Consider the following 242581-nt stretch of genomic DNA (forward strand, 5'->3'; position numbering starts at 1 on the left):
ATAATATTTATCCGAATGGGACTACATCGCCATCGTTCTACATACCTATATATATCCAAACGAATAACATAAACGAACATCAAAGTCCCACCGATCTGCTTATCGATTGTTCCAGATTTTTAATTCGTAGAACGAAGCGTAACACGTGTAGCGCGTGATAATGCAAATGAGATTAAAACAACTTTGGGTTAGGCTTTGAAACGAACTGGACAGCTTTATCTAGCAACGTTCGCCGTGATATTTCAAGCGAAATATGGTCGAGACGTTTGATGAACGTTTAAGTGAGTGGTGAACCGGTGTACTCGTTATTTCGCGAACAGCCGGCCCGTTCGTAACAAGGCATACAGAGAGTTTGTTTCTAATGTCGAGTACTAAAACCCCACTTAATGAAAAGGAGATTAAGGGATCGGGCGGCTCAGAGGGAGATTAATCTCTTGAAAGCTCGCACGTTGTAATCCAACGGGTTCTCATTATTCACATTGTACGTACCGAATATATCGTGTGTGCTAATTCGTCAAACTAGTTTACCTTTATTTCCTATAATTAACGTAATGAAGAGTAAACCAGAACAATCCATTTGAGTTATCGATATTTACACACTAGCACGAATATAGATATTCGAATATCAATATTAATTTTAGAACTAAACCATACTAAATTAATTAATAAATTGTAAATAAGTAAATGATATGCCAGAAATAAAAGAAGCATTGTCGATTTATTACGTATAATTATTTAAATATTAGAAAATACATTTGTTATCCCATTATTCCGTTTAGGAAATTTCTTATATTGATGGTAGTTAATAAATTTAATTATATTGAAAACAAAAACTTCAAGAGGAATATTTGTAGATATATTGCTAAGTTATCACTCGAAGATGTTTGTAACGAATTTATGGCTGTATAAATACATCCGGTTTAACTTTATTACTTGGACATCGCAACCAATTTTCTAGAGAATATTTTCTGCGTCAGTATGGCATGCAAGGTATTTCACAGGTACAATACGTTCAAATATTTATCCTACGTATACATGCGAGGACTATGTCTCTTTTGGCCACTTAGCTGCTGTTAAATTGTTAATCAGACTGTTGCTTAATATGATAGGATATATAAATATTAATTGTGCAATCTATACCTCAATACCTAAATAATGTAGACCTAATGTAGACATAATGTAGACCTAAATATAATAAAAATTACTTAAGTATTTTTCTAATTCCTTAAAAACATCACATCATTAAATTTCTCGTAATTAATTTACTAACATTTTCGTTTCTGTCTATTTCTACTTTTTGTTGAAATTATCTTTATTTTTCTTAACTTTCTTTAAACTTCACAGGGCAAAGTTATGTTTAAAATTTGCCAAAGAGGTTTTCCGAATTCCCGTAATTCGAGGTTTTCGAGAACTTTCGAGACCGGAATCGTATTCGCTTCGTAGGTGATGCGTTGACTGCCATGATTTCGCGGTTACCACGTATTCGTCCATCCATACGCGCAGAATTCCAGGGGCACACGATTGTTAAACCTCTCGCTTAGCATCCGGTTCGTAAAGTTCCACCGTGGGCAGCAGCAGGCTCGGATTTACTTGCGGCTAACGTAGTTACCTGTTAGCTTGGGGTTACGGTAAAGCTCGCTTTATCGTGCCAGAAATCTCGTGGATACGTTGTCATAGTTCAACGCTTACGACATGATTCCTGTTTTCTATTGGCTGCCACTCTCTCTCTCTCTCTCTCTTTCGCTCTTCTCCGCTCCTTCGCTGCTGAGTTACGCCTATTGTGTGTTGCAGACACTCGCGCGAATACCGTGTCGATAATTTCCAGGAAATAAGCTGTTATTTCTTTGAGAATTATGCGGAAATTAATCTAGAACTTGCGTGGTAAAATTACATCTTTGGGAATTTTATGGTAAGCTGAATATAAGTTTGTTCGTGTTTTTTACGAATTCTTTAGAAGTTTCTTCAAGAGATGTTTTAATTAAACTCTATCTAATCGATATCGTGTATATTGTTTTATTAAACTATCTTTTGTAACTTATTCGTCTTATTATTTTAAGTCTCTTTCTTTTTCAAGAAGTTCGTAAATGTAAATTATCTCCGAATTGCTTGACGATTCTCCCGAATAAAGTTCTCTACATCTTTAAATAATTGAAAATTAGATGAAACATGTTATCAGAATTATCATTATCATCTGATGTTAGCTGGAATCTAAGAGTAATAGTTCTATGAGCTATTTGAATCTGTGTGAATTTTCCTCTCTGTATATTTATCTACTATAACTAACACAGATAACATCATTATAGATCCTTAAGAACGCATATTGCTAGAACATTACTCAAATATCCATAACGAAGCTTCTAATTCCGAAATCATAATTTCGAAAAAAATATCGCATGCCATATTTCAAATTTAAAAAGAAATTTAAATCTCATGTGACACTCAACCTTATTTTCAATTTCGATACGTACTCAGATATTTTCTCACGGTTAATCGTAGTTCCCTTCAAATTTATAAGAGGAAGTGTTCATGGAATCTATTCTCTGCCTCCTAATAAGTGCCAAAGACCAACGTCTAATCTCGCAGTAAATTAAGATACGCGATGTCAAGCATCTAGAATGCGGAACTCTGCGTGGCACAAAGGCACTCTTCGTCATCCCATGCCTCCGATTCGACCGTAATTTCGGATGTGATGCAGCAACATTTTCGACCCGGGGATATATTTGCCATCACACGTTCGTTCGTCAGAACCGTGTGATGGATGGGAAACAATAATGGCACCCGTTAGAGGGTTGCGCAGGAAACGCATTAACGCACCTACCTTTTCGCCATCCTCAGGTGAAGGAGTCGATTGTGGCCGCCGACTGTTCCTGAAACCTTCCAGAAAGCCATCTAAGAAATGCCCTATATAGGGGTGTTTCGAATGAATATCACTGGGTTATGTGGGCGTTGACATAACGTCAATTTTACTTCATATTCCATTAGGGAAACCTTTTATCGCTGAACGGTATCGTGAAAAATCATTTCCATTGCGTTCCTGACATATTCCTGTTCGGATATAAAACAGATGAATAAAAGCAAGCTGTATAATGGAGTCCAAATGAAATTTTATATTTTAATTCTTCTGAAATATTCTTGAATATTCTTAAATATTTGATTTCAAGAAAAATTCTATAATATAGTGGAGATTGGAATGGAGAATGGAATTGGATGGCACCTTGGAATTTTCTTGGACATATTGAGAACATGGAGTATCTAGAAATAAATACCTACAAGTAGGTATTCGAAACTTAAAATTAGATTTAAACATAAACGGCGTAGTTTGGCCACGAGTCGTAGAAAAATGTGAAAGATGAAATCAAAATAAAATAGCATTAAAGATTGGAATATAAAAATATTAATCTGTGTTATCATTATCGGAAAGCAGCGATAATTTAATCGCATCAAGGGAAACAACGGTACAATAATATCCCAGAACCGTGCGTCTCAATAACGTTCCGTGTTATCCCTTCACAAATAAAAAAAAAAAAAGATGAACTAGTCTTCCGTCGATGAAGGAACTAGCCAGTGAACCGCAATTAGTACGATTTTCGGTAGCGACCGCTTGCAAACAGCATAATTATCCGAGTGCGTATTCGCTGAAATTTATATCCGTCTCGGATAACGAGTTAAAGAATAAAAGAAACGAGGGTTGGAAGAAAGGGGGAGCGGCGGCCAGCGTTGCGCGGCTGCCGCTGCTTAAGGGAAGTAACGAGCACTAATAACCGCGAGAATTAATTAACAGCCGACCGAGGTAAAGGGGCAGAGTGGTATAACTTGGAAGGGAATACATTCACCGCGGAAGAATACATTTTAAACACGGCGGTGTGCATCTTACTCGCGTCTAGGATTTAAGACCGCCTGGCTAGATTCAGAAATGCTGAAAACGCTGAAAGGAAGCCTCGGTGCAAAAAGAGAGCAATAAACGTGCTAAAGGAAAAGAAAAGAAACGAGTAGAAGAAGAGCGTATCGGACTCTAGATCTATGCGTTGGGTTTCTCTTCGTGAAAGAAAGTAGCTGAATGAAGAAGGCCGCGCGAGGAGAAAAGAAATGGGGAAAAAGAACGGGAAATGGAGAACGAAATGGAGGGGAACGCACAAACGATAGAGCGTGAAGCGGCTTGTCGAGGGCGAATTAAAGAGGAGCTCCGTAGGAAAAGAAGAAGAGGCGGCCAGGAGAGGAAAAGCGGGAACGAGGAAACGGCGTGTCACCGGGCTCCCGCAGTCATTAAAAACCGTAGCCCCGTCGTTCTGGCCATTAGAATGACAAATGACGTCGTTGACGGTGCCAAATTAGCACGATGAAAGGACGACAGCCACCTCGCGGAAGGCTGTCATGACGCGAGTTGTTCGCGGCTACATCGGTCTCCGCTTGTAAAATCTCTGCCAAAGGACGCAGACCGTTTACGCGAGCAGTTTTTGCCCACAGTCATGCGAATGAAATACCGACGACTGCTCGCGATTATTACTGCACCTTTATTACTGTCATTTTCTGCGTAGTTCTAATTTTTCGTTGGTTAATAGACGGTCTCGATGTAAGTCGGTGCCTTCAGACATTTCTGCTCAGTAACGATTAACGATCGAACGCGAGAGAATACGCGTGGCAATAATCAAAGAGTGGCCGGGCCGCTTTCAAACGCGTATCCATTCATTAAGGTTAAGCAGCATTTACGAAGCACGATCGGTTCCGCATTCAGCCAGCTGGTAGCCGGATTATCGTAGCATTACCTGGTAATTAGCTTCCGATGAGTCCACGCTTCATCGGCCACGTCCCTTGCTCGATTCGTCTCGTTGATATTCTCGTGCCTTCGATGAAATCGATCCCGATAACTCGATCGGATTTCCCGCATTCGTTTCCTATAATTAATTCTCTGACGCGATTCCTCCCTCTAAATATACGTCGACGCTCGTTCGCCCGGTTAATTTCTATCGGCGAGGATTTATCGTCGGTGACCGTAGCGTAGAAATGTCATCGGAACACACTGATCGAATATCAATCTTGTTTCATACGTTCGACGTCGCTCTTACTACGTCAATAAGTAACAAACTTAAAATATACGCGGAGATGAAATATTTAGCCGATGAACGCGTACCTTTGACAAACCCGTTTTCCCCGCCTCGATCTTCCACAATATATAACGTCAACAGGCTCGCCAAGCTGTCGAATTACAAACGTAACGCGTTAACGAGAAAATAGCGGAACGCGTTAAACGCAAGGAGAAGGGACGATGGATCCGTAAATCAGGGATAAAACGAATTGTCGTTGGGTCCATCGGACATTTATAGACTCAAATTCGCTTCGCTAAAAGTTTTATTTCGTCCAATCCAGGACAGATAGTCTGGTCTGTGTTTCCTCTGTGTGTATGCAACTGGAAGAGTGTGTGTGTGTCTTCTCTCGTGTATCTCTTCGTGTACGATACGCGTGTGTGTTTCTCGTGTGTGCACGTGTTACACCTCGTTACACGTAGTTGTTTCCTCCTACGTCGCAATTAGTACAATATAATATGTATAGTTTTATTTTCGTCTATCTCGTTAGCATACAAAAGGATACAGGCACACAAATATCAAATATGCATCCGGTACTCGTTATTACTATTGATCAATTATAATTACACTCACAGTGGTATCTTTTATTTATTTATTTTTTTTTTACCTTTTCATCATTATTATTATTATTATTCCATGTCTCGCAATCACGCGTACATACATCCTTCATATGTAAATTTTCACGCTTTCCGTCGTTCGTCCTTCATTCTCTTACAAGTTACACGCTATATGTTACAATTATATACAAAATTATTTATAATACGTTTACACATATTATGTATAAATTACAATTGCTATATACATTGAGAGATAATGCGGCGCGTTTAATAGTTTCGGGGTGGCGAGAATGTTTCCTGAACCGTCGTTCTGTTAAACCTATGATATAAACCGATCGTCGTTGTTTTCCATCCTCGTACCTGCTCGTCGCGGTCCCTTCTACTCGTTGCGTGCTCGTGTAGCTGCACGTAAGCATCCGACATCCCTCATATTTGCACGATCGATGTCGATACGCGAGGTGGTCGAGGTGAACGCAACAACAGTGTCGATATTTTATTTAGAGATTGTTTCGACAAACAGGCGCTTATTCAAACGAGACTTCGATAGAGTTACATATTTGAGCAAGAAATGCACCGAGATCGACGCCACAGCTGTTTTATTGCAAACTTACATTGATTTCAGTACATACTGTATTTTCGAGTTATGCTAAACTTCCCTAAACTATAACTTACTATATTACCGTTCCTTTCGTACAACATCTAATTCGCAGTAACAAAGACAAAGCGAACGAAACTCACAAACTTTCAAATTTCACTTAAACTTCTGCGAGTTGGTCATTACTTGTTCGATTGAATTTTAATTTAAATCCCCAGCCTCAAGATTCGAGTACCCCCGTAATTCGCTTAATAAATTCTATAAATTCTACTTTAACTCTTCAACGACGTGACCTAAGAGAAGTTGGAAACAACCCGAGCTCGCAAATACGATATAAAAAATTTCACACTTTATATTATCGTCATACGTAACGCAACTGTTAACATTTGCTTCCTGCAAAAAGCTCAATGTACACATTTTTTGTTATATCCGAAATGTAAAAAAGCTTAAGGACGAAGAGAGAATTATCTTGTAAAACGTTTAGAATTATTCGTCGGTTTATCACGCTATCAAAGAATTAACAAGAAACAATAGTCCTCGGTGTTGCTAGCCCCAACCTCTCGTGTCTGACTACTACGTTCGCATCTACTGAAAGTGCCAGTATCATCGACGCATAAATTCTAGTTGATCCCCGAGCCTTCTCTGCCACGACCAACAACTTTCGTCGGGCATCTAACAACACTTTCGTGTGTGTGATGCAGACTCACGCATAATATCGCCCCGAGGTTCGATCAAACGCTTCGACTCGTCCCGTTTTCTTTTTAATCCTCGACTATTACGAGGCTTGCGAGCGCACGCACTTATACATCTTGGAATAAAAGATGGGCCAGTTTTTCCGCTGTTGGCCGTCACTATCGGCGAGCTTCTTCCCGCATTTCTCATGTCGGACCGAAAAAGGGTTGTAACGGCTGATTTATGCACGGGACGTTCTTCCGTTGCCTCGCTGCAGCTCTCCCCCTACAGCCTTCGTGTCTTTTCCGTATCGTAGGTACCGATGCAGAACCGATCGCGTCGTATCTCGAACGATATCGCCGGACCGTGTTTTCGCGTATCGTCGCATCGATGTTCAGACAGCGGGAATAAAAAAGGCTATGGCCTCATAAAGGCCGCGCCACAGGAAACAGAAGTCGCGACGGTATGGTAATCGTTGCATCGGGCGCGTATCGAAAAGTCTCGTCGACTCGACGAGCAGTAGATGGAACGAGGAGGTCGCGAGGAGTCTTGGTGGATGTTAATATCAAACGACAAGATGCGTTGAAAAGGGCAATGCTCGATCGAAGTTCTTTCATAGGGATTTTTTGTTAGGGATCATTCTACTTGCCGAGCTTTTAGATCGTTCTGTCTACGAATTGGTCTAACGTGGAAATTGTTCTGCCTATAGAGACGTTCTAAGGAAACGGTTGGCGGTGGAAATAGCGGTGAAAAGAAATACATTCTCGATTCGCGTCTTCTTTAAAAAATGGGTATAAATTTAAATAACTGCCGGGTAGTTTAATGATAAACGACTCGACGAAGGGAAAATCCTCGCAACTCACATCGTTTACGTTATCTCGCGATTATTACGATTTCGAGAAGAACTATCGCTTCCTGAGATGTAAAATCGGGGCGAATATATCCCGTTGAAGATAAAACGGATCTTGCCCCTTCCCGCTGCGAGAGAGTATAGAACGTGTGCGTGTAAAGTTTAATAAAACTCGCGCGAATAAGGCTGCGAGCCACTGGGAGAGAGAGTTGCAGCGACGATTTAGAACGAGCGTGCGATATCTCGACGATCTCGGTGCACACTCGGCGCACCGTTGTCATTGACATGTCGGCAGCATGCAGCTCCGCTGCACAAAGGAACCATAAAGTATCCTAAGAAGTACGCTGCGAGCAGGCACGAAAGTACCGTCCTTCGTCATCTTTATCTTCCTCTTCGTATCCCAAAGAAGAGGGAGTGTGCACCATCTTTTAACGATCTCCTTCCATTTTTTCCCACTCTTTTACACCCTTTCCATCTCCTTTATCTCTTTTTTTTTTTTTCTTACTCTTTATTAACGAATCTCTAAGAACCTTCGGAATTCTCTCCAACCCCTGACCGGTTATTGATTTAATTCTTCCTTAACGTATAGTCTGCACGTGAACGTCATTCTCCTTTTACCGTCTGTGCACGCTTTAAGATAAATTGACGATTATTGCCAGAAGCGGACTGCCTAGGTACTGGAAGTGCAGGAAGTTCAAGGTACTTAATGCTCGGTGCCGGGGTTATTGCAGAAGTTCGGTGAAAAATTGCGGCGCGCAATAAGGATCTCCGTTTCCTTTCTCTGTCCGAGCTCGCGTAAGGCTGTCAACGGAAGTTTGAGAGCTGAACGCGATGCGGAGGAACATCGTGGAACGCGCGATACCGGAACTCGTGTTCACAGCTTCAGCGATCGTCGCGATGCCGGATACAAAATGAGAAAGGACCTTGAAGCAACCGTTCTCTCTTCTTTTCTTTCATTCTCGTTCGCTCTTGTCAGTCCGCCGCTGAATTATTACGATAACGTCGAAAACGATAACGCGATATTCTTTTTCCCTTTGCGATTCGTTTCGTTTTCTTCGTTTTACTTTTGCTTTTAAATCTTGGATAAAATGAAAGTTAAAAGATAACAACGGTAGAAATAAAGAACAGAAAACGACGATTATTATTGCGACCAAGTTATTTGCTCAGTGCCCCCCAACTTAAGGCGCTTGAAAGGTGTGTATAGGTAAGAAAGTATACGTGTGTGTATGTGCGTGTGTGTGTATGTATGTTGTGTGTGTCACGAGGTCCCTAACGGTTATATTTACACTCGAAGCACTCGAAGCTGTCACTCTTACGGTTTACTTTTAACATTCTACGGTGGCGACGATTAAACACTAAATATACATAGGTAAGTTTCCGATCGTTGTTAGATGTTACGCGTGTATCCCTTCGTTCGGCCAGGAACGAGAACGCGGCTTCGGTAAGAAAACTCTCCGTTGAATCTTTTATTAAACGATCTTTGCGTAAACATTGCAACTCCTTTACATCCGATAGAGTATAGAAGTAAAAGGCTCGAAGTATAAATCGAAAATATATTTTGTAAGCGTTCTATACATAGTTGCTTCGAGAATCGTTCACTTAATAAAAGAGAAGAGCGTCGAGATTCGACGAAGAGCTTCCTCGTGGAAGTTCGCGCGAGTTTTATCAAGTGTGCCTAAAGTCACGTCTCGCGGCTGCCTTCGTCTCGTTCTTCTAACTTTTATTAGTATTAGTTTTCTTAATATATCACAATGTGGTTGGTTCTCTCCATGTTCGCGTTAAATCACGTTTATCTATTTACCATTATTTCCTCGCATCGTTTCTTCGCGTTTTTTTTTTTCATCTTTTACGTACACATGTATTTAATTATTGTTGTCTCATCCCTGTATTGTCGATTCCTTACGCCGGTTAATCCCTTGATTTTTATTTCCTCGTTGCATGAAGGCGATGTCGGTAGTGATAGAGAAATAAAGTTGGGCTTATACAATATATATATAATATATATATATAATATATCGTTATTATACGCTTAAAATTCGACGACGCGCCATAATTACGCATTACCTTTGTTGTATTTATATATCTATTTATATATATATATATTTATATAATTTTTTTATCTCTTCCCTCGTATATATCGCACATATACGCGAACGTGTGTATAATACGTATATAAATTAAAGATTCGTTTACGGGGCGCTATATGCTGCGATAATAAATAATACGGCGAAACACATACGCAGGCGCGTACACGTGTCTCTTTACACGTATTACAGCATAGTCGGGATACTGGATTATTTATCTGACGTCAGTCTTGTGTGAGGCGGGATCGAAGCTCGCTAACGTTCTCCTTTTCCCACAAATCTTTTGTTCACCCCCCTCCCCCATCTACCCCAAGCCTGTTCTTCCACGTCCCTACCGCTACCGTTTTCCGTTCGATATCATCGCGTCGATCTCCGCACGTTCTCGTCCCCCTATCCTTTTTTAGCTTCGCTCCTGTTCTTACCACGACAATACTTGACGTTCGTTCTATCACGCAGGAATCGTTCATGGATAGCATTCCGAAGCAATAATTAACGGCGATTAATTATCGGTCGTGAGCAGAAATCGCCAAAACCGAATAAATATTTTTACTAGAATAAAAAGACCAAAAATAAGAAAAGAGACCGCTTCTCTGTTTCTTCTTTCTTCGCCTCCGATTGCTTCTTCCTTTACCTTTTTTTTTTTTCTTTTTTGTCTTTTTCACTCTCCCGTTTTATCGTTTGCCTAGCCACGGATCGATAGCGAGCTCGATCTGGTTGCACATGCGCGCCGAACAGACGAAACCATTAAACACGCGATTCCTTCTGGAAATCCGCTCGGTCGCGTTGCATCGCCGCGCCAAGTCGCATCCAATTGCATCGCGCCGGTTCTGTTATCGCGGCCGCGTTTTTCCACGGCGAAAACGCGACCTACGCGAATTACAATTTCGTCCGCGGAACAACGGTTCAACGAAGCTGCTAACGCTCGTGCATTTTATCGGCCCGGAAGAAATGTAGCATCGCGCGGAAAAACGTTCCGAACACGCGAGGCTGTATCAACGAAAAATACGACTCTCTTTACCTCCTCCCTCTTTGCTCTTTTTACTCTCTTCTTTCAGCCGGAACTTCTAAACCCTCTAACTCACTCACGGAGTTTGGAATTTAAGGGAGAAGAGGGTTACAGGATAACTTTTTCGCGCGTGTTTCAACCTGGCCTAGCTTCGCAAAGCTTCGCTGCGGGGAACGAAAGTCTTTTGAACGGAAAGAAAGTTGGGCAACTGCGGCGTGCGAACGCGTTTCCAGATAACGCGGACTCGTAGCGACCCGTGAAATCGAAGCTTCGTTATCCTCGACTATAATAATTCATGAAAACTCGGTGAAGATCGAAGAACGACGCGTGCTACAACGTTCGTTCTTGGTTCATGGTCGTGTACACACCCTGTTACTCGGTAAAACTGACAGAAAATATAGAGATCGTGGATGGTCGTGCTCGACGCGTCGATTTCACGAATCATGTTTCCTCTTGATTAGTTTCGACGAGACGAATTTCCAGAGAAGAGTCTCGGCAGCTTGCTGCCGTTTAACTGATATGCCAATTGTAGTTACAACTCCGGTTACGCGTATCACCTACCTGCCGGTTGCAAGTAGGTTAAGTCCTCTTAAGCGCGGCACTCGAGGTATTGCGCCTCTACTCTACGGTACGCTCGGAAAGTGCGCGAATGGCAGTGCTCGTGGAGAAAGATTTCGATGAGATCGAGACCGCGGTTCGAGTGGCTGCGTCGACTTTTCGTCTGTTCCAATCTTTTTTTTTTTTTTTTTTTTTTTTAATTGGGCCATTCGAGAATTCCGGTGCGAACAAAAAATGTTCTCCATGCCCCGGTTGCGCTCGAACTCGGTCTCTTGTCGTTTCCTCTTCTTCGTCCTCTTCTTCCGCTTCGTTTCGACGCTTCGACAGCGCTCGAATTTTCGCTAGGCCTTCAGCATCCATTGTAGATTTCTTCTTTTCTTTTCTTTTTTTCTTTTGGGAAATTAGACTCGACGATCGAATTTATCAAATCGGAACGAACTGGGCAGTACATCGTTGCAACGTAAGATTCGTAGATAACAGAGAATCATGTAAAGTGGAAGATTAAAAATAGGAACGATAGATAATAGCCGATCTATGGATGCTGAAGACTTGGATCAAACGGTCGATCTCTCAAGGTGAAGTACGAAATGTTATCGTACCTTGAATCTAGCGGCGTACCGCGTACATTCCGCAGGATGAAACAGTCCTTACGCGTATCTGTGCAAAGAGTGTTCGCGGCGCTTGCTTCCTCTGCGCTCGCGCTCGCAAACTGGTTCCGGGCTCGGAGGATTCGAGTACGTCAGATTACTGGAGCCTCGTGGGGGCGGCGCGCTCATAGGGGGCGGTGGTGGAGGGAAAAAGCTCTGCAAGCACGCCTAATGCAACAGAACGTAAAGAGAATTAAACACGTAGCTTAAGATTTTGTTTGCCTATAGAATTGCCTGTATCGCAATTTCTAGAATTTTGTTTATAAAACATCGAGATATAGTACTTTCAATGTTGATCTTTGAGATACGAAAATATAGTAACGTAAACTATAATGAAAGAATATTTAAGTTTCGTAAACTTTCAAGTTAACAAATACTATATGTAATATATAACTAAACATTATAGTATTTAGGTGCTTTAAACATTCAAGAGAGAATAGGACAAAAGATTCCAATAAACACATTTTCGATTTTATATCCCACAAGCGATATCTAAAAGAATTTTAACAAACACATAACAAGTGTAAGGGTATAAATATAAGTATTGCAAATAAACGCTATTATGTAGTTATATAATATCAATTAATATTCTTTGAAACAGAATTGTATTCTCCTAATAATAGTCACTTGATTAAACAAATTACAATTACCCAGTGTGAAATGATTAAATAGTTAAATGAATAAATAGTTATATAATATCAATTAAAATTCTTTGAAACATCATTGCATTCTCCTAATAATAGTCACTTGATTAAACAATTTACAATTACCCAGTGTGAAATGATTAAAAATTCCAAATAAACGTATTCTTCCATTATACATAAATAGAGACACAAATTTAGACACAAAATACATGTAGAAGAATTACGATGTCTCTGTAGCAAACATATCGAAAAATCGGAGAAGAGCGGGTGCTTTCATAAGCTTTTTGTTTCATGTAGATATCTCAATTAGTTGCTGAGATACGAAATTTCAAAGTTTACGGTAAAACATGCACCGGAATATGAATGACAACCAAGATTCTTGGAATAGACCTGACCTACTTCTTTTCCTAGAAATACGTACGTTGAACCACTAGAAAAAAAGCTGACTGCACGTGTGTCACTGACCAACGTGAAGGTGTTCGAGCTTGGGATAGATCAAGAAAAACGTGTGAACGAGATCCCACTCGTGGAAGCGAGACGGGAATAGAAAATTGTAGTTCTCTCTAAACCACGATATCTCGGCAATGGAACGTGGTATCGAGATGAAACAAACGGCATTTCAAAGGGTATGATTTTGCGCTATTGATGTGTTGGTTTTGATATTCTATTCGTGCTATGTAATGGTCTATTGTTCGTGGAAGAAATGGTATATTTGATGCTACGGTGCTGATTTAAGCTATTGTCAGTTTATGATCAGAAATAATCATTGTCGGTGGTAAATCAATGACACTTAGTTTAGTGGTATTTTCATAAGTATGAAGTTTTTAAGGTTTCCATTACGTACTCACCTTTGCGCTACCCCTTGATGAAGACTTGGAGAACACGCTGTCCTGATCGCTGCTTACACTAGGCACAGGCATTGGTACTGCATAGTCGTAGGTGGCATCTGTAAATAAAACGATTAAACTTTGAAAAAGTCGAAGATTTCAATATTTTACTATTCGCGAATTTTTTAATTTGAATCTAATAGAATTTTCAAATTTAAATAAGCCGATCGTTTCAAAATGACAAAATTGCAACATTTAGAAATTTAAACATTGGAATTCTTGGAAAATTAATCTACAAACTTGAATCTGAATTTTTCTGATAATTCATCAAAATTATAGTATTTCCTGAATTCTTGCAACAAAATGCTTATTAAAATCCCGAATTACATAATTACAAATATCAACTATCACTCGAACAAGTATCAAAGCGGTTGTGGGGTATCGATTGCACTTACCAGACTGCTCAACGCTGTCGTGGAGGTCCTTGTTGTCTATAACAACAGTGCTATAACCGTAATAAGCGGCATGAGGCGGTTCTCGGTGCTTGTTCTCGTAGAAGGGTTCCTGATACTCGTCCAACCTGACGTCACCTAGTAGACGATCGTTCAAGTCGCGAGGCAGCGTCGTTAGCTTGGTTCCGGCGTATCGATCGTCGAGTTCCTCGACTCTGTACGTCATCAACGACGGATCCTTTTCCGTGGTGCCGTACGCGGATTCTGGCGACAGATGTTGATGATTGCTCGACGGAATCGCGCTCTTGGTACCAAGAGGACTGGCAAAGTTCTTTCGTTGCCGGTGTCGCGTGACGATCAAGAAAATCGCAACGGCAAGCAGGAGGATGACCGCGGTTAAAACACCGATAATCACGGCCATGTAGGTCGGATCATCCTGCTTCACTACTGGAACTTCGGCTTGCAGAGGATTGTCGCGGGCTGAGATCCGATCCCTAAGTCTTGGAGCTTCCGTCGTGGGCGGCGATTCAGGCGTGAAATTTCCGTGAGCGATATCTGTAATGAGACAACGATGCTTCCTTCGTGATCTTGAAATATCAATTTACGCTAAATAAAAAATAATGTTTGAATAAAGAATATTCTTGCAGAATTGAACTAATATTATCTGCGGAGTTTTCGGAGTCACGAGGTATTAACGTTAGTAAATTTTCTTGTGTCATAGCAACACGAAGGAGATGACGTTTTAGAAGTAAATTTTACAAATTAAAAATCATTCGATTATTTTGTTATCTATACACCTGTCTTATTTGACAAAAGAATCGTAAAATTGGATAGAAAAAGTTCTTAAAACAAGTATAATCTACAACTTGTGTCCATTTAAATGCTAATATTATCGAATTATGCGCAAGAGGTCCTAATGTGACGATTTGAAGTAGCAAGAATTTATTTGCTGAATTTATATAAGTTTCTTTTCAAACATAATTCGTAGATTTGACGGTAGAAGAATTTTTATGGCGATGGTAATTTTCAACTATAAGATATCGTTAGTGCAAGTAGTAATTACCAGAGTCGAAAGTGATCTCGCTGATCATGATCCACCGTGAGGCGAAGCTGAACTTCAGTTTAACGAACTTGCCAATCCGATGGTGCAGCTTGATCGAGATATTCCTCGAATGCTCGAAGATCCTGTCTTCCATGTACGAGTACACGATCGGGTCACCTGTGTAATATCTTCCGCCGACGCTGAACATTATACTGGCCTCCGAGAACACCTGACACGACAGAGAAATATCTTTCCGTTTTTTCGTATTTATAATTACACAATATGGTATAGAAGGAACCATAAAAGTTCCCATCTAACAATCTATACACGAGATCACTCCTCGTTATTTAATATGATTATATTTTACGATCGCGTGTATACTTTCCGTAAGAATCGAATAAACGATAAACAGATCTTTTTTTCTTAATATCAAATTCCCAGAGATTGTTTTCTACTTTTAAATTAAGCAACAAGATCTAAAAGGAAAGATGAAAGTCCCCATTTAGCAACCTACACGCTATACTAATCTCAGAAAGGAGCAATATGATTGTACTTTACGGCTACGTACTTTCCATAAGAACTGCAATAATAAACGAATCTTCTATCCCGTAATAAAATGTACACGAGAACTTATTTCATATTTCAGCGGAAGCATCTGAACGAGGCTCGCACAACAGGTATATCCTCGTAAGCCGCGTTACCCGGAAAATATACGCATATATAAAATCGCGGCAAAGGTTGTAGCAGGCAGTAAAATGAAGCTTCTCATTGTGCACGCTAAACATGACGTAGTGGCTAATATTCAACATTAATTATATATATAAATCAGCATCTTAAGCCGAGCAAGCTGTGGAGAACGCTGGCCTGTACGTCGTTCCGGCAAGCTGGATATTAATATATCTCGCGATTCCGCTCGCTCAAATACATACTAGGCTATTTACTGCGGACATAACGAGCAACTTTATAGAGGCAACACTCGGTTGACATCGACGACTTCGATAATTGCGAGCCACCCGTGGCTGTGCGTACTCCGCCGGAACGGAGACGCGTGGAATGCTAATTCCACTACGGGAAAGCGTAAGATAGTTACACGAGGAGAGAATGCCAGCCGGAAACTATGAGTAGGAAGCCCGTGGCAGGCGGGGATCGTGCGAGAAACAGGTAGCGAACAGCGAAAGAGTGGAGAACGGGAAGAGACAGAGAGTGTGAGAGAGAGATAGAGAGTGAAAGAGGAAGAATAGGGCGAAGACCAGGAGAACGGCGTGAGAGGCTTGGAAATGGAGATTACAAAGCTGAGATTATCTAACTCTCTTAGCCCCGAACGCAACGACGATGCGTACGGATTTTCAAGGGAGCGCACACCGTTGAAGCTTGCCTTGCTAGAGCAGCTCGTCGACGATGACGGAGGCCTCGACGATAGTAGGAGTATGAGGAAGCCGAAGAAGACGAACGTGGCGGCCACGAAACCGTGCTCAACCACCACGGACGTATATACGAGAGAATATAGTATTCGAGGAACACGGAAGAACGAAAGGGAGAGAGAGATAAGGAGCGCGAAACTGGCGATGCTTTGAAGTGCTGTCTTTCAGAAGACGTGTCCTATCCGCGCGAGCGGGCGCTTGTTAATAGAAGGGGACGTTTAGGGGCGGTTGCTACCATCTCTCATCCCTTACTCGCCCTCATACCTCAAGCCATAGACTGCCGACTTGCCAGACTGTCGGTATTGTATTTGAATACGTGGCGTATCTGCTCTCCGGCTCGTTGCTCGCTAGCATTGTGCGTACGAGAGAGAAAGAACAGAATCCACCTTCAAGCATTCCCGCCGCTAGAGAGTAGAGACCGTTTCTCTTGGTTCTCGACGTTCCCTTCCTGTCTTCCACGAACCATCCTTCCTTCTCGAAGAAGAAGGTTCCCCCTTTCGAGCCGATGCAACGTTTCTGCTGCCCTTGCCTCTGCCACCTCTCCGTCATTCCATCTTGCTCGGTAGCGAGTGCACAATCGAGCTTCGAGCCGGGTAATGAGGCGCTCCATTCAAATAAATCTTGATACCAGCAAGGAGAGTGTTTCGAGGCCTATTTTGTCGAGGCGAGTACGCCTCAACCGACGTCGAACCGGAAAGCTTCCATTTTCTATCGTTCGCCATTCGTTGGATCGCGCCGGTCATTTTCACGCCAAGAACCCACTGAAGAGCAGAGGGATTTGCCTTCTTTAATATCTTTATCTCTCGTTGATCCACCAGAAGAGTTTCTTTCCTCTCACGTTTAGATGGGTACTTAGGCCGATTTAGATTCTTCAGCGTATTGTTTGATCAAAGAAAACGATTAAATGTTGGCATACCAATGGAAGGCTACAGGTAAGAAAACGTAATAAGTCACATTACCCGTCTTTTGTAACAAGACAATTTTAAGTTCCAATGTGTTGTCAAGCGATTCTATATCAAAACCAGTTTTTTATTTTGTCTTGAGATTAAACGTGTGTTCTTATCATCCTCTTGATTACTTGCAGAATATTAATAACGTTAATTACGTAGACCTATGTCGACTATTATTAACGGTGCATCTCTGTTTGATCATATACGTTAGAAACTTTATCTTTTCTACTTTGAACAATACATAAGCACCGAACAGAACAAAAGTAACCATCAATTTAGGTATCTCGTTATTTTACGAAGAAAACAAAGAAAAAGGGACGACGACACGAAGAAAGCACTTTAACCTTCTCTGACGCACTCGCTAATACCTTCGTCCCTTCTATCTTGGTTGTTTGTTGTTTTGGAGCCCCTTGGTTGCTCGATTATGGAGCAAAGGCCTTAGCCAGGGTAATGAGGGGCTCCATTGAAATAAATCTTGATACCGGGACGGGGCCATTATATAGAAATTCGTGGCCGGAAGCACGCGGGGCCGGAAAATTTTCCCAGAAACGGGCAACACAGCCGGCGTTGGAACGGCACCAACACCACCATCGCCCGTTACTATCGCCAGCGAGCGCCAGCAGAAATTCGGTTGTGGCCAACGCCCATTGTTACCACCCTGTGCAAAATCGCGCGGCTCGTTTCCTCTTTCTCTCCTTTCATCCGCTTCAACCGAAGGCAAGGGCCAACCGTTGTTACGCCTCGTTACCCATCCTACGTCCGACCTTGACTTCAACGCGAAAACTAGATTACATGGCGTACGCCATCATTTCTTTCCCTTTCGTGTTACTCCTCTAGGGCGCGATTTAAAGGCAGGCGTTGGATCTTGGCGCGTATTTCGTCGCGATTGTCTGTCCTGTTTTTTTTGCTCTTATCTCTTGTCTCTCCTATTTTTTCTTTTCTCTCTCTCTTACTCGTAACGCGTCTAGCTCAGTCTCTTTGCTCTCCTATTCGACGTCTAGTTTTCATTGCTATATTTTTTTTTCTATCTTTCACCCTTCTGTATCGTAGGTCTGGTCGCGCGTTGGCGAGTCACCGACCCGGGCCCTTCCAATTTCCTCCCTGTCGTGCTCGTATCTATCCGCCCTCTTCCTCTTTTTTTCACGCGTTTTCGCGGATATTCGGTGAACGATCATAGAGGAAATTTGAAAATAACGCGGCCGGACTTGCGTTCAAAGAGATCGCCGGTAAAGGGATTACGGTGGAAATTCCATCGTCGGACGGCAGTATCGATAACGGGAACGAATCAAAATATTAAAATTTAAAGTAGACGGATCGAGAAGCGGCTTCTTCCTTTCTTTTTTCATTTTCTCTTCTATTTTCTTTATTTTATCTTTTAAAGTAAAAGGACAGGCAAATTTATTGTACGTTGCTCGATGAAATAACGAAGATGGAGAATATTACGTGATGAAAGCGCTACCGGTACAGGTTAACAAACGCCGAAGAGCGTGACTTTGGCTCTGCAAGTTGTGGAACATAAATACGTGACTGTTCTCCGGGCCAAAAATTTGCCCGAGGGTTCGTTCGTGGGGATCACGACCCGCAAACGTTGGGGAAGGCTCTGGTTTCTCCTACCCGGTTTCCCTTCTGCCTCTTCCTTTTGCTCTACTATCGAAATCACGAGGCTGAGTCAACCTGCATTGCATTGGTTACCCACCTCGAACTTTTTAACTCCGTCAATAATCCTTTAATTAAAATTAGACTCCGTCTTTCTTTATTCTATCTTATTATATAGCATTCAAAAAAAGAAAAAAAAAAGGAAAGGAAATACTGACAATGTTCTATTAATTATACCAGATATTGTGCACCTTGTACAGGATGCTTCTACTCGACTTTTAAGTAAATTCATATGTTTATTGACAGTGTCATATTTATCGAAAAAATCAGTTTTCCTGTTCATCTTCGCATAATGATTAAAACACGATTATAGTACTTACTAGATATTTTAGGAGAGTTTACTATACGTGTAAGTTATAAATACAAAACATACATTTATGTTTCTAAAAGAAGATTTAAAAGAAGAAAACTTTATAAAATTAGATTTTAGAAAATAAGAAAGAAAGAAAATAACATTAGAACGCATAGAAATAATAACCAAAGAAATATCGAATAAATTTTATGTCCTTTCAGATTTGTAACGTTAAGAAATAAAATTCAATAATGAACTTTCATTAAAGAACTTACAAACGAAAGATTGCATTTACATAACATTACCTTTTAATGAATTCATATCGTTCTCCACAAAAAGCTCATTCAGTATTATCTACAACTAACTTTACAAAGTTTCACAAAGTTTACCTGTACATCCTTGGTAAACTGATTGTTGCAGAATATGTGCACGGCGGAGAATTCCCTGACGTGATCAAACTCGAACTTGATCTCAAGAGGATGACCGGACCTGGTGTCGTTTCTCCAACCGACCCATCCCTGACCTCTATCGAAATCGTAATAACTCATCTTGAAGTTATCCGGCCCGATCTTGCCGTCCGTCAGCTGTCCCAGGCCACGTAGAAGCTGGCCGTCCCAGTAACCGTCGTAAGTCGCATCGAAGAACTCCCAGTTGCCACGTTTGTCGCCCTGTGGCATCGAGTACGACACGATCCCATCGTTCCACGGGCAACCGTATAGCTCTACCCGCATGCAAACGGTGCGACGATGATAACTGTACGGCCAGAAGCGAACTTTACTCGCCCACATCGGTGGCTCCAGTTCGTGCTTCGACTCCAGGTAGGTGTTCGTGTTCCCTTTGATCACCTGTGACAAACCATTCATCGATAGGTTAGATACGTTCTGTTTGGAAAGTGCTATTTCTCTTATTATTTGGTGAAATTCAATATTTATTGTTAACGCTAAAACTAACTGATGATCGAAGTATAAAAATGTCCTAAAGAAATTAATGTGAAATATTTATGAAGAAATAATAACACGTTTATGTATACGCTTTAACAAAAATCGTCCAGATACTCAAAAATGTATAAAAATGGTAATTTTGACCACTCTACTGATCGTAATGTTTCGATAATATTTCGATACCTACACGCTCGGTACCTTTATCATTACGTATCGATAATTTGGTATTTCTCTTTGCGAACATCTCTTTCATCCTTATCTACTTGCAACTTTCTCTATCATAACTAAACTGTAGGATTTGTAAAAAACATTCTACGGATGTTAATCAAACCATTGAAGCAGACAAATTACAACATAAAAGTATTAATTTCAAAGATATAATAGGAACACGTCAAGTCTGTTTATGCCTCAATCTGTGTCACGAGTCTCGATAATTATTAAAGGAAACGCAATTCACTCGTCAAAATTCTGGCATGGTTAAATTACGCGTGACTGAAAATTTAGCGGCTGAAAACTTGGATATATTCGTATCAGAAAGGAAGATCATTATTAACACCTGACATAAAGTCGCTCGAGGGATATCTGTTGAATAATTCATACGGTGCGGCGGGTAGAACCGTACGGAATCCATGGATATACTTGGTGGAATTACGGATTCGGCTCTCGGGGCCGTATCATTAAAATACCATAAACTATCGGCGATCGTATCGATAATGAAGATTCAAATAGTATGCGTATACACCTGTCGGGATCACGACCGCGATGAACCACGGTCACGTAACCGAGCATACGTGAGAATATCATACTCGTGGAGTCGAGTGCCGCTGTCAAGCTCGTAAGTGGAAAATAAGAGGTCCTTTGTTTCGAAGGGACGACCCTCGACGATGCTGCACGAGAAATTCTCGATCCTCTGCTGCGATACAAACGCTTGGGCCTTCCAGCTCGCGCTCCGCCGACAGAATAGAACGTGCGTTGTTCCGTCTGAGAACGCGTGAAACGAGAAATCGCGGCACCCAGGAACGCCCACGACATTTCTACCGACGTTCCCTTAAGCATTTCACCGCTTTCTAAAAGAATTTCCAGGTTTAAGAGGTTCTGAAATATCGTCGTTTTGTTAGCTGTTGAATCTTAAAAAGGCGAAAAACTTTGCAGGCAGTTTTAGGCTTACTTAGATCTAGGTCTTGATAGAAATGAAGAGATTCTAAGATTCATTGGAAAAATAATCGAACGCGAAGCTTCCGATACTCGGCGAATGTATTTCGATATTAAATGAAGAGAAGAAGAAAGGCACTACTCTCCGATTTTATTTTATTCCTTTCATTTCCTTAATTGGCTGTGCTCGAAGAAATCTCCACGATTGTTTCACAACCCACTTCAACTTGTCTTAAAAATGTCACTCGCGCTTATAGCACAGATACTTGAATTCCAAAAATAATTTCAGTCTTAACTTTGAAAATTTACAAATCTAATGTCAAATTCTTTTTACGATTTGATATTTACAATAAAAATCGTAGTGATTGAGACAAGCATTTTTTGAACAAGAATTACCTCAACCGCTATATTCTTCTGAATTATAACGAAGCTCTCCCTGAAACTTTAAGTAATTCTACGTTAACTTTCCTTTAAAAATACGATTTTCAACAATTACCAACTACTAAAACGCAAGCCTTAAGTTCACATAAATTCACACGTTATCTCCGTGCTGCTTCTAACATTTACCAGGTACAATTTCAACAAGCTGAAACGAAACCGCTCCGTTATCAAGATTTCAACGATCGTCGACAAATATTTTTTATTCGGATTAGATTTCTTTCAGAAGCGTTCCGTTTACGGCCGCATATTTCGGCCCCTTAACGAGCGCGGGCGTGCTCATTAAGCCGCTGTAACGAAGTCGGAACGAAACGTGGTCCGCGGCGCGATGCCAGCCGGAATTTCACGCGTGTCGGCTCATTGTATTTCGTTTCGATGCGCCAAACATCAGCTAGAAAGTCGCGGAGGGAATAACGAGCGGGAATAAAACGGTGTCAGCCACCGGGTCTCCCAATTACCGGACCGCCACGCCGCAGAACGTGCCGGTCCGCGTGGTCGACGATCATCTTTTAATCGCGTTTCCTTCGCCACGATCGTGGCTCCGCTTGCGAATTGGGAAAGCACGCTCGTTGCAGGAAATACGAGATACGGTAGACAAACGTCCTATCGGAATCATCAGACTTCTTGTGCAATTGCTACTTCAAGCTTGCTAAATTTTAACAAACATAAGGATATTGTAATTTAACGAATGATAAAAACCTCCGAAATTTCAGGTCTTGAATTTTCTAAACGTTTTGAAATTGAGGATTTTTCATAATTTTTTAGTAATGTGTTAACTTCGAGTAAATAACAATCAGAATGTATTAGGGGAAGGGACTGTGAGAAGACACTTTTTATATCCTCGTATTTTCTAAATCGTTTTTACGTGAGGAAATTGTCGAATAAAGAAGAAGAAGAGAAAGTTCGTTGGTGATAAATTGGAAGAATATAAGGGATGAGGTGAAACACAGTTGATTGCAATTGTCGTATTGCTGTGTTTTCTTCGTCGTTTGCTCTTTGAACAAAAAATCACTTAGCCACTGTTTTAAATAAAAAGATTGCGAATTGCTATAAACATAATGTTATACATAATATGTCTAATTATATTTGCAGGCATAAATACTTGCAATATGTTCATGCGTGCGTTGCTTCAAAGTGAAATACAGCGGAAGCTTTCAGAATGATTCAACACAAAGCAGTTAACATGAAACAATAGATAAGACATCTGCCTCACTTCCAACACCGATAAATCCCTCAAACGTCAGTTCCAGTAACAAAAATATTTCCACCATCCGGTTACCAGCAAAAACATACCAGACATCAAAGTTAAAAGGAGCAGGCTGCTCATCAAACGATCCGATAACGCCAATAAATCCCCATCACCTCGAGATCGAACGCAATCAAAAGCCTCTCGCGGTCGCTTTTAATCGGCTCTGACGATCCGCGAAAGGGGTGCCACAAATTTTCAGTTTATTCCGAGAAAAGCTGAGGCGTGTGATCGTCGCCGCGGGAACGAAAGGCGCGACGGTGAAAATACGACGGCATTTACGAGCCGCCGACTCGTCCAACCAAGAAAAATAAGTAATCTCGATATTTATCTGCGCGCCCACGCGCGCAACGCTTCGCCACTCCACTCAAAGACATTTCCGCGCCGCCTAAACCATCTTACTTCTCTAAAAACGAAAAAAAAAAAAAACAAGCAAACGGAAAGAGAAAAAGGAATAGGTAAGAAGGAGTAACATCGTTTCGGTTCCAAAAGCGTTTTGGTGGAATTTTTCGTACACAAATTCCGAGCGCAGTACGAAGATGACTGGTAGGGCGTGGCGTGCTACCAACGCCCATTTTATGTTAATGTTTCCGCGCCTCTTAATCTCGAATCGTCAACGGTGGCCCGCCACCGAATAGAAGCATCGTTGATGGCACCGTGTCGTCGAGAAAGATCGTGACGGATAAGCTGTCTGACGGTTTAATTAGACGGATATACGCGACGGGTGGTCCGACGTATAACCTCACGAATTTTCCTGATGCGTCATGTACTCGCAAAACAGGTCCAACGACCTTCTGGATCCTCGAGAGCATCCGCAGCCGCGTCTAATGAAATGGAGATTTGCGAACATATCTATGTACTTCAAAGGAAGTGGTATCTCTTATGAATTTGAAAACATGGCTGCGTCGAGAACGTTCCTGATGTACGATATTAATTACGAAAGATAAAATACTCGTGTATGTGTTCGTAAAACCTGTTTGTTCTTTTCACGAAGATCTATAAGCCCGCATCAATATTTTCTAATGTAGCAGCGCTTGGAATATTCAGGCCTTTAATCCTATTAATTCCTAAACGAGATAATGCTTCTTAGCTCATTGAGATATACAGTCGAAAGTTTGTGACTCAGCGGGAAAGAAGTTGTTCCTGGTCTTCAATTTTTCACAGCTCTTGCTCGTGTCTTTCCTGGTTCAAATTTATGGTCTTCTCATTTATCAGTCATAACCTATGACACTCGCTAAATCGACAAGCGAAATTTCACTCGAGACAGAAAATACCAGCGAACGATATTTTACAGGAACGACTAGCTCGGTTAGACGGCAAGAAGTTTGCGCGAGGGATCAACGAAATAATTTATGCTCTGTTGGTTATCTCTGTCTCGCCAAATGCGATCCTTGAAAAATATTAGACGCATCCCGCTGGTTTTTCGCCTTTTTTCTCGCGTTCCATTCGGATTGTAAAGTGGTCGAGTCGTTGACAACCGCACACTACGGCGGTACCACCGACGTTGCTTGATCCTGGCTGAGCTGTTACGAGAGATTATTCGTCGGATAAGCCGAGTATCGTTGTGTAATTAAGCGGAGAACAGGCCCCTCGCAGCAGGACGAAAGAGACACGAATTTCTGCAGATTTATTCCCCGTAACCACGAAAGGACGCGTTGCTCTCGGAGTTTTGTTGGGTGGGCCGTTTCGTTTCGAATCAGTACCTGTTTCCGAACCGCTCTAACGAATCTGGCTTCAACGAACGACTTTTTCCTCGGCGAGCACGCTTCCACGAAGAACCGTCGTCATCGATACGCGAGAATCTCGCTTTCCTTTCACTTTTTTCAACCGGTTTCCTGGCTCGCGGTCGTCGCATGCCGACCTCGCTTAATTGAACTGTTTATGGCACAGATTAAACGAAAACGAGAATCAGTGGAAATGAGTGGAAGCGATCATGATTTATAACTAATATTCGACAGCGTAAATTCCGTGGCTGTGACAAGTGTTGGCATTAAACAAGTAACAAAAAGGGAATAGCGCTTCAGTTGCGTTCTTATTTAATTCTTTGCTTTGAAAGAATAGTTTTAGATGCTTAAACGTATCAACGTATTGATTATTAAGTCATAACACAAATATTACAAATGTTAAATATTCTAGAAATCTAATTGTTTGTCTAATTAAAATAATTGAATACTTTCGCGAATACGTAGAAATTTTAGAAATGCATTTACAATTATTACGTTACTGTGGTACCATAGTTATTATGTTACAGTGTATGTTTCATGTTATCACACAATGGAACTTGCTATCGCAGTCCATTTTTTCTTGTAGTCATAGTCATCTCGTCCACAGAGGTATGTATTAGGTCGTCCGAAAAGTTTCTTTCGTTTTATAAGGAAATAATGGATGCGCAATATTGTCCGTTTTATATTATTTTGTCGAATTACATATGAACCATCTTGTCCTATCAAAATAAAGATCACAACGTTCGGCAGATTAGGTTTCATGTTTGTATAAAGATGCTTCGTTGTAAAAGACGTGTCTGTAAAAGAAAGACACTTTTCGGACAATCTAATACTACCGACAATCGATGATCATTATGACAGTGTGCTAATACGAACGATATAGACTATCGTATTACTATAGATTACCAAGATCATTTTAACGTTGCATTTGAAAGAAATCTGTCATTATACAGCGGCCAGAGGCAGAAAGTTTGAAGGAAAAAACTTGACAGGTACAAGAGTACGGCAGTTTTTCTTCCACGAACACTTTCACTGCCTTTTCCGACACCCTGTTAACAAGAAGAAAGTGCGTGTCAGAAAGTTCTTTTTCCAAGAGAAAAATATTCTCGATGCCTGGAAGGTTATTTCGCCGCGGCATGTAAATGGAGTCGCGATGGTTGAATAAGGGTGGTTAAATTTTGTTGAGTTCGACCTTCGTGCGATGCGCGGCTTGGTAGGTTCGATCGACCTCGGCTATTCAAGCCATGTACGCCTATGTAGGTGAGTCGAAATCGTCTGACCCGCGAGCAAGCACGCGACGACTTTCCCTTCCCTCGTTTTATTGATCCACCCTCCTATACAAATAAGCTCGAAGCACCCTCTCTACGTACTAACTTCCAAGGAAATCCACCTCGTCGACTGGACGTTCACCTCCTTCTTTCCTTTCTTCTTTTTCATCTTTCAATTTTTTTTCTCTTCCTTTCCTGGCTTTTCATCCTCCCTTCCGCCCTTCTTCACCTTTCGTCCGTTTGCTGGTCTCAAGAATCACGACCAGTCGGAATAAACGTCCGCGTCTTATTCGTCAGGAAATAAAATAAAAATACGCGGCTCGAAAATAATGTTATCGTCGACAAGGCGAAATGACTTATATTGGTCCCCCCGTCGCACTTCAGAACAAATATCACGAAACAAAGGAAGTTCTTTGCGGAACCACCTAGTCGTTCCTTCCTTTTCAACCGGCTTTCCAACGACGATGATAAATCGCACGGTGCAACCGAAAACAATGTCACTAAGTTCTAGCTGGCTTGTATTTATTCCGTACCAACGTGGAGTAGGCTACCGGTGGTTAACTTCGCAACTTCAATGAATCGCTTCGACTACTTTTTCTTTGATCGAGATCTATGTCGAGAATGTTTCTTTCCTTGCGAAGGACGTGGATGGACTCTTAACCTGGTAACCGTAGAATTATTACCTGATCTTTGGGATCGTCAATCCTTTGGACATAATAATTTCTCTATTCAGAAGTCTTGAATGTACCACATTTACATTACAAATAATTGAAATTCATTTGTAATGCCGTGGTCATAAAAATTTCTAGTTAAAATGCCACCGTGTAGTTAACTCCTCCGCATTTGGTATTCTATACTCGTACTGGACTAGACGATATGTTTATCTTGAAACTAACCCGAATTTTAGTGTATTCCTTTGCAAAATCAACGACAGAAAAATATTTCTATTTCTATCCTCAACAAGTGATAAAAAAGAAATTTTTTCGAGAACCAATGGAACGTTTACACTCGCATATATTAAAGGCACGTATCTTCCTGTGTTGCTCGAAAACATTCCAAGCATGTGGCGAATATAATATACGTTTCGCATGCAGCGCAGACTTATAACACCCACGTCAACGGTCGGAATTCCTGGCAGACGCGTGGCCGGTACGCGCGAAGGACAGTTCATTCATCGACGTCAACCTGGTTCTCCTCTTCTCTCCGCCCGTAGAATTCACGGGATTCTCGAACGAGTAACGCGGTAGAGGACATACCTATATTTCTCGTGGTGGTAATAAATGAACGACCGCCGCCTTCTATTGTCGAGTGTTGCTAATTAAAGTCGCCGAGTTCACGGTTACCGATCTATTCTAGTAAATTGCCATCGAAGCAGAACCGCGGGACCATTTTCAAGGCGGAGCATATTGCGTCCGAGATTTACGTCTTGTTAACGTCACGGTTTAGTTACCAGGACCCAGCGCACTGTCTACACATGGACCCGCGGACAACCGCCACAAATCATTCCCAATAATCCACAGTGTTCTGCTCGTTTTACGCGTATACTCGCGCGCCGACTAAATTTAACCACGGCGATTCCGCTTACGCGCGACCTCTCGCGTGGATCTCGCCCCGCCGCTGAATTGTTGCGACCGGTTAATTGAATTGAATTATGCGCCTCTTGTGTGCCGTGTACGTGGCTCCCACGACCGCGAATGCCAAACACACGTATTGATCGTTAACCGATCTCTCACTCTCTGTTCCTTACGCGTTGCTCTTCGAGCGCTGTTACGAGGCATCGCTAGGTTTGGCGCGAAAGAGTTCTTTTTTTTTATTATTTGAGAGCCTAATAGAATAGAATTACAAATCACGGTGAGCAAGACATATATTGTCTGCCCTAAGTATTAGGATACTGGCTAATTTTCAGTATAAATTGAGCATCTTTCATCGCTTCTATCTCCTAGTTATTTCGTTACGAGTCTGTTATATCATTCGTGTCATACGTGTCTTGGAATGTAAGATATTCACACGAATTCCGAACGAACGGGTTAGAAATTGTAATATAATGTTTCCGTCCATTTCACCATACACTATCAACATCGTCGAACTACACGGATTCGAACAAAATCAGCACGAATTTATCTTTGTTCATTGACCTAAGTAGATTTCTCTATTTCCTGTCAGACAACAAACGTGCCATCGTAAATTTCTCTCAACTCAACGTCAATTCTCTACTCGTTCATTTAACCGAACGGCTTGCCGGAAAGGCTAGGAACTGTACGATTCTCGACTTCCGACAACACGCGACAGTTTATAACTATCTTCTAAAAAGGGACCAGAGAAAGAATTTTCTCCTTTTCCTGTTCGAAGCTTCGTACTTTCGTTTTCTCTTTCCTGGATACTTCTTTCGACGTAACGGGAAAGCTACTTAGATACTCGCCTAATAGAAAGCGCAATCGACACCTCTCGACGCCTGTAAGCCGGTCAATTATCGCGACACCTTTGAAACGACGCGATTACTTACCTCCTCACCCCGAACATCCCTGTATCGAACCCATTTGCCGAGCTTCGGCCTCCAATACTCCAGCATGTACGCCTCCGAGTATTCGACACCTTGGCCGTTGCCAAAGCGTCCCTGAGTGCCGGTGGCAGTGATCATGTGGACCGTGTGAAGATCGATTTCCAACCACTCGCGTGGTTCCGTTGTGATCTGCTGCTTTGGACACCAGGCACCTCCGTGGCTCTCTTGCTTCAACCTGCAAGAGTAAATATTTGCTCTGAGATTACCAGCCTCCTATTTCTTCTCTCTTTTTCTTTTTTTATCTCTTCTTCCTGTTTCTATTGCGTCCTCGTTGTAGCGCTGTTCTTCTAAGGTACAATTTTTTAGTTTTTTTCTTTAATCCAGGGAAACGAGAACGCTAAAACATTTCCGGGGAAACTGCGGTCGATGTACGATGTAGATTGTAGGAAAACAGGAGACTTTTTCTGGTCTCTTTGGGAATTTCGGTGTGTAATTTAATTTTCATGCCACGAATATGGGCTATGTACACGGAGAACCGACGTCGGAATGTTTAAGTAACGTAATTGATATTTGAACTATTGGACGTGCTACTTTCCCTTGGTTTTACCTTTCCATGCTCTTTATTCACGACAACCAGGAATCGAAAAACGCCCATGTTTTATAGGACAACGACAAAGTATGTAAGTGATCGTGATACGTACAGTATACATTCGTTTAAACAACCACCACGAACTGGTAGTTTTCAAGTTTTCGAAAAGTGAAGAGAACATGTGCGAGTAATTGTGGCATCCATAAATGTGAAGCACCTTTTTTATAGATAACAACCACGAGCCCATAAATTCTCAAGTTGTAAAAAATAAGGATAGCGTATAATTGTGATAATCCATAAATATTAAATATCCTTGTTACACGTCAAACGCGGACTCAAATTTTCAAGTATTAAAAAAATCAGAGCAACGTATGCGGATGATCGTGGTATCCGTAAATATTCTTTTTAAAAAACGGCACACAAGGATCCATAAATTCTAAAATTAAAAAAGAAATAAGCGTAACGTACGCAGATGATGGTTATATCCATGAACACTTATTAAAAATACAACCACGCGAAACGATAAATTTCCAACTTTCCATAATATAAAATTAATATATTATGTAAATGATCGTAATATGTACAAAATATTTATCAGACGCCTGAGACATCCGCTCATTTCGCGCAAATAGTGTTCAACGTTTGCAGGTAGCCTCCGGGATTTCGCAAAGTCGGCAATTACAGTGAATCGAGTCCCCCGTACACACATCGTACATATTCACGACGCCTTTTCGTCGCAGTATTCGCACAATCGTATGCGAACGTTGCAAGTCGCAATTGACGTGCCGATAAGAATCTACCGATAAGGCGGCGGGTAAAGAGAGGATGACGGTATAATCGGAAATGTTACATCGTCGCGGGAAAGGAAATCGTATAAATACGTGATCCAGCCGGTAGCTGACGGATAACCGTCACCTCTGCCGGGCCGATACGGGGTGAAATTATAATTTATCGATCGAGTCGAGCCACTGGATGGCATGAATTAAAGATGAGCTGGAGCGAGTACGCCAGAGAACGGGGAAGCCACTCTTCGAGAGCCGGCTAATAATTGTATTCGCACATACCTTTCGTCTACGGCATTAAAAAGCTCCCTTTCTTCTCTATAGACTAGTATAGAGAGTCCGTGATTGTCGTGAAAAACGCGCGCAGAAAGGAATGTTGGCACCGATTCGATCGCCAAGAAAATCGAAAGGAATTCACGAGTCCGTATACATTTGTATTCGGTCGGCGATCAGAAACATCTCACTTGACCATTGTTGTTGTTTTTGTTAACTGTTCATCGCTGTTTTGTTCTGTATAGCGCATTTTAGATGCTAGTTAAAGAGAGATGTAAAATAAAAAAGATATCTTTTGTAAGGAATTTTAGTCTTTGATGAATCGATCAGGCGTTCAAGGAGATTAATACTCTTACGAAATTTACGATCAAGTTAAGGGCAAGAATTTGGGAAGTTTTTCTTTCAAGTATCACGCGTTGTGTTCTTTGTAATTATTAATTAAAATGGATACAAGAAATTCATCCTTTTAAGGATCGTTGATAATTGATTTATCTTCCCTTATTTTGGATCAGACGAAATATAATATATCAGAAAGTGGTTATATGTTAATGTAATTTGTTTATTTTATGCATCGCTACAATTAAACGTCTGGTGTTGACTCGTTCTTATACATATTTTAAAATACCCAAGCAACTTCTCACGAGATTTTTTAATCTTGTGGTTGGAATTATAATTACGACATAATTAGAGCTTTCAGAAAAGAATTAAAACTTGGAGGAAATATTCGTTTCTCTGGTAAGTTTTATAAAATGCAAAACTCTCCAACAAATTAAAAATCATCTCGTAGAAACGAAAGAGAAACACAGTTGTTCAATTTCCTACATTTCTCACACAGTTTGCAGAGAAAGTAGTTACGCTAAGTTTACCCTACAAGCGCAATCGTTTACTGCGTTTACCTTTCCCCAAAATCGAACTTGCCGTGTTTCACCTTTGACGCGAGCAACAAACACGTTCTCTCGCTAGTCACTTTGAAACTCAATTTCAACAATAAAAAACGAGAACACTCTCTTTCTCGCCAGCAGGCCTTCTCGGGCCAAGATTACTTTCGAACAGCACCGCCCCAAAGAGCGCAAAGAAGCCGCCGGTGTCTCGAACGGTTGGGAACGCGAACGGAAGCAGAGGGAAGAGCGCGAGGAACCAGAAGAGTAGGCCGAGCCGAACGAATTCACCAGGGGTCCAGAGTTATATACGTCGGCGAAAGTATTCGCAATAAAGAGGTGAGGCTGTCATGGCAGCCTCTCTGCAGCGTCAGAATTTTAAGCGTCGCTTTGACGCGGGGCCCCGGTAAAAGCGGCCTTGTCCCTGAACGAGTGAACGAACCCCTCTTTCGTAGAGGAGAACGAAGAAACTGTGGGTGCGTCGTCGAAAAGAACGAGCCAGGGATAAAAGGGAGTATACAGACGGATGAACGAGAGAGCGAAGAAGAAGGGCAAGGAAGGAAAGAGAAGCATCAGTAAGGTAAATAGGAAGGCGCGGAGGGCAGGCGCGAAAGAGGGAGAGGATACATCCAGCACAGCGAAAGACCATAACTCATAGCCCATTAAGTGAGCTCGAACTGCCTTGGCTGCCACTTTGATACAGTTCAGGGCATCAAAGACATTCCGCGGCTTCGCTCGTGCCACCCGGCTCCCGCGATAAATCTCTAGCCGGACGATTACGCGGACTTTAGCCACGAGAACGGTTCGAGCTACGTCGGCGAAATCGTCGAAAGCGCGACACCGCTGAGACGAACGGGTCGATTATCGAGAGGAATGGTTTGTCGAACGCGAGCCAGCGGCGAGACATTTCTCCAAGCTCTTCTTCGAAAAAGAGAACTTACTATCCGTCTGGATTCTCGGGCATGATTTGTTGCTCCCGGCGACAAGAAGAAGTCAACTTCCGTAGCTATTTCACTCTCTTACGATCTCGCTGATCCACCTTGGATCGCCTCGATGAAAACGTTCTTTCGTGAACGTGCCGAGCCTGGACCCGGAGCGACGTTGTACTCGAGCGGGCACGCGAACGAGCCGCGCACGAACGCGAAGACAAACGACGGGTACTCGGAGGTTGGGAGCCGTGCTTGCTCTCTTATTTACACGCGTCGGATTTCTTTTTCGTTCCTTGCGAAGTTTACCAGGCTCCTAGCTTTTTGTTGTTTGCTCCCGGAGAGCGACCAGGGTTTTGGATTACCTTTTCGTACGTGAGGTTTGCGGTCCTCTCGGAAAGTGGATGAAAAGAAAGTGAATATGTTTCTTTGACTCTTTCACTTTGGATTCTGTTCCTCGAATAAAGAGAATGAAAATATTAAATTTTTAAATAATATAACCCAAAACAAGGGATTTTCAATAATTCTAGACCAATTAAAAAGTAAATATCCAAGATCACATTTAAAAAATAATATAATCATATAATCAAGAAATTAGTTAGAGCCACTTAATTTAAGACGATTCGGAAATATACGAAATATTCTAGAGCTAGAGATTAGTGTCAGCTAATTAGTTTTATATTGTCATCATCAAATATACAATTCGAAGTGTATAAATATATCTGTACGTAAAATATTTTTTACACTAGACGATTATTTCATCCGATAATTCCCCGATAAATCGGTAAGAATTTGTAAGGGTTCCCGCGACAAAATGTATGGTAATGTAGAAGTCCATGGGGTAGACAGAAATATTCGAGAACGAAATGTACGTACGTTTCACGAAAAGGTAAGCCATGTACACGTAATACGAGTTAGATTCGCGTATTTTAGGGTAAACGGGAGTCGTATGGGGTAAATAGGGTATTCACCGGGAAGCCCGCAGTATCAGGAAGCCATGGAAGTGCCGTTGAAGAAGGTCTAGACGGTCTCTACCGGTAAAGAGTGTGTGCACAAGCGACGATATCGGTATTGCATCGAAAAGGCTTTCCTTGCTTTATATCATGGCCGAGAAAAAAGAAAAAAGGAAAGAATAGAGAAAAAAGGAAACATCGCAGATACCTTCTTACACGTTAAACTTCCAATTATCGTACTGGCATTAATGCAGCTTTTCAACGAAATTCCCCGGACCATAAACATGTTCACGCCTCCTCGTCGTGTTTCTCTGAATCCCACGGTGACGCTTAAAAGCCAGGGACCACCCATCGCTATCAAAGAAGTTCGTAAATGTCACTCGCGTTAATAAAATATTTCTTCTTTGAATAGGATGCATGTAAAACGGACAAAACTAGCAAACTCATCCTCTTTTCGTTTTTCTTAAGAATCCTATTTTCCATCTCTTTCAGAAGAATCTTTTAATATTTTGATATTCTGCTCATGAATTTCTGCCACCCTTTGTTCGCTATAATACTTTCATCTTTTCAGAAAATACAAATTTTTATTTCCATAAGAAAATTACTTCCAAGTCTAAAACAACTGTCGTATATTAACCTTAATTAATTGTATACTCTCCGGTTCTTTTAATGCAAATTTACTCTCCGTGAAATTTTAACAATTCATATTTCTGGAAAATGTAAATTTTTATTTCCATAAAAAAATTATTCCTAAACCTAACACAACTATCGTATATAATCTTTAATTAATCTTATATTCTCAACATTTTTCAGTGGAAATTTATGCTTGGTGAAACGACTCGATAACGATTTCAGATGACGTCGTGGATCGTTAAGATTCCCGTAAAGGAAGATTTCTTCTTTGGTTAAACGATTTGCGAGCCTTGGTTTGTTAACATCGCTGGTGGTCCTTGTCCCGCAGCATCGTAATTCGGGCATTCTGTCTATATCTGGCAAACCCGGTGGAATGCTCTCTTTGGAATGGTAATTAGCTGGCACGTATAATCAAAGGAATACGCGGAGTCCACGTTAACGATGCCTAAGAGCTTCGGAACGTTCGATACAAATGGCTGTGCATGCGGGACATCCCGCGTCATTAATCCTCATTGCGGCTTGAAGGCCGAATTAGACGTGCAGTTTAGTAGTCGGTGATTAATACGGTGACCGGGGTCGAGTCCCGATCGTGAGCTATCTCGGTCGTAGACAGGATGACGGACAGGAAGAGGATCATCCGTTTAAGCCGTAGAAAGCATTCACAGTCAGAAATGTTATCGTGCCGCACGAGCAGAGACTCGTTTTCTTTTTCTGTCGTCAAACTCTCCGCCGCACAATCGCGCTCGCGCATCAATCTGCATCGCGTTTTAAGCTGTCCATCAACCCGTTTGATAAATCCTTTGCGTCCGGAAAAAAAACGCATCTATATTATTTATCTCATTGACAAATTTCATAGTGAATTATACTCGATCGACTTCAGATGTGATTTCGGAAGACAATGTTATTAGATGACTCACTGGCAAGATTCAGAGTAGGTCACATAATTTTAGATGGAATTTAGAGCGTAAAAATAAATTTCATTTAGGTGGAGGTAAGCGTTTAGGTTAGGATAATTAACATCTCTGGTTCTTCACACTTAGGTACGGTTAGCATCCTTTCAGAAGGATGATTACAGGCTAATTTTGTTTTATGTTTGTTTTCCTGATCATTATTCCTATTTTAACTGGTCGGTAATTTTACTCTTAAACCTCGTGTATTTAGTAATAGACTAAGTAATAGACTGGATAATTGAAAATTTTCTAAAAGCGTGGATTTGGTCAATATTACGCTTTTGACTTATTCGTCGACTAGAGAAGATACAGCTATATAGCGAAAAATAACATTGTCCGAAGAATCAGCAAACGACATATCGAGATAAATTTTTTAAAGAAAGTTTTTCAATCTTGATGAAATTTCGTGTAATATCGCGTATACTATTGTAGTATCGAAACAATTTTCGAATTCTCTCATGGAATGTAACAGAATCTTTCGTCGTGTAGATCGCTACAATTCATCCCCGAATAGATCGCCTAACGAAGCGCACTGATTTCGGGAAATTGCATCTCTGTTGGCCAGGTACAGCGCACAAAGGGGTTAATTTTATCATATTTCCGAATGTGTATTGCATCGCATCTGCATAATGCGTTCTATAAACGAGACGGTAATACACGGTAATTCACTCACCGTCCGTGATGTGGCCCGACGTTTCCGCTATCGAAACTGGAACTCGCTGTGATGTCTGCATCGGGAATCGCACCAGATTCCATCCCTAGGGGTGCGATGCATTGTGCTGCAAACAAAGGAAATTGCTTTGATTATATACACGTCCGTATTCGTTCCACGCGTATTTTAGCCCTGAAGAAGGGTGTGATTACTGCACGAACGCTTTAATTGTTCGGAACAATCATAATATTAATTTGAACACATTCCTTTGTGCTCGTGTATAGTAACATTGTAGTCAAATTATTAGCTTGTTTGTTTTGTACTATTGGCCATACATCTCTGTTCGTTAAATTTCGTTTTCATTTTTTTATGAATTTAATCTTGTTTGATTTGTTTATCACCGAGCTATTATTAATATAATAAGCCTCTTGAAAGCTAAACTGATCGAGTCCACCTCTTTTCGTTTCTTAATTTCATTATACCATTGATAATTGGTTGTTGAAAGACAAACGACTCGATTCCATAAGTTCGTTCATCAATGGATAATAGTAAATTTTAAAGGTAGTATCTTTAACATGATCGCTTTCCTATATTTTTTAATTTACACAGTTGATCAATGTAGCTTCTGAATGGTTCATATCATTATACTGTAACATCCATTTGATTAATTTCTCTCCAAGTCGCAAATTAAATTGGAAAATGGTAATCAATTACAAAATTCAATAATTTAAAACAATAAAACCCCGGTTTTAGAATAGAAGAGAACAAAACATATTTACACGTGTGCATGCCTTTCAGGTATTTATACGTATCTTATAACTTGAATACAAACGATTAAACACTCTTAGACATACTTGAACCACAACAATCGCCGTACAAGTACCGCCATAAGAAGTACAATAGCACAAGTATGTACTTTAACCATAAACTTCAGATATATATCAAAAGAGCGTACCGTGGCAAGAGTCCACCATATGTTTTCCACGGGACGTTCCATGGTCAGATGATATCCGCGAGTTTCGCGCCGTTATTTTCGGGCTAGCACCGTGTACAGTTCATCGAGCGTTCATTACACGTCTCGAACAGGCATGAGGTTGCCTGTGCGCAGCCTCGAACCAACTGGCGCGTGATTACGAGGCGGTGAAACAGGGAGGCACGTCGTATTTTTCTCGGGATGATGTTGCGGCCCGGCGATAATTGCGATACACCGTGGCACGATACCAAGAAACGCTTTTCAATCACCAGTCCGGAGGCGCGAGAAACATTTTCGACGACCCGAAATTACACGTCTGAACTGGTTTTCGCTACGGTGCGGGAACACGCGACCGGATCGAGCCGTCGTCGTGCGGATAAAAACGAGCATCATCCTCTCTCCGCCTTCTTCAACGGGGGGGAGAGACCATCAAAGCGGATCTGTTTACTCGAACGCGTGAAATCGGACTTCTCGGGAATACGAGGATAATATACGAGCGTTTAGTGGGAAACCGTGGCAGAGAAACGGACGCGTCCACCGTTTGTGGCGAGAGCTCGATAAACCCGTGTGCGGAGGAGGATTGGATTCGTCGGAACACGGTGGCCAACGACAGCAGTTTCCTCAAGCTACGAGAGCGTCAATTACTATCACGATCGTTTGCTGCCTCCAACATCTTAAATTCACGACCGCCTGGGTACACAAACAGTTTCAGGGACTATTCGAGGGCTTTAATTATTTGGAAGAGTCGTGACGTTAATTATAACGTCAAGGTGTTTCGTGGAATTGTCGTTGAGCGAGTGGACGAGAAGAGATGTTTGTGTGGAATGTGAATCCAACGTATAGAGATAATGAAGAAGTTTCTTTTAATGGAAGTTTATATTATACGTTCTCTTATCTCTGTTGATTGAGCGATTTTTTAAATCAGAAATTCCTACGAATCACACAATTAAGCATTGATAGAGGCAAATCAATTTCAGTTAGTTATTTTCGTACAAATCGAAAGAAACTTAAAAAGATGGGTTTCAATTAGGATTACGTCCAAGAGACGCGACTAATCTTCCCTGGTTAAGAGGTTGATTCTTTAACACTTTCAAAATGAATTCCAATTATTTTAATAACAGCAATTAAGCGATGTAAAGTTTCTCATTCCCAGAAGCGAAAACTTTCGTTCTTCTTTCTTTTCTTTTCCTTTTTTTTTTTTTTTTTTTTGTTCCTCTAATACTATTCTATTCACCAGTGGTTTCTGAAAAGCTGACTAAAGTGGAAAATCGAACTTCTCTATTTCAAAATATTGATCCGTACTCGTCACTTCCATTTTCTGTCTCATTGTCCGCGAAGATATCCGACGAAAAGCTGTCCGCCGGTCACAGCGACGCGACGCGTTTTTCGCGAGCACCACCAAGTCTTAATTCGCTAGACGAACTTTCCACGTAAATAAATTTTTAACGAGATATACGCCCGGTTCCGAGCGTAGGTCGCGGCCTCGTACGAGTTTTACGACTCGACGGCTGCTTATTTCTGGTAATTAACTCCTCTACATGGAGCCACTTGTTCCCGGGAGTTGAACCGGCGCGCTTACAACACCGTTTTTGCCATATGAAATTTCTTCGCCGCCGGTTTTTTCCTTTCTTTCCCCCTGGCGGGAACTCGTCGGCCAGCGCTACGCGATTTTACAACGAAATCCTTTCAGCGTAATCGTTCTTACTTTGCCGCTGGACCGTGCACCCGACCGAACCGGTATTTTGACGAATTTATGAATCTTTTTTTATATTTTTTCCCCTCCCTTTTTTTGACGGAAATATCGACAGTGGCGAATTTTTTTGACAACATAGCGTTGGTTGCAAGTCGCTGTTCCTCTCTTCGTTGTAATTATTATTTTAAAGGGTCTTTTCGTTAAAGGAAATAATGTATGTAGAACTTAGAAACGCCATTTGCTTAATGGAGCACGAGACAAGTTGAAACAGAGGAACGAAAGATTGATTGTTTAGACACCGTGAGCGACAGGAAGGGAAGGGAGGTACTATGGAGGAGGTATTTAAGAGAGTGATTAGAGAAAAGCCTTGTTATGAAGGAGTGACAGGAGAAAAGAAAACACAGACTCCAGATTACAGGACACATTCGAACAAACACGCCAGTATTCGTGATTCAAGTGTAGTTAGTAAAAATAAAGTGAGAGATTGGACAGACCACTTGTATCTCGTGACTCAACCGAAACCATAGATAGCATGCTCACTACTCCTATCCCTCGACGGAAATTGGATTACTCTGAAACGCTTAATCAACTTAAATTGGAAAAAAAAGAACAAAGTTTCCACCGAAAACCAAATACCAATCGTATAGATAACAAATTTCATTGAAAAACAACCCTCGCTTCTACTGAAAAGAAGATCCCTGAACCCCTAAGTAAATGGGAATAAAACAAATCGATCGACATTCTCAAGCGATTACGATCGTTTACACGCTGATATCGGTTCCCCTTTTCTCGTCCTATGGACGAAAGGATCCCGCAGGAACAAGGAAGGGACCAGTGACGGACGGTAGAGCGGTAGGCAGGTTCGATCCCTGTATTTATAGACATCCTGGAAAAGAGCAGAGAAACGAGAGAAGAAGAAGTAAGTTATGCGACGTTTGGCCCGCCCCAGCCACTCATTCGGCGACCATAACTCTCGCGGAGTGACAGCTCCGAACGGAAGGGTGTGTGCCGCCCTCCGTCCGCGAGAAGAGGGAAATTGAATGCCTTCGCAACCCCTCCTCGCGACTTCTCTCTTTTCTACGCCATCTGGACCTCCTTCTTCCTCTCTTAACAGCGTCACTGTCAAATTGATAACCGCTTCTTTCGCCTATCCGCGTCAGTAAGCGTCTTCTTCAGGAACCCGTCAGCTTCCGGAGAAGTCGAACGAAACCGTTCGTCGAGAAACCAGACACCCTCCGCGAGGTATTATCGTCCCCGGGACAAGTTGATTTCGACGATTTAAATAATTTATGCGACACTTTGAACCTCGAAGGAGGAACGAAAACAAGAATTATACGGAATCGTTACGAATCCAGCGAGCTTCACGAAGATTTGTTGCCTCCGGTACGGCCGCGAGCAGGATATTAAGCGAATTAGACGAAGCAAAGGGTGGTGGGGGGGGGGGAGGATGGTAGGTTTTCGTTAGGCGGCGAAAGAAACGAAAAGGAAAAGCGAGATCGGCGAAATGCCTGGCTAACAACGGAGATTTTCTATCTCGACGGATTTAATAATTCCACCTTGGCCCGCCTTTGTTAACTCTACAATTATTATTAATGACGATGTACGAGAGGGTCGTGGTCGTGGCCACGCCGCTGTTGATTCTCCTTCTCCATCCCACACCTCGTTTGTTTCTCCCTTTGCCGCGCGCCTCCCTCCTCCACCGGGCGTGAATGTAAATTAATTACTCTCCGGGTATTTCGCGAAAAACATATTAAGCGCCCCACCTTATTACGGCACGATATTACAGCATAAATCATGACTCACTTACGGATTACTATTTTTCATACCCGGAAGCACCGGCTCCCTGGGCTAATCGAAATCCCGAAAACCTGCTGAACTAAATCCCGCACCAAATAACCGTTAATGGATTCTGGAATGAAGAGGCATTCACCTGATGCTATCGTGTATTCCTCGTAAAATTACTCGTCCAATTACCATCCTATACTTGATAATCACCGACATAACAACTCATGATGAAAAAAATTTAAATGGCCAAAAAGTTTGTATAAACCAAGAAAACCCGAAATTACAAAGCGCCAAGAATGATGGAAAGGAGGACGAGCAGAAGAAGGCGTATCCCGCAGCGCGGTAATAGTACGTCCCTTCTTAATTGCCGTATTATGACAACGCCTAACCGGGTTTATTTACTTAACGGAATTAGCAGGTGGACACCTGTGGTATTCTTTCCCCTTATTCTCCATAGTTACGGTGAAACTCTGCCTTCCTCGTCAGGGACAGGCAAAATTAGGACGAATGTTTGTAAGAGTGACGACCACGTCAGACGATGACTCGCCCCTTGGGCACCCTACTTAAGTGCACTCTTTCCGTGAACACCACGAACACCAAAACACGGTTTTCCACGATATCGTTGGAACCATTTTCGTTTCTTTCAAAGAAAACAAACAGTCGTTGCAGCCGGAAGATAACGCGGCTCGAGTTCGCGAGGGCGCATGCTCGTCGTTGTGGCGCCGGGACGGCTGGAGAAACGGAAGTACTACTTTTACACGGCCCTTTCGTCCCCCTTTTGCCTCATGACCCATCCCACGCCCTCCTTCCACGTCCGCGGTCTTTTTGCACCCTTCTCCGCAAGCCGACCCTTCGCTATAACCACCCCTCAGGCGTGACCCATCCCCGCTGTCTTGAAATCACCGTCTCGAGTTGCGTGCAGCGCTTACTTCTCAGGGGAGCTGCAACCCCTTTTATGCGTGCGTGCCTCGTGGCGAGCATGTGTTACGCTCGCCTTCGTGGCCTGGATTTATCAAAAGCGAACCTACGTCGCCGCTGGCCGCGACTCGTGTTTCTGACCTGCAACGTTCTCTTCGTTATAGCACCGTGATATGCCGAGCTGGTTTATCGTGTCTCCGCAAGACGTTCGCGTTTAACTAATTTTGGATATAGTCGCGCTTGTAAAGTGGTTCGCGTAATTGGGTTAAATGAAAAGTAGAATTTTTCTATCGAACATGTATACTTTACTATCTATTTTTCTACTCTCCAACATATTCGAGATTGTGGTAACCTAGACGTTGAGCTATGACGACTTTGGGTCGCCTAAGCCTACGATTAAGATCTACGATTTGTCAGTCAATTCTCGAACTACGATTGAAAAAGTATTGGATCCGATTGGATTGGATTCTGTACGAGGAATAGAATAACGTACTTAAAACATAAAATAGTCGTAGCTTAACATTGTCAATTTATGAAATATACGAAATATAGATTATGACTACTGGCAACAATCTTGTAAAAATACGCGTATGCCAAATACGTTGAAGTTCAACAGAACGTCGCCTTAAAGTCGGAATTCCTAGACGGCACCCTTTAAGAAAAGACTCTTCCTTCGATTCCTCTGCAATCACGTGCGAGATGTAGACCGAACAGAGGAAGGGTTTCAACCCTTCGGAGACGGCACTCGACCCAGGGAATATAGTGTTTGCTCTCGCGGCCTAGACTTATGAAAATACAGATCCAACGTCGGATTGACGGCCGCCCTTCGAGGTCGAAAGTCGAGGATTATTACACCCGACGTCGACGTCTGACAGTCGACGTCCCTTCACCCGGTCTACTCTCTCTCTCTCTTCCTTCTTCCTTCGATTCGTCCTTTCCGAGTTTCTCTGGATACGGCAACGAAGGAGTCGGTTAAGTCGATTGCCCGACACTTCGGACGGTTTAACGTGATCATTAGACGCGTGTGCAGACGTGTGAGAGAAAGACGAGCGCGAACGACTCGCTTCTGGCACGTGATCAAGCCGGACGGAGTCGCGCGAACCAGGCCGAGCGAACAGATGTCGGGACGTTCGCTTGGGAATGTTTACGCGGGCTGGATTTTATATTCGAGAGACATACGACGCACACGTGCAGCTCGACGGCCCCTTTGTCGTGCCAGCGATTCGACGTTTAAACAAACTCCGCGAAAGTAGAGACGCGCGCGGTGTTAATGACGCCGCGACCCGTACAAAGCCGTGACAAATTGCAACGATCACTGCCGCGGCGTGTTGTGACGGACGTGTCGGTCTGTCTGCAGCTTCGGCTCGCTGTTTCGAAATCTTCGGGTCCATAAGATCGCCGTGACGGAGGATGTTGTCGGGTGAGATTAAGCTTTGTTCGAGGAAATAACGATGTCTTTTTCGGCGTTTTCTACGATCGGTTGTTATTTATCTAACAAGCTCTCCGTACTTCGGTAAAAGCTCAATCGCAAAGATTTGTATTGCTTTAAATTTAACACTCGGAAAAATCACGCTAATAATATTACACAGGAAGTAAAGTGATAAAGTGCATCTATTACGGATAATTAATTTCACCTATATTATAGATAAAAGCAAGATATGTTGAGAAAGTGGAGTTGATTAATTTTGCTTCTGAGTAGCTCGTTTATGCGACGATGTAATAAGAAGAGACGTCTATATTAACTACGAAAGCGTCGCTCACAAATGGAATTCGTTATGTAACTCTCCCTCCACGCTATAAGAAAAACAGCTTACAAAAACCTAAGCAAATCCAACAGAAACTCTTCCTCCACCTCCATCTTTAAACAGAAAACGATATACAAAAGTAAAGGCTAGGTTTGCCGTTCTACATGGACCGAAACACGCCCACGAAATTCCATTCATGTTCAAAGTTAACGTATATACGTGTAACACACTGTTGAAGTTAGTTTCACAATTCCTGACCAACGGGGCCAGCGAGAATCGAAGGTGGCTGGAATCTCGAGACTCGACCCTTTTGCCGTGGAATGTGTTGAATTCGCCGGAAATTCTGAACGCTCGAGGATCACACGTGACGCGATCCGCTCCACCTCCAACACCACTGACTCATTTCAATTAAAAAATTACGCCGGAATTCCAGAGATTCTTAAGATGCTGTCCACCGGTAAAATTCCAATGTGCCAGCCTAAAATCAGCACGGTATGCCGGCTCCGCCATAACGCTTTAATTGTCGCTCGGTTATGTTAATACGTCGACAATTTCATCAACGATGCGCGCGTAACTAATGGATCTGTGGATAATTGGAAGAGCAGAGGGGTCATGGGGATTCGAGGGAGGCAACGGGCCGATGACAATGCCATAACGCAAGAGGGCTTCGCGTAACGATTCACCCACCCTGGACACGCTCGTGTACTGCTCCTACTGTCGTCGACGATATGTAGGGACGTACACACATACACATACACACATGCAAACACATTATACGTGTGTGTATACATATGCACGTGAGAACGCTTGATCGTCAGACGTTTATGCGGTGAACTGTACGTTTGGATACATGTTATTGTTATCAGGAGGCAATTGAATTCGATGTTCGTGCTAGGTAAGGAATTACCGGATGTTACAGTAGCGCGATTGAAAGCGATCGTTGATTTGTATTGGGATGATTAAGCCGGAAGAGAGATAAGAAACGTGAGTGTCAGATGGTGCATTGAAAAGTAAGTTCTCAAAATAAAGCGCTTTCTTCGCGCCTCGTTCCCACGAATGAAGCACATGATTCATGCGAATGGAACGGGGCGTAGCTCTTTCCGTAAGAAAGGTAGGAAAAAAGTGATAAAGACGAAGTTGGCGCTCCGTAGTGGTAAATTATCGTAGGTCTTTCAACTTCCTTCATCGTTTTCTAACTTCTTCCGAACAAATACCTTTGTTTTTGTGATCGCGTTAAATAGGTGTGGTCGGCAGAATGGTATTATGCGCAGGTGGCACCTCCTTGCATAAATATCTATTAAAAGCTTGGATAAACTAGTTTGCTCTGATGTTTAATTTCTACAAAAAGAAAAATAGATTTGAAAGATCAACATGATTTTCTTCGCTATTTATTGTACTTGTTTACTACTGCGAAGTATGTATTCGTTTGAATCAATCGTTTGCAATGAAAACCACAATCACCCGCATCATCTCAATTCCCATGAGGGAAAGAGCAAAGAAAATTGCAGCGGTAGCCAGCAATCACGGGTAACCGAGGAAGGCGCGTATCGTCGTTTGCTCGTTTTCTCGCGGCAGCTTCACGAATCATGTCCAGTGGCGCACGCAAGACGGACACAGGCGTGTCGCGTGGCTCGGCTCCACGGACCCTCTGCACACGCAGGTTTGCACACGCGGCCGGTAGTCGAGGTACACTCGGTGAATCGAGTACGCGAAACCAAACGCGACTACCGGCTCGATTCCCCACCTCCGCGCGAGTGCGTGCACGCGCCTGTGTGCAAGCTGGCGTTACGCGTGCATCGCGCGCAGACCGCAATCCGACCGACGTACAACATGTTTATGTATCGCAGGCAACATTAACATCGCAATTTATGCGCGCTTTAACTGGCCCGCAGCCCTTCCACCTCTTCGGCTCTCGTCCTCTTCGCCGTCGCCGCTGGCCCGCTTAACACAACCGCGAATTTACCAACGCGGTTCGACGTACAAGTTCACTCACCGCAGGAGGGCCGAGTATCTCCGCTCCCTCGTCGCTACGGTTTCCCCTGGTGCCCTTCCTAAACCAGCTTTCGTCGACCCGACACGCTATTTATATTTTCGTCGATCGTTACTTATCGTTTCCGCTCGCGTCGCCAGAGACCGACTTACGATCCGCTCGCTTATTAAATTTGGAGAAACGAGCCAAGCTTGATGCTGAAAATGGAACGACGCGGAACGTCGTGTCTTTACCCGCGTTTTATTGCACGTTCGCGAAGATCGAAACGGCCACGTCGGTATATACGGCTGCGGCCAAGTTTAGAGGCGTGATTGAATTCTAGAGTGGCCGAGGGGGGTTGCGAGAGAGATTCGAGGCCTCGGCCGTGATGGAATTCTCTCTCGGATAATTCTCTCTGATTTCATTGCTTCGAACCTGCGAATCCTCCATTTCTACTTATCGTTTGATCCACCAACAAACGCGAGAATCTGTAGAAATCGTGGTCTCGTGTTATTGGTTCTTACACAACGTAATGGCCACATCGTTCAAAACGTCTCTGTGGATGTTTGCCCGTGGCGATTTCCAACGTTAGAGCGTCGCGATAAATTTCAATGTTCGCTCGCAAGAACGCCTCGCACCTTCTCCTTCCCACCCCGTGGTTTCGGCAAAAACGCGCATCCGCCCACTCCATTAAACATTCCGCCGGGCGTAGATTTATTTCTTTCTAAAACTGTTACGTGTATCGCGGAAAGGCCGAGAGACGCGTAACCAGACCGAAACGCCAAGACCATCCATCTTTCGCGCTCTTGGTACGTTTCGCCAGGCGGCGGAGTTTCAGCCTCGGGGGTGCGAGATACGTTTCATGGCCGGGGTTCGCGGGCCCGATTTCACGAACGAGTACGTAAAAGCCTTTCTTCACGGACCGGAACTCCTTGCTGGATACTTTGCAAGTTTCCTCGGCCTGTTTACCTGACGCGGGGTCGACTTCGTATCCGAAGTCAATGGGATGGAAAGCAAGCCGAGTAGAAACGGTGGTTTAAATGCGTGGCGACGGGGGTCGAAGCTGAACAACCCCGGAGGGCGTCGCGAGGGATCCGTTTTCTCGGTCGCGCCTGTTTTTATCGGCCGTCCCGAACGGGCAGAGCCTGTTACCACCAAAGAGAATTATGGTCTCGGATGTAAACACGTATTTCTACCTCGCACCACGGAGAAACGGGGAAGGTGGCATCGATTTTCTGCCACCGGGACGAGTAACATACGCCGTCGAAGACAACCGCACACAGTTCGCTCGAGTACGCGTCTTATGCTTCCCGGAGCTCGTTTCGAATCAATTGGCTGGTTAAGGATGTCGGGTAGTTCTACTTTACTTGATTGTTACCTATTTTGTAGCTGGTAACTTATCCTTTTTCTGCTAGTTACTCTGCTGGAAAGCTGTTTAATGGATCAATCTTAAATAGAGTGGTTACAAAGTATTTGCACACCATTACGTTTAGGTCATTTGCGTAATAATCAATTAGACCTAAGTAGAAACTACGTATCATTCGGTGGTACTATAATATGATTATACAGATACTTTCCGTACAAATACCAATAATATGGATTTGTTATACGTAACATTAAGGTTATCGAAAAAGGAAGAAGTATTCTGTTTTGTTATTTATCAACTTATTTGTTTAGTAACGCGCGTAAGTTTTTTTTATATCTGATAGTGAGGTAATGAAAAGAAAGGAAAAATCACAGTTAATATACTTCGTGCATTGGTTTCGTCTAGTAAGAATTATTGAAATTAAACAAAGATAATATGAAGATGTTTCATACGTTTCTTCCGGGAATAGGCTATTGTAGGATCTTAATTCGTCTGGTTAATTATCAATAAAGGATTCTCGGTAACGTCGACAGCTCTGGCGCGCTGTTTATTTTTTACCAATGGCTGTCTTAACGTCAATTACGTTTAATTGAGAACCGTCTAGCTAGGCGTGAGATGAGCGACGCCAGAATCATTAAGCATCATCGATTTTGGCGACGTACTCGATCTTTCGTCACAGAGACCTATCATCTCTACGTGCACATATATACTCACATATGTCTATAGTTCGTCCTCCACAGAAACAGAGGATCAATAGGTAGAAGATGAGGCACGTCTGCAGGTAGTCCATGGTGGCGTCGATGGATGGTCCGCTATCCACTGGTCATCGAACTTTCATAACCGTATCTGCAAGAACGAACATCAAGAAGTAAATGAGAAAGTAGTATATACTTGTTGTAAGAAAAACAACAAAATTATAGAGAAAGAAGTAAAATTACAAACGTTGCCCGGCAAGAAGGACGAAATCACGACTTCGCTAACGATAGCGGGCTGAGACTGGAAGAAAGCAATTAAACGTAACTTCTCGGGAACCGGCGACCGATCCGGGTGGGGTACGAGGAACGAGGATCATGGTAAATGTAGAAAAACAGGCTGGAAACGGCCGTTTCGAGCTCCCCGTGCTTTTCGCCGGGGTGAAATGGCGCGGCTCTCGCACCGGACAGATATACGACCGGTACAGCAGCCACGAACAAAGAGCTACATTCACGCCAGCAGCCATTACGCGTCATTATCGAGATTAGGATCGGGAATTCGGACGTTGAAAGGAGAAGAAGAACGAGTGAGTAAGAGGGAAAGGAAAAGAAGAGGGGAAAAAGAGCTAGTGCAGCATGAGAGATAACAGGAGCGAGAGAGAAGGTACGGAGAACGCCCGTGGGGCCCTTTGGGCTGGTTGTTCTTGTCTTGAACGAGGGGGCGAAACTCGTGTGTACCGGATGAGACTAAAGAAGGGTGAGCCACGCAAGGGAGCCAAGGAGAGGAGGATGTGGAAGAAGCAGGACTGTACTTTATTCACAGTGGTGCCGTCGTGGCGCGTACCGGAGAAAAAAGCAAGGGGAGATCCTACCGAAGAGAGCATAGGCGAGCCTTCACTTTTTGGCTAATTAACGGCAGTTCCTTCGGCTACCAACTACTTGGCGATGCTTATCTGGCAAGTTTAGGGACCCCCTTTCGTGCGTAGCTCGTTATTCAATGACCCATGAAAAAAATCTCGGCTCGATGACGCGTTTCTTGCCTTCTTCTCCACGGTGTATATCGCGGCTACCATCGCGAATAATCTTGAACCTTTCTCTTCGGGCGAGACGAGAATTCCACAGGTAATTCTTTGGATATCGTTAGAGGAGCGTGGAAAAAAGGGTAAGCCGAGTGATTTTAATGAAGTCGTCGTTGAAAGATCGGGAGGGTCGATCGTCTTCCAGAAATCGTCTCGGCAATCCGTAACTCTTCTCTTTCATGTATGCGTGTATGTGTACGTAATGCGTGTGTTTGTATGTGTACTTGTACATTGGCCATCCGGGAACGGTATTCTACTTAATCGGTAAATGGGGAAATTCCATCAAGATTCGGTGAATGCGGCTGCGACAGCTCCATAGAGGCGCATAATCGATTAAGTGGCTGAATCGGATTATCCGACCGGCAATTAAGATACCATTCAGCATGAAGCGGTTACGTTGGTACCGGTGTCGGGGATAGTACGATCACAATGCGGAGGATCGATTAGTCGACGCAGTAATTAAGGTCATAGGGTGCATCGAAGCTCGAGTTACTCGAGTCGGTGCAACAGACCGTGTCGTAGACTCGTGCACTCGTTCCGTTCGTCGACTGCTTGAATTCACCGTGACGCGCGATTAATCATTGGTCACGGCCGCGGGATCTATTTAGAACGCTTCGTGCTCAACGTACCGTTCTGTTCTACTCTCGCGAGCGCAATATCGATCCCGTCTGTCTGATTTTCGTGTTACCACCCGACGCGACCGCCAGACGACCGTGGAGTCATTAGAGAGAAACTCTCCAATTTCGAGGGGAACTTTTCAACCTGGTCTAGTAATTTTAGGTGAAAATAACGCGATCTGGGGAATTCCTACGAGCACCGATTCCAACAATATAAATTTCAATCGTGAAATCTATATCTAGAAAACGAGCGAGGAATCACTGGAAGGGGTGAGTTTATAGTCGCTAGTTGAAACGATACGGTTTGCGCTATTTCCAGCATTGGCGTCGACATAACGTCTTCTGTAAATCTCTCAGACGACGATACGGGGGCCTGGAAACGGAGAAATCATGTGGATTTAGTGGCTCGGTTTGTTCCTACGGATACGCACACAGCCATCTCTCATCCGCTGAAGCAGCACCTTCGCCCTTTTACCGCGGGTCGCTACATAAAGTGCCCTTGTACTTCACTCTGGACGCTCGATTTCCACGTTATTCGCCGTTTCCTTCTTCTTAAATAACCCATCGTTCATAAACCCGACTCTTTCTTTTAACGTGTTCGACGTTCTTCTGCTAGTCGCGTCCCTGATTTATAGCACGACCGAACACAGAAGTCTGTTTTTCCAAGGAAACTAAATTAAAAGTACGGAATTCGCCTTCTGGCTTTACCAGACTTTCTACGAGCGAAGAAAAGGATTAGAGACTTTAGAAAAACATGCTCTGCAATCGTGTCTTACTGCTTCTCTATTCGAAAATCTATTGAATATCCTCGCGTTTCATGCTAAGATTGTAATAAGATTTTACCTAGACGGGCTTCTGTAAGTCTGGTTCCACTAATTTGAACGCAATTAAAACGGAGGCGAGTTCCTACCGCTCGAGACCGTTTGCACGGTCGTTTTGCAGAACAGCCGCGATTTTCTTGAAAAGACACGCTCCCGTAATGGAGGCGACCGAGGAAGGGGGGCCATGAAAAAAGTAGCAGAACTCGCGTACAGGCATATAAACGACCGTGCAAGTTCCCCACGCTACCGACGTTTCTGGATCGTTAACCGGGGCTCGTCGAGAAACTCTGGAGCACGGGGAAAAATTTGTATCCAAACTAGTTTCCCTCCACCCACGAGTAGTTTCACCTCGGTGAAAAATATGACGCACTCGCTACCATCGATAAATCCTAAAACGTCGGCCATCCCATTAGTAGACGTAAGTTTTTTAATCATTTCCTCAACAGCCACGAAAATCCTCCGCGATCGCGTTCGATGTTCTACCCTCGTTGCTCGAACAAGAGAAATAGATACAACAATATAGAAGCGTTTTTTGATTCGATAATTCCGATTTCGATGAAACTTCCTCGATACCCGGGGACCGTATGTTCATTGTAGCGGAGTAAAACTACCCTTACAAGTTCGCGAAACTTTTATTTTCCCCCGATATGTCTCATTAACTGCAATAGTTAGAGAATGAGTCTCGGAATTCGACCAGGTAAAACCTTGATTGGGTAAAGCGAGGGTAAAGTAACCATTGCCGTTTCCATCAACTTTATAGAGAATTCTAGTGCGATCCGTTATTGAATTACACGATCAAATAACGTTTTAATCTAATCGAAGTTAATCTATTGAAAATTATCTACATACATCACATGTCTTTTAATATAATAATTTTATTATCATATTCTTCAATATCATATTCCTTAGTATTATAATAATAAGTTATATTTTATATAGTATATCCGTAGTAACATCGGATATTTTTCATTTTATTATATTTCGTCTTTCGATAAACTAAACACTTTATGTTAAACATTCTATAATACATTTAGTATTACTGTTACATAAATGTAGAATGTAAAGCATTGCTTAGAAAAATTATATGCATCTTTACCAGTGGATCGAATCAAAAAATTCCAAGAAACAGTTTGTTATTACATATTCAAATCCCTGCAATAATTCTCCAACCTCGAAAAGAACCAAAACGTCATCTTTTAATACCTATCTACCCAATGAGCCAAATGAACGTGGCTCCACCCCTATTCGAAGAAACACGCTAGAATTAGCGTATTATTCCCGCGGCAGGTTCTCGCACGACTAATGGCTGGCGGATCGTTAAGTGGCGGCTGGCGAAAACGAGATCCTCGAGTTCGCTCGAGAAAATTCGAGGCAACGGCTTCCGTGGCGGAAAAACACGCACGCTTTCCACCCCTAGGGGATTTACGAGGCCGCTGGAAGGAAGTGGTCGCGCGTGCCGTTCAAAGGCACAGTCGTTTTCATCTCGCGTAAATTTGCGCGCGAATTCGCGGAAAGCCAACTTTTGCGCTCGCGAGTCTGCGCGTTTCGCTGGTTGAAAGAGAAAGAGGGAGAGAAATGGATAGGAATGAGTGGCCAGGCAAATTAAAAGTCGACGAAGTCGTCCTCGCGTAATTGCCAGGGCGCGACGCGACTTATTTTCGTAGACCCTCTCGTGACGACGACGTCGACGCCGGCGAGAGAAAGAGAAAGAAAGAGAAATCGCGACGCGGGTGGGTCCGCGCGCCACTGCTTTAATAGTAGATCGCTGCGGAAGGTGGAAACACGTGTGCATGCTCCGCGAAACCTCTTTCCTTTTCTCTTCTCATACTCCTGCAAATCCCTGCGACTAATTCTAGGCTTCTCGATCCGAACCTCTATTACACCCTTCTAACGCGAGGCGCGATCGTAGAGAATAAAGTAGCAGGAGGGGTGTGCCATTTAGACAAGTAGTATGTAGGCAAAGCATTAGGAAAGTTTGGTGTTAGATTATGGCGATTTGATATAGGCTCTTTGAATAGAATTCTTACTTGTATTCCTAATTTTTTTTTTTTTTTAATTTTCTACCTAGTATATATATTTACGTTCATTTTACTGGAACTTTGTTGATGTCTAACTTGTAGGTAGAAAGTGAAATTTTGTGGTTATCCAACGAGTTTATAAACGAATTAGAAGCTTTAAAATGTCAAATTTTGCATAAATTTCGTAAAAGTATGCAATTCAGTAGAGCGGACCAATGATATTTTCAGTGAAAGAAGATTGCTAAAAGAAGTACAAAAATAAACCTCGCGGTTTTGCTTGCGAAGTTTCAGCCGCCGTAAATATAAATACGATGTAATTTATTCTTAATGTTGATAGAAACGACACAGCACGATGTCCAAGAGAATGGGCGAGTTAAACGACGAGTTAATTCCTTTTGCCCGGTTAAAAAATTAAAAAGATTTCTTATAAGATTGTCCAATTCGGTATTTCTATATACTAACTTGGTTATTATTCCATTCAAGTATCGCAATTCGTTTGTACACATCAGACAGAGGAATTCAATCTGTTAATTTCATTTGTACAATTCCGTACGGTTTCAAATATACTCCTCTTAAGAGAAGGGCCACTTTGACGACGTCGTCAAGATTCAAATTGAAGCAAGGGAAGCGAGACAGAAAGCAGGAGATAAAGCGAAATGGACGTCGGCTGGATTTCCCTAGGACGCAAATAGCATTTCCACGGAGTACCGGCGGCGGTCAACCGAGTCACTTACGCTTTACAGTATCTTGCCGGAAATGCAACGTGCTCTTTCCCCGGTGTACCTACGTCGGAGGATGTCGCCTCGAAGAGACGTACAAACAGGTTTTACAGCCGGCCTTTCCGCGAAATCAGAAGCAACATCGTGCGTCCCCGGACGTATGCCGTTTGCTTCGAGCAGGATCTATAAAATTTACACGAGCCTCCTGTCTCCTGGCATCCGGCGATTTTCCTTTTCGAGATAACGGCCGTAACCGTTGTTAAACCGATGTAACAGGGGTCCAAGTTATCCTTAATACTATCAATCACGAGTGTCATAAAAAAATGAAATTGAACGACGTCGTAGCTTTGACAACCAACCTTCGGCTTGGTATATTTGCTCCCTTTTTATGTGCTATGAAAGTGAATCCTTTTAAATAAAATTAGACTGTAAATTTCATCGCATTTTATGGTAAAAGATTAACGTGATCCTGCGAATAATTTATATAGGGGATTTCTACGTGTTGAGACGTGTAACGCTATATCGCAAATTACTTAATAAATATAGTACAAATAGAGACGGCAAAGATTACATTTAGACCGAAATACAAGAAATACCAAGGTACTATCTGCTTCGTAATGCCAAAATTAAAACAAATAAAAAGTATATTTTAAAATATTTATTCGTAGTCCCTCGTAGGTTCGTTTAACTTCACACTTTGAATCTACTTTTAGACTTTAGAGTAGTATGTCGAATAATCAGTACTCTGTCAATCAGAAACCACCACCAAAGCACTTGTAACCCGCAGCCAGCTACTACTTTGCACCATAAAATAATACCACGAACTATGGAATGTGAATCGAGCTTTGATACCCCTCACAATAATCCTCTTATACCTCCTCCTAGTAAAAATCTTCATCAGCGGAAATTCAAAGAAGCGATTCACCCAGGGGTTCGGCTATCCATCAGGGAGAAATTTCTTCCGCGAGCGTGCGGCGCGGCACGGCAGAGCGCTTTGATCGGTTGCTGGACACTTCGCAAATGGTCGTGATCGGACATTCTCGGGCACATCGGCATCGCGGAACGCGCGAAAAAGAGAGGAGCGCTCGAAGCATGGCTAATTACGAGGGTTCTGTTCGACTACCGTGTGCTGTTCGCGCGGACGCTGCTGGCGCTGATGTTTATCTTCGAACGCGAGCGATGGGAGCCCAAGATGGCAGTACATCTCCCATTTATTCAACGCGAGAAACCGGTACGCTCCTGCCGGTAGGACGAGAGTAAACGGCCCAAGCCTCCGGGATATCTGCATCTTGTTCCACTCGTCTTCGTTGGCTCTACGCGTCACGCGTTTCTCCCCGCGAACGCTTTACGGCCGGTTTCGTATTAATTTCCAGCGGTTTCGTAGCTCCGGGTGAACACTTTGTCTTCTATCGGCGCGTACACGATCTCGCGAAAGCTGAAACAACTCGCACCCTGAGCGCGACATAGCTACGGGCGACGGCGACAGGCCGAGGCTGTGCTGTGGATTTAACGACATTCTCCAGGTATCTAAATCAGATTGAAGCTGGTTTCTATAGGGCGAACGATCCTTGGTTCGTTTAGCGTAGAACGTCTTCCTGCTTTGATTTTTCCGCCTTTTCTTCTCTTTTTTCTTTGATTTAGTAGCTTCTTGTTGATGTATTGCGATGTAAAATCATCGAGGGGCAGGAACATTATATTAATTGTAAAAGTGGCTCGACAGAAAAGTGTGGTTTATTATATTATTATCTTATTAAGCCAGACAAGTCGATGATAACGTAAAATGTTGTAATAATATGTTGTGTGATTTATATGTTCTCTTACGTGTCGTACGTTGCTCGAGCATTTAGAGTGCCGCTACCACGAACGGTTCTCTTGCGCTAACCAAGGGAACTGAGAAGCGAGGAAATTTTACAAGTTTCATGCACTGATTTTAATAAAATCAACATGACAGAGAAAATGACCCTTTAATTGTTTCGAGCAGTGTATACGTACATAAGCATTCATACATGTTTCGATAATGTCTAGCAATATATCCTCGCCAAAGGCACTTTAAGAAACATGTATCTCGTCGAACGTAAATCAGCATGTTCGACTCGGCCTTACTCGCGGAATCCATCTCCTCTAAACAGTCACCCCACAGCCTACCACATCGGACAGCTTAAAATACAGTCCAAAGGAGCACAATGCCGAATAAAAAGTGACACGATCGCGTTACAATGGCTCGCATAGACGCGTCCCTTCCCTGTTCGTGTATAGACGTTCAGTCTGGACTCGTAAAAATCCATTACTCCGGCGTTCGAATCTTGTTCGCTGTCAGGGAAGGTATTCAAGGAGGATCGAGAGCGGTCGAAGCGCCCGTGGCGTTCCTCTCGTTAGGTCGCCGCTACCTCGACGGGGGGTGCCGTTCATAACTCAGCCGAAATATTCGCCTACATTCTGCGCGTCGCCGGCGCGATGCTTACGATGCACGTAGAACGCTTTGGGCCAACTTTATCCGGGCATACCGTACCCTCTCCTTTCCCCCTTTCTCGTTTAACTAACGTGTCCTTGTATCCGGACGCGTGCAAGCTTTACCTTGCTTCTCGAGAGTCAACGTGCACGCAGTGTGACGTATAATAACGCGACCGACCAAGTTTGACCCTGGAAAGCCAGGTGGAAGAGCGCAGGAGGTCGCGAGGAAGGGAGAAGTTGGCGGTACCTAGGAGGAGAAGGGTTGGCTGACGTCGACCCTCGAGAAGAGGGTCCGTTAGGGAGGCGGTTGGTGTAGCAGGGCCATGAATTATGCAGTTCGCCAGGGGCTAAGGCCTCGCACGATAGAAGAGGAGAATACCACGAAGGGAGACGATGGAACGTTCGCGTTATTCGAAGTGGTAACGAGCGAGAGAGAAAGAGAAAGAGAGAAAGAGAGAGAGGAAAAGAGAGTTAAAGGTAGGCGCACCTATACGCGGCCCAGAGCCACTTTACCCTTCTTTACCTCCTCCACGTTTCCCCCTCTGGATCTTCCACCTGAATTTCTACATCACCACCCTGCTGCAGCTTCGGCGACGTCGCCTCCTCGACAGTCGCTACGCCGACACTTTAGCAGAGCCGATTGAAATTTTCATACCGACACGTCTGCCGTTCTAGTTTATGTTCCGAACAAGTGAAACGTCGCTCACCATCCACGTCTCTCGCCGTCTTCTTCTGTTTCTTCTGTCTTTCGCTTCAGGGACTCCTCCCTTTCTTCTCTGCCTTCGTTGTTCTTTCTTAGCTATGTTAGTAGAAGGCTCGTCTATAGTTTCGTCCTCCCATCAACTTTCTTTTGTCTGTTTCTTGTCTCTGTTATTATCGACGATTTCGTATTTCTACTTTTCACTTGTTTCGTCTTGGTGTTTGAACACGAGGTAGCAAACGATAACCACCCACGTTGAATGCGTGTCGATATTTCTCGAGTGCACTTTGCTTTCCTGCCTTTTCACGTAGATTGCCTATGCCGTTTTCTCGAATGGCGCACGCTGAAGCACGTGATTGATGCTGAGCCAGCTCGAGTGACTTGTTGTCGAGGATGCGTACTTTGCCGGAAATTCGAAGCACCAGCCTCTCTATCTCTCTGTCTCTGATTATGTGTACACTTAGTAAATTGCGGCACGGTTTACTTCTATCAAAGTAAAACCCCCAATGTCGGGAAAGTAGTCGCGAATAGAATATCGGTATTCTCAGTCTCCAATGGGCAAAAGTAAATTGGAATCGCATGATCAATTCGTGAAACTCTCTTCAACTGAATACCTATCTGGATCACCAATCTCTGCCGTTCTTTTAATTACTTCCCGCGCATAAAATATGAGCCATGGATATCCCCGAGAACAGAACTCCCTTTGCCACCTTGCCATTCAGATTTCAGTGACTGGTCGGCCGAGGCATTAACGAGAACTCGATTGGCCGAGAAATCCGCAGTCGAGCAGCGAGCGGTCCAGACGAAATGGAGATCCCTGACAATTGGATGAAGCTCGACGCTCCATTGGGAATGGATATCGAGAACAACGCGTATTGCTGACAAGGCGACGTCCAAGTGACGTTCCAACCTGGCTAAAACTTCGTTTTATTTCGCTGCTTATCTCCCCGGGGGAGAACGGTACGGAGCATTAGCCTTCGACGCAAATTAATTATCGATTAACAGGCTCCTCCCTGCTCAGTTAATCAACGACTCGAGACGGAGGAAGAACGAGATTGCTCTTTTTACGGGCTAATTAAATCTGCTGACCAATTAACGTTACCTCACGACGATTCCTCGGATCGAGGCAACGACATGCGTGTTTCCACCGTAGAAAAAAGAAGGAACAACATGTCAGACGTACGACGCATCTTTCTAGACAACCATGAGTTACAGGGTAATAAAAGATCTCTTCGCGAAACGAATTAACGACTGACCACCTCCAAGAATGGTTTTTGCATTTTGTTTCGTAAGACAAGCTGACAGACGCATCACGGATAGCCACTCGATTCTTCGTGCCCTGCTGTCGACGACCTGTTTTTATTTCGTACGACACGCGGATTTACGACCAGTCGTTACTGGCACCCGCGAACGCGATAATTAGATTGCACGACGCGGACATTTCCGACCAACGTCGAACTTTCACCCCGCGCAATAAACACTCAGGATAACTTTCCATCACGACGACCACTACTACACCGACGATGACGATGAGTTTCTTTGGTCCGGGACGCGACTTTTCAACAAAGTTTGCCGCCTCAAAGGCCCTAAAAAATGATCTTGCAACGAAAATCACTCACAAGGCGAAAAGAGAAATATTGTTTCACAGTGTTCGTTTTTAAAGATACTCCGCCTTCTCCGCGAGTAACACTCCGCGTGACTAGTGGGTGAACGCCACAAGAAACTCAGAATAGTCGCAGAAATACGCAGCTGACGGTCGCAAATTAGCTCGAGGCGAACCGCGTGGCAAAGCAAACTTTCCGAACTCGTGAAACGATGCCACAGGAGCTCTGATCCCGATCCGTGATAGAGACGTCGCGAAAACGAATTATTCGCTCGTTATCTGTTTTCTCATCGATAATGCATCCCGACGTAATCTCTGTTCGAAAACTCACGTTCCGCTCTGGAAGACATAGCTAACCGGCTCGAGTATCTGTTTCAGGATGGGAAGGAACGACATTGGGAAAATTATCCGTACGAACTTCCGCGGAACTCCGCGACCTTTCTCTGCTCGATATAATTGAAGAAACGGCGTATAACCAGGTAACTGGAAAGTTTCGAATTTTAATAACGATATTATAGGAACGCACTGCACGATATGTTTCATTAAACCTCTGATAAATAAAATAATACGAATAAGATGTAATAATTGTTGCCCAAGGTTCCTCATTTGAATAATTTCGTTATAAGATCTGTTGATTTACAAATTAATGTTAATTAAGCACTATTCTTCTAAACAGTTCGTACAATAAATATTATAAATTCGTGTCTGTCGATACGGATAGAAAAATGAGATATAATTAGAAAGTGCGTCTTATCCTTTAAATATTTGTGCGTATTCTTGCCAATCTTTGTAATTTACACTTGTGATAAGTAAGTAGACATTTGCAGTCTGGTAATGATATATGTACGTGAGTACGTAGTTGGAGAGATATCGCGAGTGCAAAGTAAATATTCCTGCTCTTCCATCACTCGTTGCACGCTCTCATTGGCTGAATCAAGTCTAGAAATTACTAGATTTTCCAGTCAGATATAAAGGAGCGATCGACGAGCAGCGACTGAAGATTTTCCGCCATTTGCGTTTCCCTATTTCAAATATCCATTTAACTTCCATCGCAAACGTTGCACAAAACTTCTACGTTCTTTAAAGTTGATAAAATTGAATAAACTCGGATAGAAACCAACATACAGAAACCAAACCTACTGGCCAGCATATAAATACAAATGCAGTTAACGTTAAAAAAGAAGCTGTAAAGCTGGAAAAATTGAAGTCCTTGTACACGTTATCGCGTCAAACGTATCGACGATCGACGAACACGTATCTATTGTCCAGGAATTATTACCCGTTGCGATGACAAAGAAGATAACTTCAAACTGGTTCGTACGTGTGTTCCACAGCGGCGATTAATTATCGTGCAATAACGCGAGACTGGATCGCGATCGCGTGCACGTATACGAACGATCGAAAAAAAGTCGACGCCTATTCCAGTCGACCTGCTTTTATTCGGATACCACCTCCTTCGAGCGCAGCCCCCCTGCAGCCATTTCGTCCTCATAAATCGTTTATTCATGTTTAATGCAACCCGGTATTCCGACCGCCGCCGAAAGTTTTCGAAGCTCTCAGACGGAAATCGCGGATCCGACGTTAAGGAAACGGTGGATGGAGGCGCGGGAACTTCGAACAAGGGAATGCTTTTGCATCGACGCGAGCCTTGTAACCGGCTGAGAAAAAAGAAAGTCGTCAGAAACTGAGGAGTCGGATCCCGATATCGAGCTTCCCGTCGTCTAACTATCGCAGGATCTTTCTTTTCCTTATGCCGAGGATAGCGTAAAGATAGCGGAGTTTTAACCCTCGGACGGCGGAAGCTGAGTCCACTTTTTATATATACAGAGATATTTCAGGTTTATTGCTTTCTGAATTACCTTTACGATTTTAGGCTGTAGTTTATTATAATAGAATATATCTTGATAAATCTTTTGAAGTTCTAGACTACATTCTACTGGATCTTTCATTTTTTAAATTCTAGATTGTGTTCTATTAAATCTTCTTATACGATCTTCAACTATATAAGCAAGCTTACATTTTAAGCGAATTTTTCGTCGTTATAGAATGGAACATTCGTGACAGCAATGACCCAGTCTCTACCAAGCAAGGAATAAGTAAACGATAAAGTAGAAGATACGAGAAGGAAATGACAGGTTTCAGAATATATTTTCTCATCAAATCGCGTGACTCTGTACCGCTCTGATTTCATGTCCGAACGTTTCGTGAATTCTTCCATCACGATGATTACGACCACCAACTTATTCGTCGTTCACAAAACCGACCAACTGGTAATTAGAGCGTAATTTCATGTTGCTGAGAAATATGGCGCATGGAACGTATTTACTTTCGTGATCGTGGATAAGCACGCCGCGGTGTAACAATTACTTTGACCTCGAAGAGAACAGGGTCGAGAAGATTTGGGTTTCGCGAAGGAGGACAAGGGCTGGTAATTCGATATGTCGCTTGGCGAAGGAACTACCGGCGGACCTCTGTCGCCGTAATTGTCGGTCTCAAAAGCTCCGTTCTATTTTTCGTTCTATAGTTCCGTATACATAGAAAAATGCCCGATTCTTACGGACGATTTGTCGCGTTCGATCGTTTCCTTGTGGATAGGATCGAGAAAGTCGGGATGTGGACCGCCGATTCAAAGAACGATCATTCTCCCTTAGTGCAAATAGGCGGTGCAAGTGAGTCAGAGAAGCGGAAGTTGGAGAAAAAGAAGAGGAAAGAAATAAAGGAGAAAAAGGATGATCCATCCATCGAAGGGAAGGAGCAGTGGGAAGAAAGAAAGAAAGAAAGAAAAAGAGTAGAAGAGAAAGGGAGATGCGCACGAGTGGCTCTAATCCGTCCTTCAGCGAGCTTAAGCCCATCTTCGTGTACCGTGCCCGTGGAATACCGTTTAAGTGTCGTCCGTCTGGGGGTCCTTCGCTCGAGTAAATATTTAGGAATTTTTGAAGAGCTCCGAGTGCCTAAGAAAACAGTTTACTTCGTAGGAAAAGAGGGATCCTTCTCGGGAGAGAGGTAGGACGCGCCGAGACTGGAGCAGTTTTCTACTAGGATTCACTCTTCTACGTCTTTCCCCTCTGCGATCAAACACGACGCAATTGTATACGCCGAGTGTGGAGAGATGTAAAAAAAAAAAAGAAAAAGAAAGAGAAAAATGGATGCTAGGGAGGAGAAGAGAAGGCAGAAACACGAGACCGAGCTTCATTTCGAAATTACCGAGCCTTTGTTCCTCGGCTAAATGCGTTAAGCGCCGTTTCATTTGATCCCAGTCTGCGTGGTCTCTCTCACGATCCTCGTCGAATTTCCGTATTATTTCGCAAAATGCGTTGAAAAGCGCCTAGGATGAAGCCGGATACTGACGCTAACAGGATTTAATAAGCCGCGAGCGCGGAACTCACCGTTTCGGCGATCGCGTTAACGTCTCACTCTCTATAGGGCTTAATGGCCAAAATTGATGCGCTCACCTGTAACAGAAAAGGCAAATTTCGTAATTAGCTTTTGATTGCTTAATGTAGATCTGATTTCACGTACGAAAAAAATAATCGCTAATTTACCGTGTAATTTAATTATTCGAATATTGAAAATTCTACGGCCCAAAGCACTTCACGCTTGAGTTTCTCAGAAATCAAATCGATCGATTTTATCCAGATTAATTATATGATTTCCGTACAATTAAATACTTGTTATATATTCTAATACCAAAATTCATAAATTTCAGAGAATGATGTTGCTCAGTTCTATTTTTGTATATCTCGTATTAAAATTGACGCCTCCAATAATTGCAAGTTGTTTTCTCTGATTACTCGATGTAACATCTTCCAATAGGTATAAAAAAGACAATCTACGATTTATTAAAATAATGTAATTTTCACAATTATCAAAACTGAAACTTCCGACTGTAAATTATGGACATTATTTTACAGGAAATATCCCAAAGTATAGCACCTGGCTCAGATTGAATGACATTTCCTCGAATATCAGACATAGCAATTGTGTCTTCGGTAATCTATTTTAGCCGGTGCCAGTGAAATTCCTATCCGACGTTTCTCGATTTTCGACATTGATCGACGTCGCGCAACGAACGAGATTTACTAACAGAACGTCGCTATTACCGATATCTATCTCGCACCATGGTGTCGCGACGTCAAGCATTCCACGCGGCAATAATGACAATAACACGACGTATAATAAGACGTTCTCCGGTGTTTTAATGAGAAAAGGAGCACGGAGGGCTCGAGCTCGTTACACCGTGCCACCCCGTAAGAAACGGTCACGGGGTGGTGAAGAATGGCGAGACGCGTGCGACCGTTTGGCCTGGCTCGATCGTTAAGCCTTCAAAATGGCTGGCAAATTCGTGCGTGACTTTATTTCTGGGCCGTCGTTGCGTTTCGCGTTGATGTGCTCGAGCCTGCTACTCACAACGTCCAACGATGTCTAATGTCGGAAATAAAAAAATTCCTACGACGCGACATCCTGTCGTTAACATCCTTACGATTCTTCGTGCTCAAAAGTTTATATCGAAATATATTGGTACGATACGTTGCATGAAAGCGTTTTGGTAATCAAGTTGTAGTACAAAGTTTTCATACGAAATTTAATAGTGATTTTACCACGTAACAATTAGGGACATGATCGATGATGAGAATTATGGATTTACAGAATTATAATTACGAACAGATTTACTTTTATAGTACAATGGAGCATGGTTTTTCCTACATTTGAACGTCAGCTGGTACGGGCTCGATAAATAAAAAATAAATAAAAGGGGTGACCACGTTCACCGCTCGAATTGGCTAATGAACGTTTAGATTGGATCGCGGAACGTATCGCGGTGCCAAGAATAATTAAAATAGCGATAGCCTGCGCCTCGAAATAACGTTGACAATTAGTCTGGCTTTAATTTGGTAAAATTGCGATTCAAACTTTCATTAGGGGGTCCCCTAGCGGCGGCGGAGAGGAAACAGGGGACGGTGTGCGGAAGAGACCGAGCGCATCAGCGAGCCGAAATCATCGAACGACCGACGCGAGGAGCAACAGCAATAAATGCTTAATTACATGCGATAAGTAATTAAAGTGATTAAAGTTTATAATGTGATACGTGCAATTAGTGACGCCGCTAGTGTAATCGGGATTCAACGTCGACGAGTGGATATTGCGAAGCGTGCGGGCCCGCGGACCGCGTCTATAAAATTTATAATAACGCCGGTGACGTTTAACGAGCTCCGAGGCCGCGAACCCACTAATAAAAGATACAAATTTCATTTTCACCCACCGCCAGGGAGACGAGGAACGCGACGGGTTAATAAAATTTGAACGCGAAAACTCGCGAAACTCGCGTTAAAACGAAACGAATTTACGTCGATCCACCGATCTTTTATATCTCAAGATCGTTCGGATACTGGCGGAGGAGCAAAAAACGGTAAAATGGCAATGTCGGCCGAGAAGAAACTAGAAAGGAATAAAAAAAAAAGGGGCGAACGAAGAAAGAAAAGGAAGGATCGAGCGAAGCTCATTGCGATGCAGATATTCGAACCGTTTCGAGGGAGAGTCGAAGCCAGCACCCGGCTCTGCGTAGAACCGGCTGCACAAGGCGAGACGTTTTTATCGCGGATTTCGAGCGACTATGGGGACGTCGTTTTCTGCCGCTCGTCGTCGTCTCCGTGCTCGTCTTCGTTGTCGTCGTCGTCGTCGTCGTCGCAGGTAGTCGGTACGTGCGTGCATCCTCAATGAGAGACGTGCGCCCGTTGAATAATGCCGAGAATTCGGGGAAGAAGAAAATAAAGGTTAGACGATGGTAACGGCGAACGCGACGAGAGAATGGAGGAACAGAAGGGAGTAAGAGGCGAATAATAAAACGAACGGAGAAAATGAACGCGACATCGGCGGCGGGGGTGGGAGAGGATAAGTCACATGGTTACCAAACCAGCCGGCGTCTCAATGAACCCCCTCGAGCAACCTCGTTAAAGCGAATCCTGTGACACACAGCGGCGATGTTAAAACCGCCGGCATCTGTTCCCCGTTGCCATTGTCGTTGTGGTCGTCGTAGTAGTCGTCGTAGTAGTCGTCGTAGTAGTCGTCGTAGTAGTCATCGTGCACCGCGTAACCGCGCATACGGGATACGTGGTGTCCTGTGACGGAAAGTTCGTTGTCTTGCGAACGTGACGAGTGGGTCGTTATTCCGTGGCGGCCGGGCCACGGGATTACGAAACAGAACGACTCTTCTTCTTTCTTCATTTTTAAAACGCACAACCGTCTAAAACGTAATTTAAAATATCAAGTTTCAGAGATCTAAGTTCTAGCATTTCCGCGGTAAATATATGTATCTACCTAAGTCGGCTTTTCTGCACTAAACTTTGAAATTTATAGAACTTTTGTTTTGTGTCTCTTTGTTGTATAAAGATACTGAGTAGAATAGTACGTGGAAAATATGACAAACGGCATAAAAAGCGTAACCAGCAGGCTACACCGGTCTACGTGCAACTGGAGGAATTTCGTTGGCAGGACAAGTTCGCAATTCCAACCCCCGGAAGAAACGACAGCGCGTAAGGTATCGAAACTTACGAAAAGTTCGATAACCTGACAGAGAATATACGGTTCTCAGGACATCTGAAATTTCCTTGAAACGGCGACCATAACGCCACGGGACAAACAGTTTTAGGACAACCAGCCAGTTTATAACCAATACCATGGTGCGGTCGTAAAAACACCGGCCGCTAGAGCCGAGACTTTCCGATAAACCATCAACCGTGGCTACCAATGTTATCACGACTGTCGCGATTTCCTCTTTTTCTATCCTTCGCTTTGCCACTTTCGCGGTCTGACTTTTTCCCAGATTCTCCCTTCACGGTTATACCTACCGAGATAATAAATTTCGAGATTCGAGGCGGGTAGACACGGTCGCGCGACTCTTGGCCACTCGCGAATAGCGTTGCTCCTTTATCGAAGTCCGGTAAACAAGTCAAACCAGATTAGGAGCGTAAAGCGAGTACACCAGGAGAGGAGGTTTTTACTCGTTGCACGCGCGTTGGTCTTTCCTTTCTCGCGCGTACTCGCACTTCCGTCTCCGTACCATCGGAGGATAGAAGCAAAAGGACACGTGATGTGGATCGTAGCGAGAAAGGGTTGCGACAGAGGAGGCCGAGTACTTAGGAAAAGAGAACAAGGCGTTTCATCTTCTCGAGTGGGCCTCTCTGTTTCTTCCTCTTCCTTGAATTTCCACCGGATTTGGACTTTCTTGTAAACAAGCTCGCGAAAGAATGCGTTATCTCCGGGAATGGGCGACGCTGTCGCGACCAGTGATCCTTCGCCACTGGCTCTTTCTTGGCTCGTGGATTTTTGTGTATACAAAAGGAAGGAAAGAAAATGTAGAGAGGAAGGAAAAAGTAAGAGAAACAAACGCTGGGATGCGTCTTTCGTGACTCAAGATTTTTATATACAAAGAGGGCAGAGGGGAAAAAGAGACACAAAAAAGAAGGATAAATAGTAGAAGGACACGCGTAATTGTGAAACGAACTGGAATTCAATTCAATTCTATTTGCTTTTAGAGAGATGATGGGTTAAAGGGGTTTCGTCTAGGTGAAGGGCTTAAAGGCTAAGTTTCATCGCGATGATACGCGAACGATTTGGTAAATAACGTTTCCAGGTAATCGAGCGAATAAAACGCACGTTGCGATTAGGAAGACAATTTGCAGGGGCCGGTCTAAAATTGGAAGATACCGGCGGGAACGCTCATTGCCATAACAATGAGCCAACGACACGCAACGATTCCCGTCACTGGGGATCAGCACGAGGAATCGTCGCGTCGCGTCGGCGCGTTTCCACGTAGACCGAACGATCCTCGTCCATGCCGTCTAACGACCGTACAAATTGAACGGACGTTGCCGCATACACGGGGCCGGCTTAGCGAACTTCCTGAGTGCGCAGAAAACGGCCGACTGCGAAATGAATCGATTTCTCTGCCCGCTCTCGCAACACCTCGCTCCTGCTTTATCGTGAAAGGAAGTCGAGCATGTGTACACATGCTCTTGTACGCGCTCCTTTCTTGTCATATACTGTAGAAAATTCCACACTTATGTAAAAAATAAAAGGAAAGTAAAATCAAGTGGTAGTACATACGTATTTTTATGTTCCTGTAATTCAATAGAGATACTACGTTCCATTGATTTCATGGAATAAATTCAATTTTGAAATTAAACAAGCTTCGCACTATTCGCGATGGGTTTCTACAGAAAACTCTACCGAGATTTTAATTAATATTCCCATCTGGCACGATCCAATATTTTTTTCCCTTTTCAAGCAGGACCGATTTCTAAGCAAAGGCTATATTAATCCCGATCAATTCAATTAATCTATTATTCGTTCGATAATATCTAAAAACTTCGAACGAATTTCCTAAAACACAAAAGCCATTGTGCACGCTATATCAGATTCAATTACCAGCGACTAAATTTTGCCACCGTTTCCACCGCAGAGAGGAGAAGAAAACTACGCCAGTTGCAAACGAACTTAGTCACATTTTCGGATCCGCAATATCAAAAGCGATACGCGTTTCGGTCGATGGCTATGTACCTATCGCATACCTGTTACCGTACGTAACATCAAGGTACACGTACAGGTGTGTGTGCGCGCATACTGAATGCACACATATCTGCACGAACAATGGCCCGATCCAGGAGCATATAACGGCAACCGTGCCTTACGGCTCGCTATATGCGCCGGTGAATGACGAGCATTCGAGCGAATGGGACCAATCAGACTGATTGGCCGACCGGTATTTACATTTCTGCGGGCAAGTCTGCCTCTGCAGCCTGCCTCGAGCATCGCCAGGAGATTCGAGACCAGAGAACACCGAGGGCTGACTACCGGCTCCCGCGACGAGACGAACCGTGCAAACTGGAGACGAAAAGTCGTCGTCTCTCGACAACAGAGTACCTCTTGCGGGACCATTATTCCCTAAAACAAGCACGCTTTGACGCGACCGATCGATCCTTAATTAAACGGTGTAACTTTCACGAAAGCTTGCACACAGCCTCGTTTCGACCGGTAATTTTAGTCCGTGTTCACACGCCAGGTTCCAGGTTTCACGGTTTACGATCGTGGCCAAAGAAGTTGCTTCCCGGGGAAAGTTGGACACGGGAAGTTTGTCCGGAGGCTCGTTGCCGGAAGTTGCCGGTATCTCGCTAGAACGAGGCTTCAGCGAGAAAAGTTTTTCGGTATCTTCTGGCATAACGTTACATAGAGACGTCTACGGTCTACGGAATAGTTTATGGTCGTTGAGGTATGTATTATTCGTTACTTAGGAGAAGACATTTGAAAGAAATGCGGTGGCTGACACGGTGTTGTTGATAGATACGATGCAATCATAAAAATAAACGAGCGTTGACTGAAAATTGTATGTTTGCATATCAGATCATGCGAGGGGAGCAAAAGTGATATAAACCAGATATTCTTCTGAATTTAAAACAGTTACTGATTCCAATAATCTGTATCAATTATACAAAAGTATCGAGGGATTCACTTTTTCAAAACCCAGATAATATTTGTGCTCTCGCAATGAACATTCCAAATGTTTCGTGCTCTCATGTGTCTTATCGATGTCTCATATAACATCTTGCGATTTTTCTTGCCCTTCTGCTATTTCAAATGACGTCTTTTGCACGTAAAAGACTACTCACGAAAATACAATAGTAGTAGCAAGAATAGAAGTAGGGGATTTTTCACCGAAGCTATTCTATGTTTCGATGGAATTTAACAAACTACCCGATTCTTTCCGAACAAACGGAGAGGCAATTGGAAAACGAACATACACCCGGATGCGTTCAACGAGAGCTCGAGTGAAACGCGAACCGTCTGTCGCGTCTCGCTATACACCGTCCAACAATCGCACCGTGTCGTTGCAAACGGATTCCAAAAAAGGGCGATCACGAGGGAAGCGGAGTCCCTTTGAGGCGGCACCGTCGGGCTAATAACAATCGCCCTCGAACCACCCTCGAGCAAGGCCCGACGCGTTTTATCTCGCGACGAGAGGACGGCACACGGCAGAAAGAACGCGCGAGAGACGATCGTTTACGATACCCCCGGCGGAGAAACGTTCCGCTCCGAGATTCAGAGTTAATTGCGCTGTCGCCGCCTCGTGGTACGGTGTTCCGTGTCTCAACACCTTTTCCTCGCCTTGGGCCGCCCTTCCTCCACTTTAACGCGTATATTACGACTTCGTCGAAGTTTAGAAGTCGTTCATGTACGATGGATAAATATACCTAGATATGTATTAATTTCGTAACTTCATTACACAAGTATATGATTAATATTCGGTTGTTAAAAAACAAATGTCTTAATTCTATAAGTACATTCATTGCGAAAAGATGGTATAAATAATAGAAAATTGTAAGATTGATTTAGCAACGCTGTATATTAACTTCACTTTTTTTTTTTTACTTTTTAATTTATAAAGTCGATCAATCCGACTCCTGAACAACATATGTATTTTTCACTAAATTATGACTTTTCCTCCCTTTTACACCACTATCCGTTTAAAAAGTAGTGTTATAAATCTATTTCTGATACTTCATCCTGCAATTTACAAGTATTTATATGATTTTCTTATATGATAAAGTACCTCGTGAAAATAAGTCGTTTGTTTCTTGAAAAATTGTATAATCAATTTAAATCAATTTCATTGCTAAAATTGAGAAATTTACAAGAACTCGATGTAGCTTCTCGCTGTAACTGCCGATGCATTGACAAGCTAAGATCGAGCCTGAGAAAAAGGTCGTAGAATACACACTTCCGGATGACTGCAAGGCAAAGTCTGCAGTTGTAAGTAAGCAGACACTAATGTATACACACAGCGTTGCAGTGACGCGACGTCGCATAACGAAAACGATGCATCGGGACTAGCTAATTAATAACCGCGGGTAACAAGCAGCAGATGGAACGATGGCAGAAAGTTGGATAGCACAGACCCTTTGGCCACGGTCGGTCTGTCGACCGACTGGTTGGGACACACACCCACGCGCTGCCCATTATTGCGCACGTGTGGTCCGGATGGTCGCGTGCATGCTATTAGCAAAAAGGAGTGTCCCGAACACGTTACCGGTCCACACGGTAAAACAACTGTCCCCCTTCTTTGCAACGACCTTTCCGAGCGGCGGCCGTGAAAGGCGAGAATACACTCTCGAGCACCGGTTTCCGGTTCTGACACCCAAGCTGCATATCTCTGTCCCTCTTTCGAAATAGCTCCTCTTTTATTTCGACTGGCTGTTCATTAGGCCGCTAATTAACGCTTAGCGTCGGACGTGTTTGCATTCACGCCGTCCTGCTACAGAGAAAGGATCATCTCGTTCCCTTTCTTGCGTTAAGCAGCAGCTGAACCATTATGGTCATTCGGACATAGCCCGAGGTTCTTTGGACAGAGTTATGGATGACGATACACGTGAAGCTTCTAGATATTTTCGTGTCGAGGTGAGAATTAGATGTCTCTATAGCTACCTATAGAATTCATAGGTAATCATCCATTCAAACGAACTCTATTCAACGTAGCTTTGGACTCCACAGGCAAGACGAGAACTACTTTCTGTATACGTCTCAGAGAGACACGTGGAGTGATTCCTCGATCAAGGTTCTCATGAAGGTTCATCGAGGACCCGAGTTAATTATGAGAATCAGAGATACTGGTCACAGAATGGTCCGTGGAGCACGTTTCGGAGTGTTAACGCGCCGCGTAATAATCTCGCGTCCGGTTTTAATAACGTCGTACGGAGTGGCCGTTTCGCGAACTCCGTGAATATATTCAGGGACAATGTTATTCCAGCTAGCCATGCGGCCATATATCAGCAACGATTCTATGCGCGGTCGCGTGCGGAGTAATTACTTTTCGGTGCGCGGAGGCATCGCTCAAAAGGCAACATTTGCACGCGACGTAGAACCGACGTGCAGCGAAACGCACGCACGTACGTATACGCGCGTGCACTCGCGTACCCACACGTAGATACGTTCGCGTGTGTTATCCATGTAGAGAAGGTATAAAAAAAAGAACGAAAGAAAAAAAAGCATGCGGCTGCTGCCACGTTTCGAGGATCGAGGGCGACAATGGCTTCCTGTTTCATCCCTGCGGGGCGTCCAGCTGTCTGTCTGGACTATGGTTGCACGAATGAATCGTCCTCCGACTCCATTGTGCCCGTTTTCCAGTTTTGCGTCGGGATTGTTGCCTGCCATGACATCTTCACCGACCGATCCTTCATCATTTTAGCGTTCTGTTTTCCCTAGTCCTCTTCCCATCCTTTCGAAAAGTGACGCTTTTATTCGGCATCGTTGACTTTGGACGCTACCGTTGAAACCGTTCCATGGATTTATACTTCTGGCGGGCTGTTGTGACGAGCTGGTTCACGGAATTTTTTGGGGATTCTTTCGGTTCAGTTGTGAAAGCAACCATCAACTCTCTGTCATTTTTATATTACTTATGATTTATTAGAATATTAGAGAGCAAGTAATAGCACAGAGGTTGTTGATTGACATGCTGTCTTGAAAACAAGCTGTCTTCTTTGAGAGACGAATCACATAGATCAGCCATCTATCACTTTGATACTGATCTCTTAATACAAATTTTTCTTTGATTTATCCATCAGCAATGATTAAACCTTTTACAATAAAATGTAGCTAACGATACAAATAGGCATTGTATTTAGTTTGTTGTAGGTTAATTTTAAATATCGTAATTAAATATTGAAATCCACGTAACAATTTAAAAATCTCAATCGTCCCGCTGTTTACGTACCACGATCTCTGATGCCCTTACAAAATCTTCACCGTAAATCAACGAATTAAAGAAAAATACAGTACAGCCTACTTTCTCGTTTCCAATCTCCAAGAGGCTTCTTAAAAAGATAACGTATCGCATTGGATTTTTACGACAAGTCTCCGTTTCTCCTTCACTCCCTTTTTCTTTTTCTTTTTCGATAGCTCCACGCCCTGGATAATCGAACGAGTGTAGTCAGCGATATACCGACGTCCCGAAGTCATCTTTCAAAGGCAACCCCGCGACTCGATCCGAGCCCGGGATCGCCGTGTACGGGATGAGCTACGGCAAACGAGGTATTTCGAAAGGTTGGAACAGGGAGGCGTAGGCTGTTGCAGTTCGCGGACGCGTATACGTAATGACCTTACGCGGCGCTTTTTTACGATGCTTATCAAATGCAAATCCTTCTTTATTGCGATTGGTATTCTTATTACGCTCCTTCTTTCTCCGCTCGACGTCATCCGCACATTTCGCCACGGTTTCTTTCTTTTCCCCTGCCACGTCTTTTTCGCTTCATCTCCCCTACTCGCTGTTTCTTTCCTTTCCATAACAGTAACTCGACTTTTTCTGCTGCCTTGCGAGTAAGAGGATTTCAAACGTGGCCGCAACCCCTGCCACGAGACAAGATAGCCAAAAGAACGCGAACAACCACCTTTTAACTTCCCATTTGGATTACGCTAGCCGTGGTATGCTCGTGTTACATTATTTTTGCGTCTGTTCGCGCTATTTCTTCGTCCCACCGTGGAAAACATTAAAAAAGAAAAGAAAAAGAAACGGGAAAGAGGTAAAAAAATTCTCCTGGGGAAGGAAGGATAAGAAGAAGTGGAAATGTGACTAGGCGACATCGACCTTTTTTCCGCTGTCATGGAATAAATATTACGCCGCTCTTCGCGGTTGCCACTCCAACCGAGAATACCTACTTCTACCCAGGGTCTTCATTAAATGCAAACGCGACCATGGAACTCGAAAACCGTTTACTTGCCATTATTATGTTCGTCGTCCCTTGGAAGCTTGTACCAGAGTAGTCTGCACGACCGTGCGCAATTACGTCCCGTTATTTCCTGAACTCGCGCGAAACGTATTAAACGCCGTTTCCTCTTGCTCCTAGTTACTCTTCGTTCCGTTGAATCTGTCAGCCGGACACGAACGATCGTCAAGGAGGAGAAGAACGATCGCTCGGCGTATGCTTCTCCCGAGAACAGAAACGTCAATCGAAACCGATCGTTCGACGATAATTCCCTCGGATGATTGATCGATAGCGTAACAATAACGCGGGCGACAGCCAATGGAGCCCGTCGATTTATTTATCGGAGGCCATTCTCTCTACCTGTCCATGAATTATTCACCGCGACCCGCCGGAAGCATCCGTTCCAGACGTCAAATCAGCTACCTTACGCACCATATTGACTAGAAACAACGAAACTTTCACTTTCTCCAAGAAATCAACCATATCTGCAATTTATTTCAAATTCTCGTCCAATTCTGTTTAAAAGTGTACATTCTATACGAAGAAGCTGTTGATTCATAAAATTGAATATATCCTGACAATCTACGTTTCATTCTATATTTTCTGCTAGATTTATCGTTAAAGTTCGATAAAGAATATGCGTGTTCTTTAAGATACAATAGCATTCACTTCAATGATGAATACAGAGTAGAAAATGATAAGAAAAGATTTTCATATAAACGAGTGACACTACTCGAGCGAGGTTACTTTTGTACTTTATTAACCACGTTAGAAAATTCTTTGATCATTTAAAAAATGTTAGGTATTTACGTATATTCATTCGTAACGAGTAATTCGGTAGTATTACTTAATTGTAATTTAATTGTCATCATTAAGAACCTTGAAACGTAACGATCTCTACATTCTACTGTCCATTAGGAAAATGTTATGAAACATCCACAAGATCACATACGAGGAAGATCACCTCAGAAGCAGCTAGTATGCCGTGTCTCGGCGAAGAACAGGTGTATCGATAACATCGACGCGAGTATTGCCACAAACGATTCTATGAATCGTCCGGTGGGTCGATTGATCCGTGTCCAGCGACAAAACCGAGCAAAGGGTGAGCCAGATAGGTATACATCGAAGCATTTCGTGGAGACAGACGCTTTTTGGGGGGCTCGTATCCGGCTGGAATTTCAGCCGTGCCTCCTTCCACCGGGGGACGTCCGTCCACCGAGGGACAGAGGGGTTGTTTTCGTGCAAAGGCACGGCGTATCTGCGGCGTGCGGGCTGGTCGGTATCAAACTCCGCGTGCCTGGAATTCCCCCAGTAATTGCATCGCGTGGCGCCGCACCAACGATTGCATTTTTGGCTCGCGTCACCGCGTAAATAGGAAAACTCGTGTTCACGGCGCAACCCTCGCGACTCGAACACGTTCGCGTCTCTTTTTTTTTCTTTTTTTGTTTTTGTTCTTCCTTTGATGTCCCTCGAACGAGACACGCGAGAAAGATATACGTAGAGAAACGTCTCGGTGGTTCCGTGAGAGGCACCGTTTCTGATTTGCTACCGTTTCTCTACGTGTTAACGAGAACACCCCCGCGAACGAACTGAAGGTTCGAATTGTCGAACGAGACAAAGGTGAAGCCTGTTCCCCATTGTGCCGTGATTATACGGCTCGTGCAAAGTCGGGGCGTTAATTGAGGTTAAAAGGCTGATCTACACGGGAAGCTGGTTAGGAACGAAGTGTGAGGTGGCTACGATTCAAACTTTCTTTCCATCTGTGATTCAGCTTCGTTCACGCTTCGGTAGGTATGAGTCAGACGTTCCAGCTGGGCCTTTTTTTTGGCTCTTCATGGGATAGATCCTCTAATTTGAGACTTTTCTATAGTAGCATTTGCGATGAATCAAATATTTATTTATGTGGATATATAAAATATATCGACACACTTTTGCTATCGTATATCAGACGATATTAAGATATTTTTAAGTTGTGTACCAAACGTTTCAGATCCTCTTACAGAACAAGTAAATTTTTATATATTTCAGCATTGAAACAGAAACACTTTGTCGCATAAATAGATTTAGATAAAAGTAGTAAATCCAACAAACCGAGATGCTCTCTCTCTTTGCTACAATGTACTACATGTTTTTTCTTTAGTTACCGGAAAATCCCTACGACACACGCTACAAAAAAATATTAAAATATTTTTAGCGTTGAGCATCGAGAAATACGAACGAAATAATACTTGTCACTAACAAAATAATTAATAAATATGACAAAAGATATATAATATAATATAATAAAATAAATTTCGCTCTACTCCCCCCTCCCCCTTTGGATGTCTTCCTCGTGGAACGAATTCTTTTCATACCCAGTCCGGGTTAACATAGAATACGAATGGGGCAACGCGACGAGAACGCGAAACAATATTCGATCGCACGTTCCCGTAGCATTTGGACGTGTACAGACACGTGTTCATTTGAAACGGAACGCAACGTGAGCTCCAGCAGCACGATGGAGGGTAGAGAACGATGGGTCTCGAATTACTGGGCAAGCAGGACCGATCGTCACTAGGGTGATGACTCGAGGTGTCAATACGTTACTGCGATTTCGATGAACAATAGTATCGGGATCCACGAAACCCTACACCCTACCTATAGCATAAAGGAAGCTGAAGTGCTAATACGGCAAAACCCCATTTTTTTTATTAGATCGTTCGGTTAGATCGTCCACGAAATTGTCAGGGGTGAAATAGATTGCATGCGAGGAATCGTAACGTTTCTCTTCGAAATTCAATTCCAATTTGCTGAATATTTATTGTTTATAAACTAATAATCCTTTTGTTAGAATTTAATCTTGAAGTTAAGATTAATAATCTGTGGGAGACACAATGTTTGTGTTGAAATAATATCCAGTGATGTTTATTAAACAGAACTACAGAACCTGATGTATACAAGCGAGTGATATAATTAACAACGTATACAAGAATTGTTGATTGTTGGCCAGTTACTCTCAGACTAGACTTAGGCAGTGACCCATGATCCCTTAAATACTTTGAACCCCACTCTTTATACAGTAATGAGTATGACCTGTGTAAGTGTCCTGTTCAAATGCCTGTGTGGGTGTCTACGTAAGGATTTTGTGCCCATGCGTGAAATATCGTTGTATTCCAACACCTTTAATGAACAGAAACTAACATAACATGTAATTCAGGAGTTTTAGTAATCCTAAAAGTGATTTATAAATAATCTTCGTATTTCTATACATTTATAATAATTTAAAATGGAGTAGCCTTCATAATTTTCAATGAATGAAACAAATTTCTATGTAGATTCCACGTTTTTAGTTCTGTTTGCAGGGATGTGAAATTGCACAAAAATTTACAGTCAGTTTATAAAACACCTAAAGTTAACTCGGTTTTAATGAAGCGAACGCAGACAAAAATTTTAGTAGATAGAATCGATAAAACAATGTTCCGCACGAATGTTTTCCACGCCATCCTCGTCGATTTCATAGATCAGAAAAAACGTCTATGTTTTTGAAAGTTTGCACTATGGTTCTGACGATATATCGACATATTCCAACAAAGCTACGATCGAATATTTTGTCGTTTAATTCAAACAGTGTCTTATTGTTTACGTAGGGTCAGTATTCGTTGAAGAATAGAGAAGCTTCTTAATTTCAAGTCAAAGATATTTGCTGTTCGAAAAATCTCTGAATCGGAGCAACGCGAAACGCTGTTGTTTAAGTAAGGCTAATCTCCCTGAAGAGGGTCGATCCACGAGGCCGTTTCCTATCGAAGAAAGAAGGCAAAAGAAAGCAGGGAGTTTCGATCCGGAGAACCGTCGAACCGATACTCGACTCTTCTTCTCCGACAGGCTACCAGACTTGGAAACTGACGTCTTAAAAGTCCTTCGTTAGTTTCCCAGCCCACGAGACGAGAATAATCCGATCCGTTGCTTCCTCGTCTCGTTCTTCCTTCCTCCCTGTGGAACAGAATGTTATCATCGCTCCAGGGAAAAATGCGTATATTTCTTCCTCCGTCGAATAATAAAAATCAATCACGCATGAATTTCAGCGTTAACAGAGAAACACTTTGCTGCAGGGTATTAGGTTTAGGGGAAAGGAATACGTCCAACAAAGTGAAAGTATTAGAGAGAGCCTTTCCCTTCTTTCTACTACATGTTTCCCATTTATATACTTTCAAAGGCTTTTTTATTGACTCGAGTCATCTACTAGACTTGAACGGTACCTCAAGATCCTAATATCACTTTTTGTAGAATCTTCAGAAAGTTCACTCTTCTTCTCAATAGCAATTTGAGTTTCCCTAAGCTTCGAGCTAAGACATGTCGCGTTCACATTGATTAAAACTGTTCGCGAATACAGCGACTGCAAAGAAAACTTGCGCATACTCTTATTTTCCAATGAAACATTTTTTTATCAGATTCTACGTTTTATTTTCATAATACCAAATTTTTTGGATCATATGAAAGTATATACTATCAAATGATACGAAATTTAATATACTTGGATTTAATTAATTAGTATGGAAATATTATGATAAATGCAATGGTGTGCAAATACTGTTTTTAGCCATTATAGCTTGCGTATGTATAAATTATGAACAAAAGTAATATCATGTCCACATTGATATTCACGGACAGCTCACCAAAGAACAGAACAGATCGTTCGACGCATCATCTTCTAAGCGAACGAATCCGCTGTTCGTTACTCGCAAAATGTCTATATCGAATCTGTTCTAATCGAAAAACGATTTGCGGCGTGTCCAGGAATCATTCGCGAGTTCCAGTGTACATACAGCATAACACGATCTCGATCTCATCCCCAATGATACTTTGTAGGTGGCCGCTTAATGATACTTGAGAGGGTTTGGGAGGAATTATCCGCCGACGACCTGGGTAGCTTAATTGGGAGAACACCCACCCGGCAAGCGGGAGATCCGGATTCGAATCCCATAGCAGAGTAAGCCGACCCACCGAATATTTTTCTCCCTGCAACTTCAATTCGCAAAACTCTCAAACAATCCTCGATAGCGTATCGAAATCACGAGTCCTTCGACACGGCGTTCCTCTCCCTCTTCTCATTATCGAGTCAAAGAGAAGCTGGAAACGAGGGAAAAAGAGCGATGTGCGCGATTGCATGCACGCTTGATCGAGTAGGGAAACGAAGAGCCTCGTGACCGTTTCGTATGTGTGCGACTACAAGGCAGGACCCGATGGATATTTGCGCGGCAGTTTGGTTCGGCGTTACCCACACCTCCCACTACGTAGGTGGAGGAGGCAATAAAAATGCCGCGGCCAGAGAAAAGGGAGGCACAATGGAAACACAATAAGCAAGAGTGGATGACGATGCGGGGAATGAGACAAGAGGCCTGGAACTGAGGGGGGTTTGCTTCGCTCCACCGCTGCTACAATTGGCGGCGTCGGCGGCGGCGCGGCGGTGGCGTACAAGCCACGGTGGCGGTGCAATCTCATTCGCGCTCTCTCGCATCAGCGAGCACAGAGCGCACTCCAACTGCCTGAATCCCTTGTGCTTTCTGCACCTACTCGCTGAGTACTCACATACATACTCTCTCTCTCTCTCTCTCTCTCCTCCCATCTCTCTTTACCTCTTTCTCTTTCTCTATGCTGCATCGAACTCTTGCGCCTTCAGCGTCTAATCCCGAGGCTTGTCTACTTCTTCCCGACGACGCTCTAATCTCGCCCCTCGTTAATCATTCTGACGCGACGTTTTGTCGTGAAATCATGGTAGTTGGTTGCTTCGGGTGGAGTGGGAAATCGATCCTTTTTCAGGCTGCAGTTTTTGCTCGATTTCCCGGCTATTGGAAACGTTTTTGGAGTAATATTGGGCTTCTTCTTGTCGATCGAAGATTTAAGAGTTTTGGTGAAGGGAAGTGTAAGGCAGAGATGCGAAGTTCGTACACGACTGGAATTGTGAAAATGATTGTTAATTTGGGTCAACGTAACGCAACGTAGTCAACATAATCCTCGTTTATCTTCAAACGTCCGTTCATTCAACCGTGGATCAAATGGATTCAGCAGGAATATATGAACGACACGAATATGTTCCTCTTATTCGTGTCACTTTCCTAAGAAGCTTCCGGGAATATAGACAGTATGCTTGTTTTTGTAAATGTTTGATTACGTAATTACTAAACATTCTTGCCATTGTTTTGAACGTAGATATAAAAAGTGAATAACATTTTGAACGTAATCTTTCATCTTAATCGCTAAAATGATCGTCAGAAGTGTCTACAGAAATCTACTTAAAAAGAAATCCTGACGATGATATCACAAACACGACGTTTCTCCTACATCACCAAAAACAGTGCATACAATGTTTAACGCAATATGCCTTCTCTCGCGATAAACCTCGCTCTTTTACGTCTTGCATACGTCACACGGACTAAAACCCACTCGGAGCTTCGACTTCCATTCGCGTTCTTCGCGATTATCTCTAAACGAAAGTTTCTGGGTTCAAAGGCGTTTCGCTGTTCCAGGAACACGCCGGTGTACTCAGATACCGGCAGGGATCAGACGTACTCCGTTTTCCGCGCTCATAAAACCAACTTCTCGTTCCAGATACCCGAGAGCCTCGGTAATTCCGTACAATTCCCTCGTAGCCGTTATCACTCGGTGCGTGCAATACACCGAAGAGATCCCTTCATCGCGTCAGTGCTGGACTAACATCACCGTGGAACCACTTCTTTCCATTCTCCGCTGAAAGCCAGATAACGGCCGTGCCCGTGTAGTCATGCTCGTTTCCTCGTCGTTTTCTCTCCACCAACGCCGCCTGGTCGTCTCTGCGTATGTGCTCTGATCCGACAACTCGCGAACAGGTGGGTGTCGAGAAAAGGAGATAAGAAATAGCCGACTGAAATTCACGGACCGAGTCAAAACGCCGATAATGCGTCATCGTCCTCGCTTGAACGCGGTGTCGCGTTTCTATCTGAAGATCTCTCGGATTGTGTTTGGATCTTACGCGATTCATGAAGGAGAAGTAGGCGTAGGTACGAAAGTGAGAGAGAAGAAAGTTAGAATACTGAAGAAAGTAATGGAGGAAGTATGAGAAGATACGGTAGGTGGGAAAATATATAAGTTGCATTGTATAATTGGTTAGGAGTCAAAGTTGCTATGGACGAGCATTCAATTGAACGATAAAGAAATTAGAAAAAAGAAAAATTCGAAAATTGACGTTAGCAACGTATGGAATATATTCTATTTATTACGTATTATTTTGTCAATCATCACCAATAGTGTCGAACTCTATTTATTGAAACTCATCGAGGTTAAATAATTCATACGATAGTTCACCAATTTTTTCACTATCACAATCACTTACAGATAAGTAGGTTCAATTGACGGGAGTTTAGTCACTCGAGGATGAATTAAAATTTTGCTTCAATAAATAAAGTTCCACGATACTCGGTAAACTATAGTAAATATTTGAAAATGTAAGAATCTGAAATCTAGATCGATGCTTCGTGTTAATACTTTAGTTTAGAGGCATTGCTATATTTTTTGAGTGAACATGCGAGAAGAAAGGCGTTGAAAAATGAAGGTGGTGAACAGTGAATCATCAGGACATTGTGTTCTCTGTAACATTGGGGAGGACGTAACGCGTGCGAGACGATGACCAACATGAATGGTAGTACACAGAGAAATCGGAGCATAGATAAGCTGCCGTCACCTCCAACCTCCAGTCCGTTCACGGTACTTGTAGCAACAGCCTGCTGGTGAATGTTACGGTATGTAGAAGGGCTCCTGTGTCGTTTACACGGCCGGCAGTAAATTTAGATCACCGACACTCTCAACTCGTTACCCTCAAAGCCCGGCTGGAGGATTCATCCGTTTCGGCGAATTTTTCCAAGGTAATTTTAGAAACAGTCCGAAAGATCCTACCACTTTCTGCCACCGTTTCGTTAATCGTTTCAGGCAAATAGTCTCGCAACTAGTCTGAGAGACCATACTTTTGAAAACAAAAAGAAAAAGAAAGAAACGAAGTAAGGAAAGTCGAAGGAAAGAGCAAAGGAGGAGAAGGAGGTTCGTAATTGGCAAGCGAAACCAGGACTCCGCTAGCGGCTTCCAAACGATATTCTCTAATCCGACAGCGGACAATTATCTGGTCCGTCAGAGCAGGACTCACGAACAGCAGACAAGCGTGTACACTTGAGAAACGACCGACGGGACGGCTTAAATTTAGTAACTCCCTTTACTGACCGGCCACGAGGCAGCCGACTGTGTAAACGCGCGTTGATCGTAACGTAACTCTCGCAATCTATCCGGACGGTTCAACGCAGCCGTTTGTTATACCAGAGATCGGCGACGCAGACAGGATTGTTACGTTTACCGATGTTCGCGTCGTTGATGATTTGTTGCGCGTTTTGCATCTAAGAACGACAATGACGAAAAAGACGCGACCCTCTGAGACAAAGTGGAAACTTTATATAGTCGAACGTATATCACTGTCAGTACTAAACGCCTTATGTTAACCTATCTCTTTCATTTGTTTCTAACTGTAATTAATTTTACATCACGATCCAATTATTGCTCTAATAACGTTTAATTTGTCTCCCTCGTAAACTACTCTTGACATTGACGATCGACGAAATTCTGACTCGCTCTCGACTACAGTTAGCAACCGGTAGAGGGAACGTCATAATCTCGAGGCAAGAAGGCAAACAGGGAGCAAAGTTCGCGAAAACAGTGTCACGAGCAGGCTAATGTTCGCCTTTTACGCCGCGTCGCTAGTGCCTGCACGCGTTGACACTCGAGGAGTGGCGGTACAGCGCGGTGAAACTTCGCTCCAACGACGAGGCAGAAGCCCTAGAGAAAGTTTTATGATTAAGGAATTAATTACAGCGGGGATCCGCCAGTTTCATTAATGACCGATTAGAGAGATATCTCGAGTGTTTGGGATAAAGGAGCGTCTCTTGGTAACCTGCCGGCGAATTCCTCGATTTTCGACCGAGGCAAGCTCGTAATTTCGATCTCTCGCGTCGCTGAAACTTTCGCAGCTCGAAACTTTTCTTCTCGCACATCTCCTTTTTTCCTCCTGTCCTCCTACTCTTCTCTCTCTCTCTCTCTCTCTTTTCAAGAGTTTACAATCTGGAACGATGCTGGTAGTAAAACGAGAAATTCCGCGAAAGCAAGGGAGATGGTACGTCAATTGAATGTCTTCATGGTAACTAGTCCTTAATGAAGCAAACTTTTATTTTACTTTCCACTCTTGCAGACGTGCCCCTTCGATATCTCATAGAGGGAGTCCGTTATCCGTCCTATGTGCAAAGGCACACCCCATGGAAAGTTTGCTTTTCAGACTTTTCACGGATATATACATATATGTATATCTCTTTAATTTCTTCTCATAATAATCAAGGATTCGTTTGAAGCGTTAAAGTTCGTTCGTGTGGAGCAATTTAATTATATAACTTTGTCGTTGACCGTTCTTCGCTCAAAATTGTCTCATGACAATTATTACGTTTGCTTCGAAACTAGACAAATCTAATTAACTATGAAAAATATAAAAGTATCGTTTAACTCGATACTATCTAAAGAAAATAATTAATTTAATAAAATATTACAATTAATACAAACTTGATATATTCGACGAACGAATTCTTGACGAACGTTTTCTTGTCAAAGTGTCAATGATTTTTCTTATTAACGAAGAATAAATTGTAGTGTCTACTCGGAAGACGCTAATATAAGTGTTCTTACGCTTATAAAGTACAAATATATCAATAATTTTATTTAAAAAATGACATGTAACTTGAAGTACATAATTTACACAAAATGTTGAAATTTGATTAAAAACAAAAGGTGTTCTAAAACTGCAGAGGGAATGTAGATTCTGATTACAAAAGCAATTTAAACGTTGCCATGTTACGCGGGTTTTAACAGGTTAAAAGGAATTGCTTTGTTTTGCACTGGTCTGGTTCACTTCGTAGTTCATTCCTAGTTTACATTCATTCGCGGTTCTATTCGTTCGTACTTGTGCAATTACCAGCGGTGCTTCGTGGCTCTGATAAACCTCGGAGAGCCTGCGTAATTACAACCAAAACACGTACAACGCACATTGTCCCGAATTTTGGCAGATGTTGCTATAAACTTCTGCCCTAACACACCACGCAAATTATCATCGCGATCGATTCCTAGAATATCCTCTGTTCCTAAAACCAAATTAAACGCAATTCGATCACCGACGATATTTAATTAACTTGATCCGATTAATTGCACTCCAATATTCCTGCCTGCGATAGATTTGAATTCGATATGAACGTAAAATTACAAATCGAACAATCGAGGAGTTGAGACAGAAAATAATTTAAGTGAAAAAATTAAGATTTTAAATAGAAACAAATTTCATTTCTGATGACAACGCTGTGCACTTTTAACGTTTGCAATTTTTACATTTTTAAAGAAAGAGTAAATAGTGAAAAATGTTAGGAGGTAGTTAAATTTATCTCTATCTCTTTCAGGACCAAACTATTTTGGAGCTTTGAGAAAAATTTTCGTCCTATGAATTATTAATAATAGAAATTCATTTCTTATGAGACTTCTGTAAAGGAGATATAGTGCATTAAAATTTAACACCAGCTTTGCTGAATACATTTATCATTTAGATAATAGATAGCTTGATAGTTTGTTAGCATACAATATTATACGCACGCAATGTCAAGCGAAAGGATAACTTGTAAATCATACGTTCATCTTGTCCAACAGAAAGTTAGTTAGCATTTACAATAGATTTGAAAAGCTAAAATAAATTATTTTAGCATTGTATACCCTCTCTACGCTCTCACTCACAACTTCCTCGCTTCGTTCTACATAGAATTTATCTCCTAGCCCGTTAAAAAAATCATTTTCCATTTTTTCTCCGCTATCGTTTAGCATTTCCATCCCTCAATTCACATAGTTCCAAGTACACATTTCTTCAATCTATCTGTCAGAGTCTTCTCCTCGACTCGACGGGGTTAATCGACAAGCACAACCACAGATCGTAGAAGACAAAACATCAATAGAGATCGTATCACGACCGATTGATCCCTGTTAAGTAAGTCAACTTACGATGCGTCAGTTCAGTGACCCCCCGTCGATCGTTCGCTGGATAACGTTCGTTCAGATGATCGGTGGTTGGACACACGATTAATTAGTTTCGAGAGATGCGCGATAACCAACATCGACGAAGAAGATTCGGTCACGAAACTCGACCAGAAGGATCTCGCTGCTGGAACACCGTGTAAGACTCTGCTTAAATCGTCGATTGCTTTAGCGAAACAGATGATATCGAACTGTAGAGTCGATATATCACTGAGTTCCCGTGTTACGAAAAGAAAAAGAAAGCTGTACTCTTTAAATAAGACGTCAGCTGTCAAGCGAGAGAACGATAACAGATTCCAATGTAGCAGCATGAATCTACTTCGTTCCTCTAACTCGAACGATCACTCTTCCCTCGCTCGCTGTCTCTGCTGCTTAATTAATCCACCGTGAATTAAGCTGTCTTGTACCGACATCGCCTCAGTCTCATTTCGAACAATCCATGTATTTTATTAAACATAGTTTTTCGCGCCTATTAATTAACATACATGCGTTACATGACGAAGATGTCGCGTATAACATTTTGAAGTATCTTCTATCGATTAGTTAACTATTAACAGTTGAATACTAACGAAAAAAAGACATGGAGATCACCTTTGGAACGATGCCAGGTACATGTTATATACAAGTATACATTATATAAGTTTCCCAGAATTGACCTTCGTTCATCAATTATATGCATACACTAATCGGCTTTTAAAAAATATCAAACGTGAAGTTGGAGTGTTAGAACAAGCAGATTGTAGAAATGGGAGTAGGTAAAGTCCTGGGCAGAGAGCCGTACGAAAAAATGTTTAACACAATGTACTTTCTATCGAACACCAAAATAAAAATTCACATTCGTATTACAAGTTTACTCCCTTAATATCTCACATTTATATTTACAGAACCAGTTCCTTAATGGTGGTTCCTCTTTATTCATGACAACTGTCTATCTTTCTCTGACTTTGACGATATCTTCATCGCTTTGGAAAAGACTCTACTTTTGCTTTGTTAGTAAAGTAAATATCAGTCGGGAACGTTTCGAGCATTTGGTGCATCTGCTTCTCACGGTGCTAACAAAAGTGACGCGTCACCCGGGGCTAGACAAGAAGAGAGACTAGGGTGGATCTTGGCGAACGAGGATCCGGCCAATCGAACAGTCAGGTTGCAGCCTGCACCAGCCAGACAATTAGGCCACGATCTAAGCCCGTGACCGTTCGGATCCTAAACAAATAGGCTTACGATGATCCGTAATGGGATGACGGCGTGTCACGTGGTATCCTATAAATCCTTTTACGACTCGTACTTCTATTTACAGCGGGGGGTACAAAGGGTAGAGCCTGAGTCAGAATCCCCCGCCCGCTCTGTAGCGATCAGAGTATGAATACAACGACTTGGCAAATAAACCAATGGTAAATAAAAATTCTGCATCGTGCCGGGAAAGTGGGAACACGTGGAGTGTGTGCTCTATCAGAGAGGAAATCAATTCTGCTAGTTTCTTTGTAGTGTGTTTGTTATGTGTGTACATGTAGTTCAATGAACTTTTAACGTATTGATGTTACGATATTAATTTTTGGACAACTATTAATCTACGATTTGTTCGTAAATATTCTAAGTAAATGATTATAATTAAAATGGTATAGTGAGGATCAATAACCTACACATAATTCTGTTTCTATCTGAATAAAAATTAATATCGGTTTTGTAAAATCAGCCTCGTGTTATCAGCAAATATAAAAGAAAGAAATTTGATGCGTTGGTTCATGTTCTCCGTGCAATTCGAAGAAAGTAACTTCTTCGATATACCTCGCGCTTTTTACGGATATTACCATACTTTTATTTACCATAAAACACGAGTAATACCGATCTCTCTTTAAACAACCCATAAAATTTTCCATATCCTTAGGACATAGAAAAGATGGAACTATTAATCTCACGGCAATAAAAAGAAAAATCAATCCAGTGTCACCGTTAACGAAGCAGAAGACAGAAATCTACCCTGTCTATTCCGTTTAGCAGAGTTCCATTCTCGAAGTCTGTTTCTCCCTCTAACGCTGTGCCCCTCTATTTAGGGTGTATATACGTGGCTCTAGCCGTCAGTTGGCTTATGTCACTCGGGATTAGCGCTGTTTGGACAGAGGAAATTAACTACTACACCCGGAGTGCGCCATCTGCGTGGGCGTGCACGACATTGTGTCGCGGGCATCCCCCTTAAGATTTCGGGGCAATGTAATTCACTGGCGAAACCGATCCTGAGGGGGTCGTCGTCCGACCGGAGTGACATCGCCATTTCCGTGATTAGAAATGACCCCCAGAGTCAGTTCGTTTGACTCCGATTCGAAGACGTTTTCTTTTATGTACTACTACCAGAGTCGAATGGAAAATCGATAGCATTAACGCTCTCCGTTAATATCGTCGCTCTATGGGAATCCATGACATTATACCTATATCCGTCCAAATGCTATTAATCCGAATACGATCGTACTCAAACTAACGACCTTACCGTTCCAGAATTATATTAAATTTGAATGTAATCTCTATGCAATCGATCCTTCTCAATTAACATGTATGAGCTATTCCGAGCTAAATTAGTCAATTTCATTTTCTGGCAATTTTCCTAATTTAGTATCACAATATGTGAATAGCGATTTACCTTTTGGAAATCAAAGATCGATTTTAATGCATTTGATTATTTTGTCCGCTGCGTGGTTCGATATACGTAGCAGCTCTTAAGTGGAATTTCCTGTACGCGTCAGACATATACTTTTTACCGGAAAACGCGTTTGTACATAGAAATTTCCCGTCACTGTGCTTTCATTACAACGAAGCAACATTCCGTATCATATACTATGATACATTGAAGAAATATACTTCTAGATAGTTTCCAACTACTGTATTCGAGTCAGTCGTACGTGTCTATCGCTTACCGGAAATTCTACTTCCACGTGAACTCTCACCATTAAAGGAACGCGCACTAAAACGACATTTCTACAATCACCTAATCATCCTTTTCATGCATCTTCATACATCCTTTACATAAGTAGCTTCCGCTTTCCCAATATCTAAGATCTGCTATCTACCAAGTCCTCTTATCTCTAGCCTTATCACTGAAAGCCATTCTTCGCTTCCTTTTCCTTTCTCCCTATCTTTCATCCCTTATCGTTCTTCCATTCTTCCATCGGAGAGTGTCAAGGAGATTCGGTGCAACGAGGACAGGCTCCGTGATTACCCGGAGGCTGCACCTGCGGCGTCCTGGCCCCGGAGGTGGTCACGTAACCGATCATAAATAAGGATGCAGTCTTGTTCGTTGATCGATTGTGTAAATAAAGATCACGTCCCACTCGACCTGGTCTCTCTCCGTACGCATTACATGCAAGCAGCAATCCCGCTGCTTCGATTATCGTCGAGCACGCAGGCAAGGCGCCGAAGGAATCTGAACGCTGCGCTGACCGAACCGGACCAGACTGAAAGCTACCAGCGTACTCGTGCAAAGGAGGAGAAGCCGCAGGTCGTGGTGCCCCAGGTAAGATTTTCGCACCCGGCGGTAAGCTCGTTAGCGAGAGATTGCGATCAATGACCGAAGATGAACGCGTTCGTACGGCGCGAACTGAGTAACGCGTGTTGTTCGACGAAGACCATCGAACGGTTCGATAAAAATGTGTAAGAGAGATAGGTAGAGGAGATCGAAGTTGTTTTGCAAGCGTTGCCCAGCGGTACACTGTTCGGCATGCTCGTTAGCGCCGGTCTTTCGCATCGATGTCTCTCCTCTTTCTCTCTTCGTTCGTCCGTTCCTCCTCCTCGTTCCTGTCCCCGATCTCCACCCCTCTTAATACGTGTTATCCGTTACCACCGTAGGTGGTTGCGCCGGTAATTGCGTTCACACTTAACCACCTCGTGAGGGATAACGATTCGAGACTTTCCTCGCGCGAAACACCGTAAATATACTCGTAAGATGAAGGGAGGTACCGGTTCCCGCCAATCTGGAATACAATCGCGAACCCCCGCTGCAACTTCATCGCGCCTGGTAAATCTTACACCCGGCGCAGCTGGAGCGTGACGAAGTCGCAAAAATGCCCTGAAACCGACCGCCAACGGAGCTGATGGAGAAATTCTGACACTTTTAACCTTATGGTCCGTTCCAAGGGACATGAAAGCTGCCGGCACTTTGACGCACCTTGCGTGTCGAATAAGAGGCGAGAGAGGTTCGTGAGTTCTTTGAAATTACGTACCTGCTATTCCCGCGCGATTCCGTGATGATTTAATTTGATCCTTCGCAACGGGCGTTCGTTCAGTTTGTTTCGATGTTCATTAGTAGATTGCGGATTTTTGTACTTTTACGTGAATAGTCAAAGTACGTAGACCGCATACAACATGAGAAAATACACGAAATATTCAACGTGGAATATAAATATGCACGAAAATCCACAGTCTATTCATTCGACATATTATATCGCTAAACAAAAGAAAAATTTAATTCTCATATAAACGAGACAGTGACTGTCAAACAACAAAATTTTCTATTAAAAAGAAATTTTCGTGTAAAATATCTGTCTCACACCCTGTAGTTACTATCCCTTTTATCCTACATCCTATTCTGCTCAAAGGAATTGAAATCAATCTGTTTGAAAAGATTCTCGCTATACCCAACTCCCAAATAATAAACAAAATATACAGGATCAAATTTTGCGTTAAATCAAACGCATGAAAATCGTTTTGGATCTCGACGCAGGAGTGAAATAACGTTCCAAATTTAATCGGCCGCTGACGCGGATTCACCAGAGATCCCTTAAGATCTATGTAAATAGAGAAGCGCGTCGACCGGCCGTGAAAAATAAGTAAGCGTTTACAGATCAGTCGCTACTGGTCGAACGCAAATATTTTTTGAAGTTGTCGTAGCTGCAGGGCACAAAGTTTCCGGACTGGCGTGCGAGTACGAGCGTAAACGGGAGGAGAGCTCGAACGGGTCGAAATTAAAGACCGGCGATATTGATGCTTGAACGGGGCCAATTTGCGTTCCCAGCAATTTTCAAGCCGCCCAAATCCGAGCGGGACACAACGTTGTTTCGTTTGAACGCGGCTCGCTTATTTACTTGTGTCCCACCCTGTCCAGGACGCTTTGACTGACCACGTTATGAGGCAATAAGAAACAGCCTCGCAAATTTCGTTTTTGCACACTGCGCCGCTTCAATCGTACGTTATTTTTTGGATTCGACAAGTTTTTCGCTTTTGCAGTTACGAAAGGGTTCTTTTATTCAACAGCTACGTATCTTCGGGCAGTGTTGCTTTGATTCGAACAGGGTTGTAAAACTCTACTTCCTCCGCAATTCGGTTTTAAAAGAGTTTAAATTTTTCAAAAGAATTTAAAGTTTCTTTTTTATACTCACTATAAAAACATCGACGTTTGCTTCTTTCTACAGGGTAATACATAGTAGTTTTGTATACGGAAAACTTTATGTGACTTACAGTGAAGACGAGACGTTGCCCGGTGTATGGTGACTTCTATTGTATACTGTTCTATAATGCTTGCATATTTAACTCTCTGTCTTAGAACTTCAACTCATACTCGTGGTAGAGATTATAGTTCCAACTTCATAAAAGATGAAAAGTAGTCGCGATAAAGTTTAGTTTGGACGTTAGTTAGTTAGTTTCAACTCGAGTTACAATTTTTCAAACTGAATATTGTCAAACATAAATTACGTACAATATTTTGATATTATACGACATAGCTGTAATAGCTACTGAAGAAATGATAAAAACCAGAGTTGAATGAAATACAATCTTCAAGCTCGTAGAATCAGCTGAAATCAGATACATAGATACGTCCTAAAGGATCTCTATTCTCCTCACGCTCTCAAAAATTTACCAGGCATTCTACGAATCGAGCACGAACGACAAATCAGGCTGTCGATGAGAAGAAAAGAAATCGAAGGCTAGTCGATTCCGAACTAGAAAACGAACGACGAATGTAATCGACTGTACAGAACGGATCACAGGGAAGGAAGCTTTTCGTCGAATCGATAAAATTTAACTATCCCCGCTGGTTCTTTCTCCGCTCGACCGAGCATTTGGCTTCGAGCGTTTCATGTAGTCCGACTTCATTCAACTCGACCGATTCTTTTCGGTTTCCGTTCTGTATACAGCTTATCCCCGCGCGTTGCTTCTTTCCCTTCCCTCTGGTATCTACATAATCCAATATATGCTGATGCCGAGGTTCGATCAGGGTCGAAGGTCCATGCGAATCGTTTGTTAGCCCGTCCCGAACCGAACCCCTCCCCCTTATTTTTATTATGTCTACCGGGAAATCTAGCATCTCCCTGGTTTCGTCTGCGAGGAACCATCTGGCGAGTGATGTCGGCATCGCAGGTAATCCGGTAAACATCGGCGGTCGAGCTCCAATTAGTGTCTGTTTACTCTGCCCATTCCTTCCGCCCTTTTGACCATCATCCGTTTCTTCGTACCTCGGACGCCACACCCCTTTTTTAATTAAAATTTGTAAGAAGCTTCTGCTCTTTTTCGACCAACGAATCGACGTTGCGAACTTCTTCAGCGACTTTGTTCGCGGTTGGCCAACTAAGTTACGCGATATAATGGCTGAGGGTAGCTTTAAAGAATAAGGAGGTAGATCTGGTTTCTTGGTATCATTACGATTGTTGGAGTTAAAAAGTATTATTATTAAGGTTTTCTTTTATTGTTATCTTGAATGATAGAAATATAAGTTTTGCTGTTATAGAGATATGTCTTCTATTTCTCTCAAGCGATGAGTAAAAGGTAATTGGTATGAAAGAGAAGAATTTTGATTATATCTGGGTAAGTCTGCAGAGAATCTCTTCCAGTCTACCTCGCCGCGTTTATCAACGGATGCTGGCGAACAATAATATTCTTCGTGCATTCCGTCGACTAGAAACACTCGGAATAATTGTGTGTGCACAAAGAGAGAATGGAATGTAAAACGGAACACGTCGGTTAGAGGTACACGGACGTCGAAACGACGGTCTTCTCCGTATTTCGAGTATGGCGCGATTATTTCGGAATTCCCGAGGCACGCTTCCTATTTACTCCATTTCACTTTGTTTCTTCCTTTAAGCGTTCCTTCCTATTTCCGTTACGACGTACGAGGATCAATTGTTGGCAACGTTTGCATTCTACGTCGCATGTGTTTCAGCTAAGAAAGGAATTTGAATGTAAATGCTTTGGTCGCCTCGGTTGCATGTTTTCCTAGAGTAAACTGATGGAACATGCAACGTCGAATGCAAATGACGCCGACGGTCATTGCAGATTGCCACGAAAATATATAGCGGCCCGTGCCGCGAACCAACGAGAAAGAACGAGAGCTCCCGCGCGCAGGGATGGAAAAAAAAACACGACGAGAAGAAGGAGGAAAGGAACGAAGAAAACATAACGACTGTTGCGACCACACTACGTATACGTAACACGTTGAAGCTCATGCACGATTATAATAAATTGCTCTGATCGGCGTACGGATAACGACGAGGGGAACGATCGTCAGAATTGTAACCTTTAAGCTCGTCGAGCCTTCCGAGAAACCTTTCCTGCGCGAGACAATGCGCGATCGTTGGTTGAAAAATCGCGAACAAAGGGGAGCTCGTGTCCTGGAAGTATTTAACGTGACCACCGTACTCAATCTTTCCCACTCCTCTCTTTCTTCTTGAACTATAATTTGACAATTTCGAGACACGAAATTCGACTTTCAGAGTCGAAGCTTTTAATAGAAATGCGATCGTCGTTGTTCTCTTAATTCGGGACCGATCGTATACAGACAGAGATTGTTCGTCACGCGAGATGTCTCCTTGTTCGATGCGTGCGTCCCGATGATTACCAAAGTCTCGTGAAGCCAATGAGACGGTCGGTCACCCTCTATCCCCTTCGAATCGCGGAACGATCCTCCCCCGCGATCGAATAATTCGAAGAACGAAAGCTCGAAGCAATTCCGCGTCATCAGAAAGTCCGGTCGATGTTTCAAGGCAATTCCGTGGCTGGTAAGGGCTTATCACCGGGTGGCACGGCATCCAAAGCCTCGACACGGGAGCTGGTCTCCTCCTATAGAACTTCCACGAGGGTTGTTCCTTCCTTTCTCTCTCTTTCTCTCTCTCACTCTCTCTTCCAGGATTTCACCTTTCTCTACCATCCCGCCGACGACCCTCTTACCGCCTCCACCCAACTCCTCCACCTATTTCTCCTCCTCCTCTTTCAGCCTTCTCCTCCTTCTTCGCTCCCACCTTTTTCACTTCGACTCGACCTACCCCTCTGCCCGTTAGTCGCTCGCTGCTTGAATTCCACAATTCCAGCAGCGAAGAAGGATCGATAATGGATCCAGCCGGCTTTCCACTCTATTCTATACGCATCATTTGACACCCGGTAGACGTAAGGAGAGAAGAACCGCGAACGCCGTTGCTTCTACTCGGTAAAGGGAAACGCGCGTGCAAGGGCAAGAGCAAGACACGGAATTCAATAGATAGAAATCACTGCTATTGTCGGGGCGCTATATGACGCGACGAAATCGCGGAAAATGAGACGATCTCGAAGCCGAGGAGGAAGAAAAATTATATCGACGCCGGAATCCCTTAAGATCCGCCGTTCGAGCTGCTTCCCTTTTATCCCACTACTTCCCTTCCTCGCTATTTTCCTTCTTTGTCGCTCCTTTTTCTTTTACTTATTCCTATCCTTCCGCTTCTCTACGCTTCTCGTGGGGTCAAGCTTTCCACCTTTTTGGCTCTTTTCGGCGCGAGTAACGATAGCCAAGATGCGTTCTGACAGCGGCAAAATCCTCGCGAAAATACCTCCGTTCATACTCATTTCCTTCCTTTCTTCCGTTTGCACCAGCTCGCCAACGTCCTTCGGTAATCCTATCTATACGAACCCACGAGCTTGGACGCTCCTCGAGGATTCTCCCGGAGGACGCCTCTATCCTCGTATTGTCGAACGCTTCTTCGGTAGCCCCGTGGGGTCTTTCATCACCTTTCACGAGTCCAAAATGCTCCATTTATAACACGGTCACCCTCCCCGAGTCGGCCGCGATCTTTTTTCCCCACCTGCACAAAGGATGGATTTCTTCGAGTTTTCTCATACGGTCACTTTGCTGATTACGTGGAAGATAAAGTGGGCTTCTCCCTCCAACCAGATGATCGGCGAGTAAACAATTTTGGGATAAAGAAGAATCCCTTTAAGGTGAAAATTGCTTCGAGGAGTTTGTAAGAAAATTGTTTAAGTGGAATTTAGCTTCGCCAATTGATCTGGCAAACTTATCTGGACAAACCAATTGTTAAATCAATCCGATCAGATTCCTTGAATGGATCCCAGCACGTTCGATTCAAGAACTAACGAGGATGGCCAGTCACTGCCACCTACAGGTATCGCTGTACAAATCTTTACTTTCTCAAAAGAAACCCCGGTTAAAACGAGCTGATCTTACGCAAAGTCAAACGCTTCCCAGAATAACACGAACTCTTGTTTAAAAAGGAGATCGTATGCAAAGGTCGTGTTCCGTGTTCCTGTAAAGCTGACTTAAACAACCCGTCACTTGCCCTTCGCCGGCGCCAAGATTGTTTTTGCCTCAATAAGACACGGTCATGGCCCGTCTAGTTAACGGAAGCAACTCGTTCTTTCCTCTTCCTTCTCCACCTCCTCCACTTTCCATTCCTCTTCTTTCTTTTTTTCTCTTCTCTTCTAACAACAACAGGTCCAGAAACGGATGCAGAGAAGAAGTCTGGTAGCCTGGGCCGTCGTCCGTGAGCTGAAGTTTTCGAGACGGCCGAGGCGAGATTATAATTATGCAAATGCCTTGTTGCGGGGAAGAAGAGAGCGAGCAACAGATGTCTGGAACGGCATCTTCGCGAAGGAGCATCGCAACGGCGCACGGCGGCCGCGTTCCCGCTGCTCCGAGGGCCGACGATAGAATACAAGGTGGGGCTCGGAAATGAAGAATGACTCTGAGACGTGGCCGTATTCTCTGTGGTCCCTTGTGGCTTTCGGTTCTCGTGCACGGCCGAATCGCGTCGCTGAATTCTTTTGCTCTTCCCCTGCCACGGCAAGACAGGTGGCACAGATTGCACCTCGCCACACGGCCCTGAACACCTGTGTTTCTTTTTATGAAACCTGTCGCCGTTGCCGAATTGCCACTCGTAAAGTCTCTCTACATGGTAAACCGATCTGGTACCTTCGATTTTACTTGTTACTATATTTCTTGATGGGATATTCCGCGACGCGATTGGCGAACGTTGGACATATTGAATGTGGAATGAGGAAATAGGAGTTTACTAGTCTGATAGCGATATTTTAAACTTCTTCCTATATTATATTATCCTTATTATCCTTATTATATTATTTAATCGTTCGTAGACAAACAGCGTCTTTCATATTCTAATCTCTTAAAACATCAGAAATATTTGAAAAATCTGAAATATTTTTCACTGTCTCTCGTTATGAAATCGTTCGATAAATTAACACTTCTGCTGATTAATTACGATTTCTGTCATCGCTCTTAAACAAAAGTGAACTTTTACCTGCGAACGATTAAAAAGTTGAATTTTATACTTGCCAAGTGTAGTACTTGCGAGTGACGCGTACTTATAGTAACACATTATGTATTTAGTCTGTGGAAGTTGCCGAATATGCTGGAAACCATGGAGACTAATTGGAAGTTACGAGGATCGCGACGAGCCTGCATGAAGCCATTCGTGGCATTTCCAGTTGTCCTGTTTATAAATCATTTCACCCCTCATGAGTCCGCACGTAATATAGAAGACAATTCTTCGTCGATCGCGTGGACCCACCCCCTCTATCCCTACCCCTGTCATCTACCACTGACTATATCCACCACGGTGCGCTCGAATGCGTTCTCTCGCTTCTCGTGACAACTATTTTGTCTCTTTCTCGAGAATTCGTAGCGAGGCGTTCTCCTTGGAAGCAGGTTCTCCTGCGCTCCCTGTGAGAGGAGCCAGCCCTTTTATTGTGCGGCACTTGGACGAACAATTCTTATTACGGAGTGGCTGTGTTCGCGCCCCAAGAAATCTCATTACCTCGTGCGGGGATAGAATTGCGTTGACGAAAAGTTCGAAAGGAGGTGTTAAGGCTCGCGCGCAAAGAGAAAATCGAAGGAGACAAAGTCCATCTAGCTGGACCACCTTCAGCCTCCAACCCCTTCGGCCCCTTTCCTCTTCGCTTTCTCCATCATTCCGTGCGACCGTTTCATCCCCCGAGCCGCACTTTCTCTCCTCGCAATTCCCCGTTTTCGTCCGCGTGGCGAGCGAGACAGGGAGCGGGAGAAAAGGGAAACTCAATTTTCCACGGATAATAAAAAACAGAGTATTACTTAGAGACGCGGAATGAACGGAAATGAAGTTTGCGTTCCCGTTGGAACGGGACGCCGCCTCGTTAGCTGCATTCTTCCGGCGCAATTATTCGCCTCTGAATTCGGGTTTCAACGCGGCCAAGGATTTCGTGGCTGCCGAACGAATCGCCTCGGCGAATGGAACATTGTGTCGCAATCTAGTTGACGAGCACAGTCTGCGGCGTGTGGATCGTACCGCGTAAAAGAGAAATGGTTTAGAGCGTTCTGTGTCTCTCCCTCTCTCTCTCTCCCTTTCTCCTTTTCCTTTTATTCTCTTCTCTATACTTTTTCTTATTTATCCCTGTCCAGCGGATTCCCTTCCTCTTCGAGTCGCGTTTACGTATCGCAGAGAGTTGTGACACAGGTGTATCAAAGGGGAAATCGATGCTCGGCAGGATGGTAAACGTTGTTCAGATACACAATACACCGGGAAGATTAATGATAGCGGCCGCGGTATCATTGCGCTGGAATGCATCCCGTCGTTCATTCATCATCTCGCGCGAGAGTCGCCACCATTCTGTCGGTGACTTATTATTTATTACGAATCTCTCGTCTTCCGCCTTACGGTGGCTGTCCCACGAGAGAAATGCGTTTTCTCTCTGCCTTCCAAGATGTATCGAGCTTCCATAAATTATAACATATGGTCTCGGTTAACGTACTCGTCACGAGTCTATCCCCAAGTCGAACTATGATTAATTCACCATGGACGATCGAACGAAGAAATAAAATGAATTGAAGAACGCCGGAGTATGTGTTACGATTTTACCAGAAGGCATTTAGGAGTTCGACAATACGAGGCAGGCGAGAATGAAAAGTGGAGTGCCGGAAAATGGATCAACTATAATTACGGCGAGAAACGTAGCGTATGCTGGCAACCACAGATTCGAAACGATCCATTAAACCATCAAACGGCCATTGATTTACGCTTCCTTATTGGCTCCTTGGTACCTCCTTATTATAACAGCTAAATCGAGTCATAAATCAAGCATCGTCGCGGGAAAAATTCTCCTGCGAATTTATATTACACCCCCTGCTTCGTTCTTGCTACGAGGTTATCCCTTTCTGCCCTTTAGACGTGAGTCAGCTATAGTCAACTTACGGTAGCAAATAGAAGGACTTAGAATGGAGATCGCGATCGATAAAGCAAGGTTATCTTGCAATAACCATTACATCCAGTTATTTATTTATTTATATGGATGATTTCAAAAGTGCTGTCAGAAGATATTCGCTTATGATTCGATATTTGTTTTCGTGTACCCTAACAACCCCGTATCTGTAAACCTAATATCAAGCTACCTTAAAATCAGTAAATTAAATTTGTCCCAAGGTTATTTCGCAAAGCCATTATACGCAGTCATTTATTTATCTATTTGGATGATTACAAATATGCTTATAAAAGAAATTCAATTTTTTTTTGTATTTCCCATAAGAGATATAATACCCGTACATATATCTGATCCTAATATCATCCACCTTAAAATCAGTAAATTACATCTATTCCAAACACACGAAGCTCGTGCCAACCGATTTTATAGGTAATTTCTATCCTGTTTCTAATCGTAAATCCATCGAAGATGGCGGCCGAGATGAATGGATCAAACCGTATCCCCTATCCGTATTATGTATCCCCTATAAAACAAATTGCTCCCACCTCCATCAGGATTAATTTCCTGCCGTATATTAACCATCTACCGCTTCCTTATTTTCACGGATGCTATCAATATCCCTTTGCACGAATGATCACCTGACGGCGATGGTTGGTATCGCGATGGTTAGATCCGCGTGAAAATTCCAAACAAGAAAGAAAAAATCATTACACACGGATACTCCGATCTTCCATTTCGATTCGTTAGCCGTGTCTATCCATCAGCTAGATACGAGCCACCTTTCGTCCCCGACAGCCATCGAGACAGCCGCGAAATTCGCGGAGGGCAACGTCTTTGGCTGATTAATCCTCCGCATCTCGTTCCTCTCGACATCCGTCTTGATACCGCACGCGGGCATTATCTGTAGCCGCGGAGGAGAGCTGCAGCGGTTGCATCCAGGCAAGTCGAGAGACAGCGCGAAGAGACCGAGATGAACCACGGAAATGGCAACGGATAGAGAGACAAGGACGAATATATGACGGTAGAAGAGAGAGATAGGAACGATTCAACGAGAACGAGAAAGACAGGATAAGGTAGATGGGACGAATTAAAGAGAGAGAGGCCAGCCCCCGAAACTTGGATGTAATTACTCCCGTCTAGCGTGTAAACTCTCGTCTTGTCATAGCTATCCTGGCTGCCGGGTTCAGCTGCGCCACCCGGACTCGAAATTACTCCCGCTTCCTTCTGCGAGACTAATCAGCCACGGCTCCTACTGATAAAGTAAGAATCCTGTTAGCGGCGAAATCGAGATTCCTCGAGAACGTCTAACCAACCTTGTGACCAGCCTAGTTCGTTGCTGCATGAGCTATGAATCTTGTTCGGTATCGTTAACTCAAGATTGAGATGATCATTCGATGGACTGACTGGCTATGTTACGAGTTTATACAACTACTACGTTTATGTAAGTCTAACTGAAATGATTGCGAGATTTTCACGTTTTAAGGAATCGAATGAAAGTCGTGCGTTTATAAGGTGTACTATATCTATCCTTTTTGTGGGTAAAAATAGTCAAATACTATCGGCACTAGAGCACTTCTGTTGTAATGATTGGTACAGCGCTTTTATAAATCAGTCGTAAAGATTTGCGATCTGAGTTTTTCATTCCTATGGCTGTGGATTATTAAAGCATAACACATCTCCTGCACCGTTTTGTATATTCCAAGTAAACGTTCTATTGTAACATCGTCTGAAAAAGTGCCACGAGAAAGGCCTGACCAGCGTATTTGTCTGATCATGAAGGAAACCGTTTCCTATAAGGAACATTGTGTTCCTGACAGCTCTACGAGTATAGGATACTACACGTCGGTTGGGTAATTGATCGCTATTTAACCAGGACGTGTGGCGATCACTGATTCTAAATAGACCATGGAGTTTATGCCAGTGTCGAGTTGCTGGCTCGACCAAACGTAGATGCATTACTTGCGAGGAAAAAATCACTTCATCGTCGAATCGTTCGTTACGACTACGCAGACCAGTCGAACGAACGAACAATAAATATCTCGTTTTATTGTATTTTCTGACGAAAATGATTCCGTATGCCGATCCATTGCCGTTCAGTGGCGCGCATAGGCGTTCGAAATTAGAATAGGAAACGGGTCAGTAGCGTTTCGACCGGTTACTACGGACATTCGTTCCCTATGGCGTATACGCGTCCTGCGAATATAAACTAGTATGTATATATAAGATGTCCGTTCTAACTAGCTCGCAATATATCATCATTGAGGGTGTACAAATGAATAGCGCTTTGACAATGTTTCGATATCAGTTATGCGAATATGCAACGAAACGTGTATGTGCGTAGACATGTACACGAAACACGTATATAAATTAGCTGTGACTTTTATTCATTTATAGAGAATTTGAAAGTGTAAAACTGCACGGAATCTACATAATATGAAAAAATATGTAAAATATTCAAAGTATAGTGCTTTCTATAATACCTGATAAGTGAAAAAATTCTCTAACAAGATTCTATCTTTTTACATATATTTCCAAATATATGAATTTCCAGAAGAATTCGTTATTCCACGAATAAGTTATTTGAAAATTTAATCGTGATCTTCTCAGAACTGTTTAACAGCATTGCGAAGTTAATTAAATTCCGACACGATATACCCTATACTCCTGTTGATACTCCACGGCTTTCATTTGAGACATCTTCCTCCGACTTATATAACTCTTCTACATTTAATCGGAACACAGTCTATATAAATGTACAAAGACAAGAGCAGTGTCGAAAGAAAGCTCGGTCCAATCTGTTTGTGACACGAACAAGCCCTAAGCTGGTTCGCGCATGTCGAAGAGGAAACGGTCGAGTGTACGCGTCTGGCGTGCAGATTGGCTCGCGTCGATGTGCGTTTCGAGAGGTCGATCGACAACGAACCGTTTACACCTTTATATCATCAATCAAGCGGACCAGGTAGCGCAGGTGTATAAACGCGCGGCATCATTCCGGATTGATCGATGAGCCGGCTAGCGTAAAACGAAAGAGTACACGGTGGAATGGCGACCAGAGAGAGGAACGAGAGAATCGAACGGAAGCCGCGGCTCTGGCATTGAGAGAAAGGGACACCAGCACAGATAGACAGAGATGGAGAAAATGAGAGAAGAGTCAGCTTCGCAACACAGTCGAAGGCTCGTCTATATTTTAACGGGAAGCTCGACAGAGCGTTAAAACGAGCCGTCAACGTGCCACGGCGCGAGGGTATTAATTACGAAGCGATGGACGTTGAACGCGGTTCCAACGATCCGTCCTGAAATACGGAACTCGTCCCTGACGGATATTACGTCGAAGAGATACTGGTCCCGGGATCGGCGGAAAAATTCAACCCCCCGCCGGTAATGACTTTCGACTGTAATTGGTCTGCAACGACCAGAGCCAAGCCGATCGATCCTCCGAGGAGGCTTGTTTTAACGCACCTCGATAAAGCTATTTAACTCGATCTGCTTTTACACGGGTTTTAAGCACGCTTTCACGTTTGCCATGGTTCGTTACATAGACTCGCTAAATGGTACTTTGGTTGATGGATCTTGAGTATAGCGTTGCTCGTAATCGGAACGATGGCTCGATACGGATTTTGGAACGCGTTCAACGTGTTCGATAGAATTCCTCGTGATCGCCTTGACGCTCGTCGGCTCGTCAGACAGACGTAACAAATGAAACTGGAATCTTCCCCAGTTCGAAGGCTGTTACGCTTCACGAATTCGAAGACGTATCTATCTATAGAAAGTCGAACGTGATTGAGTTCGCGTTGTGAATCGACGATTTTTGGGGTAAACCGTGCCAACGGAAAGAGAAAGAGAAGAGACTTCAATGTCGATCCTGACCCTGTAATAGAATTCTGACGACCTCGACAATAGCGTATCTTCTGTACCGTTATAGCTCGTACGATCTCGGTCGTGATATGTACTTTCCGATTTCAAGGAAGAACTTAAAGGAATCTTGAACGCGATTGAAATCTCGTCGCACGCGACGACTTGGCCTGTGTCAGCCTCGGCTCCTCTTACCTTCGCCCTTGGTAGTTGTGCGCGAGTATGGTATCGATCGTGCTCGGTGAAGTTTAATTTACTGGGACCACGGGTAAACAATTAAAAGGAGTGGATATATAGCGAACGGAGGAACGAGCGCCTCTGCTGAATGGCTCTCCGAGTACCACGGGGCGGAACTAATAACATCGAGAACCGATAAACGCAAGTTACGACGTCTGGTTAACATTCCGCGGGCGACTCACCTCTCTCGGAAGAACATTCTTCCCCGTCGATCTATTCTAGTACCAGATCAAGATCCTACATTAGGTAGCACGCGAACTACCTACGTGCCTAATGTCCCTGTTCAGTTATTCGCAGCAAGAAGGCTGCACGAAGACTACGGCTAATGATACCAACGATCTAACTCCCGTTCACCTGGAAACGCCTCGCTCTGCCAGGAGATCGTTTCCAGGGACCGTGGAATTTGCACGGATCGAATTTCGCAAGTTTCTCTTTATTGAGTTAGGTTCATAATGAAATTCTTAATTCGAAGAACGTTTGGAACGACGTAAATTTTGGAGAATTTGTAATCCTCCGCATAGATGGCGATAGTAACAGTGAACTATTTTGTTGCGAAATCAGATAACGTTGGTGTTCTGTTTTTTTTAAATAAGTAGATAAAATAGTTGTGGTTGAAAACTAGTCGTGTAGTTATTCAAATTTATTTCTTTCCATCCACGTACGAAACAGTCATCGACTAAAATATATTACAAGATTAATAGATGTACCTACTGCTATCTTGTTACTTATGTAAACTAAGACATCCTCCTACCGCTCCTCGCGAGGAGTTAAACATTCAAAAATTTCGCGTGTCTCGTATTCATAAATTATAATACATAACCATTCTCCAGGCCGTATCCCGAGGAAGTAACCAATCCAGTTGATGCATAATCGTTTCTTACAACTGGACATCAACGAACGCTAATGACTATGTTAACATCCGCATAAATCAACTACTAAAAGCCTGAGCGGCCAACAGCCGTATTTAATTCAACGTAAAAACCAGCGGTTTACCGATCTTGGAAATACTAACTCGACCTCCGAGCTTCGAATCCCAGTCATTTTTCATAACGAACAACCATTCCGTGTCGTCGATGACTACATTATCATGGGGTCAAATTTACGACCGTGTAACGAGATTCGAGGACGACACGGGCCAGCGAGAACCGAGAACCGGGTCTTTTTTAGATTCCTCGTAGGTCCATCTGTGCCCGTGGAAGTTAGGTTAGGAAGTAACTCGGCGAACGTGGCTCCCGAGCCACGTTCCTTGGTGACGAAATTATCGTGGGCTCCGGTGTCGTTTATTTCCCCAGGGCAAGGGCCAGCTCTACGTACTCCTCTCTTAACGAGATTATTGTCGACCTGACGCGGACGTGTCGGCCGATGCGTATCGATATAACCAATCACTGGTCCCTAGGAAGTACGAATGCGTATACACGCGTGATTCTCGTTTTCTCGCATGGTGGCCGCCTTTCGATAAGCCTTAACGAGGGACACTTTCTCGATACGACAATACGACAACTCGCCCCCCTCGTGCAACACGGAAAAATACCGTTACACGACACCGAACCACTTTTCTTATCCCTCGTAGATCAAAGTATTTTTTGGCATAAACGATCGCAACGGCGATCTGAAAGTTTCACGTTTAATTATCGCCAGAGTTATGATTCGGAACAGATGTCCGATAGCTGTTGGTAATAATTAACAAGCTCCTGGACTGGTTTCACCCCCTTGGTGAAAGGGTTTTGCGTTTCGTACTGGATCGATCGAATTGTTAGATAGTATCTCATTCTTTCGTTATAATTTACGTCTCTGTTGCGTAAGCAAGGAGAGTGTAAATTCTCTTATCTATGGACCCGATATCTCGCCATGTCGATGACGCTGATGCAACGTACTGGGACTTGTCGGCCACCTAGGGCGAGATACATCATTCGGTTCTGAGAAGAAAAGATGACACGCGATAGAAATCAAAGACAGTTGTTTGAAGCTTTGATCAACACAATGGAGACATAAATTAGCAGACATGAGCACCTTGATCTTTTTTAAACTCCAGACACTGTATTTATATCTCACTTCCATTTCTTCTTAAACAATCTACTCTACTAATAGTCGGAATCTTCAGGCAAAAGGCACTTGAACTTTCACTTACACGAAACAACATTCGATCTTAAATATTGAAAAAAAAAACATATGAAATATTTAATCCATAAATTAATATTTATATAAATGAATATTAATATAAATTCAAATAAATGAAATCATAAAATATCTCACCCCTAAATGCGAAGAGTTTAAAAATTCTAAACTGCAACTTCCTGAAACCTGTAACAGAAAATTATAAACTCGTTTTAATCTCCTTTGTCTTCCATTCGATTCGATGCAATCTTCCATTTAGAAAATACGTTTAAATCTATCCTGCTAATATTACCTGACGGTAGCGCTTGTTTCGTCATTGGCGCTTCCTACGGTATTAACCAACCCTCGAAAAATATTCAATTACGGCGTAACATTGTCCGATCGTCTTGCGAATGGAAACAGGGAGGGAAGGAAGCCGCGCTATCGTAAGGTCGGTGCGTCTCAATAATTCCGCGTATTGCGAAGAGGGGAGGTCTAAGTGGCACGCTACACCAACGCACGCTCCTACGAGTCTCGTTTTCTCGCAATTCTCGTTGGCATCGGATTTCGCGATGGGTCAGCTTGGAGACTGATAACAACAGGACACAACGGGGGAAGAGAGAATCATCGTGACACCGAGCAATCAGCTGTCCTCCTACCAGGAAGAGCGGCGCCTGTGTCTTCGTGAACGTCGTTGGTCGTCGAGCAATACCGTCGCGCCGCGCTTACAGAGATGTCCCCGTCAAGCAGACGCGACAATAAAGCTAATTGTGGCCCTAACGTGAGAAAGCCTGACCGTACGTTCGTATATACGAGAGATTTCAATTACGCCTCGTTATGCCGGCAGATGGGCATAATAGTCCTTCTAGCGTTGCTGCCGACGCTTTAGGCGTTCCAAGAGAGCCAGTTGGAACGCCTACACCACGACTTCGAAGACGAACCTCCGGCCAAGCTGCTGCCTACCTCCTTCGCCGCAATAACGGGGAAAACGGCTGACGGATAAAAATGGAATTTCGCGGGAAATCCGATTTACCCCGCCTTCTCCCACGCGTTTCTTCCCTCCTCTTCACATACGATTCTATTAGCCGTTTCTGCTTGTTCGCTTCGGGCTCTGCTACAACGTCGGACACTTTGAAGAGATACGGCTGTATCTTTGTAAAAGCGTAACGTTCTGTGGCGAGGTTCTTAATTAAAGCATTACGTAGTGATACCGATTGATGTAAGCGACAGTTATTGCTAGAGTGGATACTTGTGGACGAGTATTTTACTTCTTTTAATAGAAATTGTAAATTAACTCGGTGATAAGGAAAATCGAAGGGATTTCAGGAATCCAATTTCAGAATACCAACAAGTAAGGAAGGTAAAGTGGAATCGATATGGCGAATTAGATGCGTGAAAAATTATTATAGTCATTGATAGAATTGACGGTGGTTATGATTAAAACTTACGTATATCCATACTTTGTTAATCTATCTATTGGTAGGTCGAATCAAAAGAATTAAACCGAGACTTTGACAATTTGTCCATTCTACAGTCTGGCGTGTAAACTTCGACGCTTCGGAGATACTAAAATCTTATTATATCCTTCGATGAAAGGGTCCTATCAACGTCGCTTCAAAGAACTACTTAGCTGCGATATCGTAAAGGGTTCACGACCCTGCCGATATAATGACGGACATAATGGTCAATGGTGGATAAGTGTAACGCATCTTCTAGAAGTAGAGCAAGTGGTGTGTCACTAACTACGTTGTAACTAAGTAGTATAGTTTTGTCGCATGAGTGAAGTAATTCAGCAATTTAGCACGCGTACGTGTCGTATAATACATGCGCTGTCGTTTATTGCGTACGTTATTGCGCTACCTGAACCGTAACTCGAAACACAGAATTCGCGTTAAGGATAATTTTCGCGAAATTAATAGATCGTCAAGCGAAACGATTACAAGTCGCGCATGACGAATTGCTGTCGATTTAAATACTTTTCAGGTCTTTGATTTTCACTTGCGAGTCGGAACTATGGTGTTAAAGAACGGTTAATTTATGCGAGTCGAGTAGGCGTACTGGACTCCAGTTAAACGCGATTACGTTACACTAATCGCTCGTGTACCGGTAGTAATTTTCGTTCGTTAGTCGGATCGAAAAAAAAGTGCGCGCTAAGAGATCGGGCATTGACAGTGCTCGAAACGTCGGATTCGAGGCACGAACGAATTCCTTGGACGCGTACGTGTACCGGCAAGAGGGAAATTGATACGTTATTCGTGGCACCGGCAATATAATCAACGTATTTACCCGATCTGAAAAACAAGTAGCGTGCAACGAGCGTATTTATGCGCAACAGCGAAAGGTTTAACGAGGTGCTCGCGGCCATCGCGTATACGACCGTAGCCACGTGTAGTCGTATAATTCAAGACACACACGGTGCTTTCTGAATGCCTCTCAACTCGCATAAAACTCGCGTTTCTCGTTTGCCGCGCCGTCCATGTCGCCCGGACTACTTATTACGCAGTCCAGCCACCGAAGGAAAACGCGAATCTCTCTAACTCGATGAAAAAGTAGCTACCAAATAGAAGTTACTGCCTTGAGTCTACGACTAGAAGTATAGTCTGCACTTAGATCAAACCTTCGAACACGAAAGTTTTGCGTTCTATGATTATCGCTCGCGTAGATACACCTTAATGACAACCGTTGACAAGCAGGTAGGTAGAAATTTACAATCTCTACTTCCAATTTAAATTTGTCCTTCCGTTTTTATTCGATACTAGAAATACTAGTTTCCTTTTCTGATATTCCTCTTAAGTATGCCCTTGTCATGTCTGTTATTATTTTCAATAAAATACAAGAAATACTTCATCACTTTCTTTCAAGTCTATTTATTCCTAGCAATCCAGATAATGCTTTCCTTTAACTAATTGTATAATTATACTTGTTAACGAAAATAATTCTACTAATTAATATGAATCAATCAGAACGGCACGATTGGTTCAAATAACGCTGCTGCTCTTTGTAATATTAACCCATTAGCATTCACGGTCACGTGTCAGGAAATTTGCCGCTCTGCTATACACAGTGTTTAACGTGAAAACGTAAGTATACCAATGGAGTCAATAATTACAATTTTACAAGCTTTCATCTCAACTATTTCAACTACCGATCAGCGCTCAACTAAGACGTACAAAGCGATTTCGGACGGATTTACGAGTCCACGTGACGGAGATTTCTCCGCGCGATCTCCTGCAGACGCGGAGGATCGCGTGGCTGGAAATACGGACCGCTGTCAGCGAATAAATCGTCGAACAAAAACCGGCGAACGCTTCCCACCATTTCGAATCCCTCGCTTTACGACAGCCTCGGGAGATCGCTTGTTCCTGTCCCCGTTTCTCGTACAGACGCGTTAAATTCGTCGTGAAAGGGTTAAAGGAAGGATCGAGCCGCTTCTGCAAACGTGGATCGAGCGTTTCTCTTGTCGCGGCAGCTACGGCGAACGGTTACAATGCGTCACGATTTCGGCGACGGGCACGGATCACGGCTTGATCGTTATTAATGGCCACGTGGTCATTGTGCCAACGCGACTGCAACACGCCTTTGTCGTTCCGTCCAGCAAGGCCCGTAGCCGATTGCTCAGCGATTCATTTTCGGCTGGTTTGCGACCGGTCGCTATTTATCGCGACCGCTCGTTAACCGAGGATTCTTTTCTCGTTTGTTCCGAAAGTCGAAAATCGCGACTGGATGCGACACATACGAAATACGGATAGAAAGTGGCGCGGAAATTTACGTAGCGCGTATCCCGTGCGATTTTTCGTGCGGTTACGTTCGAGGAAGAATTGGAGAAAGGATAATGAGGCGAAGAATGGGTGTTTTTGTTCCTGAGTTTGCTAATGATCGTAGGATGGGTGTATTTTTTTATCTAAACAGGTTCTGGATAATACCATTTGTTATTGTCAGGCAAATAATGTAGGAGAACAAAAGTAATAGTATTATAAAATAATGATAGAGATCAAATACAACCTGCAAGGTATGCTTCGTTGAATAAACAGTTGAGATTAAATCACAAAATATTTCTGTATAGGATATAATGTATGAATGCTATCGTCGAAATCTGAAACGTCGAATACGGCCCACTTGTCACCAAGTAATGCCTCTAACAATGAGTAAATGTCACTCACTGTGAACGAAGCTTAATAATGTATAAAAACGCGTAGCTTTCGCTCCTGCTATTTCGTGAATTATGATTTTCTCTGACAGGTGTAAAAAATCATACGCGATTCTACGTATGTGTACATAAAGTGTCAGTTAAAAACATAGAAAAATCAGAGCAATTAAATTTCCCAAAAAAATGAACACGTTTTCTAAATTAATTCGCCACCTGTAAAATCGTTGTCTATTACGGCGTTGTCTATTGTTCGTTTACGCCGATTCTCTTCCCGCTCGTCGTCGGATAACGCAGACTTTACCGGCGTTTGTCATCGACGCGCGGCACGAAAATATAAATCGTAAACAGGCCAGCCGAGCCACAGGTTGAGGGGGGCCACGGTGAGCGAGCCAGAAACGAGAATAAATTCCACCGCGTGATAGCTGAAACTTCGCGCGAAACGAGTCGCGCCCCTTTTCTTCCTTCGAGTTACACACCCTTCCTCGACTTTTCTTATTCACCCTTTCTTGCTGTTCCTTATTCATCCACCCGCTCACCCCCTTTATTATCGAGCACGACGCGCGGAGCACGTACCGAAAAACGCATACCCCGTCGTTCAACTCTACCCGTGGCCGTTTCACCGTCTAGTTTCACACGAACCAGCCAATTTTTCTACGTGTCGAACGACTCCGCCGTCTGCGAAACGTTGCATCGGAATACGTAGCTCGAACGTGTTGCACACGTGACAGTGGCACGTGGGTGGAGATACGAATTCGTTGATTTCGTTTGATATCGCGGAATAGATGTGCGCTGGTCCGTTCTGAAGATTTTATTCGCAGATCGAGCAAGAATTTAGAAAATTTGCCGTTTCGGTTGTTGAAGCGAATGTGCTAAGACTGAATTGTATTTTCGCACAATCTTTAATTTCCTTTCCAACCTTTGATGAAGATATAATCCATATAATATTATTTATATTATACAATCGAATGAATTGTCCACTCAAAGGATTCGTGTTTTTGGTAAGCGAAGCGAAATCGCATTGCGACTTTATAAACGAAAGTAAATTGTAGAACGGAGAGATTCGCCAATTATTGTAATCAAGTGAACTATCTACTTATTGTTAGCTTTAATCTAATACATAAATTCTATATTACTAAATTTTATATTCGTAGCTGATTATCACCTATAAGTTTCTCCGGACGTGGTTGATTCTATTGTCTCGCGTGTTCGCAAAGAGTTTCACCGTTCAATAGAATTAAAGGGTCACCTACTCGGGATGACTTCATCGCGCGATAATATACCGTGTGTCTTAAAAATTAGACGCTCGTATAAATAACATTGTAACCGACTTGAAACCCGATCCTGTAACCATCTAATGCTTGTTACTATGTTATACACGAATTTTGAGATCGCATCTTACAGAGAGAGAATCTTGCCAACTCGCATGGAACGAACGTATTTCGGAGGCTCTAGAAACCCTAGCATACGGACACGAAAGTTTAAAGTATTGATTTCCCAGGGATCGCCACTAATCTTCAACGTCAGGTGAGTTACAGGGTTTTCTGCCATTTTCTCCTCCTCCTCCCCGCACCCTTCTCTCTCGAGGAGCTCCTCAAGAGAGAAAGGCATCCGTTCTCCGTTTTATCGCCCGAACGACTGCTCGATTTTCGAACGTACGAATCGACAAATCGAATTCTAGCTGTTTGTTCACCGAAGCCCTGCCTCTCTCCATTTCTTTCCTCTCCCTTCTTCTGCTGTTCTTCTTTACACAATCCCGTTTCTCTCTCCTGCAGCTACGTGTTACGTATGTGTGCAGTCGGGAGAATGGACTGACGCGATTCAATTTGAAAAAACGGGAAACAACCAAGGCGTCGTCGGAGTCGTCGTGTTCACGGAGGTGAAACAATATTTTAACCGGGCTAGAAGGGGCTTCGAGGGTCCTTTGTCCCTTCGTGTTCTCCAACGAGAGAACGACTTCGAAACAATAATAACAAATATACACCTGCCAAACACTTTGCGTGTCGATAAAAAGGACCGCTCGCTTTTGAGATCCAATCTACTCGAATGTTTCCTATACCATTCTGTGCACTGTACACGTTGCCCTAGTTATCACGATACAATCGAAAAGAGGATGATTCTACGTGAAAAGACAAATCGGGAACGTAGAATGCAGTTTTTTCATACGATTTTTCGTTCCGGAGAAATTTTAATCTGAAGTAGGCGTTATCCAGACACGTGTACTCACGGAATTTCAAAGCAGATTCTAAAAGAAAGCAGTCAACGGGAGAAAATTTACTCTATACCTCCCTGTCGTTATTTTTTGCACATAAAATGGTTCCCTTTTTGATTCTAATAACTGAAACATTCTGCGTATAAGGAACCCCTTGACGTTCTACTAAACGTGTTCGATACGGAAAAGTTTACCCTTAAGCAACTAGATACCACGATAGGGAAGTTTACTCTCTCAATTATCATCTACGAAAACGAACTGTATTTACGTGGCATTTCGAAGGCCGCATTTTAACGCGAACATACGATTCTCGTTTGAGCTGCTATCAATCGTCGGCGTCGTAAAGTTCGCACATGGATGGCGAGATCGTTGCGTTCCAAACGAAGTATCGTCGGACTAGCATTTGTTCTCCTTCTATATGACACACGCTTCGTCGTGTCCTCTTATCGTTAAGTAGAATCGATATCGTGTCGCGCCCAGAAGCCCCGGTCACGCCCCTGCAGGTTACTGCACCCATCGGCCTGTCGACCAGCAACGGCGATCGTTAAATCTTTTCGCGGATATCACTGTGTTATTGTATCCATCGTCGACCACTCGATGACTCGCGATTCCTGCGAGCCGATATATGATGCACGCTCACTCGTCTTTTGTCGTCTCCTACGCTCCCTTATTTGTCAAAGTTTCTCTGCGTCTTTGTTTGGAATAAAAACACCGTGAGACGAAGACATCGTGAAACAGAAATTTCAGGAAATTCATATGAAGCAATTCAGAGAAATATACATATGTAAATTTGTTGATATCTGAGGCGTTCATAAGCTAAAGTGGTTAACTCCATTTTCTCAGATTTTTCAAATTTTGATGTCAAGGTATTTCCATTTACGCTAATGTTATATAATTCCATCAACTTTTCCTGCTTTTTATCTTATAAGGTTAATCGACTTGGCAAATAAGCGGTGCATTTACTGAACTTATCGATATCATAGATATCGGATCTGTAACGTCGAGTATTTACACTTTGCTTTTAATATACTATACGAATCAGGTTCCGATTGATTTTATAGACTTGTCAAATTCTTGCAGCCTGCTCGAGCAATTTGTCCTTAAATCGCGACCATTCGGTATATTGCTCATCGGAATGGTTTCCGGTGTCCATCTAGATATTTCACGACACATCGCACACAGGCTTACCGACGCTGACAATGAAATCGGAAACTGCGGTGAACAGCCTCGCTCTTGGTACTCGAAGACATCCGTAAGTACCTACGCGAAAAAGGAACCTAGCCACGCACCCGCGTCTTATGAACGCATAAACATAGAACTCGCCTACTAGAAACACTTTAGCGTCTAAGCTCGATAGAACTGTCGAGAAAACCCGGAAACGATCGTTGTTTCACATGGAGTCAAAGATCGACGGGAAAAAATTGCAAACGACTTGCGCGTTTCGCGCGGTGGCGACAATAGAACCGGTCGCATCGATTTTTATTAGAATCGATCTGTATATTCCGTGGCTTGCGGCCAACCGACGTGTCCACTGACCTCGATACAACGAGCTCGATAAACCAGCCACCCCCTAGCACCCCCCGTTACCTATCGATCGGACGGTGGATCGATATTTTCATCCACTTCCGTGGAGCGTGTCGCGTGCACGAAGAGAGAGAGAAAGAGAGGCAGAGAAAGAACGTACAGGATTGTTCTAACTTTCGGCCCCGACGTTGACAGAGCCTGACCCTCGTTCCCCCTCTCGGGCACCGATTAAAATTACATTTGTTCCCTTCCACGCAATCAACGTCAGACTCAACGATCCAATATTTACCCTCGCGGCAGCAGAGTAGTGGCCCTTCGCGGTTCGAAATCCCAAAAATCAATAGCGAAAAGGGTCACCGGCCTCTCGTAGCAGACTTCGAGATGAGCAGCTGCTTGTCAATCTCGGAACGATCGAGAGTGCTAATAATGATGGTAATGTGATGAGCAGTAATGGAAGTTGCGAGTACTTAATACCAAAGTAACATAACAGAAATAATTGTAGAGTTTTGGGTATATGCGTGATAATTCTGCAAGTGAAATTAGATGGAATAGGAAGTTATTTTTTTGAACATTAATTTATTAACTCTACTATATAAATGGTCTAATGAATACAGCTGCAAAATAGATTATAATTGTAATTCAAGGGCTCGGTAGAAGAATGCTAAAAATGGATTTTTAAAGAAACGCGATAAGCGAGATAAGTACAGTAATCGAAACGTAACATTCTTAATTGTTTAGAGTACTTTGTTATGCATTTCGAAGTCTTTATGAATAAATACGCTAATGTGTTTTAATACTCAGGATCATACGGTTTTCTTTATTCGTTTAGTTTAACTATACCAATAGTTTTCTCTGATTTTGTCACACGTACCATTTTTTTCTCCGATATAGTTCGTCCCTAAGCATGGAACACTGTTTTATACCAGCCAATAACTGGAGTAGCTATCACGGCTGTATCACGTGCTTTACACGCGAATGTATCGTTTAGCTGCATCGACCGGACTCGTACGAGTCATAGAGGCAAAGTGTAAGAACAAAGAAAAGAAAGAAGGAAGTCATACACAAGAACGAAGTTCAATGAACACCGTTATTGAACCTAACCTGATCACGAGAATATCGACAAGCTTTTATGACAATCTTTTTACTCGAGGGTTAATCAAGGATGAATTAATCGTATAAGTTTTCATGAACGAGTTCTTCTCGTGATTCATCCTGCCTATTTCTTGTTCCTTCGCGAGACTAAATGAACCACAAAAATAACGACGATCTCTGTTCACCATACGTGAAAAACGGACGAAGCAATTAACAGATCGCCCTGTGGCAACCTATCGCGGACCCGTCACTCGTCCAATTTTTTCCTCTGCTGTCACCACGTCCACGGCTCCTATTTTAGGCGAACACCGGCTCCATTTCTCAAGCGTACCGTACAGGGATCGTCGTTCACTAAAATTCTTTCCTTGTTCCTGCGAACGTTATCCATCCGAAACGTGTGTCGACGCATTCCTTGAGCCACCCCTTGCACCTCACGAACGGAGAGGGCGCACAACGAAAAAAATGTCATCGAAAGGGCGTCGCCTTTGGCCATTACTAATACCAATGACACGAAGATGAAAGATAAAAGAAGACAATGGCAGGAGACAATGACAAAATGAAAAAGGATGTAGAAGAATGTACCAACTTTAATAACTAGTACTGCGGTTTGTACGTTTAGAATGGTTCCTAGTAATGGAATGCATTATTTTAAATAAAAACGTCAGTTTAACGAGTTTAAGTGACCAATTATTTTTATACGTTATCGCGCTCATTCGCCTTCAATTAATTTTGTCCATCACGAAAGCTTCAAATGTCAATTTATTAATGTCAATATATTAATAGAACGCGGTTTCAAATTAAGACAAACAATCGCAAAAATAATAACGCCAGATTTGTGCAATGTGTTAAAGTTTCATGGATCTTCAAATGCTCTTCGTACAATTTAATAGCACGAGATTGCTTTGTCGATTAAAATGGTTAGGTAAAATCGACTATTCCATATTTCAAAATATAAAAATATTTTGTTTCATATTTTTCTATATTTTTTAAGTGTGATTTATTTCGCCATTGTTCAGAGTATAAGTTTGATACTTTTCTATTGACTCTGAATAATTTTCCATATGACGTAGGAAATATCACGTATAACGCGTATGCTACATGGTGATTGGTTAGAAATTAGAAAGTAAAGAGGAGGAGTCAAAATCCAAGACATATAATTGGATACCAAGTGAAATTTGTAGTGGGAGGAAATGAAAGTGGAAGTGTCTACGCAACTGGTTGACTATAGAAAAAATCGAGGACAGGTGGGGAAATTGATAGAAACTAACTGATATTAAGATGCCTAGTTTGTAACTTAGTTTCTTAGAAATCTTTATTGTTTTATAATCTTCCGTTGTTCCCTTTAGCTATAGAACAAACGAAGAAGAAGAAAGGAAATAAACACAGGATAAACGAAACCGACGGTGACATTGTTACCACGAAAGCGAAACCAGTACTAAATTTAATTAATATTCGATGACGCGTCACGCTCAGGTGCGACCAAACTGACCGGATGTACGAACCCTATGGGACACGATTTTACGAGCTACACGCGAACTCTTCCTGCCACGCATCCGACCGGGTCTCTTTAGCCTTCCCCACCCAAGTAGCCACGCTCTTCTTCGGTAGCTATTCCCTCTACCGTTCTTCGTTCGTGTCACGAAAGAGTCAAACCACCTACCACGAGGTTTCATCAACGGCAGTACGCACGTCGGCGCGCGTGACTCGCATTTATCCGTCCGCTTTTTTGTCGAGCCACGGCCAATTTTCCAAAGTCCAGCGGGCATTAATCATAGAAGAGACGAGGCTAATAACCCGCTGGATTCGTGTGCACCGGCGAGCACAGACGGAAGAAAAAAGAAAGCAAAACGAAGAGACGAAGAAAGAAAAAACCGTGACAGGACCACCATAGCTATTGTCGTCGTCGGGGTAACGTCTACGGAATTGCTATACGCTCGGAAACGAGACGTTCAAGAGTTTTCTCGTGTTAATCAAAAAGTCTCATAAAGGTTGGACGATATGTAGTATCGTAGTGGTGAACGTAACGAGCCATCGTTCTAGACTGCAATGATGATCTATTGGACAGGGTACTCTCTTACAGTTGGGTCATCTTCCTCCTCCTATGACACACACCTTCTTTATTTATTTATGACCGTAATCCCTCTGATATAGTGTGTTATATGTGTACATTACTGCTCGAAAGCGTGAGCGGACTCTTTTTGACAGAATATTATTTCGAAATTACACACAGGAAGCCTCAGGATGGTTTATCCTTACGGTACGATAAAGTCTGCTAAAGTTAGAAGTTAATATAATATAGAAACATTAGTATTTGGAAGTGTCAAGTATTATGGAGCAATTTTATTATTTTATTATTCTTAGATTATTTGAGTGTCGAATTATACATACGATAGATTCTTCGAAATTAGTAAACAGACAAAATACATCTAATTCCAGCTAACTGTGTCCTTTATTTTGATATACCATCGATCAGATTGCAAATAAACAACTTACATTTCATATATGATATACAATGTTAATTCCAGAAGAGCATAATTTACCAAACAACTATTGGTTACGATCTTTCGTTTTCCATTAATTCATACAGCTTAATGAAATTCACGTATTGTTGTTACGTACGAATCGATCAAGACGTGCGGCGGTGTGTGTACATGTAAGAAAAGACGAACAGTTTCGAAGAAACTGGTTCTCAAGGAGACTTCGTCGAAGAAGGTAGAAAATCGGTATGGACGGTCCACGGCGTCCGACTAGGTTCATTAAAACTGTCACGGCTATATTTTCATAGGTTGACTTCCCAACTACCTTACTACTCGAGTTAATAAGTCAGAGACGAGGGTAACGCTTGAATCGTCGATTCGCGAGGTTTTTCAACTTTCGAAGCCAATGGACCGAGAAAAGAACTCGTCACGCGCGAACAGATCCGAACAACCGTGAGCACGGCGCTTTTCGATTCGCAGAGCTCTCCCCCTTTTACAGTCGCATCGCATCGGTTTTTAACCGGTTCTCGCTGTCGTTCGCCGATGGGTTTACGCAAGTATGTAGTTCGGTAGTCGAACGACTATTTTATACGGCATCCTTTGTTTTTCACGGACCGATACCAGATAACGATAAAACGCTTATCTGGCCGTTAATGAAATTTACGATTGCAGGAAACGGCGATTTCGCGGGTTCGTGCGTACATATTTTTTCGTTGGACGCGGCCCAGCCGCAGAATTATGCGTTTGACTAACTAACAGGGCAGATTTACAACCGGAGACTGTGCGCAAAAATGTATTCTCTCGTGGGAAGAGATAGAAAGAGTATTCTACATGTACACGTACAGCTACACGCAAACGTGTCCCTGACGGTGTCCCTGTGGTTTTTAAGATTCTCTCGCGAACAGTCTCGAGAACCATCTGCGTACCGCGAGAATCAATCCGACTGTAAATAACAGCCACTCGTAAAATCCGTCGAACGGCTGGGACGTAAAATCCTGGATACCTTTTAGTATGCTTTAGGCTGATAAACGCGTAGTCGAGTCGACGTAAATAAAAAGCAATTAACGATAAATTTTCGTGAGTCGAGACGTGGAGCGGGCGGCCCGCCGCGAGACGTCACTCGCGAGACTCCGGCCCCACCAACAAGCAACCAGACCCGCAATTATGACGCGAAAAGTTTTAATTAAACCGACCGTCCGGAGCCGATGCGGTGGAAAAACGAAGAACAAGTCCGATCTAGGATCGAGGGTACTTTGTTCGACCGTGGTCTGCACTCTACATACGTGTGCACTTGTGCAGTGTGCATTGCCTATCTTCATCCTTCCGAAGCTTCCGTGAAGCCTCCCTTTCTCTTCGCGCTCCTACGGCCCGAGGTTCCTCTCTCATATTCTTCCTCCACCCACTCCGATTACAACCAAGCTCGTTGATGGTGTTCGGTTTCTGATTATCGGAAATCGATCCCAGGCAGGCCGTTAAGGACACGGTTGACTAAGCGATAGGTGTGCCTTCGCTTGTGCTTCTCCGCTTTCGCCAGGATAAACGTACAATCGCTGGACTCGCGATCTTCTTCCGTTGTTTTCGTTGTACGTACACACGTTTTTTCCAACCCCTTCTGTGTTTTCCGCGACGTATTATCGCAACCAAGCTCGCCGTGCATCTCGTTGTATATCTGGCCGTTCTCGAGACCGCGAGAATAATTGCCCCGAGAAAGATTGACGTTCATCGGGCTGTTTGCGCGCGCGTTTAATTTCGGTAATAAATTCGACGGGATCCTCCGCCGATAGGGGGCTTCCCCCTTTTTAATTGAAACGTCCTATCGAGCCTCTCGAGTATTTTCAATTTCCCCTCTGGGCAATTCTGTCGGCTACTTTAATAACCGTTAATGCGCGCGCCGCTCGATTTGACTGACATCGAGAGAGACGAAGGAAACAGCGTACGACCAGAGGATTCTCGAGCTTCGCCAAATACACCGGACCGGGCGTCCACCAGACCGTGGCCGGTTCTTTTTCCCTCGATTCGTCCTTCCTCGTTTCGGCGAGCTTCGATTCCTGATTATTGGAAATCGATCATCGACGGCCCGTTAAGGACACGGTCTCGTAAGTCGTCAGCGTGCGCGCCTGTTCCTGGAGTAAGAGTCCTGCGAGATTCGACGACGCGCGATTCGAGACGGTCGTTCACATTTAAATATCATCGCGCGTCGCGTCACACACCCGTCTTCGCTACGTGAACTTTCGAAATTCGTCGGGTTTCTTTGGGATTTACTTTAGGGTCTACTAGGATCCACTTTGGGATTTTGCAAGTGTTCCTCCAGAAGAAAATTAATTTTATCCCTTCGCATTCGCGTAATTTCCTTCGTGTGACATTTTCCACGAAATATTTCACGTATTTAATATTTAGTATGCTATAATACTAAATGTTTCGTTTCGTGTAAAGTAAAAGATCAAGAACTTTACTGTAGTCTCTACAAATCCAAGAATAAAATATCTGAATTAATTTCTGCAGCAATCTATGGATTCATAGATGAAATATTTCGCATACAAATTTCTTACCAAAACTGACGACAGCGTTGCGTTAGGAATACCTAATCGATAACGTCGTATAAAGGACATTGTTGCGTCGTAAGATTTTTCACAGATCCACAGACGAGAAAGGATTAACTATCCCGAGTCTTTGAAATTAAAAAGAAATTCTTAGGTTGAAACGAACTACCTCTAAAACTACTCCCTTATCCTCAATTAGAAATCAAATCACGACACGTTCGTCTCAAGAATACCATGAAACCAACAATCTCCGTGTTCCAACGTTGCACTCGCTAAATTTCCCCATCGATTCTTCTCCATTTAAATCCCAGCGCAGCAACGCATCCGCATAAATTTCCTCGGGTCTGGACGAACCACGTTTCCACGAGAAAAGGGAACGAAGGGTACATATAACCCGTGGAAGGAGAGAGGACGGGAGACAGTTTTGTCTCTAATTCAGCGATTCGTATGCTCGTCCACGAGCGAGCGCGAGGCGCGAGCGAGGAGAAAACATGAAATTAGGTTCCTTACGAGGCGGCGTTTCTTTGGACAGAGAAATATAGACGGCACGCCAGAAACGCGCGGACCATTCCCGAGAATGATGCCAACACAGAAAACGACTGGGTGCGGGGCTGCGAGGGTGCAGAGAGGACGAAAATTGAGCGGCAAGGGCGGTCGTTGTAAATTAAATTCGGTTGCGGAGGAAGTCATAACGACTGGCACGTGCCCCGTGGCTCGTTGCACGGTGCATGCGTTTGCGTTGGATCACGGAAAAATCTTCCACGTACACACGCAGCCAACACAGATTTTTTCTCTCTCTCGTCAGGAAGCGTGGCCGCTACGTGATTCGAATGTGTCAACCAGGCGAGGATCGTAGCAACGGAAGAGAGACTAATTATAAGCTGATTATATACCGCGCACAAATTTATTTCCTTCGTCTCTCTAACACTCTACGACAGTTTCTCAAGTCTGGTGATTCATCGTTCAGACTCTTCCATTTAACTCGGGTCTTTATAAAACGCTTAAAAAGAGGAAATCGATCGAACAGAATAAAAGGATTCGTTGGTGACTGCATCGAATGAACAAGTATATTTAAAACAAAGAGTTATATAGTAGCGAATGAGCGAGGGTTGTTAATGCAATACATCGTTGGCTCGTACTGTACCAGTTGGAATCACTGGACGGTGGGGTGTAGCAAAATGAAATCGAGTAATATTTCAAAATGGACGCGTACCGGCCACGCGAGCTCGTATACGCTGCAAGAAAAATAGTCGTACAACGCGGTCGGTTTACGTCCGATTTTTTATTCGATTAAATTAAAAATGACCCTTTCTCCACGGCGACTGCATTTTTTTTTTCTTTTACATCTTTTTGGCTTTTTCGATCGACCGTGCACATACGCGCGCACTCGAAAACCCCTGGTATCCGATCCGAACTTTAATTACTCGTATCGTTAATTAAATCCGTCTGAGCGCAACGGTCGTTCGGTTGACCATCGGACGAAGAGTTCCACCCGCGCCCTCGAGGCGCTCGTATTTCACGAAAGCTCATAATGCGCGGGTAAATAATAAGGGACGTTTCTTCTGCCCCTGAGTACAGTTTACACAATTTTTGCCGTCGAGAGGCACAGACAGAGAAAGACAAGAGGAGAGAGAAATAGCGGCAGTTTTTCTCCAGGGCCAACCGTCCCTCGTCCTGCCAGTCGAAACCCTTTCGACTTCGATGCATTTCAACGAGGTTTGTCCGAGATTGATGAATCGGAAAACAGTAGTTTAAACTGGGAGGAAAAACGCGGCGATTAACGCTTCGTAGCCGAGTTGACCCGCGTGCGCGACGAGGGTCGACGAGGCTCGTTCGGAGCCACCCTCTTTGTAATCGATTGCAGCTGAGCAAACGAAACCTCGAAATTAACGGGCTATTACGAATTTAAACGCCGTAATAACCGCTCGTTCTGCCACTGGCCAACTATTCGTTGCCCCGTTGTTCACCGTGACACGATCCTCCGCTTCGGAATCGAAATAAAACACGTTGCTCGATCGTTTCCCGTCCGGTGACGCGAATTTACGAGCGTATTTTTCTTCACACTGCACCGACGTGAGGCGACGGTCACGGTGGTGTCGCGGTAATTCCGTTTAAATAACGAAAGGTACAACCGACAGATCGTAACACGGGAGGGGAGAGTTTACGTTTTACGCGGCGTGACGTAGGTGGACCGGTTGCGGCTCTCAGGAAACAGGTGGTTAAGATAAAATTGTCGCGACCGCCGTTGGTTTTTCTTGATGGAATTTTAATCGACGCGAACTAGCGCTAATCGCGACACGAGCATTATTTCCAAGTTAATTAGAAACGTTTGGATGGTTACGCGAGTGTGGTATCCTTTTCCTATTCCTGTTCTTGATTTAGAATTCGCGCAAAGGTGGGCGTCCGCTTAGCGAACCAACCTGAGCCGAGAAAGTTGATCTTTTAACGAGAAATCGGTGGTTAATGTAGGTAGATCATTATTGAGATTTCAATAGAGATAACGTTGTAAATGTTACACGCACTTCTGTTCGTTATTTTCGGACGATTTTTATAAGGTTAACTCGTCTAAGTGACTTCGAAGAAAATTACGAGAGCCTACACGCTTCGAAACTGCTTGCTTTCGAAATAACAACGTTTTCCGCATTTTTCTGTGTTATAAGATAGAGTCAATGATACGACTACGCTTCATAAACGTGTTTTCATTCACTTTTCAGCTCTTTTCTAAAATCATTTTAAATTATACGGTATCCAGGATATCATTAAATCCGTAATAAACGATTCCTTCATAAATATTATAATCACTTTCTTTTATCGTGTCTATTCACCAGAGTTATTCAGAAAAAAATCGATGGAAGCTTGGAACCCTTAATAACAGGTACGCCTTCTACTCGAATTACATATTATCGGTTTCCTAGAGCAGCGGTACTACAACTAAAAGAAGTAAAGTTTCCAGAAAATTACTTTGAAATAGCAAGATTGAAATACAAAATTTCAATTATTAATTACTTAACAACGGAATAATTTTTCTTCGAATCAATTAATAATCTTGAAATCTTTCTCCTTTCTTGGAATATCAAAATATCTTATTCACTATAATTTCTTACTTTGAATTGAAACATTATTCTTCTTAAATAAGTATCATAGTTTTATTACATTCTTACTTTAATGAGTATTTTTACAAATAAAATTGATGGTTTGTTAGATGTATCACTCTTCTATCAAACCGACGATACGAAGATCCTTTCAAGTTTATTACTCTTTTCATTTATCTCTCCCCTTCATTCCATCCTCACTTTGACGAATAAAGTCAATGTCCTCTCTTAATCATTTAACCGCTAAATTCCCGAAAACCATGCTTTACTCACACACTATTCCACGATCTTATTCGAAGAACCGTCTCCCTCGAGTATTACCATCCTCCGCGGGATTTCGCTCTTGTTCCACGTCCGTGGAAGAGATCCACGAAAAAAGGGACCCTTTATTCCTTGGGCGGCGCTTATCGGCGCTATCGCGCGTACACTTGACCAAGCCGAGCCATCGGAACCAGACTCGAAGAGAAAGAAAACGGTCTTGCACGATGTCTAGATCATCGAAGTGGCGCCAGCATGCAAACGAGCCGAGACCGGCCAAGAATGTCGAATGAGTCCGCGACTGTAAACTTGATCTTTCCAAGGAAAACACTGAAATTTAAATTTTTGTGCCAGGGATCGGCAGCTTGTAAGAAAATTCAATGATAACTGTTGGATTATACGTTACTTGCTAAAAATTTGAAATCACTTCTAAATCGTAACTGTACCGTATCTGTTGTCAATTTTGCTATCAATTTGAGAGTAATTTTATACACATCAATAGCAACTTGTTTTATTTCGATAGCTTCCTAAGAAAAATTTACTAAGGTAATAGAATTTTGAACTGATCGATCGATTTTTAATTTTTAACTTCCATACAACGCACAGTGATTCAGAAGCTCAATCTTCCATGATTTTCCAAATCTTCAAAATTTAAGATTCCAAAGTTTCAAAATCTCAAGATCTCACACTTTAGACCTTTGCGTAGCGTATACAGAGTGCACTTTTACGTATTATTTTTTTCTTACACTTGGGAAAATATATGGGCAGGAAACTGAGCTATAATTTCGTTAAAACAAGCACAATGTAGACTCGTAACGCGTGAGAAAGACCAGAAGCTACGTAGAACAGCAGGCAATATCGCTATCTCCAGATAACTCGACAGTGTTTGCCTTTTTCTGTGTATTTGTTATTAATTATCGTTAAACACACAATATCTCGCGGTCGTTTCCGGTAGCCGGGGACCACGTGGCAGGAACTATATTTAGACCGACTTATGCTCGAGCTACACGGCAGGTGGATCGTTAACCGAGGACGTCGTTGCTACTTCTTCGACCCTCAACCGGCGTTTTTTCACGGTGCTTTCCTGTTCCATGGACGGTGACGAATGTCATGGCACGTGACGACAAGCTGTCATCAACGGGGATTTTTTTCAAATTTTTCAGCACGAGTTCACGAGTTATCGATGAATATCACGAACTTCGACGCAGCGTGGCTCGTAAAGAAGCAGTTTATGAATCAAGGGATGAGCTATTAAGCTTTTGATCGTTCGCAAGAGATTCGCAAAGAGGGATGAAATCCCCGTGATCGACGAGGGTAAATTCAACTGGAACGAGCGACCAGTCAAAGACAGCGGTGGTATCGACGATACCCTCTCGCCTCGAGTCGGGATTGTTAATAATAGGAGAGGCATAAATCAAAGTCCCATTCGCGTCTTTATTGCTCTATTAAATGGGACAGCTGGTGCCTGGCGTCGCGTAGCGTCGGTTCTACGTTTCGATACGGGAAACCAGGCAGCAAAAGAGAGGGAGAGAGTAAGAGAGAAGAAGGGATACCAAAGGTAGAAGAGGAAAAGGGACAGAGGAATGAGTCGGTTGGCTTCCGTGAGGACGCATTTGTCTCGACGCGAGAGAATATATACCGGGGATGGTGTGAAAACGTGCGGTCTAGAAAGTTATGTCGACCCGTATCCGGTCGGTCGCTAGACGTATCGAGTTAATATCATTAATTTCCGTCAATGATTTCGCCATCGTCCGCCCTCGCGTTTTCGATTCGATTATAACGACCGTGCCCGTTGCTCGTCGCGGGCCGATCGAAGCTTGTTTACATACAAATGCACCCAGTTATATCGCTCCTGCCCCCCCACTTTCGTCCGCTAACACGATTTCAAACTAATTTGCTGCCTGTAATTTTCTATTCGAGCCGAATGCGAAGTCAATTGGTCGGTTCGCCGGGTGAGATTACTTTCCACGGACCCAGTTCGTTGCGAATCCGATTCTCACGAGACGATTCAAATTGAGGACCGCGAAGGAGCAAGTTCCCGGGAAATCTTCTTGTGTACGTGAATTTGCATTTAAAACGCTTGACCGTCGTGGAAACGAATCGTCGTGGATAAGAATCTTTAAGACATTTAATTTTTATAGCCTTCAACGCAGAAATATCAAATTGTATAAACGCGAGACATTTAAGCCATTTGCAAGGAGAACAGGAGATGCGGTTTCCACTGTTAGGCAGGATCGACACACGGCGCGACCGTGAAACGGTAGGTCGTCGCTCTCTGCATCGTTCAAACCCCTCACAGATCCAAGATTTCGTCGCTTGGAATTCATAAGCACCAACAACGACGGTAACACGTGCCGCTCGCGAATTTAGATCGTCTCGTGTTTTCGACGTTGTTGCACTGGCTTGATAACATTAATTTCCGTCAACGGGTTCTCCAACTCCAATTCTCGGGCCCCAGTTGCTGATACCGACCGATCGAAACCCGTTTACATACAGATTCGCCCTGTAAAAGGCCAGCTGCGTGGCGCAATCCCGAACACACTGATCGTCCGGCTAATTTTCGCGCAACAGCGCGCGCCCCTTCTGGCACCCCGCCGTGTCGCTTCGCGGACTCTGCCGTGGAAAGGCCAAACGCAACAAACTTCGAGAGATTGACGCCGTTTGCGTCAACGATTTTCATTCGAGTTACGAAGTTTGGATGTTGGGGTAACGAATAACGTTTCATGAAATAAGCTTGAGAGAACTGCGATTGAATATTATTGTACCAAGAGTTTAATTAATGCAGAAAATGAATATGTAGAGACGCAGGATAGAAAGTTTAAATTGGTATTTGTATATGTGAAAAACAATAACTTTCATACGATACAATATTTTATAATTAGTAAGTCGTAGATTTTGTGTCGTTCGTTTTATTTATTTGCTACTCTCTTGTGGACGATGATTTAATAAAATTATGCTTTTTAACCTTGGCTCTTTTTTGGTGGTCGTTAATGTACGTAACGTAATTAAAACGATAGTTTCGTTTGTCTTACAAACGCAATCGTACAACGAATCGTATCCATTAAAATTCCATTATTTAAAAATCATCCTCGCGTTCTACTACATACTTCATCATCGGTGTACTGCATGGTTTCAAATCATTATGGACTATCAATTAAATAAACCTCAAGTATAACTTTCTCTCTTGTAGATATCTGAAATGTAACCAGCACAGTGAAAGTACCGGAAGAGAAAAACACCCTGACGCGAACGGACGAATAAGAACGGAAGAAAATGGAGGAATACGTTTATTAGAAATATCGCGTGGCGCATCGCGGGAGCGGACCTTTCACGAGAATGTAGCCGCTGGAATCGGCCGCGATATATCGTGGAATGCTGTTCCACGTTGAAATTCCGAGCATCTGGAATCGGGCCAACCATTTTTATTGCCACGAGCCTCTTCGTTCGACGTTTCGCTCGGACCAGACCGAGTACGCATGCTTCGCCGCGAGTCATGAATATCCCTGTCCTCGCCAATAAAATACTTCGAATTCTTTCGATCTGACGACGACGTGACACGTCGTCCAGGACACCGAGGGTGGTCGTCGTCGTCTTTTAATCGACTTCCGTGACATAAACTGTGCTCGCCACGTCCCTTTTACGCGAGCAAAGATCAAATTGCACTCGAGTCGATCGCGACTTTCGTGCGGCATACGTAACTAGGACGCCTCCAGTTCGTTTTACGAATATACGAACGATCAACCTGGGTTACGAAAGCGAGATGGGAACAGAATCGAAGCAGAGAAGAGGAAATTCTATCGGGGCAGATGCAGTTGGACTAGACTGGTGGAAGCCGCGTGTACAAAGCTCCGAAATCCCCCACGGACTCGTCGATTTTGCGGGCCAGAGTCGACGTTAGATACGCTTCAGGGAGCATTAGGAGCCTGGAGAAACCGTCGAACGAGCATTTCTAAGCTGGAAGCCTCTCCCCGAGCTAATCGCGTACCTCCTGGTGCCCTCGTTACGCTTTAACGGCAATAATCTTCCTCGTATCTCGCGTTAGCTGCGTTCCTCTCTGACACGGACTGCGTAGTTCATGGAAGTAACGATCCTGAAATTCCGAGACGAGGAGTCATCGACTCGAACTTCTGATCCTCGAACGAACACCCTTGATCGAGTATTGTTTGAGAAATCAATGGAGAACGTGTTATTTCCAACAGAACTTCGATGAGGAAGATCCGTTGACCGGGGAAAGCTGATTTCCACGGATCAATGGAGGCAACAGCGCGACTCTCAGGCTAAGGAACTATGATACCGTGATGCCCCGTGGTGCACGACGGTGCACGTTTTCTCCCTGTGAGAATCCGGCGGATCGAATCTGCGCGAAATCCGTTCGATCACGAACCGCCTCCATCTCATCTCATGATTCGGCTGATCTCGCATAAACCGAGTCACGCGGATCGGTATCGCTCCGTAGAAGCCGTCGAACACGGCCTCCGCGCCTTCGCCTCCGCCATGCTCTAGCCATCTATCGAACCGTGGCACGACAAAGGGAGCACGCTGCGAATTAATAAGCCGGCTCCTCTTAAACGCGCCCAAAGAAATCCCCTATTTGATCCATGTCGAATGATCCCTGACAGCCCGTTCATAATGCGCTGCAGCTGAAACTAGAATTTAGTAGGGTCGCGTTTAAAAGGGCGTCTATTCCATTGTCAGTGATCTAGTTTTCCTGCCGTGGACTCGAGAGACACTGACTTTAGGTCCCCTCTTTAAGGCCCCTCTTCGATGGCCAGTGAGAAAAAAAAATACACTCGAAAAGAAAAAGAGAGAGCTAGGGAGAGTAGTTTGATTCCAGTTGGTCGATGCGAGCTCACGCTCGGTTGGTTTATTCGAAGAGACTGCGATTTGCGCCAGGCCTCGAGTGTTCCTCTCCATGGGACGTCCTATTATCGTGCTCTTCTCTTTATCCTCCACCTCGTCCCTCCTCTTCTTTTTTTTACGCGACTCCCCGCCTCGACTAAGTGGATTATCAGAGATATCCGTTTGATCTCTCGGCCGAGAGGGGCGACTCGGATAAACTTCCGAACGTCTCGCAAGCTCGTGCAGGTGCACGGATAAGTCTCTTTCGTTTCGTGCGCGCGTGACAGTCGGAGACACCGTGACGAGGATGGTATTGAATTTTTCACGAACTTCTCTCTTCGTAAAGCGTCAAGGGATGGCGCCTGTTCGTTGTCATTTCAGGCACACCTATCCAGACTTTCAATTCTTTAGATCGAAACGAGCACGTCCCTCTACTCTAGCATCCACAGTTGGGTACAAAAATAAGTGAACAGATAGTGGAAATAAGTGTCAACGAGGTTTCGTTCAATACGGCTGGTTTGCATAAAAATAAGTATACGTACACAATAAGTAAAATTCAAGTATATAACGCATCGAGTAATGTTCGATTAAACTTCATTGATAGTTACTTCGATTACCTGGCCACAATATCCACTAATTCTTGCCGCAGGCTGTGTACGATCATTCTGTTATGGAGAAAATTAGAATCGCGAGACGTGCGATTTCATTCCATTACGCCACTCCCGCGTGAAATTTACTACGAAGAAGAGTCCCTACTTATTTCTTCTCCGTTGACGCGATTGTTCCCTCTAATTACTCCGCCCTTTCTATTCTCCCGGTGTTCCAGCCACACGACCGAGAACGTGGTATCGATTAAACTCGGCTGCCTGCTCTGTCTCTCTTTTTTCCGCTTTTAGGCCGTGTGTCGGCGGTACACGTTGGTTCTTAGTCGAGTCGTTTTCGTCAGAACCACGGCTCCGTAACCACAACGTCGACAACGATTTTCAACGACTTATACCGGTAGCCGCGTAGGAAAAGAAGCTGCTGGGTTGTTGCGAGGCTCGCGTCTACAGACGAGAACGATGACTTCCTCCATGAGGGGTTTCGATTCAATGGGGTCGCGATGATCCGACAATGGAGCCGAGTTTGGACGAGGGAAAGAACTTCCATAAGGGGTTTTCTGGAGGGATCTCCGAGCGAAATAACGAGTCACGCTCGCCCGGTGGCACGATCCACCGGTGCCGGCGAAAAAGAGAAGGGGTGAGGCGGATTCAGGGAGGGCAGCGTCCGGAGGTGAAAAGAAAGAAAAGGGAAGAGGAAAAACGAGGAGACGTGTGACAATCTTATTGTCGTTTCTGTATCCGCAGAAAAGTCGTTTCTCCGCTGGCGCATCCAACAATGAGAGGACCGAACCTTCTCTTTCACCCTATACCCTTCTTCTTCGCTGCCACTTTCGTCTCGTCTATTTTTCTATCTCTTCTGTGTACGTGTGTGTGTATGTGTGTTCGACTCGACCAGCCCGTCCGTCAGAGTCCCTCGACGCGCAAAAAGCAGTTAAAGCGATTAAAGTCCCCGAAAGCTCGGCGAGAGGCGAAGCGCGATAGAAAGCCTTGCGAGTTCTTTGCCTGGTGCTCTTCCCCCTTTTTCTACCTCCTGCCCTCTGCCTCCATCTTCACCGCCTGGGACCTAGAACAGGAGCCAGGAGGAGGGACGTTGGGGGCTGGGATATTGCGACTCGTGCTGGAATTGCCCCGGGCAATTGCACCGGAATCTAACTTCCATTCGAACTTATTATTTGAACAGGGGTAGCGGACCGGCATGGCACTCGGATGGCTTAACGCTCCTCCGCTTCCGGTTCACCCTTCCCTTACCTCTAATCCACCATCCACTCTTTTTCTCGTCTTACGATCGATGTCAGACGCGATCGATAGACCGTGAAATGCTTCCATATCGCTACCAAGCGAATGGAGATTCGGATATTACACACTTGGAAATTTTTGGCTCGATTTAGATGTCTATACATATCCGCTGTCTTAAAGTACAGAATCAGAGACAATTCTGTAATTAAGATAGAAGTCGACATTTGGATAGATTGACTTTATTGATTATTGAATTGATTGAAATAAGTCTCGTAATTTGCATGGATCTGCTTTTATCTCTGATAGTAAAATGTCAGCGGTGGTTAATGTGTTTGGAATAGTAGGTTTCTGGTTTTTGTTTAGATTTATTATTCTATTTGGTTCCTATGTGCTTATCTTGAACTTTCAGAGACGAGTATAGGAGACGAAGTAGTTTACGAATAGCAATAGAAAGGAATCTGTTTCGAGTTTCACGATGGGGTGCTAAGGATCTAGGTCCGACATCCACGCGGTAGGTCGTAAGAGTGCTTGACAAGACACAGAGGCTCCTCCCGTATTTATACGATCTTAAGGAGCGTGTAAGCTTAAGCGCCCATTCACTACGATCTGTTCCACTACAACACTAATACTACGTGGATATCATAAAGCTTTCGATCTTCACCTTTTGTAAAATCTAAGAGGAATCTACTTTGAAATTTTTCAAACTCAGTTTACTCTCATAATAGGTTCTTAAAGTACTCCGCAGATTAACCTCCAGTGTAACATGTGGCTTAAATTTTATATATAACACAGTATAAATATTTATTCCCTGTAAATACGCGTATTTTTCATATTCGATACGAGAAATGCAGTGGACATTGACGATAAAGAGATAATTATGTTCTAAACAATTTTGATGTTTCTCATTTTATTACACCGTCGAACCGATAGATCGATAACGTTACTCGATCAACTAACTCTCTAATCATCTTGTAACCAAGTATTAACACATTTTCGCCCCTATCATTAACTCGATACGTCGACGGCCGTGTCCCGGCTGATCCAATGAAACCGCCCGACGAATTCTCGATGAAGTCACGGCAACGAAGCATATGATCAAGGTCGTGCGCTAATAATCCCGTGGCCAACCCGATCGTGAAAGGCAAACCGAGCAAGGGTCAAGGATTAAATCTCGCGTCGCGCGCCTCACAGCGAAATCTCCGAACCGGAAGAGCAATTACTACTGATTGACCTGTTCGCGTGGTGCTCGCCAGCCGAACCGTGTAACGGGATTAATAAAGGCCTCGAACGTTTACAATGTGGCCGCAAGAGCAAGGGGAAGGAAGCTCCTCTCGGAAACGTAGAGGGGAAGCGAAGGCACGTGCTTTCCAAGTTATCCCGAGTTTTACGCTAGTGAACGACCGCTTTCTCGATTTTTAACCGGTGCTAATTGCTCGAGCAACAACACGCGCCACGGTAAATTAAGAAGCGAACGCGCGGTTAATCGAGAACACGCTTTTGTCGACTAATGCTCTTGAGCTTAGCGGCGGCTAATTGGCCGCGGGACACAATACCCTTCGTCTCGACTCTCGTGCGCAAGTGGGAAACGAGCTGCGGTTTCAACGAACGTTCGTGTCGGTTAATAGCGTAAACACGTGATCGAAACGAATCGATGGAACATCAGCCGCGTGTTTCAGCACACTGCGAGATGTTTAACTGCGATAAAATGAAAGGGAATTTTTTTACGTTAATGCACGAATGTTCGAACGAAACGGAGGGAACGAACGCACAAAGGATACGCTTATCCATCGACGATCGAACGATATCTGGCTGGTAAGCGAAACGTCGATCTATATAATCACCGGACGCGGAAACTCCTTTTTCTTTTTCTTCTTCTACCTCTTCTATTTTTTACCCTGCTTCACTCCCTCCCCCTTCTTTTGCTCGATTCTGCCCGTGCTTTCGTTAGGTTCCTTTTTAATCGCTGTCGCAGCTCGCTCGCAGAACGACGCGGTAATTGGACTGGATCGTAGTCACAAAGTCGATAACCCGGCGTAATTGAATCCGTAAGCAGACTGTCGATCAACGGAGTCCCCGAGAAAGCGGCCCCAGTTCGGCTCGATGAATGAGAATGCCGGTTCGGTTTTGCAGCTGGCAGCAAAGGAAGAGATGAAAAGTTCACCTAGGAGTAGCTGTTCCTGTTCACGGGATCGGTCGTTCGTCGTGATTTTTCGTTTAATCGCTCGGCTGCGTCGCCCCGGAAATTTCCTACCGTATGACGTGTAACAACGAGGGGCGTGAGTGCAGGAAGAACACACGCGGAAAGGGGATCTAGTCCACGTGATCTCGCTTCGAGATAAAATTGTGCCGCACAAAAGGGAACCAGCTTTTATGCGACCGAGGTTCCAAACATCGAAAAGATACGTCTTCATTTTCCGGAACAAATGCGGTCCACGTTCTCGTTTCGATGTGCACCCTTCACCCGTTGTTCTATCGAATGTAACCGGTGTATATATATTTATATACATATACCTTTTTTATTTTGTTTTGTCTTTTTTGGGGGGGCATTTTTATCGTCGACTTTCCATCTCGCCAGAGTCGCTTTTCCATGGAATTTAACGCGAGCGTTCGTCCAAATAGCTCACGCTTCGCTGCTCGACTCTTGCGGAATGAACTTGGAATTCGCGAATAAGTGCGGTGCTCGTGAATAATACGACCCCTAAATCTTTGCTAAGTTTTTCACCGCTACTCCACGTAATTGTTCCCTATTTCATGAAATTTTAAATCGAATGACCAAAGGTTACGCGCATAGTGATGATCGTTTGAGTTGTTGATAGGCTGGACGCTATTTGAAAATTGACGAATCCTTTCTCTAAGGCTTAAGTGAACCTAAAATACAGCTAAAAGATAGGATATCGACTTATCAGGAGGTTCTATTCAATATCTTGTTCAACACGTCCTATTTCGAAGAAGATTAAATTACCACGTTAAAACCACGAATGAACAAATTTTTACTTGCCCGTTAAGAGAGAAATCTAAATGTCTTCTGTTGTATTTTCAAATTACAATTGTGAATATGAAATACATAACAAAGGTATTACAATAGTGTTTCTATTCTATGCTTAATTCATAATCTCCAGGATTATCATACACATTATTCTATATTGAATAGTGCATTTCGCAATTTTGGCATGAAAGGACCGACGTTTCACTAAATATCGTATATCTTCCCTAAAATCTTCAACATCCCCCGAAACCCGTTACGATTTGCCCGAATTATAGAATAGCAGAACTTCGTGAAATAAATACATTCAAAACCCTCCATATCCCGGATCAAAAAATCATTCCAGTCAAATAGCGTACCGGTCACCGTACGAGCTGGCGTAAGTCCGCCCCTCGATTCGTATAATCCGGACCGTGTCATGCCGGAAATTTCTCTCCATATGACGCATAATGTGGGACATACGGTCTGGAGGGGATCGAGCACCGGGCTTTGTGGTCGCTGCGGAGCGAGATAAAACTGCCTCATGATACAACGATTCCACCGCGACAACCTTCGTGCATCGGAGAGAGAATTTCTCTGCGGCGTGCAAAGGGGTCGAAGAGGGCGAGAGAGGAAGAACGGTAGCTGGCGGTGTCTCGATTCCTCTTTCCCTTTCACGATTCTTCTGGCCGCCTCCCTCGCTGGTGAGCACAGTAGAGACGAAATGAAAACGTTCGCCCGAACAGAATAATTCATTGTCCTGCTGAAACCGGCAGTGCTTCACGCTTGTTTGGGGAGTGGATTCATCTGGTTCGAGGCAGCAGCAGCAGTAGCAACAGCGCTCCTCCACGGAGAAGAGACGGGCCGAAGCGCGTCCGGATAATTCAGCCGTAGCTGCGTCTACCGTTTGTTTTGAATTCTTAAAGCGCAGCGCCATGACAGCCTTCATTGTTTCACCTTCGTCCCCGTCGCGATCGTCGTCGGTATACGAGCGATTGTGGCGCACATTCTCTCCGGAAACCGAGACGAAATTGATTCCGTGCATCGTGAACAGTCGCGTGCTCGCGGCTATTCAACGGCCATGACTCCAGAAACTAGAAGTAGGATCGCGATTGTTTCATACGAAACGATGTAGATATCCTTTTTGAGTGCGACGTTGGCGGATTTCTTCGAAGGGAAGAGAGACCTCGTCGACGACGTACGCTGGAAACGTCTACTCGAATCGATACAAGAAACGAGTTGGTTGTACGTATTTACGGTAGGTCGATCAAACTCGCACGATTGGCAGTAGCGTAGGTGAGAAAGAGCCGAAGAGAGAAAGCAGGAGGACGTGTGGGCCGCGAGTGTATACGCACAGCCACGGGAAAAGTAGACAATGAACGTGGAGTAGGGTAAAAGGGAATATGAGAGTGAAATGGAATACGAAATGAAGGGAGGCTTCTTGTGTCCATGTCGTGTTGTCCGTCAAGGTGGTGGTTACCACCTCGTTCCCACTCTACCGGCTACGGCCTACCTCTGGTCATATATACCTTCCTTTTCGTTTCATCTACACCACACACGACTCACCCTCCTCTTTTCCCTCCCACCGCACACCCTCGACCACCTCTCGACCCACCACGGCACGCGTTGTATGTCCGGTCCCGGGTCCCTTTACTTTCACGTTTTTGTATGCGGGGTGAGCAGCCCCGCCGCACAGTGGCCAATGCTCGAAAGGGAGAAGACGAGAGAAGCAGAGAAAGCTGAAAGAGGGAGAGGATCGTGTGGCCAGGCGAGCGGATCCAGGGGCGAGAGTGAAATCCTCAAAAGGCACAAAGGACGCCCGCATGCATTAAAGGGTAACAATTCCTTCACGACAGAGGCCGATTCTACGTGGTCTGACGTTTGGAAATTCGTCTGCCTGTTGGCCACGCGACCCATCGACTTTTTTCCAACCGTTTCTTCTCCTTTTTCACGCTGCTTTTTCCTCGTTCCTTTTTTAAAGCTTCCCTCATACGGATAACGTTCATTTTATCCAACGGTAGGACGACGCATTTAGGTGTGCGAACAGACGGACCTGCATGCTAATTTCACGCTAGACCTGGTCCCTTTGTCCTTCCCTTACCCGAGAATGACGAATTATGGCACTTGGGGAACGTGAAAATGGAGAAGAACGTATGCGCCTCTGTGTCTCGGTGGATATCTCGTTAGGAGAGATTCCGCTTGCGGTTGCCACGAATCTCAGACGCATACACATGGTTTTTAGATGTATATACCGATTACAGGGTTTTTCTACCTCCTTCTACGGTTCCTGAATAAAATAACAAAAGTCTGCTCCTGCTAAGGTGGGGAACGTAGAACGAAAGATTTCAACGTTAAGAAGCCAAGTTACTTAAAATCTCCAATAGAACATACATAATTCCCAAAGAACCGGCTTTGAAAATGACTTAATTCGAATCTACCTTTTGTTGTTAAAAAAAGTTACTTCTTTAAAATACGAGGATGTTATACGATCTTAACGAAGTTACTATGCCTGTTAATTTATGCAGAGGAAAGATCGTTCAATTAAAAGAACAAAGCTTTGCTAGTTAACAGGACGAGTATGTCATTAGAATGCAAAATACGTAGGAGCAATTTTTTAGTAATCGGTGTAAAAAATCGAGCAAATGTTCAAATTTACTTTTTTCGAAAAAAAAAAACGCATATCTTTTTAGCATCTTATTTAAAAATATTGAGGTTGAGGTTGACTGATTGAAGATCGAGTGGATGAATTTCTAATAGAAAAGTATGTTGAAATAATTAAAGGTATAATTATAAATATAATGTATAAGTATAAGTTTATACTGATTCAGATCCTTACTCTCTTAGTGTTACTAGACAATTGAATGATAGAGAGCACGTTCATATATTTATAGCAAAAGTACATTACCAAAAAAGTTAAGCTTATAGTTTTGACTAGAGGCTACAGGGAACATAAATAGAAATCTGTTTATTAGTTCCTTTGTTCCTAGACCTTACAAACCAAAACATAATGTATACTCAAGGGTACAATAATATGCACCGCTCCTTATTTAGAATATTTCTGCGTAATAGCAATCTCCAGGTCATGGATATACATAAATAAAGATGTAGAGTTTTTCTTGAAGTAGTTACTTCGACAAAAAAATATCCTTTCTATAGGATATAGAAATAACTTGCGGGTGACTGTCTATTCTATGTAATTTTACAGACTGAAATTTCCCATAAATACGTAAACATCCTCAGATATTGCTTATCAGTAAGAACCAGTAGCATTTCGCTCAACTAATTATTTCTCTCGCCAACACCAGTTTGACGGGCAATTAATGACGTCCTTGGGATCCCTAACGGTTCACCGTACGGATCCTTAACCACGCATATCTTCGAATCTTCACGAGAAATCGATGTTCGCGCTTAAGCTCACGAACGATCGTACCAGGGAATTGATTGCAGCTTATGGATAACGTTTAGAGGCTGTATCTGCGTGAAGACGACCGGCCCTATAAAGTCACCACACCGGAAATTATAACTCGGATGCCGCGGCGGGCCGCGTAAAACGCCCCCTTTTACGAAATAATTTACCAGCCTGACTCGTTAGCGGGGCATTCAAAGTGAGACGCAAAGGAAGAGCCTTGTTAGCCACGCGTATGCTCGCCCTCGTCTTCGTTTTCTCTCTCTTTATATTTCTCCCCCTCTTCACCATTCAGTCGTTCCTCCGGGCGATCCACGATTTTTCGGTGAAACCGCGACCGATCTCCCCCATCCTTTCACAACGTCTAATTGATGCATCGCGATTTACATAAAGTGTCGGTCGAGCCAGCCAGCTGTTGACACCTTGGAAAAATTTTAATGTTCTCCTACCAATATATTCGTTGATAAAGTGGGCAATATGTTCGCAGTTTTACTTCTGGCTAACGGAGAAATATCATTCGACTTTTGGAACCCTCCGGTGAGCCGCTGGCGGGCCTCTGCGTTTAAAGCGGGGAATATGGATCGTATGATACAGAGATAACTTCATTTCCTATGGCTTGCATAGGTGGTGGCGAGATACGGCCTCGTAAAAATTCGCGCGTGCGGTTAATACGAATAATTATTGCTCGAGACTGTTGCTTCGGGGCAGTGTGATTTTTGAAACTCTGCAGAGGAAACTATTAAGGTTATGCTGCAGTTTCAGAAACGAGATTCACAATCTGGTAAAAATATTCCTACTTAATTCTTAGTATATCACGATGAGATCATTAACACGTAATAAATACTATTTGTAGAGAAGAAAACGTATTATTTCCGATAGACATTTCAAGAACGCGATAATAGAAATTAATACAGTAATATCAAGAACTTGGAAGTCTTTTAAAAACTCCTTTTCGTAAAGAACTTGGATCCACTTTGATATGTTAAAGACTAAGATTTCGTTTAATCCCATAACCAATTTCTTAGATATAACAATATCTTCGTTTTTTTTTTTTTATTATTTATTTACATTTATCCGTAAGAACCAAAATCATCGTAATTGAAATTGATTCAGCTCCATTAACTTTTTAATTACACGATTACAGATACTTCTGATTGATAGTTAAACATTATTTCAACAAATTCTACTCTTCTTCCTCAGAAAAGGATTCCTGAAAGGACTGTTCTTGCTGAAAGGATTATAAAAATCTACGAATGGGTGGAACTACCCTAGATCGTTGAAAACAGGGGTGGTTTAATCGCGGCCAGGCAGATACATTGCTATTCCGTGATCGTTTGAAATTTTACAGGGCAACCCGTAACGCATTCGAGCACGGGTGGCGGCTCTAACTTCGAAGTGGCAGCTTGGCTAAAAGCTTTCCGCAATTTTCCAAACGATTATGATTTCACGAATGGTAATGAGGTCAGGACCGAACGCATTACCCCGGCAAACCTCCCTGGCTATTCCAGCTTCGGAGTCACGACAGTTTAATTAATTTATTGACCGGACTTTTCTCGTTATGGGACAAGTCCGTCGCGCGACGGACTCCGACTGTTTAGCAAACACGAAAGCGCACGTTCTCAAGTAATTACCCGGTACCGCGTGATTTACGGTTATGCTGCCGCGTCAGTCCGCGTATGCGTTTCTCAAACATCTCACGATCATGCTCTCGAACGTGGAAAATGGATATCCGACATCGACGAACCTTCTCCGTGCCAAAGGAAAAGGAGTCGAAACGCTGAAACGTTCCATTTCTGACAGATGAATCTCATCCACGATTGGTTGTCGCGATTAAAGTGCAATTTGCAACGGAAATAGTTTGTAATAACCCTATCGAACCCTAGGGCTGCACGCGGGGAGAGAGAAGAAAGGAGATGATTTAGTGCTGTCGTAAAGTTGGTACAAAGGAAACATCGAACCACGCCTGTAAAGTAACCCTGACTTTTACGCGATTCAAGGATGTAAAGCGACCAAATGAAAAGAATTTAATGGAAGAAAAAAGCTGGGGCATTCTGCTTCTTCGTTTAATCACCTGTAACACCTGTTCTTACTCCCGTCGGAAATATATGGCTCGTGAAAGCCGTTCGTCCAGTTTGTTCAATGAAATCGTTGAAACGAGGCCGGAGGGGGAGATTCTGGTGGGGAAACGTAATGGCGAAATTGTTCCTTGATCTTTTCATGATGCATAAATTAAAAATTAGAATTTTTACTATCGCCTACACGGTCAAATCAAATTTATAAAAAGTTTAACTATTTCTTAATATTCATTGCCTCTTCTACTTACAACCAAATCCTTTGACTAATTCTCTCTTAAATAAACTCATTCGCATGAAAATTCACGAGCCAACTGTTTCGCCGGAATAAGCACAGCCATATTCTCTGCATTCATCATTGATCAAGGTCAATTTTCCTGGTCGGTTCACCTTCAGTGAGATTCGGGTCAGCGTCAAAGCACCGTGCCAAGATCCAGCCTTAACTCTTGGCCCCGTCTATTTCGCCAATAATCGAATTCTGGCTGATAGAACGCGATATACATTCCAGTCTCATGCATCTTGCCATACATTCGCTGCTTCGACGACGCGTCTCAGTCGTTCGTTTCTCGCGGGTCATTCGAGTCGAGATGGATTTCAATTCCCCTTCTTTCATTTCCCTCTTTTACAAACGATAGAAAAAGAAGAAGAAGAAAACGCGAGAGAAGGGAATCGAACCGAGAGAGAATTGAAAGATGAAAGGAGATGGGGTGGCAGGGTGTCGCGGATAAACGATCTAGATAGCGGACTTTATGGTTCCGCGGGATTACCGGGGTTCGTTGCATAAATTTCACCGACGGATATAATGTAAAGCTAATACGCTGGTTATTCCAGCTGAGGCGGTGGGGGATATTCGTAACGCTTGTGCAGGGTTGGCGAACGTCGAGGGACAAGGAGGAGAAAAGAACGAAAGGGAAAGGGAAAGGAACGGGCGGAGACAGCACGAGGACGAGCGGCTTCGGAGAACGCCTGGGAATAGTAAATTTTCGTTACAACGCGGCATCGTTATTAGCATACAAGTATTTAGAATGAATTATTGGCCGGTTCGCTTATCCCCATGGGTGGATATATTCGGTACAACCTCGACTCCAGTCTCTCTTTCTCTCTCTCTCTCTCTCTCTCTCTCTCTCTCTCTCCAACGTCAGGTGTATCCCACAGGAGGCAGCATTATATCTTGCATATTTTATCCCGCACCGTTGGTCCCTCTTCTTGCAACACGCTTTTCTTCAAGGAACGCAACAACGGAAGGTAGGCTGCTGGAGGTCAGGAAGAAAGGGATCAACTGCACTATCATTTAAAATTGAAGATGGCGGTGCACGGTAAACTATTTGTACTCTCTTTGCTTCGTGTACCTTTGTACGTGGTTTGTTTCGAAAGTAATAGGATTACTTTATATCTAATATCGATATTTGGTTTGTGAACCTTTCTATATTTACGTATCTCGCTTACGTATTATATTTCTTAATCGATTTAATTAATATTTCATCGTGATTCTATATTCTTTTTCGATAAAAATGATCTGCTATCGAATCTTTAGCTACAAAGGACAAAGAGAGATAATTAATCTTATACCACTGAAAAACAAGTTCTTTAAAATGAAAACTGCTAACCAGGAGAATTCATGAAATAATAAATAAGTTCTCATTCGCCTAACTCTTTTAAAACCATCACTTTTATTCTCCAGAATGTAACCTAAAAATATTTTAATAAATAGAGTCGCATTATTTTTTAGACAGACCAAGTATACACCATAGAACACTGTCTTCCTTCTTCTTCGTTCTTATCTCATCACATTCTTTTGCGAGTTGTTAGGTCTAAGCTAAACTATTCGGATTTACGATCGATTTAGCTGGATCAAAGAATCGATTGCTTATAGCTGTAGAAGGAGTCGTTGCTGTACACCCAGGGCACTGATTAAGCGTGTAGGTCGCCGGATACTGACCTTGACAAACGACCGGCTAGCAGAAATCGCCGCTAATTGTCACGCTCGCGACTGGAAACCCTTTTCCCCGCGATATTCGACGAGTAAACCGCATTTGCGGTCAACCCCTCGGTCCTGGCATTCTTACTTTATTAAGCGAGAGTTATGCCCCCGGGTCTCGTTCGCGATCTCTTGATGTCGGACTGAGGGCCATAATCGAGTCTCATTCAGAAAGCTCTAACGAGGGGAATAAAAAATCGGACGTTTCACTCGTTTCACTTAGAGATTGATTTCTGTGTACATTGATAAATAAAGCTGCGGTTCTTCACCTTAAAGTTCATTGAAATTTTGCAACAGAGTATTCTTTGGAATGAGAAGTGTAGGTACGTAACAATTTTCACAGGCCACATTTTCAATGTTACTTTTTCAAGACATAAAAGAAGAAGCGAAAATAAAATATTATAGAGACAGCTTCACTTTTGCAACACAAATAATTTTCGTATGCACTGCTCGAAATAATTAAAGCACCTTTTTCTGTGTCCATTCTTCTACACTTTGATTTTTGATAAGGTTATTTGATGTATGTGGAATCAAGGAAACGCGTGGATACATTGTAAGGTATTGTAAGTATATATACATTGTGAATATTAAAATACAAAGTGTGGAATACAATGTAAGCTGGTCCAGATCCGCACGCTAGCAATGTTACCCTGAGACTAAAAGAACCCTGAATCCAATATGGTCTATCCTCGACGCATTCTTTTACCTATGCGTTGTCGATGGCTCCAGCGCTTGAGAAAACTGAAGACCAGATGTAGAGTTTTCTTAGAAGTGGCGATCATTTCAACAATTTTAATATCCATTCGTTACATCTGTACATTGTTCTTCAATAATTATCTGAAATCGTGCTTTTGTCACACGATCGTAGATTTCAGGTTCAGCTGTGCTCTGAAGAAATGTTTACGAAACGTCGGGACAAAGTGCAACGTACACATAAAAGCACGATTAAAATCCGAAGAACCTCGAATACACCTGATCGTCGTGAAAGTTTAAAATCTAAGATCATCTTAAAGTCGATCCTTATCACAGTATTACGCTATTAGTTATTAGCTACTAAATTACAGCGAAGTATCTAAATCCTCGACAAACACGCGAAACCTTCGTTGGACGCACGAGCAATTTAAGACCACGGACCACCGAGCTGATCTCTCCCATCAATTTTCAATTTCGTTCGGTGCTGACACGCATCGCGTCCGATCCTCTCCATCCTCGTTCTCCATCTACGTTTTCGCTCGCTTTTCCGCGTCTCTTCGCTCCATAGCAAATCAACTGCCGCCGCAGCACGATGCAATTAGAAAGCCATTATAATCCGCGGAGCGTGTGTGCGCGCTGCCGTCGCGCAATGAACGCGCGGACAGGGACCGAATTCCCGTGGAGTTTCTACACACCTTCTGTCGGGGCTAGATGGATGTCCGGCAATCAGGTGCACAGACCCCCAACTGCCTTTGAATTCGTCCGCGCGGCAGCTGCCTGATATATTCTCGTTGACGCAGGACCATCATCGTGGTCACGGGCCGCCCGCTGCTTCGTTTTCGTGTTTCAACGTCGAAACGCGGCTGGGAAAGGAGCTGAGGGATTCGACCACGCGTCACTGGACCGTGGATTTTTTCGGAAATTGACCGTGAACGATTTACGCCTAGCGTAGCTAGTGACGCGTGCGAGATACCGACACCCCGTCGAGAAACTACTCTTCTCGTCCCTTGACAACTTCGCGCCCCTGTGTCAGAAGTTGCACAATTTTTCGAAAGTGTACGTGCTGTTAGCCCCTGTTAGGGCGTCGAGAGAAAGTGGTTGTTTCCTTCATTGGTGAAGTGAACGAAGAAAAAGTCTCATGCAGGGAAGACCATAGCTGGTGTGTGAATTTATTACCCCTTTATTTATTGTTAAATTGCGATTTTTATGCAGCTATGAGGAAATCGAATGTGCAAAACTGTACAGGAAGTACGCAAGAGTACATATGAAATATGTAAAAGGGTACTGATTGTAATTTTTAATATGTTAAGCAAATATTTAAGATCTATTTCTTTGGATATATTGTCTCCTATCGTACAAGTTGTTATTGTTTGAAAGAGTTATATCTAAAAGTGTAACGAATCTCAAACACATGATCGATCGAGTGTAATTCAAGGTATATGCATTTCAACAGAGATCGAATATCTTTGATCGGTTCTAATCGTCATGTTAAACGCAATCACGAATAGGTGAGTTTATGTGCTGAACAATGTTACGAAATCACAATGATCTTTATAAAGATCAGCAGTGAATACTTGATGTACCAGAACATCATTCATAAAAATCAGTATTAAAGATTGAATTAATTCAACGATTCATAAATGAAACTAATTAAGAACTAAATGCAGTCATCGTAAAATAAACGTACAGGGTGCTTATTACGAATGTCGAATGAACCGAGTAGCAACTAAAAGTTCGAATAAATCGACCGGATGACACGCGTATATCTGCCAAGCGTTGCAAGAAATCGAACACACAGAGGACTCGCAAACATACACCCCAGTCTTCCTGTAAGACGCGGAAGATTTACGCGGCCAATTGTTGGCCCGCTTGTCATTTCGAGCGTCGAGGAAGGAAATGTAGCCGAAAGAAGTTATGGCGTCCAGACGTCTCGAGGGTGGTTCTAGCCGGTAGCGAAGGAACGCGAGATTTTTCGGAAATTGACCGTAAACGACCGGGTCAATTTACGCTCTCCGAGGAAAGTGACGGCTCGGTTCTCTTCAATCGATTCCGGGGATCTACGCCGCCCTTAAAGGGTGGTGGAAAAATGGGAATTTAAACGACCTCTGCCACGCGAAGCTTTCTAGAATCTTAATTGGAGCCGAAGACAAAGGAGTGGCTGGCACAAAGAGTTAAATCGCGCTCTTTCTGCCGCGACGTGGGAGGAGAAAAAAGACGTTTCAGAAATATTCCACGTTTTAAATCATCGGATCGATTTAAAAAATAAACGAACGTTGTTCAACAACGTTGACGAAATGTCGGTGGCTTTGCGAGTCGATTCGCGATTGTTAAACGTCGGGCAACTTTCGAAATCGTTGAAAATTCATGAGCGTCGGATACGCGCGGTCGAACGCGAATTTCATCGAGCTACGGTAAATTCGCCGGCTACGAGTCAACGATCATTTCCAAGGAGTTAATATTCAAAATGAACATTAACAGGGGGGTCCAGGGCTACCGTTAATCTTCGATGGCATGTGGGACCACTCACGGTGCGCCGCAGGTCGCTTTATCGCGTACGCGTTAATTATGCAAATGAATAATTAGCATTTCGATTATTTCGACGACGCCACCCACGCTAGCCGTCTGGAATCTCGGTGATTCGACTGTAAGCAAATTCATTGGCTACTCTTCGATGAAGGGTTTGCGCTCCTTACTTTCCTCGCGAGCTTTTGCTTGGAACTTGCAACTCAAACACGATTTAACTGAAACGAGCATACGCTCGTAAAAATTTTATCAAAGTTTTCAGCAGAAGTTCGATAAGTATGATAAATCTCAACGAGCGAAATCTTCGTTCACTTGTCTTTCGATTGGTCGGTCGTTAAGCAAGAATTCTTCGTACGAACGAAGCTTGTAATATGATCCTTTCACGATGAAGGTGTCATAACACGAAGGGAGAGACTGAACACGTATGATGTCAAGAATAACGAAACGTTAAATTAGATATTGTCGCATCGGAAGAGTATAATGGCAGAATTTACGAGGAACAATCGATTGGCTATAGGAATTTCATCGTGGCATGGGGACACCTGCGGCAGGTACCTGGGAATATTAAACATTGGTTCGAATTTGTCAGTAGAGAGAGGGGTTCCACGAATCAATGTCGATTGATCAATGGAAAGCGAATCGACTCGACTGCAGAAATAAACTGTTAGTCTTATGAATATATTCATACCGAGTTCATCAATATTCAAAACCTACTTTCCTACGCTTAAATCCAACTGAAATCGGATGTGACCGGCTCCCAGACGCTCGTGCACTGTCAAGAGAACGAACGATTCATGGTTTCTCATCGTAAATCTTTACGATCTTTGGATTCGTGTCTTCCTTCTCGCGACGGCCACGAAAGATGAGATTCTGAAATCTATCAATTTCAATAACCTGACACTGATACTACATATTTCATCTTCTGACACATTCGCGATTTTCCCAGATTTCTCTGTATGCCTTAAATTCGAATTTCAGCAAAGAAACGAGGTAGATTCGATTCGATTAGATCTATTCTGTCGGATCGTTCTACGCTACATTCACGCGTTCGTCGAAGGAATACTCAACGAGTGATCGTTCAATCGGATCGCGAATTCGGTTTCTTTGGACCATCTCCAATTCTCTGGCTCGTGACCCTTTCTCTTTCGTCTATCATTGCCTGTTGCGTCATTTTGCCAACTCCGAGGCAGGAACGTGAGGAGTATCCCGAGAAACCGTGGAAAGAAAGCATCGTTCGAGAGGCAGGCCACGTCTCGATCCGGGAGATTTACAGAGGTACCAGCAAATAGATCAGCTCGCTAATGGATGGTCGCTCCTTCTCGATATTACCTTTTTGCCCCCTCGAGCTCCGGGCAGGAAATTAGCAAGTCTTAAGAGATCCCTCCGTGTTAATCGTCGGGCTGATTTCTGCGGCGTCGCTCTCGGACAATTTGCCACGACGAAAATTTCATTTGTCCCGTTCCCTTTTGCGTGCCAACCGATCCAGTCGACCCCTTCGAGGGTCTCTTCTCGCTAATCCACCTTATTTCGTCTCGTCTCTATCATCTTTCACCGCCTCTGTCTCTTTTCAACTTGCTCTCGAGAGTTTCCTCATTGGAGAACTTCGGGGTCTCGAGCCGGGATAACATCGATTAATCCCGGCTCGTTCGGCCGAAAACCGTGAAAAACGTCACTCGACTCGGGCCCAGACGCGATGCCATGCAAGCTCGACTGACGTTGAATGAAGAACGAAATCAGATTTCAGCCGGCGGCCGTCGGCTTTCTAACAATAAGTCGGATTAAGGGTGGCTCGCCCTGGCGAACGCGGAACTCAGCCGAACAATGATACACTCTATGATCGAGATTATATACTCTTTCCTTTCTTTTTCGAGAGCCTTCTCCTCTTTTTGTATACTGGCGTTAAGAAGATTCTTTCGATTGGAAGAACACGCTTTGGTGTTACAGGATTTGAAGGAACGAGACGAATTATCCTATGAAGATCGAAGAATAAAGAAGTCAATGTCTCATATGATATATCGTCGATATCGTTTCTTCTTTTTCACCCTTTTTTTTCAGTAATAGGAAGGATGAAACAGGGATAAAATTTTCAGGTAATTTAACGTGATCGTTTTATCGATCAACACGTTTTATCGGTCATATACTCGTGTCACATCGCACAATGAAAACTGTGGCTCGTCGTATCCGCGATCCGGCGCTCCGTTCACGTGGCGTAACCGCGTAACGTCAATCCGATAGCCGCGCGCGTCACGAACCAAACGTTAAAATAGGACATAACAAATAGCTCACCTTATCTACAATAGCGCGTACTGCACGGACGTTGATCAGGCATAGAACGCGCACACACCAAACAGCACGTAAGAAATCATCGATCACAGCCAGGTCTTCTCTTCCCGCCTTTTCTTCTCTTACTCTGCTTCAAATACAGAATACCTCACTTGCTTTCTCTCGTCGCACCTTGCAATACACGTTGCAATTACAAAAACGCACTATTACAAGGTCTACCGAACTAGTCACGTAAAATATATCCTCCGCCCCCTCCAAAAAAAGATAAAAACCAAAGTCAAAGAACTAAAGAAGAAAACTAAAACGAAACAATCCGACGTAAATAAGCACACGCGACCAATCTCCAGTCACCAAACTGAATCACTGACTATCTCCCTGCTTGTAACAGTGTCCGTCGCGACGATGGGTCCGGAGCAAGGTCCCCATTGAATAACAGACACGTTTCGCGAGCCGTACGACCAAACGAAAACAACGTACCAAGCAACAACCGTACCGTCACGGCGCCACGGCACTAACTGACAGGCTGACGAGAACCTCCAGTTGCTCGAAGGAGTGAAGCGGCTGGGGCGACCGAACCGGAGGGGTAAGGGGACCCAGTTACCAGAGGCTTTCTCGCTCCGGCTAGAGGAACGTTCGGTTTGCTCGCGTTCAATCTCGCCGCGTCTCTCTTGCTCGCGTTCTATCGCCACCTAGTGGCGGTCTCGCAAACTCGTTCACGGGTACGGGCATCCACCTCCCCTTGACGAACACCAAGGCAATCCGGTGGGGGTGAAACGAGCACGTGGGGCAGCTAAAGAGGGAGGTCCGTGGCGTGTGAGCGTGGTGGGGGCCAGAGGCAAGGCCGGCTTGGGGGTGAGGTTGCAAAATATGTTGTAGAAATGGGGTGGCCGATGAATGCGGTCGCCCGTAGACTAGGGATTTTATTGATCTTTTTTCCACCCCACGCTCGAACCTAGAGGGGGTGGGTGTTTGGAAGGAAGAGGGGTGGTAGCGGCGCGTACACTCGCGCACGCTTAATTAAGCGGCCGGACTTACGTCGCGTATATACCTTCGCAGCACGCTTTGCCACGCCGCGCCGGGACTCTCTCCGGTCATTCCGCGTTTCGACGATCGGCTGGAATCCCGGTCGACGAGCCCATCGATCGATTTGCGGCTAACTTCGAGCCCATTGAAATTAAACGGGCCGAACCGAGCTCTGGGCGGTCGTGTCGCCGCCGACGGGCCGTTCCTCGATTGAATTTCGAATAGGTCGCGCCTATCGCGATTACTATCTTATCATTTTGTCTGTACTTAACCTTCGTTTCGTGGATGTATTCAAGATTCATTGTGCTGCCGGAGAAGTGTAACTTTTTGTCGCGATTAGTCATTAGTCTTTTTTATTCAATTTTTATTCCTAAAACACGAAGCTATAATTGAGGGCTTTCTAAGAAAAAAGTCTATGGATTTATGGCATAATATATAGGTGCGGATTTATCTCTTTTATATCAAGAGAGAGGTTTTATCTTTTTAGTTAAATAGTCGAATTATTATACGAAGAACAAAGTTTATTAAAAATCATTGTAATCTTGTATTTAAAAGTTTCCTTTGGAAGTATCATAATATTATGAAACTGCAATTAAAGCTTCTGACACGATTGTTTCCAGAAAGTTTCTCAGTTGTTTTTCAATCGCCTGTCTTTCCACCCCTTCTTCTTTTCTCTGTCGAAGCGTACTCTATCGTTCGTGATAAAATCTTTTACGCGTAAGAACTAATCTGTCCCAGCGAATATAGTTTGTTAATAATATAGACGAAGGAAAAACAACGAGGAGATATTAACGAGTTTGTTCGAAGCGGGATTCTTAATCCCTAACTGATCAATTCTCGAGGCGTCATCGTTCACCAGGATTTATCGTTATCGCAGCCCTAAAGGCCCATAAAATCGCGAGAATTGTGAGATATTGTGTCTTGTCACTTCCGAGCTTCGACTCGTTCGATCGTAGTGGGGGCAGCGCGAACCATCCAGATTCGGATTAATGTTTATGGCGCCCTAGAGTACATGGTGGAATCCCTTCTACCGGCAGCAGCGTATAACAACCTGACAAGTATTAAGAATCGATAGCAGCCTGCACGCCGAAGCGGCTTTATGACTTATCATCTTCACACTGAACGTGTCTCGTTGTGCTCGTTATTAAGGCGACGGTTGCCTAGTCGATAATTAACGTCACCTCGGAACGATTTTCTTACGACGTATCCACGAAATTCATAAGCTAGTCGGTTTATGTACAACCGCTGAAAATTCTTTATGGTCCCTTATCGTGTCGTCGGAAGGTTTAGTATCCGTTTTATGATTATGGAAACAATAGCTTCGGAAGTTTGTATGAAATCGTAAGGACTTTTGGAATTTCGACGTGGAATAATTTACCAATCAATAATAGATATGCTCAATAAGAGCAATATAAACAGTTGTTACAATTTTTAAATTTTATATCAAAGATTTGTAAATCATAGTACTGATAACTTGGAATTTCTGACTTGTAAAATTTGCCTAATAACGTTAGTTCAATCGCGCAAGAATATCCTACCGTGAGATAAAAATTAAAGGTCTATTGTAGATAAACGTTTTAACGAGGAAAGTCCGTTGAACTATTCTAACGAATCTGGTTTATTACACCACGAAATGATCGAAATAATTAGAAGGATAAAACTAGTTTTGCGCCAGATGAAATCAGACCCCCTCGATCTGGCAGATTTCACGGTAGATCAAGCCGGCCACTGCTCGAGGAGTTAGAAACCGATCAACGAGTCCGTACCGCCCGCGCTCTGTCGATCACGAAATAAACACGATTAATCGTTTCAGACAACTCCGTTCCACGAAGTTCCGGTTGCTGTGGCGCGACGAGCCTTAAAGTGGATTTACTCGATCCGAATGTATTACCTGCCGCGTGGGGGTCGAGAAGCAGCCACTCCGGTTCAAAGAGTTCGTCGCCCGAGAGAGAGCGAAGGCTAATTAGCGATTCGATCACGGGGCATCCGATGCCAGGGAGACAACGTCGCCGCCTTCGCCTGGATTCCCTTTGATCCCCCGTCATCCCTGTTTCGTTCAATTCGCTCTCATCGCTATCCTTTCACGACGATTCTGTTCTCGTTCAACGTACACACGCGACGAGGCGTTTCGTGAGGCGCGATCGTAACAAAGCTACAAAGCAGAAATTAGTCGAGGGAATAGCCACGTAGCGTTTGATCCCAGACAATTCCTCCAAAAAACGTGATACTAGAAAGAGGAAGGCGTCCCTCTTCTATACCTTTTCTCGCATTAATCGCGTCAAACGGGACTTTTCCACAACCATCGAATCCTATATCCCGAATAAAAAGAATCATTCTCAAGTGCTCGTATCTATATACATCACCGATACAAATTAACCCAGACCCTTTACCAAGCCACCACGACCAAGAACAGGATCACAGAGGTTCCCTTTGCGGTCCTTCAATTTCTCCGTCTCTACCTCGAACACCCTCTCTCTGAACCAATCCCGGCACGCGAAAGAGGAAGGACACGCGGCCGCAGACAAGAGATCTAATATACCCGACGGTTACATTAGCCGGATTTAATTTAAGCCTCGACCTCGCCGCGAGACTAGCGCGAAGCTTACATTCGAGGACGCGGTTGATTCCGGTGGAGAAAGGAAGAGAACGGAAGGCGGTGGTTTGGTTTGGGGTGCAGCGAGATCGAGTCGACAGACGATGGCTGTGTGTGCTGGTAGCTAGATGCCACCGGTTTATTGTAATTGCGCTGTCGCACGCCGTGGGAGCAAGCTTCCACCGGCGAGAACCGGGGCATTGTAGCCGCTAATGCTCGGCCGTTTCGCTGGCTGGGTGCAGGGACGGGGACAGCTTCATTAACGGCAAAAAATCACCGTGACGAGCGTTCGCCGCTTCTTCTTCTCGCGACGTGTTTCACCTGGCCGAGTGTAAACGAAAGCGCCAGTGTCAGCTCATTCGAGGCTGTTGCGCGAGCCTTCTTTGCCCTTGCACCAACCGTGATAATTGATGTCGGCAGACTCGCGAGTACCGTGGGTAATGACGGGAGGAAATTAGATGGCAGCCGAAGGGGTTTTTAAGTATTTAGGGAGATGAATGGGAACGGGACGCCCGGTGAATGGGATTCGGTGCTCCGAGAACGCCCAGAGTAGCAGAGTATTGGATTGCGGAGGTAGAGAGGAAGAGGAGCGTAGAAAAATAGTTGTCGAGATTCATTGTTTAATTGTGGATAGTGCTTTTGGTCGAGTGGTTACAGCGAAATTAGAAATTTTCGTGTAACGAGTCCGGTGGAAACGTAGATTCGGTAAATTCCATTTTTAGTAGTGTTTAGTAATTGAAAGTCAGAAATATTGCTCCGGAGTTTTCATTCTTTTGTAAATATTATGAAGGCAGATCTTAAATATTGATATAGCAGTGAATATATTGCACGTCAAAGGAATTACATTACAGGAAAAGCTTGATGGGATTCACGAGCGATATGATCCACTTACTTCACAAGAGACTATTAACCACTTAACGGCGCACGACCGCAACGTATACGGGTAAAGCCAATACGCTTATCATTTGACAGTTTTTTTATTTTAACTATTCCTACTAACTCATACTAATTATCATGGAATTATTCACGTAATTGATCAAATAGCCTTTAAAACAGAATAATTTTTTAAGCATTGAATCAAACCGGGTGTTTTTTTTTTCTTTTTTTTTTTAGAAATTTAGAGGATTGGTTTAGTAGATGACTTGTAACAAAAGTTTGGAAAAAAATAGCAAATTCATGAAAATCACGAAAAAAGAAAGTAAAGTTCCCTCTTTTTTGAACTTTTTCATCTGAGGCATGTGATGATAATTTAAACGACACAATTTGAAGATTTATGTCACATATGATTGAAAATTATATTGAGATCGATTGATGGGAAAGCAAAAGTCAGGCATCCGAAGACGTAAAAATCTTTCGATTTTAGGCCAGAGGTCGTGAAAAACTGTGATTTTCGCCATTTTTAACAGTTTGTAGCTCGTCGAGACATTAACTTATTTCGATGAAATTTTCGGCATGTATATAACTAAATATGTATAAGTTTATACAACATGCTGCTTAAGTTTTCATTGCAATTTCAAATAAAAAAATAGTAAACTAATCCTTTTACTTTAAAAAAAAGCGTCGATTGATCAGTCCGTGAACATATATATATTCCGAATATAATGATATCAGTTATGCGAGGAACTTCATATTAGATTCTACAGATTTGTTCAAATTGAAGGTACGATTAAAAAAACGGGTGAATCTACATAAAAGAAAATAAGTCTAAAATATGGAGTGATATTTTTCTCATCCAAATCGAATATTGAAGGTGTATCGAGTACATATATACGAGTGAAATCATATATGTATAAATGTATGCATACTGGATGAATTTTTAACATTGATTTACTCGGAAAAAGATTTTCATACGAAAAGATATCACTCTACATTTTCGTTTTACTTTTTCATGCAGATTTACTCTCTTTCAGATAGTACCATCGATTCGAAAATATCCTGCATATCTTATAAAAGAAATATCACAGCCATTTTCGTTGTTATCAGCAATTCGGTGAAAAATTTCTGCGATAAGGGGTTAAAAGAATTTAAAATCTAAATAACTCGACGTTGTTGACTTTGGCAATTCTTATGCAGCCAGGCTCTCGTTTTCGATGTTCCTCGGTTCGCTGTTTCCGTTTGTCGCTTCGCCAGGCAACGACAAATACGCTGGCCCGGAAGGAGCCTAAGCTCATTCTTATTTATGAAAGAAGAAACGTCGTCGAAGTCCATTCGCCGAGCACTCGGATACCTATACACCATACACTATGTTGTTGGAGCGACATAGAATAAGAAATGGCTGGCGTTGGTGAAAAGTTTCATCGAAGAAGGTAGCCGCGAGAAAGTTTTCGATAAGTTGAGATCGCGCGTTTCGTCGCTACTCTTGTTTGTTCTCTAGTGACAATATACCAGGTATGGTATGGTCTGCGAATATATGACACGTATAAACCTCTGTCGACTGAACTTAACCGCAGGAACTGTTTTTAACTCTTTATAACAGCTGTAAATCTTCGTTACCGTAGCTACCAGGCATCGGTTATCGCCATCAGGGACGATACCTGGTGCAAATGTTGACAAGGTCAGTGTGTCGATGGGATCGGAGATGAACGATGGTTGTTTCGTGACAAAAAACTTTCCCTTAGAGGTATAGAAAGTCGAACTTCTTTCTTAGTATTAGAATCTTCTCGAGTTTTTCATTGGTAGAATCGGCCTCTCTAATTAGGTTTGCTCCAGTCTGAAAAGAATCTATCCTCATTGAGACGTCTTCTCGTTAAAGACGTTACGGCGCTGCATCTGATAATTTATGGTCGTAGTAAATCTGGGCTACCGTGGAAGGACGTTTACAATCGAGCGAGTAAAAAGTCGCAGCAGGTCACTGTGTCAACTGGAAACGCCAGTGTCCTTCGTGAATCCTTCAAAGGGGCCAATTCTTTCGACTTCGGTTTCAAGAAGAAAGGGGAAAAACTCGGTCAGAAGGTCTGGCTTCTCTTTCCAGCCATATTCCATCCGACCCAACAACTTATCCTGGTGTTTTACAACGTCTTTAAATCCTTGTGGTAAGAAGTTCGGATCCATTCTGTTGGCCACTTTGGAGCGTCTTTGGGAGCACCATAGCTACGGGTCACGTACCGGTAGTAAATAACGCGGCGGCCAAGAAATCCGTTGGAATATGCACAGCTTCTATTCAGCGAATGGTTTCTCATCTCCGCGAGAGACACCTTCTGCAACATCGTGTACAACGCCACGATGAGAAAGAAACCGTTACGAGGAGAGACTGGCTATTAATGGACACCATAGTTTCTCTTATATTTAACGTTATACACTGCGACGTTTATCTGCGTACCTGTACGCCGCGTGTATCGATCCTGTTTGTATATTTAAAACCGACACGACAAACACGTTAAGAAAATAGCATGGGAGCGCGAGAGACCGCGAGATGCATCGGCTTAACCAGGTGCAAAATAAACTCGCCTATTTATCGCGGTTGTACGCAAGCTTGGAGCGCGTGGCTGATAGGAAGCCATTACGCTCGCCTCTGCGATGTTTTCCACGGGAGTTTGATGGCTGTTTGCACGGCCGCAGAGGGGTATGATCGGCGGAGAAGGGAAAAGGGAACGGAGGTCGGTTGATTCTCGCGGCACTCGCATAAAGCCGGCATACGGACGGAGATTTTATTGGAAAACGGAAATCCGTTCCCGCGTGGGTGCTTCGTGGTCGGGGATTCGAATAAATTGCACGCCTTACGAACGCGTCTCGATCGCCGAAGAGTCCACTCGAAGGAATTTTTCATGAAGTTTTCACGTGGCTCGTGAAACGAACGCGGCGTGACGCTCCTAGTGGACAATTCGCCACGCGACAAAGAGCCTGTTTACGGTTAAATCTCGGCATTACCTGTTAAATGCTCTGCACGGCGGCCCCTCGCCGAGTTTCGTTTCATCTCGCATGCAAATGGAGGTTGGCTCAAGGCGAGCTCAACAGCTTAAATTACGTCTCCTCTTTCCCTCTTTGCCCCTTTAAGTTTTCGATTTTATCTCTATCTTTGTCCATGTCCGTTTTTCTGCACGTCGATCGAGCTCACCGACCAATGAAATTCAAAAGATACGGAAGATCGATGGGTCGCGTTTTAATTATACAAAATTCGGGCCGGACGCGAACGAGCGTGAACGTACGAAGAATTTTGAAAAACATGGCCCTGCCGCGAGCCGCGCGGTAACGTTATTTACATTATTCATTAAATACTTTCGCCATTTACATAAATAACCCCCACCCATCGGCCGCGAGCATTCGGTCCCGCGAAAAAATACGAACGACCACTCTGTATGCAAACTACGAATTATTTGCGAGCCGGACGCGGACACCGTGACGATGAAATTTCGAGTATAAACGCGTTTAAAGCATCCGATGTCAAGTGAAGGCTAACTATCGTGTTCACATCGAACAATATCGAATACTTCTTGCTTCAACCACCACGGTACTACGTAATACCAGGCATATTCTTTCCCTCATGACCGAGACGAACTTCTACATGTCTGATAATGCCCACTCTGTCGAACTAAAGATTTATTTCCACCATTTTCACTCACCAACCATGTTAACTTCGACTCTTTCTCAGCCAACTCGAGAACGAACACTCCTGGGTCGTCGGTAAATCTACATAAAAGCCACGCCGGTTTAATAATTTACGTGAGATCCTCCGGCTGATCGTGACTCACACGAATCGCTGAAGAAACGAGGTTACCCTGGTGTACGATGGCCAAATAATAACAGCCACCCTCGGGCTGAAATACCTTCGTACTCTCTCCTCCAGGTGTATTCTAACGCCACCGGTTCACCTTGATTTGTATAACGTATCCTCTGCTCGTCCCTATTTCCCTCTCTTCTTCTCCCTCTATCTTCGTTCCAAGCATACACTTGCTAACCGCTTCGTAACCCGTATTCAGCTGGCCATAATTTTCGTGAACCCCAGCCAAAATCACGACAACCCATCATCGCGTCGATCGCAGTCGACCGGTGGGCACACCGCATCGATACACTCCGACACCGCTACCACCCTTTCACCCTGTTTCTCTCTCTCTCTCTCTCTCTTACACATTCCCTTGTATCGTTGTTTCGTGGTACCTCTGCTCTTCGCGTGGGCATCTCGAATTTCCGAGCCGCGTTCAGGAACAATTTGCCGGAACCAATAAACAGGACGCGTAACGAATGTCGAGAAGTATTTACGAACCTCGGTTGCACCCACGTCAGAAACAGCGGTCCACTTGGAGTTTCGCGGCGGGAAACGGACGGTCTGGACCGAAACCCATCTCTCTCTTTCTCTCTCCCTCTCTCTGTCTCTCTCTTTCACACCATCCCCTGGAATGAAACGAATCAGGGATTCAGACAATACGTTGCATTTTCGACGCGGCCGTACAGAGGCGCACGGACACGCGCGCACACGCACGTGCGTGCCAATCCATTATCCGAATTGGCTTATTGAAATTTCTCCGTGCTGACGGGGAACGGATGGAGATTCGGCCGACACTTAAACCGCTCGTTCGCCGCCTCGTTTCGATTCACCCAAGGTGAAGGGTATATGGACACACCCTAAGTTTCTCCTTTGGGGGCGGCTAGGGTGCCACCCAATAGGGCGACGTAGAAAAGTGAATGACGGTTCGTCGTTTAATCTCGTGACTTATGGTGCACGTTTAATTATTGCCTGGCATTGAACGACCTCGAGTGGTGAACGATCGTTCTACGTGCTGCGTGAAATTAACGTCGATTCGATTAGCATCGATACAAGCGTCGTGCTGGGTCCTGGCGTGAGATATTCAACATTGAAAGAGTGACACTGTGGTGAATGGTTTGAATAGGACGAGATTTTCTTGGGTTTGATTAAAATGTGCCGTATAAATAAAATTGCTTGATACTTGTTTGCTAAGTAAAATGATTGTAAAGATTTAAGAGACGAAAATTCTTACTTCGAATATTAAGTTTCTTAATCTATTTGAAACTGGTGATGCAACGAGTGTATCGTATAATGGAATTCGTGTCATCATTATCAGACGGTATAGAAAAGACAGTCGGAGAAATATAATACTCGCGAATAGAAGAAATATTGCAAACATTATGCGAGTCAAAACGTGATATTAATTTCAAGATAAAGAAAGATGATCTTTGGAATATCAGTTCCTAGAAATTGTCTGTTATTTAGAGATCAATCTTGAATAAAAGTTAATAATCATTAATATTAATTGCAAAAACAATGCATGAAAAAACAAAAATAAATTATACTATAGTCTCGAATGTGGCTCAATGCTAAATGGTAAAAAATGTTTCCCCTTAACCGGAATTTTTCTAGGAACCGTTTGGTATATGTTTTCATGTTCATCGCGATACTTAAAGGATGACCCTAATTCATCTTTCCCCGAAGAATCGTGGCGGGTCGGTAAACTTCGTTGGAGCAGGACGAGTTCCGGCGTCTGGACGTGTGCTGTGTTCTCTCCTTAGCAGCGACCAAACAAATAGTCGAATATTTATGTGAGTTTTCAGGCAGAAGTACCGGTAAACGCTGTGCCATGGTAGTTAGACCCTTCGACAGCCGACGATGATTTTACCAGTGGTCGGGTAAACTGATGTCAGTCACGAAATTAAATGGCGAGCTTGCGGCTCGTTGAACGGGCGCTTGCTGTTTGAATGACGTGAAAAAACACCGGCTTTGCCAGCATCGCGATCGAAACAAATCACCTGACGTCGGTATTTCGCGTTGCAGTTGCTACTGGCTGGCTAGCTTTATTTAGACTGCGAACAAACGCCGATGAACGTTAGTTTATTTTGTAGAAATAAAACACGATGAATTTCGAACAGTTTCCTTTATTTTACATCCGATATATTTCCATATTTTCTTTTTCATATTCCGCTACAGATACCACCGAATTTTCGATATTTCCAAATCGTACTTGATTTTTCCAATTATATCCATCACTAGTTTCACGATAATCAAAATACACTCGATATAAATTTTATAAGAATTACGATCAAATTTAACACAACAAGGACCAACGTTGCATAAATGCAACATTGCAATTGCAACTTTTTCAATTTTGATTAACGAATTTTATTTTCAACACTGCGGTTATGAAAGAGTACTTCAAAGAATTTTTAATATATCTTTCGTCACTGTTTCGCCACTGAATTTAAATATCTGTAGCACCATGGTAAACTACTCTTTTTTAAATCACGATAATATCTTTTTCATTTCCCATCTATATAACAAACTTTAATAAAGTATTTATTATTCTAAGGTATGTATTTGTCTTAAAAAAAAAAACAATATGTTACTTTTATTTCGTTCACCAAAAATATTACGTTTACGCACCTTCTACGTGTTATACCATCGCTTGATCCCTTAACAGGCTTAAACGGTATCAAGTTAAGCTACAAGTTAAAGCCTCCGAAAGAACGAATTCAGCATCCTGAACCAATTCAACGAAATCCATATCTAATTGTCTCAAACGATCCAGTTTCTCGGAGATACGCAATGTCATTTCTAAATTCAAATCTCGCAAGGGGCAGATCGAGACCGAAGCCACGGTTTCATCGTAGGCCGTGGGGCGAGGGGTAGCGAGACACATGTTGTTTTTTACAGAGGAATCCAAGGCACCCCGTGTATCCAGCGCTCGTAAATAATACCACTCTGTATATTTGAATACCCCTGACGGATCCCGCATGCCACTTGGGAAAGCTCCACCGTCGTTTTACTTCGCCTGGTACGCGCACCCGCGCATACAGACGCACGTGGCTCCTTACGTGCTTACGTTCGTTTATTTGTGCGTTGAACACGCACTCAGGACGCACCGTGTTCACAAAAACAGGGAACGGCGACGTCCCTGGATTCTTCCCTTTTGTTTATGCGGTGCAACGTCGGACTTAATGCAACGGGTGTGCCCCCAACGGAGACTCGGAGAAAAATGCCTGTACAGCGAAGTTGGAGAGAAGAGGGACGGATGTCGGCGAAGAGCGCGGGATTCGAAAATCCTGCGATGCAAGGACCAACGTCCACGGCGATAATTCACGCGCGATGCCCCGTCGCGAAGCTTAACTCGCGCACGGCCGACAGTTTCGCACCAGCGCGTCTCACCTAGTAACAGAAGCTTCTAAAAACCGCGTAATCCTGTTATTAATGAGAATCACGCACGGCCGAACGCTCGCCGCGTGTTCCTCGCAAAGTGATACATGGAAATCTACGTGGAAAAATTTCGTTTGAACGTGTACGTGATATATACGTGTGAAGTATCGTTGGATGAGAAGAGGTAGATATTAGAGGCGGAGTGAGAGCTTGAAGTTTTGTATTGAAACGTATCCGGTGCTTGTTATACTTTTTGCTATATAACCGTTCATTGCGGGATTTAGGTTTGCAGGCAGACACGGTTAACATTTATTTCCCTTTATTGTATGGTTTGATAACGACGTATCGCAATGTACAAAAGAGATACGACTATCAGGATTATACTAATAACGTCTGAAATTAATCCAACGATATATATTATAGAAGTTACAACATATTCATCGTTACGTACATGCTGAGATGTACGGAAATGTTCGAACAATTAATTGTCCATTATATTAATAAGCTTCTATATTTCACTAGTAATTATACGTTTAAGCTGGGTCAAATCCTTTTGCATAAATGCCTTGTATATTTTATACACGTTAAAAAATGTTTTTAAAATCCTGCCAACATAGTTCCTATAGTCATATCCCACTGAAGCACCAATAAGCGTTGTTCTTCCAAAAAGATGTGTATAACACACGTAATACATTCACAAAATATTTCTATATTTAGACACTGTCGTTAGTCATTGAATTATATCCACTAATGATATGAAGAAATGTTTAAAATTTTGCAATTTCTCTTCTGCAAAACCGATGCTTTTCAAGAGCATCCCTGCACATGAATTATTCAGCGCGAAGTCTGAAGAAGCTTGTCGATATTTGCAAAAATTCTTATAAACTATTTCTCAGATATTTGTAGTGGAACAAGATACATGTGGTCGGTAACGTTCCCGTCTCGTCAGTAAAGCCAAAAGGAGTCGCTTCTGGGTGTACTAAAACCCAACGACCTGGCTCAGTATTTCCCTTTTTCTGAGCCACTAGAGTGCAATAATGCCGGATATTACTTTCCATCGGTTCCTCGTAAGACAACCTGTTACATATTCCATCGAAAAAATGTTATTCCTCGCATTTCAAGAAACATTTGCCGACGCCGCGAAAGAATAGCAAGAAGGTTTGCCAGTGGTGGGTGGCACGGGGGTGCTGCGCCGAAATCATATTTCACGTCGGTCGATGCGAGATTAATAACGGCCAGACACGTTTCGATTTCCCAGAAGTACCTGTCGGCCCGCCCACGACGCGCCATTATATCGCTCGCGAGTTCGAAGGAAAGCGCAAAACCCCGGATGCTGCGCTGCTCTACTCGACCGTGGAAACGAACCGACGATGGTTAATTACCGGGGCGGACTGCTGCTGGCTCGTCTAGCTATTCGGGGTCGCGGCTGATTTTTTCACGGTGAAACGAATCTGCCATAAACACGGTCGCGGGGCTAATAACGAGCCTTGAAAAGAGTGGCTTCATTGTTCCGGCCCATTGTCTACGCCCCTGTGATTAGACCTTTCTTCCTTTGAGACAGAAAGTCTACTTCGTTGTCCAATTATATTTGCGTCTTTAATTAAAAACAATCAACGAGCGGGATCTGACCTCCCTTTGAACGGTGAAACGTTTTCCACTCGACGACGACCTGATTTCATTTCAGTCTTCTTCGATGAACTTGTCACTGGGACACTCCACTTGAGGTTACGCGACAATAGGCTGAACAGCGGGCTGACTTTCGACGTTTCTATAGTTAGAGATTCTCAGGTTTAAAATGGCAGTGCCTTATAATAGGAGCCAGAGAAGCTATACATATTCAGGCACAAAAGTAAGTGGACAGGTAGTAAAAATGGAAGATATCAATGAAGTTTTGTTAAATACGGCTCGTTTGCAGAGAAATGGAAATATTAATTTTAATTATTTGCTAATTAATCCTATATACTACAAGGATGTACGGTAAGTAAAGATTAAATACGTAACACTAGTACTAGTTTGACTGGACTTCGTTAATACTTATTTCCTAATACTTGTTTCGTTCATACCTTATTATGGTAAGTACTTGCCATTGATTTTTATCTCCGACTCTATCTATATGCATGTATATACAGACACGCGAACATTCTGCAAGTGTGTTACAATGTGGGAATGTGAGTACTTCCTGAGCAGTAAATCAAGTTTTCCTTGGGCAGAAAGAACGACCTGCGCAAGTGTCCGGTAGTGTTTGACTAAAGCGCGACGGGACGCCTGGCAGGGTGAAAAGCGGTGCGAACACAGAAGCAAGAAGAGGGCGGGTCTCGTTAGTCGTTGACAGGAAGGCGAGTATAGCTCATCGCCTCGAATGGCTTTCCGGTTTCTATGAAAACCACCGGCGCAAACATGCTGTGAACGAGGTCTTGGATCTGTCGGTGGGCGTTCGATGTTCGTCCGACGAAAAATAGGTGAACCATCGGCCGATCGGTTCTAGAATTGCTAGACAGCCACGTGGCCTGACGGCTGCAGGCAATTCTCAAAAGAAATTCCTTCCTTCCATGTCTCTCCATCGTTCTGGCGATTTACTCGATTACGCGGATGATGATCCCTCAATTGCCTCAAGGAAAATGGATAGAGACGCGTTTGTGCGTGAAAGAAATTACATATATACGTGAAAGTATCTGATCCAATGGCATGGATGACGCGATTAGGCGAAAACGGATAATTTTTCATTAGGAAAAAATGTTCTTCTCTTGATAAACGTACAATATATAAAATAATGGTATTTGAGCGTGAAAAATACAGAGAAATTACAGCGGAGAGTATACGTAACGCCATCGGAAGGCACGATAGAAAATATTCTAAATGTTCGCAATTACAATCTCTAAGAAATATAAGACGCGATCGAGACGTCACGCTATCTAAATGGTATATATTTTTATCGTTAAACGACCAGATACGCGGAACATTCGCAACTCCGTCGGTTGACGGTTAAAATATTCCCGAGCACGGCGGAACGATCGAGCATCTCCTCGAAACGATAAAGAAACGAGCGCGTAACGCTCGTCGAACGAGCTGATTTTCAATCCAAGAACGAATATCGACGATATCATCGGTACAATAGGGGATGAGGCTTCTCTTCATGGGGCATCCTCAAAGAAAATAGAAAAAGGAAGGCGAAACGAGAAGCTGATATCGCAGGACTTTGGTCTCTGGTACTCTGCCAGGCCCTATTTCCCGGCGATCCAGCGAGAGTGGCGGAAGTCCAGTCTGGTAAGCCGGGACGGGTACATAGGCTGGTAGGGTGGGAAATCTATTCTACGAACGTTTGTCATGCCTGTTATTTTACCGGTACCGCTGGCTCCTTTTTCACCCGTGACCATACGATAGTTTCTGGTTACCAACGTTTTTGGAATCGCACCGGCCAAAAAGAAATAAGCCGAGTTAAACGAGCTCGCACCAGAAGAAGAAACAGGATAACGAGGAACAAATAGGTGGATTTGAATTTTTTTAACAGACAATGAGTTTCTAGCGAGTGAAAACTTTTTAGCAAAAAAGGAAAACGATTACGGGCAAAGTGGTTCATTTGTAATTGTCTTTCCCCGAATACAGCGGTTGAGACTGCAATCAAAGAAAGTTATTTCGACTACTGTGATGTGTAACTTGGTAATTGAATAGGAGAAATAAATTATATTAAACTTTTCTTCTGTTCTCGTACAATTTTATCAGCAGTTGATTATTAAATATTTGTTTAGAAATTTCATATAATTTGGATGATATGCTATTGATATGATATTAATTTTATGTTGAATCGATATTAAAATAAGTTATGTGCCAATACTTTTTATAGTCGCTATATTTTCTCAACTAAAAGCAAGAATCTCGAGGAATAGAGTAATGCGTGGTGTAAATGGCAGTCGGCGGTCCTCCAAAGAGATCCCATAGCTACGCCTTGTCCCAAATTAGTTGCAGACGTTTCATTTATAATACCGTCGCCATTATACCAGAGCCAGCACAATGCTATTGTGCGTGGAACCTCTCTCGCCCTCGGAAAGCTTGCTCGCTTCGAGAAGGACGATCCTGCATGCCGGTCCTGCATGCCTGTTCCTTGTTCGTTTCCACCGGTGTGCGTGCGTCTGCATACGATCGTACGTGTGTATATACGTGTGTAACAACGAATATTGGCCGTGAAAATTTCAACGTTTGGACCGCTTTTAATCCGTCGCTCGCTGCGGTGGTCCCGGACCATTAATCGCTATGAGAAGCGATTTCGACGAATGAATCATCCGGTCGAACGTTGACGGCCGACTTTTCGGCTTATGGATTTTCCCGGATGCCCGTGAAACGGATATTAGCGTGATTAGGGGATGAAGGTAGTTCTCATCGGCGGAGTTCCTGCGCCGTGGCTCGTATAAACGATCCACGCTGTTATGTGATTGGAATTTTTGTTTGAATCGTAGAATCACGTGCATACAAAACAATACAGGGATTCGTGATGCTGGAATTTTCAGAGGATACTGATCTTGAATATTTAATACGACGCGAGTTTACGAATTCCTTTGTCCTGCGGTGCATGGGTATTAATATTCTAAAGAATCAATGTACAACGAGATAGATATAAAATTTCAAATTTTTAAAAGTTTAATACAAGTCTCGAAATTAACAGATGTTCGTTTCAGGCCGTTCCAAGGACTGGGTAATCCGAAAACGAGCGCACAGTCGTTATCGTGACCGCACAGCAACGCCGAATTTGCGTGACTTCTTTCAAAATTACGAGGGCAACGCGGCGCAAAATCCGCGCGATACCTCGTCGCTAATAAAACGAATCGTGCGCGCCGGGTGATTTAAATTCTGCACGTGTCCGCCGGGAGTTGAAAAAAAATCCCCACGTTTCTCCATCCATTTTTCCCTCCACCTTCCTCTTCCTCCACTTTTTTCGTTACGTTGCATGCAAGGTTGAGATAGTCCCGCTGCTCCATTTTTATCGCGCGGTCACCGCGGTCTGCCGTATCGGCGTACCGTTCAGGAATTCCCGGCCACGCCCCGCCATTTAAGGGCGATCCAACTTCCGGGTGGCTCCGGACAACACGTTTTTTCCACGCGTCTTCCCGCCATGACCGCACGCCCGTAAATCACGCGACGAACGCTCGCGGCGAAACCACGCCTTGGGAAATCTCTTCCGACAGGCTTGCCCAATTAAAATACCCACGTTGCCAAAAAACTCCCTGGAAGCCACTTATCCTCGCGCCTTCTCCCTCTTCGACGATGCCAGTGATGCGCGAACTTTGCAACAGCGTTGATAAATCTCATCCGGTCCGTGACAGATTTGCGCAAAAAAAAAATTCGGCAGCACGTGTGTGCTCGCATTCATATTGGCCACCGTCTTTGGAAAGGAGAAAGGCGTTTCTGAGAATCATTAATGCCATCGAAGATGCCGGATCGTTGAATCTAATTAATCGAACGCTGGTACAGATCGATCGCGTTCGCGCCTACACAAAGTATGTTTGCAGAAGAAATTTCACGCGAATGCGCTGTACAAGCGAGAATTTAATTTGTGTTTTTGCAGAATTAAAATTAATTGGTCGCTCGAGGATATATACTCGATAACATGCTTTTTTGGGCGAATTAAATTTTCAGAGACGCGCGCTTTGCATTTGGATATTCAGTACAGAAGATCTCCTACCCTTTTTTTTTTATATTTTATATAACAGCCGATAAAAATTTCATGGGAATATTCCGATACCATATCGTATGAACAAGTGTTATCGTCATACGGTATAAATTGAGAAAGTAATTTGTTTCGTTTGACTGTTAATCATCGGCGACTGTCAATATACATCGAATCGTTCGTATATTGATTTTCTCTGTTTTTTTGCAAAATTACCTGAAAAATTCATCAGCGTCCGTGTTCACGTTTTCTGTAATAGCATACACACGTTTACATACGTTCGAGTGACGAGTGAACGGGTGTGTTCGACGTGTGTGTTCAGAGTGTGTGTTGAATGGGTGTGGTGAATTATCTGCGGCGATAATGCGACATAAAATTTCGTTTCCTCTTGTTTGCTAAACGCGTCGCACTTTTCCCATTCTTGTTTCTGTTTTTTCGTGTTTTTCCGTGTTTTTTCGTGTTTTTTTTCGAGCTACGATACCACGTTTGATGAAATATATTGTGTTTATACTTGATAGTGGAAAAGAATTTCGACGCTGCAAAATTTGGAATTTTAATTCAACGAGGTTGGGAGATCCCAATATACGAATTCTTTTGGTATATTTTTGTTTGATAATAATATCTTAAAAATTATATAATACGTAGAAATTCTTTCATTTCTTCACAGTTCTTTTTTCTTAACATTCTCTGATACAGTATGCCAATATTAATAATGATTTTAAATCTCTATAAATTGATACAGACCGAGAATATTTTCATTTCCTTCTCTTCACATCGATTCTCACAATCGTAATATATACGCTTAAAAAATTCCTTGATAATTGAAGAAAGTGTCGAGTAATTTCGTTTCGTAAGCAAGCACCAGAGGATCTCGTAAACGCTTTCGATGGAAGCTTTTCAGAAAACACGGAAAATTCGCAAGTTGCCAGGGCCGGCGAACGACATGAGACAAATCGCGCGAATGGCCGTGCTCGTTAATTTTCTGCCGGAAATAAGCGTGCGAAACGACGAATTTCATTAGGACACACTTCACATTTAATTCAGCATCGCCGGCTCGTTGAGAGCGCGGAATAACGACACGAGTCGTGACAAGTATATTCGCGGTTGAATCCGTCGGCAACACTGACGTTCCTCTTTTTATTCGAGCAACTTCCGGCGACCAAGCACTTACGAGAGTGTCGTGTTAAAACGCTTCATTTGTATTTATCCGGGAATCCCTTTGTCACTTTTACTATCACGCGGTGGATACACGGCCGAAACCGCCTGTAATATCGGACATCAGAGGAAACCAGCCGCGTTCCAACGGACGTTTTACACCGGCCATCGTCGTGGAATTTTCAAAGCTCCTCCCACACCACCTCGAACAGAATTTCACGGAATTCCTTTGATACTTTGCGAAATTAATACAGATACGTGGTTAAACTACGAGGAGAGTCGACTTTTTTGTTCTATTGGAACACCGCACAAGAGGGATATAAGAAATCGATTTTTGTCAGAGCTTTCGGTTTTGGTATTATTTGACGGCTAAAATGGAATACTTTGGTATGATATGATTGAAAAATGAAAATCTGTTAAAAATAGACGATGGGTTTACCAAGTCTTGTCAAAGTCAAGGATGCAACAAATATCATAAAAGTCAACGTTCTCAAATCTTCGTAAGTTGGCAAAATTAATTCGAGAATGAAGTTCTTTGAAAAATGATATTGAATTATATAGTTAATGTAATCGTTCCAAGAGGCAATAGTACGATTCTATCCCACAATTTATTGGAAACGAAAGGTAAGAAACGCACTAATACGCACAGGAATAATTTATGATAATTGCATTTATTTGGAGTTTTCCTAGAAAATTTTTACGAATGAAATCTCCGTACCGAACAGGTTCTCGCGTTAATAATGAAAACACCAATTTCCCTTTCACCACGAAATTGTTTTTCTACCTCAGGATCCAGCCAGCGATAGGGGAATCTCGCGAAGGGGAAATCAGCCCTAACTAACCGCCGACTGGTTGGCCCTCGACTCGGAGGTCGCGATTTAAAAGCTCGCGGAGTGAGATCAACGTCGAAAAGAGAAACACATCGACGATGGATAAAGAGAGCCGCGGCAAAAAGAAAACTATGAGAGTGGAACGGGGCAGGAAATAGATACGGAAGAAACGGCACGAAGAACGAGGTTGCCAGAGAGGGGGTAAAGAAGACGATCCTCGGGAATTCAGACGCGCGATTCTTGCTTACCGAAGGATTTGCAAAGTCAGGCAGAAAATGCGACTGCCTCGGTAGGTGGCTCACTTTGAAAAAAGACACAGTCCGGATAGGTGGATGGAGGGATGGATAGAGGAAGAAGGGGAGATCGAGGGGGATGGAAGGAGGTAGAGGCGCGAGGGACGCCTGTTGGAACGCAAAAGGAGATGCACGAGGAAGAAAATCTACGAGCGCAGCGGAAGAAGAAGTTGAACTCGCAAGGGAGAGAAAGAAACGGTCGGTGGAATACGAACGGTAATCGCGGCCTCGTTGAAACCAAAAGGGAAGCGTGAAGAGTTAGGTGGGACGAGGAGAAGAACGAATGATACAATAACACCTGCAAGCGCGAGAAGAGGAGGATGCATGTATGTAAGTAACGGCTTTGAGGAAAGTACGGAAAAAGACTGGCGTCGGAGAGGGCCGAGTGACGAAAGGAAACGATCGTCGAGGAATAAAAGAACGAGCAAAAGGCGCGGACACCGCAACTGTGAAAGAGACGAGGCGAATGTGACTGGTAAAAGAAGGACGATGGGATAAGAGGTAAAAAGTGGGAGGCAACCAGCTTTTCCAGAAGGAAAGAGAGCCGCGCGAAGGCGAGAATTACGAGGCTCAGGTGCACGCGGGTACATTATTAAAAAACAGGAAACCTCATCATTTTCGCCGGCTCTCGTAAAGATATTAAATGGAGACTTTATGTTGCCGGTGTTACTCGCGTATGCCTCGTTGTTGCTCGCGCGTTCTCGCCTACCAATACACACACGTTCGTACAAATGAGTAACACGGTTGTGCATGTATATAAATATATGGAAGCGTTCGTACGAATGTATCGCGTGTGGTTTAGTAGTGTGGCAGTAGCAACGTGTACGCGTAGATCGTACGGGGATTTCCGTTTCGTGTTTCACGCGACACACGTGCGCTCGCGCGCGTAATCGCGATAAGTGACGCACGCGCCGCGTGTTGTACCCTGGGACTCGCATATAGCAACGCATACGGAGGAAGTGCATACACCGATTCCCGCACTTCCGTTCTTTGTTCACGCGCCTACTAGCCCGCGGCGGCGGCGACGGCGGCGGTTTTCTACTTTATGCAACGCCACCGTCGCTCGATTATCCGAGTCAATCTACACGGCGACCCTATAGGCATATCCCTGACCGTTCAGTTTCTATTGCACGAACCACTATCTTGCGTAATATTCCCGGCTTGAATGCGAGCTTTATTCAGGAGGATACTTCATTCACAAGTTCCTACCGAATGGGGTTGGTACGAAGAAATTTAAGATTAAGGTTTTTTCTTGTAGTCATACTTTTCATTTGCCACGTGCTTTTTTCTTCTCTTCTTAAAGCAATCTTTGCACGTAGTACGCTATTTACTTGACGGATTGGTTTGCCAATTCTAGCGAATTGGGAAATTACGAGAGGTAAGTTATAGACTTCCCTTTTGCAACATCGTAGAATTTAAAAATTAACAAAATTTACGTCGAACACAATTGTCGGATGATTTATCATTTCTGCATTACAAGATTACGTTGATAATACTACTTCCATTGTGCGAAAGGATCCTGACAATTACATTTCAAAATAGTAGTTATTCATATAACTTGGATACTAAGGCATCAGAATACAGACTATGCATCCCTACAAAGTGCATATAAGAGTAGCGGCGGAATTTCCTGGTGGAAATTTACCCCACTATCCCAGCCCATTCTCCCTTATTACCACTCTAACCGACCAAGAAAAAAACCTCTCATTTCATCGGGTCTCCGTATTCAACTAGAAATCCCTGGCTCGCGTTCTTCCCTCAAAAATTCGTGCAAAAACCGACGGCCGACCAGCTTGGTGATACCGAACGCCTTCCGCTACACGTATCGCGCGTAAACTATCGCTTTCCAGAACGCGGCTCGATTAAATACAGGTTTCTCGTGGCGCACATGCAGCCCGCCTCGGCATCGACTCGACGCGGCAGCATGTCGTGTTCCCACCTGATGTCGTGCATACGTATGCACCCAACGGTCACGTATATACCCAACGTGCTCACTCATATATCCACGTACACACTCACACACAGGCGCCACGTGGGAGGCAGAGACCTCACAAAGAGGAGAGTCCGGCTTTGCTCGCGGAAAGTTGCTGCTAACAAGCAGGTGTTGCAGGTGCCACGAGGCTAACCCTCTTTTCTCTCCGTTGCAACTGTTTTCGCGGACAACGCAACTTCTACTTGACCCGACTGACTGAGAGATTCGCGTTTCCACGGAAAATCCGCCAGGAATTTTCTCGACTTCTTATTCATTCCGACAGCCCACCAGCTCTGTCCTTTTAATGTTGCACGCTACTCGAGCGTACATTCGACTACACGCGCTACGTCCACCGTGAAAACATCGCACGACGAGTATAAGAATACAGACGTCTGGTTTCGGGACGACCGCATACATTAGTGTCAGAACTGTTTCGGTGGATTGTCGTATTCCTTCGGACCCACGTCCGGTCGGAAGGGCCGCTTTTTCCTGATATGCTTATCTCGCGAGGGTGATTTTTAGATTTTACGCGGACGCTTCTGTTGTTTGAAATAAACGTTGGTGAACGAACTCGGAGTGCGAGTGTTAGTTTGTAGCGTGATCGATTTCGAAGTCACGTATGCTTTATAGTTCTTGGATGGTAGTTTCTTGCGAAAGATTTATGTTTGTGATTAACCCCTTGCCTTACTGTTCTTCTAGCAGCTACTTAAACGATCGTTAGCTATTCATTATTGTAACATCGTATTGGAGCCGAGATATGGAAACGCTTGTTCCTCGCAGAGAAACACATTTTTACATTTCAATTTTTAATTACGTTGAAACTTTCCTCACACAGGATATTCCGATAACGAGACCTAGAAAAATGTTCTGCTATGAAGTTTAGATAAGTGTATCATTCATAACTTTCAAATTTTCTAGCTATATAGAACTTCAACTGAAGCTACAGATGAAACGAAACTTTTGTTACAATAACATCTATGATTCGCCTTTGTCGAATTTATTATAACCGTAATCTATTATAAGATAAAGGATTAAGAAAAGCGTAGAAATAATTAAAACTACAAATCAGTTACCATTTTTCTAACCTTTTGTTTATATGCGACATTATCAAAAGAAGGGAATTCGATCGCTGCGTAAATCACATTCGGAGGACTCAAAAATTGCATACGAATCTGAAGTTTCTCGTGTACCGTTTAAGCTTCCTGCTTCGATCGAGGAAGCGAAACGACTGAGAGAGGAGCGGTAACGCTGATCGATGCTCTTCTCGAGTCGACTGTACTTCTCGCTGCCTTTCAAAGTTCTCGTTTCTGGCTCTGTCGGAAAGTTTCGCAGCGTTTCGTTTGCTTTCCGATCCGGTCGTCCCGTCATTCCGCGGCGCGAAGGGGACCCAAAACGATACGCGACGGCTTTCTTTGCGAGCATCTAACTCGAGTGGAGAACGCAGAAGAAGAAGGAGACGAAGAAGAAGAAGGAAAAAAAGAATGTCCACGAGGAAACGTACGAGCGGCTAGACTGTTGATTTAAGCGCGGCGGAACGTCGCGAGAGATTGGTACGTTTGCATGGGTACGAACGTATTTTCGTTCCGCGGTGAAAGAACCTTCGTGACTATTTATACCGTGCACGTGAATCGTACACAGTTTTATCGCGTTTTGCCCGTTTTATGGAGCGTTTATCGCGGGATAATAAAGAGTCACTTTGAGGCATAACGCGACCGGCCTGGGACACGATGGGGTGTAGAGGGTACGCCGAAAGTGCGCATTCTTGTAGACCATTTATTGGGCCCCATTAACGTCATGGTTTCGCGAATCAGTGCCGGATATACGATTATCGAGCAACATTGTTTAAGATCGTAAACCGATATTCGAATCGAGTTTCTTCAAGAAACGGCAGAAGTATAACACGAGAGGAGAAAATGAGATACAGATGAATCGTAGAATTGTGGAACGAACGGTGTTCGAAGGAATAACGTTACACCAATGCACGATCGAGTAAAGCTGAGTGGACGGAACGAAGATCTTGGTTAAGACGGAACACCCAGGTCGAGCTTTGAAGTTTAATACGCATGCTAAATACCAACTATCCAGCTGCTCCTGTTCGTTCTCAAGTTATGAACAACCCGTTACGACAATGAAACGCGACTGGCCCGTGATCGTCTCGCACATCTGGCGATCATTACCTACCAGATATCATTTTTTGCGGTGATACTTGGGATGAGAAGTTTCTTCTAATGTATCGTATCGAGTTGTAGTGTAGCCAGGATATAAAATTATCTTGTACCGTTCTCAATTTCTCTAGGGAAACGTAAGAATTTCATTTTCCGTATACCACATACATAAAAATATCAATTTTCTTCGACGAGTCTAGTTAACGAAGGAACACACTTTTTCCAACTAAAATTGATTTCATAACGAGGCAATTCTATACTTCCATATAAACGTTCTATCGAACGGTTCGAGGAATCTCCCTTCGCAACGAGCGTGCAGGCCAGTAACGAATATTGCACACGCTTGGCGATCCCTCTCGTACGATCTCTCGTCGGGAACAGAAAAGTACGAACGAGCACGGTTTATTGTACCTCTCAATTTTCTCCGCGGAAATCCGAAGCTATAATCAAAGTCGCCGTCCGGATCTATGACCTTTAGCCCTGGCGGCTGACTTCGGTAACTCGCGTAGTCTAGGACAGATAATGCGGGCATACATATTGCAACGAGGATACAGTACATCGTAGGGTCGTTGAAACGTGTCCTTGTCCGCTTGTACGAAGTCGAAGAATGCGAAGGAACACGCAAACTTCCCCGTTCAATGTGGCTGTCCCTCTTCTTCGCGCTTTTTACTCTATTTCCTTCGTCCTTTCTGCTCGAAAGCGTCGACGGACGATCGTTCGTACGATGACTTCCTTTATCGTCGCGTTTGATGAAACGTATTATCGTGTTGAGTGTTTGAGATTATGCTCGTCCGACATTATACATGTATGATTAGGCGATGGAAGATTGGGCCAAGTTGTCGACGTACTATATTGGAAGTGTACGTAGCACATACATGTATGGGATATGTATATGAAGTGTAGTATAAAGTCGAACGATTAAGAAAAGTCGATGGCGTATAATTAAACCATACGCAACTACCATTCGTTACTACGAGAATGTTAATCAAACACGATTTTTTGGGAGATTTTGTTTAACCTCTTTTCTATGACACATATATCCTTCGATGTTACACGATAATTTACCAACAATATTAGGGAATTGATAAGTTGTAAATTCTAATTTTCATTTGTAAGAACTACCTTATGATTAGTAAAATTTCCTTCTAAAAATTTGTTTTATTTCGAAACTTGGTTAGGGTTATGCGAAGGAATTTATTACCATCGTCAATTTGTAATCAATTAATACTATTATAATTCCTACTATGATGAGTTCACTAATAATTCCTCGACAAAACGCACTTTTAATTCTCTCATTGTAACGTCACATGTCTAACATTCATCTTGTGTTTTAACTACGTTTTGTTTTACGCTTAAGATCTTAAAATAATCCTTTCCATTTAGTCGTTCTTTCAACATAATTACGAATAGGAAAATATTTATCAATCCCACGAAGGAAAGCACGGAACCGTGTCTGTGTCGCTATAAATCAGTCGTGAAACAATTACGGCTAACGATAATTCAGAAAACACAATCGCGAGGGTTGGTCGCGGGGACCACGGCTGTACGCATAGAGATCGATTCCGCCGTGAGCGAGACGGAAATTAACGCATGGTAATCGCGCGTCAATTTCGAAAATTTGATTTTACCGTCCCCGTGCGAGGCGAGGAACGGGCGCGTCGTGCCGCGTTATTTTATAATCCGTTTTATCCGATACGTTTTATCAATCGCCACGGTGTTCTTCGATTCCCCGTAAACAGACGGTCAAATGAAAATTGCTGGACTCTACTGGCCAGATTAACGAAATGATATTAACTTTGATCATCGTTGCGTGTATACTACCACTATCGCGAAACGCATCGAAATTCTCGATTGAAACCTTCAAATGAAATTATCGTCGCTGATACCTCTGATTCTCGATAAATCCTTTCTGCGTTTACCGGAGTGTACGAGGTAATGATTTTCGAGCAACGTTCCTCCGTCTTTTTTTTAACGAACAGACTCAACGCTACGAACGCATGGAGAAAACGCGATTTCACGAAGAACAGAGGCCAACAGAAGTGTGTGGTAGGATAGCTAGCAGGCGTGTAGCCACTAATTGCGTTGCATTAATGGCGCCCATCATCCCGCATTACGCGGTTTCGCGAATGGCGCTAAACTGATTGCACGAGACGTCTGAAAATGCACAGACGGTTTTTATATTTTGTACTTTTTAAACGTGCAGTGTATTCTTTCAAATAAACATGTCCGACGTGACATTTTTAAACATTTTTAAAACTTTCTCCTTTCATTCTGACGTTTTCTTTAAAACATGCTAAAATCCATTCTATTTTTGTTCAAGATATTTGTTTCTATCTGTAACCGTTCACCGAGCTGGTTTTTAAGGAGTTGAACTTTGGAGGGTGGATTTCAGCTTTTAACGTTGAGTTACAGCGATTAAAAAATATATTCACATCTATGCGATCATTCGCGATCTTTCTTTGTAAATCGTTTTTTGACTTCATCGTTCGTGGTTTGCTCGCGTAATTACTACTGCCACGTTAAAACACGATGCTCGACGAATCTGCAGTTTCGCTGTTACCGTTCGCGAAGAAAAGATCGTGGTAATTAACCGTAGCTTTCTCGTCTCCATGGGATTGCACGAACATTCTGCGAATAGGTGTAAAAATATTATGTATTCATTTGTAATTTAAAAGAGCATACTAAGGGAAATACGGCAGTGTGTGTTTCCACGATTATCCTAGGACGTCATGGAATGTTTTCAAAGAAAACGTTACCTTCAACAAATCCGTGAAATCCGTTGCGATAAAAGATTAAAATGTTGTGACAAAAGAGAATTTCAAAATTATGAAAAATGAATTAATCTGCATGCCGCAAAATATATCTCCATCGCAAAATACACACATGTAATCTATTAAAAGAGATATATAAATCGTAAACGTATTTTTATTACAAAAATTTTTCATTCCGCCACAGAACAGGCAGAGAATAGTCTGATATCTATTTTTTGGAATTATTATCGTTTTATATGGTAATCTATATTCTCAAATTCAAATAAGTTCCGTAGATTTTCGCAACTATAATTATAAAGTACATAATATTCCGCTCAAAGTCCATGAATAAGGAGATCAGTTAACTCCTGAAATCATACATACGATTTTGTCGTGATAAAAGAGAGTCTGAACCATACTTCTACCTTTACAAACCTTCCCAATATTTTAAATTTTCAATTAATGTCGGTCCACCTCTTCCAAGAACAGTCGTAGATTAATTGAACTCGAATTCCACGTGTATTTCGATGATTGTTTTCAAAGTGAAAAGAAAAGCAAACGTTCTTTGTTACCAGGATATTTATCGTTTGATCGTATCGATCGAGCACGAGGACAGACCTTTAACACGGCTCGCGTGGCCGCGTTTCCAAAACGTTATCGAAATCGTAAGACGTGGACGTCAAAGCGCGTCCCTTCTCTCTTTGGACGTTTCGCCGGCGATCGTTGTGGAAGGAGAGCCGAGTACAATCACCCAAAGTGAAACTCGTACAAATATGTACCGACTGCTCGCCTAATCTCTCGCGCCGCCCGGTAAATACTGACAGGGTGTCAATATTGAAATATCTTATCGTGGAAAGCGCCATGCATACCTGAAATATATTGGGAACGGGCCGTCGACGTGTGCTGCATGACTCACGACCCCGGAAAGATATCGCCCATCCTGTCTCTCTTCTTCCGTGTGCATGGGGCCGAGTCAAAATTCCGACAACGAACGAAGCTGGAACTCTTTTGACCTGCATTCGAAGAGGGAAAGAGAGGTGAAACGTTGGTGAACGGAAATGAGGAAAAAATAGAAAGGATTCGTGACGTAGATCGATATTCCGCGAACTCGTCGACGTTTCGAAGCCGCTTCGGAATCGATTCAACGAACGTCGAGAAGCCGAACGTCGGAGTCGAAAACGAAATTCCTCGACGCTTCAACGGGTTCCTCGAACCTCCACCACTTTTGCAGAAACGAACGTATAGTATTATATATGTACGAGTGAGTTGTTCGTCGATGGGAAGTTTCATTGAATAAAAATGGCACGCTATAAAAATATTACACACCGCAAGATCGTTCCTTCCATGGTGATTTTTCAATGGATATCATCGTATGTATAATACGTCGAATCGTCGATAGAAATTTCGTTCGATAAAAATTGGTAACCGCGTATTCGAGGTTTCCTCGATTCCGCGTGAATATGAGAAATATTGTTGCCAGGCCGAGATTTGCCGAAAGCCTTCTCGAGCGCAAAAGATGGCCGAGCTACTCGCCGAGAGGAGCTTAGATGGGTAAGCTCGCGAGCTTTGCTCTGTGCCGGGAGATCGACGCTCCTGTATTTCCTATATCCCGGCCGTTCCTTCGGGGGCATAGCTTAGATCCTGGCCATCCCTCGTTAAATCCCAAGGGAACTACAACGAGAAACGGCTAGGCTACGCTGATGCCTGCCAGCTCTGATGTTTTCGAAGGTATAACGTCACCATCTGCGACTAGACACGGATAAGAATTTCAGGTAACGCTGCTCGGCTGGACCGACAGGGTTATTTTTGTTTCGAAATATCCTGTTATTCCAGCTTAATCTTTTGAGCAAATTATCGTTTCCTCTATTTTAAAAGACATCGTTAAATTCATCGACACAAAATATACATGTCGTACGATAAGAATAAGATTTCAAATTAGTAGAATACTACTTGAAGATTCTTACGGCCATACAAATGATTTAAGGTACATATTTAACGTTAATGCCCGCTCGTCTAGACGAAAAATCAATAGAGGGCGCCTTAATGGGACGTAAAATGACATTATCAGATAACTAGAAGACGTTCTGTGGTTTCTCATGAAACAAAGAGAGTTCTATTTTGAACGATGATGCGACGCGACAAGTAGATAATGCCGCTAATGGTTAGACATTGTAAACACGGAACGCTGTTTCGAGAAACCGACGCAAAAAGTCGAGGACGATGCACGATTAAGGGAGGGTTTTAAAATCCAACAGATAAGAGACAACGATGACTACTTTTATCTTGTCCGAGCTAATCCCTTGGTTCGTATTTTATGTACCTTGGGACACAAAGGCGACGACAATAAGGTCATCGAACGTATCTTGCCACGATTCCGCGTATTTGTGTTCGATAAGAGGCTTCACGTGCTGTACCGAACCTTCGATCACGTCGAACAATGAACAACGCTACGTGTGGAGAATTTATCGTTACAACGCTCTTTTACCCGGTAATAAATGCTTCTACGTTATATACCTGTACAACGACGCCATTCGTTCGGAACAATACGGTTTTTGGCAGATAAAAAGCTCGAGCTGGAACGGATTAAAAATAATTGAAGAACATTCGTCGAATTAATTACGAGACCAGTTGTAATATCATAGATTTTTTTTCCTTTTCAAACAGTATAGTCTGAATAATTACTGGAAAGGAAGTTGAACGAACTGAAATTCATTTCTGGCATTGTACCTGACATTATTCCTACGCGATATTATTTTTCCTTGTATTTATGAAGCGTATTGAAAAGGAAATGGTGGACTGATATAAACGATTTTATCTCCGTCTTTCGATATCGAAGATTCCGCTTTTAACGTTTTATCATAATAATAATTTCGTGAACACAATTTAAATTCTTGTGAAAAAGCAAAAATTGTTATGGAATGTTATAAAGAATATATAAGTATTTATTTGAATAACAACAGTACTTAATAAAATTCCTAGTATAATTTTTAATAAAACTCGCAATACTGTAGGCTTAAAAAGGGCAATGCAGCTATTCCTCGTTCACAACGAAAAATCATCAACTTCTTCTTTTCAACTCGAAAACGTCTTCTTAACTCAAAAGGATTACCAAAAACCACGCGAAACTTCGAAGGAAAATATTCAACGTCGACAAAATTCGCAACAAACCCCTTTCACCGCTACTTGGAAATTGGCCGACGAGCGAGTCAAAGAATTTAACCGCGAGGCAAAAAGGGAAAGCAACGGGGGTGAGAGAAACTTTTCGTAGGTAAATAAGACGGCTGAAGGAAATCTGCTGCGCGTATGACCAAAGCGATCTCCGCGGTTAAATGGCCGGCTTAGGCTTTGATCGGCATTAAGCTGTCAAGGGTTGCTTTTTCGAATTCCTCGTGTCGGCGCTAATCCCTTTTCAGAATGGAGCCGTCTTCAGCCTCTGTCAGATGTAGCCAGGACCCACATCCCGACCCGCCACAGGAACGTGTGTTTATGTCCCGCACCCTGTGACTCCGTTAATCCCACAGAAGGGATCGCAAAGGGGTTGGTTCGCCATTCGAGCGTTTAGCATACTTTCCGACCGCTCCGTGGACAATCACGTTCTTACCGTTTTTCAATTGCAAAACGTGATGGGATCATGGGATTCTGACTGTGAACCCCGATTATAGATGGCTCATAATAAGATTGACATTATTATTTTTATTCTTGTTTAGACTTCTGGTGGGTTCGTGAATTTTTAGACGATCTAGTCATTTATCATCCTTCATTTAATCTGTAATCCCAATTTTTACAATCCTGAAATAATTCACAGGTGATGTGTGTAGATGTGTATTTTCTAAATTTGTTTTTCAGTTTATATTACGTTATTCTTTTATTTATCTTTATCTTACTCTCTTATTTTTCCCAATTCGCTTATCATAATTTTCTGTATATCTTCGTATTAGGTTTGTATATTGTACTTACACTTGTATATCTGAGTATCTTTATATTTCTAGTAAAATTTTTCTATTATATTACCTATTTATTATCTTGATATCATGTTAATGTCGTGTCTCTCTCCTAACAACTACAACAGTAGAATTACATCCACTCAATTAAGCTAGCGGAACTTCATGGGAAATATATTCGAAAAGCGAATGTTCGAAACTGGAATCGTCGTTGTAAATTCTCACGTCAACAATGAGCGACGTGTCTCATATTGCAATTAGGATGTGGCTCGGTCCGCTCCCTGGCTTTGTTAATTATTCAGTAAACGATGTCTGGCGTGCGTTCTAATAATATCGTCGGTTAAATCGCTCTCGATACTCCTGGCCAACAAGCAGCGGGAAAAAGAGCGCGGGGATGGTCCGAGGTAAAAAGAAGGGAAATAAAGAAAAAAAGTGAGGAAGAAAAGAGAAGAAAGGAAAGGAAGAGAGGAAAATATATCGACGACAGATCGCGTTACTAACTGCTCCACGGAAATCGAGACGAAGCTGCTCAAGCGGCCGGTGGAGCACTACCCTTTCGACTTCCCAAGGGTGTACAGAAACACTCGATGAACGCTCGAGCACTTCGAGGGGTGGTGTCGGGTCGAAGGTGCTCGAGGTACTCGGGTCAGAAAATTGCTGATCGGAGAGCAATATTCCTGCTAGCTCGAGAATATGTAGACACTTTTGCTCGTGTACACGACCAATCGATAGATTGCACTAATTAAATGGGCACGTAGTTTTTCCAAAGTTTCAATCCACTTTAGCCTCGCTTTTTTTCGTCCTTTGATCGATTGCACGAGGTTTGTTCCTTCTCGACAAATCAAGATTGTTGCTCGTGGTTTTCTTCGTTCTTTGGTAAACGATAGAATGCAGTTACGTTAAACAGACTAGTCTTTGATAGACGTCATTTCAGAAAGTAGAAAAATGAATATAAAAATCGACGTTCTTGGGGGAATGCGATTTTAATAATGACATTAACAATGGATAATAATAATTACGATGTCGTGAATAAATTATTCGGTATACTTTAAATAAGAAAAGTCAACAAAATAACAACATACGCAGACGTGAGTAACTTTAATATATCAGAGATGAATACGATGAATATTTTACAAATAAACCGTTGTGTATGTTTTAAGAAACGCAAGGAATAAACGCTTTCCTTGGGTTCCTCGAAGTCCCAGATGACCCCGTATACCCATCCTGCAAACGATTTCCACGAAGAACGCTTAAGAATCGTCGCATGCTAGTGTTCCCGGGAACTTCGGAAGCACATCTGCGTACCTCATCGATCCGCATTAAAATACTACATCGTTGGTCGGCTTCGAAGAAAAAGAAACGAGCCCAGTAAATATTTTGATGAGCTTACGGGCTTACAAGTTCTTTCTCTTCCTTCTCCATCCGCAGAGGGTAACCATATCTGTCGGGGAAAAAAATGTCTTTTCGGAATCCTTTCTAAATTGAATACAAGATCCCTTTAATAAAATTACGCGCCGTGTGGAAGACTACGGGGTTGAAAGAAAAATATACAAATAATCATTCAGACGATGTATCTCTGTATCATTTTGGTCTACTAAAGACTTCCAAAATGAACGTACGAGAAAGTCTGCAGTTTAATCGCCATTTTCATTCCAGGATAAACGTATTATTCAGCTATGAGGAAAGTTCTAGCCGAAAAACAGGTTTAACTGTGTGAGTCCTCTCATTTTCCTCTATCCGTGGTCCTACGTGACATACATTAATCATGTTCCGTTCGTTCTTAGACGAAAATTTGATTTTATTCACCCTCCTGCAGCTTCCCCTATAATGGGAAACCATCGACTGTCTGCGACATTAATATTTCCTGTATTTTTAATAAGCGTGGTGGATTTTCGTTCCTCATCACCGTTTCCTTATTTCCATTGGAAACTTAATATAAACGTCTCGTTAGTGGTATTTGCCGACTCTTATCCGATCGATACGAAATTCTATTTAAAGATTAAAGTTCTAAGACAAATTTAGAGACCTTACTACAGGATTATTGTGTATATTCGTAATCATCAATTCTTCACCAGTTACCCTTAAGCTTTGTACTGTTATTAGGAAAAGAAAAAAGAAAGATTAACTTTGATTATGTGGCACTCATAATACGCCGATTAAAAAAAAAAAAAAAATCTTCAACTCAGGGTTTATCTCTGAATGAAAATAGTAATCAGAATTTATCGAACGAGGGATAACGCTCAATTATTCAAAAAGAGCAAATATTTCGTCGTCGGAAATAGAAACACGGTGAATAATTCAAGCGGACGAAGCAAAAAGCGTGGAGGTAGGAACGCTGATGAAAACGATAGAATCGACAGGTTTTTCTGATCGATCCTGGAGGTAGTGGCGAGCGAAAGAGGACGCGAGAGCGAAGGGGGTGGTGGGTGTACCGGTAATAAGGGCCGGTCGCACCCTAAGTGACCGGAATGGCGCAATAATTCGTGGCTCTCGTGACGTTAAGAGGTCTGCCCTTTGCGCTCGTAGGCCCTGCGAGAAGGTGGCCGTTTGGCCTCCCATACGGTTTCGCAGGCATCGTCCTAAATATAGATCCCCTTACAACCTGACGTCCAATTATAGCTCTTTGATGCCTCGCGAGCGTTTCTCTATCCCTCCTTCTCTGTCGCTCTTACTCCACACCTTTTCGTCTCACCGTTTCTCTCTTTTTCCCTCTCGCGTCTTCTACTCGCGCCACCACTACTTCTTCCTTTCCTATCGTTCTCTCGTGGAAGCTCTTCCACTCGTTTCGCGTAGCCAAGTTCGCCGGGCGATAATTTTATCGCAGTTACCGGCCATTCGCCAGCGGCGAATCGCGGTACAGCTTAGTGAATCGGGACCAGCCTTTGAAAACGCAAAATTGTCGGTTTTCTACGTCCGTCCCCGCGGATGAGTAACGATGTTTCGCAACAGCCGATCGCCTGCCCGGTTATACCTCTCGTTCAAAGAGTCTGCTAGCGTACCAGACGACTTCTTTGCCAGTCTCAAGGATAACGCACCGCTTATATTCTTTCATGCACCCTCGAAAGACCGTATACCGACACAAGTAGTGGTTTTTTAGTGGCGTCGCTCGGTTTTCAGATGCGTCATTCAGCTTTCCGAGAGAAACGAGAAGTCTCTCTGTCTATGTAGACTTCTTGCCTGTCCTTTTTTAAGGAATACACGAGATCCTTTTTCGAACTTGATACAGAGCCGGAGGCAGAGCGGACCGTAGCAGAGGGCAAATATTTACCGACGTTTATCACCGATGTTCGAACTGCAGGAAATTCTCTTTTAGGTTTCTTCGCGTGGATTCGCGACGATCAGGATACGCCACGGCTCGTTTCGCGTACGTACGCGCCATCATTTGTTTCCCTTCTTCCTTTTGTTCGAAAAACTATACCGCGATCTGCCGCAATCAGCGATATGTTAACATATATGAGAGCCACCGTACGAATGATAATTACGACGATTGCAGCCGCTTTTCCATGGCGTACAATGCTTCCGTGCATTTATGTATATGTAAAAACAGTATACATATAATATGTGTGTACACGCAACAGGGCACTCTCGTCCTGATGAAGCGTCCGGGAAAATTTCTAAATATTCCCCGGCGATAATGCGCCCATTTCCACAAACGGTGTGCGCCATTTCTGCGCCGTCGAACCCATTGCTGCGCAACCCGAAAAAAAACCCCGTATCAGTCCTTTGCAGCTGCGCTCGCCAGTAGCACGACCAAGATTTTCCCTCTCCACCCGCCCTGCCACTGTCTCCTTTCCGCCAGGATACACTTTGTTTTCGTTTTTCCCGCCGCTTCGTACTGGCACAATGAGCGGCATTCGCGGCGCACAGACGCCGCTTAAAGAACCCCCGTCTGTGGGAATTAGCATGCTCCGGGAAACGAAGGGGGCTCAGGTGCGTCTACGTCGAGCCAGCTTTCCCGGCCACCCCCTGTTCCTCCTCTGCGACTGGCCACCACTCCATTTGGACGAGTGACTCGTGCCACTTCCATCCCTTCGCGCGTTGCTTGCACCTAGGCCACGTGGCGAGATTCGCATACGGGGTAGCACGTTTTTAAACAACACCGCTGCGACCCCATGCGTGTCGTTAATCCTCCTCCATATTCTGGAATCGAATGGGGACCAAGCCGTAACTCGCCGTTTCGAAAGTGATTTTCCCGAGAATTGTACGCGCGGATTCGCCTCTATATCGATCATCGTTGAAAAGCGAACTAATGTTAGGATCTGCTGGTGTGAGTGGTAATTCGTCGAAGTCGATGATGCGTGTATTATTTTGAGAGCATTAAAACCGTGATTACGAGGAATGTCGATTTTTGAGCAAACGTTCGCTGGATTAGCGCTGAAAGTTTAAGAGGTTTAAATTTTAAGTAGAGCTTACTCTTATTAATTTACATGAAAATAATAGAAAAATGATAAACTAGAAAAATCATTAGGAAGCCGTACAAAAATCTTCAAGAATTAATATCTTATCGAGAATATTGCTGTATTGAAATTTAATATTTTTTTCACTTACATTATTAACTTATCTTTTGTATTTGCAGCTATTTATTTCAAAGAATAATGTGTATGATTTCACGAGTCAACCGCAGGTACTAGACAAGCTTCTTTGAGTTTTTGTAAATTTTTTCAATGAAATCTAAGTATAATTCATTCGCTTTCTGTATGGCGTGCGAAACTTTTGACAATTCTTGCCACATGTATTCATAGCAACGATTAATTTTTCCTATTATTAATAATTTATGATTACAGGCATCCTGGTATTTACGACCGAGGATTCGAACGTAATTATAATATGATAATCACTTAATGATAACCACAGATGTTCCCATATTTTAATAGATAATTTTGGCGCATGTTGTCCCCTCTTTTCCCTTCCGCAAATTCGAAGCACGCTGGTAGTTCCAGGTGGGTTAGCAACGACGTCGCACAGAGAAAGGGGATGGTTCTTTGAAGCGATCAAGCAAGAGGCAGCGTGAAATTTCCATGCGTATGGCGAGGGACACGAGCGTGTACGCTAGATATCAGTTGATCAATGAATTATCTCACGCAGTTTTTGCTTATCAACGCGAATTAGAAGTAGCTATCGTAGCTGAGCTGTGGAACGGGCGCAAAAGCCAAGGGAAGGTCGGTAAACGTTGCCGCATCGAAGCAGAAGGGAACTCCCTCGTACGATCGACGCTTGTGTGCTTAATGCGTGTGCGTTACCTGCCTGCCAACACGCACTCGTCCGTTATAAGATCAATATAACGCGTGCACGCATATCCTCACGTACCTGATTTCACCCTCTTGCTGGTATCCGCTTCGTCTCCCTGGCCTTTCCTATCTATCCACCAAAAAAATGTGCGAAAGGGGCGGCGTTCGTGCGTGCACATGTACAGGGTGTTCAGGGTGTGCAGTCTACTTTCGCTCTGTTGCGAGAGCCGAGAGGGTCAATCGAGCTGGAAGATCAGGTATTCCATCGACTTTATGGTTCAGCGAGGTATGGAGAATTTTCAAATTGAATTACTGCCTTGGACGTGTTTCGCATTTTCTTTGTCTACGATCATTCCATTTTTCGTACCAAATACTAAATTTGTCTAGTTTTGATGATTTTCTAATTAAAAATTCTTTTTCTTCTCTCACTTTCATCTGTACGAACAACGAATTTAATTAACGTTCTTTAACTAAACTTGAGTCAGTCTAGAGTGATATATGGCCATACTGGGATCAATAACAATCATTATATTATAAAACACAGAATACAAGTTAGGATAAAGTGCTAAAAAACGAAACAGTATAAATCTTGTGAATCATCTATAGCTTAATGAAACCAAGTGACAATTAACGCAACGTATATTAATGACATAAACTGCTTTATGTTAGAAGAATCTCTACCTCGAGGAATACTTAAATCGCAATCTCTACCGCAAATTAATCAAAACCACGAATTCTCGCCAATCCTGTTTTCCTTTCTATCTGCCTGGTTCCCGCTCGACGCCCAGAAAATTAACATTCAAGCCAGTAATCGAGCAACGCTGCAACGCCAGAAACGCGGCTACATTACGGACACCCGGTGAACGCGTGCTCGAAGGAACGCTTTCGCGTTCTCAACGCGCGTGTACGCGTGGCTGACTAGCATGCACAGACGACGGTTCGCATGCCAGCACACATTACACCGTCGTCCCCCGCGGCTAAACCGAGTTAATAATGCACTCATTATTTTATCAATACCCGGAATATCAGCTACGACACGTCCCGCGTACAGGGGGCGAAAGGTGCTCGCGACCACCCCCCGCTGTGCGTCTGGTGGCCAACGGAACCCGGCACCACCCCTTTTCACGACCATCCCCTGTTCGGGTAAAGCGGGTCGGTTCTGAGCGAAAGGTGGGGTTTTTGCGAAGCAGAGGCTCGAGAAGGGCGCGAGTCGGAACGAATTTATGACCGAGGCATATAACCGGCGCTTGATGGTGAGCTCGTTTCGAAATTGCCTGGCTATGTAACAACTGCGAGCATTAATATTTGATTGGCTGCACGGTCGATGGGTTGCACGGGAAAACGATTTTCCATGAAAATTTCGGACCGTTCGGACCTCGAAACTCTGTCATCTCGCAGTTTACACGATTCTTCTTCCTTTTTTCTCTTTTCTACCGTCCAGCCGTTCCTCTCCATCGCGCTTTCATTATTGTTCACCCCTTTTTACTTTCTTCTCTCTTCCCTTCTTTCGTCTCGATTTTTCCGCCCTTCCTTTTATTATTTTCATTCGTTCCGTACGCGCGACGATATGCTAATCGACGGAGCAGCGTAAATTGATTTTATTAAGCAATTTCACGGATCGTTCGACGGGGAACGTTAAAACCGTCGCTAAAGGGGATTGACGTTGTCGAAGACGGAAGATAACGTGTAGTTTATCGCGGCGCAAGCAAAAGGAACCTCGCGTACATAGATTCTTGGCGGCCATTATCGTTCACTTATCGTTTACGCGTCGTTAATAAGGAGGTTTCGCGAGATGCTGGAATTATCGTTCGTCGTAGCTCTCGTGAACGTAGCTCACGTCGGTGGCATATTTAATTGGCCGATAACTCGACGATGACGCGCCGGATGGGAGAACGCTTTTACCCATGCGAAACGTTCCGAGGACGCTGTATTATTTAATCACTGCGTCGATTGAGATATTGTGGCGCGCGAGCCGGGCAAACCCAGGAGGTTGCCTCGATAAGTGCTCGAAGAACACTCGTTATTGCGCGTTATTTAACGTGTCGTTTAAGGCGCGTTGCACCGTGCGGTTCGATGCATCGGGAGGATTAAATATTCAGAAGACGGTGCAGCTGTGGCGCCGCTTAACTAACCGCTGCAACTTTCGTTAGGCCATTTTGCTGCGCGTTCCTGTATAACCGCCTCGCCAGGCCTATCTCGATAAAACTTGGTTACGAAGGAAACTTACAAGAACCTTCCACCGTAAAAGATGAATCATGATTATTCGCCTCCGTCTGAAGCAGTCCGAAAAAATATAGCTACTCGACGAACGATCAAGATATCGTGTTTAATGTTGCTTTTTTAGAGCACCATTAATGCTCGCGACCTGTATACATCACACGTAAAGGTACACGTTGTGACGTACGGACCGCAATAACAGTTACTTCTAAACGTTTCTGTAATTGCTGCGCCAAGAACGACCGCGCGATCCTGTAACGTTGGTAGGGTCGAGCTTTGCAACCTCGATAGTTTAATAATCGGTGGAATTAACCGTGGTGATCGTCGTATCGGGGACGCGAGGGCGCGTGAAAATGCATCTGGCTGGACGGCGATGGCTCGCGAGATCTGCGCACACGCGAGGAAACATTTCGCCGATAAGTAAACCAGGGGAATAGATCGACCGAGGGAACGAGGCATTGGGGAAAAAGGAACGCGAAGAAAGAGAAAGAAGTTGAGGGATAGAAAAAAAAAAATGGAGTAGATCGTAACGGAGCATAATCGGCCGTCCGGTGAAAGTAATGAACGGACATCGGTGGGAGAACGCGGGATGAAAATTACAAAGTGACCAGAATCGATGGCGTGCATAATCGGCCCCCGTGTATAGTGTCTTTTACAGCCTAGATCACTTATCGAGGCCCGCGTAATTATAGCGATACGCAGTCGGCTTGTCGTGTCTTTGCTGTTTTGCTGTGAAACCGAGCGAAAGACTCGAACGGAACGAGCAGACTCGCTAGAACGAGCAGAATAAAAAACCGAAGGAGGGAAAAGATGGAGGCGCGATCGGCGCTCCGAGTTGCACGCAACAATGCCTTTCTCTCTATAAATATTCGCCGTGTTGCGAACCATGAAGAATATGTTTATGCGCCGCTCGGTTCGTCACGACATCCGTCTTTCTGACGTCTCGTGGTCTGCGAACGTACCGTGCGTATTTTTCTTTCAGCACCCGGCAATTATACAAAGTTAATCGTCGCGCGCTCCGCTCGCCATTAAACCTGAGAAAAACAGTTTTATCGGCCGAGAAACGAATGTTCTTTGGAGAACGTCGATGGGCATGACTGAGAGAAATGAGACTGGGCCGGAAAGGTGGATAACTTTGTACAGCTGGGTATATCGATGTTGCGATTACGTGGAAACGTGTAATCACCGAAGAATTAGAATTTGATAAGAAATCGCAAAAATTAGTCCTTTGCATTTCCACGTAAATGCAACTCGCGTATTATTAATTACAGACTGCACAAGTTCGACACATGATTCGTTTATAGACTTAAAATACAGGTAATTAAGTGGTCCTACTCTGATGCGCAAGAGATATCGTTGCTGTTATACCATACACGATAATCACATAGATTGCAGGGATCGTTCATGCATTTATGCGAAATTTAAGGGTGCAAAAATGCACAGAATGTACGCTATATACAAAAATATATAAAATATCCGAAATTTAGTACCTATTACAATATTTACTAAATGAAACAAATTCCGAAGTTCTATTTTCCAAATTGCGTCGATAAAAATATACATAGATAGATGTGCGCAGTTTAATAGCAAACTAAATGAATAAACAGGAGTTAATTACGATCGAGAATCTAAACGAAATCACGACAATGTCCACGGTGCATCTTTCGTCAGAAACAAGACACACGACTCCGGTTGTTTTCCATATCGAAAATTGCAATTCCGACAAAAATCTTTCTCGACGAAATTACGTGTCCCGTTTCCAAATTCAGACCCTTCTTACCGTGGGATTCGGCCATGAAGCGTCGTATTAAGGGTAGAAAGTATCTGATTCGAGCAAGAAATCGTGAAAGGCGAGCAGGAAAGAAATATCGATCGATCGATGGAATACAATGAGGACTCTCCGGAATCTGGAGAATTGGCTCGTTATAATCACAGCCCGGTTTAGCCGTAAAAACAGGGCCCCGACTGCCTTTGACGGGACGGCGATCCTCTTTCATCGACAAGAAGCGCATGATCGAACGTCGACAAAGTGAATAACTGTCGGGACGCTATCTGAACGGGCCCATCTTGACCATGGACCTTGCGACGCAAGAGCACGGGGCGCGTGGGACGATTTTAAAGCCGGTCAGTATAAGTAGCAGGTAGCAGGTGTTACGTCGGCAACGATCGTCAGATCGAGATACGAAATTCGGCGGAGGCATCGACGTCGTTTAGCGGCAGGTATATACATACAGGGAGCGGAGTTTTAGTCAGATTAGACATAATCGATCGGTGTCGATATTGTGTCCGCGGAGGAAAACGCCGACGTGAGTTTCGATTCTCGGCTCTCTTACAACACAGGGACCAATCTTCTTCGACGATCAACGGCTACAATTGGTTTTTCACAAAGGGGATCACCTTCGAAGATGTCTAGGACCTTTTCCTTTGAATCTTTCCACGTAGATACGTCGGATCTTCGATTCGTGCAGCTTTGACAGCACCGTCATCTCCGTATTGGTACAACAAAGCGGACGTTTGTGTGAGTTGCATGCAAAGCGATTCTCGTGGAAAACTATGCCCATCGGAGGATTATACGATAGGCTATATATCGTGTAGAGAAACGTCGAGCAACACATGGATCTTCGTTTTAATGAATTCTATCGAGTACAACGTTGGAAATGGTGCGTACCTGTTGGCAACGATGGTTTCGCATTGCAATTAATTCCGCGTTAAAATGTTTACCCTGGTCATTTAGCTTGCCCCCGGACGCAATGTATTTCGCATTAAAATGTTTATATCTGATAATCAGCATTGCGAACGAATCTCTAAATTAATGTATATTTGTCCCGGAAATCGGTAGTGATCAATCGTTGCACTATATCAATTAACGTCGAACGTTAAATTCCAGTGAAAGATCGTAACGCGGTACTCGTTAATATCTTTCTGTTCTTCGCGTACAACGTAATATTCTATGAGATTACGATCGATGCATTGGTCCATTGGCTCACGAGAAATACGGAGTTTCAAGAACTGTCGATTATTTTCCGGATTGTATAACGCTGATTAAAATGGAAGAACCGTTCGAGAGTCAATTTTTGTTGAGAAGTCTTGGCCGAACGAAGATAAATGAAACGCATCAAAGAGGCGTCCCGCGTTGCTGTTATTATTTGCATAACGAAGCAGCCAGCCTCCTCCACCTTCTTCTCCTCGCTGCTTCGTCTTTTTAAAGGCGGACTTCGAGAAATTCCCGACGAAGTTCTCATCGAGTTAAATAAGAAGCCGCAATTAATCACTTACTGTTTTTCAGCCCGCCTTCGTGTATCCGTATTTAACACCGCTTTTTATACCGTGAACTTTCGGCGGACTTTTAACAGGACGGAATTTTGTTACGCTTCTTCTTCAACTTCTGCAGCCAACTTTCCAGCAACTCGCTTCACCCGAATATTCGGATATTAAAAAATACCGTGAGCCAGCGATTCGGTTCATGTCGAAACGTCGATAAACCATAAATCGAATTACGATAATTCTAGAAGAGATCGGCTTCGTTTTTAAGAATTTCTCCAACTTTATAAATGACTATGAATATCTGGAAATAAAATTTTGATTCGTGGATTAGGTTGTTATTACGAGTAAGGTACGCCACTTAAGAGAAGATTATATGTTATTAAATTGGTTCAGAAACAACCGTTATAGCTTAGAATTATAGCTACCTCTTATTAATGGTTATTTTATGAGAATGATGTAAATTATACTCGGATTTTGATTCTTACGGCCATGTATACACGTAGAAAGCGAATATTCGTGCTACCGATTAATTCTATAAAGTATTGATTTTTATCAAAATTTTATAGGATAATTATAGTTAGAGCAATACTAAACAAACTCTTACTACCGTCAATTTCCATCTAAATTATCACACTATCTCGTATACCATATAACAACCATCATTGAATTCCATCAATTCGAATGCAGCTGTTGATTAACTGTATAGAGTGCGATTGTACGGAAACTCAGCGAGAATTATCCCGGTTCCGTTTGCACAGTTTGTCTGGAAGGGGAACCGATGGTAAGAAAATTAGACGTTTCACGCAAGGAGAATTCCATTCCGGACCGAACGACGTTCTCGACCTCTCGAAAATCCCGTACGCACGGTGTTTTAATAATGAGGCGAAAGACCTGACGCCCCGTGTCTCGCCGTTGGATTCATTAATTTCCAAGTCGGAGTTTCTAATTGGCTACCTAATATTTTATTTATGAACTGCGCCGATTCCAGGGGCGAGAAGAGCGGTCCCCTGTTAATAACGTTAGTGAAATGTCCCCGTGAATCTCGTCGCGAGTACATTAAAAAAAGAGCGTCGTACCTTGGAGAAATTCGTGCAAATTCTAACCACAATAACGAAACCGATAATCAGCTATGATTTGATCGGAAAACAAGGCCGATTGTCTAAAATTTCAATGTCCTGCGAGCAACGAGAGTTCTCTTCCACAAATTCTTCAACGAGCTATTAGAGAAGGGGGAACATAGTTAAAAAGGATCCTTAAATTCATCATCGAACGGGCTCGTCGTTTAAAGGCACGGCTCGTTAAGCCCGGAGCTTATGATTCACGATCGGCTTTGTATCCACGAGTCTCCGCGTAAAAGAAAAGAAACGAGAGATCGGGACGCGCGGTTAGAAGCAAAAGGGGACTCGGTCCAAGGAGCATCGTCGCTAAGATTCCTCGTCGGCTAGGATAATTGAGGGTTCCGTAAATCAATATCGGTACAGGGCCGTGGTCCGGAAAGTGAGAGCGAGAGAACAACAGAGAGCAAATGAGGAAGAGAGAGTGAGAGGAAGAGAGGTTGCACAAGGGGTTGCTCGCGGAGGGTGTTTCGAGGTATATAATACCCGGTATCCGAAATATAATTAAAGAGGCGACTTTTCAATTTAAGTCCGATATTTTAAAAGATATAATTAAGGAGCTGGTCGGCTCTCAGCGACCAGGCCACTAATTGTGCCAGGGGGAGTCCCTCGGGGATGCTGGCGGCGGTACGATGTTTCGGCAGCTATAGTATTTCTATGCCTGTTCTATCCAGCGTCCTGTATCTACCATACGTGTACGCATGTACGCTCACCTAGCCACACCTACAACACACACGAATTTCCCTCGTACCACGGTGTACCGCAGCACGACACGAAACACACCATGGACACGTCCTGCGGCACGCCATGGAACACGGCTACCACGAACGTCCCACGGGAACGATCCATTCACATTTCTCCCTCCTTCTCGTTTCGACCTCATCCTCCTCATTCTCCTCATCCTCTAACGTTCCTCCTCGTTCGTCGAGGTTCGCTATGAACCGCTCTTTCCTTCTTCTTTCCTTATCTATTTCCTTCTTATCGCTCCTCTCCTCTTCCGACGACATCCGTTTTCTTTTTCTCCGTGTTTTTTCTTCCGGTACGATCGAGTTCAAGGTCGACCGATCGAAGGTAATTTTCTCCAAGTTGATCGCTTCCGCTGGTCCCCGGAGTACGATCCACCGTTCTAGCCTCCCTTTCCACCCTTGAAACTCTGTCGTTCGTTCCGCTGTTCCAGCCGGTTTCCTCCGTGGACAGGTGGCGCATCGCTTTTTATCGTCCGTGCTCATCCATCCTCGGTTCTACGTTTTTTTATCTTTTTTCTGCAAATTTTTTTTCTGGACGGGGGAGGGAGTACGGATCTCGCGTTTCATAAACTCGCGACAGAAGCAGAGCAGGAGAAAAAGTGAGAGTTGGAAGGGAGGAGGCACGGTGAACGAGAAACAGACCGATGGAAATTGGTTCCAGACGGGTTCGGAAACTGGCCGGGAACGGTTGAATTGGAATTTTTCGAGGTCCGTTTGGATTAAAAAGGGCATCCTTCGATCCTATGGGAAATACTCCTGGCGAAAGGGGTTAGGTCCGCGTGGCAGTACCATAGATACAACCCTCTCGTTCTCTCGCTTTCGCCCACGCTAGATTTACGATCTTCTGCTCGGACGTGGTTGTTGAAAATTGACCGGCACCGAACTAGATTAAATTTGAAAAAGGAGAACACCGACTGAAAAGTAATTCCCTGAGTAAATAATTCCTATCGTTTCTTTCACGCTTTCCTCTTCAGAGTGAACAGCCGCTTTCCGTTTTACACGCGATACTTCGCCTGTTTGCCTCGAATGTACCCATGTTACTGTTTACCGCTGGAACTATCAACCTGTAATAGTTAGATGTATAGTATACAAACGTATATACGTACGTGAAATAGTACGATGAAAATCTTTTCTATCTCTACAATGTATCTCTACTATGTATAAAAGACAATATTAATTTTGTCAAAAGCATTTGAGAATTTTCAGGAACTGTAAAATCTGCAAACTTAAATCCCGTGAATATTTGTTTATTGTACTATATCACTGAGCAGATCCAATCTTTCAAGGAATCTAAATTATCCAATGTTTTAAAATTTCATAGGAAAGAAAAATAAAAATTGAATTGCAACTGTAGAACTAAAATGGGAAGGAAAATGGAAGACCAGAATAGAACAGAATTTATTACTGCACCCAATTGCTACTGTGGTCGTTGTCCAACCCTCGCGTGGCATTTGGCTCTGATGATAAATTCTATTCCGTGCCATTCTTCTCCTCTCTCACACTCCCTAATTTTCCTATATCCCGCTAAACCCGGTAAATCCCATCAGAAAATCCGGAAAAAATTCAATTTATCTGAAACGTCTCCTCGCGATAAATATGTATACAAAATAAAAATTCGGCTTAACGCAACAAGTTCCCCTAACTTATTCCCAACGTTCTCCCAATAAACGATTCAAATTACAAACAACCATACAACAACGATAAATTACGAACAATAGGAAAAATACCACGCTTGACAATGTTATAATTGATATTACTGCGTCCAACATTGCGTGAGCTTTTGGATTCACCGTTAGGTGTTAACAGGCGTTAAATATAATAACCCCGCCCACGAAAGCGTCAAGACTCTCGGTAAAAGGAATATCCAAGAATATCCATATAACATCGATCGGTTCACCGCGTGAAATTCGAGAACACATTCGGTGGTCACTTTACAAACACGACCAAAAACCGGTGCATTTCGAACGGCGATTCGTGTGCACGAGCACGGAACAATTGTCCGTTCTTTTGTGCAATTTTATTGTGCATAGGATCGCGAACGTCTCTGTCGTTTGTTCCTCGAGAGAGGGAACGCCGCCACTCGGGGAAATCGAATAGGTCGCGTCAAATTGTCGAAATTTCCAATCGGCAGACTGTCGGTCGCACGCGGAGACCGCGGCCTTTGATCGATTTAACCGATCGGATCCGACCGATTCTCGCAATTTTGCTCGACGTAATTGCGTGAAAGAGAGGCTGTCGCTTTTTTCTGAATTCTACTATCCACTACACCGCGAGGAGAATCTCCTACGCGAATTTGGAGATCTATATCAGCCAGCGTGGACAGGTGTAACGCCGTCTGACCGACGTAATGCGATCGATATTCCCTGAATAGACCAGCGATTTCGCGTTACCATGCTTTCAGGTGTGCGTCTGTTTGACGTGGCAAGTGCCTTCCACGTCTGGGCTTGAAATTTTAATTAGACGCCCGATTTCGACATATTTTCATCCAAAACGTTATTAACCTTCGAGATAATATTTGTTATCGCGATACGATGTGAGTTATCTAACGTGCTACGTGTTATCGTTTCGGGTTACTGAGACCGAAATTAATGATTTTGGTATAACATTATAATACAGACCTATCGCAAAGAAGTATGTTACTTTATATTTTTATTATTATTTAGAAAATTTAATAACGGTATTTAGTATTATACAATGTTACGGTAGATAAATTCTATAATTTAGAATTAAGTCTGGAATGCGTTAATACGATAACTCTTGCGTGATAAAGATAGGACACTTGATGTAAAACTTTTAACGATCGTACTTCGAAACATTTCTTCAATACTTGCTATCTACAATTTACGATGTGAAGTAAACACAGAATATTATATGATTTACCTAAACTACAGGTATCTCTTTAATTTTACATGGAAGAAAAACTTTCCAAAAATTTGCTAACATCCCCAAAACGTTTATTCTATACCAAACGTATAAACTCCTCTCATCCTCTTAATGAATTTTTAATAAACCTGTACCGTTTGTGAATCGTCTGGTACGACGATACGAAGGAATTAAAAGCGACGCCTGAACAAAGGCTAGAGCAATCTCGACAAATTGTCATTTATATTACGCAGCGCGTGAGACAATGTTGGCCATGTCGAAGGATTTGCTGTCGTCGCGGCACCGGGTGTTGTGAATGCAGCTTAAGCCGGCAAAGTCACGCGTCTGGGACTCTCCTCCGCACAATGTCGTAATCAAAGCCACCACTGTCTTCCCCGGCAGGCACAATAGCGTCGTTCGAGGGGATGGATCGTCCTCCTCCTCGTCGTCGTCGACGTCGTCGTCGCTGGCACTCAAAACTAAAACGACACTAATCAGCGAGCACGGGCTGCGGAGTAATGCGTTCCTTCCCGAAAGTATCTTCCAAAGTGCTGCCGCGAATTGTTAATGCCGCCGCGAAACGAGTTCCTTTTCGATATCGAACGTCGTAAATCAAGAAACATTAACGTCCCTCTTACTTTCTATTTTAGGTCCAATTATCTCTTCTATCGCTTTGTTTTTCATCGTTAGTGTCTGAGCTATCGTTGTAAATTAAATATTTTGTCTCTGTTGAGGTTAGTAGATGTATGTGAATACAAAGGAACGAGTGAGTAAATTGTAAGGTAGAAAATATATTTTAAATACTGAAGTGTAAATACAAATCGGAATATAATTGAGCTGATCCAAATCCGTACGCCAGCAGTGTTACCCTGTGACTGAAAACCCTGAAGCCATCGTCGCCAGTCTACTGTTTATGGTTTGCCTTCGACCCAGGCTTTTGTCTATACGCTGTCGATGGCTTCGGTGTTTGAGAAAACTAACAGACCAGATGTAGAGTTTTCTTAGAAGTGGTGACCACTTCAACAGTCTCGATATCTAAATTTATCGCCGTTTCACCATGATTGTTTTTCCATTCAAGAAACAACAGAACTAATTTCGCAGAGTGATTGGGGGTGACCTCAGAGCTGGTTCAGGAATTTGCATGATATAGAAGGGACGAGATTTGTTACCCGTTCTAGCGTCTTTGACAGATAGACGAAAGGCACAATTGTGTTGACCCAATTAAATTTCTTATGTTTAATTCAGAGGTTGTTGGATATACGTGAATGCTCGCTTAATTACCATTTTTGCTCGAGTTCCCCGGAAGGAAGAACCTCTTACCTAATGACCCATTAACTTATACGCCTTTTGTGCTTCTGACAGTTCTCTCAACCTCTAACCAACTCTGTTATTGCAGTTGCATATTTTATTGCACGATGTCTGCCTTCGTTTGCGTCCCGTTCTCCTTCGTGATAGAGGTAATTATTGCGAGGGAGATGGGGAAGATGTTATGCAAAATATAGGAAATATGAAATTAACTCCGAATTATTTCGAATTCTTATTCTTATTAGTATCTCAATTTTCGCTTCTTCTAACACTTACACGATACTTAATAATTTATTATCTTATCGTACAAGTAATTATGATAATTACGTACATTCTGCACAATTCTCTCCTTATGCCTTGAATGGCCCAATAACATGTTCTCGTAAAGCGGACAATACACTCATAAAACTAACAATTTAATCTCTAATAATTCGAGCCCTAAACTGTTACAATACCATTGCTCTATTATACACAACGCGCCACCCTTCCGTTTGCCGTGAGTAATAATCCCTAAACATGCTGGCGCCATTAAGCAATTATATGCGCGAAATCCATTCCAATTGGACCACCCAAACGGCTCTTCATGTAATTGCCTGTGCACGATACGGGCTACTCTGAATACCTTGCGTTCGTCAGTTTTCAATCACAGCGATATATTCGATAGATTCGATGCGATTGATAAACGAAGTCAGGTCGATCGATCGAACAATCGTCTCGATTCACGAACAAGGTCTTGGATCGGTTAAACCGTTAAGTTGTCAGATTGCGAACGTCACGGCGTGTAAATCGTCGCGTCCGTGAACATCGCCATCGTGAATTAACAGACCGACCGTGAATTCCAGCGACGATTGTGTGTTGTTGCCGTAGACAAGCGGATTTCGTAGCCGCGTTTTCCACGTGATTACACGACGGCGACAACGATGGGACAAGTTCTCGAACAGGGGTTCGAGTTTAGTAGACCGGACCCCTTTCCAAAGAGAAAGGGTTCGCGACGACGACGACGACGACGATGGTGCATCGATTTCTCCGAGTCATCGCAACGGTTGCCACGACCGCAAGGTTAGCCAGCCCCTATTCAACCAGAGACTTCACGAGGATTGACCTTTCGAAGATCAAAGGCGGCCGTGGATCGATGAGGCTGCCTCGATTCAATTTATCCGTAGCGATTTTATCGTTGCCGGGCCGAGTCCCTCTTTTCCTACAAATAGGCTCACCTTTTATTCATTATCGAGGGTGCACGAGGCTCGCCGATTCCCGGCAATTCCACGACGATCAGAAAGAAAGCCAGAGAGTCGGACGTTCGCTCTTTTTCCGAATGCCCGTCAGGACCGACCGTCATTAGTAAGACAGAATTGGTTCGATCGGCCAGGTAAAACGAGAGTAACTCGAACGCCTATCCTTTTTGGAGCATTGCAGAATCTTTTCAAATTTCGCACGATCACGCTCATTGCTTTTGTCTCGGATTGTAGCTGATACGCATATACTTTTATGCAAGTGAAATGGAGATTAAGAATTGTGAATGAAATTCTGTCTGAGTATTCATGGGATGTCTTAAAGCGTGAAACGTAGAATATACAAAAATATGTAAAATATACAAAATGAAATATCCATCTTAATATTCAATGTACATATGTATAATTCATAAATAGAATACAGGATGTACAGTTTTAGGCAAAATTTATTACCGAACACAAGTCGTTAAAAATTCAATCCGTAGCGAACATGAGTAGCGAATTCTCAGCTCGTGCATAATTCTAAAAGAATTATAATACAATTTTCTTAACTCCTTCGATAGGAATAAAGATGTTAAAGATACTTTAAGCGATTCTTCACTGCAGCTCGCCTGCCCCATGCAATTTTCTTAAATCTTAATACAAAGCACTACCAACGGTTCCTCTCCGAAAACAGTAGCTCGTAGCAGGGAAAATCACGAAGAAACGAAGCGAGCGAACAGCTTAAAACCAACTTTTCTCCCTCTATTGAACGACGAAAATGAAAATTCGGTTGAATGCGAGACGTGCGACCGATTAACGAACGTGAGTAAGCAAAGTATGCTATTGTCCCCGGAAAACTTGGAGTAGAATCGACGGAACTTTTCACGAATGCCGAAAGGGCGTTACCATTGGCGAAGACGTCTGTCGGCAGTTAGGAAAGTATGGCACGCTCAGGGTGGATCCGATATGATTTCACGCAATTTCGGGGACAGAGGAACATTGTGAGACCTTGGCGAGACGTGTCGTAGAGGGTGGGTGATGAAAGGGGGAGGTTTACGGAGGGAAAGAGGTTCGTAGAGATGGAGGGGACAAAGGGGCTCTCAGTAGAACGATTAGCACGGCCCATTGCCCGATGCCAGTGGCACACAACAGCGACCCTGTTCAACTTGGATCGTTTCCAAGCGGACAGGACTATCCTTTAAGGGTTTCGCACACGGCACGATCTATCGTCGGACCCGTCAACAAATCTTTCCATCCCTGAGTAAATTCGACGTGTGTCGAGCTCGATGTTTGTAGTTCTATAACCCTGTACATACTTTGTTCATTTTTCCTTCAGCTGTTCCTATGAAACGATAGCTTTTTGTTATTTATGTTTGCTGATTATCTTTTAACACAAAAAGATCAAGGCTATTAGCAATGGATCTAAACTCGTTTAGAGGAAGCGGATATTGTGTTAATGTTCTGTAGCAGGAGTTTTACTTGCTTATGAGAAGAGAAATTGTAATCGGTTACAGGTTCTCGCTACGATTTAAGAATTCCAAAACAATAATCGCTGTAGATAAATTATTCGCTATAATATGATATGATAATAATAAAATATAAAACATATATACATACATACGAATACATAAAGATACATGGACATGTATGTAGCTTTTAAATTACACAGTGTTATAGAGGGTTAATAAAATGATATCAATCGTATGGAATCTAAATATGTTTGATATTTGGAATTCTTCAGAATTATTCAGACGCTTCTATGAAGTTAGGAATGCTTGGAAGATATTCAAAGAACATACTGATGAACAATCTTCAGATCCAGAGAACATGCCACTGCAATGACAGTAGGAGGAGGAGGCTGTGTCAGCAGACCTTTAGACAGATCGTCCCAACTACGCTCACCAACATGCGGTTAGAAAGCGTTCCTCCCTTCCTCCATCATCAACACGGACACACCAAGAACTTAATTTTTCTGCGTCCCCTCGCCAAATAGCATACTCGAAGCCGTGGACGCTGGCTGAGAATGACCGGTTCGAGGAAAGTCCAAGGCTCGCGCACGCGTTGCCTTGATACCTTATTTACGAAGTTTATTTACCAGCCGGATGAGACAGGTTCTCGCATCCGGTCGAGGAGAGAATACTTACCAGGACGAAGGGAAGAATAAATATCCTGCGAGCAAGAGGTGGATACGCTTCCCCGATGGAACGTGGGAACGCGTCTGGCACTACCATCGAAGGTTGAAAATACTTGTTGAACTTTAATTTTTGGTCGTCCTTCGATATCTAACTAAGAGAAAGAGGAAAGGAAACACATAAAAGGTAGACGATTTGTAGGATAAGAAAAAGAAGGCTGAAACGCGAGGGAAAGAGTGTTGCTTGCGGCGAGAATTTTTCATCGCACTGGACTAGCTTCGAAGGGAAGAAGGAATATCGAAGTGGAAAAGTAGGGACGCCGAAGACGAGGTGCACTTAGCGATTCGCTGGAAGGGTAGAGGCGGGGGTTGCCTCTGAGAGTAAGGTAAAGAAGGAGGAGGCTGCCTCGCGAGGGGATGACGACACGATCGGCACGGCTGGTTGGAAATGGGGCTCTTTTTGGTAAAATAGAAGGGTCCAGGCGGCTCGACGAAAATGGAAAGCCTAAGGAAATGCACGAGCCTCTTTCCGTGCCACGTTCGGCGTTTCATGCTTTAAGCTTCGTACCGATTCGATCGAGGAATTAATATCGACTGGCCTCGACTGGCACCGCGAGAACGTTCCGCGCTCGATTACCCACCGCGCGACAGTGATTTATGATCTGGATGTGATATCGCTGTTCCTCGTACGCCCGTAATCGATTTGCGGTATTTTCTAGCGTGGATTTTTCTAGCTGCCCTGATCTCGAGAGCCGCCTGCAAGTCGAGAGTTTGCGCGAGGCTGTTTTTCACGCCGTTTGGGTACCAACGATTGCTCACGCTGGTTCGGTGGGAAGCGATGATTCGAAAAATCGACAGATTGTGCATGCTTATAGGCACCACGAACAATTCTGGATACACGAGATAGATTTTTACAAGCTTAAATTTATTCCGACTACAGTCGTTTATAAAAATACATTCTATAACGAGACTACTTTTTACTCAAATAGAATTCTATGAAATTAATTCGTATCACGTCAAGTAGAACGATTAAAAGTCGCTTTATAAACAGACCAAAGATCAAAAGATATTAACACAATCTATATTTTAAAATAATAAAAGTGTGTTGTAAAATTGCATTATGAGATAGTTACTGTATATGTCAATAAATAAATATATTATATTATACAAGTATATAAGATATTTCCATAAATCTAACTCTTTTATAGGATATACGAATACCTTTACGAACCACGTATTCCTTCCCGTTCATATTTTCCTCTCAACCAGATTACCAATCTCTTTACTTCGCATTCACCCTTTTGTTTTTCATTTTATCCCGTTATTCGTCGTAGCGCAATGCTTTTTACAGGAAATTTTATATCGAATGAATCTACCGCGACTAGTACCTATACCCGCCGTAATAATATCGAAAGATCAAAGCGCGTCTGCGTTTCCCGGGTAAAATCATCAATTTTCCATTCGAGAAGAGAGAGAATTGAAGCGGACGTGGGAGGATGCCGCGAGACAGATTCATAAGTCTCTAGTCTGGAAATCAACGTCGGCAACAAATCGTGTCATCGGCAATCGGCGTAACGACGCATTTTCGTAATTGGTGCACCGGTCGTCGGGTCAGTGGAACTTCAAAATTAATTAAGGGCAGAAAGTGCGCGATACAATCTGCTAATGGCACGAGGACACGGGAGCTTGGTCGATCAATGTGAATTTGAATCGACGACCCTCCACTCGGTTCTTGTACGTCCCTTGCTGTACTTACGATCCGAGTGAACCGACTCTTTCAGGAGGCGCTTCCTTCCCTCTGTCACCGGCGTCGTTTTCCGTCCGAAAAGACGCAGGAAGACGATTCTCTGTGAGACGATCGTTGTTTCATGGCTACGTAACCGTCTGACGAAAGTGCTTAACGCTTCACGCTCGAATTGATTTTTAAGTGGCCTTTCGGGAACGATAGACCCTCGTACGTTCGTGCAATTGCGCTACCAAGCGCATTTACATATTTATACGCGGCACGGGGTTGCGAATAAAACGTCAAGTTGCGCGGCTTGTTTTCGACGAAACTGCTGTAACGTGTTGCTAAATCCGATTGTTTATACGCGTTTATGGACGTTTCGTTCATTTAAATTGACCAGCGACGTAATAAAATTGCTTTTTTAATTTTTCGCTGAAAGGATATTGTTTTATTATCACTGCCTATATCGATAATAAAATCCAGCACGAATATTCTCAATATAACCTGATAATCTAAAATTTTATAATCCGTTTCCAGTGAAAATTGTTGATAAATTGGATCGTTTATTAATATTTATAAATATTCCGATATTTAAGTCGACGAGCAACACGATAAAAGGCGTCCCTTAATTTCTCATCAAAAGGAAATTTGCCAGGAATATTCTCTGCACGCTTGATAATCTGTTATAAAACAAGACGGTTAAATCATTCGCTTTAATCGATTGGCCGTATGTAAATTTTTCTATATTCATATTAGTAATTGGTAGCAATAATGAGAACCGGTATCAGGATCGGTGCGCCTGCGGGACGGAAAACTAACCGCGAAATTGAACGGCACTGGCTAAACAGGCAAATATAATGAAGTTCGATATCCGTTTAAAAGCGAGAGTAGATAATCGATCGATCGGGCCGCGACCGTACATACGAAGGCAAATATCGGGCCGACTGTTATTACCTTTGATGCACTATACATTATACCGGGCCGTATATCGATCCGGATGACCCGTTCCCTCTCGGCGTAATTCAGAGCGAGCCGAACGTCTCGTTACAGAACGCGAAACGTGACGAAGCTGCACCTCATTAGAATTTTCCTATGGCTCGTCTACAAAAGTTTTAACGATGCCCGTAGTCGCGCTCGAGTGTCATCGAAACTTCATTTTCGAAAATAAACAATTACGTTAATGGAAAAAAAGGGCGGGCGGGTGGGGCAGACAGAGGTGAAAATGACATCGACGTCCGCCGGACGAGATTTTAATACGGCGCGCGACAATTCGTGGCTGTGTAATAGTCATGAAATTTACATCGCGTTCGATTGTTCGTTAAAGTAAATTGCTCGTCGAATCAAATTTAATCTCGTCTAGGATAGATGAAATTGGTTCAATCGAACTAGCCGAAATTGAATTGAAAAATTGGAATTTAAAATTCAACAGGGTTCCAGGTTGAAGTAAACTTTCCATTTTCCTACGAGATTTATAATTTCGCTGTTTAGAATGATTTTATATATTTTAATCGTATCATTCCGTGAAAACCAAGTCAGTTCAGTGTCATTCTACTATATTTGCATGCAAAATGCGAGCAACACCTGCTTCCTCATCCCCGTGTTTCTTCTCATCGATGTCATTCAAGTCTCCTCTTTTTTTAAGACCTTCAAGATGACAGTACAAAAATATCAGACAGACCGAATGATAGATCGGCCTGCTATCGAAAACAAGGTAGTCATTCTTCCCTGGCTGGAAACTCACCCTCCAGCTTCCCTCTAGTCTGGATCGCTCGATCCCTGCGAAATACCACATGGCCGGCTGCCGAAATACAGCCTATCGCGTTCAGCATCCCCATTACCGCAGCGCCAACGGTGAAACGTAATTTCCGGGATGTCAACTAGATTCCAGATCGGTCGTCATCGTCAGTCTGCCTCCATTGGAGCGAGTTGGCGGTAATCGTCGGTAGAGGGGCTGCTGGTCTACGATCTACGCGAGATACGAAACGTTCATCCGTCTGTACTCGCTGTTTTCAGGTAGGTACTTTAGACGTTGCGTATTTTTCGTTTCGTTATATCATGTTCATGGCCGCCGTTCCCTTTCCTGACTGGTCGCACCGTTAACTTCACCCTCTCGTGCTACGTTCTTTGAAGATGATGCGTGCCAGGAAGACACGGTGTTACCAAGACCAACGAGAGGCCGCCATTAATCACTGCTTGTTTGTTAAGCAACCTACACACCTGCTTCCGTAATATCCTGGCTCGAACGGCAGAGACGAGGCTTTGTTGCCTGCTTTTCGGCTATGTTCCCGGACGTTTGTTCCACGTACACACACGTGGTGGCTCGAAACTTTCGATAAGGTCATACGCGAAGTCACTGGAAATCGGAGGGGATGGGTCGAGGACAGGCCGCGCGACTCGATAAACGGTATCGATCATCTTGTCATACGCTGGCAAAACGATACCGCTATTGTTTCGAACGCGGTGTCGCGGATGCGATACGCTTTCCGGCAGCCAATTAATTAATGTCGTCGCCCTCGAGGGCGACTATTTCTCTGACGCGATCGTGCTCTATTGGCAGAGGGTTGAAGATTCCAGCGATACGTTTATCGGCTATCTGTTGAAAGAAAGTAGAAAAGTAAAACAGTAAAAAATGACGAAGGGGATGAGTTAGTTTTTAACTGTTTTGGAAAAAGGGATAATAATTCTTTGCGCGATATCGTTTTATTTGAAATCGACGAGGGATACGGAAACACTCTGATCCAATGTTAACAACGTAAACGGTGCAGAAAACGCGAGGTCTTAAATTTAGATTAGACAGTAGGATCAACATGCAAGATTCAGTGGACGACTGTTCCGGGTATATTTGCAAAGCGAGTTCGAGACCGGCACTGCAGTGGTCCTTCGGGAAATTTCTTGTTTTCTCCGTGGTTCAATTCGCTTGTACAAAGGGTGAGAGAGTTGCCTCGAAGTCGCGGTTTGTTCACGCTGTTTCGGAGAGAGATACATATTTTATTTAATCATCCGTGTCTGTTGGTATTGTCCTTTAATTCCTAACGAATCAACCTTCGCCTCAAGACGATTGCAAATTTCAGTTATTGTTCAGTGTCTTTAAATAAACAGAGGCCTTTAAATAGAGGCAAAACTCCCGAGACGTGCAGCCTATTATTACGTTAAATTTCACGTTTCCTTCGCAAAATCGAGTATATGGTAATGTGGTCCACAGACATTGAGCTAAGGTCTCCTTTGAGCTGGTGGTACACGAGCCACGAGAGACGTATTCTAATGGACAATAGCCCATTACGAGATCGCTGCGTGAAGTACCCAATTACAGCCAGGAGAAATGGCAATCTCGTAGACAACGAGGGGAACAACAGGTGCAGTGAAAATTGCCCGCAAAAATATCACGAGAACTCGGGGACGTTCTTGCCAGATGACGAAAGAAATTTACCCGCGATGGTCGGCATTCACTCGCTTATCGGCCGTTCACGCAACGCCGCATCGGTACCATTGTAGAGTTCGCAAGAGACATCGAAGACTTTGTTTCAAATGTTACTCAACTTTACACCTATTATTAATCAAATCGAATGGAAAGAAACAACACGTTGAAGGAACCTAGCGCAACGACGTTAATGACCATATAGTACAATCCGCGATGCATTCCACATACGTATACATATACACAGTCCAGTCTCGTATAAACGATCATAAGTCGATCTGTTAGTAAGAACTAAAATTAAACGAGGTCGTCGAACATGACTATATGTTGTTCCTGGTGAACAACAAATAGCTATTCTCTTTCACTGTCCAACACGATCGTCACATTACGATATGAATATTTTTTGTAAAATTATTTACAAATAATAAAATATTCAAGTCGAATTCTTTACAAAATGTTCGTACATTCTTCTACACGTTTCAACCATTCTCGTTTCCAGTACAATCTTCGCAGCACAATAACGGCACATTGCCGGCACGTTAAACTTCAACTTCAAACCATGCGCGTTTCCTGGACTCGTGACGTGTCCGCAGCTCGTAGATATCGTGCAAAATATTTCTTCTGAGAATAGGCTGGCGTACAACAGGACGATTCACTCGAAACGAGGGTCTATCGCTCCGCGGTCGGTCATTATCTCATCGTTCTTGCTCGTTCGTTTATCAAACGATGCCTTGCTTTCTGTATCGGTCCGTATCTCCGTTCGATTCGCGGAATTCTGCACGCGTGTTTCGTACATCCCGCACGCAATAACGCAACACCAGCTTGTTTGTTTGTCGGACAGGCCCGCTTCTCGAAAGACCGCTCCGTTTGCCCTCGAATGTTCGCCTCGTCACTGATAAATCGCGGTAAGTGCGCGCAATTACGAGCGTGGCCTGCACCTCGAGAAATCGTAAAGTATCGTCGGCGACGCGCTGCGTTGCGCCGGTTCGCATCGAGCCGACGCGACGGGCCCGATAAGTATTAAAAGCTCCTAATTGGATTTCACCGGGCTTTATCAGTCACTTAGCGCCTGGCACCGAGGAAATTCCTTGCCCTTCGCGTCTGACGATCGTTCAACCCGCGTCCACCGGCAACTTTCGAGTCATTTTTTAACTCGACGAATTTAACGCTCCCCATTTTTTCGGCTATTAAAAGTATCCAGACGCTGGGATAATTAATTCGGGGTAATTATTTTGCTTCCTTAACTCTTTCAGGTACAAAAACCGAGGAACGTTCCGACACTACGCTATGAAAAGTAATTAAACCTGCTCGTTCTCCCCTACGTATTTTAATTTTTCTATGTTCCATTTTTAACAATTAAAAGGCAAGTTTATTTCTTTTCTATAGGAGTTCTTATATCTATAGCGATATTTATGGTCGTACAATTTGTGTTGCAGCGTACAGCAATCGCGAGAGGAAAATGGTATAAAAACTATCCCATCGTTCTCGATCGTTCTCTTTTTTACGGTACACGGAGGAAGAGATTTAACGTTTTGAAAACAATGCAGACGTATCGATGAAATCTCTAGAAGGAGCGAAATGAATAAACGAGTGAAACAACGCCGACAGGAAAGGGAGACACTTTCTTGTAAGTTTTCGTTGACAAAAAGTCCGACAGAAGTAATGAAATTTCTCCCCCAAGGTTCGCTCGATGAAATCGTGCGGCTGGCATCCTTCTCTTAAAATTAAGACAATCGAAGCCTTTCGACGTCTCCCGTCTGTGAAGGCTTTTTTCCAACGGAAACCAGTCCACCCGAAGATAACCTATCAACCGGCAATCTTCGTGTCGTCTTTGAATCAGAGACAATGCACGTCAGAGGTTGAGAAGCTGAAGAAAGGGAAGAATCGCGTGCTTTACCCGCTAGTTGCTCGAATCGGACGATTTACTCGTGTGGAAGTAACATCGGCAATGGCGTCGCTACTTCTCTCGCTTTTTGGCGTCATAAAAATTTCTTACAGCGTAAGGTTGACATTTTCATTTTCCGTAAAATATTTTCCACCAAATAATTAGAAATACGTTGAAAACATATCTCAAGATATTTCAATCTTTGCCTTTTAATAAATTCCCTAAGACGAAATTAGCGATAATAAAGATAATAAAAGTAAGAGAAAGAGAGAGAGAGAGGAACTCTTGGAAGCGCTTGAATCGATATCTCAAGGAAAATCTCTATCGCAGAGGTTGCCGTGTCGCGCGAAAGAGGGACGGAAACGTTGGCTGGCAATATGCGTTAACCCCGTTTCACCGTGTCCGCCGCAAAAAGGTCAACAGTCCTTGCATTCATTTCCTGACGAGATCAAAGAGGACGAACCTTTTCACCCGAGATTTTCTTCGTTTGAAGAACACGCTTTTTTTCCCTCTTTTTGCTATCAGCTTCAGCGGACGAGGAGCGGCTCGATGCTCGAGGGGCCCGCTCGCTCGAGAGTTCGGTGTTCTATAAGCGAGATTATCTCGTTCCCAGGAAGACTTCGTCCTCCATTCAGGCCCAGCAACCACGGAATAGCTTAAGTATGTAAGTACATATACGCGTATCGAGAGGATCCAGGAAACCTGGGGTCACATTCAGCTCCATTCTTACATTGAATACCGCTTTTGTTCGCGCTTTTGTACGTACGCGATTCCAAGTGTCGCCCGTTTCAGTTTGATTCACCGAGTACTCGAGGACCTGATCAACAAGGCCTAGAAATACGCGTATGTGCGTTTTGTCAACGGTTCTCCACCAGCCATTCGTCGTCTCGAGCTAGAAGAAAAGGAAAATGAAATTACCCCCGCGGTGGATACCAGACGCTTCGCTGAGTCTTTATAAACGTTGTTTGACCGTCGATTTCTTCTTCTCTTTTCTTTTTTTTTTTTTAAACTTCTCCACTCGCTTTTTTTCTTTCTCTTATTCCACCTTATTCGTTCTGACATCTTTCTCTTTCCATTACGAATACTATGAGACGGTTGAACGAACGATTCCACGGGCACGAACAAGTTCACGGTCGATTGTTTTTATTCCCTTTCTTCGGTACCTCGTTCCTCGGGGATGGCTCGAGCAGAGGAGGCATTCGTGAGAATTAATCGAGCCGTTCCATTCGACACGGCGTTTCAGCGTCGAACGATTCCAATCCTTTCAATGGGCGCTCGTCGTTCCAGCAAGCGTATTTAACAAAAAGCCAACCAGCCATCGTCGACGCTCCATACCATCGAGGGTTGGTTTCCTTGAACGGGGTCGCGTCTCATGGACCAAGTCAACCGATCATGGTACAACGCTCGCATCAACAACTCGATTCCCCGGTTGTATTCACGAACAATTTAAATACAGCAGGTACCAAAATACTCCACTCCGGAGACTATAGAGCGTATCAGCAAGACGGTGTGAGTTAAGCAACGTGGCAGGATCATGGATCGGAAGGTTAAATGGTGGCTGATTCGTTCAGCTTCCACCGCAATGTGCCCAACTCCCTATGCATTGACCGCGTGTTCGTGTGTCCCCTATGAATGAGTACACGTCCCCCGAACCTTATATACACAGATACAAGTGCGACACGTACTCTCACGTAGGATCCGGCCGCCGGTACATACGTGCATACTTACCTAGCTCGAGAGAGGTGCCGAAGGGGTTGGAAGGCAACTGCAACAGCAGCACCACCGGCAGCACCGATGTTGCTGCTGTTTGCAAAGCGGTGTATTATACTGTCAGCCATGCTGGGGATTAGCAAACGCAATACATCGGGCTTCGCGATCGTGCTGCGCATCTGTTCGCCAATTCAGAATCCTCCCGTCTCTCCTCCCCTTTCCTGGCTCCTTCTGACCGTCGCTCTCTGTTCGATACGGGAACCCTTTCCCTCCGTTCTCCATTCCAGAGCCATGGGTCTCTCCAACGTCGGTCGTACCGCTCGCTATGCACTGCCTCGTGGCTCTCTACCTACAAGAGCTGCATCGCAATTGATCCACGTTGCACGGTTACGGGCGTGCACGATCTGCAAATAACACGAAAACCATCGTAACCGAAGGCGACGTCCTCCGGTGCTATTATAATAAGCGCTGTCTGCGATCCTCACGACTCGCGCGGCCACGCCGCCCATTGTTATTACATAACGCGTTACACGCCTCCTTCGGGGGAATGTCAAGGATTTCGGCAAGCATATTAACGCGCCTGCTTCGATGTTAATTAGCATCTCGAGGCGTTCCAAGGGATCGCGTTTTTTATGCGAGAATCGATAGGAAGCGTCGATGACTCGTGGATTTTACGATCTGGAGGCTTTCGTGTAGATGATAATATCGACGAAGACTGAAATTTGTCATTTGATATGATGTTGTATATTGTGTGATCGTAACGTGGGACGGTGAAAAGAGAAAATTTGAAAAGTAGGTGGTAGAAAAGATATATGCGATAATTTTCTTCTTTGTTCTAGACAAACATTCATTTCATCATTGTATCCTTCGGAATACGAAAAAGTGACTATTTCTTCTGATAAGTAAATGATAAAATAATAAATGACGACGATATAAATCGATCAAAATAAGATATCCTTTCAAATTTAATCTATCTCTAGCTACTTCGATAAACCGAACTGCTTAAAACGTTGCGCAATTTATTCTACTTATCAAGAATTAAGCTGTACGTTTACGATCTTATTTCTGTATCTATTCGGAGGAACGACACTATCAGTATGTACACGATCTAATCTTCATTTACACGAGATCGTTTCACAATGTTTTCCGATTACAAAGTAGTTATTTTCTGTCCTCAGCTTGCCTTCAGAAACGAGGGTCGGACAGAGTAAATATCCCAAAAAATGTCCAATACATAATGGAAGGCAACGAAGAAAACAAGAAGGAACCGTGTATTAGATCTACCGAAACTGATCCATTCCCTTCTTTAGGAACAACTATTTGTCGTTAAATAGTAACACGATCGAACTATTTGCTAACAGATTACATGGAGGCGAGAAACAGGTTGCTCTGAGTCCGCAGCTTATTTACATTCCGAAATGCTTTGGTCTGAGGATGGTATGGATATATGAGCGTATCGTAAAAACAACGTGAAAGAAACATATTTCGCGCGATCGGTTGCGTGGACAGTGTTTCCAAGTGAACCGGTCGGAGTTCATTTGTACGCAGTGTGCGTATCGCTCGGTCATAAAGGTGCTGCAACGAGCTACATGCACGTTTATTTAACGGGAATTCGATCGAAAATAATGTAGTACGTTCGTCACACTTTACCAGTGTACTTACATAGATGTGACGCAAAACTAGAGAACTTCTCGGACAGATATAGTCGATTGTTCCTGAAGTGATTTATTAAATGTGTTGGTTGGTTTATTAAAGAGGCGAATGATAAAATTGTAATAGCCAGTGTACATTAAAATCACATTAAGTACAAGTACAAAGATAATGTATGCCAGTCGTAATCGTCGCTGGCTCTATGCTACTGTTCAACTATACGCTCGCTATTCGACTAACTATTCGACTATGTGTGTCGTTATGATGACTGCCTATTTATATCGACCGGTGTTATTATAAAAAGTTGAAATGTAACTCCGGTTGACGATTACAAATAACGGCGATAATATTTTGTCCGGAGTTCGTTTACCTTTAAACCTAGCAAACCAAAATGACGTTGGTATCCCAAGGCACAATAATTCAAATCCTCCATTGACTCATGTGTCACTACAATCCTATGCACCACGTTTATACTTTATCTATAATGTTGTGATTTTCAATTCATAAAAACATTTACCCGTTCGATTCAAATAGTACATACGTAGGAGCTATTTATATATGTAAGTTTCAATGGAGTCATAAGGCAACTTACTCGCCAACTAGCGAGCCCGAGGAAAGGCGTATGGCGACCCCCTACCAATCGTATAAAACCGGGTTCAGGTTGAGTTTCGGGGACACAGCTGGATATGCGTTCCATAATTACCCTTCTTTTTATTCTCAACGTATACCTAGCCCCGTTTACAAGTTCGGACTCATGCACCCCGTCGAGGCTCAATGATAAACGTTTGGCTGGCGGCAAATTTTCAAGAACTGCTTTTATTTAGTATCCAAGGTACTTTCGTAGGGAATAAATGGCGACAATGGGAAGGGACAAATAATCCTAATACGAATTAGATACAAGTGTCTTAAGCCTTCAGCTGCCTTTTATAAACGAGAAAAGTAAAATGTCCTTTAGTATTCGAAAGTTTCAGTGGAAATATGGTACAAGGATATTCTTTTCGAGGATCTTAATAAAACAGATTTTTCTATTACAATTTAACGTTATCCTATCTAATGTTAAAATGTTTTAGAAAAACGTTATAGTTAAAATCTAACGCTATCCTTCTGTGTAAATGATTGGAACAAGTGTATGCCCGAATATACAAAACTTCCATTGCGTTACTTTCAATGAAAATATTGACAGATTCAACTATCTATCTTTTCATTATATATTGATTTCTCGCTATTCTGTCGGTGAAACGTCAAGGAGTAAATTAACTTAGCGTTAGAAAAACGTGAGAAATTTCTTTCTTCGTCCTGTCATTCAAACATCAATAACGGTAATAATATTACCTGTCGTAAAATGTGGTAAAATGTGCTCAAAATTTTCACATTTTCCCAGCTGACTCGCGGTCCAAGGAGGGGGAGAGGCAGCCGCTGAATTATTAAACGCTCGCGTGCGACCTCGGCGAATTCTCGCAAACCCGTGAATTAGAGGATCGGTACCGGTGCTATCTTCCTCCAACTGTGTCTTTCTTTTTTTTCAAAGTCTCGACGCGTCTCCGCGTAGGCAAAACAATAACGCGTCGAAATGACAGCGAAAACGAGCGGTTGGCATCCCGCCTCCTCGAACGCGGTCTGCACCGCCATTATCACGGATGACGATGCAGACGCGCGTCATTTTATCTCCCGACACGTCCGGCCGATCTCCGGGCGTTCGCGCACGCTCACCGGACTAAACAAAAAGAATAGCATTCCTCCCAACGTATATACATTGCCGTTCGCAAGTTTATTTACGCCGTTCACTGACAAGAAAATCTCGTCGTGGCTTTTATTACTAAGGCGGGGTGACCAGCGACGATAGGGAAGGGAAAAAAGGAACGTATATTCGTTCGAAGACTCAACAAAACCAAGTAAAGACGTCGCGGCGAGACGTGTCAGGCTAATTGATTTATTTCGCGTTTCCCGCTGCTAATCTACGGAGATATCTTGATCTTCCGTGATCCATCGCCTTCGCGAATCCTCTGGCGATAAGGGTGCGTGTTGCAGAGAATTTTGTTGTAATTGATAGAACACGTTCGTGGACGCTGGATAGACGTGACGTGAGTTGGAGTTACGTTTCCGTATATCGAGCTTCCCTTCGACGAGTACTGGCACTTGTAACGTAACACCGATTACGCGATATGAAATTTCTGAGTCACTTCGACGTATAAAGGAGCGTTCAGACGATCAATATTTTTGTCAATATTTAAGATTCTCAACATACTATCGACATATTTTGATCGTGTAAAAGCTTTCTTAAAGCTTAAAGCTCTTAAAAAATTGTACAGATATTATAAAATACAGCTTGCAAAGTTATGATTTTCCGTGCATCATGTTTGGGTACTATATTTATCAAGTAGCACATTCATATCAAGTAGACGACAGATTTGTATTTCTCTTTGAAAATTGTTTAATACTTTCTTCCTGTTTTAGACCGTCTAATGATTTTTAGCTAAAGTAAAATCTACATTAGACAGACAAAAGCATTCTTCCTTTTAAAGGTATCGCGTATTCAGCGCAATTTCCTATCTGACAAAACACTCCGATGTAATAATTCTCCCATTCGACTTTAAATAATTTGAAATCCGATTTAAAATCCTGTCTTCAAAAATCGCTCGCTTTCCTCCGAGTCACGCACGGAATTAAATCGTATCTTGTTTTGCAAACACTGGTTTCGCAACGAGAAATTCTACATACCGAAGGCTGCGATTTATCACTGGGTAATATATCGTATTATGCCTTTACACGATTGAATGTCTCGAAATTCGACGAGACATCGATCGATCGGGACAGTTCGCCAGGCCGGTGGAAATTTCAGGCCGCCAATGGCCAGGCACCGGCCACCGGCCACCGGCCACCGTTCGTGTCCGCGTACACCGTAGCCAGGTATTTATCGGCGTTCGATCAACATTCCAGGCGGTGCGTGTACGCGCGTGCGGCGGCGCGCTACGCAATCCGAATCAGCCGCGCTTTATCGGTCGTCAACCGGAAACCCGCGTTTACACAGAGCGCCTAAAGGCGAGTACCAGGTATGAGGCCGTGCGTGTGCCTATCTCGAGCGTGATCGATAAAATTCCGTGCCCGGTCTGACCGCTAATCACGTATTTCGAGTCTCGAGGCCGCTCCAGATTTCGATCGAAAACCACCAGACGTCGGTGTCGGCGAGAACGACTCCGATTTCCGCTGGCTCTGCTCCAAACGCGTCGATTCTCGCTTGAAAACTCGCTAATATATCGTTCGACGGAAGGTCGATACGGTGCGCGGTGAAAGTTCGCCATTTCGAACGTAACGACCAGAGTTTCTTTCGAAACGGCGCGGGTTTTGGTTCGCGCGAGATTTTCCGCGACACGAAACAATTACGAGCGACCCATGTTCCACTACGTCTACAGAAAACCATGTTATCTCAAAATCTTCGTTTGGACTTGTGTATTTTCACGCGGCGCCATGGCCAAAATTCGCTCGAGTTTCGTTGTATTCTCGCTCGAACGATCCCACGAACGATGTCGTTCGCGGACAACCCAGTTCTCGAGTCGCGCACTTGCAGTTCACGTCGCCCTGGAAACTGCTTCCTTTCCACGCTGGAAGCTCGCACTTCTCAAGTTTAAACGGAGCAACGAACCGGTGCGACGGTGGTTTCAGCGGTGTCTTTGGAAAGATTCAACCGTTGAAACAGTCGTATCAAAGACTCGAATAGTACAGTGATTTAAACCAACCAACCGAACCCTAATTTGAAAGCAGAAAATTTTTTAAGCAACGTGTCTTCAACCACGTTGAAAAATATACCGTAGGAGTTCGTTTATCCTATCAAACTTTCCTCCAAACGAATTCCAACGAGGTAAACGAAGAAAAGAGAAACTTTGATTCATGATCGTCGATCCATAGAGCGTCACGAAGGCAAGTGGAAGCGGGGAACATCGTCGTTGTTCCTGGCGATTCGGAGAACGTGTTCGTGGCAGGGTATCGAACATGGTCCGCAAGAACGGCTGAATGGAACAGATAGAGTCGAAAAGCACTGGCATGGAGATAAGTAGGATGCCATATTGATTGCGACTGACTCCACCACGGTTGTCGGGAGTTTGAAAGTGAGGAACCGGCCATTGCCGGAAAGACGGGTGCCTCGAGAGCGATAGAGGGAGGAAGAGAGAAACGGACCGTGCAAGTCGCTGGAGAAAGAGAGGCAGCGAGGGAGCGGCGGAGAAAACGTATAGATGCCTCGGCGGAAAAGAGACCGGCCAAGGGAACGAGCGAGCTCGAAAACCGAGGGAACTCCGGAGGAGAGAGGCACAGAGCGCCGCGAGAATTACCGGATCGATATTAAGTTGTGATAGTTCCCGTTTCGACTACGGGGCGCTCGCGTTTGCGCCCTTACGGCCCACCCCCTGATTGTGTCTACCTGCAGCTGCACCTGGCGACGACCTGACCCCGCGACCTGTGACCTCTAGACCGCGGCATTCCGATTATACAGAGCGACGAAGCTCCATCTCGGTTACCTATTAATGCTCAAACATTGGTCTTCACCCGACAAAGCTTAGAACTTCGGTCATCCGATCAACATAGATCAACTTTGATTAATTCAGAAGCACGTTCGAAAGAAACTGTCATACGAAGAGAATAATAAAACATCTGCATAAAATGTTCTTTCACTCCAGTTACGTTTATATTTGTAGGTTCGTTCGATAGATTTTTCACGTGCCAGGAAAGTCATTTCTATAATTCAACGTCGTTCAAAATTTGAAGCCATGGAATAAAGCTTATCGATCGTCGGCCGTGCACGGCCGTAACAAATTTACAGGCATGTTTCATTGATTACGAGCCTCGTTGAATGTTTAAATCGGTCGGGGCCAGTGCGTCGTAGACACAGCCAGCCAACCCGTCCGACCGTGACTCGTTCCGTCCAAATGGAAACATTTTTTCCGCGGGCTGAAAGGCCCCGGCCGATCGTTGATCGCCGCTAATAGTTTTCGAATATTTTATTCGCCGGTTTAGCCGCGGTATTTCGCTCAGTGCGAGCAGCTAGCCGATTTATATGAAAGCCTCTCCCTGTTGGATCGATGGTTGCGTCGCGTCCGATACGTAACGCAACTCACCGTTACGTGAAACCGTTCTCGTAATAACGTATTAAGAATCAGAAGTAAAAGGCTTATAAGTAATATTGCCGTGCTGCGAGTTTACCCTCTTCAGTCAGTGACAGCGATATAATGGGTTCTCTGATTGCCTCTATCACACCCGGTTGCGCCACTTCCAGGCTTATCCGCCCACGTTTCCTTTCGCGAAAAATACCGTATCGATGAGCACATCGACGAAGTACGCGATACAAGCTGTCAAGAGAAATCGATGTACCGTGGAAAATTCGTAACCTTCCATAGCCCTACGAGCAATCTGATTTCTCGACAAGAAGACGCGCTTCTGTCCAGGTTGCAATTTTGACCATGAAAACGCTTTCGATTCGAGACGGTTTCGCGATGGTAAGCGCACGCTCGATCGACGATAGAGAACCATTATTTCCAGTAAAATGATATCGCGTTTTTCGTTATTTGTGTTATTTGATAACGATGTATCGATGAATAGCGTAAACGATATTTTTCGACCCGCTGTGTGACTTTTGATATTTTACCACGGTTGCAAAGATACCGAGCTGAAATACGATTTTCAAAAGTTTTTATTATACGGCGATGTGAACGGTATCGTTACGATCCGTTTCATTGTTGATTGCGCGAAATTCAACAAAAATAGACGTATTCTGCACGATAATGGAAATGGCAAGATAAACAACAGGGGAATTTTCCGTGTTTTTCTGCAATTATTTCCTAATGACATTGACAAAGCATCTACGACGATCCAATCTCTCTATAATTTAACATTTATTTTCTACAATGTGGCTAATAAAGAAGGAAATGAAGATGGTAAAACAGACTGCATCGTACATTCTCGATCGGCAGAATCGCTGCTAGTTAACGATTAGAATCGGGAAACCTTTAATTCAATCAATCTACCAGAGTCATCGACAACTTTATCCCCTATACTTTACATCCGAATAGACACGTACAGCGATTCCAGCCCACTACGAGTTTTATCCAAACTTCATCTCGACCGACACGAACGTCTTACCCGTTCAATTGCAGCCGATGATTTCTTATCGAAAGCCGGCAGTCTCGATACCGAGTGTTTTCGCAGCACGGTGCATATCAAAAAGCACGAAGTCGAAAGAGAGGCTGGCGGAACACAACGATCGGTCGTGAGAAAGCGTTCGATAACGAAACCGTGATGACAGACACGGCGAATGTGTGTTCAGGTATAACTGCGTGGGAAGCGCGGGGTCGTAGGTCAGGTTGCAATATCGCGCGACCCCTGACACTGAAATGCTAGAGCTCGGTTGTGTTGCAGTTGGAAATTTTCAGCGGGTGTAATAGAGATTTAATAGACGATGGGTAGCAGATTGTAGCGGAGGCTCGTGTACAGTGAAGTTTCATCGTTTCAGCGTCGGGCATAACGGGTTATACGACGTATATCTCAGATTGCCATCTGCGCACGAGCGCGTTTCCAATGAAAATCCACGCGAGAATATCCTTTCGCGATACTTTCTCTCATATTTTATCGAGTCGAAGGCGTTGGCAGTCGAAACGTACGGGGGACGATATTCGTCTATTGTTTCATCCCGGCTGCATAGTTACCCGAGTTACGTTGGCGTTTTGTAGTTACAGATCGATTAACCTGATCTCTCTTCCACGATCGAACTATCATAGTATTAATGAAATTTTACGAGTTACTGGTTACAAGTCTTTACTGTACTCTTCCGTAGCAGTAACAACATGGTAATGGGACGAATGAAGTATACATTTTACAAATTACGAATTATGTGATAAATGTAATTAGTGAAACTTGAATTCACAAGGTGCTCTGGCTTAAATTCTGTCCAGTTGTTTTTCGAGAAGAAGATAAATTCAATCTTTAATAAGTAATTGGCGGAAAATGTGAAATAAGATTTTGTAGAGACGGGCAACGAATAAGATATTCTTAGTGCGTATTATTAGAATACCTTAAGAATTCAATTCTAATCCAAGTTTTCCGATTATCTTGTTCGACAGTAAATCATAAAAGTGTAAAAAGAGAACCTATGAGTTACAACAATAGTAATTGGTCGATTCTCTAATATTATTATTTTTGTAAATTACTGTAAAAAAGAATCCTGATACCCACGAGAGGCACAGTGGAACGCAAAACGTTCGGTGAACGTAGATAGCACGTACGGCAAGCGTTAAACGAGCGATTATAGAATTTCCGTTTGGAGATTGCGCGCGAGCCAAATGGCCGCGGTTGGAATTTTTCGCAAGCCAACGAGCTATTTGGCAAACAAATAATCGGAATAGAATCGTCCCCACGGTCCACGGTGCAAAACGACGCGCGCGCAAACATCGAACGGGACCCCCTGGAATATATACCGGGCAGGGAACGAACAAACAAACCACCGGACGGGCATAGTGTTTTCAGCAACAACGTGTTAACACACGCGTAACTTACGCCAACTGTTGCTCGCCGACGTTCAACCTGACACGCCGGTAAATGCCATTAGAATCCAAAACACGATATCGAGTGTCAACCGGCCGAGTCTCACGGTCCGTTCCTGTGTCGTCTTTCAGCACCCACGTCAGCCACAATTAGGCGGCGACTGGCGATGTCGATGTCGCCGACGACCAGCTTCAACTCATCCAACGATCCGTATCTTTCCTTTCTTCTTCGACTTTTTTTTCACCCCGTAAGTGGAATGGAACGCGTCGAATAAATTCGTAACGACAAACCATGGAACGTGTCATGTGTTCCGAGATACGCATACGGTTGCTACAACTGCACAGATGTGAATTATCATGGATTTCACGGTATATGTATATTCACGTGGAACGTCCACGAAGATCGACGAGGCGCACGGATGGCGCATAAACGACGAGAAAAAGAGCGAATGAGCGATCATGAGAGGTCACTGCTTCCTGGACGGCTGCTTCCACGTCGTCATCGCTTCCTGTGTTTACAGTGTACCGTCTTGACGTCTCGTTGGCCCTCAAACGTGGTCGCCGCGCTGACAAGTTGTCAGTGTGCCTCTTCTGAATGTTTTCCGATGGGGGACACATGGTGGCCGTGCGCCGCCGTAGACTAAACTTGCGCTCGAACGATGCTGCTGGCCTGCGTTCGCTCTTCTCCTCCACTCTGCTCGCGTAGCATCGTTTTGCTGGTTGTTTTGAAAAAAGAAAACAGCAGAGCTCCTTCTGGACGACGCGCGCGATTCGCAGAAACGGATACACACGTTGCACCCTTGTCTCCGGTTAGCTCGATACCACAAGACGAACTGACGAGAGATCGTTCCCGGGATACCGAACCAAATGGTTTGTTTTTAACCCTAGTATGACTAACCGGTATATTTCTTTTAAGAATTTTCTACTTTCCGGCGAAAGTACGATAAAACAACTTCGAATTTTCATTAATTTTTCGCTAGTTTCAGGTCAGAATTTACTTACAAGTTTAAATATTGGAACTTCGAACTTATTTACGTATTTTGTTGGACAACGTTGGATAGCGTTGCGTGAGCAAGAGTTCGTAAAGAGAAGTTTGCGGCCGGACGATTGAATCCTGATGTAATAGGACCATCGTCCGTAACATAATCTGTAAAAATAATTACAAATTACATAAGAAACACGAGTCGCGGAAATATCTCGAAACGTTTTTGCTTTGATTTGACTTCGAATCCGTGGCACTTCAGCTTTGGACAGGAACTTCTCAAGTGTAAACGTAATTACTGTAACGAAGTTCGTTACTTCGGGCGAAGTATATCTTATTTTTACTTGGTCGTTAGCGACGATGCTTCTGAAGGGAAATTGAGCCGTGGAGAAAACTCGGCGAGTGGAATGGGCGAAATAAAAAGTTGCGTTATTGCTACGTGAGCGGGCGACAACCACGGGGCATCGAGGCAAAATTTTAATCGCGTTAATTAATTATTCCTGGTAGCGGGCGTATTTTCTTATTCCATTAGCGCGTCAACGAATCCCGTTTACGAGCGGGGAATAACGATTTTCCACCGCAACTTTCTCGCGTACGAAAGAATGCACGAGTTACTCCTCGTGGGAGCCGTCCAGTCAGGGCAACTAACATATAAAGTTATGTTAAATTCGTTAAAAATTTACACCGATATCGGAGTTGCCCACAAATGCTGATTACCACCGGTGTCTGTTCCTCGTTTCGCGTTACGTACGAAACTCTGCAGGAGAAACGAGCATTTTAATCGAGAAACTTTTTCCGAATGAGAGAACTTCGCTTGAGATTGTTCCATCTCTGAGTCGATAATTTTACGTGATTGATGCGTGACTCTGATCTCTGGCTAGTTGAACGATAATTAGCAGAAAAAGAAAGTGGAGAAAGGTCAATGGAACAGAAGATAAAAGCGTAAAGAGGAGGAAGAAGAAAGAAAGCAAAGAGAAGCCTTAGGAATAGTACCTATTGTTCCTACTGAATCCAGGGTTCAACAGGAACGAGGTAATGCTTCCCTAAAGTAGGATTTTTATACTTTAACTCCCCATTATCTGACTCTAAATCTGTCTTGCCATAGCTGAATAAAGAGACTAGTTAAATCATCCCAATTTAACGTAATATCTATATTATACATTCTTAGTTATATCGTTAGGAGGTCTGTACAGAATTGAAAGATGTAAGATGGATTATTAAACGCGTTGGTTTATTAAAGAGACGAGTGATAAAATTATAATAGTCAATTATATTAAAATCACCTTAAGTACAAGTACAGAAATAACGTATGCCGGTCGTAATCGTCGTTGGCTCAATGCTACTGTTCAACTGTACGCTCGCTATTCGACTAACTATTCGACTATATGTGTCGCTGTAATGACTGCCCTAGAGAGCACGTTCGTCTATTTGTATCCACCGGTGTCATTATAAAAAGTTGAAATATAACTCCAGTTGACGATTACAAATATCGGCGGTAATATTTTGTCTGGAGTTCGTTTACCTTTGAACCTAGCAAACCGAAACAACGTTGGTATTCCAAGGCACAATAATATGAGTCTCTCCCGATTCAAATCTTCCGTTGACTCATGTGCTGTTACAGATGTAATGATAAAAAATATGATCAGTCACATATAAGTCACATATCTTATTTTTTTATAAAAGAACAATTTTAAAATTCGATATATTAACATCCATATTTGTGGATAGTTTCACTAAACTACTCGACTAAATTTTAGTGTCCATACGGTAAGTTAGTAAATTACTTGCTACTCTACTATATTACGTGGATACATCTGTACAAACCTTATCATCGAAGAAGACTTCGGAACACGACAAAAGAATCGAACCGTGTGCTAGCTCGTTCAACGTACGGTAATGTCAATTGCGTTCTATGTATTCCATTCTTGTGTATACATACATCTACACAAATGTAGACACGCCCTAACGCAGAAGTCGTTTCTCGTAGGTCGACTCGGTGCGGCTAATTAGGGTAATTTCCCCGGAACCAATGTAAACGCTGCGTGGTTAGAGCTCGGCCGAGGAGGCTCGACGTATTACCGGCTTTCCTGTAACTAGAATACCGTGGCCAGGGATTCACATTGTGCCGCGATCTCGACTGGAAGCGAACACGCGTCTTTCACACGACAAAGCACCTACGCAACCGTGCATCGGAGCCTTGTTTCGAGGCGGTACCGGTTCCTTCTCGGAAGCAGTCGCTTCATCGAGTTGGCTGGCACTAGCTCCGGGCCGTGGAGGCTCGATGAATGATGCCCGGGATAACGTATCTCTTAATTAATTCCGCGTTAAAGCAGCTGAATGCTCGCGATTTCTGTGGCGCGGTATAATCGAGTGTCCGTGGCCGAGCATTGTTGCGTGATCTACGACGCTAGTTTGATAGGAAGTTGCGTCGAAATTGGAATCAGGTTTCCAGTGAGGGATATTCGTTACCGGCCTTAGCCGTTCCTAACGGGATTTTGTTGTACAAGGATCCTCGTTGCTACATTTGTTGCTAGAAGCTTTTGAGACTCGCTCCTGTATTTGTGTAAAATTTGTGAAAAAATACTTCCACCGTGGAATCCTTCATCCTAGAGTAATGAAAGTTTTATTATAGAATTCTATTAATGTTTATTCTATCCATGTATCGTTTTATTTAATATTTTGTGTGTTGTTTCTATCGATATTAGTGTCTTTTGAAGTCTGGCGATTAAAGCATTGGAGACTCAAGAGAAACATAAAGAACAGTCAATTTTCTAGATCTGAGATAATTTAAGATCGAACTATAAAGGTTGATAATTTTAAACAATAATGAATAAACAATTATATAGAAATCTTAAATGTTTCCTTTGCACATGTTATACTGCATTGTACGGAAATTAGCTTCAACATGTGATCATAGTGATTACGTACGATATTTCATCAAAGGTACAGGAAGTCATCAAATGTTAAACAGCATTAAAGTTAACAGCATCAAAATAACCACAAAGGAAAAAGAAAAATCGTCAAAACGACCGTATGTGGTGTTCCAGCATTAAAAAGGACTGTAACACAGGGTTTATTACGAACGAGTAATGAAATATCCTCTGTAACAAAAATCTGTTACAGAACGTTTTAACAGTTCTCGTGAAAAAGGATTTCAACCTGCTGCTTTTGTTGCTTGTCTCTAAAAGTTAAAACATCCAGTCGTTGCAGCGCTTAAAAAGTTTAATTGCCGATGTTAACGTTAAAACGTTTCTGCTGCATCGTAATTCCGTGGCGTTTCAGGCGATGCTGTATTTTCGTGGTTATGCTGAAGCACGCGTTCCTCTTCGGATGAAGTGGATACTAATTCGTCCCGGGTCAATTGCACGAAGTCTGCCCATACATGCGTCTTGTACGGCTCTACATTCCTCTCGCTTCAAAGATCGTTCCTCTTCGGTGGTTGTGGTCTACGAACGCGGTTACATCGCGTCCACTCGTTCCATGTGCGCGTGTACAGAGACCAATAGGTATCGCACCTGGTGTACCCGTTAATTAATTCCAATAGAATATACGACGTACAGAATGAGTTACGTGAAAGCTCGAAGAACGGTCTTGTAAGCTTGTTTCTAAAAACATCTACCTACCATTAATATAAAATGTTCAGATCGAAATAGGATTGTGTAAAAATATTCGATGTAACAAATATAGTGGTAAAAGCGACGATAATTTAGAGAACATTACTTTGGACGCATCACGAGTCATTGAATAAATCAATACTCGAAGCGAGCAATCGAGCAAACTACCTATTTTATTTTTACAGGATTATACACAATGATCGATTGGGTTTTGGTTAAAGTTTGATTAAGATCCCCGTGTACATTTAGGTGTACGTCTATATTTACTATTATACGTGCATGATGCCTGAATTCTAATATGTTGTGCGATTGCGAGTGATGTCGGTTTGAATTCTGAGTGTTTCCCCATGTGTTGCGTTCTGTATCATGAAGATGGTATTGTACATGTATCTTACGATTGGTGTATTTCGTTAGTTCGGTAAATAGATAAGCAATGTGCTGTTTCCCCCTTGAGACTTAATAATTGGGAATAACATAATTTTGCTGTAACATCGTAATCACTGGTCAACTTAATTGTGTGAGGTTTCGATTGCCCATATTTACCACAGCCTCTGTATGAGTTAAACTAATCCGAAGCTGTTACATGTAAAGGTTCCGTAGAAATATACGTACAACATTATTTAATTAACTGAAGCTTCGATTCAAGTATTGAAATGTTTTTGAATATTTTTCGAAAGCTGGACAGTAAAATTGGAAAGCAAGGAAACATGGTACGATGGAAGGTCTCATTCCACGAGAGACGTTTCTGTTCCTGCGTTTCTTTCGTTGAGAATCGATTTTATACACGTTGCACGATACATAATGCAGGCGGTTTATAGCCAACTCGGTGTACACTTGTGCCCGAGAGTTACAGAAATAAATAAAATAAATAGAATTCTAAGCCGACAGGGGTCCATGAGTTGGTGTCGACACCCTCTGGCAGGAACCCTGTGGTACCCCCTTCATTAATTACAGTCACGAGGGGGCAATATGCCAGGAATCTTGGATACTTCGACCCATGCTTACAGAGCGAACCCTGCATCTGTCAAATCTACTCTGCTTAGGGGCAGATGATGGATTTTCGCGAAGTCGGTGTACGCATTCATCGTTCGTCGACGGAGCACGAGGTGGAAAAGCTTTCGACGCTTTTCACCGGTGTCCATATTTTTCGAACACCGTCGATCTAGCGACACTCTGAGTGCTACTACTATTTTGGTAATCTAATCCCATCAATTTTAAAAATTTTTACCATAGTTACATTTTATTCAGCAGTTCAATTTGTAACATAATTTTTTTTTTTTATTTTATTTTGGTTATTTTACAATTTGTCCTTATGGACATTTGGTAAAGTGTTATATCTTGTTGGTGAAGAAAAAGAAAATAAAAATAAAAAATAAATATAGCATGTGGGCGGCTACCCCCAGCGGGGTGCCAGCTTCGTTTTTTCTAAGTTATATCTTTTATGATTGTAACATAATGTCTCACAATAGGATCTCACACTTGTCGTTTTACAATAATTCTTTTAAAAGTATAAATAATATATCGCTTCTCCTTTTTTTTCTTTACTAAGTAAACGATTCGTAAATCGTTTATAAATTTTTTCACGGTTGATCGTTTCTAATATCGGTACGTTGAGATTATATTGAAAATCTTCAATTTTCTACCAAACCTCGAGGACACAGAGCAGACGTCTCAATAATCCTACGACGCGACTTTGGGGTGTCCCGAGAGTTACACAATCCCAATTAATTTACGCTTGGCCAGCACGATAATCCGTAGGATCTCCGCGAGCACGTAACCGAATTGCCGGTAATATGGTAAGTTTATACGGTCGAATGTACTCGAACGGGACCCTCGATCTGTCCCAGGTGGAAAGGCCGACTGGTTCCACGCCAATGGGCATTATACGGGACCTGACAGTCAGGCCGCGGCGTGTTGCAGTGATTAATGCTAACTGCGAGCTACCCTTCTCCGGACTATTGCCATCCACCCTCTCGCTCGCCCGGTAACAGATGTACCCCCTATTAATCAATCTGATCCTCCGTTCCTGCTCTCGCAGTATCGCCGTCGGCTGTTCTACTCTCGCGTGTCATCGCTCAACCCTTCTGGTCCTTTGCGTCACGCGTTATGTTCTACCTCGTTCTTACTAGTCGAGTTCTCATCGTCTTTTTCGCTTTGTACACCGTAAACGACTCTTTATATTCTTTCGAGTATCCTACGTTTCCTTTACAACCTAATAACGTTGATATTACTCCTAATGATACCGATGAAGTGTGTGATACCGCAGAATATGCATTTTTTGCTATTTTGTACGTTTCCCTTTAAATTTATTTGTAGAAAGCTTGATAGAATTTCTCAGAACAAACGTATAGAATCTTACAGTGTTACGCGGTATGGAAGCTTACAATGTTAAATTGCAAACGTAATCACAAAGAACAGCGCCGAAGGCAGTCAGTGACAAATTCATCCCCCTGTAGCATTACACTATCGTTACTCCCTTTTCAAATATATACCACTATGAGACTTCTACCATTATATTAATTGGCAAGAAAAATCTATCCTCGAGGCGCGAGTCAATTATCATGACGAAATTAAAAGAACACGAAGCCGAAGCTACGCCCAAGCGATTTAATGCTTTTTAGGACAGCGAACCTTGCAATTGGTAGACCGCCCCTGTCATCCCCTTTCGAGCACAGAAACCACCGCACCATCTTCGCCCAGAGTGGCTCCTTTATCGAGCATAATATCACGCTTGACAATGCGTGTCCCCGTTCGATTCACGCCTTCCATCTGATGATAATAAATGGCCGCGATTAATTGAATAATGGAAAGAGCGTAATGAGCCGTCACGTAGGAGGGGACGAGAGTTGTTTCTCACCGTGGGTCCGCTGCGATCACCGACGGTGTGTATAGCTACCCCAGTTACCATCCCCTGAGCAGCCGCAATATTTTTCGCGTCCATTAAGCGACGACCCCGCGAGGTGGTAGTTTTTAAGTGGAGGGTTGAAAAAACGTCTTACGACCGCAACCCTCCTTCCATTTCTTCTTTTTTTCTCGTAACCATTCTCTCTCTTTGGCCGTTCCCTGCTTCCATCTGCCTAGTCGTCAAGCAACGGAAAAAGAAAATCGTTTCGTTCAGGCTTCCGCGAATCCGGACCCCGTCGTGTTTCTTATTTCAAGCGTCGTTGGTCGAGATAAATTCATCCGCGGTTATTAAGGATTATTGTGCTACTAAATTGCGTTCGTGAAGTTATAACGCGGCCGAGCTGAATTGGATCGTTATACCGATAGCGTTCGAGTATCGATACCGTGATTATGCTGATTCCTGGTGGATTTTTTCTTTGAGGAATTACAGAATGTTAAACGATTTGCTTTGATGGAACGTTCAAAGAAGAAGAAATAAAGTAGCGAAGATTCTGAAAGTTTATTATCGATCTCGATCATAACGATATAGCAAACGTATCCTATTGTAGATCCGTGTAATTATATTTCACGGTGGAATTAGTATCCTCCGCATTCTTGGTGGGTACGTTAACGCTTCAAACTTTAATTACGTATTAAAGGTGTGCCAGCGGGGAATCCTCTCGCATCAGGGTCGTCGACGAGAGTCAACCGTTGGAGGACGAAAGTTAGGGCAAAAGAGGAACGAGATGGAAAGAGATAGGGAACACGGGGGTAAAAAAAAGAAACAGGAAATCGTTTTCCGTCAACTAGCGGGTGGCAAAAAAACCGAACGGAGGAACCGAGAAACTTGGAAATCACGATAATCACGTCACATTCTCACGGTGCGTCAGCGCGGAGATAATTAATTGGAAATTAGCGGCACGAGTGCCGCGGGGTTAATCTGATATAAGCCACTCGGCGAAACCTCGCAACAGGCCTTCTCTCTTTCTCCTCTACTCTTACGTCCTCGTCGTGTCCCCTAGTCGAGAAACGAGGAGGAGAACGACGAGGGGCTCGGTTGGAAGTGGAAGAAGAGGGAAGCCTGAAAAGTTTTGAAATTCCGGGCGCGAGCAGAGGAATTGATTACGCAGCGGCGTGGCTCGCGATAAATGGTAGTTAACGGAGCCTCTGCTCGAGGTAGATAGCGACGTCCGCGTACACGAGAGCCAGCCTAGCCGGCTCTGGTTGCACGAATTCTTTACAACTGTTTGCCAGCTCCTAGGGGTTGCGCCTTGCATCTCCCTCAGCGAGATAGAACACGCAGCAGCCTCGCGTTACGTCCAACGATTCCCCTCATTCCGGCCGCGAACAGCCACTGCCAGCATTCTCTTTTGTCGTCCGCCACTCCAGACGACTACTCTTCCCGCTGCGAAAGCGCTGCTCGCCGCGCACGGACGTTGATTACGATTAGGCTGTCACGGGGCCTCGTGATCATGGGGTGAATACACGGCCAGAGGGTCGACGACGATTGTCGTCTTGCCTTCTTTGTGTCTGTGCTGTTTTTCTGACATTGAACGCCGTGATTTTTATGGCCGAACCTCTTTGTTGAGCAACCGGTACCATTTGGATTGTGGATTTAAGGATGAGAATAAAGGATAAGAAATAGTCGGTTTCTGCTTTCATACAAATCCAGGAAAGTGCCTTCTATGGGGTTTACAACCGGTCTCTTGGAGTATCGTTTCAAAGTATTACATAGTTCTCAACAGAGATATATATATTATCGGATTAAACAAGCAAATTGCATCATTTGTGGTCTAATTCTTTTGTTGTTTAAGGCTCTGGAATAATATGAAATAATAACAAGGCACTTGGCAATGACTATATTATACAATAGCTAAATTATACGATCATTTGTTAGGCCAAATGTCTGGAACTTTTTCGAATGAAAATAAAAATCCAAAGGAAGGAGGAAATGAAGTTTCAGGATAAAAATAAACCCTTACCTGCATAGAGTTGAATATAAGTTTAAATTAATAATTTATCTAGCAAGAGAAAAACTCAAAAAAAAAAAAGTAATATCCAGCGTAATTCAACCCAATGCAGAAGTTTTTCAACGATATGTACAAAAATCAACAAGACTCGAATTAAGTCAAGTTTTAAATTATTTAAATCAAACAAGAAGCCAAATTCGATCGATCATTTGCTTATCGAAACCGAATATGCAGATAACAAATTTTGTTCTATCGTCAACAAATGTAACAAACGGAGCCGTTCAGTGAGAGCAGAGGTCTCAGGGAGTCGTTCATTAGTAAAGAAGGAAGAAGTCAAAGTGAAGGGACGAGGGCCGAGTATCTGTGCGGTGGGCAGGTAATGGCCCTAATCCCGACGTAATTACTCCCGTAATTGCACAAATTCAATTTGTATGAAGCCCCCCGCTTCCGTGTAACCCATATATCTCCCGGTCGCGACTGCACACCTACCTGTTCGCATCGTCTCCGGTGAATTTCCAAATCATAGGTTCGCCTGGCGAGCAAGCTAATGGAAAAGAGGAAAAGAGGAGCGCAGCTGAGTACTGACTGGACTGAGACAGCGAAAGAGGGAGAAAGAGAGAGGGAGAGAGTGTGTGTGAGAGAGAGTGAGGGAAAGTCGAACGAATAGGGGAAGAGAAAGAGAAAGAAAAAACGGACGATGGCGAGAGGAGAGCCATTAATGGGCACGGAGAATGCGGTTTCAATTATTGTCGGCAGGGGTTCGAGTAGCCGTTTCCATTCACGATACCAGGCTTCACGAGAATTATTCGTGTAGTTCATTGGTCGAGCGTTCGATTACATAACCCTCAATTTTCAACGGACGATTTTGGTCTGACGGGGCTCGATTATTACGAAAAAGGAAGAGCTTTATTTCCGCGGGGGAACATGCACACCGGTCTCGTCCGGCTGGCAATCTTGCAGCCACCCTTTGAATCTCTCCGATAAGGTCGGCCGAGGTTGGCACAGGTCTCGAAATTATTCGTGTATCAATTTCCCGTCCCGATGATTTTAATATCACTGGATTAACCAGTAATAGTAGCTGTAAAGATAGTATAGGTATACGTGATGGATAGGAAGTGTCGAACGAATAGAGATTTGTTTCCTAGAACTTTGTAATTTCCGTCATCCGGTGTTGGCAGGAAGCCAGGGACGCCGTAACGAAATCTATCCAAGATCAACGATTTCCGCTTCACTGTCGTTTGAGCAAGCAGGATCAGAAACGAAATAATTGACGGGTAGAAAAATCAGGCTGAGATGGAGGGCGTAAGTATGGCCTATTTATTAAAGGGACCGATTCCAAAGCAATCTATCAGCTGGTTAATCGTGCGTCGAACGTTCCGCCTGCTTCTCTCGCAACGACGACGACGACGACGGCGACGACGAAACTTCTCGATCAGGGTGCGTTCAGGACGACGAAGAAAGTATTTCTCAACGTTTCCAGCAGGTTGTCGTGTCAGGGTGTAAAAGTTTCGGTTAAATTACGGGATTCTAATTCGCCGGTGGAAGAAAGTTTTTGGCGCGGGAACGCCATTAAAACTCGGCCGTGTTTCGGCTCGACGTTTCGAACACGCGTGCATCCGTGATTACGGGGCAAGGAGGCGTATCTACAGGAATGATGGATCGTCCTTCATAACTAACCGCCCTCCCGACAGATAATACACAATACAAATCCAGCTCAATTAATGGCGACGATTAGCTTGCATAGAATCTGACACGCCTGTTCGTATTCGACGAACAAAAACCGGAGGGTTTCTCATACGTAGCCAGTATTTGGTCACAAAGAGCGCGATTACTTTCGTGAACGTACCATGGAGAATAGTTCTCTCCACTGTGGTTAGGTCCTTTTTTCCCCTTAGTTTAGCGTTTCTTCAGTGTATTCCGCGACAAGGACCACACCGAGCGTGGATTTCGAACAGGTTTGCTCATAAATCATGCGACTGCAAGTGGAAAAGTAGCTGATGTAACGACCACTTTGACCGGCTGATAATGATTAATAACAATTTATCGCGGAGCAAATTGATTTGTTTCATAATTAAAATCCAAGCTTTATGGGGGAAATTGAATCGATGCGGGTCTGCCATCCTCGTTCCAGTTGGATATTATCGGTTTTCATAAATATCAACGTAACAATGGACGCTGCCACGAGACAACGATTTCAAAACAAACAGATGCTTTTATTTCTAAAATAAACTGTTCTCTGTCCCTAACAAATTTTCACTGTGAGATTCAAGGATCAATTAATATCGAGACTCATGAGATTTTTTACTTTTACATCGAATCTCTGTAATTTTAGGCTTTACGCTAGATCGCTACAAGTTCAGAACTTTTAATCTTTGTATTTAATTTATTTATTGATTTAAATCCTGTATTAAATGTTAATTCTGTGGAATTGCCTTTTTTAATTATCTTTCAATTTATACTCATTAAACTGTACCTCCTGCTATTCGCTATGTACCGATAGCGATCGATTGCAAGCTCAAAGCGACATTTGTAAACGGTTCCTGGCTTCGATCCAACGGTATTGTCTTTTCAACCGATCGGTCGACAGGGTTGCAAGAAACGGAGAGCTACCAATTCGGAAAGTACAATCTCGCGAAACCAGGGGTCCATTCTTCATGTACAAATGGGCATGGCTTTTGCGAACCAAGTACGAAATATCACTTTGGCCCCCATTTCCTCGTCGTCTAGTCGTACTTGCAATTACGTGATCGGCCTTTGCCCCATTCCAATCCATTAAGTCACGAAGGGGCGCGACTATGCTCGAGTTTACGCTCGTCTTTCTCCATGCGAGCATATGCCTATAGTTTGTACGGAAAACTAGACATTGTCAAGCGTTTGTGACGTATTGCGCGTAAAAGCGTGATTAATCGGCTTTGTTTGCAAGGATATTCGGAAAATCGTTCGCTTCTGTTCACTGTAGGATTCGTATCAACGGGAAATGTGATTTAAACTTTCCATAGATGATAAATGGAAAAGTTGAATATTCTTATTTTGTGAATTTAACACGAAGTAGTTTTTTCAAAGAAATTTAATTTCAGTTACTTGACGACCGAAACTTCAAAGATCAATGCAAGAAGCTCCAAATGAAATAACGTTTAGTAACATTATCGCAGTAACTTTTCATACTGTTTTCTTAATATATAAAGACTATAGCAAAATAATAAATATTATAAAGAGGAATATTCCAAAAATTAGAAACGCGAAAAACGTTTCAATGACTCGACCAAAAATAATTAATCATTCAAAATTTCAAAAATTTATAAAACCATAGTGTCCGAATGAAAGAAGAAATAGTTGCGAAAGTATTAAAAAATTTCTTCAAATCCCTTATTGTAACCGCCACGCGAAAACAAACAAAATTCGATCATGTTGAAACGAAACGTTATATCAACCTAACCTTGGTCCTCAATGAGCTAATAAACCTTCGGTAAGCTACTAGGAACAACGTGGTCGTTCATTCTGCGTGTAATAACCGAAGAATTATCCATAATGGGGGCCGAATTTACGGTGGCTCGATTGTCTCGCAGCTGATCCAAGCACTCTGTCACCTAACCCCCCGTAAATATACAATGGGAGCTGGATAATCTGCAGCAGGGTAGCCGCGTTATTCGTCATAAGAGGCAGCGAACATGTGCGCGATGATGCCCGGTTACCGATTCGAGGATAAAGACTCATACGCATAATCCTACCGCAGATACACGTATGTATAACGGATAGGAAGAACGGAATCGGAGAACGGTTCGAACGATCATCAATTACACAGTACTGGACTGGTTCTCCCTGCGCGTAAGCCGTACGCCGATCCGGTAATCGATGCAATATTAATAAACCGCGATTAGCATGTGCGAAAAATGGATCGTGAACCGATCAATCGTGTGATTAATGATCCCGTGCTGGCCGCGTCTACCTACCGTTCGCGGAGCTTTCGGAATCCGCTGAATCGTCGAATCGTAAAATTAATAAATGACTCTGATCAACGGGCACCGATACTCGTTACCCGATCATGGGTTACCGGCCGTCACTCGCGTGGCTGTTTAATATAGAAATGGGAATTAATATCGATTCACGGGCACCTTGTTCCCTGTCTATCCAATGATCATTACTCAGTGATAATTCTAGCATGACTTCGTGTGTCTAGTACTGGTACCGATTCTAGTACTGGTTCGACGAATGATCATGTTATTACCAGTTGTACTAGATACCCTCCAGACGGTAATAAAACCTGCCTGTGTTCAACATTGACGTTGGGTATACATAAGTTTCCAACGTTCTCGTCTATTACATATTACCTGTAGGTATTCTCGAGTGGCAAATTTTCCTGTCTGTTTCCCGACTAAAGCCACTTACCGCTTGACGTGTTCATTAAGAAAATTGTATAATTCTAGTAATCCTTTAAAACGCAACGAAACTCTATCATCGACAGCAGTGTAATCCGAAAAATCAACACCCTGAATCCTCCATATAAAACTGTTCTTTGTGAATGAATTAAAGAGATAGAGAGAGAACCGCGAATTTCCATGAATTACATGGGCAAACAGGAGGACCTGAATACCATCGACGAAGAGGAGGGTCAAACTGAACGAAAACGAGGGTCAAAATGACGAATCCGTGACAATCAATTATCGAGTCGCGTGGCAAAGAGAGTGACAGGGAATATTTCAGTCGATATGCGACTAATCCCGGATTTTGGGATCGATGCAATATTAATAACCGACGATTAACGTGCCCGCTAAAATATACGCTTCTATTATTCCGAGCGTAGCAGGGATAAACAAGATTCGCTGGTTCTCTTTCTGCATTTGGGGCCACAGATCGCCCCGCGTGCGGATCCCCATGGGCTCGTGACAGATGCGTGGGTGGGGCGACGAATATCGAGCACGCACACGTGCAACGTCTCGCCCGGTTCGCACAGTTCTAAGTAGGGATTACGAAGAACGTGAAAGAAGAAAAGGAACGAAGAACTGATGGCAGACCCGTTGCCGTTCCCTTAGACCCGTATTCGCCTCTCCAGCGGTGTTCCAGCGATTTTTTCTCCGCGCTGCTCTGACCACGTCCATAATGATCGGGACTGGCACCTACAGTGCATGCAGAATCGTCTTGACAGCCTGGAAATAAATTTCGTGTTGGCCCCTTTTTTATTCTGTTCGTGGACCAGTGCGAACGCTCGACGATGCACTAGCGTGCACCGGCTTCAAATTGATTTCGATTTTCAACAGTCTCGGGTGTCAAATGAACGAGAACTGTTTGTGTGTTCATTTAATAATCTCATTATCAACCGCATGGGTCATTGTCGATTAGACGGCTCTGGAAAGATTTCTCGCGCGGTTTCCATTATGGCGAGTTATGTACGTTATGTACGTTGTTAAGATTAATAATGTAGAATTTAGATATAATAAATTATCGAATTTATTTCGAAGTACCGGAGAAAAAATTATTTAATTACTACGGCTGATAGAAAAGTTTACAAACGGTAGAAAATAATGGATCTTGTCAGCAGTTAGAACGTATCAAATGATTTTATAACGATATTTTATAAGGTAATTGATTCCGATACGTGTTTCTAATATCCAGTTATCTAGATCGAGCTGTCAATACCTACATTATTCGACTTCGAATGTAGTCAGACATGCATCACGAAATCGACCACGAGTTTGATCTGTGCCATGACTCAACCATAGTATCAACCTCGACATTACCATATAGTGTAACTGCAATAAAACCAAAGAATCAAGGACCAATCTCTCCAATTCTATTTCGATACCAACGTATTCTACTGACGAACGCATCGCTAACTCGGGATATGATCGTCATCAGGATTCAACTGACCGTTTTAATAATCGTTATTTACCGCCAACGCTGAAGAGAAATGGGACGAAATTTCGACGGGAAGGATCCATCCGATAAATCTAACTTCTTCGATGGTGACTTCGATACCGACATTTCTGGCACGTTTCGATAGTTTTCCTTTATACGGTCGACTAAGTCGACGGGAGATTGTCTCTCAGCCTGACTGCCGTGTATTGCTTGACGATTTCGTATCGAGCCAGTAGACCGTGTGAAAGGGGCCTATCTGTGGTCGCTTGTTTGGTGGTTCGACCGATTGTTCATCCGACTCTGATCGTAGCAGCGTGTGAACGAGGCTCGAGTACTCCGCGCAGATTTCATTGCGTTCTCTTCGTGCTTTGCTCTTTTCCATTTATTTTTTGTAGCATCGTAATTTCGAGTAAATGCGAAAATGGGATTCGTGTAATGTGATAAGAAACTGAACGAAGTGAGGAATTTGGAGAATGTACGCTTAAGGTGGAATGCACAGTGTCGTGTAAAAAGTGCAAATGACAAGAACGAGCGTTGTGTATGTGAAATATTTATGACTGCAATGTGACTAAAGCGCAAGAAAGTTCTGGACGAATAGTCGAACAGTGCGAGTCATTTATATTATTCGAGTCTATTGCGTTTGTTGTTCAAATTGTACAACAGTCCTAAAATTATATAATTCATGAATTCGTCGTTATTCATCATTGCGTTTAATAAATCGCTAGTCGTTTATCACACTTAATAATTCCTCCACATGTTCTCTTTTTACTTGAAAGAAACAATGATCGGTTAATCGAATTTATATGTACAATGGCTTCATTTTGTCAAAGCAATTGGTCAAGCAGTGAAAAACGCCAGCCACAATTCATATTTCATGTACATTTTAGACGATTAATTATAGTCAGGTTTCCGGTCTGGTTGGTCGTAAAGAACGGGCCTTTCCAATCTCGCCTCGGAAACGGTAATCTAAAGCGATACGCGAGTAGAAATCGTCGAAAAGTCATTCCGCTTTCGCTTCTTTTCCCTCGGTCAAGCCAGCTCGTTTATCATCGGTTTAAGCCGCGTGCGTTTGCAGTAAATTGCACTCCACGCTGCAGCGTCATGCCAGACGGTGATATAGCGTTTTCCCGCCTTGCTACCGCCAATCAATGCGCCGGAAATTGACCGTCTAACGGCCGTGCACAGTGCGTGTACCTTCTTTGTAGCTCGTTTCTTCTTTTTTAATCAAATGCAAGATGCTCGACCGATGGTTTACAGGTGTTCGAACATCCAGCGTCTATGTACGTACATTTCTGATACGTTAGTAGAAGCTCGATCGTGTTAAACCGAATGGTACGAAGATTTCTATAATACCGTTATCATTCTGCGGTGATGTTTGAAGTTTGTTCTTTATAGAAAAGAAGAGGATGCATTGCGTTCGATCGATGGTAGAAACAATCGTAGGTAAGAATACGCTAAGAACATAATGATAGCTCTCTTTCTGTTTGATGTTGTATATCTATGTATAGATAGATAACGGGTAATCAAGATCGCGGTTAACGACAGTTCAACGACCTTTTCATCAAAGTTTCTCAAATCACAGACTTGCAACGCAAGTATCTAGAAAAAAACGCGAGATCTATCAATTTTCGTTATACGAGCACGATGTTTGGATTCCGACAACCATGAAATAGGTAGATTACGACGTCTGCTTGACTACAGCGTGGAAGCTGATAATTGTATCGCGTCACGATTTACCGAGTACCTTATTAATCGATATGACAAGCTAACGTGGCAATAGCATTCTCAAAAAGATCAGCAGACGAGCCATCCAGCCCGCAAACAAGTCGTCTGATTAGCATTACTCTCACGATACATTGACGAACGAATCGCAGTCGCTCCGTTTGCTCGTGACGTAACTACTCGTCGATTCTGTTCCCTGTCGATCTACGGCTCCACCCCGTCCGTCTCGCTTTAAAATAACTTTGCCGCGCCTCGCCCGCCGGGCAAAAACGTAAAAAGAAAGGATCGTCAGCCGACGTCAAAGAGAGGAGCGCTCTGTTTGAGATGAGTCCCCGCATTCCCCGCGTGTTCCACGCACCGCGATATGCGTGTGCACCGACGGTACCGTGTGCTACGGCGACGTTCGATAAACGTATCGCGCGGAGTTATTTCATTTTCGGCCGAGTCATGTGTAAAATATCAAATAAAACGCGCGCGCTGTTTATTTAAGTGGCCGTTCGTGGCCACGGCCTTGCGGAGGTCGGGGCGGTGGCGAACGCCAGGGGTTGGATTTTCGGTGCTAGGGGAGAAAACGTTAATATCGCGCGCTACCCGCTTTCGAGCGAGTTGCCGGCTTCACAAAGTGAGCGAGTGTTGACACTAGCCGCTCACTCCACCCCCGCTCTTTGGTCCCATCCCTCTGGCCCTTCACTCAGCCACCCTTTGGCAGTCTGTATCCACCTTCCGTACGCAACCCTAACGCCAACCGAACCACCTCCTACGCTACCACATCCGACTTTGCCTGACTGTTCTAACTCTCTCCTCGTTTAAAAAAGAAAGAAGGAGGGTGAAAAAAGGAGAAGAGGAACTAGAAGCATCCTCCTACTCTCTCTTCTTCTTCCATCTATTCTTCTCGTACTTTTTTGTCTTTTATTCCAGCAACCCGAACCGCCCGCTCGGCTATAATTACTTTCGCACTCTATTTTTTTCGACGGTCAACTGCGAAGCCTCGCACGAAACTGACCGCGTAACGATCAATCGTTTCTGCGCGAGCGACTCGTGCGTCGCGAACGTGCACGAGAACGCGCTTTCTTTCGTTTTTCTTTCACGCGTGGAATCGGAGGGTGTGGTTTCGGAGCAGACCCTTTCGTCCGACGAGTTCCTCGTTCGCAGCTTTTGTGTTGCACGCGCGTCGGATTCGCGTCACGGAAGGGCTCGTTATAAACAGCCGCCCGTCTCTCGAATTTTTCGATTCGATTATGAACGCGTCGCATTAACGAGAACCGTGTTGATTACACACGATCCAACGAGGACCGGTCGGATTGGTTCCCCCCGTCTGGTAGCTTTCAGTCGGTAACTATCCAATTACGCGGCTTAATTTCTTCGGCTTTGGCCGAACTTCCACTCCGGAGAACCGGAGTATGGAATCTTCGTGAAATCCACCGGCATAAATATAAATTCCCTTTTAAAGTCACCGCAAAATGGAGTGGCGTGTGCCAGCGGGCGAACGGATGCGCGCGCGCGCACATCCAGAAAAATTGAAAAATATATCAAAGCGTCCGTCCACGAGTCGAGGCATAAATTTCCCGTAGGTATTTGCATAGGTGGAGAGGCGCTCGCGCGCAACAGCCGCACGTTTTCTGTAGGTCGGACCTAGCCAGGCGATGGAGAACCGACAGGGCAGAAAGAGGCGGAGAGAGGCGAAAGAGGAGAGACGCCGCGGGGTCGGCCGACACGGTCAAAGAAGACGAAATTAAATTAATATAATCTCTACCGGCAGCAGCCGCGCATTCGCCGCGGCAGAGGCAACAAATTATAATGCCATAATTGAAAATGTTCTGTACTGCGTGCGAGCGCGGCACGGTGCCTTCGTGCCCGGCGTGGCACGAAAATTTCAATTTCCCGGTCCTCGTAAATCTGAGGTGAAGTAATTATTGTATTCCGCCGACGCTTTCTTAGACCATTCACACCCCCGTCGTCCCGACCGACGCCCGAGAAAAGCATTTCGCGCGTCAGCTCGACGACCATGGGCGTAACTAGCGCTAGCTGCTCTTTCCGACTAACCCTTACGAACAATGCCACCCGTTGGTTAAAACGCCGCGTGAAACTTTGCCGAGTCTTCTCTTCTGTCTTCGTCAGCGATCGTTCCAAGGTGCGTGGAAACTTGTAAGTTGTTAGTCTTGCTTTTCTTCCTCGCTTCTCGAATCCTCGACTTAATAGACGCTTCATATCTGCTTCCTGTGTTTCATATTTATATTATTTCTACATCCATTTCTATTTCGTAGCATTTTAGTATTCTATAGTATTTTCTTTTTCTTTTTCATCGCATATCTTGTACCATATGCGCAATAAATCCGTAATATTTAATAATTCTGAAGGCTATTTACAAATATATGTAATTTAACGAACGTATTAATTACCAGCGCAGCTTACTATATACATTTCTTTGCAACGATGCATATGAATTTCCTGCGACTTCTCTGTCAAACCGTTTGAATAGATCGCGTCTAGATCGACGTCTCCCAAAACGACAGATCGAACAACGAATTCTTCCACCACCACAGTGATCGTTAAAACGATCGTTTTCCAGATACGCGAGCCAAGTATCATCTAGCTGGTGAACCTCAACACGGATTCATTCGTGGCAGCGACATTCGACGCCTTCCGCAGTGGGAAAGCTCACTGTCTCGGCGACATGGTCGTTTGTTAATCGCAGACAGCTTTCACGCGTCGCGTTTAATTTTATAATGAGTTTTAACGACACCTCGATGCCATTCACGCGACTTGGATTGTCTGAGATCGGAATCAACGCGACGAAGAAAAGACACGTGACAAACGTCGTTAAAAAAGAAAACAACGAGGAGGCAGGGGATGGAAGTATAATTTAAAAGAGCATTAAAAAAATACGCCGCGGAAATAGGGCGAAGAAGAAAGAAAGGAAAAAGAGGGTAAGGAAGAAAGAATGGCGAGGGAGGCGTCGAAGAAGATAGAGGAATATTCCGTGGCTTCCGTGCGCCTGGTTCCCTCTGTTTTTCTTTTTTTCTCTCTTTACCTATTCTCCGCCTGCGCTCGATATCACGTAATACCGGTCTGGTTGATCAACAACTGGCGCAAGATGGAGCAGCCAGACCCGATATTACGCCAATGAATTCTCTCTGCTTTCGAGAGTACAACTCTGTTCAAACTTTCTAGCGGCGTTTCTCCGCCGTCCACCGTAGCTGCTCTGCCCCTCGCGCCGATTAAGCAAATTAAATTTCTCCCGGGAAATGGCAACGAAGAAATCACAGCCCGTGCCTTCGTCCCCGCGCGTTTTAACATCGTTAGCGTTGGTTCCACGCGCGTCGGATCGAACGTGGCGTCGGCCCGCCGCGCCGCAACGATTTCGAACAGCCGGCAAAAGTAGCGCGCCACCAAGAATGCGAACAGAACGGACGAAACTTGCCTCTTATTTGAAACTCCGTTACATCTTACCGTCCTGCTATCGCCTATCGTATCGAGACGCGATAAGAACGTCGACGACGGTTGTTGCTTCTTTTAAAAAAGTTTTTCCCTCATTCACTAAGGAACGTGATTGTTCGCGATTGGCCTCGGAATTCTAGCACCGACGCATTAGCATTCCCGTTGAGTTACACTTCTCCCTCCCCTTCTTCTTCTTCTTCTTCTTCTGCTTTTTCTTCTTCTTCTTCTTCTTCTTCCCTTTCTTCTTCTTCTTCGTTGTCTGTGACAGGCGATAGCGAGGTCTTTATTTACAAGCTCGCCCAACCGTAAAAATATGGAAATGTATTTAAAAAAGATTCCATGGTTCGAGACGAATGTATCACGATCGTACCGCGGAACGTTTACAAGCGTCGCACGCTAAGACACGTGTAGCGTTAATCGATTATAATTTATACGCGTCTCTCGAGCTCGCGTGTATCTTCTTCGACCGTAGGCGGCCCGCTGTTTCTTTTTATTAGAGGCGGGGAAAGAGAGAAGAGAAAAAAAAGAAATTGCCGTGTTGGCCGCAGTACGAACGGTTTCCCGACGTGGCATTGCTCGGCCTGCGCGCTTGCGGACTCGCCTCGAATTGATTTATCGATCGTTTTCGCGCGACGGCGTTGGCGTTTACCGCAAACATTCATATACAAATACGAATATAGGTCGTCGTATCGTCGGCTCGTACAGTTAAACGCGTCTACACTCGTCGCGCTCTATTATACTCGACTTTTGACTGCTGGTTAATCCGCTCCGAACTTCGTCTCGTTCGGATCCGGATTTCTTGGGAATTCCAACATGAGGTTTCAGTTTCGTCGCCGATGAATGATCAGCGAAACTTTGCCGTCCAACTGCACGTAAATACCCACCAAAGTGTTTAACGATATAGACGTGGACATTCGCAGAGGTCCAGGATATTTTATATTTTAATTGCACGTATACAAGTTACGTCGCAAGGGAATAAATTCCCTGTCCGAGTCCCTATCAAGTGTGAAACAAATCCCACTCCCCCCCTCTGTCGCAGGCTACAAAGGGAAACAAAGGTGTAAAACGGAAGAACGAATTTATGGAACGATCATTGGATAGGCGGAGAGAAAGAGAGACTGTTGTCCGGCCGGTTTACGAGGCGGCTAGTGAGACGAAGCACGTGCTGGAGGAAGGCGCGACGACAAATTCAATTTCGCGGAATTAGCCGGCGGTACATGCAAATTGGCACGAAATGAACTCTGTTATATTGTATTAGGCGTCCAGCTGGAATTTCGAAGGGAAAACAGAGTGACGGCTGCCGTGGGGACGAGATAATTGAGGACTGAGACATGCAGATCCGCTAATGAGAGGGCTTGTGTCGTCGAACGCCACCGCCGCGGTACCTTTCTTCTCTCGTTTCTCTTTCTTTTAACCGGTCCTTCCTTCGTTCTATTCCTCGTTTTACATGGCCCGTACGACTCTTCCATTTGGCCGGCGTCGCTGCCTCTCTGTCCCTTCCGCCTCTGGCTTTCCGGTCGGTCGAACGGCCAACCTTCTTTCTCTTGTCCACCGCGAAATGCTCCTCGACGTACATTTAAATTTCATAGGGAACCCTCCATTCGTTCGTCGCGAATTCACGATCCTTCTTGATCTCGCTGTGGCCGTCGTTTCTCTACTCGTCCTTCGTCGTCTTTCGACTATTCCTTTTGAATTTCTTTGGAACCGCTGCGAATGAGTAAGTAGCCCTGTCTCTAAGAAATTACGACGATCTTTCATCCGCGATGGCTGACGGTCTTGCGCCCGGCCTAGCGCCGTGCCGCCACTCGCGCGCCGGATTATCAATTGAAATCCACCTTAAGCGGCGCACCAGTTACAGCCTTGTTAAGAAACTTCGCCGCCATAAATTTCGGCAAACCGTTTCCACGGTTTGCTTATAAGCGGTTATTCGTCGTTCGTGTTGGAGAAGAAGCGACCCCGGCTACGATTTAATTAACGATTTCTTTCGGCGCGCCACGGGAAGCCCGCCGGCTCTTACAAACCCTCCTTTCATAACATTTTTTCAACGTGACCGATCCGTGGATCCCAACATGATTCGGAGGAAAGTTTATACGTTCGTACGGCGAGAAGGTCTAAATATTTGGATACTCTTTCTTCCCACTCTGACGGTCTTAGTTACGAGATATAAAAAGAACGGAAATAAAATTTCCATGATTTTCGTTAATACGTTTAAAATTTAAATTGTTTCTATGGTAGTTTTACAATTATATATTTAGCTTCACAGACTACGCTGTTACGTTTTTAAATATTCGTTATTTTATTCGAAAACTATTCTTACCGACGTTTCAAGATAAATGTAAAAATGACAGCAAATCTAAATCTAGTTGTAAGGTAATTTAGAAATGAAAAGAATAGCGAAACTTCGTGGAGTGGAAGGGGAAAGATTGGGGAATAAAAATATACTAGTACAAATAGAAGAAAATATTTCAGCAACGCTGAAATTACCAAGTATTTCTAACTTTCAAGCTCTTAAACCCTGGTAAAATTTTTCACCACATAAGAAGGGAAGAAGGAGAGTGAAGTAGAAAACGCATAACGACACGCGTTTGTTCTCATTAACCGGTTTAAACGGCCGTGCCAGTTGAAAAATGAACCTATTAGAATTTTCATGATATCCACGTAGACACTTGGCTTGCCTTTTATTCGGACGATCTCTGTCTCCTCGGTAGTTCTGGTCTCTGTCCTCGTGGCGGCGAGGTGGCCGCGACATCTTGGGATTCCGGATTGGCCACGTTGATCTCGCATTAGTCTCGTAGCTAATTAAAACAGGTAATGCCAGGTACGTAGACGCACACTGGAACGAGGCGGCCGTGAAATAAAAGAGAACAGAGCGAAGGATGAAAGGGAGAAAGAAGAGGGACGCGCGGCACAATATCTTGAGAACCCGCCCTAACCCATCTGCGGGACTGCGAGAGACGAGTTGTACGCCGGAGCTGTCTCGTGCGTTAATTAGCGACCAGGACCGCGCGTTTATTTCGACCGTGCTAATGAGTATTTGAGTAATGTCTCTCCCCGTCCTTTCCCTCCCTGTCCTCTGCTCGATCCTGACATTGACGCACTTCTTTGCCCGAAGTAAATTAACAATTACCACGGAGGTGGGTGGCTCGAATGCCGAGATAAAGAAGAGTGACCCCCGAGAGGGGGTGAGAGGAGCGGAGCGGGAACGACGTTGTCAGGGTGAGAAGTGCAAGGGTATCGGTGATTACCGAATAAAGATAGATGAAGGCTCCATTCCTTTTTTATCTCAGGTAGGACGAACTGAATAATATATAGAATATCATGGGTAAGTTCGATCCGAGGATATTTTAGAAGCAGAGACTTTTAGAAAGGTTCTGTATAGCGAAGTAAATAATTAGATTGATTATTATTAGAGTGTAATACATCGAAGTGTTTAACGACGTTATCACAAACTCTCTCATAGGGTTTATCGATCTACCTAACCTCCGAGTTCAAGTGTACATTCTAATTTACATCTCGCATTCGAAGGTACCTTCGAACGTGCAACGAAGCAGGACCAAGATTTTCCGAAGGCAAATTCGGATCAGCTGGATTCGGTGTTAGACGAATCCTCGCTCGTGAAAATTAGAAGATCCATACACATTTGCATGCTAATATGATTTCCAGGATCCACTCAGCGTGCTTTGGCAGATTAGCAGGAGGCTTGCGTGTAGCCGTGCTCTGGTATTTTAGCAACGGCCATGGAAACGTTAGCGATGGCGATATAACACGCCTGCCTCGGGCGTCGTAGTTCACGAAGTAGCGCCGGAATTGGAAGGAAGGTAATTCACGAATAGCTGATTCAACGTTTCCACAGTTGCGTTTAAACGAACGTTTCTCGCCCTTGAAGCTCGCTCGTGCCCGGTTCGTGGATCTCGCGTGTATTTTGTCCCAAGGATACGTTAAAAGTATCCGGAGACATGGCGGTGCGTGTTCGCCCGCTAATTCTATTACAGCTCATCGAACGAGCTTCCTCCTCATGCTCGATGACTTTTTTCCGCGAAGCACGCGTGTGGGCTGTCGATCGATAATTGTTCATTTCGGTTCGCTTCTTTCTCGATTCGTGCCCTCGTAAGCGGCACTTGGCCGAACAATGCGTGACATCTCAAAGGAAGAGCGCGGTTCGTGGAACGAAAATTACGTGCATCGAGACTCACGGGCCCGTAATGCGCTTCAGTTTCACGAGCGTCGAGCATCGAAGATTCACTTGGCTGTGTGACAGGGGAAAAGGTCGCGCGCGTTATCATTGAAATACCTTCGAGCGGAAAAAAAGGGAGCTCGGCCGCTCGTGCAGTCACGACCGGAACTCATCGCAGCAAGTTAATTCGCCAAGGGCCTCTTTCAACCCCCTTGCCCACTCCGTGCGTGGCTACGAAGAAAAAATCGACACTGTTACCCTTCGAAGAGCTGTCACGCGCCACGATTTGCCTTTCGTACGGCGATGAGTTTCCCTTAGGTTGTCGCGTCGCTGGCCTACCTCGAAAAATGTTTTTCCTTGAATCTTTACCGAATTGCGAAAGTTTGCTTTAATAAAGTTCCTTCGAGAAAGAAGTTTCGACCGTTGGAAATTCTTTGTAAATATTAGACCGTAACTCTAGTTAGCATTAAGTTACGTTGGAAGGTTTACGCACGGTTAAAATAAGAAAACGTGTCTGTGTTTATGTAAAACAAACGGGGAAAGAATTCCGTTAAAATTCACAGTGAGTTACGTAAGGCCGAGCTTGTGAAACTTTGCTGAACCGCTATAATAGCGCGAATAAAATTTCCAGCATTGTTTTCGGTCGTTAAAACATTTTAAAATCGAAAAATTAATTTCTTTATTTCTGAATTTGAAAAGTTCGAAAATCCGAAAATTTGAAACGAAAATATCCAGATATTCAAACGAAGCGTACGTAATGCATCGCATTTTTAGCGAACTTCTTAGTGATACAGAGGCATTCATGGATTACAGCCACGAAATACCGAAACAGCGTGAATTCGTTCCGAAACACCTCCTCGGTTAAGAAGTTTCGTCGAACTAGCGTCTTTCGAGTTAGGAGCGAACTCGACGGCAAACTCTGCTAGATTTTTCCCCGTGATTTGTCGGGAAAGTATCGGAGAAAAGGGGTCTCGCGCTAGCTTGCTCGTTCTCGAAAAGGCAGACGCAGTTTCCTGGAAGATTAATTCGCCAGGGTCCAGCAAATAAGTGGAAAGTAGGCTGGCGCAAGTTCCTACTGCTGCTCGTTCCGATATTTCGAATCTTTGCTCCGTATCTTGTTACCTTTCCTAACCAAACCAGACTAAAATATCCATCAAAAACTACCAAACATTTCAATTCACAGCTTGATGCTTACGCTTTACCAGCAGAATTCTGCGCTTTGCAAACTTTTAAAACAGATTACATATTTATTATGGTGTTTGAATATTTTAAACGCCGAGGATCTCGAGCGAAATACGTAAGAACGTAAAATAGGTCAGAGCACTGGAAGCTTGAGCAGTTACCGCGATTCTAGTCCACTACCTATTGATTTTCTTATTTTTACCAGCGACGCCAGAAAGTAAAGCGTAGCATACAGAGGAAAAACAGAACGAGTCGAAAATTGCAATTGCGTTGCCGTCACGAACGTCGCGTCGTTGCGGATCGAAGACAGATTTCATTCTCAATTTCCCTTGTTCGAGGTTCGTTTCTTCCCAATTACCGACCAGCTACGCGACTTTATAGACTACCTAGGTTCTATTTCTAGGCTGGTGGATAAATAACGAGATGCTATTCCAGGATCGAATGAGTTTGCACTGGCCTGTCCCTTCTTCTTCTTCTTCTTCTTCTTTCTCCGCCTACTCTTCTTCCTGTTCGTTCTCCAATTCTTTCCCAGTCTTCCTGCACGTTGTTCCATTGATAAATGGAGAGGAGAAGCTCTAGATCCTCTGGAAGGAGGCTCGCGATGGGCATAGCTCACTCTGTATCGGCTCATGCCATCTTCGAGTTCCTTCTCCTTTCTCTTGGTTGGTCCGCCGTTAACGAGCTACGAGAACGGGGCCTCGAATCGGCGAACAACGCGGTCGGTCTGATGGACGTTCGAATTGGAAACTACGAGCCCAGATAGTCCTCGTTGGTTATCGTGCTGCGGGACCGTTCGAATTCAGGATTTAGACGGAATTCAGATAAATGGCATTTTGTTTGTCGACTCGCGATCCGCCGCTTAAAAATTCCTTCGACCACTGTAACTTCCTTTATCCCAATAATCAATACCTGTATTTCACTGAGAATGTCGTCCGCGTTACTGAGAACGACGAGGATTGAAAAATTAGGAAATAATTTCACTTTCCTTTCGTCGATGGAGCAGAAAGAAACGAAACGTTCGAGGAAGCAACGAAGAGAAAAACAGGACCAGCGCAGGTCCGTCGATAATCGCGACTCGTCAAGCACGAAGAACGATCGAATCGATCTAACGCGAGGAGACAACGTTCACGAACATCGGTGAAAACAGAGACTCGGTTGGGCAGGTTTTTCGAGGACGTTTCCATGTGTTCGACTAACGAGCCGTCGAAACGAGAATTTAGTTTAATGGCCGAGCGGAGCGAGTTCGGCCGCTTATCTGGTCGTGCGACGTCTTTCTTGTACGACGTCCTCGTTACCTTAGCTGCAATTGACACGTTCGAATCTATACGACACGCTGCCGGACAGTACACGAGAAGCAGTTTAGCCGATCAACCGTTCCCCATTGTTTTTTGCCCCTTTTCGCGGCCAGTTCGCACGAAATCCAACTCTCATTCTCCTCCTCCTTCGTTCTTCCTTTGTGAACGAGGCCACGGGGCGTAAATTATGCCCCACAACCGTCAATTACGATTCCGTTCGGGAAATAAGCTCGCGAGATCGCACTCGTTAAACACGTCCGCTTAAACACCCGCCTATATACGTTACGTACACGGACGCCAGTAACACTGTGTACGATGGACGCGCAACGACGCCTCTATAATGCGTCACGGCGAGCCACGTCGCGTTTCGTCGCATGCTGATGACAGTGCAGATTGTCGGAGGAGTATGTGTCCAGTGCCGCCCATGTTTTGCATATGCCATGAATGCGTGTGCCGCGTTTCTACGTACGCCTGGCCCATCCTTCGTCGAGTGTCGTCGTTGCGTAAATAATCCTAACTGGCGAACTCTCGCTTTGCTTCGAGCCTTGGATCAAGAGTAAGAAGAAGCAGGAGAGAGAAAAGAAAGAGAGAAGGTCGATCCTTCTAAACGAGCAGTTCTCGTTGATTCGCGGCCAGATATCTTTTCGAGGGGAATTGGTGTTTCTTTTGCTCCTCGTGTGGGATTCGGGCCGATGCAAAGTATCCGGTCAGGTAGTTCGAATCTGGGGCCATGAATAATGAAATTTGGTAATTCGGCTGCTTGTCTGCTCGTTTGGTTGAGAAATTGGTGTAGCTTCGTTTGTACAGGTGATTCGTAACGCCTGTGATTCGGCTTGGATTATTTAGATTTAATCTTGGAAGCTACGTATATTGGCGAGAGAAATTCGGGTTTGGAATGTTGGAGCCATTCGTTCCCTCTTTTTGGAATACGAGTAATGAGTAGCTCACGTGACAGCATATGGTCGGAGCGACGATTAAGAGCGACGACTTCATCAGCACGGTCAAGCGAGACAATAGGACAGGTGTCAGTCCAGCCGGAGACAAGCCGAGGGAACGGACAAACTGGCATCGATCTATTATTCCAAAACGTTGTTAATACAATGGACGTTGCGTCAGATTTGTCCCGTGAACGTTGACGAACGAATTACCCGATGGAACCGTTTCCGTGGAATTCTGGTCTCTGGCGCCACCGCTCGGTCGAGCTTCCAAGCTTAAGCTTGCATCGATTTTATCCAAATACGATGCACTTCGTCAACTTCGTCGTCAATTTTGTGGCGAATTAAACGATCAATGGAAACGACGCATCGTCCAGGCAACACAACGGAGAACGGAACCACCTATTGAGAAAACGATCCACCAGTCCCTTTTCACTGAACGCACGTTTCACGCCTCCCCTTTTGTTTTTGCTCTTTGCAGGAGCAATTATCACGTGGCTTTTCGTGGCTGACACGCAATTTCGACGCAGCAACCAAAAGGCAATAGCTACGTTTCGGCAGTCAGGAAAAGAGAAAGAGATGACAAGGGTATTTCCACGTTTTCCCCCAGAGGAGGAACAGAGTCGAGCAGATCTCTACCGGTGGTACCACACGGATGGGGATGTCACCGCGTGACGAACGACGGCGAATTTCTCACTTCGGCTCCCCGCGATAGGTTACCCGTGGGACTACGCTCGCCACGCTTACGCTCCGCCGAAGAAAGGAAAAAAAAAAAGCAAACGGGAAAGCAAAGGGACGACTGCTTTGTGGCTCTGTCCTAATTGTTCATCGTCTCGCGGACCAGAAGACAAATGGGGTTCGCTGGTTAGACAGTGGAGAGCTCGCTTATTAAATGTACCGAACTAAATGATTAACAAGCCTTTCGCGTAGAATCTTGAACGAAGACTGTCACGGCTGAAAGATTAATTCTTCGTGGTTTTATAATAAATCGTTATTATCTTTCGTATTTGTTTTTCAAAGCGAAAAGGAAGTAATTTTACTGGAAAATTCGAGGTACAGGTTTGGTTTCGTTGAAATCAATTAAGTCGGATGAATCGCGGAATATCCCGGTGAATTAAGAAGTCAATTTAATTAGCTTTGTTTACTTACGAACCGAGTTAAATCGGTAACACGGATGTGGGCCTGACTCGATGAGATTAAACGAGACGAATCGGATGTGGGCCACAAAAGCAAAATTGAATCAACGAAAGGAGGCATTCTCGAAAAAGCAGGAAACGTATTAATGAAAATCGACCAATAAGCGAATAAAATCCCACGAACCGTGAAATTTCAATATCGATTCCACGATATAACGATAATCCCTTGAAATGAATAAAATATAAATTTCTCTTACTATCGGATTCTCTTTGAAACAACTCGAAAAATTCACCTGTATTAAGAGCGAAATATAAAAAGTAATCGTAAACAAGGACAGAAATGGGCATGAGAGGGGAGAGGAAAAACATACGCGTCTCGGTTTAAAGGATTGAGATAATTGACACAGCATCAAAACGATGTTTCCATGGACCGCGAGTTCTTTGATTAAAGGGACCCTAGCGCTCTCAAATTGCAGGCCGGTGTAAAACAGAAAAGGGCCGAGTGCCGGAGTGCTAGTTGGCCGCTTGTTTTCGTGTATGTACCGAAGCGACAACGCGACGTGGCTCGGCGTTTCGTCGCGCTCGTGTGAGCGAGCGAGCTAGTTGACGCGGCAATGCGCGCCTATCTTGTTACACTCGGTGAATACATAAATATAAATTACTTAATTTCGTAACTCGGTTTAAGTTCGCGCCTCCCGCCACCGGCACGAGACGTGATCTTGAATTCATTGTCTCATCATGACACGCCTCTAGCTAATGTAACGTTGCGCCAGCCCGTCAGACATACACACCTCGGTGACGGTTCATATAATTTCATTGGCCTAAACTCCCATCGACGATTCCGACGTGTTCGTGTCGTATCGTGTCGCGATCGTTAGTTCATGTTCGCCCTTTGCTCGATCAACTGGCATTGCTAATCGTGCTTTATCGTCACGAACCGTTGTCACGAGTATTCGCGTTGTTATCCTTTTCTTTGTCCTTCGTGGAAGAAAGGGGACGAATGATAAACGAACGACGGACGGAATTAATTTCGTATTGGTCGAAGTTTACTCTCGGCGACGTCTGTCATTAATTTAAGCGCAACAATTACATGACCCCCTCCGCATAATTTTTTCAGGGCCTGTCAAAAGGTCGTGAGCGTGAAAAAATGTGGCGCCCCTTTCGAAGGACCCCTTTTCCCAATGTGGCAGCCGTAGAAAAAAGAAAAAATACCGACGCGTCGGCTAGGCCTACACCTCGTCGACGTTTCTAGCGTAAGATTACAGGAACACATCGTTCAAACGCGTATGTAACGAGTATACGTGTCACGTGTGCGGCCAGATGAACGGCAGATTCCGAATATCGTGTTGCACCAGAGAGGGTTGAACCATGTAGGAAATACGGAATAAAAGTCGCGCGCCTCCCACAGGGTGACGTTGCTTTCTCTGAGAACGCGTTTGGAAAGAAGATACGTTGGTCCAGAAATACGACAGTTCGTTTTTCGAAGGTTCCCATGATAAACGCGTAGGCTCTTACGAAAAACAGATTCTGCTTCGTTATTATTCATACGATCGTTTAATAACCACTTAATGTCCCACGTTATTAAATATTCTGCTTAAGAAAAAGAAGAAACAATCTCGAATATATGTATACACATTAATCGATTTTGTAGTGCTGCCCGTGATTCAGTCGACCATTCGATCCTACATTTATCATAAGAGTTCTTTCAACCGAGCCCAATGAACAGCGACCAATTACGTCTGCTTTCGAATCCGATTTGAATTTATAAGGCGATCCCATATATAGAAAGATCGGACGCGCGGTTTAATCGATCTCATTGATTTATATTACCCCACGGTTTATCGTGTTTACGGAGGAAAATATCTGTCGGTTGATTACAGAAGGCATCGTTAAAAGTATGAAGCGAAACGCACCTTCACCAGGGAGGGATTGCATACCTAACGTCCAGGAGTACATCTCGATGGCGCGTACAGATACAACGCGTCAGCCCATGCTTTTATCTATATATTTTATGGCATCGCCTTTAAATAATGATAGCTTCTCGAGCGTGCTCCCATCGATAAAGAATACGGTTCCAATCGAGATGAATTCGCGTCCGCCAAAGTTACGAACGCGTTTTTTCTGCGTGCTACGTTCATCGATATTATCGTGATTTACATATATCAATTAATACCTGTGTCGTGATATCGCTGCGACAAAAGTTGCGTTTTGCGTGGCCACGCGTCACTTCGCGGCCACGATATCAAGATTTCTCTCGTTGACAAACGTTACTATACCGAAGCTTCGAGCTATCGAACGTTCCAACGATGGCGCTTTCTCTTCCGAGTTGACTTTTTCAAACGATTCTTAACTCTTAATTGTCAGATGTAATAAATGTTCAACGAGTATCAGTCGTACATAAAGCTGACAGACACTTCGGGATCGTTACAGCGATACAGTTTGTCACAAATCATCTGGACACCGGTACCTGGAACGTTCTAGATTCTCGATCGGCGCTACATTCTGGAATCGACGTTCTCTATCGAAACTTCTAAACTGATTTTCAACGAGATTTTCAGTTTGACACCGGCAGTTTGTTAACAACGGGGATCGATGAAAGATAGTATCCTTATTTCGGTACGTAAGAATAGTCGACGAAATGGAAGACTCTCGTCGCTATTCTCAAGGGACAACTAGGGAGAAGGAAAAAAGGAAAGGGGTATTTGAGAGGCATACTTCCGAGAGAAAAATCCATCGTCTCGCGGCGCAATGCTCGTTCGAGTGAACCTATTTGGAACGCGATCGTAAAAGGAGACTGCACTCTCCATATCGAAGTCTGAAGTCTCCATATTATTCGATCAGACTCGACGTTACCTAAATTGTTTCAGCCTGTTCGTGTGGCCGCCACGGAAAATTGGAAAAGCGTCTAGTCGACGAGGACAGAGGGGCCCTTTTGAAAGACCGTGGAAGGACGGTGTGGGAGGGGAGGGACACGTACGGAGTGCGACAATGTAGAAGACGAGGCGACGTCAGAGGTTAGCGAAGGAATATCGATCGATTTAAAGGAACGTGTAACGGCCTGTGGAGGGAAAAAGAGCGTAAAAGCGACCGGTCGAAGTCTCAGCTCGCGGATCGTACATCGTTCCATTTTGTCGTTCGACCGTTACGTGACTCTCGGCCCTTGCGACTATTTCGTGCGATAAGTCACAGCGAACGGCGCACAGGAAGGGAGTATAAAAATCTGATCTGGATCGCGTCCCCCTTGTAAATCATTTCCTCCGTCCTTAAAACGTCATTCTCATCCATAACCGGTATCGATCGGCCGCCTAGTCTAACTCAACGCTTTTGAAGAGATCTCGCGGGAGGATCTTCCATCACGTCGCTGTTCCGTTGTTGATAAGAAAGCTAATCCGTTCCTCGTGTTAATGCAGGCACTCATACACACCTACGTATATATACTAAACTACGTGTTTTCGAGAAAGCGGTAAAGCTTGGGCGATCACGTGAAAAAAAAAAGAGAGAGGTTTCAACGGGGTTGAATTTTTAAACGTTAATCGTTCGAAGGTGGTGCACGATGGTTCTCTACGTGGAAAACGAGGAGCGCGCACGCGAACAGGGGTTGTTGGTGGGCGGATCGGTGCATTTATCCTCCGTCCCAGCTCCTTTTCTTCCTTCAGAGCGTGGCTACAAATTTTCCCTCTTCGTTCTGCTCTCATTGGACACCACGGGGAATGCCAGGCGTTTCCATTGTCGAGTACCGCGTCGCACAATGCCCGTTGCCCTTGCAGCTGTCGCGGCGGAAACAAATTTCTAATGTCGCACTAAACAAACCGTCACAATGGTCGGATCTTCGTGTGCCGGGCCATTCGATGCGCGCTTGGATTCGTATTATTGGCCGTAGTTCGGAGGCCGATCGACGCCAGGAGTCACTCGAACAATGGAACGCGCGTCCACCGATCGACTATTGCGTTTGGCGAGCGTCACGTATGCATAAGCGACACCGGCTAACGAACCAGGCACGAGCCTCTTGACGTATTAACGCCGGATTTGTCGGATCGGGGAGATGCCAGATTTATAGGGTCACCCTGATTCCGACTATAAGTATTTCTATTCGCCGGGTCACGTAATCGGGGTCCGATGCCCCTACACCGGTAGCACGTATCTACTTTGCTTCGTTTGTGGAAAAACGTGACGAACACAATGCTGGTACACGATGTTACGCGGTTGGTAATCTTGTCGAGCTAATGTCGAGCACGGTGGGTAGACCGAGCGGTGGATTTTGTTTGAATCAAACGGTGATCGATGACTCGGGCTTACGATGGGTTTAGGTGTGACACGACATTTGGGAGAAATAGTGGCGGCAACGCCTAAAACGTGGACACTTGTGAAGCGTTTATATGCATCATTGAAAATATGATGCATTTAATCGCTGTTTGTATTCTTCTAGAAAGAATTCTGTTCTCACTGATAACTATATTCCTATATCATACGATTCTTGCTTGAATTTGTTTGTAAAATTCTAAAACAGCGATTATTATTCTTAAAGCGATTTAAATGCAAAATGGCTTGAATAAGGAGAAGAAACGTAAGAAGTTGACGGGATGTTTTAATTCAAGTAAATGATAGGTTCATACTGAGAAAATGTTTCCGATGGAAACACGCTTCGCGCAATTTCACGATACGTAGAATTCTACCAATCACAAACCCCCATAAGCAAAAATAAATATTCCACGGTAGAACGAGATTAACATTACTCAAACTAACCGCGTTTTCCGTTAGAGATAACGCGTTTTCATATCGAGTCGATCGAAGGGTGAAAGCGGGGGCGGAGAAGGGAGTCACAACGAGATTGAGTCCCCGCAATAATCCATCGCGAATTACGTACTCTGACGACGCTTCGTCGTCGACGTTAATCCAGAAAGGCCGACGTGATTGGCAGTGTCAGGCCGTGGGATGAAGCGCCGTGGCGCTGGCAACCGAAGCGCAAGGAGAGTAATTTGTATTCACGTTAGGTGTTGTCTCGCCACCTGGCAGCCCGGCCATCCCTTCTCGTCCTATCCACCAGTCGCCCACACCTTTTCTCCCTCTCTTCCCTCTCCTTCTGCCATTCTCATCCTTCTCATCCTTCTCATCTTGTCTCTGCCCCGACGCGCTGTCCGTCCCGCCAGCTTGA

At 43.6% G+C, this 242581-nt stretch overlaps 1 protein-coding gene and 2 long non-coding RNA genes across 5 annotated transcripts; 2 read left to right on the forward strand and 1 right to left on the reverse strand.

Annotated features, from left to right (window-relative positions):
- Nucleotides 1-5328: 5328 nt before the first annotated feature.
- Nucleotides 5329-140367, reverse strand: LOC132916485 (discoidin domain-containing receptor 2-like). Of its 3 annotated transcripts, none has more exons than XM_060976539.1 (9): nucleotides 139794-140367; nucleotides 46403-46534; nucleotides 35261-35366; nucleotides 28607-28838; nucleotides 19724-20179; nucleotides 15037-15244; nucleotides 13977-14528; nucleotides 13543-13640; nucleotides 5329-12218 (listed from the first exon to the last, which is right to left on the reverse strand). In XM_060976539.1, the coding sequence occupies exons 2-9, from the start codon at nucleotides 46476-46478 to the stop codon at nucleotides 12051-12053; spliced, it is 1896 nt and encodes a 631-aa protein (XP_060832522.1). In that variant the 5' UTR covers nucleotides 46479-46534; nucleotides 139794-140367; the 3' UTR covers nucleotides 5329-12050. The 3 variants fall into 3 exon arrangements, with proteins under 3 accessions (XP_060832522.1, XP_060832521.1, XP_060832523.1); XM_060976538.1 differs by lacking the exon at nucleotides 139794-140367 and adding an exon at nucleotides 59775-59846; XM_060976540.1 differs by lacking the exon at nucleotides 139794-140367 and adding an exon at nucleotides 59593-59730.
- Nucleotides 65047-68896, forward strand: LOC132916231 (uncharacterized). Its single transcript, XR_009660047.1, has 3 exons — nucleotides 65047-65653; nucleotides 67232-67836; nucleotides 67930-68896. It is a non-coding gene; the product is annotated as an uncharacterized LOC132916231 (long non-coding RNA).
- A 56605-nt stretch (nucleotides 140368-196972) lies between the features above and the next one.
- On the forward strand, nucleotides 196973-198856 carry LOC132916253 (uncharacterized). The gene is made up of 3 exons (XR_009660061.1): nucleotides 196973-197101; nucleotides 197156-198023; nucleotides 198152-198856. It is a non-coding gene; the product is annotated as an uncharacterized LOC132916253 (long non-coding RNA).
- Nucleotides 198857-242581: the final 43725 nt, after the last annotated feature.

Source organism: Bombus pascuorum, chromosome 2 (assembly GCF_905332965.1).
Source record: "Bombus pascuorum chromosome 2, iyBomPasc1.1, whole genome shotgun sequence".
NCBI lineage: Eukaryota > Metazoa > Arthropoda > Insecta > Hymenoptera > Apidae > Bombus > Bombus pascuorum.

Bases quoted from the DNA above. Each gene is read 5' to 3' on its own strand.
- LOC132916485 (XM_060976539.1), bottom strand. From the start codon at position 46,478: ATGGACTACCTGCAGACGTGCCTCATCTTCTACCTATTGATCCTCTGT. The intron at 35,367-46,402 runs GTGAGTATATAT...CTTTGTTTGCAG, and splicing joins AGGACGAACTATAGACATAT to CACAATGCATCGCACCCCTA. The intron at 20,180-28,606 runs GTAAGTAATCGC...GGTTTGTCACAG, and splicing joins GGGATGTTCGGGGTGAGGAG to GTGATCAAAGGGAACACGAA.